This window comes from Scyliorhinus canicula, chromosome 4 (genome assembly GCF_902713615.1).
Source record: "Scyliorhinus canicula chromosome 4, sScyCan1.1, whole genome shotgun sequence".
Lineage (NCBI taxonomy): Eukaryota > Metazoa > Chordata > Chondrichthyes > Carcharhiniformes > Scyliorhinidae > Scyliorhinus > Scyliorhinus canicula.
Window position 1 is genome coordinate 234,389,825 of NC_052149.1, and position 288,358 is coordinate 234,678,182.

Genomic DNA, 288,358 nt, shown 5'->3' on the forward strand with positions numbered 1-288,358 from the left:
TCTGTCCAGGTGATTTATCCACGTTCAGACCTTTCAGTTTACCCAGAACCTTCTCCTTAGTAATGGTGGCTGCACTCACTTCTGCTCCCTGGTTCACTTGGAGCTTTGGTATCCCACTGGTGTCTTCCACCGTGAAGACTGATGAAAATTAACTATGAAGTTTATCTGCCATTTCTTTGTTTCCTATTTTTACTTCTCGAGCCAGCCCATTTTCCAGTGGACCAATGTCTGTTCTTGCTTCTCGCTTACCTTTTATATATTGAAAAAACACTCCCTATCTTCCTTTATATTACTAGCTAGCTTGCAATCATACTTCATCTTCTTCCACCCCCCCCCCCCCCATTGCTTTTTTAGTTGTCCTCTGCTGGATTTTAAAGGCTTCCCAATTCTCTGGCTTCCCACTAATCCTCGCCAATTCGTATGCTTTTTCTATAGCTTCTATGCTGTCCATGACTTCCATCGTCAGCCATGGATGCCTTCTCCTCCCGTTAGCATGTTTCTTCTACCTTTGGATGAATTTCTGTTGTGCCTTCCGAATAAACCCCCAAAACTCCTGCTTCCCTGTTCCTCTGTCATCCCTGCTGGGCTTCTTTTCCAATAAACTCTGGTCAGCTCCTCCCTCATGGCTTTGTAGATACCCTTATGTAATTGTAATACCGTTACATCTGATTGCAGCTTCTCCCTTTCAAACTGCAGGGTAAATTATATCATATTGTTGTCGGTAATCCCTAATGGTTCCTTGACCTTAAGTTCCATGATCATGTCTGCCTCATTACACATCACCAAATCCAGACTTGCCAGGTCCCTTGTAGGCTCTGTCAAAAGCTGTTCCAGGCATTGCACAAATTCCTTTTCTTGGGATCCACTACCAACCTGATTTTCCCAGTCCACCTTCATATTGAAGTCCCCCATCATTTTTGTAATATTGCCTTTTTACATGCCTTCTCTATCTCCTGCTTTATTTTCTGTCCCACATCCTGACTAACGCTAGGGGGGCTGTACATAACACCCATCACGGCATTTTTACCTTTACGTTTGTTCAACTCTACACACAGAGATTCGATGCCTTCTGATCGTATATCACTCCTTGCTACCGATTTAACTTCATTCCTTACGAACAATGCAACCCCGCCTCCTTTGTTCATTTGTCTGTCCTTTCGATAGGACACATATCCTTGGATATCTAGATCCCAGCCCTGATCCCCCAGCAGCCACGCCTCTGGGATGCCTATAACATCGTACCGGCCAATTTCAATGTGCGCAACAAGTTCATTTACCTTCTTCTGTGGACTGCGCGCATTTAGACACAACACGCTCTATCCTGCATTAGAACATAGAACATAGAACAGCACAGCACAGAACAGGCCCTTCGGCCCTCGATGTTGTGCCGAGCAATGATCACCCTACTTAAACCCACGTAACCCGTATACCCGTAACCCAACGATCCCCCCATTAACCTTACACTACGGGTAATTTAGCATGGCCAATCCACCTAACCCGCACATCTTTGGACTGTGGGAGGAAACCGGAGCACCCGGAGGAAACCCACGCACACACGGGGAGGACGTGCAGACTCCACACAGACAGTGACCCAGCCGGGAATCGAACCTGGGACCCTGGAGCTGTGAAGCATTGATGCTAACCACCATGCTACCGTGACAAACAAAAGAACAAAGAACAAAGAAAATTACAGCACAGGAACAGGCCCTTCGGCCCTCCCAGCCTGCACCGATCCAGATCCTTTGTCTAAACCTGTCTCCTATTTTCCAATGTCTACTTCCCTCTGTTCCCGCCCGTTCATATACCTGTCCAGATGCCGCTTAAATGATGCTATCGTGCCCGCCTCTTCCACCTCTGCTGGTCCGCCCGGGCGCTTCTGACCAGAAGCGAGAGCCCATCAGGGCTCGCCTCCAACCTCACGGGGTAAGTGAAAAAGTTGACCACCTTCCTTTTCACACTTGTCACCTTATTTGCTGTGCCTGAGGGTGATGTTGTTCTTTTATTTCGGTTCTCTGTTTCCCCTTCAGTTATTACACCTTCTAAGCTCACATTCTGGTTCCCTGCCTACTAGTTTGAATCCTCCCGAGTCGGACAGCTCCTCAAATTCAAAGTGATTGAGAGAAGACGGGCATCAATACATTTATAGGTATGGAAGCTTCTCCTTCGTCAAAAAATGTCACCGAGTGATAGGTGAAAAATACAGATGATGCTGTCCGGCCAACTGTTGAAACTCTTTGATGTGCAAAGGAACGTAGAACATACAATGCAGAAGGAGGCCATTCGGCCCATCGAGTCTGAACCGATCCAATTAAGCCCTCACTTCCACCCTATCCCCAACCAGTAACACCTGCTAACCTTTTCTTGTCACTAAGGGAAATTTATCATGACCAATATACCTAACCTGCACGTCTTTGGACTTTGGGAGGAAACCGGAGCACCCGGAGGAAACCCAGGCAGACACGGGGAGAACATGCAGACTCTGCACACATAGTGACTCAGGAGGGAATCGAACCTGTGACCCTGGCGCGATGAAGCCACAGTGCTAACCACTGTGCTACCGTGTAGCACAAATGAAATGAATGGAAAGATTCCAGATTGTAATTTAATTGCATTTAAAGGAGTAGTGGTGATCTTTAAAGAGAAATGCCGCTGGGAGGAACTTCAAGCCGGCTTGTGTGTGTTATGGTTGTGCAATAATAATAGGATCCGTCATTGAAGGCCCTCAAATCAGGAGCTGTGCCGCTTTAAGAAAAACTGGTGAAATGAGAGGGAGCGGTTTGCTGTGTCGCTGCGGACCAATGCGGATGAAAATATAAGCAGAGATCTCTTGCTCCTTCTCCGGCACAGAACCAGAACTGGAACAGAAAGACAATCGTTGCCTGCGTTAATTTTGTGGAAAGGTCAATGCGAATTTGCTCGGCATTCTGATAAGAAGGTATTTTGTGGATTATGCGATCGGGAAGTCAGCGTTTGACCAGAATAGACTACCGGTTTATTTCTACGCCTCTCCAAATATAACCAGCAATGGCAGAGCCACGAATAAGAAACGCCTTAAAATTCAGACTCTTTGATATTATTTTCCTTCTTTTTGTATCGGATCTGGTTTTCGGAAAGACTCACTATTCTATTCGCGAAGAAATGGAGTCTGGCGCGTTTGTTGGGAATGTCGCCGAAGATTTGGGATTGAACATTCGGAGGCTGTCAGCTCGAAAATTCCGACTGGTTCCTGCTGATAAAAGACAATGTTTGGAGGTGAATTTAGAAACCGGGATTTTATTTGCTAACGAGAGGATAGATAGGGAACAGCTGTGTGGGCAGATGCCAGCTTGTGTCCTTTCTTTCAAGATTGTCGTGGAAGAACCGTTGGAGATGTACCGCGGTGAAGTGGAGATTATTGATATAAATGATAATTCGCCCAGTTTTCCGGAGAGTGTCATTCTCTTAAAGATGGCCGAATTTCTTGCACCTGGCTCTCGATTTCCGCTAGAGAGCGCTCTCGATCCAGACATGGGGACAAATGCAGTAAGTGTTTACAATATCAGTCCCAATGAGCACTTCGGTCTACAAGTGGAGACTGCAGAAGACGGTGGTAAACTTGTCGAGATGTTACTGGAGACACCGTTGGATCGCGAACTGCAGTCATCCTTTCAGCTGATGCTGACGGCCACTGACGGAGGGAATCCTCCCAGATCTGGGACCGCTCGGATTCTCATCACTGTGCTGGACAGCAATGACAATGCGCCTGCGTTTGATAGCAAGACCTACAGGGGTAGCCTGAGAGAAAACTCACCCAGAGGTACCTTGGTGGTTTCAGTCCATGCCACTGATCGAGACGAAGGTTCGAACGGGGAGGTAACATATTCTTTCGGTAACCGTGTTTCACAGAAAATACAGGAACTGTTTAGTTTGGACCCTCATACAGGAGAGATTCGTGTTCAGGGTATAATTGATTATGAAGAAGGTGACAATTACTCACTTGATGTTCAAGCTGTAGACAATGGTTCACCGGCAATTGCAGGACATTCTAAAGTGTTGATTAATGTAATAGATGTGAATGATAACGCCCCTGTAATATTACTGACGTCCATGGCGAGCATGGTTCCTGAAGATGCTGTTCCCGGTACTGTGACAGCTTTGATTGATGTAATCGATCGAGATTCTGGGAAAAATGGACAGGTGCACTGCGAAATCCCTAAGAGCGTTCCCTTTAAACTTCAATCGTCTTCGAATGGTCATTACAAATTGATAACCAGTGACATGTTGGACCGTGAAACCACCCCTCTGTACAACATAGCTATTTTAGCCAGGGACTCGGGGTCTCCTCCGCTCTCAACAAATAAAACCATTCAGATAACGGTCTCTGATATAAATGATAACGCCCCAAGGTTTGCTCGACCCATGGACACAATGTATTTGATTGAGAACAACGCTCCTGGTGCTTCTATTTTCGCAGTGACTGCTTTCGATCCTGACCAGGGTCAGAATTCCTACGTCTCCTACTCTTTCATAGCCAACCCGATTCAAGATTTTCCATTGTCAAATTTCCTGAATATTAATTCGATGAACGGGACCATTTACGCGCTGCGCTCATTTGACTACGAGCGAGTGAAAAACTTCCAGATTCAAGTCCAAGCCCGAGACGCTGGCGTTCCCCCTCTGAGCAGCAGCGCAACATTGAATGTGATCACCCTGGATCAGAATGACAACGCTCCAGTAATTGTTTCACCTTCAGCACAGAGCGGATCAGCAGGAGTGGAGGTTGTGCCTCAGTCAGCGGGCCAGGGGTACTTGGTCACCAAGTTAATCGCAACTGATGCTGATTCTGGTCAGAACGCACGGCTCCTCTATCAGGTGCTGAAAGCCACTGATCCCAGTTTGTTCGTCGTGGGGCTTAACTCTGGAGAAATCAGAATAGCCAGAGGGATTTTTGAGCAGGATTCTCCCACCCAGAGCCTTGTGATCTTGGTGAAGGATAATGGACAACCGAGTCTCTCCAGCACGGCTACAATACACTTTTCAATCTCGGGCAATGTTACTGAAATATTCTCCGAAAGTAGTAATTTAGTGAGAAATCCTGAATATGTCTCTGATATAAATCTTTATTTAATTGTCATTTTAGGTTCAACCTCCTTTATATTTCTTGTAACCATCATTTTGCTGATTGCCATCAAATGTAAACAGGAAAGACATACTCCTGAAGTCTACAAGTCCCCAAGTTGTTGCTATGGACTGGACGATTCTAACAATGCCGTTAATCCGAGACCCACACTGAAAGAATCTTTAAATTATACTGGGTGTGGAGAGATTGTTCATTTCCCTGAAACGCATCATTATTCAGTTTGTCTGTCTCCCGAATCAGCTAAAAGCGATTTTCTGTTTTTGAAGCCCTACACCCCGCCCATGACTCAGGACCAATGTTAAAATGTAAAGTTCTGACAACATTGAGGCAGGGTGTAATTAATGGCCACCTCTGTTATCTCCGTCGCTGCCGGTTGAATAACTGAAACTATTTCCCTTCGAGGATCTCTATTATAGAATAAAGGATTGTTCTTTTCCTGTTGTAATTCCAAACAGATTGAGAAAAATAAACGTCTCCATGACACTCCAGCGACCATCGTTTAAAACTGGCATATGTTAACTGGGAAGGGAAGCCGGCCGGCGAATTGTTCCACAATCTACACAATTGAGTTTGATGTCAGGTCGACTCCAAAATTGACCTCAGGGAGTTGATACTTGAATGCATTTGGGATAATTTCCCTAAACGGTTTGCAATTTGAAATTCCAGCATAAGCGTTTGGCAGACCCTTATCCCCTTATAACATCGAAAAGTGTGAGCTTTAAAATTTCATAGCTTGTGCGATGGATTCTTATGCTGACTTCCATATTGATGCTCTCCAGAAGTGTTTTTCACACTGACGCGAAAATGGGGTAAAACTACTTCTGAAATATAGCATAGCGGGGTGATAAAATATGACACATTGTCGAACCCTTCAGACCCGAATATGATAACCCCAATAAGAAGTAAGAGTCGAAAAAAGTCTACTTGACGTATATGATTCACACCTTTTCAATCAATACACTAATATTATCTGAAATCATAGGTTCCCGAGAATTACATAATTTATAAAGAATCCTGAACACACATTGCTATCGGCCCAGTAGGTCCATGGGCATTTTGATGGACATTCGGTATCAAACCAAATCAACACTTTTAGGTGCTGCTGGAAAGTAGTTTGGTTTACAAAGAACAAAGTACAGCACAGCACAGGAAAGGGCCATTCGCCCTCCAAGCATGTGACGCTCACGATACCATGCTTGGCCAAAACCCTTGGCACTTCCTCGTACCATATTGCCTGTACCCATCCTATTCATGTATTTGTAGAGATGCCTTTTGCCATAAATGTATCTGCTTCCACAACCACCCCAGGCAGCGCGTTCCAGGCACTCACCATCATTTGGGTAAAAAAACTGCCTCTAAACATTGCGCCACGAACCTTAAACCTATGCCCCCTAGTGACTGACCCCTTGATCCTGGGAAAGAGTGCCTGCCCATCCACTCGGTCCGTGTCCCTCGTAAAAATCTTCTTGACCTCTATCAGGTCGCCCCTCAACTTCCGTCATTCTAATGAAAATATCACGTGCCTATTCAGTTTATCCGCCTCGCTAATACCCTCCAGATCAGGCAACATCATGGGAAACGTCCCTTTCGCCCTCTCCAATGCCTCCACATCCTTTTGGCAGTGTGGCGACCAGAATTGTGAGCAATAGTCTAAGTGCTACCTTATTGAGTTTCTGTACAAATGTAGCACGACTTGGCAGCTTTAATACTCGATGCACCGTCCAATGAAGGCAAGCATTCCTAATGGTTTCTTGACTACCTAGTCCACTTGTTTTTGCCATTTTCTAAGATCTGTGGAACTGCACGCCCTGTTATCTCTGACTTTCTATATTCCTAAGAGTTTTGCAATGTATTGTATATTTCTCCTCCATGTGAGACCTACCAAAATGCATAACATCACATTTGTCCGCATTAAACTCCATTTGTCATTTCTCTCCCCGCTTCTCGAACGTATCTATGTCCTCCTGTATCCTCTGACAATCCTCAACACCATCTGCCACTCCAGTAACCTTGGCGTCACCAGCGAACTTACTAATGAGGCCCGTTATATTTTCCTCCAAATTGTTTATGTATGCTTCAAACAAAAGCGGCCCCAGTACCAATCCCTGTGAAACACCACGAACCACAAACTTCCTTTCAGAAAAACACCCTTCTAATGTTGCCCTGTGCCTTCTGTGACTGAGCAAGTTCTGTATACACCTTGCCGCCTTTTGACTTCACCTTTTGTACCAGTACCCTATGGGACAACGTACCAAAGGCTTTACTGAAGTCCAAATAAACAACGTTCACCATCCTCCACTCATCAATCATTTTTGCCACTCCTCAAAAAACTTGATCAATTAGTGAGGAACGACCTCCCCTTTACGCAACCATGCTATCTTTCGCTGATGAGTCCATTCGTTTCCAAATGGGTAGAAATCCTCTCCCTTAGAATTCTCTCCATTAATTTACATACTACGGACGTGAGTCTCACCAGCCTATAGTTTCCTGGATTATCCCTGCTACCTTTGTAAAACAGCGGTACCTCATTATTTATTCTCCAGTCCTCTGCGATGTCACCTGCAGTCAATGATGATACAAATATGCCAGCCAAGACCCGAGAAACTTCCTCCCTTACTTCCATTAGTACTGTGGGCTAAATAAATTCTGGCCCGGGAGACCTATCTACCTTAATGTATTTTAAAACACCTAATACCTCCTCCTTTTCGATGTCGACATGACCCAGACTATCCACACACCCTACCCACGAATAACCTTCCACAAAGTCCTCTACTTTGATGAACACTGATGCAAAGTACTCATTTAGTACATCGCACAATTTCTCTGGCTGAAAACATGGATTCCACCCCCCCACCCCTCCGCCACTGCCCTTCAGTGATCCAATCCTCTCCCTGGCCGCCCTCTAGCTTTTTACATATGAATTAAATGCTTTTGGAATCACCTTATTCCTACTTGCCACGGACGTTTCATGACCTCTCCGAGCCCTCTTAATTTCCCGCTTGAGCACCTTCCTACTTTCTTTATACTCCTCAAGGGTTTCGGCTGTCCCAACCGTTCTGGACCGCAGAAAAGCCTCCTTTTTCTTTTTGACGAGGTTCATTTTCCAAAGCTCCCTCAACTTCCCATTCTTATCCTCCACTCTTTTAGGAACTTGATTTACAATCAACTGTTGCTTCAAAGATCCCCACATAGGCCATGTTGATTTACCCTTCCAGAGCCGCACCTAATCCAAATTTTTCAAATCCTGTCTAATGTTACAGTAATTTGCCAATCCCCAGTTTAGCATCTTAATCCGAGGGTTACGCTCGTCCCTGTCCAAAAATACCTAAAAACGTGCGGAATTGTAGTCATTACTGGCAAAATGTTCCCCATCCTGAATTCTCAACCCACCGTCCAAGCTCATCCCCCAATACCAGGTCCAGTAGTGTCCCTTCCCGAGTTGGTCTATCTAGATATTGTATCAAGACGCCTCCCTGAATACATCTCACAAACGCTGCCCTATCCAACCCCCCAGCACCAAGTGAGTCCCAGTCAATATAGTGGAAGTTAAAATCCCCGACCACAACAACCCTGTTACTTTTGCACCTATCCAAAATCTCTCTACCTATCTGCTCCTCTATCTGTGGCTGGCGGGTCGCGGGGCCTATAATAAACCCCCAGCATTGTGACTGCCCCCTTCCTGTTCCTGAGCTCTACCCAGATTCCCTCATGTTCAGAACTGACATTAATCTGATGCGAAGTCTGGGTCTGAGGCTGAAAATCAGAAGAGAGAAAGAGACTTACCCCCTCTAAACTCAGTTTTTAAAAAATAATAAAACGCTGAGGTATTTTCGTCAGAACAAAGCTGAAGGTTTGAACTTTTGTTATCTCGCCCGAGATTCGCTGCGTAGTACAATCAATTGGACCAAAACCCCACTAATGGCGTTGACGCAGAATAGCTAAGGCTCAGATTTATGAAAATGTTTTCAATCCACTGGTCAGAACGTACGATTCATAACTTGCAACTTTGCTGTATCAGTACTTGATAGTTCGTTGGACATTCATGTTGCAGAACGTGATGTCTCCCTTTGGGTCGTCAAAAACCGAACATTGTTCGAGGTACAGAACATTTGCTGAATGGTGCTAGATGGGCTGATCACTAGTCTGGTAACATGCAAACTGTGAAATTGATAATTAATTACTGACGCTGACAGCTCACAGTGCATGGCGAAAGGTATAATGAGAGGAAACAACATTTACAAAGGTAGAGGATGATTTTAATCAAACTACCCAAGTAACAGAGAGCGACAGACGTTTGCATCACAGCAAATAGTTTCAAGATCGTGAGCAGAAATGATTTCATCAAGCAACAGTAAGGTGATCGCGACGCCAGGTTGATTTACCCGGAGAGTGAGGGAAGCCTGAATTCCAGTTTCAAGATCCCCTTTTCCAACAATAAATCAATCATACTGCTTTGGGTGAAGTAAGTTGCTTACTCTCGTTAAAATTACTACTTATTTGTTTACATTTCTTTGCCGGTTTAATGTAGGTTAATATATTTATGTTCGCCTTCTGGTTGCGGTGATGCGGAGCTAAGCCGCACGTTCGGTAGCTCCCACTATTTTAGTCTTTTGGGCTATTTTAAGGGCCCTCAGCGGAGCTGGTTGGACTTTTCCCCGTGGAGGAACACATCCACTATGCTTATCTGCTGGTGGATGGACTGGACCAGGAGCGGAGCGGGCAAAAAAATTGGCTTTGGAGCAGAAAAAGGTGCAAGGCAGGAAAAACAAGATGGCGGCGGGCGGGGAACGAGCAGCGTGGCAGCAGTGGGCGCAGGAGCAGCAGGAGCTGCTTCAGCGCTGTTTCAGAGAGCTTAAGGCCGAGATCCTGGAACCGTTTAAGGCCTCGCTGGACAACCTTATAGTGACCCAGGCGGCTCAGGGTGCAGAGATCCGAGAGCTATGGCAAAAGGCCTCGAAGAGCGAGGACGAACTCCTGGGCCTGGCAGTGAAGTTGGAGGCACATGAGGCGCTCCTCAAGAAGTGGTTAGCGAGGATGGAAGAGACGGAGAACCGCTCCCGTTGAAAGAACATGCGGATTCTGGGCCTCCCTGAGACGCTGGAAGGTTCGGATTTGGGGCCCTACTTGACTATGATGCTGAACTCTTTAATGGGTGTGGGGTCGTTCCAGGGACCCTTGGAGCAGGAGGGCGCCCATCGAGTGCTGTTGAGGACAGCCAAGCCGAACGAGCCACCTAGGGCAGTGCAGGTCCGTTTTTACCGCTTCGTCGACCGTGAGTCTGTACTGAGATGGGCGAAGAAGGAAAGGTGCAGCAAGTGGGAAGATGCGGAGATCAGGATCTATCAGGACTGGAGTGCGGAGGTGGCAAAGAGACGGGTTGGTTTTAATCGTACGAAGGCAGTGCTTCACATGAAAGGGGTGAAGTTTGGCCTGTTACACCCAGCACGCCTCTGGGTCACTTACAAAGACCGCCAGCTTTACTTTGATTCTCTGCAGGACGTCTGGGCCTTTGTCCAGGCAGAGAAGCTGGACTCGAACTGAGGACTGGGAGCTGGGGAATGATGTACATAGTGCGGAGGCTTTGTCCTCCTTGGTATCCTTTCGCTTTTATTGGTTGTATTTGATGATGCTTTTTTGCTTTTCTGCTTTTTCGCTTTTTGGGACTATTATTTATTTATTTGGGTGCTTTTTCGTTTTTTCACTGGTGGAGGGCTGGGGAGGGGTCCGCGGTCCCGTTGGGTCATGTGCCTGTCTTTTCCCGCGTGTTGGGTCGGTGGGCAGGGTTTGGGTTGGAAGGGTGGGTTTTCGTCCCGTGCTGGAGGAGCAGTGGGCGGGGCCGGCACTGGGAGGGGAGAGTGGTGGTTGTGTCGAACCGGGGGGGAGTCGTTGGGATGGTGGGAGCAGCCGGGGTCAGCAGGAGTCGGCTGACTTACGGAAGTACAATGGAACGAGTTATGCAGCTTGGGGGGGACCTAGCTTGGGGGGAGGTGGAGGTGCTTGGGGTGGGGAATCGGGGGGGGTACCGAGTTGCTGCAGCAGGGGCCGAAGGGGAACGGCTGTTGATGGGGGAGGTTGGGAGGGGGGTCTTCCACCGTGGGGAACGGGCCTGAGGGGTTCTGCGGGCACATGGTGAGCCGAGGGGGAACTATGGCTGACCGGCACAGATGGAGGGGGAGGAGCCCCCAGATTCGGCTGGTTACATGGAACGTGATGGGGCTGAATGAACCGGTGATGCGGTCCCGGGTCTTGGCGCATCTGAAGGGACTGGGAGCAGACGTGGCTATGCTCCAGGAAACGCACCTTAAGGTGGCTAATCAGGTAAGGCTGAAAAGAGGCTGGGTTGGGCAGGTGTTTAACTCGGGGCTAGATGTGAAGAACCGAGGGGTGGTGATTTTAGTTGGCAAGAGCTTGTCGTTTGTGGCGTCGAGTGTGGTAGCGGAAAGTGAGGTAGATACGTAATGGTGAGTGGTAGGCTTCAAGGGGAGTGGGTGGTTCTGGTTAATGTGTACGCCCCCAACTGGAACAATGCAGGTTTCATGCGGCGAATGTTGAGCCGGATCCCGGGCCTGGAGACGGGGGACTTGATCTTGGGAGGGGATTTTAATACACTGTTGGATCCAGCTCTGGGTCGTTCGAGGTCAAGGACGGGTAAGAGGCTTGCGGCGGCCTCAGTGCTGAGGGGGTTCATGGATCAGATGGGAGGGGTAGAACTTTGGAGGTTTTCGAGGCCGGGAGGTAGGGAGTTTTCCTATTTCTCCCTTTTCCACAAGGCTTATTCCCGGATTCACTTTTTTCTCCTCAGCAGGGTGCTAATCCCGAGAATGATGGGGGCTGATATTCGGCGATAGTTATATCTGACCATGCTCCGCGTTCGGTGGACCTGGAGCTGGGGGAGGGGAAGGACCAGCACCCGCTGTGGAGGTTAGATGTGGGGCTTCTGGAAGAGGAAGGAAGTATGTGGGCGGGTCTGTAGCGGTATAGAGGGGTATTTGGAAACTAATGACAATGGGGAGGTGTGATTAGGGGTGTTCTGGGAAGCGCTAAAGGTGGTGGTTATCTATTCGGGCGCACAGGGTGAGGGCATAGAGGGGGGAGAGGGAGAGGTTGGTGGAAGAAATGTTAAGGGTGGGCAGGAGGTATGTGGATGTCCCGGAAGAGAGGCTGTTGAGGAAGCGTCGCAGTCTCCAAGCGGAGTTCGATATACTGACCACCCGGAAGGCAGAGGCACAATGAAGGAGGGCACAGGGGGCGGTATATGAGTACGGGGAGAAGGCATGTCGGATGCTGGCCCACTAGCTCCTGGAGCGGGAGGCAGCGAGAGAGATAGGGGAGCCACAGATGCAGGAGGGAACCTGGTGCGGAGTGGTAGGGACATTAATGGGGTGGTCAGGTCCTTTTACAAGGGGCTGTACCAGTCGGTACCCCCTAGGGAGGTGCGTGGGATGGACCGCTTTCAGTATAAACTGGAGTTCCCAAGAGTGGAGGATGAGCGAGCGGAGAGTCTGGGGGCCCCAATCGAGTTGGAGGAGCTGATGGAGGCGCTGGGGAGCATGCAGACCGGGAATGCTCCGTGGCCTGATGGGTTCCCGATAGGTTTTATAAGAAGTTCTCAGATCTGTTGGGCCCATTGCTTGTGAGGACACTGAATGAGGCGAGTGTTGGGGGTGGGGGTTGGGTGGGCTTTGTCCCCGACGATGTCTAGAGCACTAATCTCACTGACCCTGAAGAGGGATAAGGATCCCCTCCAATGCGGGTCTTACAGGGGGATTGTGTGGCTGGGGGGAGGAGCACCGATTATCACTGTATGCCGATGATCTACCGTTGTACATTGCCGACCCGGCCTGGGGGGGGGGGGGGGGGGGGGAGGGGGGTGCGATGCCAGAGGTGCTGAAGATACTTGGGGAGTTTGGGGACTTTTCGGGCTATAAGCTCAACGTGCGGAAGAATGAGCTTCTTCTGCTGCACCTGGGGGACCAGGAGAGGGATATAGGAGAGCTCCCATTGAAGAGGGCAGAGATATCGTGGGGTCCAGATAGCTAGGAGGTGGGGGGGCCCTGCTTAGGCTAAACTTTTGGAGGCTGGTGGAACAGATGGAGGAGGAGTTTAGGAGGTGGGACGCGCTGCCACTCTCTTTGGCGAGTAGAGTCCAGTCAGTTAAGATGACGGTGCTCCCGACGTTTTTGTTTCTCTTCCAGTGCCTCCCCATATTCATCCCGAAGGCTTTCTTTAGGAAGGTAAATAGGAGTATTGTGGGGTTCGTCTGGGCGTGGAAGAACCCGAGTGTGAGGAGGGTATTCCTGAAACGAGGCAGGAAGGTAGGCGGGTTGGCGTTGCCTAACTTGTTTGGGTATTACTGGGCTGCAAATGTGGCAATGATTCGTAGGTGGGTGATGGAAGGGGAGGGTGCCACATGGAAGAGGATGGAGGCAGCGTCCTGTGTGGGCATGACCTTGGAGGCATTGGTTCCCACTCCCCCCGGCAAGGTACTCTACGAGTCCAATGGTGGTGGCTTCCGTCATAATTTGGGGACAGTGGAGGCGGCACAGGCGGGAAGTGAAAGCCTCAGCGTGGACCCCGATATGGGGCAATCACCGGTTTGCGCAAGGGAGAATAGATGGTGGGTTTTTGAGTTGGCATAGGGCAGACATCAGGCGGATGGTGGACCTTTGCCTCAATGGGAAGTTTGCGACTTTAGAGGAGTTGGAGGGGAAGTGGGGTCTCCCCCTGAGAACAATTTCAGATTAGGGCATTTGTTAAGCAGCAGGTGGCGGAGTTTCTGCTACTGCCACCTGGGGGGGGGGGTGTGCAGGGTAGGGTGCTCTCGGGTACGTGGGTCGGTGAGGGCAGGATCTCGGCAATTTATCAGGTGATGCAGGAGGAGGAGGAGGCCTCGGTGGAAGAGCTGAAAGCGAAGTGGGAGGAGGAGTTGGGGAGGAGATCGACGAGGGGACATGATTGGACGCCCTGGTGAGGGTGAATTCGTCCTCCTCTTGTGCACGGCTGAGTTTGATTCAGCTGAAGGTGCTGCATAGGGCACACATAACTGGGGCCAGGGTGTGCCGATTCTTTGGGGGAGAGGACAGATGCAGGAGGTGCTCGGGAGGCCTGATGAACCACACCCACATGTTCTGGGTGTGTCTGGCGTTGGAGGGGGTTTTGGAAGTGGGTGGCAGGGACATTGTCCAAGATGGTCGGCTCCAGGGTGGAACCAGGCTGCGGGCTCACAATCTTTGGGGTATCATCGGAGCCGGGAGTGCAGGAATCGAGAGAGGCCGGTATCCTGTCCTTTGCGTCTCTGGTAGCCCGGTGTAAGATTATTATACAGTGGAGGGACGCAAAGCCCCCGAGCCCGGAGGCCTGGATTAACGACATGGCCAGGTTCATCAGGCTGGAGAAGGTCAAGTTTGCCCTGAGTGGGTCGGTACAAGGGTTCTTCCGGCGGTGGCAGCCCTCTCTCGATTTTCTGGTGGAGGGCTAGAGGGTGGTCAACCTCAGCAGCAGCCCGGGGGGCGGGGGGTGGGTAAGGGGGGGTGGGTTAGGGATCTGTTAAGGGGGCTTGTTTTGGCGACTGTTTGTTTGCTACTGTAAGGGAATTTGTACTGGATATTGTATGAGTTAGGTACCAAGTTTAGAATCATAGGTTTCAGTGAAATGATAAAGTAGATTTAGGTGAGTATTGAGATGAGTGTGAACTCAGGATAACTTTGTGTGACCTAATGTAATCAAGTATAGTTAATATGATTAAAGCAGCAGACCCAGAGAAATAGCATTTAAAATACAAACAGTCACTTGGAAGAACAATGAACAGCTCAGGGCTTAACTAAAATGGTTGCCCATAAATAAGGGCTATAAAGGAGTCTGTTTTTGTATACATTCGGCCTTGGTCAGCAAAAACCACGACACAAGCAGGAAAGTTTACAGAGACGAGATAAGGACTGACTTATGGCTACCATGGTTGACGAAGCAGAGAGAGAAACGACCAGTCTTGACTGAGACAGATAGAGGCTCACTATAAACAGTGGTGGCCAAAGTAAGGAAAGCAAGATAAGAGGGCTGTAAATTAAGATAAGAGTTTGAATCATGGAGTTAAAATGTATATAAAAGGCGGTAAGCCCTGAAGCTTCTTTAGATTGCTCCGGACAATCTCAGCTCTGTTTTTCTTATGCTAAGAAAAATAAAGTTCACTGCTTGGAAGATCGCTCCTCAGACTCTCTGTGTTTTAATATTTGAATAGGTACAAACAAATTGTCGTCCTGGGGAACCACGACAAAATTGGCGCTGCGAAGCAGGGTTGGTGAGAGATCGCCCAGAAAAGCATCTGGAAGGAGTGGCGGAGGCGAAGGTCCGACCGGGGCTGGACATCCCAAGCCGGCATTCTGACAGCAAGGTAAGCAGATTTGTACTGCACGTAAATCCTTGTTGTCAGAAAAGGGATCTCGAGGCCCGGCGCACTCAGCTCTTTGCTGGTCTTGAATCTCCCCAACCACAAAGATATCCTGCGTGATTAAAACCAAATTGGGTAAAATAGTTTTGAGAGACTGAAACTGATCTGAAGAGTAGAGTTTTGCATGCAAAGCGCACTGTGAATACTGTATTGTCTGTGAGTGGGTAAAAAGGGAGACGAGAAAAAGGCCGAACGCTAAGGTAATGCAATTAGGTTAAGTCAACCGGTTTGGAGCGGGTTTTTCCAGGATACGACTTGCCCAGAAGAGAGTGAGTGTGGGAAAAATCTGCCAGTCCAAACCTACCCAGGACCTCGGGTAACGGACGTCAGCCGAGAGGGAGAGAGATCAGTGAGAGATCACTCTCTGACCTAATACGGTAGTCAAAAGCATAGGAGGGGAACCTAACCCCGGAGGGGGGGATTAACAGCTAGAATAGAGAAAGTAAAAGACCAATTTGAACAAACTGGTCTGAGACAGTAGCGTGGAGGACAGAAATAAGAAGGAGAGTCGGAACACAGGTAGGGTAATAACTAACAACGTGGAAAGGTCACACTGACAAAACCGCCTAGCGGAAAGAGGGGTATAATCGATTGGGAAGGAAGATTAGTTAGGGGATTAAGACGGGATAATAACAAAAACGGAAGCAACACTGGATTGGGGAGAAATTACACATATAACTAACTTAAAAGAGGTAGAGAACGAGTGGCCGTATGTAAAGTGGGAAAGAATAGCTGATAGGAATTGGATAGACGAAATAAACTTGGAAACTCTAGGGAAATTAATAAAGGAATCTGATCGATATAGGGTTTCTATAGACATAGACAAGCACGTAAAAACCTACTACCCTCTAGCCCGGGAAAGGAAGATAGAGCCGGGACAGGGGACTACGGGGAAGTGGATATCGAGACCCCGGTTAGAATTACAGATATTGTCAAGGGACACCCAAGAGAAAGGTAAACAGGGGACTGAACACGGAAAAACGACACAGCAAGTAATAATCACTGTGACACCTAACTCTGACGGATTAAGTGATAAAAATTGTGACAGTAATCCGAAAAGACAAGTAATGGCACACCAAATTAAAACACCAGTGGAAACATTAGGGGATAAATTCCCAGCCCTCAGGGGAGACATAGAACACGTTTCTAAAAAATGGGCCAAAAGAACAAGTAAAACTAATACACCGTGGCCGGAGGAAGGCACTTGGTGCGTAGAGAGATGTGAGGACCAGAAGGGAATGATAAAGAACTATAAAATAAAAGATAAATCTAAGAAAAGAAAGGAGAAGGGCATGGAGGGAAATATGGATGCAAATGCCAGTGCAACTTCAGGAAAAAGCAAAATTAGAAGATCCAAATGTAGTCCCGCCCCCATACTCAGAGGAACAGGGTTCCACGGGACTATATCCAGTTATATCAGGCACGATGAATTTTGAGGGAGCATTTGACACAAAACCGATGACGATGGAGGATTGGGAACGAAGGGAGCTAGAAAAGAAAAAAGGTGTAGAGGAAGAGACGAGGAAAACAGAAGAGGAGTTGGATGAGTTAAGCCAAAAGAGAAAGCAGTTGCAGGACGAAGTAGATGTAATAGACCTTTTGGAATGGGCAAAAAAGGGAATGGAAAAAGAAAAGGAACGAGAAGAGGAGGGAGAGAATGATAGAAGAAAAGATGAGGGACAAACAAGTCCTGATTCTTGCGAGGGTGAAAGGGAGGCGTCACAGGGAAAAATAGAAGGAAAGAGGGTCAAAGCCAGCAGAAAGGAAAGAGAAAGAAGAAGAAGCATAGAGGAAACATGTGGGAAAAGGCGCAAAGAGGCAGAAAGACGAGAAAAGGGGGATGTATGGACGTGGAAGCACCCAGTAAGAGTCAAGGAAGAGACGGAAGGAGAGACAGGAGAAAGTAGTGACAGCGAAGGGGGACAATCAGTGTTAGGAGAACAAAGAAAATCGACGCGGGTAAGACACCAAACTGTAAAATTTCCAGAGGTGGAAAAAAGAAAGAAAAAGGTGTTCCCGGTGATTCTGAAAGGGGGCAGAGCACAGTATATCCCTTGGTCAGGTCAGGATTTGCCTAATCTAATTAATGAATTACCCAATATTTTGGATGGGGCTGGAAGGTGGATTGGACAGTTGGAAGCAGGAATGGTGGGAAAAAGGATGGCACTGGGTGACATCAAAGCTCTCCTGACAAAAGTGCTAGGAATGGACCAAATGGCAGAAGTAATGAGACGTGCCGGCATCCAGACCGCAGCTCATGACCCAAACGTAGACGGGACACTAATGGACCCGTACCGACAAGACATATGGCAGGCACTAAGGAATATGTACCCCAATCGAATGGATGTAAAAACCCTAAGGGGAGAGCCACTGGGAGAGGAGGAGAATGCAGCTGTGTATGTGGAAAATCAATTAAAAAGGTGGAAAAGGGACACGGAGAGGGACATTCTAACAGACCCGCTGACCAACTCCATGTTCCGGGCTGCAATTCTAGAGGGCCTGCCAGTCTCAGCTAAAACAAAACTGGAGGATGTAGTGGGCTTGGACTCAAAAAGTTACCGGGAGTTTGTGGATTATGTTGCCCATGCAGTAGAAAGACATCGCAAAGATGAAAAGAATGCAGACAAACAGCTGAAGGAGATACAACGTAAACTCCTTCAGGCACAATTGGAGGAGATCAAAAACAAAGATAAGCTAAAGGCAAAAGAAGATCTCACACCCAGAAAAATAGCACCGATGATGGTGGAACAGAAGCCAGGGGAAATACCTGCACTAACAATAGGGGGAAGCGGAGATGGAGGCCAGCCCATCGTAACCTATAACATTTCTGCCTTCCCACTGCCCATAAACCCAGAAGCCCACAGCCTAAATTATCAAAACCAATACGCCCTACAAAATCAGACTGACTGGAATAAAAATGGGAAAAGACAGGGAAGTGGTAGGCCACCCTTTCAGAATCAGAGAGGACAGGGACAGGTTAATTATCAGACTCCGAGACAGGGACCACTGCCTGGCCCTCCAGGTGTGTGCTGGGGGTGCGGGGAGACAGGTCACATAAAAAGGAATTGCCCGCGGAATTCCACCAGACAGGGAGAAAACCAGCAACAGGCAGGCCAACAGCTGATCCAAGGGTCGCCGAACAGCGTCCCGATGTTTCAAGGGCCGGGGAACCATCAGAGTTTCGCATAGTGAGGCCCAGAGAACCCCGAAATGGTAGGACAGTACGTACAAATAACAGAAACCGCAGAGCAGGAACCTATAGTTAATGCTAGAGTAGGCGGGATCGAGGTCCCCATGATGATAGACACCGGTGCCACCTGTACGTGCATACAAACGAAATATGCGGATCACCTACCATTGTCAAACCGGTTTGTAAAAACTGTGGGGTTCTCGGGGAAAATAACACTAGCTCAAATGACGATGCCGGTGCCTATTACCATTGGAAATAAAACTACCCATGTACCTATTTTAGTATATGATAAAACTCCTTTAAATCTATTGGGAAGGGACGCAATCCTAGGTCTGGGACTGAAATTAGAATGTACCGAACAAGGAATTAATTTGATGGGAATGTATTCACTTGAGGTACCAGGAAAGGAAGGGGTTAATGTATATTGGCTGGGAGATATAGAGGAACAAATTAAAAGACAGATCTGGACAGTCTGGGGAAAACTTATAGACACTTGGGTTCCACAAGCCAAGTGGCCGAGAACAGAATTACACAGTACAATGATATTTGATGAAGGACAGGCACCTGAAATACAAGAGAAATGGGAAAAGGAGGCAGGACGAGAACAGGAAATAAAGTCAGGAAGTATTTTAATTGGACTAGAGGGAGTGGCCCTCGCAATCGTTAGGAATGAATGGATTGACAAATGGTTCTCGGTACCTGGGGCGGAGCCACATGTCACATTGAAAGTTAATCCGGGATATAGATCAAAGGACCTAGGACCCATGGTGTTAAGAGCGCAAGACTTAGAATTTGTACAGACAGATAGTGCGGATATTTGGACGTCCAGCGATGGACAAATGACGAAAATAATTTTGGATGTTAGGATGCTTGGGACACCAAAGCAGATAACAATAGGAGTGCGAAGTGAGAAACAGGAGCGGGAATGGAGAGAGAGCTTAGAGCAGGATTTGAATTCCCTCCCACAGGAGTTGTGGTCCAGACAGGACACGGATGTAGGGAGGGTTAAAAACGCTAATCCAGTTGAAGTCAGACTAAAGACAGGGCGCCAGGGGCCCTATAGACCACAATACCCAATCAAGACAGAAGCAATTGAAGGAATTAGAGAAACGATTAAGGGATTGATAGAAGCAGGGGTATTAAAGGAAACCCGGAGTAGGTGTAATACCCCGCTCCTACCAGTAAAGAAGGCGGACGGAGAAAAATGGAGATTGGTGCATGACCTAAGGGCAATTAATGAGGTAGTGGAAGATATGCCCGTAGAAGTTCCAAACCCTTACACCTTGCTGACAAATATACCACCTGAAAGTAGATGGTTTACGGTAATCGACCTATGTTCAGCATTTTTTAGTGTGCCACTAGCTCCAGAAAGTCAGTATCTCTTTGTATTTACGTACGAGGGGAAACAATACACATACAATAGAATGCCCCAAGGATTTAAACATTCCCCACATGTATTCAATCAGGTGTTGAAAGCAGATTTAGAAGGAATACAGTTGGAAGGAACACTGCTACAGTATGTGGATGATTTACTATTATGCACAGAGACACAAGAACAATGCAGGAAGGATAGTTTAAAACTTTTGAAAAGACTAGCAGAGGGGGGTCATAAAGTATCCTGGAAGAAGCTGCAGCTGTGCCAGAGACAGGTAGAATACTTGGGGAGAGAAATATCAGCAGGACAGAAGGGGATAGCTCCACAGCAAATAGAAGCAGTACTGAAAATTCCGAAGCCACAGACGGTGGGACAAATGATGACATTTTTGGGAATGACAGGCTTCAGTTCAGAATGGGTGGAAAACTATGCAGAAAAAACGCAGGCACTACGAAAGATAATGAAGGAAGCAGGGTGTGACGAATTAAAAGCCAAACTAAAATGGGACAAAGATGCGCTAGAAGCATTTGAGAATATAAAGAGTGAAATGGCACAGGCACCAGCATTGGCTTTACCGACCTATGACAAGCCCTTTGATTTATTTGTGAGTAACAGAGAAGCCGGATTTGCTACAGCAGTGTTAACACAGGAAAATTGCAAGGGAAGGCGAAGGCAGGCTGTAGCATATTATAGTACCAAGCTAGATGACGTAGCAATGGGATACCCGCCGTGTTATCAAGGCCTGGCAGCAGCTTGGTGGGCGTACGAAAAGGCAGCTACGGTCACAATGGGATATCCGATAAACTTACATGTATACCATAAAATAGCTGAATTGATTGAAAAAGGGAAGTTTGTTCTGACGCCGGCTAGAATTCATCATTTTCAAATGCTGACCACATTCCCGGACATTACGATAGTAAAGTGCAATAGGGCCAACCCAGCTGACTATATGCCATTGCCACATGAGGGAGAGGAGCATGAGTGTGTGAGAGAGACAAGAGCGTTTATGAAACTGAGGAAAGATCTGAAGGCAGATAGGTTAAACACAGAAGAAAAGAGAACGTTGTATGTTGACGGCTCGTGCCATAGGGATCATAGGGGAAATCATGCTGGCTATGCAGTAGTTGAACAGAAAGGGAAAACATTTGAGGTAGTGGAGGCAAACGAATGTGAGCAGCCATGCTCAGCCCAGTTAGCGGAGCTTGAAGCACTGACAAGAGCATGTGAATTAGCAAACGGGGAAGCAGTGGAAATTTATACTGATTCAGCCTATGCCCACGGGGTTTGTCACCTGTTTGGGGCAATATGGAAGCAAAGGGGATTTATGAAAAGCGGAGGAGGACCAATTCAACACGAAGTTCAAATCAGGGCTTTAATAAGGGCTATGATGGGCCCAAGGGAATTAGCCATAATTAAGTGTCAGGCGCATAAAAAGGGAATAGATAACATCACACAGGGAAATACCAAAGCTGACAAGGCGGCTAAAGAAGCATCAGGGTACATTGAGGCTACGATAGCCCCAGTAGAAATAGCAAGGCCGCACCCAGGGCCAGGTGTGGGGAATATCGAACCTCAAATCACATTAGAAGATGTGGCACAATTACAGGAAGAAGCCCCTGTAGCAGAAAAAACAATGTGGAGAGAGAGAGGAGCATTACAGGGACAACATGACAAAATATGGAGAAATGGGGAAGGGTTGATCATAGCACCCACATCGTTACTAACCGTACTAATTAGTGAAGCACACGGGGTGGATCACTGTGCGAGAGGAGAAGTGGCGAGGAAGATTAAGAAAGAAGGATTCTGGTCACCATACCTGCAGAACTCAATTGACTACATACTGGGTCTGTGTGAGGTGTGTGCTCAGAATAATATCAGGAAGGGCATTACTGCCCCAATAGGGCACATACCCATTCCAGAAGGGCCGTTTAAACATCTATGCATGGACTATGTGGATATGGGAAAGGTGGTAAGAGGAAAAAGATACATGTTAGTGATTATTGATAGATTCAGCAGATGGATAGAAGCAACGCCATCCAAAGATCAAGGATCTGGAACGGTAATTAACTTCCTGTCAAAAGAAATTATCCCAAGATTTGGCATACCCATGCAATTAAGTTCAGACAATGGATCTGCTTTTATAGGGAGGGCACTGAGAGAGACACTCTCAGCACTCCGTATAAAGCAGAGGTTTGGATGTGTGTATCATCCTCAATCCCAAGGAATGGTGGAGAGAGCAAACGGAACCCTCAAGGCGAAAATAAGCAAAATTTGTAGTGAGACAGGAAAAAACTGAATAGATGCTCTGCCATTGGCTTTAATGCAGTACAGGAGTCAGGAAAACAGAATCACACATTTAAGCCCGCATGAGATGATGACAGGAAGAGTAATGCCGGTGCCAAAGATCGGGGGAGCAGGGGGCCCCACATTGGAGTGTTTAGATCAGGATGCAAGAGAGTATGTACGACAATTAACTTTATACATAGAACTATTTTTGAACAGGAAAAGGCCAAGGAGGAGGAGAGCCCTGCCACGGAACACCAGATCACACCGGGAGATCAAGTATACATCAGAAAGTTCCGGAGACGTTGGCATGAACCCAGACGAGAAGGGCCGTTTGAAGTCACCAGAGTATCTCCCACGGCGTTGCAAGTAGAAGGCAGTACACTGTGGTATCACTTGAACCATTGTACCAGAACGGTACCTGGGGTAGGGGAGAGAAGGGAGACTGAAGTTAGAGGTAGGGTGGATAGAAGTAGCAGCGAGGAAGAGATAGCACTACACGAGGATAATCGTGAGGGGGAGAAGCAGAGCCAAAGTACAGCAGAAATAATAAATGATGATGAGAGTGGTTCTGTGCATGAGCTGGCTGATGATACAAATGCCCAGCTTCAGCCTGTTAGTCACGGTGCCGAGGGAGGTGAGGACGGTGAGAGGGCCTCATTCCCCACAGGGGACTTGGAACCTATTTCCCTGGGGGACTTCCTTGACCCGTAACAAGGGAAAGCGGGATGCAGATGATATAGGGGTGCGGAATCAGGAAGGTAGAGTATTAAGACAAACAAGACGTAGGCGATCAGTGAGTACGGATACTATTTGGGAGAAAGCAACAAGGAACAGATGGTGGAAATGGGCTGAGTATACAGGTCAGAAAAACAGTGAGGGGAAAGATTGTGTGGTATGTGCATCAGAGAACCCTTATACCCAAGAAAGGAGGGGTCTGTGTTATGTTTGGAGATCAGTGTTGCACATTTATCCCTAACAACACTGATCCAGAGGGGTCGTTTACACGGGCCATGAATAAGTTGAAGAATCTTAGGGCAGAAGTGAAAGAAAATGCTGGGTTTGGGCATGAAGCCTGGAATTGGTTGGATAGGATGTTCGGAAGATGGGGGGCATGGTTTGCCAAAGCTGGAGCTGTAGCAATCATAATCATAACCGTTCTAGGACTCATATTTTGTTGTTTTCTACCCGCCCTGAGATCCTTCCTTACCAGAGTTGCAACACGGCAGATGATGGTGACAAGCAGCTCACGTTCGCGAGGAAAAACGGAGGAAAGGGAAAACCTTGAGCTGCCTCCGATGAGCGGATTCACCATGACCCTGGTCGAGATGGAAACTCGTCACTCTGTGAAAGGACTATAATAATGGACGATTGCTTTGTACCAACAACAGCACCTGACTGAAATTCGCAAGAGACTTGGAGAACTTAGTCTGTACACAGGAATCAGTCTTTTTTCCTTCCCTTGACAAGGGTGGGAAGGTTTTTGGCTGATGGCTGTTAGGAGCAAGCAATCTGGGGGAGCGACCCGAGAATTCGAATCTGGATAGATGAATTATGATAAAGAAGAATTAGGGGCGTTGTTCCCTGACCAAAGTATTCGGCTCCTCCACATTGCCTGCAAAAAGTGTTTAAAATAAATTGTAAATGGGATCCAGTAAGGGGATTATTTGAGCTTGGTAATTTGTGTGAGGCTAGGGAATAGCCTCAAAGGGGGGACATGTAAGGGAATTTGTACTGGATATTGTATGAGTTAGGTACCAAGTTTAGAATCATAGGTTTCAGTGAAATGATAAAGTAGATTTAGGTGAGTATTGAGATGAGTGTGAACTCAGGATAACTTTGTGTGACCTAATGTAATCAAGTATAGTTAATATGATTAAAGCAGCAGACCCAGAGAAATAGCATTTAAAATACAAACAGTCACTTGGAAGAACAATGAACAGCTCAGGGCTTAACTAAAATGGTTGCCCATAAATAAGGGCTATAAAGGAGTCTGTTTTTGTATACATTCGGCCTTGGTCAGCAAAAACCACGACACAAGCAGGAAAGTTTACAGAGACGAGATAAGGACTGACTTATGGCTACCATGGTTGACGAAGCAGAGAGAGAAACGACCAGTCTTGACTGAGACAGATAGAGGCTCACTATAAACAGTGGTGGCCAAAGTAAGGAAAGCAAGATAAGAGGGCTGTAAATTAAGATAAGAGTTTGAATCATGGAGTTAAAATGTATATAAAAGGCGGTAAGCCCTGAAGCTTCTTTAGATTGCTCCGGACAATCTCAGCTCTGTTTTTCTTATGCTAAGAAAAATAAAGTTCACTGCTTGGAAGATCGCTCCTCAGACTCTCTGTGTTTTAATATTTGAATAGGTACAAACAAATTGTCGTCCTGGGGAACCACGACACTACCTTTTTGGTTCTTGTATTGTTATTAATTTAGTGCTTTGTATTGGGGGGGGGGGGGTGTTTCTTTCTGTTTATTTTTTTTTTACCTTGTTTTAATTTATTGTTGGGAGAAAATTTGTTGTTGGAAAATTTGAATAAAAATTATTTTAAAAATTATATATATTTATTTTCAAAAGTCTGACTCAACAATTTTGCACACGGGAATTGCGTTTCCGTTATCATTTTTGGCATCTCATTCCCGTTATCTTTATGCGCTATTGATAGTGAATGAATCTCATGGGCTGTGCTCAGGCCTAGACATACCCAGAATCTACAAATTATGGTGGGCGGCAATCGTTCCTAAATATGGAACACATTCAGAAGATTCCTCTGATAATCAAATGTAGGGTCCGACCGGCCTAACACAGTTTCATTAACATGATAATCAAAATAACGAGAAGGGAAATGTGATAAATGTGTGCTAATCAATCACACGTTTACCAACATCGAAAATGGATTCTAATCAATAAATTATAAAGTCCGAGCCGACCCCGAGATAGAATGTATTGGTTGGCTAGCTGATCATGTTTATGATTGATTAAGAGAAAAAATCTTTCAAATATTCACTATTCCACATCTGACTTAGAAATCATAGAATCTCTACTGTGCAGAAGGAGGCCATTCGGCCGAACGAAAGTCCACTGAAAGACCACCTGACCTGGGCCCACTCCCCTTTAACTGCAACTATTCTTTGGCCACTTTGGCATGGCCAATCCACATAACCTGCACATCTTTGGACTGTGGGTGGAAACCGGAGCAACTGGAGAAAACCCACGTTGACAGGGGAAGAACGTGCAAACTCCACGGAGACAGTTACCCGAGGCCGGAATTGAACTCGGTTCCCTGGCGCTGTAAGGCACCAGTGCTAACCACTGTGCCATGAAATGGAAACAGAAAATTCTGGACTTGCACAAGCATAGCGATGATTCGTGTATCTTTTTATATTTTTTGGATATCCTTCACAATTGTTTAAATGATTTTATTTTTTCTAGTATTTCAGTTTTCTAATTTCACTCCTGTTTATCATGATAATAACGTTACCTGCAGCTAAAAGGTACACATAGAGTAACCGAAATTTAATGACATGCTTCATATCTTAGTTCATGCCTGTTTGGAAAATCATCAATTCTCTTGGTCAGAAGACACGGTGTTCTAAATAACATTAAAGTACTGCAATCAAAAATAATCAAGGCTAGATTCAAAAGATTGTTCATTTTCTGCATCTGGAAAGGAGATCCTGGCAGCATTTCAAAGCATTTTACGAGTGCAGTCACACAACTCCTCAAAGAATTAAAGTGATTGAGTCAAGACGGGCATCAATACATTTATATGTATGGAGGCTTCTCCTTCGCAAAACAAGGTCGGCTGGTGATAGGTGGAACATACCGATGAGGCTGCCCTGACATTTGATGAAATTGTTTTATGGCAGGTTATATGCAAAGGAAATGGATGGAAAGATTACAGATAATAATTTAATTGCATTTCAAAGGAGTAGTGATGATCATTAAAGATAAATGCTGCTTGGAGGAAATTTATGCCGGTGTAGGCGTATTATGGTTGTACATTATTAATAGGAACGATGATTGGATGCCCTCACGTCAGGAGCTCTGCAGCTTCAAGAAAAAATGGTGAAACGATAGTGGGGGGCGGGGGGGGGGGGGGGGGGACTAGCTATGTCGCTGCGGACCGATGAGAATCTCAAAAACAAGCTGAGATCTATTGCTCCTCCTCCCGCTCAGAACCAGAACAGGAACAGAAAAACAATTGTTGCCTGCATTCATTTTGTGCAAAGGTATTTGTCAATCGCTCGGCATTCTTATATTAAGATATTTTGTGGATAACGCAGACGGGCAGCACTGGATGTTAATAGACTGCTTGTTTATATTTGCGCGTCTCCAAATATAACCGGCAATGGCAGAGACACAGATAGCCAACGCCTTAAAATTCAGTCCATTGAATATTATTTTCCTTCTTCTTTTATCGGATCTGGTTTTCGGAAAAATTCAATATTCTATTGGCGAAGAAATGGAGCCTGGCGCGTTTGTTGTGAATATTGCGGACGATTTGGGATTGAACATTCGGACGCTGCCAGTTCGAAAATTCCGCCTGGTTCCTGCTGATAAATGGCAACGTTTGGAGGTGAATTTAGAAACCGGCATTTCCTTTGTGTTGGAGAGGATAGACAGGGAACAGCTGTGTGGGCAGATGCCAGCTTGTGTTCTTACTTTCGAGATTGTCGTAGAAGAACCTTTGGAGAAGTACCGCGGTGAAGTGGATATTCTTGATATAAATGATAATTCACCCAGTTTCCCGGAGAGTGTCATTCTCTTGCAAATGGCCGAGTTTATTGCACCCGGCACTCGATTTCCGCGAGAGAGTGCTTTCGATCCCGACATGGAGGCAAATGCAGTCAGTGTTCACAATACCAGCCCCAATGAGCACTTTGGTCTAAAAGTGGAGACTGCAGAAGCCGGTACTAAAATTGTCCAGTTGTGATTGGAGAACCCGTTGGATCGCGAACGGCAGTTATCCTTTCAGCTGATGCTGACGGCCACTGACGGGGGGAATCCTCCCAGATCTGGGACCGCTGGGATTCTCATCAATGTGCTGGACAGCAACGACAATGCACCTGCGTTCGATAGCAAGGCCACAAGGTCAGCCTGATAGAAAACTCACCCATAGGTACCTTGGTGGTTTCAGTCCATGCCACTGATGGAACTTATTATTTCAGTAACTGTGTTTCACAGAAAATACATGAACTGTTTAGTTTGGATTCTCGGACAGGAGAGATTCGTGTTCAGGGCATACTTGATTATGAAGAAGATGACAATTATTCACTTGATGCTCAAGCTTTCGACAATGGTTCGCCGGTAATTGGAGGACATTCTAACATACAGATGAAGGTAATTGATGTCAATGATAACGTCGCTGGGATACTACTTGCATCCGTTGCCAGCATGGTCCCTGAAAATGCCATTCCCGGGACTGTTACAGCTCTGATCAATGTAAATGATCGAGATTCTGGAAGAAACAGAGAGGTGCACGGTGAGATCTCTAAGAACGTTCCCTTTAAACTTCAATCGTCTTCGAGTGGACATTAGAAATTGATAACCAGTGACATGTTGGACCGTGAACACGCCCCTCTGTACAAAACAGCTATTTTAGCCGGAGACTCGGGTTCTCTTCCGCTCTCAACGAATAAAACCATTCAAATAGCAATATCTGATATAAACGATAACGCTCCAAGGTTTGCTCGACCCATGCACACGGTGAATGTGATGGAGAACAACGCTCCCGGTGCTTCAATGTTCGCAGTGACTGCTTTCGATCCTGACCAGGGTCAGAATTCCTACGCGACTTACTTTTTCACAGAAAATCTTATTCAAGAGAATAGAGAATAGAGAAATACAGCACAGAGCAGACCCTTCGGCCCACGATGTTGTGCCGAACTTTTGTCCTTGGTTAATCATAGAATTTTGGACACTAAGGGAAATTTATCATGGCCAATCCACCCAACCTGCACACCTTTGGACTGTGGGAGGAAAACGGAGTACCCGGAGGAAACCCACGCACACACGGGGAGGATGTGCAGACTCCACACAGACAGTGATCCAAGTCGAAATCGAACTTGGGACCCTGGAGCTGTGAAGCAATTGTGCTATCCACAATGCTACCGTGCTACCCTTAAGAAGAAATTAATCTACACTCCATTATTCTACTCTAATCCATGTACCTATCCAATAGCTGCTTGAATTTGTCTGACTCAACTACTTCCACAGGCAGTGCATTCCATGCCCCCACTACTCTCTGGGTAAAGAACGTACCTCTGACATCCCCCCTATATCTTCCACCATTTACCTTAAATTTATGTCCCCTTGTAATGGTTTGTTCCACCAGGGGAAAAAGTCTCTGACTGCCGATACTATCTATTCCCCTGATCATCTTATAAACCTCTATCAAGTCGCCCCTCATCCTTCTCCATTCTAATGAGAAAAGGCCTAGCAACCTCAACCTTTCCTCGTAAGACCTACTCTGAATTCCAGGCAACATCCTGGTAAATGTCCTTTGCACCTTTTCCAGAGCTTCCACATCCTTCCTAAAATGAGGTGACCAGTACTGTACACAGTACTCCAGATATGGCTTGACCAAGGTTTTGTACAGCTGCATCATCATCTCACGGCTCTTAAATTCAATCCCTCTGCTAATGAACGCTACCACACCATAGGCCTTCTTCACAGCTCTATCCACTTGAGTGGCACCTTTCAAAGATCTATGAACATAACCCCAAGATCTTTCTGCTCCTCTACATTGCCGAGAACCCTACCATTAACCCTCTATTCCGCATTCATATTTGTCCTTCCAAAATGGACAACCTCACACTTTTCAGAGTTAAACTCCATCTGCCACTTCTGAGCCCAGCTCTGCATCCTATCTATGTCGACAACAGCCCTCCTCACTATCCACAACTACTTCACCAATCTTCGTATCATCTGCAAATTTACTCAGTTACCATTGTCAAATTATCTCAATCTTAATTCGATTATATCTTAATTTATGTGCTGCGCTCTTTTGACTACGAGCAAGTGAAAAACTTCCAGATTCAAGTCCAAGCCCGAGGCGCTGGCGTCCCCCCTCTGAGCAGCAGCGCAACATTGAATGTGATCATCCTGGATCAGAATGACAACGCTCCAGTAATTGTGTCACCTTCAGCACAGAGCGGATCAGCAAGAGCGCAGGATGTGCCTCAGTCAGCTGGTCAAGGGTACTTGGTCACCAAGAAAATCGCAACTGATGCTGATTCTGGTCAGAACGCACGGCTTCTCTATCAGGTGCTGGTTTAGCTCACTGAGCTAAGTCGCTGGCTTTTAAAGCAGGCCAGCAGCACGGTTCAATTTCCGTACCAGCCGCGCCGGAATGTGGCGACTAGGGGCTTTTCACAATAACTTAATTGAAGCCTACTCGTGACAATAAGCGATTTTCATTTTCAGGTGCTGAAAGCCACTGCTCCCAGTTTATTCATCATGGGGATAAACTTTGGAGAAATCAGAACAGCACGAGGAATTTTGGAGCAGGATTCTCCCACCCAGAGCCTTATGATCTTGATGAAGGATAATGGACAGCCGAGTCTCTCCAGCACGGCTACAGTCCACTTTTAAACCTTGGGCAATGTTACTAAAATTTTCTCAGAAAGTAGTAACTTAGTGAGAAATCTTGAATATGTCTCTGATATAAATCTCTATTTAATTGTCATTTTAGGTTCAACCTCCGTTATATTTCTTATGACCATCATTTTGCTGATTGGCATCAAGTGTAAACAGAACAGAAATTATCCTGAAGACTGCAACTCCCGAAGTTGTTGCTATGGGCTGGACGAGTTTAATAATGCCTCTAATCAAAGACGAACACTGAAATAATCTTTGCATTATACTGGGACTGGAGAGATTATTCGCATCCCTGAAACGCATCATTATTCAGTTTGTCTGTCTCCATAATCAGCTGAGAGGGATTTTCTGTTTTTGAAGCCTGACACACCACCCATGGCTCAGGATAAATGTTAAAATGTAAAGTTTTGACAACATTGAGGCAGGGAGAAATTAATGGCCATCTTTGTTAAATCCTCCATGCTTGCTGAATTATTTAAACTCGTTCCCTTCGCGGCTGTCTATTAAGTATGAAAGTATCCTTCTTCTCATGCAACTGCCAGTGCTGTTAATCAAAATATATTCTGTAAAATAAAAAAATGCTTCATGAAACTACAGCGATGAGTGTGAGAGTGGGATCTGTTAACTGGGAAAGGAAGCCGACAGGCGAGTTATTTTGGAGCACGATGCCGCCAAACACACTCTCGTTAGCTTGGTGAAGGTTAGTGGACAACCGAGACCCGCTTGAAAAGCTACATTCACTTTTGAATATTGGGAAATGTTACGTTAAAATGTTTTGATAATAGTAACCTGGTCAGGAATACTAAACATGGTTAATATTTTATTCCATACTTGATTGTTGCTTTGGGTCCAACTTTGTTTGTATTACTTGGAATCATCATTTTCCTGTTTGGCATCAAATGCAAACCGGGTAGCAAGGTAACTGAAGACCACAACTGCGCAATTTGTTGCTGCAAACCGAAAGATACGAATGGTGCCTTTACTAAGAGATTGGTGCCAACATCTTCAAATTACACTGCTCAAACATTCCCCATCCCAGACACATATGGTTATAGAGTCTGTCCGTCACCAGAATCATGCAAGAGTGACTTTTTGTTCCTGAAGCCTTCCAGTCATCCATTTCCACAGGAGCAACGATAATTTCTTTGAAATTGGTGGCAATTGAAAACAGAAAAAAATATCGTTGCACAGGGTTTAAGATGGAATACAGTGCTACGTTTCTGTGTGTCTTAATTGCACAGTATAGTATTTGCCATTCACTATTCCAGCAAAAGTGGTCTGTATAATGCCGCTGGCTAAATCAAACAAAGTATCTGCAAATGTAAAATTGCATTATAAAGAATCTTGGAGAGGCGCGATTAAGGCAAGAACTCATATTACAAGAATCCTCTTAATTTCATTTCACATTACACATATATGTATTGCTTGATTTTTACTGATATACAACTTAACATTGCGTTTAGATTCATGATATTTCGCCAGTGATAGACTGGAGCATGCTTTAATTTTCTTTAATTGTGCCATGTCGTTGTTTTACAGGTTTCCTTTGGCCCTGCAAGATAAAATAACAAGCTGCTTTCAATTTTTCACAACCTTGTAAATAGATTTTTGTGCCAACTCCCACGGCCAAATGATCTTTTTTTCGAGATTGACCTTAACTGTTTCAATAATAGGTAACGGCAAATTTGGAAGAATGTTGCATTTTAATTAGATCATCTGGAAATTAAAACCCAGATTTCTGAAATACGATTCTTGGATAACGAGGTCACCATTATATGGAAATATTCATATCCTAATAGTCAAGAATGATCGCTGTTTTTGACTTGCAAGGCATTTCAGTTTGGAATCCGTGCACTTAATTTACTAACAATTCACTTAACTGAAGTTCACAAACCCCCAAATCTTTACAGTCAGAAATCAAGAAGTTCGCCTGCACTGTGTTGGGCCGCGAAATGCTGACGGCATCACTTTGACTGATTGATGACCAGTTTCAACATTTCAGCTTCAATTACAGTCGAAAGTACTTGCAATAACTTTCTCAGAGCAACAGTTCAGAATAAACTGCACAATTGATTTTATTTTTGACTGCACATTTTAGTTGTACAATATTAAACAGCTGCAAGAACAGTCTAACTTTAAGAATTGCAGATGTAGTTATTAAAGAGGACTGCTTGTGTCGCTGTATACCAATAAGAAACTCAAATGCTGTGTTGGATCTATTGTACCTCCCCCCACCACGGACAGAGATCAGAGTCAGCGAGACGAGCGCTCAGTGCCTGTCTTTCGACTGTGGAGATAGGTTCAGCAGGATAAGGTCGCGACTGTGCATAATTTGCTGCTGACATATCGGTGTACGTAATTTGAGGTAAAGCCAGTACTGCGGTTTAATCCCCGACAGGGCAAACTGGAAAATGTGGCAGTCCAGAACAGTGGCGAATTCACAGAGTAATAATGGTTCCGTATGCAAAACGTTTGTTTTTATTTTTCTGATGTGTACACCAGATCTGATTGCCGGACAGATTCGCTATTCCATTCCTGAGGAATTGGAGAGCGCCTCTTTTATTGGGAATATCGCTCGAGATTTGGGACTGAACGTACAGCAATTGTCATCTCGCAAAATGCGGCTGGCCGCTGATGACGGAAGGCAGTACATGAAGGTTAATTTGGATAATGGGGTTTTATCCATTCGTGAAAGAATCGACAGGGAGCATATCTGTGGCTCAGTCACTCCGTGTATTCTTCCTTTCGAAATAGTAATAGAAAATCCGTTCGAGGTGTATCGCGGCGAAGTGGAAATTCTGGATATAAATGACAATTCCCCCAGTTTCGCGGATAACACAATTTCTATACAAATGGCTGAATCAATAGCTCCAGGCGTGTGTTTCCCACTGGAGCGTGCGCAAGATCCGGACGTTGGAATAAACACAGTCGCAGTTTACACAATCAGTCCCAACGAGCACTTCGGCCTAAAAATGCAAACCACGGAGGATGGTGTTAAAATTGCCGAACTGCTGTTGGAGAAACATCTGGACCGGGAGCAGGGGGCGTCTTATCAGCTGGTGTTGACAGCGAGTGATGGTGGGAGCCCTCACAGATCTGGTACAGTTCAGATTCTCATTAGTGTGCTCGACAGTAACGATAACCCGCCTGTATTCGACCGCGCGCTTTACCGGAGCAGCGTCAGAGAAAACACACCCAGGGGTACCTTGGTGATTAAGGTCAGCGCTAATGATTTGGACGATGGTCCAAATGCTGAGGTAGCATATTCTTTCAGCAAACTTACCTCGCAAAGACTGCGCGAATTATTCAGTGTGGACCCACACACAGGGGAGATTAGAGTTGAAAGAACGCTCGACTTTGAAGAAGCAAACAGTTATTCACTTGATATACAAGCTGTGGACAACGGTTCACCTGCAATTGCGGGATATTCGAAAGTCCTCGTAAAGTTAATTGATGTAAACGATAACGTCCCCGAGATAAAGGTGACATCCGTGTCAAACACGGTTTCCGAGGATGTTCCGCCAGGAACAGTGATATCTTTGATTAATGTGATTGACCGGGATTCTGGTGAAAACGGACAGGTTCACTGTGAAATTACAAAGAATATCCCCTTCAAGCTTCAAACATCTTCCAGTAACCATTATAAATTGATCACCAGCGACTTGCTGAATCGTGAAACCGTCGCAGTGTATAACATACAGATTTTAGCCAGGGACTCAGGGTCTCCTCCACTATCAACAAATAAATCCATCCAGATTTCTGTTTCTGACCTAAATGATAACGCATCCCAATTTACTCAAATGTTGTACACTGTCTATGTGATGGAGAACAATTCGCCTGGTGCATCAGTTTTTGCGGTTACTGCTCTGGATCCAGACAGGGATCAGAATTCCTTTGTTTCCTATGCCATGATGGCGAGCATGATCCAAGATCTGCCTTCCTCTTCTGTCATCAGCGTTAACGCCAATAATGGGGACATTTACGCGCTGCGCTCTTTTGATTACGAGCAACTGAAGAACTTTCAAGTCCAAGTCCAAGCCCGAGACGCTGGCGTTCCCTCTCTGAGCAGCAGCGCAACATTGAATGTGATCATCCTGGATCAGAATGACAACGCTCCGGTAATTGTTTCCCCTTCAGCACAAAGCGGATCAGCAGAGGTGGAGATTGTGCCTCAGACAGCGGACCAGGGGTATTTGGTCACCAAGATAACCGCAACTGATGCTGATTCTGGTCAGAACGCACGGCTCCTCTATCAGGTGCTGAAAGCCACTGATCCCAGTTTGTTCATCGTGGGGGTTACCTCTGGAGAAATAAGAACGGCCAGAGGAATTCTGGAGCAGGATTCTACCGCCCAGAGCCTTGTGATCTTGGTGAAGGATAACGGACAGCCGAGGCTCTCCAGCACGGTTACAATCCACTTTTCAATCTTGGCCAACATTACTGAAAGATTCTCTGAAATGAGCAACTTAGTCAGAAATGCTGAATATGTCACTGATTTAAATTTCTATTGAATCATCGCCTTAGGTTCAACCACCTTAATTTTTCTTGTGACCATAATTTTCCTCATTGGCCTCAAGTGTAAACAGGACAGAAATATTGTCCAAGACTACAACTCCCCATTATGTTGCTGCAGACGGGAGGATTCAAATTTTACGTATGACGAAAGGCCTGGGCAGACAGATCTTTTGAATTATACTGGCGGTGGAGAAATAGTTCCGAACGCTGAATCTTATCATTATACCGTTTGTCTATCTCCGGAATCTTCCAAGACTGATTTTCTGTTCTTGAAGCCGTACATTTCAACACTGCCTGAAGAGCAATGTTAGGTAATGTTACCATTATTGAAACTGCGGCAGAATAAATTACTTCTATTTGTCACATGTAACTGTCTTCTTTCTTGGGAAATTGAATAGGAATACAACGTTTTCTTGCAATGTAACTTTATGAATATCAATAAATAGGGTGTCAAGTAAGTCCATAAAGACTGAACACGTGAACAAGAGAATAAATGATTAATTACACGCTTTGTGTTCAATTATCTTGTTTCCTTTTAAGCATTAGTTTTCTCTTAGCTCATAAATCAGTGCAATTATGAAATGAAATGAAAATTGCTTATTGTCACGAGTAGGCTTCAATGAAGTTACTGTGAAAAGCCCCTAGTCGCCACATTCCGGCGCCTGTCCGGGGAGGCTGGTACGGGAATTATTTGGTTAACATAAGCAGACCCTAACAGACTGAAGCCAGATATTAACATAAACCATTGCATAACATGTTTAATATCAATTTTGCATGAAAACTTCAAGCTTGAGCTTCATCCACATGTTAGGTGTGTGGACATTTGAATAAATTCGGAATATATCGGGGAACAATAGCATCATGACGATGTTGTTGGACCAATGAACAAGGGGTCTGGACTAATGACCCAAATACATGATTTCATATCCCACCTTGGCCGCTGGGTAATTTAAATTTAGTTTTTGAAATTATTGTCGAAACTACTGGATTGTTGTCAAGGTCTCTCTGGTTCAATCATATCTTGTAGGGAAGGAATGCTGTCTGGCCTCCATGCGACTGCAGACCTAAAGGAAAGTTGATACCTTTCAAATTGGAAAACCATTCAGTGGATTCAAAGTGCTTCAGAAAAGGCGAATATATTTGGACAGAGAACCCGAAACTGACGCAGATACTGGACAGGAAAAAGATCCGACCAGCCCAGGTGCCTCTGTCAAGTTACTAACATCTGGGAAATTGCGTCAGAATTGGGAGCAGTCTCATACAGTACGGAAGTAACAACCTGATATTTCTTCCTACTCACAGGATCGCACCATTTATCAATATCAAGACTGCCTCACGGCGCAGGTTCGATCCCTTCTGGGTCACTGTCCGTGTGGAGTTTGCACACTCTTCTTGTGTTTGCGTGGGTTTCGTCCCCACAACACAAAAATGTGCAGAGTAGGTAAATTGGCTATACTAATTACCCCTAAATTGGAAATAATAATTGGGTGCTCTAAATTTAAACAAAATCAGTGTCCTCTCCCAGTATAAGTACAGATCCAGCAGGAGTGGTCTTACAACACGAATCTCAGGTACACTGTTGTCTCCAAACCCGTATTTGCCGTAAATGGCGGCATTGTTGCACTGTGCCATCCTTGAAGATTGACATGCATTCATCTAAGTGTGCAATTAAAATGGAAGAGGCTTCCATAGAGCCTGTTGTTTTGTATGGCACTTCCTCAATTATGATTTGTTTGTTCGTATTTGCAGAGAGTCTTCATCATTGGCTTCAGACTCCACAAGTTTACATTGCATCAATTTCCTCACCTAATGACTCAGTACCTCTCCACGCTGAGCACCACTTGGTAGTCACACTAAGGTTAGCAATGAAACAGAATGTAACTCTGTATGCGGGAACGTCAACATCCTAGTGTTGGACGGTAGCACCATTGCTGACTATGCTGACTGAATTCTGAAGGACATGACCGTCAGAAGGGGCCCCTCTCACGTGGTCAGATATCCACCACGCAGCAAATAATTTATTCATCTTCGTCCAAAATAACCAAAAGTGTGAAAGTCCATATATTCATGGAAATATTGGTAGGAATATTCACAGCACAGCCCATGGGAAACGGGGTCCTATCTTCACACCTCCATCTTGTCAATATCCTGCTAAATCGGATGGATTAAGAACACATTTAAGAGCTCATAATTGGCATCAGCGAAACACTTCGGGCCTCCAGAAGGATCAGAATTGCACTTCACCCCAATAGAACCTTGGGAATATCAAAAGATAAGGTGCCAACTTGGTGAAGCTACAGAGCAGGACTATATGCATATTAAATGGCAAAAGCGGCAGGTTGGAAAGAACGACTAATGATCCCACAGGCAAAGAATCAGATTAGAGCTCTGAAGTGCTGCTACACTCAGTTGCGAAGTGTCGGAGGAAGAGGCTGCATGTAGATCCCTGTCACCAATGATGTCAACACCCAGCATATAGAACATAGAACATAGAACAGTACAGCACAGAACAGGGCCTTCGGCCCTCAATGTTGTGCCGAGCCATGATCACCCTACTCAAACCCACGTATCCACCCTATACCCATAACCCAACACCCCCCCCCCCCCTTAACCTTACTTTTATTAGGACACTACGGGCAATTTAGCAGGCCAATCCACCTAACCCGCACATCTTTGGACTGTGGGAGGAAACCGGAGCACCCAGAGGAAACCCACGCACACAGGGGGAGGACGTGCAGACTCCACACAGACAGTGACCCAGCCGGGAATCGAACCTGGGACCCTGGAGCTGTGAAGCATTTATGCTAACCACCATGCTACCCTGCTGCCCCAAATGAGTGTAGAAGACAAGACTGAAGGATTTACAATCATATTCAGTCAGAACTGCCAATTGAATAACTCTTCTGTGCCTTTACCTAATTGTCCCAACTTCTCAGATCTCAATTTTCAGCCATGTAGGTACCAGCCAGTGAAATAAAACAACATATGAGCTCTCTCGAATCAGCAACGTTTATGGACCACGGAAACAACTTCCATCATACGATCAGAAGTCTCAATATTTACAGCTGATTGCATAATGTTTGTGCAAGATTGGTGACTGTTCAGATGTCCAAGTAGCCTGTTCCATATGAAGCAATACGTGGACAACATTCGAGCATGGGCTGATAACTAGCAAGTAAAATACGCGCCTAATAAGTGTCAGGCAATGGCCATGTCAACAAGGGAGAAACGCCTTATCTTCCCGTGATATTCAGTGGCCTAACCATCGCTAAATCCCCCACCATCAACATTTTTGACCAGAAAATTACCTGTACCAGCCATAGTAAGCTGTGGCTACAATAACAGGTTAGAGGTTTAGAATTCTATGGCGAGGAACTTACTAACGTATTTCCCAAAACCTATCAACCGTCTTTCAACACAAAGCAGATGTGCAGTGGAATCATCCGCTCTTGCCTGCACAACTTTAGCTCCAAAAAATCTCTTGAAACCCCCTTCCTACCAGATCGACAGACATATATACGACACATGAAATGCAGCGATTCAAGGCGGCGGCTCACTTCCAACTTCTCAAGGACAATTAGTGATGGGCAATAAATTCTGGTCTAGACAGCGACGGTTACAGCCCAAAACGACTAAATTATTAGAAGTAAGCAAGTACTGAAGGAGACAAATAGAACATTGGTCCTTGTTGTAAGAGAGGATGGAGTATAAAGCAGGGAAGTCTTGTTACACAGTACAGGACAGTGGTGAGACCATACCTCGAGTAGTGTGCACAAATTTGACTCCATACTTAAGGAGGGATATACCTACATTGAAAACACTTCAGAAAAGTTTCACTCAGCTGAATCCAGTGATAAACGGATTGCCTTGTGAGGGCAGGTTGATCAGATTTGGGTTATATTTATTGAAGTTCAGAGGAATGGGAAATAAATTGATTGAACAATTTAAGGTTATTAGGCGGCTTGGCAGAGTAGATGATCAGAGGATGCTTCCACTCATGGGGAAATCTACAGTTGGGGGACACCTTTCAGAATCTGGGGTCTGCCGCCTAGGATGTAGGGGAGGAGGAATTTCTTCTCTCAGACAGTCGTAAATATTGTTAATTATCTGCACGAGAGAGCAGTGGAGGCTTCACCATTTAGACAGAGTTACACAGATGTTTGATCTGCGAGGGAGTCAAGATTTATGACAGGGAGGCAGGAATGTTGAGTTATTTCCACAATCCGACCAGCAGTGATATTATTGAATTGTAGCGCACAGGAACTAGGGCCTGAATGGCTTCCTCCCGCACCCATTTCTCAACCTCCTATGTTCTTCATTGGGCGTATCCCAGCACACACGACCTCTCCATGAGTCTCCATCGTTAGGCTAGGAAGGAGGATTCTTGCTGATGAATGTACAGATTTTAGTTGAATTTGCTTAACGTCTGTTCATTGGAGTTATCAATTTTTGCTCAATTTCACACAAGATAAACATCAGCAAAAAGACAGCTACACGTGTCAATGTGCAACAGGTACAGCCCAAAACAACAGTTACTACAGCAGAAGGAACAACAAGACTGGATGAATCAGGGAGAAATCCCCCCCCCCCACACCCAAATATGCCTCATGGATAAATGGCCCGCCTGCATCCGAACTCGATACAATTTCACACTATACATCATACCCACAGCTTAGAAACAGAATGACAGAAGAACAAAACAATAGCCTAGAACCCTAGTACTAAGGTGAATTCACAATTAGAAGTCTTAGAACACCAGCTTAAAGTCCAACAGGTTTGTTTCAAACATCAGCTTTCGGAGCACTGTTCCTTCCTTCACCTGAGGAAACAAGGATTCCAACAAACCTGTTGGAATTTAACCTGGTGTTCAAAGACTTCTTACTGTGCTCACCCTAGTCCAACACCGGCATCTCCACATTAAGGGGAGTTCGGCTACTTCTTACAGAGCAATTTGAACTCTTTTGCACATCCAGACCAGAACAGTCAGCCATTCTCAAATTCGGGATGTCAAAAGACAAATTCAATGACCGGACCGGGCATAACCAGACACACATTAACAACACATGGTCTCAGACAGAGAAAGTAAAGAGAGGGCGAGAACAAAAGCTAAGAGGGAAGAATTGACCCCCCCCCCCCCACACACACACACACACACACACAACCCCATTTCCAAGCCCCAGGACAAGGGACAAAATAATCGAACCACCAACACCGTCCCCAATAGGGCAAAAGGCAATCTTAGGGTTAAGACCCAAGAATCAAGAGGAAAATGCCCCGGTCCAAGTTGGAGAGAAGGGAGAAAACCACACAATGATCGGAGGGCCATTAGAGCACCCCCTCCCCAAAACGGCAGGAACCCCCCACTAGCGAGACCATTGAAACAAGGAAAGGATTCGACCACCCAGAAATCAACAGGCCGGCCGGCCGTCCGCCTGAGGAAGCCCTACCCATCTCGGTCGCCAACTGGAGCAGGACCTCATAGTACTATAGAACATAGAACATAGAACAGTACAGCACAGAACAGGCCCTTCAGCCCTCGATGTTGTGCCGAGCAATGATCACCCTACAATGATCAACATACTATATGTTGAATGGCCACCCCCTGGCTTAAAAGAATGTATTAAAGGCCCACCATCGAGTCCCAGGTTCGATTCCGGCCTGGGTCACTGTCTCTGTGAAGTCTGCACATTCTCCTTGTGTCTGCGTGGGTTTCCTCCGAGTGCTCCGGTTTCCTCCCACACGTCCTGAAAGACGTGCTATTAGGTAATTTGGACATTGGATTCTCCCTCTGCGTAACCATACAGGCGCTGAGTTGTGGCGACTGGGGAGTTTCACAGTAGCTTCATTTCAGTGCTAATGGAAGCCTACTTGTGACAATAAAGATTATTATTTGAGCCGCCCGCCGTGCAAATCGAGAATCCTGAGTCACAAACCTAGTTTTTTTCAGCTCCACATGTCGACGAGAACGAACGTCTTTTACTCGACTCAATAAAGCTGAAACACTGATCAACAACTCTTGGCACATTGCACTAAATATGCAGACCTAAAAAGAAACAGAACTATGCGCACATGGCTAAAAGAAAGGATTGAAAGATCACCAGAGCTGAATTACGAAACACCGCTGCTGCCGCACTCACATTACGTCTTATTTTTAAATTTATTCTATCACAGGATGGGATCGTCCCTGGCGAGGCTAGTATGTATTTCCCATCAGTAATTGGTATTGAGAATGTTATAGTGAGCCACCTTCTTGGACTGCTGCAGTCGTGTGCTGCAGGTACACCCAATGTATTGTCTGGAAGGGAATGCAAGGTTTTGAACCAGCAACAATGAAAGAACTGGGTTTCGCCCCCACAACCCAAACGATGTGCAGGGTCGGTGGATTGGCCACGCTAAAATTGGCCCTTAATTGGAAAAAAACATAATTGTGTACTCTAAAAAAAACAAAGAGAGACCGGCAAAAAAAATCCAAGTCAGCATGGTGTATGGCTTGGAGGAAGACATGCAGTTGGGTCATGATCCCATATACCCGCTTTCCTTGTCCTTCGAGGCGGTAGAGGTTAAGGATTTCCAAGGTGCTGTCGAAGGAGTAACTCCTGAAAGAAAAAGTCCATGCTCGCTTGCAACAAGGAATTGAAAGATACATTCATGTGTCGATAATTAGAAAGTAACATTCATACCACACAAGTGTCAGGTAATTGCCATCTCCTAACAAAGAAAGAATCTCACCTCCTCCCCTTGGCTGTCAACGGGATCACCAGTGGTCAATTCCCCAGCATGGACAACCTAGAAATGAACATTGACTGGACAATCTATTGAGTGAATCGCATAAATGCTGAACGTTCAAGAGAAGGTCGGAAGCAAATATCCGCTGGTGAGTTGCTCTCATAGAAATATAGAAATTAGGAGGAGAAGTAGGCATTTGGTTTTTCGAGTCTGCTTTGTCATCCGATATGAAAGATGACTGACTATTCAAATCAGTGACCTGTTTCTGCTTTCCCCCAAATCATTTAATCTCTTTAGACACAAGAGCTATCTCTATCTCCTTCTTGTAAACAGCATAGTAGCATTGGGGTTAGCACAGTTGCTTCACAGCTCCAAGGTCCCAGGTTCGATTCGCGGCTTGGGCCACTGTCTGCGCAGAGTCTGCTTGTTCTCCCCGTGTCTGCTTGGGTTTCCTCCGGGTGCTCCGCTTTCCTCCCACAGTCCATAGATGTGCGGGTTAGGTGGATTGGCCGTGCTAAATTGCCCTTGGTGTCTAAAAAGTTTAAGTGGGGGGTTACTGGGGTACAGTGTTAGGGTATATATGTGGGCGTGAGTGCGGTGCTCTTTGTAAGGGCCGGTGCAGACTCGATGGGCCGAATGGCCTCCTTCAGCACTGTAAATTCTATGAAATTCCTCAACTGCTTTCTGCTCCCTTTATGTGAAGATATTTCACTTCATCTCAGTCCTAAATGGTTTACCTGTATCCTTAGACAGTAACCCTTGGTTCTGGACTCCCCTGCAATCTGGACCATACTCCCTAAATCTACCCTGTAGTCCTTTTAGAAATGTATAGGTGGCTACGCCCCCCACCCAACATCCTCCAAACTCCAGCGAATATAATCCTAATTGGATCAATTTCTCCTCATATGTCGGTCCTGCTATTCCATGGATCAGTCTGTAAACCTTCACTGAACTTCTTCCATCGCAAGAACCTCCTTCCTCAGATATGGAGGCCAGAACTGCGCACAACATTCCAGGTGTGGGCTGATCACGGTGCTGTATAATTTCAACTAGACATCCTGGCTCCTGTCCACTGGAGAGGCCGTGCTGTTGTGGCAGTATCACTGGACTAGCCATTCTGAAACCTAGGGCAAGTTCTGGGGACCCGGGTTGAAATCCTACAATGGATTAGCAGATGGTGAAATTTGAATTCAAATAAAACTCAGAAATTAAATAAAGTCTACTGATGACCATGAAACCAGCTGACAGTCATAGTCTCATTCGGTTCATTAGTGCTGTATAAGTAAGAAAATCTACCATAGGTCTAGCCCAGGGGTGGGCAAACTACGGCCCGCGGGCCGCATGCGGCCCGCCAAAGGTATTTCTGCGGCCCACCAAGTCATTAAAAAAAAAAAAAAAAAAAAATTTTTTTTAAAAAAAATTTTTTTTTTTTTTTTAAATTTTTTTTTAAAGGTTAATGGGTGGGGGGGCTGTTGGGTTACTTACTGGTATAGGGTGGATACGTTGACTTGAGTAGGGTGATCATTGCTTGGCACAACGTCGAGGGCCGAAAGGCCTGTTCTGTGCTGTACTGTTCTATGTTCTATATGAGGCGCCCAGAATCATAACCGGGTGAAGTAATTATTTTACTTAATATACTATGCGGCCCTTTGTGAATTGTGAATTTCTGAATGCGGCCCTTGCACGCAAAAGTTTGCCCACCCCTGGTCTAGCCTGTCTGTAACTCCAGATCCACAACACACAGCAGTGTGGTTCACTCTCAAATGCCCTCTGAAATGGATGGCAGTTAGTAACGGATGATAAATTCTGGTCCAACCAGCAATGCTCACGTCCCATCCCAGAAAATCAATTTTAAATATCTCAAATCACGATGGTCAACATACTTTCTTGAAGCCTACTGCATTTGGATGCTTAATTTCAGTGGCAGGTATACAAATACACTGAGACCTGATTGCACATTCCAATCTCCCAATCTATAGCCGTTGAGATAATATTCTGTCTTCCCGTTTTTGTTTCTCACATTTCTTCACATTATACTGCATCTGCCATGGATTTGTCTACTCACTCAACTTGTCCAAATCACACTGAAGCATCTCTGCGTCCTCCTCATAGCTCACGCTCCCACTCAGCTTTGTGCAATTTGCAAATATGGAGATATTACATTTAGTTCCCTCATCTAAATCATTAATATATATTCTCAATATCTGAGGTACGAGCACTGAGCCATGTGTTACCCCATTGGTCACTGCCTGCCACGTGGAAAGACCATTGCCTTCCTAATGTCTGTTTCCAGTCTGCCAACCAATTTCCTAACCATCTCAATACATTAGCCCCAATCCCTGATGCTTCGGTTTTACTCATCAATCTCTTTTCTGGAACCCTATTGAAAGCCTTCCGAAAGTCCATATAAAGAACATCCACTGGCTACCGTCTTCATCTCTAGTAGTTACAACTTGAAAAATTCCAGTAGATTTGTCAGGCATGATAGCCCATTCGGAAATCCAGGCTGAGTCTGCCCAATCCTGCTGAAGAGCTCTGCTGCTTAGTTTCTTACAATGGACTCTAGCACTGTTGTCATTCCTGACTTCAGGTTGACTGCGTTTAACTCCCAATTTTCTATCTACCTCCCTTTTAAATAGTGACATTACATGAGCAAATCTCCATTCCATATGAACTGTTCAAAAGTCCATAAAGTCTTGGAATGTATCCGCAAATACAACCACTATTTCTTGCATCACTTCATTAAGCACTCTGGGATGTAGATTATCAGGCCGCAGTGTAGGGAAATTGACATTTAATGGAGGTGGTGGAATTGTCACAGGATTTGTAATCTAGAGATCCAGGGTAACACTCTCGGGACCAGGGTTTGAATCCCACAATGCGAGATGATGAAATTTGAATTCAATAAATATAAATATAGTTAAAAGTGTAATGATGCAAATGAAACCATTGTTAATTGTTGTAAACACCCATCCGATTCAATAATGTCCTTTAGGGAAAGAAATTTCCGATCCTTACGTGGTCTGGCCTACACGTGACTCCAGATCTCTAGCAATGTGGTTGACTCTGAAATGACCTAGCAAGCCACTTATTCAAGAAAAATTAGGGAAGGGAAACAAATACTAGCCCAGCCAACGATGCCCACATCCTGTGAATCAACAAAAAAAAATAGTTTTAGTTTAATTTGGACACACTCTAAATATGTTGACCCAATATGGTTTTATGCTGCATTCTCAGACACATGACTTGGTTGTAGCATCAAACTCAAACTGGACAAGGAGCAAGGAATAGATTACCTTAAGGCGATGATGTAAGACGTCAGGGTTGAAAAAACATTCGTATAGAACTATCTAACTCCCTTGCAATCAAAATGACCCACTCTGTTCTCTAAATTCAAGGTCATATTCTGCAATAAAAAACAACTATTTAATTTTTGTGCCTTGTGCATTAAATTAGTGCAGTTGAACTTTCCATGTTTAATGGAAGTCACTTCATTTCACAGTGCAACCATTTTTGATTTTGTGATGAATATACAAATTACTATATTCCATATTTTACATTTGTTGCAGTAATATTATGAAATGACCCTGGTTTAAAATGTATACAGCCAGTATGCCTGCTAAAGCTCTAATCAGAGAGTTGTAAAAAACGATGCCATGATTGATTCCAACCACGTCCGTGCTTACAGATAAAATGCTAATGGAATCGTGGTTTGATTGCTGGAGATTCCCTGAAGTGTAGATACTTTATTAGGGAGTGCTGGGTAGTCCTGGATAACAAAGTAATAGAACCTGTTGGGATACAGATGACGTACTTAATGGAAGGACACAGGTCTGTCTGTAGTTTTACATTTTGTTAAGGGATTTTTAAGTTGAACAGCAGATTTACCGAATGCTGCTCGGTTGATCAGAACTCTACTGGATCTGGTCATGAAAGAAACTCTCTTAAAAAGTCTCGACACAGCTGAGCAAGTAAACCTGATTTCTTAACTCTATTTGTCAATGGCGTTTGAACCGTCTTGGGTTGCTTATTGGTGTTAGTAGCAGGTATAGGTAGTAAGTTTAAGTTTTTCCTTGTGTTTAAGAACTGTTTAACGAATAATTGCAAAACAATTTATTTGTCGTTAATATGGTTAATTCTGTGTTTTACTTAAAGCTTGTTTTAACATAAAAGATACCGATTGGTCAGAGTTATAATTCCTGGTGTGAAGAATCCCTTTCCTACAGTTTTACATCGTAAAAATAATTTTGGGGGTTCTTCTTCAGCACCCGGTCTGATATCCTAACAAAATTTGGGCTCGTTCAGGATAAAATGTATAATTCCTAGTTTGGCTTGGAATCATTGAACTTAAAGACAGCGAGTTTGAGGGCCTGGTGTTTTGTTTCAGGTGCTGATTCTCTTGTCAGTTTAAACAGCGAGTGACAGGTAAAATAGCCCTCACCATGGCTAAGAGTTTCCTCCTTGGTTTAGAAAGAGTGGTTAATACATAGCTTTTGGATTTGGTGGTTAAACTGCAGTTGATATTAACTTAAGGGGTGAAGAACGTGGAGATAATTCAAGCGTAGCTCGGCATTTACATTTGCTAGAGACACAGTCTGAGCTCTTAGAATTAGCTGCAAGTCATTTAAAATGAAATACTTTTAACAATATAAAAAAATTCGACAGTGTGCATTGTAACTAAAAGGAAAAGTTAGAGAGAAGGTGTCAATGGTAGAAGAAAGAGAAAAAAGAGAGAGTGGCAATGGCAGAAGGAAAGAGAGAGAAAGTGGCAATGATGGAATCAGAAGAAAACGAGAGAGAATTTGAAATTTTGAAAATGGACACTGGTGCCAGAGTCTGGGATGTCACTGAACCGATGAAGCAAGAGGATGATAAGGCACAACTCATGGTACATGTTGGTATCAATGACACAGGTAGAAAGAGGAATGAGGTTTTGCATCAAGAATTCAGGCAGCTAAGCAGGAGACGAAAAGAACAGGACCTCTCAGGTGGTAATATCTGAAATACTCCCAGTGTCAGGTGCGCGCATCAACGGGCCTGACCAGCTATTCTCCTGGACCTCCGCGATTCTCCGCCTCCGGTGGGGCCAAATTCCTGATGGCGTAGTTCACTTCTGCTTTTAAATATCGTAAAACCGGCATCCTGGCTGATGAGAAAGAGAGAGGATGTACGGGACGTCAGGCGAGACTGTGGGCTCCCGGGCCGGACATTGGCCACGCTGGGGTTGGAGGCAGTGGGCTTCCAGGACTGCAGGGAGCGGGGTGATGGGGGAATGGGCTGTGTTGCCGGCTTGACCCCCCCCCCCATGGGGCTGAGATGGTGCCCAAGCTCCGACTGTATATTGCCGCAGCCTGGAAGGTTGCCATCTTTCTATGTGCCCCAATACCATCTACCTCAGCAGCCCGTTCCGCAGAGTGACAATGGACGTATTCATGCCACCACCCCGCCACCCCTGCCCCCACACTTCACCCCACCCTCTGTCATACCAGCTCCCGGCCGCCACCTGCTGGCGGGGCATCACATTGCCCACTCAAGGGCAACGCCCACAGCAGCTACTACGGGGGTGCCGGACAGGGGTCATAGAGCCCAATACTGGCATGGGCAGCGCAGGCCAATAACATTCCGGGCAGCAGGGAATGGTGCCAGGGCCTGAAACTCCTATGGTACCAGGCAACAATGGAATCATGGGTGCGGGAATGGGGAGGGAGGGGCCATGTAGAGGCAGAGACTGCAGTGCATATCACGGCCACCACGTAGCCCATTGGGCCCAGGTTGGGCCGGGGGGGCGGGGTACACATAGTGCTAACATTTCGGCCTTTCACCCCCCCCCCACACAAAAGAATATGACCAGCAATGATGGCCTTCCTGTTAGCCACTGCAACCCTGGGCGATGCCCTGCAGCTGCATGTGCTGGAGCTGCTCGAGGAAGAGGAAGCTGCAGCAGCGGAGTGTACAGCAGCGGAGCGTGCAGCAGCGGAAAAAGTGTCAGCCACCCAGGTTGGAGAGGCAACTGCCCAACAGGCCGAGAGGCAGGAGGAGATGAAAATGAAAAAATGAAAATCGCTTATTGTCACGAGTAGGCTTCAATGAAGTTACTGTGAAAAGCCCCTAGTCGCCACATTCCGGCGCCTGTCCGGGGAGGCTGGTACGGGAATCGAACCGTGCTGCTGGCCTGCTTAGTCTGCTTTAAAAGCCAGCGATTTAGCCTTGTGAGCTAAACAAGCCCCTGATGTGCCAGAGAAAACCAGATGTGCAAGAGGGTTCACATGAGGTCCCGTATGTACCGGCAGCGCCTGTCAACTGAGGCCCTGCAAGACCGGGCATGCAGTCGAATACTCCAGCTGAGCAGCCGGACAGTACAGATTATCCGCCACATCATGGCGCACCTGGCACTGCGGCAGAATGAGCGAGGACACCTGCTCCTGATGGCCATGAAGGCGATCATCTCCCTCAACCCCTAAGTCACAAGGTCCTTCCAGGGCGGAGTCGGGACCTGTCCAGCATCTCCCAGATCTCGGTGTACAGGTGCCATCACGGATGCCCTATATGCCCAGTCGGCACAATATATCCACTTCAATGTAGATGAAGCCCACCAGGTTGCCTGGAAGCGGGGTTCGCAGCCATCGCCAACATGCTCTGGGTCCAGAGGGTGATTGATGAGCATGTTGCCCTATGAGCATTGGCAGATGACAGGCTGCTTTACACAAACTGGTAGGGTTCCATCCGGTGAAAGTGCAGTTGATATGTGACCATGAGATGTGCATCATGGACGTCGGCGCCTCATAAACATGCAGTGTGCACAATGCGTTAATGCTGGCAAACTTGGTGATCCCAGAGATGTTTGAGATGCATCCCTGGATTGGAGGATGGCTACTGGAAAACAGGGTTATTCACTGGGGTCGTGACTGATGATGCCTATTCAGAGCCCACAAACCGATGTGGAGACCCACGACAATGACGCCCATGGATCGGCCAGGGCACGATCGAGTGGTGCTTCAGCATCCTGAAGATGTGGTTCAGGTGCCTGGACCGCTCTGGAGGAGCCCTCCAGTATGGCGCTGAGAGGTTCGCTGTATTGCGGTGGCCTGCTGTGCCGTCCACAACATCGTACAGGAGAGAGACGATGTGTTGGAGGAGGAGGATGACGGCCAGAACTCGTCGGATGAGGAGGAAGCGAGGTAAGGCGAGGATGGGCGGGATAGAGGGCCAAGGCAGACACGGGACGCCGCATGACGTGGCGCCACGGCCAATGTGCATGGGACGCTCTGATTGCCTCCAGGTTCACTGGCTGGAGGGGGGGGGGGGGGAGGGCGTGTGTGACTAGCCAGCGGTATCCATTGGGGACGCCCGCGCACCCGAAATTTCGGCCCATTCCCCCCAGGTGCCGCCTTCCTGGCCAGCCCACCACTCACACCTATGCGACAGAGCTCCAAGGCCGGTTGTAATGGCGTGAACAAGCGTGTAATGTGCATAACTATGCACAGATAAGTGCCCCAGTAATGATAACAGAAATTCAAGATTCATTGACAATGGTAATAGTGTCAGACATGCATCCGATTCAGAATGTTAACGCTGAAGTTGGTCTCTTTTTGTGATCATTGACTCTGTGATTCCTATGATCTGCACTTGAACAGATGTACTTCCCAACTGACTGGAAGGATGCAGTTCCCAAAACCACATGCGTCGCCCAGAGCCGAGTTGACAATGGGACAAACTGAAATCAGCTTTGTGACAGTGGGCTAATTGAAAGATGGGGAGATCCCCACAGGCTACACAAGAATTATCTGTGAAATCCTGTATGTGGCATTGCTACAGCACGAGTTACTGTCTGGCGTCCTTGTGGAAATATATTCTTGTCAGCAGACACTTTTGGTTTTGGGTGGGAACTGCAGGCCTGGAAAAAAAAATAGCGCGACGCACTGCTGCAAACTAACACTGTACAGGAGGACTATCTGCAGAAAATGAATTCAAAGATAATTGATTTTTTTCTTTTAAACTCTTGGGTTGCATGTGCAGGTGCGGACTAACCTGCTAATCAGCTGCTGCAGAAACGGGAGTGAATGCTGGCGTCTGTATCGCTGGCGGTGACTATAAGAGTGACTCAGTGAGGCAGAAAGTCCATGGCACAGGCCTTTACCTCAGCCTAATGCGGCCACACAAGGTACTGTAACCAGAAATCGTCCAGGGAGAGAAAGGGAAACAAAGTCAGGCGATCCCCGGGATCATTTTTGCAGACCTTTTGGCGACACATTTCACATCATCCCACGACCCACCCGCGGGCCCCGACCACCACTTTGAAAACACTGACCTAGCCCCGAGATGGGCTCGGCTGTTGCTCGGGTGTCCTATGTGGCGTGGTGCCACCCCATTCTATCTGCTGCCCACAGGATGCAACAGGGACAGGAGGCTGGGAGTCTGGATGTTGCGGTGTTCCGGCACCACACCAGACCACCAGCACAGCCCCCAACTGTGTCTCCTCCCTCGGTCTGACCAGTGGCCCCCACGCTAGTCCTTGGGATGCGGAGGGGGAGGGGTGGAAGTGGATATGGCACCTGAGGCTCCCCCACCACTTGGCTCTGCCAGTTCTGGAGGCCCGCTTTCATTCCGACAATGGTCCAAATGCTTGGTGCCATGGAGCACAGGGAGTGGACCATCTCTGTCTGGGAGTGTGCCACATCACATTGTGACTGTGCCACCACCTTCTGGTTCTGGGACACATTAGACAGTGGCTGCCATCTTTCTGTGGGACTGGGCCACCTCCCTCTATGTCTGCCCCACGTCAGTCAGAACCTGGGCAATTCCCCCGACATTCCCAGCCATCGCCTGCTGTGACTGGGCCATGCTCAGTAGTGATGCTGCAGTGTCCAAGTGGTCCGGCACATGGATGCCTGTGAGCGGGCAGTCCTGTCCTGAGCTTCAGCCAGGGCCTGCACAGAATTCCCCACATCTTGGACATGCTGATCCACAACAAAACCCACGCTCCCAGTGCCTCCACCATGGACGCCACGCTTGCCGTGTTGGCCTGGGTGACATACGTGATTTGCACCATCTGCTGCTGCTGCAGTTGGTTGGATCCTCCACCTGCGTCTGCAGCCATTGTGGCTCACGTAGTCCCTGACTTTGAAACAGCATTTCCAAAATCGATGTGACCGTTCGTTCCAGAAGCCTGAAACCCGCGTGAACAGCAGTTGATGCCTGGTGTCGGCCTGCTCTCAGACCGGCTGCACCTTGGGGTTCTGACCTCCACCTGATGTACCAGAGTGGCGGTGTGATGCAGACCAAAGGGTGTCCCAGGAGCCTCTTCACTAATGCGCCCGACCGAGGCGAGTGCCATTGGGATGGTGGAGGATGCTGGAGACAGCTGTGAAGGGATATCTCTGTCATGCCCGGACACAAGCTCTTGGATTTCCTGGTTCTCGTATCAAGGGCACCCGTCCATTCCAGTGTCGCTGTCGTTGCTCGTGACATGTGGGGGCTCAGGCTGTGGGACTGGCTGGGGAGTGTGGGCACTGGGTGGATCCGCTCCATCTCCAGAAGGTCTTGCAAGATACAAGACAAGGTGCATAATTAGTCTGCGGGCGGGGGGGGGGGGGGTACTGGGCGTGGTCGTCGTGAGGGTGGTATGAGGGTGAGGATTGTGAGGGGTTGAGGGCGGTGTGGGGGTGAGGATCGTGCAGCAATCATTTTGGTGGGTTTGACACGTTGACCATGGGGAACCACAACTAAGCAGGCTTCCATTTCTTCACTCACTGCCGACTTCAATCCCAGCGACCTCCCTTTCCTCTGGGCCGCGGATCACGTCCAGGGCCCTTTGCTCCATCATGGCGAGGGGCCGCATGTCCGGCGGTTCCCCCTCCAGTATTCAGCCCCTCCTGCCAGGGCATGGGCGGCCTTCTCCTGAGGGGGCGGGGCCGAAGCAGACTATGCAAAGTGTTAGACAGTCTGACGCATGCAGCCCAGCGGGTGGGTAGTTAGTGGTTGCTGTAGCAATGGCACCCAGCCATGGCAGCCGGTATGGGTGTTGGCATGTGGTGCAGCCTGTGGGTCTGGCTGCCCTGTTTATTTTGCACCAATCCAAAATCTCTCCACCTATCTGCACCTCTTCTCTCGCTGGTAGTTGCGGGGCCTGTAATGAACCCCCAGCATTGTGATTGCCCCGTTCCAGAGATCTACCCACAATTACTCATTGTTTAGAACTGACATTAACCTGACCCTAAATCGGGGTCGAAGACTGAACCCCATAAACGAAGAAGGGACTTACCCCCTCTAAACGAATGAATGAAAATGCAAATGAAAATCGCTTACTCTCACATGTAGTCTTCAAATGAAGTTACTGTGAAAGCCCCTAGTCGCCACATCCCGGCGCCTGATAGGAGAAGCTGCTACGGGAAACTAAGCTTTAAAAAAGAAGAAAATTCTTGAAGTGTTTATGTCAGCACAAAGCTTAACATTTGAACTTTTGCTGTTTAGCCCGCGATTCACTGAGCAGTAAAATCATGCTAGTGGCGCTGAAGCAGAATAGATAAGTCCCTGAGATTATGAATTTTTTTTCAATACACTGGCCAGACCACACGATTCAGAATTTGCAACTTAGCTGTATTTGTACTTGACAGTTCGTTGGACATTTAGGTGCTAATTAGCTTTGTGGTCATGTTATTCCACTCATGTTACATAACGTGATGTCTCCCATTGAGTCGTCAATAATAGAACATTGTTCAATGGTACAGAACATTTGCTGATTGATGCCAGGTGGCCTGATCCCTAGTCTGGCATTAGGCAAACTGTGAAACTGATAAATAATTAGAAAAGCTGACAGTTGACAGTCCGTCGAGAAAGGTAGAATGAGAGAAAACAACATTTACAAAAGTAGAGGATTATTTTACGCAAACCACCCAAATAACAGAGGGCGACAGACATTTTCACCAGAGTGAATAGTGTCAAGGTTCTGAGCACAAATGATTTAATGAAGTAACAGTATGGTGATCGTGAAGCCGGCTTAATTTACCCGCAGGGTCAGTGAAGCTTGAAATTTCATTGGAATCCCACTTCCAGTTTCAAAGTCCAGTTATCCAATACAAACCGATCCTGCTGTTTTGGAAGAAATAGGTTGCTGACTCTCGGTAAAATTAATTCTTATTAGTTTGCAGTTCTGTGCCGGTTTAATGTAGGTTAGTATTTTTATTATTCAAAATCTAAAACCACAGATTTGGTCGCTGTAATTGCATTTCTGGTATCATTTTTCGTATCTCATTCTCGTTATGTGGTACTTAGTGATAGTGTTAAATTCTCATGGGCTGCGATCGGGCATAAACATATCCAGAATCAACAAATTATGGTCGGCCGCAATAATTCTTAAACACAGAACACATTCAGTACGTTTCTCTGTATCAATCAACTGTAGGATCCGACCCACCCTGTTAACACAATAATCAAAATAACGAGAAGGAAAATGTGGAAAATATGTGCTAATTACACGTTCACCAACGTCGAAAATCATATTTCGCTAAGGACAAAATGCATTCTGATCAATAAATTAGAAAGTGCGAGCCTAACTCCGAGATAGAATGTACTGGTTGCTCAGCTCAGCAGTTTTAGGATTGGTTAAGAAAACATATTTTTCAAATATTCATGATTCCACAACTGACTTGCACAGCATTGGCGATGATTCATGTACCCTTTTATGTATTTTGTGCATCTCCGTCACCATTGATTTCAATTTTATTTTTAAATGTAGTGTTTCAGTTTTCTAATTTCCCCCCTGTTTATAATTCTGATATGGTTGTGGCAGCTGGAAGCTAGCTAGCTAGACAAAGTAACCAACATTGAATGACCAACTTTACGAATCTTGTCGGTAGCTGTTTGGAAAAAAATATGAATTTTATTGGTCAACAGATACTGTTTCCTAACTAAGCTTAAAATGCTGTGCTCAAAAAGAACCAAGGTTAGATTCAAAAGATTGTTCAGTTTCTGCATTCTGAAAGGCGATATTGGCAGCATTTCAAAGTACTTCGTGAAAGCAGTCGAACAACTCCTCAAAGAGTCAAAGAGAATGAGAGAAGAAGGGCATCAATACCTTTATAGGTCTGGAAGAAAACCAAAGAAAAACTGCAGGATAATTTCAGCAGGTCTGGCAGCATCTTTAGGGAGAGAAAAGAGCTAATATTTTAAGGCCAGATGACCCTTTGGCAAAAGGTAAATGTCTGGAAGCTTCTCCTTCGCAAAATAATCTATGATTACCCCTCTCTCCAGTTGCTCCGTCTGGACCTGTAGACTTAATTACCTGCAAAGACTCGCATTCAAAGTATCGTCTTGCATCTTTGACTTTGTCTATATATAAGTTTCTGGAACCTACCTCTTCATTCACCTGAGGAAGGAGCAGTGCTCTGAAAGCCAGTGATTCGAAACAAACCAGTTGGACTTTAACCTGGTGTTGGAGACTTCTTACTGTTCGCAAAACAAGATCGCCTGGTGATAGGTGGAAGATACCGATGATGCTGCCCTGACAACTGCTGAAATTGTTTAATGGCAGATGATATGCAAAGGAAATTAATGGAAATATTCCAGATTATAATTTAATTGCATTTGAATGGAGTACTGATAACCTTTAAAGAGAAAGGCTGCTAGGAGGAAATGTATGCTGGTGTATGCGTATTATGATTGTACACCATTAATAGGATCCGTGATTGGAGACGTTCAAGTCAATAGCTGTGCCGCTTTAAGAAAAACTGGTGTATTGATCGGGAGGGACTAGCTGTGTCGCTACGGACCAATGAAGATCTCAAATGCAAGCAGAGATCTATTGCTCCTCCTCCGGCACAGAACCAGAACAGGAACAGGAAGACAATCGTTGCGTGCGTTCATTTTGTGAAAAGGGCTCTGTCAATTCGCTGGGCATTCTGATATTGAAGTATTTTGTGGATTATGCAGTCGGGCAGCGCTTGACCTTGATAGATTACCGGTTTATTTTTGCACGTCTCCAAATATAACAGGCAATGGCTGACCCGTGGATAACCAACGCCTTAAAATTCAGACTGTTGGCTATTATTTTCCTTCTTCATGTATCAGATCTGGTATTCGGAATAATCCATTATTCTATTCGCGAAGAAATGGAGCGTGGTGCATTTGTTGGGAATGTCGCCGAAGATTTGGGATTGAACATTTGGAGGCTGTCAGCTCGAAAATTCCGACTGGCTACTGCTGATAAAAGGCAATGTTTTGAGGTGAATTTAGAAACCGGCATTTTATTTGCGAATGAGAGGATCGATAGGGAACAGTTGTGTGAGCAGATGCCAGCTTGTGTTATTTCTTTCGAGATTTTCGTGGAAGAGCCTTTGGAGATGTACCGCGGTGAAGTGGAGATTCTTGATATAAATGATAATTCACCCAGTTTCCCGGAGAATGTCATTCTCTTACAAATGGCCGAAAACATGGCGCTAGACTCTCGATTTCCGCTAGAGAGCGCTGTCGACCCAGACGTGGGATCGAATGCAGTCACCGTTTACAATATCAGCCCGAATGAGCACTTCGGTCTAAAGGTGGAGACTGCAGAAGACGGTATTGAAATTGTCGAGTTGTTATTGGTGAAACCGTTAGACCGCGAACGGCAGTCATCCCTTCAGCTGATACTGACGGCCACTGACGGAGGGAGTCCTCCAAGATCTGGGACGGCTCGGATTCTCATCACTGTGCTGGACAGCAACGACAATGCGCCTGCGTTCGATAGTAAGGTCCACAAGGTCAGCCTGAGAGAAAACTCTCCCAGAGGTACCTTGGTGATTTCAGTCCATGCCACTGATCCAGACGAAGGTTCGAACGCGGAGGTAACTTATTCTTTCAGTCACCGTGTTTCACAGAAAATGCAGGAATTGTTTAGTTTCGATCCTCGAACAGGAGAGATTCGTGTTCAGGGTATAATTGATTTTGAAGAAGATGACAATTATTCATTTGATGTTCAGGCTATAGATAATGGTTCACCGGCAATTGCAGGACAGTCTAAAATACTGATTAAAGTAATAGATGTCAACGACAACGCCCCTGAGATATTACTCAAGTCCCTTGCTGGCATGGTCCCTGAAGATGCTGCTCCCGGGACTGTAACAGCTCTTATTAATGTAATTGATCGAGATTCTGGAAGCAACGGAGAGGTGCACTGCGAGATCCCTAAGAACGTTCCCTTTAAACTTGAAACAACTTCGAGTGGCCATTACAAATTGGTGACTGGTGACATGTTGGACCGTGAAACCATCCCTCTGTACAACATAGCTATTTTAGCCAGGGACTCGGGGTCTCCTCCGCTCTCAACAAATAAAACCATTCAGATAACGGTGTCTGATATAAACGATAACGCCCCAAGATTTGCTCGACCCATTGACACTGTGTATATGATGGAGAACAACGCTCCCGGCGCTTCTATTTTCGCAGTGACTGCATTCGATCCTGACCAGGATCAGAATTCCTACGTCACTTACTCTTTCATAGACAACCTTATACAAGATTTTCCATTGTCAAATTACCTCAATCTTAATTCGATGAATGGGACCATTTACGCGCTGCGCTCTTTTGACTACGAGCGAGTGAAAAACTTCCAGATTCAAGTCCAAGCCCGAGACGCAGGCGTTCCCCCTCTGAGCAGCAGCGCAACATTGAATGTGATTATCCTAGATCAAAATGACAACGCTCCAGTAATTGTTTCACCTTCAGCAAAGAGCGGATCAGCAGGAGTGGAGGTTGTGCCTCAGTCAGCGGGCAAGGGGTATTTGGTCACCAAGATAATCGCAACTGATGCTGATTCTGGTCAGAACGCACGGCTCCTCTATCAGGTGCTGGAAGCCACTGATCCCAGTTTGTTCATCGTGGGGCTTAACTCTGGAGAAATCAGAACAGCCCGAGGAATTTTGGAGCAGGATTCTCCCACCCAGAACCTTGTGATCTTGGTGAAGGATAATGGACAGCCGAGTCTCTCCAGCACGGTTACAATCCACCTTTCAATCATGGGCAATGTTACTGAAATTTTCTCCGAAAGTAGTAACTTCGTGACAAATCCTGAATATGTCTCTGATATAAATATTTATCTAATTGTCATTTTAGGTTCAACTTCCTTTATATTTCTTGTAATCATAATTTTCCTGCTTGGGATCAAGTGTAAACAGGATCGACATTCTCCTGAAAACTACAACTCCCCAAGTTGTTGCTATGGACTGAACGATTCCAATAATACCTTTAATCCGGGACAAACATTGAAGGAAACGTTCAATTATACTGGGGCTGGAGAAGTTGTTCGCATCCCTGAAATGCATCATTATTCAGTTTGTCTGTCTCCTGAATCAGCTAAGAGTGATTTTCTGTTTTTGAAGCCCTACCCACCGCCCATTTTGCAGGACCAATGTTAAAATGTAAAGATTTGACAACATGGAGGCAAGGTGAAATTAATGGCCACCTTTGTTAAATCCGTCCCTGCCGGTTGAATTACTGAAACTATTTCCCTTTGAGGATCTGTTATAAGGACCATTCTTGTCATGCAACTGTCAATTGTTGTTCATCCGAAGAAATTGTGAGAAATAAAAGGCTCCATGATACTCTAGCGACGCACGCCTGAAACTGACATGTGGTAACTTGGAAAGGAATCCGGCAGGCGAATTGTTCCACAAGCTACACAATTGAGTTTGATATCAGGCCGGCTCCAAAATCGACCTCAGGGCATTGATATGAATCCATTTGGATGGTTTCCCTTCACGGTTTGCAATTTGAAATACCAGCATAAATGTTTGGAAGGCCATATCCCCTCATAAAATCGAAAAGGGTAATGGGTGAGCTTTATTTTTTATAGCTTGCCCAACGGATTCTTGTGCTGACTTCCACAGAGATGCTCTGCAGAAGTGTCTTTTACAATGACGCGAAAATACGGTAAAAGTACTTCCAAAAGATAGCAGATCAGGGTGATAAACTATTACACATTGTCGGATCCTGCAGACTCCAATATAATAAGCTCAATAAGAAGTGAGAGTTGACAAAAGGTCTATTAGAGGTATATGATTCACCACCATTTCTGTAAGTACGCTGATATTGTCTGAAAGCATAGGTTACACAGAATTACATATTTTACAAAGAATCCTGAACACAAAAGCACTGCTTTCGGCCAAGTAGGTCCACGAGGGTTTTAATGCTCCACATCAGTCTCCTCCCGCCTTTAGTTATCAAACAAATTCAACATTTTTTGAAGTACTGCTCTCAAGTAGTTTGATTACAAAGAACAAATAGCACCACAGCACTTGAACAGGGCATTCAGTCCTCCAAGCCTGTACAGGTCATGATACCACGCTTGACCAAAACCCTCAACGGTTCACGGTGCCGTTTCCCCTCTACCCATCCTATCCATGCATTTGTCGAGATGCCTTCTGAACGCCATTAAGGGATCTGCTTCCACAGCCTCCCCTGGCAGCGAGCTCCAGGCACTCACCACCCGCTGCGAAAAAGCCTGCACCCTGGGAAAGAGAGCCTGACCACCCACTCGATCCATGTCTCGCTTAATCTTGTTGACCTCTATCAGGTCGTCCCTCTACCTCCCTTGTTCTAATGAAAAGAGCACGAGTCCATTCAGATTATCCGCATATCTAACACCGTCCACACCAGACAACATCAAGGTTAACCTCCTATTCACCCTCGCCAAATCCTCCACATCCTTCTGGCAATGTGGCGACCTGAATTGTGTGCAATAGTCCAAGTGCGGCCTTACTGAGATTCGATACAACTGTAGCATGACTTGACAGTTTTTATACTCGATGTCCCGTCCAATGAAGGCAAGCAACCCTAATGCTTTCTTGATTACCTTGTCCACTTGTGTTGCCACTTTCAAAGATCCGTGGACTTGCACGCCCTGATATCTCTGACTTGCTATATTCCTAAGTGTTTTGCCATTTAATGTACATTTGTCCTCCATGTTCGGCCAAAACATTGGTCCTTTAGAGGATGATAAGGGAGATTTGATAATGGGAAATGAGGAAATGGCTGAGGAACTGAACAGGTTTTTTGGGTCGCTCTTCACAGTGGACGACACAAATAACAGGCCAGTGACTGGTGGAAGTGAGGCTATGGCAAGTGAGGACCTAGAGACGATTGTTATCACTAAGGACGTAGTGATGTGCAGGCTAATGGGGCTTAAGACTGACAAGTTTCCCGGCCCTGATGGAATGCATCCCAGTGTACTAAATGAGATGGCTCGGGAAATTGCAAATGTACTCATGATGAACCAAAATTCACTCGACTGCGGGGTGTCCCGGTGGATTGGAAATTAGCAAATGTGACACCACTGTTTAAAAAAGGAGGTAGGCAGAAAGCGGGTAATTATAGGCCAATTTGCTTAACTTCGGTAGTAGGCAAGATGCTCGAATCTACCGTCAAGGAAGAAATAACTACGCATCTCAATGGGAATTTTTCCATTGAACAGATGCAGCATGGGTTCATAAAGGGCAGGTCATGCCTAACTAATTTAGTGGAATTGTTTGAGGACATTACCAGCGCGGTAGACAACGGGGAGCCAGTGGTTGTGGTGTATCTGGATTTCCATAAAGCTTTTGACAAGGTGCCACACAAAAGTTGTAGCGACCTGGGGTGGCCACGTCCCGATTACAAAATGGAGACTTTGCAAAGAATGAAGGGAAAAATGGACAATGATGAGAAAAATCAGGTGCAAGGTTTGTCTGTTGATTGGAGTTGCAGCTCTCAGACAAGACCGATACTGCAAAGCCATTACAATTCTAATGAGCCATTTCCATGGACAAAAGAGTGACATTTAGGTAAACGATACTAAAGCAGACACCCCGGCGCCAGGGGAGACTAGAGCAAAGCAGGCCCACGGTCACCTAGGGCCAGCCCGGCAATCAGGGCAGCCATCCCTTTATTGGAGGAAATTGATACCAATGGTTAGGATACGGTCCAATTAATTGGGACCAAGTTCAAGCACCGCCCAAAAGCACGTGAAGCCCCCTTTGGGTATAAGAAGAAGCCCCCAAGAGAGAATCGTTCTTCTTGGCTTTGGATCTCAGCGATGAGAGGCCTGCATAGCAGAACAATTAAGTCCAAAGTCAATGCATGCTACGAGATAGACGCTCCTATCTACTATTCCGTACCAGCTCGACCCCAGCAGCCTCAGAACCGTACAACGGCAATTGTTCCCCTGACTGAGTGGCTGCCCGAAGCTAAGTATAGGCTTTAGTAGTAGTGATAGTTTAGTTGGTAGAGTTTGTGCATGAGTATAATTGACTGTGTGTGTAAATAAATGAGCATTGATTTCGAACTTACTAACTTGTGTACCGAGTCTTTGATCAGTATTCGGTTCTGAACCTCGGGTGGTATCGAAAGATACCTGGCGACTCTTGAGCAAACGTAATTAGAATTAAGGAAGGCGACCATATTAATTACCATAAACAGAGCTAATTAAAGAGAGATCACAACGAGCAACAGAGGCTGCTGTAAAAGATAAAGATGCATGGCGTTCAGGGTAAGGTAGTAGCATAGATAGAAAATTGGTTCATTCTTAGAAAGGAAAGAGTGGGGATTAATGGCTGTTTTTCTGTTTGGCAATCAGGAGCTAGTGGTGTCCCACAGGGATCAGTGTTGGGCCCATAATTGTTCATACTTTACAGAGATGATTTGGAGTTGGGAACCAAGTGCAATGTGTCCAAGTTTGCAGACGACAAGAAGATGAGTGGGAAAGCAAAAAGTGCAGAGGATGCTGGAAGTCTGCAGATGGATTTGCAGAGTTTAAGTGAATGGGATATGTTCTGGCAGATGGAATACAATGTTGTCAAATGTGAGGTTATCCATTTTGGTAGGAATAACAGCAAAAGGGATTATTATTTAAATGATAAAGTATTTAAAAATCCTGCTGCGGAGAGCGACCTAGGTGTCCCAGTACACGAGTCGCAAAAGTTTTGTTTACAGGTGCAACAGGTGATTAAGAATACGAATGGAATTTGGTCCTTCGTTGGTAGAGCGATTGAATTTAAGACTATGGGGGTTATACTGCAACTGTATAAGGTGTTAGTGAGGCCACACATGGAGTATTGTGTTCACTGTTTGTCTCCTTGCCCGAGAAAGGACGTACTGGCGCTGGAGGGTGCACAGAGGAGATTCAGTCAGTTAATCTCAGTGTTGTGGGCGTTGGATTCCGAGGAGAGTTTGAGTAGTGTGGGGCTGTACTGTTTCAATTTAGAAGGACGCGGGGTGGGGTGGTTGATCTTATAGAAACATATAAATTTATGAATGGAATAGACAGGATAAATGTGCAGAGGTTCTTTCCACTGGCGGGTGAAAGCAGAACTAGGTGGCATAGGCTCAAAAAAGGGGAAGTAAGACCATAAGACCATAAGACATAGGAGCGGAAGTAAGGCCATTCGGCCCATCGAGTCCACTCCACCATTCAATCATGGTTGATTTCAACTCCATTTACCCGCTCTCTCCCCATAGCCCTTAATTCCTTGAGAAATCAGGAATTTATCAATTTCTGTCTTAAAGACACTCAATGTCCCGGCCTCCACCGCCCTCTGTGGCAATGAATTCCACAGACCTACCACTCTCTGGCTGAAGAAATTTCTCCTCATCTCTGTTCTAAAGTGACTCCCTTTTATTCTAAGGCTGTGCCCCCGCGTCCTAATCTCCCCTGCTAATGGAAACAACTTCCCTACGTCCATCCTATCCAAGCCATTCATTATCTTGTAAGTTTCTATTAGATCTCCCCTCAACCTCCTAAACTCCAATGAATACAATCCCACGATCCTCAGACGTTCATCGTATGTTAGGCCTACCATTCCTGGGATCATCCGTGTGAATCTCTGCTGGACCCGCTCCAGTGCCAGTATGTCCTTCCTGAGGTGCGGGGCCCAAAATTGCTCACAGTATTCTAAATGGGGCCTAACTAGTGCTTTATAAAGCCTCAGAAGTACATCCCTGCTTTTATATTCCAAGCCTCTTGAGATAAATGGCAACATTACATTTGCTTTCTTAATTACGGACTCAACCTGCAAGTTTGCCTTTAGAGAATCCTGGACTAGGACTCCCAAGTCCCTTTGCACTTTAGCATTATGAATTTTGTCACCGTTTAGAAAATAGTCCATGCCTCTATTCTTTTTTCCAAAGTGCAAGACCTCGCACTTGCCCACGTTGAATTTCATCAGCCACTTCTTGGACCATTCTCCTAAACTGTCTAAATCTTTCTGCAGCCTCCCCACCTCTTCAATACTACCTGCCCCTCCACCTATCTTTGTATCATCGGCAAACTTGGCCAGAATCCCCAGTCCCGTCATCTAGATCGTTAATAAAGAAAGAGAACAGCTGTGGCCCCAACACTGAACCCTGCGGGACACCACTTGTCTCCGGTTGCCATTCCGAAAAAGAACCTTTTATCCCAACTCTCTGCCTTCTGTCTGACAGCCAATCGTCAATCCATGTTAGTACCTTGCCTCGAATACCATGGGCCCTTATTTTACTCAGCAGTCTCCCGTGAGGCACCTTGTCAAAGGCCTTTTGGAAGTCAAGATAGATAACATCCATTGGCTCTCCTTGGTCTAACCTATTTGTTATCTCTTCAAAGAACTCTAACAGGTTTGTCAGGCACGACCTCCCCTTACTAAATCCATGCTGAGTTGTCCTAATCCGACACTGCACTTCCAAGAATTTAGAAATCTCATCCTTAACGATGGATTCTAGAATTTTGCCAACAACCGAGGTTAGGCTAATTGGCCTATAATTGTCCATCTTTTTTTTGTTCCCTTCTTCAACAGGGGGGTTACAACAGCGATTTTCCAATCCTCTGGGACTTTCCCTGATTCCAGTGAGTTTTGAAAGATCATAACTAACGCCTCCACTATTTCTTCAGCTATCTCCTTTAGAACTCTAGGATGTAGCCCATCTGGGCCCAGAGATTTATCAATTTTCAGACCTTTTAGTTTCTCTAGCACCTTCTCCTTTGTGATGGCAACCGTATTCAACTCTGCCCCCTGACTTTCCTGAATTGTTGGGATATTACTCATGTCTTCTACTGTGAAGACTGACGCAAAGTACTTATTAAGTTCCTCAGCTATTTCCTTGTCTCCCATCACTAGATTACCAGCGTCATTTTGGAGCGGCCCAATGTCTACTTTTGCCTCCCGTTTGTTTTTAATGTATTTAAAGAAACTTTTACTATCATTCCTAATGTTACTGGCTAGCCTACCTTCATATTTGATCCTCTCCTTCCTTATTTCTCTCTTTGTTATCCTCTGTTTTTGTAGCCTTCCCAATCTTCTGACTTCCCACTACTCTTTGCCACATTATAGGCTCTCTCTTTTGCCTTGATGCATTCCCTGACTTCCTTTGTCAGCCATGGCTGCCTAATCCTCCCTCTGATAACCTTTCTTTTATTTGGGATGAACCTCTGCACTGTGTCCTCAATTACTCCCAGAAACTCCTGCCATTGCTGTTCTACTGTCTTTCCCACTAGGCTCTGCTTCCAGTCGATTTTCGTCAGTTCCTCCCTCATGCGCCTGTAATTACCTTTATTTAACTGTAAAACCTTTACATCTGATTCTACCTTCCTTCTTTCAAATTGCAGACTGAATTCTACCATATTATGATCACTGCTTCCTAAGTGTTCACTTACTTTAAGATCTTTTATCAATTCTGGCTCATTACATAACACTAAGTCCAGAATAGCCTGTTCCCTCGTGGGCTCCATCACAAGCTGTTCCAAAAAGCCATCCTGTAAACATTCAATGAATTCCCTTTCTTTGGGTCCACTGGCAACATTATTTACCCAGTCCACCTGCATATTGAAGTCCCCCATGATCATTGTGACCTTGCCTTTCTGACATGCCCTTTCTATTTCGTGGTGCATTTTGTGCCCCTGATCCTGACCACTGTCAGGAGGCCTGTACATAACTCCCATTATGGTTTTTTTGCCTTTGTGGTTCCTCAACTCTACCCACACAGACTCCACATCGTCTGACCCTATGTCGTTTAGTGCTATTGATTTAATTTCATTTCTAATTAACAAGGCAACCCGGCCCCCTCTACCCACCTCTCTGTCTTTTCGATAGGTTGTAAATCCCTGGATGTTTAACTGCCAATCCTGAACCCCCTGCAACCATGTCTCTGTGATGCCTACCACATCACAGATTTAGGACTGCGCTTAGGAGGAACTTCTTCACTCAAAGGGTTGTGAATCTATGTAATTCCCTGCCCAGTGAAGCAGTTGAGGCTAATTCATTAAATGTTTTCAAGATAAAGATAGATATTTATTGAAGATTAAAGGTTTATGGTGTTCAGCGGGAAAGTGTAGCTGAGTCCGCAAAAGATCAGCCATGATCTAATTGAATGGCGGAGCAGGCTCGAAGCGCCAGATGGCCTACTCCTGCTCCTAGTTCTTATGTTCTTATGTACCAAAATGCATAACATCACATTTGTCCGGATTAAAATCCATTTGCCATTTCCCTCCCTGTTTCTCCAACGTATCTATGTCCTGCTATATCCTTTGACAATCCACAACACCATCTGCCAATCTAGCAATCATGGTGTTATCGGCGAATTCACTAATCAGGCCAATTATACTTTCTTCCAAATTGTTCATGCATACTACAATGAACAGAGGCACAGCACCGATCACTGTGGAACACCACTAGTCACAACTTTACAGTCAGAATAACACCCTTCTAATGCAACCCTGTGCCTTCTGAAACGGCACCAGTTCTGTATCCATCTTGCCATCTAACCTCTAATCCCGTGTGACTTCCTCCTTTGTACCTTTCTGCCACGAGGCACGTTATCAAAGGTTTTACTGAAGACGATGTAAACAACGTCCACCATCCTCCCCTCATCAATCATCTTTGTCACCTCCTCAAAATACTCGATTAAGTTAGTCAGGAACGACCTCTCCTTCACAAAACCATACTGTTTGTCGGTGATGAGTCCATTCGTTTCCAAACGCTGTCCCTGTGAATGCGCTACATTAATTTAGGTAGTACCGACCTGAGGCGCCCCGCCTATAGTTTCCTGGATTATTCCTGCAACCTTTCATAAACAGTGGCACCGCATTAGCTATTCTCCAGTCCTCTGCAATTTATCATGCAGCCAATAATGATACAAAGATGTCAGTCAAGGACCCAGCGATATCCACCCTTGCTTCCTTCAGTATTCTGGGGTAAATCCCATCTGGCCCGGGAGACCTATCTATCTTAATCTATTTTAAAACACCGAATACGTCCTCTTTTGTGATGTCAACATGACCCAGACTATCCACACACCATACCCAAATATCAGCTTCCACGAAGTACTTTCCTTTGGTGAACATTAATGCAAAGTACACATTTACTACCTCGCCGATTTCTTCTGGCTCAATACATAGATCCCCCCCCCCCCCCCCCCACTGGCCTTAAGTGGTTCAATCCTTTTCTGGCCACACTTTTGCGTTTTACATATGAATAAAACTCTTTTGGAATCACCTTAATCGATCTTGCCATGGACGTTTCATGACTCTGAGCCCTCCTAATTTTCTGCTCAAGTACCTTCCCACTTTCTTTGTACTCCTTAAGGATTTTGACTGTCCCAACTATTCTAGACCGTACAATAGTCCCCTTTTTCTTTTTGATGCGGTTCATTATCCACGGCTCCCTAAACTTCTCATTCGTATCCTTTGTTCTCTCAGGAACGTGATTTCCAAACAACTGCTGCTTGAAAGACTCCCACCTGGCCGATGTTGATTTACCCTCTTGCAGCAGCACCCAGTACAAATTCTTCAATTCCTGTCTAATGTTATCGTAATTTGCCTTTTCCTAGTTTTGCATCTGATCCCGAGAGTTACCCTCATTCCTCTACAAAAGTACCCTAAAACTTACGGATTGTGGTCACTACTCCCAAAATGTTCCCCTACTGAAACGACAACCATCCGTCCAAGCTCATTCCCCAACACCAGGTCCAGTAGTGTCCCTTCTCGAGTTGGTCGATCTACATATTGCATCAAGAAGCCTTCCAGAATACACCTTACAAACTCTGCCTCATCCGAGCGCCCAGCACCAAGTGAATCCCAGTCAATACAGCGGACGTTAAAGTCCCCTCCCACAACAACCATGTTATTTTTGCACATCTTCAAAATCTTTCTTCCTATCTGCTCCTCTATCTCTCGCTGGCAGTTCCAGGGCCTCTGATAAACCCCCAACATTGTGACTGACACCGTCCTGTTCGTAAACTGTACCCAGGTTGCCTTATTGTCCAGAACTGACGTTAATCTGATCTTAAATCTGGGTCTAAAACTGAACGCCAGAAAAGAGAAAAGACATACCCCCACTAAACTAAGTTTTAAAAAATTAACAAAACGCTGCGGTATTTTCGTCAGAAGAAAGCTGAAGGTTTTAAATTTGCTGTGTAGCCTCTGATTCGCTGCATTGTAAAATCAATTGGCCTAAAATCACGCTAATGGCGCTGAAGCAGAATAGCTAAGGCTCTGAGATTATGAAAATGTTTACAATACACTGTCAGAAAGCACGATTCATAACTTGCAATTTAGCTGTATTTTACTTGATGGTTCGCTGAGCATTCAGCTGATTAGTTCCTTTGTGGTCATGTTATCTTATTCGTGTTGCACAACGTTATGTCTCCCTTTGAGTCGTCAATAATAGAACATTGCTCGAGTGTACAAAACATTTGATGATTGCTGCTAGAAGTGTTGATCCCTAGTCTGGCAATGTGAAAACTGTGAAACTGATAATTACTGAAGCTGACAGTTCACATTGCATGGAGAAAGGTACAATGAGGGAAAACAACATTTACAAACGTAGAGGATGATTTTACTCAAACCACCCAAGTACAGAGGGCGACAGAGATTTGCATCATAGTGAATAGGTTCAGGACTCTGAGCAGAAATGATTTCATCAAGTAACAATTTGGTGATCGTGACGCCAGGTTAATTTACAGCAGTGTGAGTGAAGCTTGAAATTTCATTGGCAATCCAACTTCCAGTTTCAAGGTCCAGTTAACCAACAATAAACCGATCCTGCTTTTCTGGATGGAATAAGTTGTTGACTCTCCTTCAAATTATTTTTTTGTTAGTTTACATTTCAGTGCCGGTTTAATATGGGTTAATATTGTCTTTTCAAATATCTAATCCAACAATTTTGGACGCTGGAATTGCATTTCCGTTATCATTCCTGGTATTTCATTCTCGTTATGCCTACGCGCGTTTCCCTCTACTTAATGATAGTGTATGATTCTCGTGGCTGTGATTGGGCATAAACATATCCAGAATCAACAAAATATGATCGCCTACAATAGTTCCTAAATACTGAACACGATCAGAAAATTCCTCTGTAAAAATTAACTGTCGGCTCCGACCAGCCGAGAACGATTTGATTAACATGATAGTCAAAATAATGTCAAGTGTAATGTGGCAAACATCTGCCAATCACACGTTCACCAACATCGAAAATCATATTTCACGAAGAACAAACAGCATTCTGATCAATAAATTAGGAAGTCCGAGCTAAACTCCGAGGTAGAATGTAATGGTTTCTTAACTCAGTATTTTTAGGATTGATCAAGAAGACATATTTTTCAAATATTCATGCTTGCACAACTGACTTGCACAGGCATAGTGATGATTCAATGCTCTTTTATATAAATTTTTGCAGATGCATCGCCATTTATTTTAATGGTTTAATTTTTTTCTTGTATTTCAGTTTTCTAATTTCTCCCCTGTTTATATTTCCACTAAGGTTGCTGCAGCTAGAAGCTAGCTAGCTAGTCAGATAAACCGAATTGGAATGACATACTTCACGTATGTTGCCTATGCCTCTTTGGTAAAAGATGAATTTAATTCGACAGAAGATACTGTTTCCGAACTAACATTAAAATGCTGTGATGGCTTGAATGCAAAGATTACAGATTATCATTTAATTGCATTGAAGGAGAAAGGCTGCTGGGAGGAAATTTATGCCGGCGTGTTCGTATTACGGTTGTGCACTCTTAATAGGATCCGTGATCGAAGGCCCTCACATCACGAGCAGTGCCGCTTTAAGAAAAAACTGGTGTAGTGGTGGGCAGGGATTCATTGTGTCGCTGCGGCCCAATGAGGATCTCAAATGCAAGCAGAGATCTATTGCTCCTCCTCCGGCACAGAACCAGAACAGAAAGACAATCGTTGCCTGCGTTCATTTTGTGCAAAGGCCTCTGCCAATTCGCTAGGCATTCTCATATTGAGGTATTTTGTGGATTATGCCATCGGGCAGCGCTTGACCTCTGTAGACTGCCGATTTATTTTTGCACGTCTCCAAATATAACAGGCAATGGCAGAGGCACTGATAACCAACGCATTAAACTTCCGATCATTGCACGTTATTTTCCTTCTTCTTGTATCGGATCTGGTTTTCGGAAATATCCACTATTTTATTCGCGAAGAATTAGAGTCGGGTGCATTTATTGGGAATGTCGCCGAAGATTTGGGATTGAACATTCGGAGGCTGTCAGCTCGAAAATTCCGACTGATTGCTGCTGACGAAATGCAATGTTTGGAGGTGAATTTAGATACCGGCATTATATTTGCGAACGAAAGGATAGATAGGGAACGGCTGTGCGGGCAGATGCCAGCTTGTGTTATTTCTTTCGAAATTTTCGTGGAAGACCCGTTGGAGATGTACCGCGGTGAAGTGGAGATTCTTGATATAAATGATAATTCACCCAGTTTCCCGGAGAATGTCATTCTCTTACAAATGGCCGAAAACATGGCGCTAGACTCTCGATTTCCGCTAGAGAGCGCTGTCGACCCAGACGTGGGATCGAATGCAGTCACCGTTTACAATATCAGCCCCAACAAGCACTTCGGTCTAAAAGTGGATACTGCAGAAGACGGTACTAAAATTGTCGAGCTGTTATTGGAGAAACCGTTAGACCGCGAACGGCAGTCATCCTTTCAGCTGATGCTGACGGCCACTGACGGAGGGAATCCTTCCAGATCTGGGACCGCTCGGATTCTCATCACTGTGCTGGACAGCAACGATAATGCTCCTGCGTTCGAAAGTAAGGCCTACAAGGTCAGCCTGGTAGAAAACTCACCCAGAGGTACCTTGGTAATTTCAGTCCATGCCACTGATCCAGACGAAGGTTCGAACGGTCAGGTAACTTATTATTTCAGCAACCGTGTTTCACAGAAAATGCAGGAACTGTTTATTTTGGATCCACGAACAGGTGAGATTCGTGTTCAGGACATAATAGATTTTGAAGATGGTGATAATTATTCACTTGATATTCAGGCTGCAGATAATGGTTCACCGGCAATTGCAGGACATTCCAAAATACTGATTAAGGTGATCGATGTCAATGACAACGCCCCTGAGATATTACTCAAGTCCATTGCTAGCATGGTCCCTGAAGATGCTGCTGCCGGGACTGTAACAGCTCTGATTAATGTAATTGATCGAGATTCTGGAAGAAACGGACAGGTGCACTGCGACATCCCTAAGAACGTCCCCTTTAAACTTCAGACATCTTCGAGTGGTCATTACAAATTGATAACCAGTGCCATGTTGGACCGTGAAACCACCCCTCTGCACAACATAGTTATTATAGCCAGGGACTCAGGGTCTCCTCCGCTCTCAACAAATAAAACCATTCAAATATCGGTGTCTGATATAAACGATAACGCCCCAAGGTTTGCTCGAACCATGGACACTGTGTATGTGATGGAGAACAACGCTCCCGGTGCTTCTATTTTCGCAGTTACTGCTTTCGATCCTGACCAGGGTCAGAATTCCAACGTCTCTTACGCTTTCACAGATAACCTTATTCAAGATTTACCATTGTCGACTTATCTCAATTTAAATTCGATGAGCGGGACATTTTACGCGCTGCGCACCTTTGACTACGAGCGAGAGAAAAACTTCCAGATTCAAGTCCAAGCCCGCGACGCTGGCATTCCCCCTCTGAGCAGCAGTGCAACATTGAATGTGATCATCCTGGATCAGAATGACAACGCTCCGGTAATTGTTTCACCTTCAGCACAGAGCGGATCAGCAGGAGTGGAGATTGTGCCTCTGTCAGCGGGCCAGGGGTACTTGGTCACCAAGATAATCGCAACTGATGCTGATTCTGGGCAGAACGCACGGCTCCTCTTTCAGGTGCTGAAAGCCACTGATCCCAATCTGTTCATCGTGGGGCTTAACTCTGGAGAAATCAGAACAGCCCGAGGAATTTTAGAGCAGGATTCTCCCACTCAGAGTCTTGTGATCTTGGTGAAGGATAATGGAGAGCCGAGTCTCTCCACCACGGCTACTATCCACTTTTCAATCTCGGGCAATGTTACTGAAATGTTCTCCGAAAGTAGTAACTTAGTGACAAATCCTGAATATGTCTCTGATACAAATCTTTATTTAATTGTCATTTTAGGTTCAACTTCCTTCATATTTCTTGTAACCATAATTTTTCTGATTGGCATCAAGTGTAAACAGGACAGAAATTCTCCTCAAGACTACAACTCCCGTAGTCGTTGCTATGGACTGGACAATTCTAATACTGCCTTTAACCTGAGACCTACACTGAAAGAATCTTTAAATGATACTAGGGCTGGAGAAATTATTCGAATCCCGGACCCGCATCATTATTCAGTTTGTCTGTCTCCCGAATCAGTTAAGAGCGATTTTCTGTTTTTGAAGGCTTACACACCGCCCATGAATCAGAACCTTTGTTAAATTCTAAAGAATTGACAACATTAAAGCAGGGTGAAATTAACGGCCTTCTCATCTCTGCCGCTTGAATTATTTAAACTCCTTCCCGTCCTGGTTCTCTTTACAGAATTAAAGGATGGTTCTTGTCATGCAGCTGACAGTGCTGTTAATCAAAAGATATTGTGTAAAATAAAAAGGCTCCATGAAACTACAGCGATGAGTGTGAAAGTTGCATCTGTTAACTGGGAAGGAAAGTCGACAGGCGAGTGATTGTGTAGCACGATACCACCAAACACACTCTCGTGATCTTGCTGAAGGTCAATGGACAGCCATGATTCTCTTGCACAGTTACATTCACTTTTCAATGTTGGGAAATGTTATTTAAAAATGGTTTGATAATAATAACCTGGGCAGGAATAATAAACATGGTTTATATGTCATTCCATATTTGATTGTTGCTTTGGTATCAACATTGGTTGTATTTTTTGGAATCATCATTTTCGTGTTTTGGCATCAAATTCAAACAGGGAAGCAAGGTTGCTGAAGACTCCAACTCCACAATATATTGCTGCAAACCAGAAGGTATGAATGGTGCCTTTACTCTGAGATTGGTGCCAACATCTTCAAATTACTCTGCTCAAACATTCCCCATCCCATATATGGTTATATAGTCTGTCCCCAGAATCATGCAAGAGTGACTTTTTGCTGTACAAGAAGTACAATGACTTTCTCAGAGCAAGCTGTACAGAACTCTGGTGCGGCCGCATTTGGAGTATTGCGTGCAGTTCTGGTCGCCGCATTATAGGAAGGATGTGGAAGCATTGGAAAGGATGCAGAGAAGATTTACCAGGATGTTGCCTAGTATGGAGGGACGATAGTATGAGGAAAGGCTGAGGGACTTGAGGCTGTTTTCGTTAGAGAGAAGAAGGTTAAGAGGTGACTTAATTGAGGCATACAAGATGATCAGAGGATTAGATAGGGTGGACAGTGAGAGCGTTTTTCCTCGGATGGTGATGTCCAGCACGAGGGGACATAGCTTTAAATTGAGGGGAGATAGATATAGAACAGATGTCAGAGGTAGGTTCTTTACACAGAGAGTAGTAAGGGCGTGGAATTCCCTGCCTGCAACAGTAGTGGACTCGCCAACATTAAGGGCATTTAAATGGTAATTGGATAAACATATGGATGATAAGGGAATAGTGTAGGTGGGATTGACAGGTCGGCGCAACATCGAGGGCCGAAGGGCCTGTACTGCGCTGTAATGTTCTATGTTCTATGTTGTTCCAGAAGCATTTCAATCCTCCCTTGCCTCAGGACCAAGGCTAATTTATTTGAAATTGGTGGCATTGGAGAACAAACGTTATGTACCGTAATATAGGGTTTAGGATGGAATACAGTGTTACGTTACTGTGTGTATTAATTGCACAGTATAGTATTTGCCATTTACTATTCCAGCAAATGAGGGCTGCACAATCAAATGTAACGTTGCATTGTAAAGGATCTTGGGGAGGACCCATTACGACATGAATTCGTATTCCAAGATCCTGTTTCACTTTATTTCACATTACAAGTTTACATTACTTCATTTTTGCAGATATAACTTAACATTGCTTTTATATCCCTGATATTTAGCCAGTGATAGACTGGAGCAGGCTTTAATTTTCTTTCATCGGATTATATCGTTGTTTTATAGATTCCGTTTGTCTCTGCAAGACAAACTAACAAAAGCTTTGAACGTTTCACAACCTTGTTAATAGTTTTTTGTGCCGACCCCCACTGCCAATTTGTCTTTTCTTAGATTGATCTTAATCTCAATAATTAGTAACATCAAATTTGGAAAAATGTTGCATTTTAATGAGATGATCTGTAAATTGAAATCCACATTTCTGAACATGATTCTTGGATAACGAGGTCACCATTATATGGAAACATTCATATCCTAATAGTCAAGAAAGATCCTTGTTTTTGACTTGAGAGGCTTGTGATTTTGGAATATGTGCACTTTATTTGCTAACAATTCACTTAACTGAAGTTCACAAACTCCAAAATCTTTACAGCCAGAAGTCAAGAAGTTCGCCTGCACTATGTGTTGGGCCGCCGACATGCTGACTGCATCACATTGATGTTAAACTGATTATGAGTTTCAAAGTTCAGCTTAAAGTACACTCAAACCAGCTTGCAATTACTTTCTCAGAGCAAGCTGAACAGTTGATGTTATTATTGACTACACTTTGTGGTTGTACAATATTAAACAGCTGCACGAACAGTCTAGCTTTCAGAGTTGATGGTGTAGTTATTGAAGAGGACTGCTTGTGTCGTTGTGTACCAATAAGAAACTCAAATGCTGTGTTGGATCTATTGTCACTCCCCCCACCACGGACAGATATCAGAATCAATGAGACGAGCGATCAGTGCCTGTCTTCAGACTGTGGAGAGAAGTTCAGTAGAATAAAGTTTCGACTTTGCAAATTCGACTTTTGACATATTGGTGGACGTATTTTGTGGTAAGCCGCTTCTGCAGTTTAATCCCAGACAGGCCTGGTTTTGGAAAATGAGTCCTTCCAGAAGAGTGGCGAATTCACAGAGTAATAACGCTTCCTTGTGCAAAACGTTTATTTTTATTTTTTGTGGTGTATGCCAGATCTGATTTCCGGACAGATTCGCTTTACTCAGAGAGTAGTAAGGGCGTGGAATGCCCTGCCTGCAACAGTAGTGGACTCGCCAACATTAAGGGCATTTAAATGGTCATTGGATAAACATATGGATGATAAGGGAATAGTGTCGATGGGCTTCTATTCCATTCCAATCCCAATTCCATTCCTGAGGAATTGGGCCTGGACTCTTTTATTGGGCACATTGATCGAGATTGTGGACTGAACGTACAATTGTCAGCTCGCAAATTGCGGCTGGCAGCTGATGACGGAAGGCAGTACATGAAGGTTAATTTGGATAATGGGGTTGTATCCATTCGTTAAAGAATCGACAGGGCGCATATCTGTGGATCAGTCACTCCGTGCATTCTTCCTTTCGAAATAGTGATAGAAAATCCATTCGAGGTGTATCGCGGTGAAGTGGAAATCCTGGATATAAATGACAATTCCCCCAGTTTCGCGGATAACGCCATTTTTATACAAATGGCTGAATCAATTGCTCCAGGCGTGTGGTTCCCGCTGGAGAGTGCGCACTATCCGGACTTTGGAATAAACACAGTTGCAGTTTACACAATCAGTCCCAACGAGCACTTTGGCCTAAAAATGCAAACGACGGAGGATGGTGTTGAAATTTCCGAACTGCTGTTGGTAAAACCTCTGGACCGCGAGCAGCAGGCGTCCCATCAGCTGCTGTTGACAGCGAGTGATGGTGGGAGCCCTCACAGGTCCATAGAATTTACAGTGCAGAAGGAGGCCATTCGGCCCATTGAGTCTGCACCGGCTCCTGGAATGAGCACCCTACCCAAGGTTAACACCTCCATCCTATCCCCATAACCCAGTAACCCCACCCAACACAAAGGGCAATTTTGGACACGAAGGGCAATTTATCATGTCCAATCCACCTAACTTGCACATCTTTGGACTGTGGGAGGAAACCGGAGCACCCGGAGGAAACCCACGCACACACGGGGAGGATGTGCAGGCTCCGCACAGACAGTGACCCAAGCCGGAATCGAACCTGGGACCGTGGCGCTGTGAAGCGATTGTGCTATCCACAATTCTACCGTACAGTTCAGATTCTCATTAGTGTGCTGGACAGTAACGATAACCCGCCTGTGTTCGCCCGTGCGCTTTACCGGATCAGCGTCAGAGAAAACACACCCAGGGGTAGCTTCGTGATCGAGATCAGCGCTAATGATTTAGACGATAGTCCAAATACTGAGCTAACATATTCTTTCACCAAACGTGCCTCGCAAAGACTGCGCGAATTATTCAGAGTGGACGCACACACGGGGAGACTCGAGTTGAATGAACGCTCGATTTTGAAGAAACAAACAGTTATTCACTTGATATACAAGCTGTGGACAATGTTTCCCCTGCAATTGCGGGATATTCGAAAGTCCTCATCATGTTTATTGATGTAAACACCAAAGCACCCGAGATAAAGGTGACATCCATGTCAAGCACGGTTTCCGAGGATGCTCCGCCAGGGACTGTGATATCTTTAATTAATGTGATTGACCAGTATTCTGGTGAAAACGGACAGGTTCACTGTGAAATTACAAATAAAATTCATTTCAAGCTTCAAACACCTTCCAGTAACCATTATAAATTAATCACCGGCGACTTGCTGGATCGTGAAACCGTCTGAAGTACAACATACATATTTTCGCCAGGAACTCAGGGTCTCCTCCACTATCAACAAATACAACCATCCAGATTGCGATTTCTGACCAAAATGATAGCGTACTCCGATTTACTCAAATGTTGTACACTGTCTATGTGATGGAGAACAATTCGCCTGGTGCTTCAGTTTTGGCGGCTACTGCTCTGGATCCAGACAGGAATCAGAATTCATTTGTTTCCTATGCCATGATGGCGAGCATGACCCAAGATCTGCCTTCCTCTTCTGTCATCAGCTTTAACGCCAATAATAGGGGCATTTACGCGCCGCGCTCTTTTTACTACAGGCAGCTGCGTCCCCCCTCTGAGGAGCAGCGCAACATTGAATGTGATCACCCTGGATCAGAATGACAACGCTCCAGTAATTGCTTCACCTTCATCACAGAACGGATCAGCAGAGGTGGAGATTGTGCCTCAGTCAGCGGGCCAGGGGTATTTGGTCAGCAACATAACCGCGACTGATGCTGATTTTGGTCAAAACGCACATCTCTCCATCAGGTACGAGACGGCGCTTATCCCAATTTCTTCATCGTGGCCAATATTACTGAAAGATTCTCTGAAATTAGCAACTTAGTCAGAAATGCAGAAAATGTGACTGATTTAAATTTCTATTTAATTATCGCCTTAGGTTCAAACACCTTAATTTTTCTTGTGAGCATAATTTTCCTGCTTGGCCTCAAGCGTAAACAGGACAGAAATATTGGCGATGACAGCAACTCCCCATTATGGTGCTGAAGACGGGAGTATTCAAAGTTTACGTGTGATGAAGGACCTGGGCAGACATATCTTTTGAATTTTACTGGCGCTTGAGAAATAGTTCCCAACGCTGAACCTGAACATGATTCTATTTGTTTATCTCCGTCATCTTCCAAGACTAATTTTCTGTTCTTGAAGCCATACATTTCGTAATTGCCTCAAAAGCAATGTTAGGTAATGTTATTATTATTGTAACAGAGGCAGAATAAATTAGTTCTATATGTCACATGTAGTTGTCTTCTTCCTTGGGAAATTGAATAGGAATGCAATGTTTTATTACAATGCAACCTAATGAATATCGATAAATCCGGAGTCAAGGACGTCCACAAAACTGAACAGCTGAACAAGAGAATAAATGAATAATGAAACGCGTTGTGTTCAATTGTCCTTTTTCCTTAAAAGCATTAGTTGCCTCTTAGGTCATAACTCAGTGCAGTTGTTTAAAATGCTCTTTGGTTAACATAGGCAGGCCCTCAGAGATTGATGCAAGATACTAAGAGAAATCTTTGCATAATATGTTTAATGTTAATTTTGCATGAAAACGTCAAGCTTGATCTTTATCCACGTGTTAGGTACGTGGACATTTGAATAAGTATTCGGAATAGATATGGGAACAGTCGCATCATGATGATGTTATTGGACCAGTGATCCAGGGGCCTGGAGTAATGACCCAAACACATGAGTTCATATCCCACCTTACCCGCTGGGTTATTCAAATTTAGTTAATGTAATTAATGTGGAAACTACCAGATTGTTGTAAAGATTTCTCTGGTTCACTCATACCTTGTAGGGAAGGAATGCTGTCTGGCCTCCATGTGACCCCAGACCTAAAGAAATGTTGATTCCTTTCATATTGGCTAACCATTCAGTTGATTCAAATTGCTTTAGAAAGGTTGAATATATTTGGAATAGAAACCAAAAGCTGACTCAGGTACTGGACAGGAAAAAGATACAACCAACTCAGGTGCCTCTGTCAAGTTACTAATATCTGGTAAAATGCGTCATAATTGGGAGCAGTCTCATACAATACGCAAATAACAACCTGATATATCTTCCTAATCAAAGGAATCACACCTTTCATCAATGTCAAGGCTTCGCAATCACTATCCCTGGATGTGTCCATTCCCACTATAAGTACAGACCCACCACTACTGTTACAATACGAAGCCCTGGTACAATGTTGTCTCTAACCCTTATTTGCTGTACGTGGTGGCATTGTTGCACTGTGCCATCCAATGAGTATTGAAATGCAGTGATCTCAGTGTGGAATTAAAATGGAAGGTAGCTTCTATATGGCCTATTTGTTCCCTGTGGTACTTCCTCAATTAAGATTTGTTTGTTCGCATTTATAGAGTCTTCATCATTGGCTTCAGACTCCGTAAGTTTTCATTGTATCAATTCCTCAGCTGATGACTCAGTACCTCTCCATGCTGAGCACCACTCGGAAGTCACATTAAGGTTAGCAAGGGCACAGAATGTAACTCTGAGTGGGGGAACTTCAACATCCTCGTGTTGGACGGTAGTACCATTGCTGACGTTGCTGACTGCATTCTGAAGGACATGGCCGTCAGACGTGACCCCTCGTAAGTGGTGAGAGAGCCAAAACGCAGGAAATACTTTACTCATCTTCTTCCTGAATAACCACCAGTGTGAAGGTCCATATATTCACGACAATATTGGTAGGAATGTTCGCAGAACGCCCTGTGGAAACACGGTCCCATCTTCACACTGCAAACATCCTCCATCATGTCATGTGGTACCAATATCCTGCTAAATCTGATGGATTAAGAACAAATTTAAATGCTGATAATGGGAATCAATGAAACACTTCGGGCCTCCAGAAGGAGCAGAATTGTACTTCACCCCGATGTATAACCTCATGGCCCAACATATCCCTGACACCACATTACAATAAAGGCAGGGGCAATACTGGTTCAATGAGGCATGCCAGGTAGAAACGTGGGCATATTAAAAGATAAGGTGCCAACTTGGTGAAGCTACAGAGCAAGACTATATATATACGAAATGGCAGAAATGGCATGCTGTATAGAATGACAAATTATCCCACAAGCAATAAATCAGATTAGAGCATTGCAGTCCTGCTACATTCAGTCGCAAAGGGTCGGAGGACGAAGTTGCATGTGCATTCCCATCATCGATGATGGTGACACCCAGCATATGCGTGCAAAAGACAAGACTGAAGGATTCACAATCGTATTCTGTCAGAGCTTTCAATGGGATAATTCTACTGGGCCTTTACCTAAGTGCCCCACCTTCACAGATCTCAGTCTTCAGTCATATAGGTATCAGCCAGTGAAGTAAAACAATGTATGTGCGCTCTCGATACAGCAACATTTGAGGGGCCCGGAAATATCTTCCATCATACGATCAGGAGTCTAAATATTAACAGATGATTTCATGACGATTGTGCAAGATTGGTGACTGTTCGGATGTTCAAGTAGCCTGTTTGCATATGAAGCAGAACGTGGACAACATTCGGGCGTGGGCTGATAAGTGGCAAGTCAACTATACGCCTAACAAGTGTCACGGTCATGGCATGCTATGGCCATGCCAACAAGAGTGAATCCAGTCAACTCCCCGTGACATTCCCTTGACAATGTTATCATCGCTAAATCACCCACCAGCAACATTCTGGGGCTTACCATTGTTATGGGCCAGAGTTTAACGAACCCCAAAGTGTATCATGGAGTTCACCTGACCCACAACTTTTAATAGATTGTGGTATGAGGAGCACACGACTCACTCTACAGGTGTGGTATAGCAGAATAGGAAACGTATGTCTTAAAACAAAACAATGTTTATTCTATGAACTCAAGTTAACCTTTTTAAAACATACAGTGAACATCTTAGCAATCATCAATTCAAATACAACCCCCAAAGAATATGACACTAAGTAATCCTTAATAACGTCCCAAACAACATCCAGAAGTCAAAAGAAACGCCTTTTAGTAGAAGCACATTAGGTTTACATTCACTACTGAGAACAATTTTGAATTCATCAAATGATCAAGAGATAGTCTTTTCATGGCAGAAGCATCAACAGTACACCTGCTCTGTCTAGCTTCAGCTCCAACACTGAAAACGAAACTAAAACACACCCTGCAGCAAACAGCCTAAAAATAAAGTTAAAAGCGTACAGACAGCCCAGCTCCACCCACTCTCTGGTATCACTGCAGTAGTAAACACCAATTTCTTAAAGGTACTCTCACTACAGATATTTATATACACACCCATTTATAAACACCCATTTCTTAAAGATACTCTCACATGACACCATTGACCAGAAAATGAGCTGTTTCTGCCATAATAATGCTGTGGCTACAGAACAGGTTAGAGATTGGGAATTCAATGACAAGTAACTCAGTAACCTCTTTCCCAAAACCTGCCGACCGTCTACAAACACAAGGCAGATGTGCCAAGGGATCATCTCCTCTTGTCTGGATGACTGCAACTCCAAGAAATCTCTTCAAGTTCCGTTCCTATCAGCACTACAGATATATATATACAACACACGAATTGCAGTAATTCAAGGTGACGCATGCATTTGCATTGAAAACACTTCAGAGAAGTTCCACTTAACTGAATCCTGGGATAGACGCGTTGCCTTGTGATGGAAGGTTGGTCAGGTTGGGATTATATTCACTGCAGTTCAGAGGAAAGATAAATTAACTTATTAAAGCACATAAGGAGGCTTGGCAGGGTAGATGATGAGAGGATGCTTCCACTCATGGGGAAATCTAGAGTTGGGGTCACCTTTCAGAATCTGGTGTAGCCCATCTAAGATGTAGCGGAGCAGGAATTTCCTATTTCAGACGGTTGTAAATATTGTTAATTATCTGCACAAGGGGTAAGTACGCTGGCACAGTGGGTAGCACTGCTCCCTCACGGCACCGTGGTCCAAGGTTTGATCGCGGTTGTGGGTAAATGTCCGGATGGAGTTTTCGCATTCTCCCCATGTTTGCGTGGGTTTCGCCCTGCAACCCAAAGATATAAGTGACTTGCACCTTGTAAACGTGGAACGGCTTCGGAGAGGCTGGAGAATAATCTCTCATCGCAGAATTCCCAGAATCAAAAGGCACAGTATGTATGCCTTTGGTGCATTCACTGACCTCGTCTTTGGTGACTCCCAGGCCCGTTGATAGTAGGGGAGTGAGCGAAGATAATGTGATTAAACGCAATACATAGATTGTGATGTTCTGTGACTTGCACTTGTACGGTGTGAGTATGTCACTTGCCACTTTTGAGGCCAAAGTTGAATATTGACTGTCTGTTGCTGCATGTGCACATGAACAGTATCAGCATCTGAGGAGCTATGAATGGATATGAGGACTGCACAATGATCAGCGAGCATCCCAACTTTTGATGTTATGATGTAGAGAGGACTATTGATGAAGAGGTTGAACACGGTTGGACCTAGGGCAGTGCATCGAAGAACATCTGCAACCACACCCTGGGCTGTGAGAAACTGCCCTCTGCAGCCACAAGCTTCCTTCTTTGTGCGAGATCTGGTTCCAACAAGTGGAGCTTTTGCTAGGGTTGCAAATGACTTCAATTTTACTTTATGTTACATTCGGTCACGTGTTTCCTTTCACCAAGGGGCAAATGCACTTACCTATGCAATTTGAGTCTTGTTCATTGTTGGACGAAGGAGCTCAAGGTCTCGAAATCCAAACCCACCATGCATGAGCAGGTCATTGCTGAGAAAATGCTGCTTGATAGCCGTGTCCATGACACCTTCAATTACTTATCTGATTTTTCAGAGATTATTGGCGGTACGATAACGGGGCAGATTGGAATTGTTTCGCATATTGTGCACGTGACAGACCTGGAGATTATTCTGTCTTTTAGGGTTTCTGCCAATATTTTACTTTGGCATTACAGCTAGCCTGTCGCTGGGCCCCGAATTGTTGCTCCATCCGTTGTGCGAAGATATTGTTTGATATCACGTGGATTGAATAAAAGTGCTGAAGATTGTTGGCTGGAAAGGAGAGATCCTCAGGTGCAGGTCCAGATAGGTGATATATCCGCCACTTCTGCTGAAGATGGTTGCAAAAGCCTTTTATTTTGTACTTCCGAGATCGTTGTGAATGGGAATGACCATCAGGCTGACTATTACTGCTCCCCGTTTAACTACGAGCTACCGTTCACATCTGGATTTCGCAGGCGTGATTGCATGATTGTTCACCTCTGTCTAAACTCTGTTGCTTCTGCTGTCCGCTATGCATGCAATCGTTTCCAATAACTTCATCTCATTAACAGATACATTTGCTACTCTTCTACACTCCTTTGGCCCTGCTCAGTACCTGGCAACTGTCAAGATTAAGGAAGGGGAGCAATTTCGAAAATGTGTTAAGGGAAGCTTCCTTGTTCAGTATGTTAACTGTTTGAATGGGAAAATAGGCATTGCTTGATAGGGTTTGGGGAAATTAGGTGGACTAGATGCCCAACTGTTTGTTGTTAAACCTGAGCTAGTGTTACTATTGTACAGGTGAGACTCCAGAGTGGAGCCTGGCTTCATAGATCTTAACATGTGCCACGACGAAAGCAAAAAAGTGTATGTGCGATGCAGGTCGTGTGAAATCAAGGCTATGATAATGAATGAGTTATTCGTATAGCTGTTTGCTGAGGTGCGAAAGCTGACAAACTATCTGTACAAACAAAGATAGAAGCAATGGGTAGAATTAAGAATTAAAGAGAAGAGATATTGGAACAACTGGCTATCTTAGGATAGATAGGCCATCTTGTCCATCCACGAGCACCCTAGGTTGGTGGAGGAAATGGAGATGAGATAACGGAGGGGTTTGAAGTAAAATTTCAATCTTCCCGAGATACGAGGGAGGTGTGGAGGATTAGTGAGGTAAAAATGTAGAAATTAGTCTCAAAAGGGGTGGAAAGAAATTCCCAACACTATGCCAGTTACGTTAAAGCCAGCAGTGGGAATGGTTTTAGAAACAAGTATCAGGGAATAATTCAACGTGCATTTGGAGAGACTTCAGCTAATTAAGAATAGGCTGCTCCATTTTGTAAAATACGGATTATAGGACTTGTAGCCCTGCTCCTCGCGACATGCAATGGCTCAGATCGTGAAATACCGTATACAATTTTAAACGTTGCCGATGTTCCAGCCTGCAGCATTGGCAAAGCATAAGGATGGTAGGCAACTTGACATGGACAGGCGAGCAGAATAGGCTAGCAGATGGCAATTAAAGTTTTATATGGGAAGTGCGAGATGATGCATTTTGACAGGAGTGACAGTAAGAGTAAACCTAAACCTAATGGCACTGCTCCAAAGTGTGTGCGGGGATAGTGGGCCCTCGGAGTGCATGTGCATCATTTTTTCTGCAGGTCGCAGAGCAATTGGAGAGAGAGGTTTGCAAACTACGTGGTATCGTAAACGCCCTAAATAGAGGTATTGTGTAACAAACAGGGGAAACATGCTGAACCTTTATAAAGCTTTGCTTGGTGCCCACATTGGCACACATTTTGATTATCACTTTTTAGTCTTATATATGGTCTGGAATCAATTTTGCAGAATATTTCCGGGGCGAGGGATTTCAGTTGCAGGGATAAGTTGGAAGAGTTGCACCCCCCCCCCCCCCCACGGAGTAAAGTAGAGTGAGGGAAGGCCTGCGGGAAGTGTGGAATATGATGGTAGGATTGGTTAAGAAAGACAAGGATCAACTGTTCAGATCAGCTGATAATACAAGGGCTACAGGCACAGAATTTGGGCAAGGGATACGCGGGGATCTGAAGAAGTTATTTTTACGCAGCGAGCGGCAATGGCCTGGAATTCATTGCCCACAAGTTTCGTGGAGGAAGAAACGATCAATAATTTGAATAAGGACATTGGATGCGCACGCCAAGGAAATAAACTTACACTGTTTCAGGGATTGAGCGGGTGATGGGACTGACTGGACTCGGTGGGCCGAAGGCCGAAAAATCTCCTCCTATACCACAAATGACTGTGACTCCGCTGAATGCTACTAAGTAATTGTACCGTTTGGTATTTTGCATATTTTATATGTTTTTTAATTAAGTAAATTGCAAAGTCAAATGCGCATTTATGAAGATTCATATTTTCACTAATGGTTATTCCACATTCAGTTTGTCACTCGAGTCTTCTCAGCTCATCGGTAGAGCATTGCCAGAATTACGAGCAGGACATTGTAAAATTGTTTTGGTTGCATCTACAGATTTGGGACAGGCAAGTTTCTAGTTTGGCATTTTGCCGTATAATGATGCGTTTCGACCCTGAAACACCCGCCAAAGCAGCCGCCCGACGAATTGGCAGCCCAGTGAATTTATGAAGCAGTGCTTAACTGAAGACAAGTGTTACAAGCGGCAAATTTACTTCTGTTTCTGCCAGCAGTGTAATTATTCATCTTTTATATGATGTTTCCAAATTGCGTCAGGCAAGCCAGGATGTACTGACAATAATTACACAAGAAAATCCATGTGGTATGTGCATCGGTGCTGACCAGAATAAAAAATATTGAACATCAGTTTTCGCTCGCTTAAAATGTTAGCGGTGCTTTTAGGCGACATACATATCTGAAGATTTTAGTTGCATAAGTCTTATTGTCGTGGCTTGCTGTATCCGAAATAATATTGCTTGCGACAGACAATCTTTAAGAAAGCTTTGGTGCAATTATTGGGCGAGTCTCTTTGTGTCGCTGTCTACCAATTAGGAGCTGCAACTTCGCAGGGGATCCACCCCCTCCCCCATCAGGGAAGCGCAGACCAGAAGCAGAGAGAGACAGAGATGCTGTGTGTCTGCTATGCCCTGCGGCCATGTTGAGTAATAAGAGTCAGGTTTAATATTTTAATTTCTCATTTTAATATCGGTTTACAATTTCCATGTGACATAGACATTCAGTTTATGCAAAAGATTGGCAGAGATTTGGATGTTTTTACAACAAAATCAAGCCCAGAACAATGGCGAATTCATTCAGCGGCGGAACGCCTTTTATTTTCCTGCTTTGTGTGTTGGACCTGGTCTCGGGGCACATCCGCTACTCGATTCCCGAGGAACTGGAGCATGGGGCCTTTGTTGGGAATATCGCCGATGATTTAAAACTGCAGATATGGGAATTATCATCCCGCAACATTCGGCTGCTCTCCGATATCAGAGAGCAATATATTGAGGTAAATCTGGAAAATGGAATTTTGTTTCTAAATGATAGAATCGACAGAGAGGATATATGTCGACAAAGCTCGACCTGTTCCCTTTCTCTTGAAATAGCGCTAGACAATCCTATGGAAATGCATCGCGTTGCGGTGGAAATACGAGATATAAATGATAACTCACCTAGTTTTGAAAAGGAGGAATTTTCATTGGAGATCAGTGAATTAATTGCAACTGGGACGCGCTTTCCTGTCGAGAGCGCGCATGATCCGGACACGGGCACAAATACAATCGACACCTACCAGATAAGTCCAAACGAACACTTCGGCCTCAGAGTGCAAACCAGAAGCGATGGGAGTAAAAGTGCGGAGTTGATATTAGAGAAGCCCTTGGACCGGGAACAACAGTCCCGTTATCAACTTGTACTAACGGCCATGGATGGCGGGATTCCTCACAGATCTGGCACAGCTCTGATTGTTATTATTGTGCTGGACAGCAATGATAATCGACCGCTATTCCATCATGAAATATACCGGACGAGTTTGGCAGAAAACGTGGCTTTGGGCACATTTGTGTTAAAAATCAACGCTACTGATTTAGATGAGGGTACCAACGCTGAGCTTTCATACTCTTTCACCAGAAACGTTCCCCGAAGGATTCGTGAAATCTTCAAATTGGATCCCCTAACGGGAGCGATTGTTGTTCAAGGAGCATTGGATTTCGAAGAGTCAAGTGCATTTGAATTGGATGTACAAGCAGTGGATAACGCTCCGCCCGGTGGGGTAGGACACGCCAAAGTTATGATCGAACTAATTGATGTGAATGATAACGCACCGAAGATTGAAGTGACGTCAGTGTCCAATGCAATCGCCGAAGATGCCCAGCCTGGAACTGGTATTGCTGTAATTAAGGTGACAGATCTAGATTCAGAAGAAAATGGCCAAATATATTGTCAGGTTCCTGTGAGTATTCCATTTAGACTTCAAAAGTCTTTGAGAAACACCTTTGAGTTGGTTACACGTGACATTCTCGATCGTGAAACAACCCCACAGTACAATATCTCTATTTCAGCATGGGACGGAGGATCGCCTCCTCTGTCAACACGTAAAATCATTATGGTATCTGTTTCTGATATAAATGACAACGCACCGATTTTCACACAATCATTATATAACGTGTACCTGATGGAGAACAACACACCTGGTGCTTCCATATTTGCCGTTACAGCTTTGGATTCTGATATGGACCAGAATGGTGAGGTAGCATATTCTATTTTGGAGAATAGGCTACAGCAGGGCCCTGCGTACATCACAATTAATTCCAAAAATGGCCATATTTATTCGCTTCGCTCCTTTGACTATGAACTACTTAAGCACTTCCAGATCAAAGTTCAAGCTCATGATGCTGGATCTCATCCACTGAGTAGCACTTCCACCGTGAATGTCATTATCCTGGATCAAAATGACAATGCCCCGGTTATTGTTTCACCTGTAGTATGGAACAGTTCAGCATCAGTGGATATTATGCCGCAGTCAGTTTATGCAGGACAGCTGGTTACCAAGATAATCGCTACTGATGCCGATTCTGGACAAAATGCACGGCTTTCATACCAATTGCTGGAGGCCAATGATCCCAGTCTGTTTACTGTGGGTCTTCTCTCTGGAGAAATCAGAGCAACTCGATCTTGTGGAGACAAAGATATCACCACAGGAAGACTGATCCTCTTGGTAAAGGATAATGGGCAGCCGAGTCTCTCCACTACGGCTACAATCTCATTTACAATCTTTTCCAATGTTACAGAGAAATCTTCTGAACGAACCTACGAAAGCAAACATTCGGCTTATTTTTCGGAGTTAAATCGCCATTTAATAATCATCTTAGGATCGACTTCGTTTTTGTTTCTTATCATCATCATTTTTCTGATCACCCTGAAGTTTAAGCAAGAAAGCAACATTGTTGAAGCTACAGTGTGTTGTTATAGCCGGAGGAATTCTACTCACTCCGTTAACACGAGACCTGCAGGAAATGAGTCTTTAAGTTATACTGGACCTGGTCAGGCCGATGGATTTGGTTATACTGTGTGTTTATCTCCAGAATCATCCAAGAGTGATTTTCTATTTTTAAAACCCTGTCATCCAACTTTGCCTTTCACGGAAGTGAATATCCGCAACACCAGCGTGATGACTTAATTTAGACAAGAACCGTTATGCTGACAGGTAATTCACTTTGATGAAGAGTTAGTTTTAGTGTTCGACCACAAAGTATTTTGTATATCTGATTAATTCCCCGGGCATTATAGGAGAAACTGCATACTGCTGATCCTATCTTCACATGTGTCCACTGTGCGAAATAATTAGCGACTATTTGACAGCCATGAGCAGTGCACACGATAGTAAGGTTAGCATGAAACCAAGGGTTTCACTTGATTCAATGTATCTTTACATAAAGAATATATTAATCTGTCTCTCTGTGATCCCTTTCTCCCCTGCTTCGTTTGTGTCTTTCCGCATGTACAATGCATTGAGTAGTAAGAGACAGCATCATTCCGGAGCTTGGGCTTGCAAAGTTGAATGCAACCTTGAAAGCGTTCTCTTCGAAGCCACGCTGAATTCAAATATTCGCCTTTCACATTACGTGTAGTGAAATTGTTCAATTAAAGCACGTTTTTAAATATTGAATGTCTCCCTCATATAATATGCACCAATTCTTTTTTTTTTTATAAATGTTTTTTTATTGAGTTTTCATATTTTATATATGAAAAATTACAAGTTATTAGAGAGAGAGAAAAAAAAAGGAAAAAAAGGAAAACACAAAAATTTAACATGAATATTTACAGGTAAGCATCTTCATAACAATAATTGTGGCCGCCCCCTTTTGCCAGCATACATATTTTACATTCCCCAATATGGCCGAGGCACATGTTTATAGGCATTTATTTATAGTTTAGTTTTGGGCCTTGGCTTGCCATCAAACCCCCATACCGAGCCCGTATCCCCCCCCCCCCTCCCCCCCGGCTACCTTCCCCCGATTCCCGTCCATTTTCCCCTGGTTCTTGGCCACCCGACTATTCTTCCTCATGTACGTTGGCCACAAACAGGTCCCGGAACAGTTGCATGAATGGCTCCCACGTTCTGTGGAAGCCGTCGTCCGACCCACGGATGGCGAATTTGATTTTCTCCATTTGGAGAGATTCCGAGAGGTCGGACAGCCAGTCTGCAGCTCTGGGTGGTGCTGCTGACCGCCAGCCAAACAGGATTCTACGGCGGGCAATCAGGGAGGCAAAGGCAAGGGCGTCCGCCCTCCTCCCCAGGAATAGATCTGGCTGGTCTGAAACCCCGAAGACCGCCACTATCGGGCATGGCTCCACCCTCACCCCCACCACTTTGGACATAGCCTCGAAGAAGGCTGTCCAGTACTCCACAAGTCTGGGGCAAGACCAGAACATGTGGGCGTGGTTGGCCGGGCCTCTCTGGCACCGCTCACATTTGTCCTCCACCTCCGGGAAGATCCTACTCATACGGTTTCTCGTTAAGTGGGCTCTATGTACCACTTTTAGTTGCGTCAGGCTGAGCCTTGCGCACGTGGAGGTGGAGTTGACCCTATGCAGTGCTTCGCTCCAGAGTCCCCACCCTATCTCCATCCCCAGGTCGTCCTCCCATTTCCTTCTTGTTGCGTCCAGTACGGTGTCGTCCCTATCTACCAGTCGGTCATACATGTCACTACAGTTCCCTTTCTCTGGGATACTTGCGTCCAGTAGGTCTTCCAATAGTGTCTGTTGTGGCGGTTGTGGGTACGTCCTTGTCTCCTTTCGTAGGAAGTTTTTGAGCTGCAGGTACCGTAGCTCGTTCCCCCCAGCTAGCTGAAATTTCTCTGTCAGTTCGTCCAGTGTTGCGATCCTGTCGTCCGTGTATAGGTCCCTGACTGTCAGTGTCCCCCCGTCCTGCCTCCACCTTTTGAAGGTGGCGTCGGTCAGTGCTGGATTGAACCTATGGTTGTTGCAGATGGGAGCCTTGTCCGACATTTTGTACAGGCCAAATTGCTGCCGCAGTTGGTTCCAGGATTGGAGGGTGGCTGTCACCACTAGGCTGGTGGAGTGTTTTTTGGGTGGGGATGGGAGTGCTGCCGTGGCGAGGGCCCAGAGGGAGGTTCCCATGCAGGAGGCCTCCTCCGCACGCATCCACTCGGCTTCTGGCTCCTGGATCCATCCCCTTACTCGCTCGGCTGTTGCCGCCCAGTGGTAGAATTGTAGATTCGGGAGGGCTAGCCCCCCCTGGATTTTGTTTTTTGTATGACGTTCTTTGGGATCCTAGCATTTTTACCCCCCCCATACGAACGCCATGATATGTTTGTCCAGCGCTTTGAAAAAGGCCTTGGGGATGTAGATCGGAATGGATCTAAACAGGAAATGGAACCTGGGCAGTACGTTCATTTTGATCGTCTGGACTCTCCCCGCGAGGGAGAGCGGGAGTGTGTTCCATCTTTGCAGGTCCTTTTTAACTTCCTCCGTCAGGCTGGTGAGGTTCCATTTGTGGATCCCTTTCCAGTCATGGGCTATTTGGATCCCCAGGTAGCGGAATTTATTTCGGGCTTGTTTGAACGGCAGCCCCTTTAGTGCTGCCCCCCCTCCTTGCGGGTGTACTGGGAAGATCTCACTTTTGCTCATGTTGAGTTTGTAGCCCGAGAAGGCTCCAAACTCTTTCAGGAGCGCTATGATTCCGCCCATGCTGCTTTGTGGGTCCGAGATATAGAGGAGCAGATCATCCGCATAGAGTGAGACTCTGTGCTCTCTACCTCCCCTTCGGATCCCCCTCCAATTTTTTGCTGCCCTGAGCGCGATTGCTAGCGGTTCGATTGCTAGTGCGAACAGCAGCGGGGACAGTGGGCATCCTTGTCTGGTGCCCCTGTGCAGCTGGAAGTATTGGGAGTTGGTATTGTTGGTCCGTACACTCGCCATGGGAGCGTTGTATAGGAGCTTTACCCAAGCGGTGAACCCTGTTCCAAGCCCGAACCGCTCCAGTACCTCTATGAGGTATTTCCATTCGACTCTGTCGAAGGCCTTTTCTGCGTCCAGGGAGACGATCACCTCTTGTGTTCTCTCCCCGGAGGGGGTCATTATCACGTTCAGCAGGCGCCTGATGTTCGCGGTAAGCTGTCTACCTTTGACGAAGCCCGTCTGGTCCTCTGTGACCACCTCAGGTGCACAGTCTTCTAGCCTTTTGGCTAGGATTTTGGCCAGTATTTTGGCGTCTGCGTTCAGCAGAGATATGGGTCTGTATGACCCACATTCCGTTGGGTCTTTGTCTTTCTTAGGTATCAGCGAGATTGAGGCCTGTACTAACGTGGGTGGCAGTGTGCCCCTAGCTAGCGAGTCTGTGAACATCTCCCGCAGGTGCGGGGCCAGCGCTGGCGCGAATTTTTTGTAGAAGTCCGCCGGGATGTGCACCAATTCGATCGATTTTGCCTGAATCATATAATTTCTTTCATTGGCTTCTAATGTCTTTGATTTGCTGGGATGAACTAATCTATTTCATTATAATAGGATACCGGGACTCGCAACGCGATCAGGATCAATGCCCACTACTCTATAGACCGTGCCATGACTGATATGTCACCGATTCTCCCTGCAGTTTTATTAGAGGACACGAACTGTGGGTGTGCAATGCGCCACAATATTCTTACACACAGGAAAGAAAGTCAAACTCTTTGCCATGCAAACTGTATATTGGAGAGTTATCCACCTCTTGAAGTTTACATACCAAAACTTTGATCACCAAAGGAGCAGTAAACATCCCAGAATCAATTTTCTTCAAATCGAATTTGGTCAATTAAAATATCTAACCCCATGTTTACTTCCATATGGTATAACCAACCAGTATTTTTATAAAAGAGGGAATTTTCTGATTCCTCTTTGACTGTGGATCTAGTGAAGCACTCTTTTGTGCACCATTTAAATTATGCTGTTGCTGATGGCCCACCGCACCTCATAGATGCCCAGTCTTGAGTTGCCAGATCTGTTCGGAATCTGTCCCATTTAGCACGATGATAGTGCCACACACCACAAAGGAATTATCCGAATGTGAAAAGCGGACTTTGTTTCCACAAGGACTATATGGTGGTCACTCGTACCGATACTGTCATGGATAAATGCATCTTTGGCACATCGGTTGGTGGGGGTGAGGTCTCGTATGTTTTTCCCCTCTTGTTGACTCCTTCACTAGCTCTCGCAGGCCCAGTCTAGCAGTTATATCCTTTACAACTTGGTCAGCTCAATAGGTATAATAATAATATTTATTAGTGTCACAAGTAGGCTTAAGTAACACTGCAATGAAGTAACTGTGAAAGTCCGCTAGTCGCCACATTCCGGCGCGTGTTCAGATACACTGAATTCAGAATGTCCAATTCAGCAAACATGCGCGTCTTTCGGTACTGGTGGGAGGAAACCGCAGCACCCAGAGGAGAATGTGCAGACTCTGCACAGACAGTGACCGAAGTCCGGCATCGAACCAGGTTCCCTGGTGCTGTGAAGCAACTGTGCTCACCACTGTGCTACCATGCCGCCCAGGTGCTATGGAACCACACTTAGTGATAAATATTGAACTCCTCCACCCAGAGTGTATTCTGTGCCTTGGCCACCCTCCAAGAGGTTTTCGATATTAAGGAGTACTGATTCATCAACTGAGAGTGGATGGTAGGTTGTATTCAGCAAGAGGCTTCCTTGCCCATACTTGACATGAATCATGAGACTTCATGGGGTCCAGAGTCTCACACCCCTGACTGTATACCACTGTGCCACCACCTCTGCTGGGTCTGTCCTGCTGGTGACACAGCACATGCCAATGGATGGTGAGAATGGTGTCTGGGATGTAATATGTAAGGAATGTTTTAGTGAGTATGACTATGTCAGGCTGTTGTTTAACTCGTCTGTTGGCCAGTTCTCCCAATTTTCGCCCAACCCTCAGATGTTAGTGAGGAAGACTTTGCAGGGTCGACTGGGCTGGGTTTGCCATTGGCGTTTCCGGTGCGGAGGTCAATGCCCGGGGCTCCGTCCTGTTTCTTTCTTTTTCGACAGACAGGACAAACCCAGCAGTGATAGCGGCACCGTGGTATACAGTCGTAGTTTAGATACAACTGAGTGACTTGCTTTGCTATTTCAGAGGGCATTTAAGAGTCAAGCACATTGTTGTGGATCTGGAGTCACGTGTTGGCTAGACCAGATGCGGATGACAGATTTCCTTCCCTAAAGGACATTAGTAACTTTTGTTTCTGAACACATTGTGTTCTTTCTGGAGCCATCCAACTATCTACCCCTGCCCTTTGCCGGCTCCCTCTTCCAGAACTACACGTCGTCGACTATGAATACGAGGGACTTCATCGATTAGCATGAAAAAGATCCATAACTAAGGTTAACGAATCTCAATAACCTCGAGTCACAATGAGGCGTCCATTACGTCTATACTATGTGAATGTTGACCCAACACCCAAGTTTTAGATGAGCAGCAGTTAATTTCCATTACAAATTGAGAAGAGAGACTTATCGTTTTCAGCTTCCATCGTAAGTGATCCATCCTTGAATTCATCTCAGCCATTGTCTCAATCGGAACAGGAGGGTTTTCAATGATTTGACTGAGCGTTTCATACCCAATCATTTATCCTTGCAGTCCCAAATGCTTACACATCCATGCGTTCCTATTCCAGCCCATTTGCCGGTGAAGCAATTCTGATCAGAACGGGCAGCACGGTAGCATTGTGGTTAGCACAATTGCTTCACAGCTGCAGGGTCCCAGGTTCGATTCCCGGCTTGGGTCACTGTCTGTGCGGAGTGTTCACATTCCCCCCGTGTGTTCGTGGGTTTCCTCCGGGTGCACCGGTTTCCTCCCACCGTCCAAAGATGTGCAGGTTAGGTGGATTGGCCATGCTAAAATTTCCCGTAGTGTCCAAAATTGCGCTTAGTGTTGGGTGGCGTTACTGGGTTATGGGGATAGCGTGGAGTTGTGGACCTTGGGTAGAGTGCTCTTTCCAAGAGCCGGTGCAGACTCGATGGGCTGAATAGCCTCCTTCTGCACTGTGAATTCTATGATGCCTTCATCAATTCCAGACTCTGCCAGTTCAAAGTTCGTCTGATCGGCCTTCTGACCTGTCCTCCAAATTGCGCAAATTTCAGCTAATGAGAAACGCTGCTGCCATCTTCTATCGCACACCAAGTATACCCCATCATCGGTCTTATTCTCGGGAGTGTATTGACGTTCCGCCCCTAACGCTGCAATTTTTAAATTGTGATATACAACTTGAATGGAAAGTGGCTGTGTTCGCTGGATCTTGACTTTGTGTGCAGACATAGACAGACATAGAATTTACAGTGCAGAAGGAGTCCATTCGGCACATCGAGTCTGCACGGAACTTTGGAAAGAGCACCTCAAATCTCCACCCTACCTGATAACCCAGGAACCCCACCTAACATTTTTTGGACGCTAAGGGCAATTTAACGTGGCCAATTCACCTAACCCGCACATATTTGGACTCTGGGAGGAAACCGAAGCACCCGGAGGAAACCCACGCAAATACGGGGAGAACGTGCAGACTCCTCACCGACAGTTACCCAAACCGAGACTCGAACCTGGGACCCCAGAGCTGTGGAGCAACTGTGCTAACCACTGTGTAAGTGCCGAACGACGGGGAGCGGGTCGGTAACACATTTTCTATTAACCCCTTTTCTGTTTTTAATTAAGATCAAGCAGTTATGTACACGAATGTAAAACAGTCTGCCGATTTGTTAACACCTGTCTCACACTATCTTTCAACGACAACGTTTACGTTCACGACTTTATTTCGACAATGATTACCCTTGAAAATTCTGTTCCGTTCTGTTAATCCCATTAAATTCTACCGTTAATGGAAGTTTATATTACATACCGAAACTCACTAAAATGTGTCAGAGCCCTGTTGGACTTGCATCCACAGTTTTTATCCGGCTTTGCCAGCCGTTGGTCTCAATGGCGGACACCTCTCTAACAGTTGGAGAGCCGGCCTTAAATTGCAAAATTCGAGTACACCAACATCGTACAGTTATATTGAAGATGATAATTACGTCCGTCCTAATGTTGATCTGAAACAAAAGACAAATGCAACCTCATTTCATTTTCCAGTTCTTTTCCAATTTCAATTTCCCACCTCCTACCCCTGGCGTTGTAAATCAGGACACTTCGAATGCATATTGAAGTGCGTTGCAAATGCGACGCGACCATCAACCCCTGTATCTTTGAATTATTTTACAGGTGTTTTTGTGGGCATTTTAAGTTGCGCACTCCGAAATATTTCTGTTTTTCATGTTGTAAACGACGCCGGAGCACTCCAGCTTTAAGAGCAGCTGCTGCAATTATTGGTTGCGGCTCTTCGTGTCGCTGTCTACCAATAAGCAACTGAGACGCTAACAGGGATCTCCCCCCTCCGCCTCCTGGAAACACAGAAAAGAAGCGAAGAGACAGACGGTGCCTGCGTTTATGGTGTGCGGCCATGTTCAGCAAAGCAGCTCAGTCCGAGACATTGCATTTCCAGATTCCATAATTGTACATAGATATATACTTGAGCGATTGGATCATTATCAGCGGTCAGTTAATCTTTTTGACTAGAAAATGTTTTGAAATTTGAACACGCAATCCAGCCCGGCATAATGGTGAATGCAGCGATGAGCGGGGCGTATCTTCTCTTGCTGCTTTGTGTGTTGGACCCGGTGTCGGGACAAATTCACTATTCAATACCTGAGGAATTGGAACATGGGGAATTTGTCGGGAATATCGCTGAGGATTTAGCATTAAACGTTTGGGAATTATCAGCTCGCAAATTTCGGCTGGTCTCCGATGAACCAATGCGATACATGGAGGTAAATCTGGAAAATGGGAAATTGTTTGTTCGTGATAGAATCGATCGGGAACAGTTGTGCAAGCAAAGCTCGACTTGTTCACTTAATTTGCAAATAGCGCTCGATAATCCGGCGGAAATACACCCCATTGCAGTGGAGATACTAGATGTTAACGACAATTCACCCAGATTCCCAAAGAGTGAATTTAACCTGCGGATTAATGAAATAATTGCGCCAGGAGCGCGCTTCCCCCTCGAGAGCGCGCACGATCCGGACGTGGGCACAAACACAGTCAGCAATTACTACGTCAGTCCAAATGATCACTTCGGTCTCAAATTGCAAAAAAGAAGTGACGGGAGTAACAGTGCTCAGTTGTTATTGACAAAATATTTGGACCGCGAGAAACAGGCAACATTTCAGTTGGTACTGACCGCAGTTGATGGCGGTTTTCCTCCGAGATCTGGTACAACTCGGATTCGGATCACTGTAGTGGACGTCAATGATAACGCGCCTGTATTTGATCAGGAAATGTACCGGGCGAGTGTAGACGAAAACGTTGCCAGCGGTACCTTGGTAACAAAAATTAATGCGGTTGATTCAGACGAAGGTACGAATGCTGAGCTGACATATTATTTTACAAGCCACGTTTCCCAAAAGTTGCGCGAATTGTTTACACTAGACCCGGCAACTGGAGAGATCAGAGTTCAAGGTTTACTGGATTTTGAGGAATCAAGCGTTTATGAACTTGACGTACAAGCAGTGGACAATGGGTCGGCCGGAATGGTAGGACATGCTAAAGTTGTAGTCGGACTAATCGACACGAATGATAACGCTCCCGACATTGACGTGACCTTGGTGTCCAGCGCTGTGAGGGAAGATGCTCCTCCGGGGACTGTGATAGCTATTGTCAGTGTAACAGATTTAGATTCTGGCCAATATGGAGAGGTTCAGTGTCAGGTTCCACCGCAGCTTCCTTTCAACCTTCAAAAATCTTCGAGGGACAACTACAAACTCGTTACCACAGCCATGCTGAATCGCGAAATCTTCCCGATGTACAACATTTCCATTTCTGCCTGGGACGGAGGGATTCCCCGTCTTTCAGCAAACAAAGCTGTCTTAGTTTCAGTAACTGATGTAAACGACAACACCCCAAGGTTTACACAATCTTCCAAAGATGTATATCTGATGGAGAATAACACTCCCGGTGCTTCTATCTTTGCTGTTACTGCTGTGGACCCTGATATAGATTCCAATGGGGAGTTATCATATTCTGTTTCATCCAATCCGTTACAAAACATGTCTGCATCTGCTTATGTCAGCATTAACCCAAAAAATGGTGACGTTTACGCACTGCGTTCCTTTGACTATGAGCAACTGAAACATTTTCAGATCAATGTCCATGCTCAGGATAACGGATCTCCCCCACTGAGCAGCACGGCCTTGGTGAATGTTATTATCTTGGATCAAAATGACAATGCTCCTGTCATTGTCACGCCATTGACCTGGAACAATTCAGCAACTGTGGGGATTCCGCCCCAAACAGTACATCCAGGTTACGTCGTCACGAAGGTAATAGCGACGGATGCGGATTCTGGTCAGAATGCACGACTTTCATATCATCTGTTGGAGGCGACAGATCCGGGCCTGTTTTCTGTGGATCTTCACTCTGGTGAAATTAGAGCAACTCGCAATTTGAGAGATCAAGACCTCACCACAGAGAGAATCGTCCTCTGCGTCAAGGACAATGGTCAACCAGCTCTCTCCAGTACGATCGCAATTTTCTTTTCAATCATGTCTAATGTTACTAAAAAATCTTCGGAGCTAAATCACAAACCAAGACCTTTGGAATATTTTTCGGATATCAATCGTTATTTAATCATCATATTGGGATTAACATCCTTCTTGTTTCTTGTAATCATCATTTTTCTGGTTGTCCTAAAATGTAAACAAGACAGAAACGTTGCGGGAGACAGTTGTTTTACAGATTGCTGTTACTGCCGGAGCAATTCAGACAATAGCTACATTCGGAGACCAGCAGTAATCGACCAATTAAATTACAGTGGGCCAAGTCAGGCTGAAAAATACCATTATGCCGTCTGTTTATCTCCAGAATCATCCAAAAGTGATTTTCTGTTTCTGAAGCCTTGTCATCCTACCCTTCCTTTCACGGACCCGGTCATCCCACACTCAATCGCATAAGCATAATTTTAGATCAGTTTCACTGCTGAAAATGGTGTATGTAATTGAAGAACGATAACGCACAGATGCAAGCCCTTCGTTGCTGTATCAGCCCTTTGAATAGTGTAGTCTCCAATCCAGAACTTTCTGGGTAACCCCACAACGTCAAGTACATGTCCAATTGCATTCGAATTTTCCCATGGAATCTTGAATTCTTTCAAGATCCAGCAATCCAGATTTTACCAAATTCCTTTTTGAAGGCATTTTTCTTTTAATTTCCTTTCCAGTTCTTTTGTCAATTATTTGAAATCTGTTACGTCCAGTTACCAGGAGTTACCAGAAGAAGCCGTTTCTCCACATCGACCACCTCCACCCGCCCCCTAATTTTGATTTAAAAAATATTTAGAGTACCCAATTATTTTTTTCCAATTTAGCGTGGCCAATCCACCTAACCTGCACATCTTTGGGTTGTGGGTAGATATGGGGAGAACGCGCAACTCCACACGGACAGTGACCCTGGGCTGGGATTCGAACCCAGATCCTCAGCGCCGCAGCCCAAGTGCTATCTACTGCGCCGCATGTCGGTCTTAATTTTGAACTATTATGTGCGATCTTGCTTTCTCGAAGGGGGATAAATTCAAATTTTCCATTGTCTCCACACAATTGAAGCCCTACATTTCGGGTCTAATTCGGGCAAATCATCACAGCACCCTGTTCACATTTTAAACATCCATTCCAAAGTATTGTGCTCACAATTTTACTGGATACTTCAGCTGAAAGGTAACTGTTCATGGGGTAAATTTACCTATGCCTGCATTTTTCTGTATTTTATTCATTAATCCAACTACCCCACTATCTTCAAGGATTCGTGAAAATGCACACTGATTTAGTTTTTTCGTGCAGCACCTGAAATAGCACAGCTTCTGTTATTTGGTGTTTCATACTGTTTCCCATCGTATGTCTTTTCGCATTTAATTTTTTTTTTAAGAGTACCCAATTCATTTTTTCCAATTAAGGGGAAATTTAGCGTGGCCAATCTACCTAGCCTGCACATCTTTGGGTTGTGGGGGCGAAACCCACGCAAACACGGGGAGAATGTGCAAACTCCAAACTGACAGTGACCCAGGGCCGGGATCGAACCTGGGACCTCCGCGCTGTGAGGCTGCAGGGCTAACCCACTGCACCACCGTTTTTGGCTTTTAATCATATTTAATAAGATTCATCATGTGTTGCCGATGTCACTAGTCCATCTGTGTTCTCCTGAAATATTTTAATTGCCTCCACAATATTTATGACGCAGTCATCTTTTTGTTTACAATATTGGATATTGTAAGCTTTATAGGCACACAGGAACGCTCACAACTTTTGATAATTTTTTAGATGAACACTTGAAATGCCTCTGCAGACGGGGATACGGACCAAGAGCTGGAAAATGGGACTCAAAGCGTTAGGTACTGATTGCCCGTGGACGCGATGGGTTAAAGGTCCTCTTTCTGTTCTGTAATATTTAATGACTCTGTGCTATAAGAAATAGGAACATGATTAGGCCACAGGAGTCTGCTCCTCAGTTTAATTTGATTATGACTGGTCTACTTGAAAGCGATTTCCCCGCACTATTACCATATCCATTGATGCATTTACTATATTTCAATCTCTAGATTTCAGTCCTGAACATATTTAAGGACTGAGCGCCAAAAATCTACTGGGGCGGGGACTTCGAACATTTACCTCCCAATGAGGGAAGAAATTCCTCTTCATCTGTTGGCCTAACTGCCCTACCTCTTACTCTGAAACTGCGGCTTCTGGTTCGAGATTCCCCCAGCCAGTGGAAATATTAATATTGTCGAGGCCCGGAAGAATTGTGCATGTTTCAGAGCGATCGCCTCTTATTCTTCCAAACTCGAGAGAACCTTTCTTCATCGGAGCACCCCGCTATCCCCGGAATCAACATGGTGAACTTTCTTTGCACTCCCTCTGTTGCAAATATATCCATCGTAAGGGAAGTAGGCCCAAATTATGCACAATACACTAGCGGCAGCCACAGCACAGCTGTCTACAATTACACCTTTGTTCCTGTTCCATGGTCCCGGTTGTTAATATGTAACAATATAAACCATGGTTCTAATATCAATGGTGGCGGTGAGAGGGGAGGGGGATACTAATTGCATGGCTAACACCTGTCAAAGAAAAATAATGATGACACACACGTTCCACCTTCCGCAGTGTCGCTTTTAGGCGGTACCCCTATGATGCGTTGGAAATCCAGAGTAACTATTTAGCATCGAGACTCGGCATCTTACGGGACACCCCTCACAAACACAATGTCTCAGTGGACATATCACACACCCGCACAGCCGATCCGACCCTGTACATTGGCCCAAATCAAATCCCAGCCCGAAATCCCTCAACCCACTCCCCGCTCACGCCTGAACTCCACTCTCCATAGCCGAGCCACACCCCCTCCCCCCGTTTCACCCGACCAGACCTGTCTCCCCCCACCCCCTCACCAACCCGATCCGACACCCCTTCTAGGTACAACCTGGACCGACCTCCCCCTTCCTGGTTTTACCCCAGCCGCACTGAGCCCTCTTCCAAACTGACCTCTCCTTCCGGAGTAAACCTCTTACCAGACTTTACTCCCTTCCTCAATTTCTCCCTCCCACATTTGAGCCCACTGCCTCTCGGACTGATCCCCCTTCCCTCCGTCCTTCTCTCTCTCTCCTCCTTTCCGGACTCAACCCTCACATCCCCGACTGAGCCCCATCCCGGACTCCTCCCAACCCTGGACTGTGCCTCTCTCAAACTGTGCCTCTTCCGGACTGCCCTCCTCCCCAATCAACGGGTACCACCACAACCGTGTCGGCCACCCCCTCCCCCCCCAAAAAAAACCAATCGTGTCCGAAAACCGTCCCCCAATCCACAACTTCCGGTTGACCCTGACGCCTCCGAACTACTGGGTCCGGGACCGACCGCACCACTGGTTCCATTTTCGATTCCTCCACCCCCACCCCCCCCCCCCACCCCCCGAACCACGGGACACGACTCAAAGCCGAACCCCCCACTCAGTATTCCCTATACTTATTGGCTTCCTATAAATTGTCCGTTTAAACCTTCTCTCCTCTGCAGCTCCCACCGTAAAACTGGGGAGTAAATAATCTCTCTGCGCTTCAGTTACTTCGAAGATGTTGCCGGAAGTGCGCTTCCCTGCTTCTGTCTTGCGCAACCTGATTGGGAGAGGTTGGGCGAGACAGCCGCTTCGGAATCCCACCGTGGGTAAGAGATTGGCGAGAGTGGGAATCTACCGGAGATTGTCATTGGGGAAGGTAAGGGCCAAACGTTTCGTTCAGGGTTACGCTTTTCCTCATCTCTTTTAGTAAATTATTTACGCAAACTTCCATCGATCTGCCATGTTCCGAATAAATCTCTTGTAATAGAATCATAGAATTTACAGTTCAGAAGCAGGCCATTCAGCCCATTGAATCTGGACCGGCCCGTGGAAATAACACCCCACTTAAGCCCACATCCATAACCCAGTAACCCCACCGAAACCTTTTGGGCACCAAGGGCAATTTAGCATAGCCAATCTACCTAACATGCGCATCTTTGGACTGTGGGAGGAAACCGGAGCACCCGGAGGAAACCCACATAGACTCGCGGAGAATGAGCATACTCTCCACAGACAGGGACCCAAGCCCTGGATCGAACCTGGGACCCTAGATCTGTGAAGCAACTGTGTTAACCACTGTGATACAGTGCTGCTGTTGTGCGGTAACTTATCAAATATCATTTTAATGCGTAAATATATATATCTGCTACAGTAGTTTCATCAACCTTCTTTCGTTACTTCATCAAATAACTCAAACAGTTTATTGGGGGCATTTGCCTTTAACACATCGATGCGTGCAGTCTTTCATTAATTTGTGCTTCTCCAAGTGCAATTATTATTGCCCTTGAAAATGGTCGGTACTGTTTTCCCAAAGCATGCGGCAGATTGGTTCTCCTGTAATTGCCAGATTCACCCACCCTCTTCCTTTTGAACACAGGTGTAATACATGGAATCCATGAATGTACTCAGACCTCTCACATATCTAAGACGTCGATCTACCTGTTAATCGATTAATGTTAACGTTTGTTCATGTTATTGGATTCTCGTTCTGGCAATTGAAGGCCGGATGGGCCGTATTGTTTACTGCTGTACCTGTGAACTCAGATGCCAATAATGATATACTTTTTTTGTGGCAGCGCTTCTGAGTATATACAATAGTAGCATAAGAATGAAAGCTTGCTTTTATTTGCTTCATCTATTTCGTTTGAAGAACTACATATCAATAAATTCCTGTCATTTCTCCGCTGATGTGATGGTGTTTTTACGCATACATATATAAATTTAATTAACATTATAAGGCGTCTGAAGCGCACTGATTTGCCACTGCAAAAGTGAACTCTGATAAAACTGTCGCCTTCATTTCAGATCCCACGCGGAATTAGGAAATTATTTAAACAGTGCATGCAGTGAGAACATAGACACTTTTTAGTTAATACCTGTATCTGAAAAGGTTGCAGGTTTCCAAAACAAATAATGACAGTTATAAGGAGTATACTGCACATAATTTTGCTTTAAATGTGCCCCAAATATAAATATTTGTCTTGTGATAGTATTCTCAGAGCGAAAACTGTCACATGTTCCTGCTATTATTTACCAGTGAAAGCAGTAGAGACGGGTTTGCTACAAACTGCTCAAATGTGTTTAATTTTGTGAACACGTGAATAAATTCACAAAAGGTGCAAACATTCGAATTATACGAGTGAAGCTTTGAAGCTGGCAGGTCAATTATCTTTGAATAACCCAGTTAAAGATTTTAGTCGAAGGACAGTCTAAAGTCCTAGTGTTGCAAACGAGGTTGTTTGCATGCAATGTCTCTCTGGGTGCTGAATTTGGAATGTGACACCTCAGAATGTTTAGTGTCACCAATTTCTGAGGATGCACCAATACCACTCAATGCTGTTTATTGATGGAATATCCTCATGATTTTATCAAAATATTTTCCAATTTATAGATTGGATACTAAAAATGGCAGAAGATATGCGAGTGTCAGCGAGAAATGGACACAGAACGATATGTGCAGGAGACTACCATTAACTTCAAAAACAGACTCACAAATTGTTATAGGTTAATTAATTCCCCACCCAGGCCGGTTTTGACATTTAACTGCCGGGAGGTACTCAGAATGGCTGTGACGCTGCCATGATGCACGTCCTCACTCCGCACTGCCGGATACTCTGACTGTCCCTGACGGCGTTGTGAGCCGGCCAGATGCAGGGAATTGATGCTTAATAATTGATTTTAGTTTAGTTTGCACACAGTCGAATTATGTCAACCCAATATATTTCTTTTACTGAAATCTGGGACACAATAGAACATACAGTGCAGAAGGAGGCCATTCGGCCCATCGAGTCTGCACCGACCCACGTAAGCCCTCACTTCCACCCTATCGCCGCAACCCAATAACCCCAGCCAACCTTTTAAGTCACTAAGGGCAATTTATCATGGCCAATCCACCTAACCTGCATGCCTTTGGACTGTGGGAGGAAACTGGAGCACCCGGAGGAAACCTACGCAGACACGGGGAGAACGTGCAGACTCCGCACAGACAGTGACCCAGCGGGGGAATCGACCCTGGGACCCTGGTGCTGTGAAGCCACAGTACTATCCACTTGTGCTACCATGCTGCCCTAATCAAATTACTTGGTATGACGTAATACTCAAACTTGTCAAGCGATGAAGAAGGTATTGTCTTGCTGCATTGATGTAAGACATAAAGGTTGAACAATTATTAGTTCAGAACTATCTAACCCCCTTACATTGTGACAAAAGATCTCCGTGCATAATATTAATAATCTCTTTATTGTCACAAGTAGGCTTACATTAACACTGCAATTAAGTTACCATGAAAAGCCCCTGGTCGCCACATTCCGGCGCCTGATCGGGTACACGGAAGGAAAATTCAGAATTCTCAGCTGGTACGGGAATAACCCGCGCTGCTGGCCTTGTTCTGCATCACAAACCAGCTGTCTCGCCCACTGAGATAAACCAGCCCCTTATCTGGCAGGCTCATAGTGCAATCGGGAAGGGGATGTCCAACGGTTGCAGGATCATTGTGAACATGATGAAAACTTATGTTCAAATAATAACTATTACTTACACAGGCGCTGTTGCTGCGTCTGCGATTCCCGTTGGCCTCCCATGCCCGCAGTAACATGTTCACTCTTGTGCTCCTTTTGGGATCCGGTACCTGCGGGACTGGGCGAGAGGTAGTGCGGCCAAACGTAGAGAGAGTGCACGCTGTGTAAACAGAACAGACGCAGCTCACTGCTTGTTGGACCCCTAATCTGAGATTATTCCTCTTTCACATTTGTTTCTGATAGGCCTGCTGCTCACCACACCAGCTCAAACAACCGCTTGGCATAGTCATGCCCGCGAAATCATATGTGACAGTCCGTATTCCCGACACCACCATCCCCACGCCTAGGTATGCATTGTACGACCGGCAGGACAGTCCTGCCAGAGGGCTGTTGCAGTAGTAAACATTCAAGAAGGTGTTACGCTCGGAGGCCTCAACTTTGTCTCCCGACCTCATGAAATCTCATGGCATGAAGACAAACTTGCGTAAGGAAAGGTCTTGTTGAGTAAAACCTATTGCCCTCGCCAACAACCCCCCCCCCCCCCGAAAAAGAAAAAACCTCAGTTGATGAAGTAGTGCTCCTTTATATTGAACACCAATTGGAAGAAGCACTGGAGGCAGCAAGAGAATGGAATGTACTCTCTGTGGCAGTCTTCAATGTCTATCACCAAAACTGTTTCAGTACCAACACCACTGGCCGAGGTGGTCGAGTCATAAAGGGCATAGCTGTTGGATTGTGTCTACGGCAGGTAGTGAGGTAAACATCAAGATAAACAACCTACTTGATCCCGTTAACAGATATCATATGTGACAGACAGTGTTCCCGACACCACCATCTCCATGCCTAGGTATGCATTGTCCCACCGGCAGGACAGTTCCGTTCTCTCCATTCCCCCCGTGTGCACGTGGGCTTCCTCCGGGTGCTCCGGTTTCCTCCCACAGTCCAAAGGTGTGCAGGTTAGGTGGATTGGCCATGCTAAATTGTCCTTAGTGTCCAGAATTGGCCTCAGCGTTGGGTGGGGTTACTGGGTTATGGGGATAGGGTGGAGGTGTGGACTTTGGGTAGGGTGCTCTTTCCTCGAGCCGGTGCAGACTCGATGGGCCGAATGGCCTCCTTCTGCACTATAAATTCTATGATCTGCCGCAGATGCATCTGTCCATGACATTATTGGTATCATAATTGGTGGTGGTACTGAAACAGTTTTCATGATGGACATTGAAGACTGCACAGTGAGTGCATTCCATTCCCTTGCTGCCTCCAGTGCTTCTTCCAATTGGTGTTCAATATACACCATAGAGTCGTTGTGGGAACGAAGTTCCATTTTCACATTGAGGATCACCTCAATTGTATTGAGTATCAGTATCATCATGGTCAATTAGATACATTTCTATCAGATCGAGGAACCCAAAATTGGATACGTATGATGCACTGTGGGCCATTATCAGCAGCAGGATTGTATTGAACCACAAATTGTAACTTCATAGTCTATCATATCTGCCATTGTTCCATTACCAATAAAACGGAGAAAATGAACTTTGATGAAGAATGTAGGAGGAGATGCCAGCTGCAGCAGCAGCCATACTTAAACTGAAGTGTCAACAAGGCGAATGTACAACATAGGATTAATTGAATGGAAACAGCGGAAGCATCCTGTGATAGACAGAGCAAAGCAATTCCTAAATTAGTGGAACAGATGGAAACACCGAGGTCCTGCCATAGCCCGTCGTAAATGCTGGTGTCTTAGCAATAACAACTAAGAGGAGGAAGAGGGTCCATAAATATCCCCATCCTCAATGTGAGAAAGCCCAGCACATCAGCGCAAAACACACGGTTGAAACATTTGCAAGCATCTGCAGTCAAAAGTGAATAACTCAAATCGACGTCCTCCTCATGTCCCCAGTATCACAGATCCCAACATTCAACCAATTTATTTCACTTAAAGTAACATGAAGAAATGTCTGAAGGCTATTGGGCCTTGAAAAATATCCAGCAAAAGTACTAAAGATTTTTGTACCCCATAACTAGTCACGTTCTGAGCTAAGCTATTCTAGAACGACTGCAGCACTGATATTTACACAGAAATGTGGAAAATCGCCCAGGTGTGTCCTCTTCATAAACTGTAGGAAATATCAAACCCAGACAATTACCACCCCACATATCTACCCTCGATCATCAGTAGTTTGCTGGAAGCAGTCATCGACATTGCCATCAACTGGCACTTACTCAGATACAACCTGCGAACTGATGCTCAGTTTGGGTTCTGACAGGGCAATTACGCTCCTGACCACATTACAGCTTTAGTCCAAACAGGGGCCAAAGATCTGAAATCAAGTTGTGAGGTGAACGTTAATGCCTTCAACCGAATGTGGCATCAATGAGCCGGAGTGTGAGAATGCATCTTAATTTGAAGAAAAAAAATACATGCAACATTGTGCAATGTCGTGAAGAAGGGTGTGTGTGTGTGTGATTAAGCTGAGAATAATAGTAGTGTCCTTTTGACTGGACGAGTTGACAGTATGGGAACAAAGGTGCCAGATACAAGCTTTTTAATGAGACTTTCCTAGTCAAGTGGGTTATCATGAAAAGAAATCGAGATTTAGAATTGTTAAGTAGAAGACAGCTAAAGATCTGTTGTTTTCAGCTTTAAATTACAATAGGAACTAAAAGGCTTTTACAGATTGAAAATAATTCATAAATGAACAAAGGAAATTTGTTAATTTTAATTTGACTCAAAGGTGGAGGTGATAGGAAAGCATGTTTTTTTAAAAACATCTTGGAGAAGTCACGTTCCACGAAATGCTGAGGGCAGTAGAGTCTCAGATGAAAGGCAAAATGGATATTTAAGGAGAAGTGTTGAGAGTTGAGTTGTTGGGCTGTGTGAGGCATACCTGCCAGAAACAGTTTTGAGCTGGGAGAAGTTGCAATTTGAATCAACCTTCCAGTTAAGCCAGAAAACATTTTCGGCTGAGAGAAGCACTATTGTTCTGAATTCTTGGATTTCCAGAGTAGAGTTCAAGCCAGTTTGAGGGATCATGGGCGAAAATCTCCGCGGACCGACGTGACGCCCATTTCCGGCGGGAAAAAGCGGTGTGCATGACTCCGGCGTCTGGGCCTTCTTTTAAGCTGGCAATCTCCGTTCCCGGAAGGGCCAGCAGCGGACTGACGCGATAGGTGTCAGTTTCTCCAGCTGCGGAAGTGGCGAGTCCCGGCGTTTGTATGGTGGGGAGAGAGAGAGAACCAGTGGGGTGGGGGGGAGAAGAGCGACCCGGCATGGGGGGGGGGGGGAGGAGAGAGACAGACCGGCATTTTTTGGGGGGGGAGGAGGAGAGAGACAGACCCGGCATTTGGGGGGGGGGGAGGAGGAGAGAGACAGACCCGGCATTTGGGGGGGGGGGGGGGGAGGAGAGAGACATACCCGGCATTTGGGGGGGGAGGAGGAGAGAGACAGACCCTGCATTTGGGGGGGGAGGAGAGAGACAGACCCGGCATTTGGGGGGGGGGAGGAGGAGAGAGACAGACCCGGCATTTGGGGGGGGGGAGGAGAGAGACAGACCCGGCATTTTGAGGGGGGGGAGGAGGAGAGAGACAGACCCGGCGTTTGGGAGGGGAGGGGAGAGACATACCCGGCATTTGGGGGGGGGAGGAGGAGAGAGACAGACCCGGCATTTGGGGGGGGGGGAGGAGGCGAGAGACAGACCCGGCATTTGGGGGGGAGGAGAGAGACATACCCGGCATTTGGGGGGGGAGGAGAGAGACAGACCCGGCATTTGGGGGGGGGGAGGAGAGAGACAGACCAGGCATTTGGGGGGGGGTTGCGGCATGGGGGTGGGGGGGTTGCGGCATGGGGGGGGCGGTTGCGGCATGGGGGGGGTTGGGGGCAGCGGCGTGCAGAGAGGGGGGGCGACGGATGCCCGGGGCCAACGCACCATCGCCCCCCCCTCTGTACGCCGCTACCCCCTACCCCAACCACCCCCCCTCACCACCCCTACCTCCCTCCAACGCCCCTACCCCCTCCCCACCACCCCTACCCCCCCTCCAACGCCGCCCCCCTACCCCCCTCCAACGCCGCAACCCCCCCTCTCAACGCCGGGTACCCCCCTCAACGCCGGTACCCACACCACGTCCCCCTCCATCTGAAGGCCGGTACCCACACCCCCACTCCCTCTGAAGGCCGGTACCCACACCCCCCCTCCTTCCTCCTCCCACCTTCCTTCCTCCTCCCCCCCTTCCTTCCTCATTAGTGGGGGGGGGGGTGTGGCGTTAGTGGGGGTGTGGGGGTGCGGCTTTGGAGGGGGGTAGGGGTGGTGAAGGGGGGGTTGGGGTAGGGGCAGCGGCGTGCAGAGAGGGGGAGGCGACGGATGCCGGGGGCCAACGCACCATCGCCCCCCCTCTGCACGCTGCTGCCCCTACCGCAACCCCCTCCCCTCACCACCCCTACCCCTTCACCACCCCCCCCACTAACGCCGCACCCCCCCACTAACGCCCCACCCCCCCCACTAACGCCGCACCCCCCACTAACGCCGCACCCCCCCCCAACGGAGGAAGGAAGGGGGGGAGGAGGAAGGAGGGGGGGAGGAGGAAGGAAGGGGGGAGGAGGAGAGAGGGGGGGTGTGGGTACCGGCATTGAGGGGGGGACCCGGCGATGAGGGGGGGTTGCGGCATTGAGGGTGGGGGGTTGCGGCGTTGCGAGAGATGGGGGGGCGGCGTTGGAGGGGGGTCGGGGTGGTGGGGAGGGGGGGTAGGGGTGGTGGGGAGGGGGGTAGGGGTGGTGGGGAGGGGGGTGGGGGTGGTGGGGAAGGGGGTAGGGGTGGTGGGGAGGGGGGTAGGGGTGTTGGAGGGAGGTAGGTGTGGTGAGGGGGCTGGTTGGGTAGGGGGCAGCGGCGTACAGAGGGTGGGGGCGACGGTGCATTGGCCCGGGCATCCGTCGCCCCCACTCTCTGCACGCCGCTGCCCCAAACCAGCCCCCGATGCCGCAACCCACCCACCCCCCCGGTGCCGCACCCCCCCCTGATGCCGCAAACCCCCCCCCCCACCGATGCCGCAACCCCCCCCCCGATGTCGCAACCCACCCCCCCCCGGTGGGCAACGGTGCGTTGGCCCCGGGCACCCGTCGCCCCCCCCTCGCTGCACGCCGCTGCCCCAAAACACCCCCCCTGATGCCGCAACCCCCCCCGATGCCGCAACCCACCCACCCCCCAGTGCCGCAACCACCCCCCCCCCATGCCGCAACCCACCCCCCCCCCCATGCCGGAACCCACCCCCCCCGACACTGAACGGCGTCAACCATCATCAATGGTTGACGACGTTTTAAAGCAACTGTGATTTTCGCCGACGTGACCCGTGGCCACGTCGGCGGGACATCGGCCCGTCCGGGCCGGAGATTTGTGGACACTAAAAAAAAAATGAAATCCCGCCGGCGCCAGCTGTTTTCAGAGGCTGCCGGCGGGATTTACACAACGCCGGTTTTTGGCCGGTCAGAGATTTAAAAACCCTGTGGGAGCGGGAATAACGCCGCTGCCGGCCGATTCTCCGACCCTGCGTGGGGTCGGAGAATCCTTGTGTCATACCTTATTACACCGATCGAAGCTTTTAATTGGTGTCACATCACTGGACTTTTTATATCAAAGCATCTCTAAAGGAGTGTTAGCTGGATGCTGCTTAATTGTGGGCCGACAAAGTAGTGAGTATGTTTGGGGAATGTTTTGCCAAACCAATTCTAACAGCGCAATGATTACCTTGTATGCTTAAGGTTTATTTTCTTCTTGTTAATAAACCGTTTACTTTTAATTTTCAAATCCAAAAGTACAACTGGATTTTGTGCTGCTAAGATTAATGTGTTTTTAAAATCTCGTCTCCAGAATACAGAAAATAAGATTATGACCCATTGAGGCAAGTTTCTCTCTGGAATTTGTCTTACCAAGCAATTAAAATATGTTGTGCTCATCACACTAACAAAAGTGAAGTAAATCTGAATTTGGGGAAATGTCTTCCCTGGTCGGAGTTTTACCTCGCGCCAAGAAGGTAGGTTGCGGTTGTTGGGTGTCAATCTTCTTGCCCGAGGATATCACTTCAGGATTTCTTCACAGTAGTGTCCAAGACTAAACATTTTTAGCTGCTTTATCAATGATATTCCATCTATCATAAGAACAGAAGTGGAGATATTAACTCATGTTATACAATGTTTTACACCAACTAAAAAAACAAAAAGGAGCAATCACATTACTGGAACTAAGAGAAATAGAAGAGCAGATATGTAGGCAAATTTGAAAGAGCTGTAAAATTAATAGTTTCGTGGCAGTGGGGGATTTCAACTCCCAAATATTAACGGGGTTAGCCAGTTTGAAATGTTTAGAGGGAGCAGGTTAAATCCTGGACTTACTTTTCGAGAACGAAGCTGGGTAAGTGGTTGAAGAATCAGTGGGGGAGCATTTTGCAGAGAGTGATCATAACTCCGTTAGGTTCAAGATTGTAATGGAAAAGGACGAGGATGGGCCTGAGAACAAATTTCTAAGCTGGGGCAAGGCCGGTTTCCATGAGATCAGACATGCTTTGGCCAGAGTGTACTGGAAGCTGACACTAGTAGGTCAATCTGTGACAGAACAGTGGACACATTCATGAAAAAAACAGGCTCCGCACAAGGCCAACATGGTCCAATCAAGAAAACGGGTGGGACCAGAAATTCACTGAACCCTGGATTCGAGGTATATAGAGCAATGGATAAAAAGAAAAAAGATGCCTGATAATTATAATAATAATCGCTTATTGTCACAAGTAGGCTTCAATGAAGTTACTGTGAAAAGCCACTAGCAGGCGCCTCTTCGGGGAGGCTGGTATGAGAATCCTTGCTGCTGGCATTGTTCTGCATTACAAGCCAGCTGTTTAGCCCACTGTGCTAATCCAGCCCCTAATGGCAGATATGGAGGGGTCAAAGCAGCAGCAGTGCGAGAGGAGTACAGAGGGAACTTAAAAAGGAAATTAGGAGAGCAAAAAAAGGAAATGAAAGGATACTGGCAGGTAAAATAAAGGAAAAGCCAAAGTTGTTTTACAAGGACAGGAAGGGTAAAAGGATAATTAGGGAAAGGGTAGGGCTCATTAAGAACCACAGTGGTCATTTGTGTGTTTAGATGGAGGATATAGGTAGCTTTCTAAATTAATACATTGTGTCAGCGTTTACTGTGTGAGGGACAGTGGGTACATTAATTAGAAAGAAGGACTGTAATAAAATTAAATAAATTCACATCGACAGAGAGGAGGTTCACAGTGGTCTTGCAAGCTTAAAAGTAGACAAATCTCTAGGGTCAAATGCCATTTATCACAGGCAGTTGAGTGAGACAAGAGATGTAATAGCAGAGGCACTGGTAATAATTTTCTTTTTTTTTTAAGTAATTTTTATTATTTTCAACAAGTTTTAACCAACAAATACAGAAGTAAAAATAAAAATAAAAATAACAGTGCCCCCCTCCCCCCTCCACCCCCTAATACAGAAACAATAAATTAACAAAAATAATTAACATGAGAACAAATACACATACCCAATAAAGGAAAAAACATGTACCTGCATGTATCTGAAGGTTTTCCCTGGGGGAAGGCCTAACCTTCCCTCCAACTCCTCTAGGGCCGCAAACTTCCCATCAGGAAAAAGGTCCCCCATCCGCCTGATACCTGTCCTGTGCCAGCTCAGAAACCCTCCACCCATTCTCCCTGGTACAAACTGGTGGTTCCTCCATATCGGGGACCAGACTGAAGCCTGAACCTCCCCCAGATACCGCCTCCACTGCCCCCAAATTTTGAGGGTAGCCGCCACCACCGGACTCGGAGTATATTTTGTTGGGGGGAGCAGCAACGGCGCCGTCACCAGCGCCTCCAGGCTCGTGCCCACACAGGACGCCGCCTCCAGCCTCTTCCATGCCGCCCTCTCCCCCTCCATCACCCACCTACGTATCATCACCACATTGGCGGCCCAGTTGCACCCACATAGGTTGGGAAACGCCAACCCCCCCACATCTCTTTCCCGCTCCAGGAACACCCTCCTCACCCTCGGGGTCTTCTGCGCCCAAACAAAACCCAAAATACTCGTATTGACCCGCCTGAAGAAAGCCTTAGGAATCATGATAGGGAGGCACTGGAAGAGGAACAAAAACCTCGGGAGTACCGTCATTTTGAAAGACTGGACCCTGCCCGCTATGGAGAGTGGCAACACATCCCACCTACTAAACTCCTCCTCCATCTGCTCCACCAGCTTCGTAAAGTTGAGCCTGTGTAGGGCCCCCAGCTCCTGCTACCTGGACACCAGCTACCTAAAACTTCTCTCCGCCCTTTTCAGTGGGAGCTCCCCAAACCCTCTCTCCTGGTCCACCGGATGTACCACGAACAGCTCACTCTTCCCCATGTTGAGCTTGTACCCGCAGAAGTCCCCGAACTCCCCACGAATTCTCATCACCTCCGGCATCCCCCCCACCGGGTCTGCCACGTACAACAGTAGGTCATCCGCATATAATGACAGCCGATGCTCCTCCCTCCCCCCTCACTATCCCCCTCCAGTTCCTCGACTCCCTCAGCGCCATTGTCAGGTGTTCGATCGCCAGCTCAAACAACAGGGGAGACGGGGGCACCCCTGCTCCGTTCCCCGGTACAGTCGAAAACTCTCCGACCTTCTCCCATTCGTAGCCACACACGCCACAGGGGCTTCATACAGCAGCCTCACCCACCTAAAAAATCTCTCTCCAAACCCAAACCTTTTCAACACCTCCCAAACGTATTCCCACTCCACCCTATCAAAGGCCTTCTCCGCATCCATCGCCGCCACTATCTCTGCCTCCCCTTCCACTGCCGGCATCATTATGACATTCAGAAGCCTCCGTGCATTAACATTCAACTGCCTGCCCTTCCCAAAACCCGTTTGATCCTCGTGTATGACCTGTGGCACGACGTCCTCCACCCTCCTGGCCAATAACTTTGCTAGCAGTTTCGCATCCACATTCAGGAGCAAAATTGGTCTATATGATCTGCACTGAAAGGGATCCTTATCCCGCTTCAGGATTAGTTAAATCAGCGCCTTAGACATCGTCAGGGGCAAAGCCCCCGCACTCCCTTGCCTCATTAAAGGTCCTAACCAGCAGCGGGCTCTGCAGGTCTGAAAACTTCTTATAGAATTCAACCGGGAACCCATCGGGCCCCAGTGCCTTCCCTGTCTGCATGCTCCCCATCGCGTTATCCAGCTCCTCCAGTCCAACTGGTGCCCCCTACCCCCTCCCCCCACCTGCTCCTCCCCCACTCTCGGAAACCTTAGCTTGCCCAGAAAGCGATACATCCCTCCCTCCTCCACTGGGGGCACTGACCGGTATAGATCCATATAAAAGTCCTAAAAACCCCGTTGATACTCCTCGCGCTTCGTACCAGACTCCCTCCTCCACCCCTAACCCCCCATCTCCCTCGCTGCCTCCCGCTTCCGGAGCTGGTGCACCAGAATCCGACTCGCCTTTTCCCCATACTCGTATACCGCCCCCTGCGCCCTCCTCCACTGTGCCTCTGCCTTTCTGGTGGTCAATAGATCGACCTCCGCTTGGAGGCTGCATCACTTCCTCAACAGCCCTACCTCCGGGACCTCCGTGTACCTCATGTCTACCCTCACCATCTCTTCCACCAGCCTCTCCCTCTCTCCCCCTCTGCCTATGCGCCCTGATGGAGATAAGCTCCCCCTAACCACCACCATCAGCACCTCCCAGACCACCCCCACCTGCGCCTCCCCATTATCATTAATATCTATGTACCCCTCTATACATCTCTCGACCCGCCCGCCTGCCTCCTCATCCACCAGCAACCCCACCTCTAACCACCACATCGGACGTCGGTTCCTCCCCTCCTCCATCACAAGGTCTACCCAATGCAGAGCGTGGTCTCAAATGGCTATCGCCAAGTATTCTGCACCTTCCACCCTCGGAATCAACGCCCTGCTCAAAACAAAAAAGTCAATCCGGGAGTAAGCCTTGTGGACATGGGAGAAGAACAAGAATTCCCTAACCCCCGGCCTCATAAATCTCCAAGCATCCACCCCTCCCATCTGGTCCATGAATCCCCTCAGCACTTTGGCCGCCGCCGGCCTCCTACCCATCCTGGACCTAGAGCGGTTGAATGCTGGGTACAGCACTGTGTTAAAATCCCCTCCCATTATTAAGCCCCCTGTCTTAAGGTCAGGAATCCGGCCCAACATACACCGCATGCAGCGTGCATCATCCCAGTTCGGGGCCTACACATTGACCAGCACCACTCGCTCCTCCTGGAGCTTACAGCTTACCATCACATGTCTGCCACCACTATCTGCCACCACACTCGACGCCACAAACGACACACTCTTCCCAACCAAAATCGCCACCCCCCGATTCTTCGCATTTAAACCTGAATGGAACACTTGCCCAACCCACCCCTTTCTCAACCTTACCTGATCCACCATCCTAAGGTGCGCCTCCTGGAGCATGGCCACATCCACACTCAGCCCCTTCAGATGCGCAAACACCCGGGGCCGTTTGACCGGTCATTCAGTCCGCTTACATTCCAGGTGACCAACCGAATTGGGGGGCTGTTCACCGCCCCCCTCCCCCTGCCGATCAGCCATAGCTCTTCCTAGACCAGCCACATGCCCGCGTCCCCCGCACGGCCCGGTCCCCACAGTGGCAACTCCTCATCCCACCCCCTCCTAAAAGCCTCATTTCCCCTTTGGCCTTTCCAGTAGCAACCCGGTACCCACCCCCCCCACACTCCCACTCCTCCCCCCCTAGCTAGGTCCCCCCCTAGCTGCGTTGCTCCCCCCCCATTGTACTCCCGTAAGTCAGCTGACCCCGGCCAGTCCCGCCACCCCAACGATCCCACCCCCTCTGTTTAACACTGCTCCTCCCCTCCCTGCCCACCAACAGGTTCCCTCCCGTCCTGGCCCCAGCACGGGAAATAACTCGTGCTTCCAACTTTAGCCTCGCCCCTCCACCCATAGCACGGGAAAAAGCCCGCACCACCCGCTACACCGGCCCCGCCCCCTCTGGCGCAGCTCACTTTCCAGGCCAAGACTCCCCAGCTCCGACCCAGGCCGCCCTACCCTCCACCGAGGCCCCGTCCATCTTCACCGACCTTCAAAACCTCCCATCCAAACACCCCCCTCCCCCAGCCCGTCCGATGGGCCTACAAAACATCCCACAAACTCCCTAAGAAACAAAGGACCAAGGAAAGAAAAACCCAAAACACTATACAACAATCCCCGGCCAACCCCCAACCCTCAGTCTTATTCCAGCTTTTCGGCCTGAACAAAGGCCCAGGCCTCCTCCAGGGAGTCAAAGTAATTATGACGTTCTTTATCAGTGACCCAAAGGTGCGCCGGCTGTAACGTGCCAAACTTCACCCCTCTCCTCTGCTGCACTGTTTTCGTCCGGTTATAACCAGCCCTTTTACTCGCCACCTCCATGCTCCAGTCCTGGTAGATACGGACCTCTGCATTCTCCCACCTTCTGCTCCGCTTCTTCTTGGCCCACCTGAGCACGCATTCTCGATCTGTGAACCGGTGAAACCGCACTAGCACCGCCCATGGCAGCTCGCTGGTTTTGGGCTTCCTCACCAGCACCCGATGGGCCACTTCCAGCTCCAAGTGCCCTTGGAAGGACCCCACTCCCATCAGCGAGTTCAGCATGGTGACCACATAGGCCCCCTGGTCCAATCCCTCCAGGCCCTCCGGGAGGCCCAGGATCCGCAGGTTCTTCCGCCACGAGCGGTTCTCCATTTCCTCGAGCCTCGCCTGCCATTTCTTGTGGAGTGCCTTGTGCACCTCCACCTTCACCGCCAGGCCTAGTATCGCATTCTCATTCTTCGACAGGAATTCCCAAACCTACGATCTCTGCCACCTGGAAGGACAACACCATAACCTGCACGTTTCCCTCCAAGCCAGAAGCCATTCTTAATTGGATCAGTTACCCTTCATTGTCTCTGTCTCAAAGTCCTGGAACTGTCGCCCGAGCAGCAAAGTTATGTCGTCACAGAACATGGAAAACAGTGATCCAGGAAGATCGCTCACCATCATCTTCGCAACCATCAGTAGAGAGGAATAAGTGCTGGCCTCGCCAGAAACACATATATCCCGTGAAAGAATAATTTAAAACTTTAAATATGTGATGCTGAGCTTCGTTATCACAGTATTACTGTTCTTGGGGTACTGTTAGATTGGATGCTCTTGATTTTGACTCAGTAAAGCTGAAAGAATGGCTGTTATAGTTAAAGGTCAGGATGGCGAGTGACTGGGAGGGGCACTTGTTGTTCGCAGTGTTCCCATATGCCAATTTCCCATCTTCGATGTGGAAGGATTTGTGGATTTTCCCAGATTGGTGTGTTGCTGCATTACATTTTTAGATGCTAAACATTACAGTCACCGTACGCCACTGGTGGGGTGTAAATCTTTAAGGCGATGGGGAGGGTCCAAATCAAGCGGGTTGCTTTGTGCTGGAGAGTGTCAAGCAGCATAAATGCTGTCGAAGCTTCAATCATGAGGTGAAGTATCGAGTATCCCAACACACTTCTTACTCTGTCTTACCAATGAAGGAAAGTCTTTAGGGAGCCGGGACAGATGGCCCAAAGTGCAAAGTTCCTGGTTTCTGACCTGCTGTTGCGCCGACCGTATATACGTGACTGATCCAGTTACTACCAATGTTGATCCCTCAGGATGTATATGATGTGGGATTTAGTGTTTTTAATGTCGTTAAATTTGAAGCTGATGTGGGTCAGTTCTCTCTTTTCATAGAAATATCGCCTGACAATTTTGGAAGGCATATTACCTTGCATTGATGAACCCAAGCGAAAATACTCCCAGGTTTACGACTGAGAACGTCTGCATTACCTTAAGATTCGTAAACTAAACTGAACACTTTGCATTTATCAGCGAATATTCTCACATGTTATTATGATGCTGAGCGAATGGCATTGATGAAGTCGAAAGAACAAAGAAGGGAACAGCACAGGAGTAGGCCCTTCTGCTCTCCAAGCCTGCACCGAACATGGTCCGCATCTAATCTAAAACCTTCTAGATTTCTGGCGTCCGGATCCTTCTATGCCCATCCTATTCATGTATTTTCCAAGACAACCTTAACTGTCACTATCGTACCTGCTTCCACCACTCCACCCGCAGCGAGTTCCAGGCACCCACTACCCGCTCTTTAAAAAAACTGCCTCGCATGTCTGCTCTAAAATTTACCTCTCGCACAAGCATTTGGAGGCGATTGGGCCTGCAACTCTGGCTGAAGGGATTCGTTCCACGTTGTTCGGAAGTTGAAGTGATTGGTCTCCTGCAATAAACGCTATTCCATTGAGTGGGGTATGACCCGATCTCTAGTAAAACTTTACCCTTGCTTGATTTTAATTTCACACTGACTGTATCCTCAATTACTCACAGTCATTTTTTTAAAAAACGTTGTAATATTTGGGTTTTTCCTTTTGTACACAACAAGAATAAAAATAAACAAATCTGTACTAACCAATTGCAATGTACAAAAGCCCCACATTAGAGTTTACACTTATTGCCCTGTATACCAAGGTACAGTGACAAATATTGTTCTGTGTACAGTCCAGGCAGATCATTCCATATTTGAAAAGATACATAGGATATACGATAAATATACAATGCAAATAATTAGACATATACATTGGGTAAAGCATACAGAGTGCAGTTCTGCTCAGTAGAGAAGATGCGTGGAAAGTTCAGTTCAGTCTATAAGAGCGTCACTCAGGAGTTTGGTAACAGTGGCGAAAGTGCAGGTATTGAATCTGTTAGTGCGTGTTCTCAGACTTTTCTATCTCCTGCCCTCCGCAAAAGGTTAGAAGGGAGAATAACGTGGTTGGGAGGGTCTTTGATTGTGGTGTCCGCTTTCCTAAGTCAGTGGGAGATGTAAACAGAGTCAATGGATGAGAGGCAGATTCGCGTGATAGATTGGGTTGTGTTCACCACTCTGTTATTTCTTATGGTCTTCAGCCGAACCGTTACCATACGGATGCTTTCTATGGAGAATCTGTAAAAGATGGTAAGAACCAATGTGAACATGCCAAATTTCCTTTCTTTATCCATACTTCGGATTCTGGCAGAGCCAGAATTTGTTGCCCACGCCGAAATGCCCTTGAACTGAGTGCCTCCCTCGTCAATTTCAGTGGGGGGGGGGGGGGGGGGGGGGGGGGGGAGGCATTTAAGAGTTAACTGTGTTGCTGTGTGTGAGTGGCGTCACGTGCACGCCAGACCGGGTATGGGCGGCATATTTCATTCATTGAATAACATTACTGAGTAAGGTGGGCCTTTAAAGACAATCAACAACGATTTCATGGTCGTCATTAGACTTCTCATTCCAGATTTTTATTGAGTTCAAAGTGCACCATCTGCCGTGGTAGGATTCGAACCTGAGACTCCAAAGCATTACCATGTGTTTCTAGTGCACTACTCCTGTGACAACACCATTACACTACCGTCTCCTGAGGAAGTATAGCCACTGTTCTGCTTTGTTAGTTGTAACATCGACGTGGGTGGACCCGAACTAATTTTTGGTGATGTGCACACTTGGAATTTGAAGCTGTCAACCATCTCCAACTTAGCACCGTTGATGAAGGCAGGGGTGTGTATAATACTTCCCTTCCTGAATTCATTGACCATCTCCTTAGTTTTACTCATATTGAGGGAGACATTGTTGTCGTTACACCACGCCACCAGGTTAACTATCTCCCCCTGTACTCTGACTCATCTTTGAGAACCGACTCACTATGGTCGTGTCGTCAGCAAACTTGTAGATGGAGTTGGAGCTAAATTTTGCCACACAGTTCTGTGTGTATAGGAGTACAGCAGGCGGTCAGGTACACAGCCTTGCGGGGCACTGGTATTGAAGAATATCGTGGGGGAGGTGCTGTTCTTAATCCTTGCTGATTGAGATCTATGGGTCAGGAGGTCGAGGATGCCTTTGCAGAGGGAGGAGTCAAGATTTATTCTTTGGAGATTTGATATGATAGTGGCTGGGATTATCGTGTTGAAGGCAGAGCTGTAGTCAATGAATAGGAGTCTGATGAAGGAGTACTTGTTGTCGAGATGCTCCAGCGGTGAGTGAGGGCCCAGGGAGTTGGCGTCTGTTGTTGACCGGTTGCGGGGGTATGTGAATTGCAGTGGATGGAGGGATTCTGGGAGTATGGAGCTGCTGTGTCCCATGACCTTCCACCTGAAGTGATGGGCAAGCTAATGGGGCTAAAGGTAGAAAAGTCTCCTGGCCCTGATGGAATGCATCCCAGAGTGCTAAAAGAGATGGCTAGGGAAATTGCAGATGCACTAGTGATGATTTACCGAAATTCACTAGACTCTGCGGTGGTCCCGGTGGATTGGAAATTAGCAAACGTGACACCACTGTTTAAAAAAGGAGGTAGGCAGAAAGCAGGAAATTATAGGCCAGTGAGCTTAACTTCGGTAGTAGGGAAGATGCTGGAATCTATCATCAAGGAAGAAATAGCGAGGCATCTGGTTAGAAATTGTCCCATTGGGCAGACACAGCATGGGTCCATAAAGGGCAGGTCATGCCTAACTAATTTAGTGGAATTTTTTGAGGACATTACCAGTGCAGTAGATAACGGGGAGCTGATGGCTGTGGTATATCTGGATTTCCAGAAAGCCTTTGACAAGGTGCCACACAAAAGGTTGCTGCATAAGATAAAGATGCATGGTATTAAGGGTAAAGTAGTAGCATGGATAGAGGATTGGTTAATTAATAGAAAGCAAAGAGTGGGGATTAATGGGTGTTTCTCTGGTTGGCAATCAGTAGCTAGTGGTGTCCCTCAGGGATCCGTGTTGGGCCCACAATTGTTCACAATTTACATAGATGATTTGGAATTGGGGACCAAGGGCAATGTGTCCAAGTTTGCAGATGACACTAAGATGAGTGGTAAAGCGAAAAGTGCAGAGGATACTGGAAGTCTGCAGAGGGATTTGGATAGGTTAAGTGAATGGGCTCGGGTCTGGCAGATGGAATACAATGTTGACAAATGTGAGGTTATCCATTTTGGTAGGAATAACAGCAAACGGGATTGTTATTTAAACGATAAAATGTTAAAGCATGCCGCTTTGCAGAGATACTTGGGTGTGCTAGTGCATAAGTCACAGAAGGTTGGTTTACAGGTGCAACAGGTGATTACGAAGGCAAATGGAATTTTGTCCTTCATTGGTAGAGGGATGGAGTTTAAGACTAGGGAGGTTATGTTGCAATTGTATAAGGTGTTAGTGAGGCCACACCTGGAGTATTGTGTTCAGTTTTGGTCTCCTTACTTGAGAAAGGACGTACTGGCACTTGCGGGTGTGCAGAGGAGATTCACTAGGTTAATCCCAGAGCTGAAGGGGTTGGATTATGAGGAGAGGTTGAGTAGACTGGGACTGTACTCGTTGGAATTTAGAAGGATGAGGGGGGATCTTATAGAAACATTTAAAATTATGAAGGGAATAGATAGGATAGATGTGGGCAGGTTGTTTTCACTGGCGGGTGAAAGCAGAACTAGGGGACATAGCCTCAAAATAAGGGGAAGTAGATTTAGGACTGAGTTTAGGAGGAACTTCTTCACCCAAAGGGTTGTGAATCTATGGAATTCCTTGCCCAGTGAAGCAGTTGAGGCTCCTTCATTACATGTTTTTAAGGTAAAGATAGATAGTTTTTTGAAGAATAAAGGGATTAAGGGTTATGGTGTTCGGGCCGGAAAGTGGAGCTGAGTCCACAAAAGATCAGCCATGATCTCATTGAATGGCGGAGCAGGCTCGAGGGGAAAGATACCCTACTCCTGCTCCTAGTTCTTATGTTCTTATGTTCTTATGATGATGGATGTCAAGACCACTGGACGGTGGTAACTGAAGCACATTGCGTGGTTCTTCTTTGGCACCGGTTTGGGCAGCATTGTAGGACTGTGTTTAGCACTGTTGCTCCACAGCGCCAGGCACCAAGTTCGACTCCTGGATTGGGTAACTGTGCGAAGTCTGCACATTCTCCCCATGTCTCCGTGAGTTTCCTCCGGGTGCTCTGGTTTCCTCCCACAATTCCTGAAAGACGTGATTGTGAGATCAATTCGACATTCTGAATTCTCCCTCAGTGTACCCGAACAGGCACCGCAGTTTGCAGATCAGGAATTTTCACAGTAACTTAATTTGCAGTATTAATGTATGCATACTAGCAACACTATGAAAGATTATTCTTATTATGATTATGATGGTCGACTACACGGTCGCTTCACAATTCGAGGGTCTCAGGTTCTATTCCTGGAATGGGACAGTGTCTGTACGGAGTCTGCACGTTCTCCCTGTGTCTGCGTGGATTTCCACCAGATGGTCCGGTATCCTCCCACAAGGCCCGAAACACGTGCTGTTACAAAGAACAAAGAACAGCACAGCACGGGAATAGGACATTGGTTCCTCCAAGCCCGTACCGACCACGGTGCCCGTCAAAACTAAAATCTCGACACTTCTTGGGTCCGTATCCCTCTATTCCCATCCTATTCATGTTCTTATCAAGATGACCCTTAAATGTCACTATCTTCCCTGCTTCAACCACCTCCTCTGGCAGCGAGTTCCAGGCACCCACTACCCTCTGTGTAAAAAACTTGCCTCGTACATCTCCTCTAAACCTTGCCCCTCGTACGTTAAACCTATGCTCACTAGTAATTGACCCCTTTACCCTGGGGATAAACCTCTGCCTATCCACTCTGTCTGTGCCCTTCATAAGTTTGTAGACCTCTATCAGTTCGCCCCTCAACCTCTGTCGTTCTAGTGAGAACAAACCGAGTTTATTCAACCGCTCCTCATAGCTAATGCCCTCCATACCAGGCAACATCCTGGTAAATCGTTTCTGCACCCTCTCTAAAGCCTTCACATCCTTCTGGTAGTGTGGCGACCAGAATTGAACACTATACTCCAAGTGTGGCCTAACTATGGTTCTACACAGCTGCAGCATGACTTGCCAATTCTTATAATCAATGCCCCGGCCAATGAAGGCAAGCATGCCGTATGCCTTCTTTACTACCTTCTCCACCTGTGCTGCCCTCTTCAGTGACCTGTAGACCTGTACACCTAGATCTCTCTGACTTTCAATACTCCTGAGGGTTCAACGATTCACTGTATATTCCCTACCTGCATTAGACCTTCCAAAATGAATTACGTCACATTTGTCCGGATTAAACTCCATCTGATATCTCTCCGCATAAGTCTCCAAACGATTTAAATCCTGCTGTATCCTCTGACAGTCCTCATCGCTATCCACAATTCCATCAACCATTGTGTCGTCTGCAAACATGCTAATCAGACCAGTTACATTTTCCACCAAATCATTTATATATACTACGAACAGAAAAGTCCCCAGCACTGATCGATACGGAACACCACTAGTCACAGCCCTCCAAATAGAAAGGCACCCTTCCATTGCTGCTCTCTGCCTTCTATGACCTAGCCAGTTTTGTATCCGCCTTGCCAGCTCACCCCTGATCCCGTGTGACTTCACCTTTTGTATCAGTCTACCATGAGGTACCTTGTCAAAGGCCTTACTGAAGTCCATACAGTCAACATCCACTGCCCTACCTGCATCAATCATCTTTGTGACCTCTTCGAAAAACTCTATCAAGTTAGTGAGATACGACCTCCCCGTCACAAAACCATGCTGCCTCTCACTAATACGTCCATTTGCTTCCAAATGGGAATAGATCCTGTCTCGAAGAATTCTCTCCAGTAATTTCCCTACCGCTGACGTGAGACTCACCGGCCTGTAGTTCCCTGGATTAACTTTGCGACCCTTGTTAAACAAAGGAACAACATTGACTATTCTCCAGTCCTCCGGGACATCACCTAAAGACAGTGAGGATCCAAAGATTTCCGTCAAGGCCTCAGCAATTTCCTCTCTAGCCTCCTTAGGGGCTGGTTTAGCTCACAGGGCTAATCGCTGGCATTTAAAGCAGACCAAGCAGGCCAGCAGCACTGTTGATTCCCGTACCAGCCTCCCCGGACAGGCGTCGGAATGTGGCGACTAGGGGTTTTTCACAGTAACTTCATTGAAGCCTACTCGTGACAATAAGCGATTTTCATTTTTTAAAATTTTCATTTTTTCATTATTTATTCTGGGGTAGATCCCATCCGGCCCTGGGGACTTATCTGGATTAATTGATTTTAAGACGCCCAACACCTAGTCTTTTCGGATCTCAATGTGACCCAGACTATCCACACACCCTTCTCCAGACTCAACATCCATCAATTCCTTCTCTTTGGTGAATTCTGATGCAAAGTATTCATTTATTACCTCGCCCATTTCCTCTGGCTCCACATATCAATTCCTTTGCCTATCCATCAGTGGGCCAAACCTTTCCCTGGCTACCCTCTTGCTTTTTATGTACGTGTAAAAAGCCTTGGGATTTTCCTTAACCTTATTTGACAATGACTTTTCGTGATCTCTTCTAGCTTTCTTGACTCCTTGCTTAAGTTCCTTCCTACTTTCCTTATATTCCACAAAGGCTTCGTCTGTTCCCAGCACTCTGGTCCTGACAAATGGACGGGCATTTTTCTTTTTGACGAGGCCTACAATATCTCTCGTTATCCAAGGTTCCCGAAATTTGCTGTATTTATACTTTTTCCGAGCAGGAACATGCTAGTGCTGAATTCGTTTCAACTGACATTTGAAAACCTCCCACATGTCAGATGTTGATTTACCCTCAAACATCTTCCCCCAATCTAGGTTCTTCAGTTCCTGCCTAATAATGTTATAAATAGCCTCCCCCCAATTTAGCACATTCACCCTCGGACCACTCTTATCCTTCCAGCAGCACTTTAAAACTTACTGAATTGTGGTCACTGTTCCCGAAATGCTCCCCTACTGAAACTTCTACCACCTAGCCGGGCTCATTCCCCAATACCAGATCCAGTACAGCCCCTTCCCTTGTTGGACTGTCTACATATTGTTTTAAGAAGCCCTCCTGGATGCTCGTTACAAACACTGCCCCGTCCAGGCCTTTAGTTCTAAGTCAGTCCCAGTCAATATTGGGGAAGTTGAAGTCACCCATCACAATAACCCTGTTATTTTTACTTGTTTCCAAAATCTGTCTACCTATGTGCTCCTCTATCTCCCACTGGCTGTTGGGAGGCCTGTAGTAAACCCCCAACATTATGACCGCATTCTTCTTATTCCTGATCTCTACCCATATAGCCTCGCTGCCGTCTGAGGTGACCTCCCGTAGTACAGCTGTGATATTCCCTCTAACCAGTAGCGCAACTCCGCCACACCTTTTGCACCCCCCTCCATCCCGCCTGAAGCATCTAAATCCTGGAACGTTTAGCTGCAAATCCTGTCCTTCCCTCAACCAGGTCTCTGTAATGGCAACAACATCATAGTTCCAAGTACTAATTCAAGCTCGATGTTCATGTGCGTTACCTGTTATATTTCTTGCATTAGCACATATGCACTTCAGGCCACCAGACCCGCTGTTTTCAGCAACATCTCCCTGTCTTCTCGTCCTCAGAGCCATGCTGGCCGTATTTGCTAGTTCTCTCTCAATGCATTTACCTTCTGACCTATTGCTCAGGTACCCAGCCCCCTGCCATACTAGTTTAAACCCTCCCGTGTGACAAGAGCAAACTTCGCAGCCAGGTTATTTATGTCTTTCCGGTTTAGATGCAAACCGTCCTCCTTATACAGGTCACACCTGCCCCAGAAGGGCTCCCAGTGGTCCAGATAACGGAAATCCTCCCTCCTACACCAGCTGTTTAGCCACGTGTTTAGCTGCTCTAGCTTCCTATTTCGATCATCACTGGCACGTGGCACAGGGAGTAATCCCGAGATTACAACCCTAGAGGTCCTGACTGTTAACTTTCTGCCTAGCTCCCCTGAACTCCTGCTGCAGGACCTCATGCCCCTTCCTGCCTATGTCGTACCACTATGTACAACGACCTCTGCCTGTTTGCCCTCGCCCTTCAGGATGCCCGCTACCGTTCGGAAACATCCTGGACCCTGGCACCAGGGAGGCAGCATACCATCCTGGAGTATCTTTCACGTCCACAGAAGCGCCTATCTGTGCCCCTGACTATAGAGTCCCCTATGACTTTTTCTCTTCTGCACTTTGACCCTCCCTGCTGAACATCAGAACTAGTCGTGTTACCACTGCTCTGGCTGCTGCTGTTTTCCCCTGACAGGCTACCCCCCCCCCCCCGACAGTATCAAAAGCGGTGTACCTGTTCGAGAGGGGGCCAACCACAGGGGATTCTTGCACTGACTGCCTGCCCTTTCTGGTCGCACCCATTTCTCTTCCTGCACCTTTGGTGTGACCACATTTATATAACTGTTATCTATGACGCTTTCCGCCACCTGCATGCTCCTAAGTGCATCCAGCTGCTGCTCCAACCGAACCATGTGGTCTTTGAGGAGCTCTAGTTGGGTGCACTTTCTGCAGAAGAAGCCATCCGGGACGCTGGAACCCTCCCGGACCTGCCACATCTTATAGTCAGAGCACTGTACCCCTCTTATGGACATTGCGTCAATTAATTAATAAATTAAATTAATTTGTTTTTGAAGTTACTGTTAACTATATGTTTTCTACCATTAGATTTCTATTATAAATGTGAAACCTAAATACAGTACTCTCCAATCTCTAGCTTAGATAGCCTTCTAAATTATAATTATGTAATTAAGCATTTATGCTTAATTATTTTAACAATGCTTAATTTTTTAATTTAGTGTAGATTCCCAACCAACCAACCAGGTCACAGCTTTGCTGTGATGCCACTTCAGATTCCCCCCTCCCCCCGACACAATTTTAAAAAGTAATAAAAATAAAAATGAATAAAAATGGATAAAAATCGCTTACTTCCCCAGGTTCTCAGGCGCTCTCTGGTTCTCTCCCTGCAGATTAAAAGTTACTGGCCAGAAGAAAGAGAGAGAACAAAGCAGTAGGGAAAAAGCACCTTCTCCCACTCTGCACCGAATTACCTCATTGCACCGAATTACCAAGTTCCAAATTCCCACTCTGGATGTGTATCACTCCGGCTGTGTCTCCTTCGCTTGCACAAAGCTTACCGAGTGCGTTTTTTGAATGTCTTTTATATGGACCTCAGCTAACCAGGGTGACTCACACTACTTAAGCTTCAAAGAGAAGAATACAATGTGCACCTTTGTGCCACTAAACAGGCCTCAGGTGAATGACAGATAACTGCCTCTCGCAATTAGGTTGGGGGCAGCTTCAGCCAATCAGACACTAAGCTACACACTGCACTTTTAACTGAAAACAGCAGAATTAGGCTCACCACTTACCTTTCCTGATTACCTCACTGCACCAAATTACCAAGTTCCAAATTCCCATTCTGGATGTATCTCACTCCGGCTGTGTCTCCTTCACTTGCACAAAGCTTACTGAGTGCGCTTTCTGTCTGTCTTTTGTACAGACCTCAGCTAACCAGGCCTAACTGACACTACTTAAGCTTCAAAGAGAAGAATACAATGTGCACCTTTGTGCCACTAAACAGGCCTTAGGTGACTGACTGATAACTGCCACTCAGCAATTAGGGTGGGGGCAGCTTCAGCCAATCAGACACGAAGCTACACACTGCACTTTTAACTGGAAAACAGCAGAAGTAGACTTACCACTTACCTTTCCTGGTTACCTCACTGCACCAAATTACCAAGTTCCAAATTCCCACTCTGGATGTATCGCACTCCGGCTGTGTCTCCTTCACTTGCACAAAGCTTACTGAGTGCACTTTCTGTCTGTCTTTTATACAGACCTCAGCTAACCAGGGTGACTCACACTACTTAAGCTTCAAACGTTAGGTGAATTGGACATTCTGAATTCTCCATCTGTATACCCGAACAGGCGCCGGAGTGTGGCGAATAGGAGATTTTCACAATACATTCATTGCAATGTTAATGTAAGCCTACATATGACAATAATAAAAAGATTATTATTCTTGAAGCAAGTGTGAACCTCAGAATGGAGTAGGGAGAGGTTGAACATGTCCACGAACAATCCCACCAGTTGGTCCTTTAAGGATCTGAGTGCACAACCAGGGTGTCAGTCAGGGCCCATTGCTTTCCGCTGGTTTCCTTAGCCTCTGCAACCCGACTCCCCTTTCTCCCCCAACACCCTCCTTTGTATTTTCTGGCTAGTTTTCTTTATCTGTTTTTCATTATCATTCACAGTAGGCCGTATAGCGATACATATATGAATTACAGCAAGATACGTTGTACCTAATCGGCTTCCTGTATTTACAAACTTTTGGTCTGAGGATGGTCAGCATATGTGCCTCCCGAGACTCTTCCCCCTCACCTCCACCTCCCTCTCCCTTTTCGTTGATGTTTGTGTCCCTCTGTGGGTCCCCCCCAGTTTCCTCTATTGGCTACAAACAGGTCCTGGAACAAGGTGGTGAATGATTCACACTTCTGGGGATGCCCTCTTCCGACCGCCGGAGAAATGCTGACATGCCAGCCAGCCAGTACTGAGGAGCCAAGACGGTGCTGCTGATCGTCAGCCAAGCAGGATAATTCTGCGTGCGAATAGCGAGGCAAAAGGCTGGAGCGTCGTCCCACTCCCCATGAATACTTCTTGCTGATATGATACCCCGAATACTGACACATTTTGGCAAGGCACCACTCTCACCCCCAGAACATAGGACATTGTCTCAAAGAAGGCTCTCCAGAATCCGACATGTCTGAGACAAGCCCAGGACATGTGGGTGTGGTTGGCCGGGGCACCCGGGCACCGTTCACATTTATCTGCTCTTTTGGGTTATTGCTGGTTGTGCTCTGTGTACCACTTTCAGCTGCATTCGGCTTAGCCTTGCACATGTAGAGGTGGAGTTGACCCTGTTTAGTGTTTCGCTCCAGAGTCTCCACCCTTTTACAATCCCTAGTTCTTCCTCGAATTTTTCTCTTGCCTCGTCCAGTGGGAAGCGTGCTTTTCCCAACCATCACCCATACAAGTCCCGCTGCCGCACCCACGGTACGTTTCCCACTTCCAACAGATCTTTTAATCGTAATTGTACTAATGCCCGTGGGTTTGTCTTTGTTTCCCTACGGAGGACGTCTGTGCCTTGCATGTGTCATAAGTCGTTCCCCTTGGTCAGTTGGAGACGCTCTGTCAGTTCTTCTAGCGTTCTCAGTCTGTTATCTGTGCTGAAGTCACCAGCTGTCAGTGTCCAGCTCCCCATCACGTTTCCACCTTTTGAAGTTGACTTCCATTTTGACTGGTGCGAACCATGACTGTTTGCAATTGGTGCCGTGGTGGACATTTCGGTCAACCCAAAAGTGTTGCCCTAGTTCGTTCCACAACAGGAGCGTGGTACTACCACTGGGCTTGAGGAGTTTGGGCCAGTGCGGATGGGAGAGCTGCTGTTGGCCGGCGGGATGGCTGTGTAAAGAACTCTCCTCCATTTTCATCCATTCCGCTTTTGGATCCTTGACCCATCCCCCTCACTCTTTCAGCTGTGGCTGCCTAGCGGCAATATTGTAGGTTTGGGAGGGCGAGATCCCCATGCTTCCCGTTCCTTTCAAATCATATTTCGGGATCCTTGGATTCTCCGCCCCCCCCCCCCCCCCCCACCGCCCCACCACACACACAAACGGCATCATCGTTTTTCCTGCTGTGATAAGGAAGGCCTGAGGATGCAGATCTCTATTTTGTTTATTGTCACATGTACCCAGGTACCGTGAAAAATATTTTTCTGCGAGGAGCTCAACAGGTCAACAGATCTGGCTCACTATGGTCGTATCATCAGCAAACCTGTAGATGGATATGGAACCACACTTTGCCATGCAGTCATGTGCGTACAGGAGTATAGTAGTGGGCTATGTACGCAGCCTTGTGGGGCCCCGGTATTGAGGATTATTGTGGAATAGGTGTTGATTTTTCATCCTGATTGTGGTCTGTGGGTCAGAAAACCGAGGGTCCAGTTGCAGACTGAGGAGCCAAGTCCTAGGTTTTTGAGCTTTGATATGAGCTTGGTTGGTATTATGGTGTTGAAGGCTGAGCTGTAGTCAATAAAAAGGAGTCTAATGTAGGAGTCCTTGTTGTTGAAATTCTCTAGGGATGGAGGGTAGGGCCTGGGAGATGGCGTCTGCTGTGGACCAGTTGGGGGGGGGGGGGGGGTGTATGCTAATTGCAGTGGATCAAGGCGTTCTGGAAGTATGGAGGTGATGCTCTTCATGATCAGATCAGTATGAATCGAAACAGGAAGAGCAAGGTGGGCACTAAGTTGATCAAAAGACAGATCAATAGTAGGAAGGCAGAGCAGGTGTCCCCTCCGGTCACATCCCTGCAAAACAGGTATACCGTTTTGGATACTTTTGAGGGAGTTGACTTACCAGGGGAAGGCAGCAGCAGCCAGCTTCATGGCAACGTGGCTGGCTTTGCTGCGCAGGAGGGCAGAGAGACGCATGGCAGGGCTATAGGTATAGGGTACTCAATCTTAAGGGGAATTGACAGTCACTTCTGCAGTCACAATCGAGACGCCATGATGGTATGTTGCCTCCCTGCTGCAAGGGTCAAGGAAGTCTCGGAGTGGCTGCAGGACATCTCTGGGGGGGGGGGGGGGAGGTTGAACAGTCAGCTGTCGTTGTGCACATAGCAGCAACGGTACAGCTAAAAAAAACGGGATGAGGTCCTCACAAGCTGAAATCAGGGAGATAGGAGTTAAAAGAAAACGGAGGACCACAAAGGTAGGAATCTCAGGATTGCTTCCAGTGCCACGGGCTAGTCAGATTAGGAATAGGATGAATGCGTGGCTCGAGACATGGTGCGAGACGGAGTGATTCAAATTCCTGGGGCATTGGAACGGGTTCTGGGGGAGGTGGGAAAAGTACAAACCGGACGGTCGGCACCTGGGCAGGGCTGGAACCGATGTCCTAGCCGGGGGGGGGGGGGGGTGCTGCTGTGTTTGCTAGAGCTGTTGGGGAGGGTTTAAACTAACGTGGCAGGGGGATGGGAACCGATGCAGGAAGTCGGAGAGAAGTAATACGGCGCCAGAAACAACCAGCAGTAAGGAGGAAAGTGTAAGGCAGAAAAGCCACAGTCAAAAATCAAAACGAGCCATAGTACAGGGTACAGTGACTGAGGAGAGTCTGAAAAGGGAGCTGGTCAATGCAGGATTGAGGGTGTTGTACCTTAAAGCTTTCATGTATACGGAACAAGTTCAATGAGCTTGTTGCGCGCATCGAAAGTGCCTGGTGCGATGTTGTGGGCATCACAGAGACGTGGCTGCAACGGGATCAGGGCTGGAATCGAAATATCCAAGGAGATATGTCCGATAGGCAGGATAGACAAATGGTCAAAGGGGTCGGGGTTGCATTGTTATTAAGGAATTAAGTTAAATCGATAGCAATGAACGATATAGGATTCAGAAGGCGTAGAAGTTCTGTGGGTAGAGTTGAGGAATCACAAAGTTAAAAAGGCCTTGATGGGAGTATGTACAGGCCACCAAGCAGTAGTCAGGATGTGGGACAGAAAATAAATCAGGAGATAGGAAAGGTATGTAAAAAAGGCAATATAAGAGTAATCATGGGGGACTTCAATATCCAGGTGGACTCGGAAAATCAGGTTGGTAGTGGATCACAAGAAAAGGAATTCGTGGAATGTCAAAGAAATTTGTTTTGGAGCAGCTTTATGTAGAGCCTACTGGGGAACAGGCAATTTTGGACTTGGTGATGTGTAATCATAGAATCATAGAATTTACAGTGCAGAAGGAGGCCATTCAGCCCATCGAGTCTGCACCGGCTCTTGGAAAGAGCACCCTACCCAAGGTCAACAACTCCACCCTATCCCCATAGCCCAGTAACCCCACCCTATCCCCATAACCCAGTAACCCCACCCAACACTAAGGGCAATTTTGGACACTAAGGGCAATTTATCATGGCCAATCTTTGGACTGTGGGAGGAAACCGGAGCACCCGGAGGAAACCCATGCACACACGGGGAGGATGTGCAGACTCCGCAGAGACAGTGACCCAAGCCGGAATCGAACCTGGGACCCTGGAGCTGTGAAGCGATTGTGCTATCCACAATGCTACCGTGAGGCAGATATGATTAGGGAACTTAAGGTGAAGGAACTCTGAGGGAGCAGTAACCAGAATATGATAGAATTTACCCTGCAGTTTGAGAGGGAGAAGCTGCAATCAGATGCAACGGTATTACAATTAAATAAGGGTAACTACAAATACATGAGGGAGGAGCAGGCCAGAGTTGATTGTAAATGGAGCCTAGCAAGGAAGACGCTGGAACAACAATCGCAGGGCTTTTTGGGGGTTATTAGGGAGGCACAACCGAAATTCATCCCAAGGAGGAGGAAACATGCTTTGGGGAGGACAAGGCATCAGTGGCTGACGAGGGATGTCAAGGACAGCATAGAAGCTAAAGAAAAGGGAAACAAAGTGGCGAGGACTAGTGGGAAGCTCGAGGGTTGGCAAGTCTTTAAAAGCGAGCAGCGGACAACTAAAAAAGCAATGGGGAGGGGGGGGGGGGGGGGAGAAGATGAAATATGAGTGCAAGCTAGCTAGTAATACAAAGGAAGATAGGAAAATATTTTTTTCAACATATAAAAGGTAAATGAGAGGCAAAAATAGATATTGTACCACTGGAAAATGCGGCTGGAGAAGTAATAATAGGAAACAAAGAAACAACAGAATAAGTGAATTTTTACTTTGCATCAGTCGTCACGGTGGAAGACACAAGTGGCATGCCAAAAATCCAATAGAACCAGGGGGCAGAGGTGAGTGCAGTGACCATTACTAAGGAGAATGTTCTGGGGAAACTGAAAGGTCTGAAGATGGATTAGTCACCTGGACCGGATGGACTACAGACCAGGATCCAAAAAGGGATAGCTGAGGAAAGTGTGGAGGCATTGGTGATGATCTTTCAGGAATCACGGGAGGCATGAAGGGTCCCAGAGGACTGGAAAGTGGCTAATATAACACCACTTTTCAAGAAGGGAGGGAGGCAGAAGATGGGAAATTTTAGGCCGGTTAGCCTGACTTCGGTCATTGGTAAGATTTTATGTTCGGTTATTAAAGATGAGATCACAAAGTACTTGTAAGTCTATGGTAAAATAGGACTTAGTCAGCACGGCTTTGTCAAAGGGAGATCGTGTCTGACAAATATGTTAGAGTTATTTGAGGTGGCAACATAGAAGTTAGACAAAGGAGAGCGAGTGGACGTGATTTCTTTAGATTTCCAGAAGGCCTTTAACAATGTGCCGCATAGGAGAATGTTAAATAAGTTAAAAGCCCATGGTGTTAAGGGTAAGATCCTGCCATGGATAGAGGATTGTCTGACTGGTAGAAGGCAGAGAGTGGGGATAAAGGAGTCTTTTTCAGGATGGCAGCCAGTGACTAGTGGTGTGCCTCAGGGGCCTGTGCTGGGACCATAACGTTTCACAATATAGATAAATGATCTGGAAGAAGGAACTGAAGGCACTGTTGCTAAGTTTGCTGACAACACAAAGATCTGCAGGGGGACAGGTAGTATTGAGGAAGCAAGAAGGCAGCAGAAGTATTTGGACATGCTCAGAGAGTGGGCAATGAGGTAGCAAATGAAATACAATGTGGAAACGTGTGCAGTTATGCACTTTAGAAGGAAGAATTTAGACATAGACTATTTTCTAAATGGGGAAATGCTTAGGAAATCAGGAGCACACAGGGACTTGGTAATCCGTGTTCTCTGTTTTCTTCAGGTTAATGTGCAGGTTCAGTCGGCAGTTAAGAAGGCAAATGCAATGAGAGCACTCATGTCAGAAGGCTAGAATACAAGACCAGAGATGTAATTTTGAAGGTGTATAAGGCTCTGGTCAGACCCCATTTGGAGTATTGCGAGCAGTCTTGGGCCCCGTATCTAAGGAAGGATGTGCTGGCCTTGGAAAGGGTCCAGAGGATGTTCACGAGTATGATCCCTGGAATTAAGAACTTGTCCTCTGAGGAACGGTTGAGGACTCTGGGTCTGTATTCGCTGGAGTTTAGAAACATGAGGGGTGATCTTATTGAAACGTACAGGATACTGCGAGGCGTGGATAGAGTGGCCGTGGAGCGGATGTTTCCACTTGTCGGATAAACTAGAACCAGTGGACACCATCTAGAGCTAAAGGGACTATCCTTTAAAACTGAGATGAGGAGGAATTTATTCAGCCAGAGAGTGGTGAATCTGTGCAACTCTTTACCGCATACGGCTGTGGAGGCCAAGTAACTGACTGTCTTTAAGACAGAGATAGATAGGTTGTTGATTAATAAAGGGGTCAGGGGTTATAGGGAGCAGGCAGGAGAATGGGGATGAGAAAATATCTGCCCTGGTTGAATGGCGGAGCAGGCTAGATGGACCGAGTGGCCGAATTCTGCTCCTATGTCTTATGACCTTATGGTTTTATGGTGTAGATTGGCTGCACCCTTTCCGCCAGGAAGAATGAGAAGGTGTTGCTGCTCTGCAAGTTCTTTTTTATTTCCTCTACTAGACTTTTGCTCAGGCTGACTTTGCAGCCCGTGAAGGCTTCAGATAATTTCGTGAGAGACTGATCCCTTCCTTGCTGCTTTTGGGGTCTACAATGCAGAGGATAATAAAGTGTGAGACCCTGTCGTCTCTGTCACCCCTTCGGATCCCCTTCAGGTTTATCGCCACCCTGAGTCCGATCACACGTGACTCAATTGCATGGGCGAATAGCAGCGGAGACAGCGGGCATCCCTGTCTTGTACCTGCGTGCAGCTGGAAAGTATTTAGAGTTGGTGGTGTTGGTCTGCACGCTCGCCATGGAAAGGCTGGACAGAACTTTTACCCATATTTTCAAGGCTGCTCTAAGCCCACATTGCTCCAGGATCTCAAAGAGATACTTCAATTTGACTCTGTTAAAGGTCTTTTCTGCGTCCAAGGACATGATCACCTCAGGTGTTCCCTCCCTGGGTGGGGTCATTATCACCATTGGCAGGTGTCTGATACTCGATGTCAGCTGCCTACCGTTAACAAAGCTGGTCTTTTGCCAGCACCTCTGGTATGCAGTTCGCCAGTCGCCCGGCTAAAATTATAGCCAGTATTTTGCGTCTACATTGAGCAGCGGGATGGGTCTGTAAGACCCGAATCCTGTCGGGTCTTTGTCTTTCTTGGGTATCAGCGAGATTGAGGCTTGTACTAGTGAGGGCAGCAGGCGCCCCTTTCTAGTGAGTCTATGAATCTCTCCCGCAGGTGCAGGGCAGTGCTGTCCCAATTTTTTGGGTGAAGTCTGGCGAGAATCCATTTGGTACTGGCGCCTACCCCACCTGCATGGTGTTGATGCTCTCCATGGCTTCAACCAGTTCGAGTGCTGCTTCCAGCCCCCGTTTCCTATCTTCCCGCAGGACTGGCATATTCAATCCATCGGGGAACTGTTTCATCCTCAAGTTCCCCTGGGTGCTGGTTCAGAGATGTACAGTCCGTGGTATGAGGCTCAAATGCATCTTTGACCTTTTCTGGCTCGACTACAAGTTAGCGTTTGTCGTCCCCAATCTGAGCTATTCTCCTCGTGGCTGCTTGCTCTCTCACCGAGTGAGTAAACAGGCAGCTGGCTTTGACTCCATATTAGTAGAAGATCCCCCGTGTCTGGTGGAGTTGGTGCACTTCTTTTCTCGTGAAGAACAAGCCAAAGCCGGTTTATAGCGCTTTCCTCTCCGACGGAAGCTCTCCAGTCGGGGCCGTGGAGGACAGTCGGTATGTCTCCAGTACAGAGTCGACTTGCCGTTTCCTATTCACCTCCTCGTCTCTTTCTCTACGTACTTCACAGGCAATCATCTCATCCTTGATCACAGCCTTCAGCGCCTCTCAGAATTTGGAGGGTGAGACCCCCCCCCCTCCCATTCTGGTTATTGGCAATATACCTGTCTATGGCCTGTGATAATTTCTTACAGAAAGGCTGATCGGAAAGGAAAGCTGTGTTCAAAATCCATGGGGGGCACTGGGGAAATCCCGTTTCCAACCTTACATTCATGTATAGTGGAACATGATCGGAGATCACTTTTACAAAGTATTCCGCTCTTACTTATCCCAAGAAGCACATATTCCCCAATGCAAATAAGTCAATGCGTGTATATGTCTTATGTACATGGGAGCAGAAGGAGAACTCCGTCTCCCCTAGGTGTGTGAACCTCCATGAGTCCACTGCCCCCATCTGCTCCATTAATGTGCTGAGTTCTGACTCTAGGTTGGACGCCTTCCGTGGTTTGGGGTTCAACTTGTCGGTGCCTGGGTCCTGTGCACGATTGAACTCCACTTCTATGGTAAGTCGGTGCGTGTCTATGTCGGGAATGTCCGCCCTGGCATTTTTAATAAATCTATGTTGTCCCAGTTGGGTGCAGGCACGTTAAACAGTACCACGCCTGCCATTTCCAGGACACCCGCTGACCATAATATACCGTCCCACTGGGTCCGTAACTGTCCTCTTCACTGTAAACTCCGCCCTCTTACTGAGCAGTAATGCTACAACCCTAACTCTTGTCTCATTGCACGAATCGTACTTCTGTCCCACCTAGCTCTTTCTTGTCTGCTGTTGGTCCTTCTCCTGAGGCGTGTCTCTTGGAGGAAGACTATGTTTGTTTTCATACTCCAGGTAGGTGAAGACTCCTGATCTTTTAACTGGGCTTTTAAGATCCCAGACGTTCAAAGTGACCATTCTGATGGGGGGTTGACCAACCTCGCCTTTGGGATCAACCATACTTACGTGGAGGATGCGCTGCTAGAGTCCGGGGTTTCTGTTTGTTAGGGGCCCACCCAAAATTGTCACAGTCATGGTAATCAGCATGATGCCGTGCCCCTGCGCTCCATGGTTTCTCTTTTTCCAGGGGCCACCAAACATTGCCGCCAACTATGTTAACTCCATGTGGATCAGCCCATGCACTCCAGTTTCCCTTCGTTTGGGGACACTCGAAAGTGGCTTGTTGCGACGCTATCTTGTTTCCTATTGCCATGTGTGGCCTATTGTGGCCAGCCTAGAACTCTCCTGTCCCGTCTATTTGTTCCTCCTATGGTTCTGCCCCTTCCCCCGTTGTCCCCTCCCCTCTTAACAGTGTCTCCTCCCTCCTTCTACCCCTCTGCTTCTCCTCCTCGTGTGATATGTATCCCCTTGTTGCCAGGTACTCGCCCCCCCCCCAAGTTGCGCTGCGCCCCCCTCCCCCCTCCGATACCTCCTGACGGTAACTTTCCCTCTAGTGTGCTGGCCTCCCTCCCGGGCTCGGTGTGAGCCTTTCCTCCCCTGGCTGCAATTTTTCCCTTTTTACTCTTCCTCATTCTCCCTTCACACAGCGCCCCATTGCCCTCACCCTCTCTTTTCTATGCCTTGGCTTTCCGTTTCAGAATGAGGTGGTACAGTCCCACAAACATTGCCACTCAGTCTCTCAGTCGCTCAGTCTTTCAGGTGACAGCGTCACCAGTGTTTCTACTATTGCTTTCCCAGCCCATTATTTTGGACGAATGCATCAGCTTTTGCAGGGGCCGTAATCTGGTCTCTTTCCTCTGGCTGTTTACCCATAGCTGGCTTGGTGGAGCATCGCAAACTGTACCCCAATTCTGAACACCTTCTCCTTCGTTCTGTTGACCTAGGCCCAGTGTTTGGCCAGGCAGCCCGAATGTCCTGATATATTCATAACCAGTATCCGTCTCAGTTGCAGGTTCTCGTCTGCGTGGCCCATGTCAGGATTCACTCATTCTCTTGTACCAGTTCATTTCATTATTATTGCGTCTGCTGTTCCCCGGCCCTGGATTCCGGCCGGAGTGACCTGTGTAACTTCCCTATCTCTGGCGGCCTTTCCTACCTGGTTTCCTGCCATCAGGATCGGTAGTTCGTGGGATTTTTGCCTTTGGTTCCCTCCAGCAGTTCCACTATTTTGAGTTTCTGTCGCCGCGAGCGGTTCTCTTGGTCCTCCATCTTCCACTTAACGTCCCCTTGCGTCAGAACCCTCCTTGCTATTTCTGTCTCCAGGGCGGCATTCCGGTCGCTCTGGTCAATGGAGGCCTTTTATAGCTCCATGATCGTGCTCCCCTGGGCATCTAGTCGCCCCTCTGCTTTGTCGAGGGCCACCTGCACGGCAGCCAGTGCTTCCGTGACCGCCAGTTTGAACACTTATGGATTACAAGCCATCTGTCCTCCTTGAGCTCCATTAACCCTCCGATCAGGATGTTCATCCAGTCACAGTCTGAAGAGGGTGGATTCCTTGCACGGCTGGTTGATCTGTCTCCATCAGGTGCTGGCTGGGTTTCCTCGACTCGTGAGTCCACCGGTTCACTCGCCGGTGTTTCCAGGCTCCTGTTGCCTCTCGTTTCCTTGCGACCTCTGGTGCAGCTGTTGTTTGGCATGTTAGCAAATATCTGATATCTTCACTAGTAGTTTGAAGAGCGTGATGAGTGGAGGTTGTTTTCCTCGGTTCCGGAGTGCTAATTCTGATACAATTTCCTAAATTTGATTACCAAGGAGGGGAGCCATTTTCCGTGCGTCCGCTCAGCTCATCCCTGTCACAGGAAGTCCACTCATAGTCATTTTTATTATTTGGTGTGAGACGCAGGTGTCGTTGGCAGGGCGGACATTCAGATTGCCTATCCCTCATTGACCTTGAGAAAGTGGTCGTAAGAAAACATCTTGCAATTCACAGTCCATGTGGTGCAGGTACACCTGCAGTGTTGCAAGACGGTGGAGGTGGGTCGCGTGGTGGGGGTGTTCCAGGTCCTTGATCTATATTGAAGAAAAGGCGATATAGTTCCAAGTCACGCTGGTGTGTAGTTTGGAAGGGAACGTTCAGGTGGTCCTGTTCGCATGAATCTGATGCCCTTGTTCTTCTAGGTGCTGGAGGGCACGGATTTGGAAGGCGCCTGCAAAGGATGTTTTTATGATTTTCTGCAGCCGATCATCTCGAAACCACTGCCATTGGGCTTCAGTGGTGGAGGGAGAGGCTGTTGAAGGTATTGATGGTGTTCCAATCAATCGGGCTGCTTTGCCATGGGTGGTGTCGAGCTTCTCGTACGATTGAGCTGCACTCATCCAGGCAACTGAAGAGCATTACATTACACTCCGGACTTGTGGTCTGTGTATGCTTGGCACGCATGGACTGCTTAATATCTGCGGAGTCAGGAATGGCTGTGAATATTGTGAAATCATCAGCGAACGCCTCCACAGCCGGCATTATGTTTGAGCGAATGTCACTGATGAAGCAGCTGAAGATTCTTGGCCCCGAACAGCACCGTCAGGAGCTCATGAAGGGATATTCTTGGACTCAGATAATTGATCTCCAATAATACCAAATATCAGCCTTTGTTCTGGGTATGACTCCTGCCAGTGGAAACTTTTCCTCCTGATTCGCATTCACTCTAGCTTTTCAAGGGCTTCTTGATGCCACAATTCGTCAAAAGCAGACTTGATGTCAAGACAGTCATTGTTACCTCACGCCACCTGTACGATCTTTTGTTTATATTTGGACTAAGGCTGCAATGACGTCCGAATCTGAATGGTTCTGGTGGAACCCAATCTGTGCGTCTGCAATCAGTTTGTTTTTGAGCAGGTAGCACTTTACAGCACTGTCTTCGAAACCTGCCCTCACTGTGCTGATGATCGACTGTAGACTGATGAGGCTTAATTGATCAGGCTGGATTTGTCCAGATTATTGTGGCCTGGTGCTGCTCCTGGCATGATGTCCTGTGCTCTTCATTGAACTAGGGTTGGCCACCGTTTCGCTGGTAATGGTTATTTACCAAACAAAAAGTTGACAGTTTCTGTTTGCATCCAGTTCTTCTGCTCTGATGGCCCACCTCGTCTCTTGAATGTCCAGTTTCGAGTTGCCAGATATGATCAAAATCTATCCCACTTTAAACGGTGGTATTGCCAGAGATCTCAATAGAGGTATCATTGATGTGCAAATGGGACCGTCTCCACAAAAACTGCGTGGTAATCACAGATTTCCTTTCGCTGACAGATGCACTGCTGCTGTAAATTGGAAGTAAGAGGTCAAGTAAGACCTTTCCCTCTTTTTGGAAGGTAGCTAATATCACCAACTATTTCAGAAATGAGGGAGAGAGAAAACAGAGAACTACAGCCCAATTAGCCTTCCATCAGTCAGAGGAAAATCCAAGACTCTATTACAAACGATGGGATAAATGGATTCTTGGATAATCATGATCTGATTGGACCTAGACGGAATGGGACCATATTTGACGAGATTGTTGGTTTTTTTTATATGTTACGAACAGAATTGATGAAAGAATTTCGATGGAAGAGGTATATTCGGATTTTGAGAAATCTTTTGATAAAGTTCCCCGCAGGAAGCTGATTAGTAAACTAAAAGCACATAGGATTGCAGACAATGATTGAGGATAAGGAGTAAACCTTTGAGGAACGAGGTCAGGAGAGATTTGTTTTACCCATGGAGTGGTGAATCTTTGGTATTCGCTACCATTGGTAGCAGATGAGGCCAAAACGTTGTGCAATTTAATGAAAAAATTAGATATCGGACTGATATTGGGGCTGATTGGATCAAGGGATGTGGCGGTGGGGGGTAGCTGGATCATGGTATTGAACTTGATGACCAGCCATGATCATAATGGATAACGGAGCAGGCTCGAAGGACCAAGTGGCCTGCTTCTGCTTCTATTTTCTGTGTCTCTATGTTAATGTACTGACGTGGAATAAAGATTGGCTTGCAGGCAAAAACAAAGAGTGGTAATAAATGGGTCATTCTCGCATTGGCAGGCTGTGGATTGTGTAGCACTGCAAAGGTCAATACTTGGGACATAGCTGTTCACTACATATATCAACACTTTGGCTGTGGGGAACATTTACAAATTTGTGGATGATACAAAACTATGTGGGAACGTATGTTGTGAGGGAGATGTAAAACAGCTACAGAAGGATTTGTGTAGACATGCCAGATGGACATAATGTGCATTGCTGGCTAGGCTAATATTTACTGTCCATCGTTAATCATATTGAGAAGGTAGCGGTGAGCTCTGTTCTTGAACAGATGCAGTCCGTGTGGTGGAGGTACATCTACAGTATTGTTGGGGAGGAAATTCCTGGATTTTACCCAAGTGACAGTGAAGGAGGGGTGATATATTTCCAAGTCGGAATAGTGAGTCGCTTGGAGGGGAACGTTCATGCAGAGGTGTCCCCAGGTGTCTGCGACTCTTATCATTCTGAATGGAATGGACCTGTATTGGAAGGATCTGCCTAAGAAGCCTTGCTGAGTTACTCCCGTGCATCTTGTGGATGGTGCTCACTGCTTCCACTGTCTGTCGGTGGTGGGGGGGGGGGGGGGGGGGGGGGGGGGGGGGGGAGGGGGGGAGCGAATGTTTGCTTAAGGGATGTCAATCAAGTGGGCTAATTTGTCCTGATGGTGTCAAATTTCGTGAGTATTGTTGGAGCTGCACTTATCTAGGCAATTGGAGAGTATTGGATTACAACCCCGACTGGTGCCTTGTAGATGTTAACAGGCTTTGAGGAATCAAGAGTGAGTTACTCGCCAGAGGATTCCTGGCCTCTGGTTTGCTCTTGTAGCCAAGTATTTATAAATCAAGTAAATGGTAAACTACAGAATGATGATCGTGGGGATTCGTTGGCGGTAACGACATTGAATGCTGAGGGGCTATGGTTTGATTCTCTCTTGTTGGAAATGTCCATTGCTTGACACTTGTGTGGCAAAATTCTTGCTTGATACTTGTCAGTCCGAGCTTTTTGATGTGGATTGCTTAAATATTTGATTAAGATACGGACGAGTGCCTAGAGCATCACAACATGTAACCTCTACGGCTTTGTCATGCTTTAAGTTTAATGTTGTGAGATTCGAAAATTAATTTTCAATTCTGGTTCCAACACCGGGTCAAAATTACAATCAGGAGGTTGTTTTCGATTACATCATCCACGTCAGCAATGGTCATCATTTATTTCATGCCAATGCTGTTAACTTTCAATATCTTTTCGAAATGTTGCACATTAGTCATTCAAAAGGCGTTTCATAGTGTACGATGATAAATAATTACTCTCGTGTTTACTCCAAAATAATTACTCTCGTGTTTAATTATAATTATGCATCAGTGTTAACGAATTTCTAGAGATTTTTGAGGACGATAGTTATCACTTCGCATTTTTCTCTCATCGAAAATAAAATGCTCAGCACCAGCATTTTCTGTCACGCTGCAAATTATGTTATCAATCATTAGTGTCCATGTCATCTTATCCAAGTCGGTACATGATAAGCCTTTCATATCGTAAACTATGAAACGCCTTTTGAATGACTAATGTGCAACATTTCGAAAAGATATTAAAAGTTTTTTTTAAAAAATATTTTTATTCTCCTGCTTTTTCACAATTGTTCTCCCGAATTTACACCTAACCACAATCAATAACCAACAACAAATATCTCAAACCCCATAACAGTAACATAGATCCCATCCACCCACCATGCCCAGACATCAGCCCGCATTTTAACATAAACAAATAATAAAGAAAAAAGAAGGAATCAGGGATTGCCCATAGCCATCTTCAACATACACAGCCTCCCTCCCCCCGCAACACCCCCCCCCCCCTCCCCACGCTCCACCCCAAATAATGTTCGATGTTATCCAGTTCTTGAAAGTGCATAATAACTGGTGCCCATGACTTGTAGAACCCCTCCGAGCTTCCCCTCAGTTCGAACTTAACCTTCTCAAGTATCAAGTATTCCAACAGGTGCCCACGCCACACCAGGGCACATGGTGGAGAGGCCGCTCTCCATCCCAGCAGGATCCGCCTTTGGGCGATCAACGAGGCGAAGGCTATGATATCTGCCTCCGCACCCGTTTCTAACCCTGGCTCATCCGACACCCCAAATATGGCCTCCCGGGGACCCGGGTCCAGCTTCACATGCACCACCTTGAAAATTACCCTAAACACCTCCTTCCAGTACTCCACAAGCTTTGGACAGGACAAAAACATATGAACGTGATTAGCCCCCCCCCCCCCCGCAACGTTCACACACATCTTCTACCCCTGCAAAGAATCGGCTCATCCTTGCCCTCGTGAGGTGTGCCCTGTACAACACCTTCAGCTGTATCAGCCCCAACCTCGCACACGAGGTAGACGCATTCACTCTCCGGAGCACCTCACACCAGACCCCCCCCCCTCTATAACCTCTCCCAATTCTTCCTCCCACTTCGCTTTGTTCCCCTCCAGTGGTGCCTTATCCTTTTCCAACATAGCTCCGAATACCGCTGACACTGTCCCCTTCTCCAGTCCACTTGCCGCCAGCACTTCCTCCAACAACGTGGAGGCTGGTTCCTCCGGGAAGCTCTGTATCTCCTTCCTGGCAAAGTCCCGAACCTGCATATACCTAAACACTTCTCCCTGCTCCAGCCCATACTTCCAGCTCCCTCAATCCTGCAAATCGACCCCTAGAAAACAAATCTTTTAGAATCTTAATGCCCTTCTCTTCCCATTTCTGAAAGCTTCTGTCCCACCTCCCTGGCTCAAAACTGTGGTTCTCCCGGATCGGCATTTCTCTCGGCCCTGCCCCCAAGCTGAAGTGTTGGCGAAACTGCCTCCAGATTTTCAATGAAGCTATTACTACCGGAATCCCTGAGTATTTCCCCAGAGCTATCGGGCGCAGGGCCGTTGCTAGTGCCTTCAGCCCCGAGCCCCTGCACGAACTCTCCTCCATTGTGACCCACTGGGAATCAACCCCTCTGACCCAGCTACGCACCTTCTCCGCACATTCGCCTCCTAGTAGTAGTACATCAGGATCGGGGGACCCAAATCCCCTGCCTGCCTTCCCCTCTGTAGCAGCACCTTCTTCACTCTGGCCACCTTCCACCCCCATATAAACGACGCAATCCTCCCCTCAATCTCCCTGAAAAAAGACTTTGGCAGGAAAATCGGTAGGCATTGAAAAATAATCAGAAATAGCTGCAACATATGCATTTTAACCACCTGCACCCGACCCGCCAGCGACAGAGGGAGATAATCGCACCTCGCCAGGTCGGCTTTCACACTTCCCACCAAACTAGTGATGTTGTATCTGCCTACCCCACTCCCGGGCAACCTGCACCCCCAAATACATAAAGTTAATCCCTGCCCTACGGAATGGCAGCCCCACCATCCCTGCCCCCATGCCCGGTTGAGACACCACAAAATATTCACTCTTGCCCAAGTTCAGCTTGTACCCAGAGAAGGACCCAAATACCTGCAGCAACTTCAATATTCCTCCTATCGACACACTCGGCTCCGACACATACAGCAGCAAGTCGTCAGCATACAAGGACACCCTATGCTCTATCCCGCCCTCACTATTCCTTTCCATGCTCCCGAACTTCTTAATGTGATGGCCAATGGCTCAATTGCATGCGCAAGCAGCAGGGGGGAACAGGACATCCCTGCCTCGTCCCACGGTGGAGAGAAAAGTATCTCAAACTGTTATTGTTTGTGCGGACACTTGCCTTCGGCTCCTTATATAATAACTTTACCCAGTTCACAAATCTTGGTCGAATCCCAAACCGTTCCAGCACTGCCATCAGGGAGCCCCATTCCACCCGATCAAACGATTTCTCGGAGTCCAGTGCCACCACCACTTCTGTTTCCTTCCCTTCCGCCGGTGCCGTAACGACGTTCAAGACCCTCCTAATATTCGAAAACAGCTGACTCCCTTTCACGAACCCTGTCTGCTCCTCCCCTATCATCTTTGGGAGGCACCCCTCCTGCCTACCCTCCAGTACCTTTGCAAATACCTTTGCGTCCACATTAAGAAGTGAAATGGGCCTATACGACCCACACTCCGTCGAATCCTTATCCTTTTTAAGCAACAGTGAAATCGATGCCTGCCCCAAGGTTTGCGGCAGCACTCCCTTCCCTATTGCCTCTTCAAACATGCCTACCATAAGGGGTGCCAACTTATCCTTAAATTTTTAGAATATTCCACCAGAAACCCATCCAGCCCTGCCACCTTCCCCTACTGCATCCTCCCAATCACGTCTTTTATCTCCTGCTCCATTATTGCTCCTTCTAATGTAGCCTTGTCTCCCTCGCCTAGCCTCGGGTACTCAAACCCATCTAGAAATTCCAGCATCTCACGGTCTCCCCCAGGTTGCTCTGAACTGTACAATCTCGTAGCATTCCTCAAAAGCCCTGTTAATCAGCTCCGGAGCGACCACCAACTTCCTGGCCCTATCCCTTACATGAAGAATTTCCCTTGCTGCTGCCTCACTCCGGAGCTGACCTGACCTGCCCCGCCTTGTCTCCAGGTTCATAAACTGCACCCCTTTGCTCACCTCAGTTGGCGCACCGCCTTCCTGTGGGATAGTCGGTCGAAGCTCGCCTGTAGTTCCTTCCTCTTTCCCAGCATCGCTGGGTCCCCATCCTCCGCATAACTCCTATCTGCCTCCAACATCTCATCTATTAGCCTGTGCCACTCCAACCTCTCCTCTTTGTCCACCCTGTCCTTAAGCGAAATTACCTCACCCTTCACTACTGCCTTTAGAGCCTCCCAGACGACTGCCATTGACACCTCACCCGTACAGTTGAATCTTATATATTCCTTAATTACGTTTTCAATTTTTTCACAGAATACCTGGTTCCCCAAAAGCCCAACATCCAGTTTCCACTCCGGCCTCTGCACTACCCCCTTCTCCAGCACCATATCCACCCAATGTGGTGCGTGATCTGACACAGCAATTGCAGAGTATTCCGACCCCTTGACTCCAGCAACAAAGCCATTCCCACCACAAAAAAGTCAATCCGCGAATATACCCTATGGACTGCTGAGAAAAACGAGTCCTCCCGTTTCCCTGGGTGCAGGAACCTCGGAGGGTCCACCCCTCCCATTTCCACCATTAGCCCAGCCTTTGCCCCCTCCCCCCCGATGGGACCAGCGAGCGCGGCTGTGATCTGTCCAACCTTGGCTCCTGCACCAGGTTCCAGTCCCCCCCCCCCCCCCACAATCAGCTCGTGTGTGTCCAAGTCAGGAATGGCTCCAAACACCTTCCTCGAAAATCCCGCATCGTCCCAGTTGGGACCTTATACACCTACCAGCGCCACGAATCTCCCGTCCAGCGCCCCGGCCACAATCACATATCTACCCCCCTGATCTGCCACTACCTTCTACATCTGAAAGCGTACCCTTTGGCTGACCAACACAGCTACTCCTCGAGCCCTTCCATCAAATCCAGAGAGAAAACTTGGCTAAACTAACCCTTTTTAAGTCTCACCTGGCCCTTCACCCTCAAGTGAGTCTCCTGCACCATTGCCACATCGGTTTTCAGACTTTTAAGACGCGCAAGCATCCTTGAGCTCTTGACCGGACCTCCTAGCGCTCTCATGTTCCACGTAACTATCCTTACTGGGGTTCTATCACCCCCCCCACCTTTCTTATCCACCATCAACATACCGCCAGGCCCTGCCCTATAAGCCTGACCCGCCCCTGTCCATTGTTAACATCGAACCCCTTCCCCCCCTCCCGAGACCCCCCCCCCCACCTTTCCCCCAGAAACAACATCCCCGAGCATCGAACCCTTCCCCCCCCTCTCGTTCACCTCGTAGGCCCATTGACGCCTGCTATCCAGGCTCCAATGTCCGCAGCCCTCCTCTCCTCTCACCTCCGTTCCCTAGCTGACTGACTTTAGCTAGCTTGTGCAGGTGGCTCCCCCCCACTCCGCCAAGACATATCATCACCTTCCACCCAGTCCCAGAGAAAAAAAAAAGAAACCCAACAATCCAACCCATACAATTCACTAACATAACATTTAACCGTCGCAACACAGAGCACCCATCAACTCACCATTAACTTAAACTCTATAACAATACAAAGAGAAGTAGGTTACAATATAAATCCATAAAAAGAAAGTTATAAAATTTATTCATTTACCGGCTGTTCAAACACAGACCACAGTCTTTCTTTCAGCTCCACGCTTCATGTCTGCCCCAAGCCTTCTGCCATCAAGAACGCCTCAGCCGCATCCGCTGTCTCAAAATAAAAGTCTTTGCCTTTAAATGTTACCCGCAACCTCGCTGGGTACACCATACCAAACCGTACCTCCTTCTTGTACAATGTCACCTTCACTCTCCCAATCGCCGCTTGTCTTTTTGCCAACTCCACCGTCAAGTCCTGGTAGATCCTAACCGTAGTACCATCCCATAGCACAGTTTAACACCTTCTCCTTTATGTAAAACTTATGGAAGCAGATAATTACTGCCCTTGGCGGCTCGTTCACTTTGGGCTTCGGCCTTAATGACCGATGGGCTCAGTCAAGCTCGTACTCGGAGGGGCTCTCACCCTCCCCCATCAGCTCCGCCATCTTCTCAGTGAAGTATTGTGTTGGCCTTGGGCCCTCTTTCCTTTCGGGCAAGCCCACAATTCTCAAATTATGACGCCTTGAGTGTTTTTCCAAGTCTTCCAGCTTTGCTCTGAGACCTCTATTAATCTCCACAGCCCTCCGCAACTCACCTCCCATTGTGGTGACCTGGCTGCTGTGTCATGACATGGCTTCCTCCACTTCTTTCATCTTCTCGCCCGGGCCTCTCACCTCGGCCAATGACTTTGCCACCACCACCTTCAATGGGGCAATTATCGGGGCGATTGCCTCCTCCACCAGTAACTTCAATGCGCCGCTTTCTCTTTTTTCCAGGCATCCATGTGCCTCGCAAAGTGTTTTTACAGCTCCACCGCCATCACCTCGGTCATCTTCTCCACCGTAAATACTGCGGCCCTGCTTCACAGTTCGGCTTCCGCCATGCTATCACCATTTCTATTTGTCTTCTCCTTCAGTGGCGACCCCGCGTTTCCTCCTTTCTTCGACACTGCTTTTTGCATCCTTTAGCAGCTTATTGTTTTTCACTTTCTTTCTCTTCTCCTCTCTCTCCCTCCACCATTCTGTCCTTCATCAATCTGTATTATTCTTTTTTTTTAAGACAAAGTGGAGGAAAACAAACACTTCAGCAAACTTCTTGGTTTGCACTGGAGTGCTGAACTTGGTGCATTTGAGTGCTACAGTGAGAGTTTGGTGACTGAGGGAGTATAAGGATTCATTTTTATCTAAAGTCTAGTATTTATTTTATTTAGTTAATTAACTTAAAAGTTGCTGTTTGGTTTAGAAGAAGGTGAATTGTGAATCAGCCTTAAACAATGTTCTACTTGTAGGTACTTGAAGCTGGAGCTTGTTAATGAGTTAATTGGATTAGCCAGTTTTCAGAGGCTAGATTCACAGTATAAAAAGGATCCAGCTACAGTGCAGACTTTGTTTGCACTGGAGTGCTGAACTTGGTGCATTTGAGTGGTACAGTAAGAGTTTGGTGACTGAGCGAGTTAAGTGAGGAGGGAGCAAGGTGCTCCTTTCATTTCATTTCGGCAAAGAGCGAGAAGGGAGCCAGGAGTTTACAGAGTGCAGCTGACTGGAAGCAGAGTCGGAGGGCGGAGGTCAAGTTGGTCTACAGGGCAGCTATATTCTGTAAAGTAAGAGGGGATGGAGGCTAGGGCAGTTGCATGCTCCTCCTGTAGGATGTGGGTGGTGAGGGATACCACCGGTGTCCCCACTGTCTATACCTGCGGGAAGTGCTCCTACCTCCAGCTCCTCAGAGACCGAGTTAGGGAACTGGAGCTGGAGCTGGAGCTGGATGAACTTCGGATCATCCGGGAGGCAGAGGGGCTTATCGAGAAGAGTTAGAGGGAGGTAGCCACACCCAAGATACTGGACAAGAGTAGCTGGGTTACAGTCAGGGGAGAGAAAACTAACAGGCAGGCAGTGCAGGGATCCCTCGTGGCCGTTCCTCTTCAAAACAAGTATACCATATTGGATGCTGTTGGGGAGGATGACCTAACGGGGGAAGGCCCTAGCGGCCAGGTCTCTTGCACTGAGTCTGGCTCTGGGGGTCAGAAGGGAAGGGGGAGAATAGAAAATCAATATTGATAGGAGACTCAATGGTTAGGGGAATAGAGAGGAGATTCTGTGGTCGCGCGCAAGATTCCCGAAAGGTATGTTACCTCCTGGGTGCCAGGGCCAGGGATGTCTCAGATCGTGTCTTCAGGATCATGAAGTGGGAGGGTGAGCAGCCGGAAGACGTGGTGCACATTGGTATCAACGACGTAGGTAGGAAAAGGGGTGTGGAGGTAATAAACAAGTTTCGGGAGTTAGTCTGGAAGTTCAATGCCAGGACAGACAGAGTTGTCATCTCCAGTTTGTTGCCGGTGCCACGTGATAGCGAGGCTAGGAATAGGGAGAGAGTGAAGTTGAACACGTGGCTGCAGGAATGCTGTAGGAGGGAGGGCTTCAGGTATTTGGATAATTGGAGCGCATTCTGGTGAAGGTGGGACCTGTACAAGCAGGACAGGTTGCATCTGAACCAGAGGGGCACCAATATCCTGGGAGGGAGGATTTCTAGTAGTCTTCGGGAGTGTTTAAACAAATTTGACAGGGGAATGGGAACCGGATTTGTAGTCCAGCAACTAAGGAAGCCGATATTCAGGACGCCAAAGCGTGTAGTGACGCAGTGGGGAATGTAACACTGACAAACTAGAGTACTTGCAGGCAAGGAGATGGGTTGAAGTGTGTATACTTCAACGCAAGAAGCATCAGGAATAAGGTGGGTGAACTTAAGGCATGGATCGGTACTTGGGACTATGATGTGGTGGCCATCACAGAAACCTGGATAGAAGAGGGCCAGAAATGGTTGTTGGAGGTCCCGGGTTATAGATGTATCAACAAGAATAGGGAGGATGGTAAAATAGGGGGGGGGGGTGTCATTGTTAATTAAAGATAGTACAACAGCTGCAGAAAGGCAGTTCGAGGAGGATTTGCCTATTGAGGTAGTATGGGTTGAAGTCAGAAATAGAAAAGGAGCAGTCACCTTGTTGGGAGTTATCTATAGGCCCCCCAAAAGCAGCAGACATGTGGAGGAACAGATTGGGATACTGATTTTGGAAAGGTGCAGAAGTCACAGGGTAGCAGTCATGGGTGACTTCAACTTCCCAAATATTAAGTGGAAACTCTTTAGATCAAATAGTTTGGATGGGGTGGTGTTTGTGCAGTGTGTCCAGGAAGCTTTTCCAACACAGTGTGCAGATTGTCCTACCAGAGGGAAGGCCATATTGGATTTGGTACTTGGTAATGAACCAGGGCAAGTGATAGAATTGTTAGTGGGGGAGCATTTTGGAGGTAGTGACCACACGTCTGTGACTTTCACTTTAGTAATGGAGAGGGATAGGTGTGTGCAACAGGGAAAGGTTTACAAATGGGGGAAGGGTAAATACAATGCTGTCAGACAAGAATTGAAGTGCAGATGTTGGGAACATAGGCTGTCAGGGAAGGACACAAGTGAAATGTGTAACTTGTTCAAGGAACAGGAACTGCGTGTCTTTGACGTGTATGTCTCTGTCAGGCAGGGAAGAATGGTCAAGTGAGGCAACCGTGGTTGACAAGAGAGGTTGAATGTCTTGTTAAGAGGAAGAAGGAGACTTATGTAAGGCTGAGGAAACAAGGTTCAGACAGGGTGCTGGAGGGATACAAGATAGCCAGGAGGAACTGAAGAAATGGATTAGGAGAGCTAAGAGAGGGCATGAAAAATCTTTGGCGGGTAGGAAAAAGGAAAACCCCGAGGCCTTTTACACATATGTAAGAAATATGAGAATGAATAGGGCGTATGTGGGTCCGATCAAGGACAGTAGTGGGAGATTGTATATTGAGTCTAAAGAAATAGGAGAGGTCTTGAACGAATACTTTTCTTCAGTATTTACAAATGAGAGGGGCCATATTGCTGGAGAGGACAGTGTGAAACAGACTGGTAAGCTCGATGAAATGCTTCTTAGGAACGAATATGTGTTGGGCGTTTTGACAAACTTGAGGATAGACAATTCTCCCGTGCCTGACGGGATAAAGCCAAGGATTCTACGGGAAGGAAGAAATGAAATTGCAGAGCCATTGGCAATTATCTTTTCGTCTTCACTGTCAACAGGGGTGGTACCAGGGGATTGGAGAGTAGCGGATGTTGTGCACCTGTTCAGAAAATGGAATAGGGATAACCCTGGGAATTACAGGCCAGTTAGTCTTACTTCGGTAGGAGGCAAAGTAATGGAAAGGGTACTGAGGGATAGCATTTCTGAGCATCTGGAAAGAGACTGCTTGATTAGGGATAATCAGCACGGATTTGTGCGCGGTAGGTCTTGCCTTACAAGTCTTATTGACTTCTTTGAGGAGGTGACCAAGCATGTGGATGAAGGTAAAGCAGTGGTGTAGTGAACATGGCTTTTAGTAAGGCATTTGATAGGGTTCCCCATGGTAGGTTCCCCAGTGGCGTACCGCAGGGATCAGTTCTGGGTCCTCTGCTGTTTGTAATTTTTATTAATGACTTGGATGAGGGAGTTGAAGGGTGGGTCAGTAAATTTGCAGATATTACGAAGATTGGTGGCGTTGTGGATAGTGAGGAGGGCTGTTGTCGGCTGCAAAGAGACATGGATAGGATGCAGAGCTGAGCTGAGAAGTGGCAGATGGAGTTTAACCCTGACTAGTGTGAGGTTGTCCATTTTGGAAGGAGAAATATGAATGCGGAATACAGGGTTAACGATAGGGTTCTTGACAATGTAGAGGGGCAGAGAGACCTTGGGGTCTATGTTCATAGATCATTGAAAGTTGCTACTCAAGTGGATAGAGCTGTGAAGAAGGCTTGTGGTGTTCTAGCGTTCATTAGCAGAGGGTTTGAATTTAAGAGCCGTGAGGTGATGATGCAGCTTTACAAAACCTTGGTAAGGCCACATTTGGAGTACTGTGTGCAGTTCTAGTCACCTCATTTTAGGAAGGATGTGGAAGCTTTGTAAAAGGTGCAAAGGATATTACCAGGATGTTGCGTGGAATGTAGAGTAGGTCTTACGAAGAAAGGTTGAGGGTGCTAGGCATTTTCTCATTAGAACAGAGAAGGATGAGGGGCGACTTGATAGAGGTTTATAAGATGATCAGGGGAATAGATAGAGTAGACAGTCAGAGACTTATTCCCCGGGTGGAACAAACCATTACAAGGTGACATAAATTTAAGTTAAATGGTGGAAGATAGAGGGGAGATGTCAGATGTCGGTTCTTTACCCAGAGAGTAGTGGGGGCATGGAATGCACTGCCTGTGGAAGTATTTGTGTTGGAAACGTTAGGGACCTTCAAGTGGCTATTGGATAGGTACATGGATTATGGTAGAATAATGGAGTGTAGATTAATTTGTTCTTCAGGGCAGCACGGTAGCATTGTGGATAGCACAATTGCTTCACAGCTCCAGGGTCCCAGGTTCGATTTCGGCTTGGGTCACTGTCTGTATGGAGTCTTCACATCCTCCCCGTGTGTGCGTGGGTTTCCTCCGGGTGCTCCGGTTTCCTCTCACAGTCCAAAGATGTGCAGGTTGGGTGGATTGGCCATGATAAATTGCCCTTAGTGTCCAAAATGCTATGATCTATGATTAACCTAGGACAAAAGGTCGGCACAACATCGTGGGCCGAAGGACCTGTTCTGTGCTGTATTTCTCGATGTTCTCTGTTCTTTAAATTTATTTAAATCTTCCAGCTCACTTCCTTTCTCCTCTGTACTCATCCAGAACTCCCCTGGGACCAGGTTCCAGCCTTCTCTCTTCCTCTTCGGTGGGAGCCATCCGTTGTGGGACACCGCACTTACACGGTGTCCTGGAATAAGGCCTGCCTTCTCGGCCTCCTGTTAGCTTCGCCCCCGCTGCTCTGGCCCCGACGCCACGCTGGGAGCAGGACCTCAGGCTCCGCCGCTCCAACACCCGGGCGGAGTTCTTCACCGGTTTTTAAACTGCTCGCGACGGCCCCAAAGGCCGACGGTAGTCGGGGGGTGCGTCGAAACTGGGGGATTTCCCCGAAATCGCCGCGACTCGCGGCCACCGGCGGGAGCACTTCCCGCTGCGGCCGCCCTGCGAGCCCACGCCACCGGAACAAAAGTTATTGAAAGTTAACAGCATTGGCATGAAATAAATGACGATCATTGCTGAGGTGGGTGATGTAATCGAAAACAACCTCCCGAATGTAATTGCACAGGCAGCATTTTACGGCAACTGTGGAAAACATATCCAATACCTTTTATGTATGTGTGTCAGAGTATTTTGATTGTGCACTCGTAAATATTGCTTACCACGTTACAAATCATTGCGAAGCAAGCCAGCTTTAATAACACTTACTGCAGTTATTGGTTGAGACTCTTCGTGTCGCTGTTGGCCAATGAGAAGCTGAGGTGCTGCGAGAGATCGACCCACCTCCTTCGCCGAGAAATCATAGCTGAGAACGAAGAGACAGACGGTGTCTGTTTTTCTGCTGTGCGGCCATATTCCGGAAAACTGCGCCCATTCAGTCTCTACAATTTACGGTTCAACTTCAGTCTTTTGAAATATATCCATGCAATCGTGGCACAAAGGGTAATTATTCTGATCATTTTACGCTATTTCGACATTTTGAAATAAATTCTCGACTAGAAAAATGGGGAATATAGCGACGATCGGGGCATCTTATTGTTTCCTGCATATTGTCTGTCAACTCGTTTCGGGACAAATTCGCTACGCAATTCCCGAGGAGCTGGAACACGGGGCTTTTGTTGGAAATATCGCTGAGGATTTAAGAATAAATATGAGGGAATTATCGGCTCGCAAGTTTCGTCTGGTGTCAGATGACGTAAAGCAATATATGGAGGTAAATTTGGAAAACGGGAATTTATTTATTAATGAAAGAATCGACAGAGAGCAGCTTTGCAGACAAAGCTCTATCTGTTCCCTTCATTTTCAAATCGCGCTCAATGACCCCATCGAACTGCATCGTGTCGCAGTGGAGATACTGGACGTAAATGATAATTCGCCCAGATTTGAGAAGGATGAATTCTCGTTGTACATCAGTGAACTAATAGCACCTGGGGCTCGGTTCGCCCTCGAGAGCGCGCACGATCCGGATATGGGCACAAACAGAATCGACATTTACCAGATTAGTCCAAACGAGCACTTCGGTATTAAAATGCAGTCAATGAGAGATGGGAGTAAAAGTGCCGAGCTGGTATTAGAGAAGCCGTTAGACCGTGAGCAACAGTCGACATTTCAACTTGTACTCTCGGCCATTGACGGCGGGATTCCTCCGACGTCTGGTACGGTGCGGATTTTTATTACCGTAGTGGACGGGAATGATAACGCGCCCATATTCGATCGAGAAATTTACAAGGCCCAAGTAGTAGAAAATGTCGCGAAAGACACATTAGTCATAAAAGTTAACGCTGCAGATTTAGACGAAGGCTCGAACGCTGACCTGACATACTCTTTCACTAATCACGTTTCTAAAATAAATCGTGAGTTGTTCACATTGGACCCGCAAACTGGAGAAATCAGAGTTCAAGGAAAAGTGGATTTTGAAGAATCACGTGTTTGCGACCTTTATGTCCAGGCTGTGGATAATGCTCCGCCCGGATTGTCGGGGCGTTGCAAAGTTGTAGTTGATATAATTGACATTAATGATAATGCCCCTGAGTTAGTCGTGACTTTGGTGAGCAGTAATGTGCGGGAAGATGTTCCTCCGGGGACTGTGATAGCGTTGATGAGCGTAACGGACCTAGATTCCGGTGAATATGGCGAGGTTCGGTGTCAGGTCCCGGGAAATATTCCGTTTAAGCTGGAAAACCCTTTAAGAAACAATTATAAATTGATTACAAGTGATTTTCTCGATCGTGAAACGACCTCGCTCTACAACATCTCAATGTCCGCCTGGGATGGAGGTTCTCCGCCTCTTTCAACAAGTAAGACCATTTTAGTTTCGGTAACTGATATAAATGACAATGCACCACAGTTTACGCAATCTTCATACAACGTGTACCTGATGGAGAACAACACTCCAGGTGCTTCTATATTTACGGTTACCGCTTTGGATGTTGATTTGGATCGGGATGGACAGGTCTCGTATTCCATTCTGGAGAATCCGTTCCAAGAATTCGCAACGTCAGTTTACGTCACGATTAACTCCAGAAATGGAAACATCTACCCGCTGCGTTCCTTTGATTATGAGAAACTGAAAGCTTTTCAGTTTCAAGTTCAAGCCCAGGATGCCGGATCTCCCTCATTAAGCAGCACGGCCAATGTCAGGGTCATTCTTCTGGACCAAAATGATAATGCTCCTGTTATTGTTTCCCCTTTAACTTGGAACAATTCAGCCACAGTGGAGATTGTGTCTGAGTCAGTGTATCCAGGTTACTTTTTCACGAAGGTAATCGCGACTGATGCCGATTCCGGTCAGAATGCACGGCTTTCCTATCAACTTCTGGGGGCCTTTGAACCCAGTCCTTTTACTGTGGGCCTTCGTTCTGGAGTAATCAGAGCAACGCGGCGTCTACTGGACGAAGACATAATAGTAGAAAGATTGGTCATCTGTGTGAAGGACAGTGGGCAGCCGAGCCTCTCCAGTACCGCCACAATCTTCTTTTCAATTTTGTTCAATGTTACCGAAAACTCTTTGGAAATAAGTGATCAACCAAGACAGCTTGGATATTTTTCGCATATTAATCGTTACCTGATTATCATTTTAGGTTCAACGTCCTTTCTGTTTTTTTTAACCATCATTTTTCTCGTCGTCCTGAAGTTTAAGCAAGGTAGAAATTTTGCTGAAAAGCGCGACTCGCCAATTTGTTGCTGCAAAGGTGGAAATTCGAATGATGCCTCTAATCCGAGACCTGCAGCAGCATTTAATTATACCGGGCCTGGTCAGCCTGAGGGTTATCGTTATACAGTGTGTTTATCACCAGAATCATCGAAAAGTGATTTTTTGTTTCTAAAGCCCTGTAATGCGACGCTGCCTTTCAATGACCTGGGTAACCGTGACACATGGCAATAAAATAATTCAGAAACAATTGCCATGCTGGGAATATCTGTTAGTTTACTTTGCCAAAGGACTGCCATAATGCGATGAGGGAGTGGGTGAAATATTTGGATCACACCACAAACTGTGAGCAGTAGCACTGGCAGGCTAAATTGCTTCACTTGTCCAGATGACCTTTTTGTTTGTAGTGTTGAATGAACACTCTGCTTTTAGTTCGCAATCTATTAAAGTCAGCATAAATTCTGATAATAATTTGTTTCAATTCTGATAAGGTGAAATACCTGTTATTGTGTTCCCCTGTCACTTTTCCTCTGCTGATGAGGCGATGTTGCATCTACATGGAACTGATTTGTATCCGGTGTACAATTTCAGCACCGGAGTGAACTCGCCCAGTAACATTTTACGGAGCTGTGACATATTTCAGATGGCAGGTTGTTTTAGAATTATCGATTGTAGCAATGCACACATTGAGAACGCTGCCTGTTTTTGAACAATAATACAATAATTTGTATATGTTTCAAAAGCATATCATTCATCCATTAAATTGAATATTGTAATGAAACAATATGTCTCTGCTCTGTTCCAAATTTTATATAAAGCATTGATTTGTTCGTCGAATAATCCCTGTACTTCATATTCAGTCAGTTACCCGAGGGGATCAAATTAGACTGCAAATTATTATTTTTCGAATATGCATCCAGCTCCCACATGAAAGTTCTTCTTAAAAATCAGAGGGAATAGATATATAGAATCATAGAATCCCTAGAGCCCATCAGGTCTTCACGACCCTTTGAAAAACAGCCTACCTAGGCCCACTCACCCACCCTATCCCCGTAAACCTACGGAATCTACATATCTTTGGACATTAGCGAGCAACGTATCATGGCCAATTGACCAAGGCCAAGTGAATTAATCTCCTCATCTTTGGACTTGGAGGAAACCGAAGCACCCGGAGGAAACCGAAGACGACACGGGGAGAAATTGCAAACTCGACATAGACAGCCGCACAAGGCCAGAATCGCACCCGGTCCCTGGCGCTCTGAGGGAGCAATGCTAGCCACTGTGCCACCCTCCCTCTGCCAGTTTGCCAATAGTTTGAAATTCGCCTCCCCTCGTTGCTTTGCAGTGGAAACATGTTCTCATGATTTTTACTCTCAAAGATCTTCAGAATTCTGAACAAATCTATTAATTCTCCCCTGACCCTTTCTGCTCTCAGCACATAATGCAACATTTTCTAATTCCTCCCCACATAACTAAATGTATTTGTCTTTGTTACGATTCTCGCAAATATGATCTAGTCTGTAAGCAAAGGGGCAGCACGGTAGCATGGTGGTTAGCATAAATGCTTCACAGCTCCAGGGTCCCAGGTTCGGTTCCCGGCTGGGTCACTGTCTGTGCGGAGTCTGCACGTCCTCCCCGTGTGTGCGTGGGTTTCCCCCGGGTGCTCCGGTTTCCTCCCACAGTCCAAAGCTGTGCGGGTTAGGTGGATTGGCCATGGTAAATTGCCCGTAGTGTCCTAAAAAGCAAGGTTAAGGGGGGGGGGGGGGTTGTTGGGTTACGGGTATTGGGTGGATACGTGGGTTTGAGTAGGGTGATCATTGCTCGGCACAACATCGAGGGCTGCAGGGCCTGTTCTGTGCTGTACTGTTCTATGTTCAAAGCACGGACAACGCTCTTAAAATGTGATGTTGACTCTTGGTCACTACTCCATGTGACACGTAATCGAGATATCTATCTTGAATTTTTACATTATGCATACCACGATTCACAATAGTAAGAGATAAGAATTAACGTGCTAAATAATATATTATGACTCATTAGAAAGTTCCTGAATAATTGCTGTTTTGTAAAATCAATCCCGCAAATAACAGTAAACATTCCAGAATCCAATTGTATAGTTGAAGTTTGACTTTTAATGGTTAATGTAATTAAGGGGCAGCAAAAATATCGTGTACATCTCACGAAAACATCAATTGGTGCACCACTCCATGGAGATACCCTTTTAATTTACATAACAATACATTCCATTTGTGGCACCAGTCATAACTCTTAATTGTTTGAGTCACTTTTATCAACTTTCTACTCGCTCCAGATGCCGAACGACCACCATCTCTCTATTATCATATTCATTGCGGCTTTCCACCCTTGATTACATTCATACCACTCAAAAATCCAGACATCTGCATATCTGGCTAATTTCTCTATTGGAGCAGAGCTACTCTTTCTTAACCGCTGTTACCTACCATTTTCCAATACTGCTCTTGACCAACAAGTTGCTTCTTCCTGCCATCATCCAGAGAGTTGAGGTCAGCTTACGCCTTTCATGCTGTTGAAAACTATATCTTCCTCTCCATCCCCACTGTCGAACACTCCACTAACTATGTGTTTCAATATTTCCTGATGTACATTTAGTTTGGAATGAACTGCAATTGACTCCAGTTAAATAATGAAAAGAGCCATAGACCCGGAAAAAGCTCTTCGTCTTTGCAATTTACCCCATCTTCCTCCGTGACCACTCTTTCAGGCTGGACGAAACCTTTTCCACTCAGCAGCCAATTCTACTCTGAATTGAACATCGAATGTTCTCCGCATTTGAACGTTTGGTTACTGCCTGCATAACGTCATCCACCAGTATCTGTACCTCAGTGCATATGTTGCGAGAACTGTCGTCCTTTTTTTTTTTAACCTCTGAACACAACTGTCATCTGAGAGTACCTTGAAGAAATGGGTGTTAAAGAAATGTACCTTCAAGAAATGGGTGTTTATCAGTGATGTCAGAGTATGGGTGGACCTGGGCTGTCTGTCAGGTTTATGCTTTCGTTTCAGGTTGTTTGCTGGAGGTTGTGTTTTAGTTTCGTTTTCAGTGTTGGACATGGAACCAGAAAAAGCAGGTGTACTGTTGATCTCTCTGCCATGAAAAGACAATCTCTTGATGATTAGGTGAATTCTGAATTATAAATGTTTTCAGTGGTAACTTTAACCTGATGTTAAAGCACCTTTAATATGAAAGAGATAGAGAGAGAAAAGAAAGAGAGAGAGCGGAAAAAAGAAGAGAAAGTGAAATACAGATTAGGGAAAAATATAAAGAGAGAGAGTTTGAACTTCAGAATATGGCCATGAAACATGACAGTCAGTGAAAATTGGCAGGCATAAAGGGAAATGCACAGTTGGGTGATAGTGATGAGGATAGTGAGAAAGAGCATCATGGTCGAAGGCTTGGTGGGGAGCTATGTAAATATGTCCACGCATTGCCAAGGTTTGATGAGAAGGAGATAGAAGCCTTCTTCATTTCATTTGAGAAGTAGCTCAACAAATGAATTAGCCACAGGAAATGTGGGTATTATTGATTCAAACAAAGCTCGTAGGTAGGGCGTGAAGTGTTTCCATCACTGTCAGATGAGGTATCTGGGTTGTATGAGGAGGTGAAAAAATCCATCTTAGGTGCATATGAGCTAGTGCCTGAAGCCTACAAACAATTAGAAATTAGAAATTGACGGACAGAAATTGGTCATACATACATGGAGTTTGAAAGGATCAAACAGAGTAATTTTGATAGGTGGATAAGGTCTTTGAAAATAGACAAAACGTATGAAGCTCTCAGAGAAATTATATTTTTGGAGGAGTTTAAAAATTCAATTCCTGATGTAGTCAGAACGCATGTGGAAGAACAGAGGGTTAAAACTGCAAGATTAGCAGCAGTAATGGCAGATGATTATGAATTAGATCATAAATTCAAGCTTGGTTTCCGACATCAGTTTCAGCCTCTGAGGGATAGAAATCGGGGAGAAGAGAAATACTCAAGTGGTAAAGGTGATCTGATGGGTGATAATAAGGACAACGTACCCCAGATTAAAAAAGAAATCCAGGAGGGTGGAAAAGAAATGAAAAGTTTGAAATGTTTTCACTGTAATAAACTAGGCATGTAAAGTCACAGTGTTGGTGGTTTAAGGTAAACACTGGGAAGGCTGACGTGGGAAAACAGGATAAGACAGCAAGATTTGTTAAAGTGGTAAAGGAAAGCACAAGTGAAGCGAAGGAGGGGAAACGATTCCACAGCCTGATCAAGAGGTGATTGACAAGAAGGTGACAGATCTCTTTAAATAATTTACTTGTGTGGGTTAAGTATACTCATGTGTATCAGGATGAGCAGGTATAGAAGTCACAATTTTAAGAGATACGGTGGCTAGTCAATCTTTAATGGTAAGAGATGAGTAATTATGTAGTATGGGAAGAATATTGCCAGAAAAGTTGGTAATATGTGGAATTCAGGCTGAGATGAGTAGTGTTCCATTACATAAGGTAAGGTTGGAAAGTCCAGTGAGGAGTGGTGAAGTTGATGTAGGAGTAATAGAGACGCTATCTTGCCCAGGAATGCAGTTTATCTTGTGTAATGATACAGCTGGATCGCAGGTGAGAGTGATGCTTACTGTGGTTGATAAGCCAATGGAAAATCAGGCAACTGAAGCGTTGAAGGACGAATATCCTGGGATTTTTCTGGAATGTGTAGTAACAAGGTCGCAAAGTCACAGGTTAAGACAAGAGGAGAAATCAAATAGTGAAGATAAAGTTGAAGTGCAATTATCAGAAAAGATTTTTGATCAGATGGTTGAAAAAGAACAAGAACAGTTGGAGGATGAGGTGGATATTTTTGGATCAGGAAAATTGGCGGAGTTACAACGAAAACATGTAGAAATAAACCGGATGTATCAGGAAGCATTAGCAGAAGAGGAATCTGCGTGGATACCAGACTGTTCTTACCGCAAAAAGTGATTTTCTGATGAGCAAATTGAGACCATTACATACGCAGGCGGATGAAAAGTGGGCAGTAATTCATCAACTAGTATTGCCGCAATGATATAGAAAGGAGGTGTTGCGTTTGCACATGAGGTACCAGTGGGAGGTCATTTGGGAATATGGAAAACTCAAGCTAAAATTCCCCCAAAAATTTATTATCATGGACTACATAAAGGTGCCGTTAAATGTTGTCAATCGTGTCACACATGTCAAGTGATAGGGAAACCTCAAGCAGTGATAAAACCAGCATCAGTAATACCCATTCTAGCATTTGAGGAACCTTATACAAGGAATCTAATTGATTGCATAGGACCGCTTCGAAAACAAAAAGTGGGAATCAATATCTTTTGACTATAATGGATATGTCTACTAGGTTTCCAGAGGCCATTCCAGTACGCAATGTTACAGCTAAACTAATTGTGGAGGAGTTACTTAAATTCTTTACGAGATATGGACTACCCACAGAAATACAATCGGATCAAGGATCAAATTTTACCTCAAGAGTTTTCAAAGAAGTTATGGATAGCTTAATAATAAAACAATTTAAATGAACTGCGTACAATCCAGCATCGTAGGGAGCGTTAGAAAGGTGGCATGAGACATTAAATACAATGTCGAGGACTTATTTTCACGATTATCCAGAGGATTGGGATAAAGGAATTCCATTCGTACTGTTTGCAATTAGGGATGCACATAATGAGTCAACCAAATTTAGTCCTTTTCAACTAATTTTTGGTCATCAAGTAAGAGAACCACTTAAATTGATTAAGGAAAAATTGGTGAGCGAGAAATCGGAAATTACATTATTGGATAACGTGTCAAATTTTAGGGAACGATTAAATAGAGCAGGTGAATTGGCGAGACAACATTTAAAAGTTGCACAAAATGTGATGAAACAGGTAGCGAACAAGAAGTCGAAAGTTCGTAGTTTTGCCAGTGGAGATAAAGTATTAGTATTGTTACCAGTGGTAGGGGAACCTTTAAAAACTAGGTTTTGTGGAACTTATCAGATTGAAAGGAAATTCAGTGAGGTGAATTATGTGGTAAAAACACCAGATAGAAGGAAGACTCACCGAGTGTGTCATGTGAATATGCTGAAGAGGTACTTTGAAAGGGAAGGAGAGAAAAAGGAGGCAGTTTTAATGATTCTAACTCAAAGTGACAACCAAATCCAGATGACTGTGAATTTGACATACCTCAAATTAAATCGAAAAACGAGGTTGTTCTTAAAAATTGTGTAAATTGTTGAGTTACCTTCAAGAGGAAATACGAACTGACCTGAAAGAATTACTGAAAGCACATGGGCATATTTGTGGAGATAAATTGGGAAGTACTAAAATACATGATGTAGATGCGGGGAATGCTGTTCCAGTCAAACAACATCCATACAGACTTAAACTTAACCCTTTAAAGTTGGCACAGGTTAAAAAACGATATTAGAGTATGCTTAAAAATGGCACAATGGAAGTGAGCTGCAGCCAATGCATCACTCATAGTGATGGTACCTAAACCAGACGGTACCCAACGGTTGTGTGTGGACTATAATGCAGTTACGAGAATGGACTCTTATCCTATCCAACGTTTGGAAGATTGCATTGAGAAAGTGGGACAATCAGTTTTTGTTTACAAACTGGATTTACTTAAAGGTTACTGGTTACCTTGATCCGAAAGGGCGAAGGGGATTTCAGCTTTTGTGACTACAGATGGTATATACCAATTCAAAGTTATGCCATTTGGCTTGGAAATCGCCCCTCCCATATTTCAACGGTTAACTAAAACAGTTGTTTCAGGATTACCCATTTGTGCGGTATACATCGACGATCTGGTAATTTTCAGCCAGACATGGAAAGAAAATTTAAAACATCTGCTGGAGTTGTACGATCGAATTCAGGAGGCGGGTTTGGTGATAAACCTAGCTAAAACTGAATTTGGAAAAGCTCAAGTCACTTTCCTTCTCCATACAATCGGACAGGGTCGAATTCTCACACGGGATGTGAAACCAAAAGTTATTGAGGAGCTTTCAATACCCTCAAGACAAGGGAAATAATGTGATTTATTGGCAAGAGTGGATTTGATCGAACATTTGTGCAAATATTTTGTAGCGTGATTGCTCCACTGACGGACTTGCTGAAGAAAGGTCGAAAATTTCAGTGGACAGTGGAGTTTCAACATGCATTTGACTACATGAAAGCTGTGATAACCAATGCTCCTGTGTTGGAGATTTACAAGGGATTCTGTTATCTGATTGAACTAAAACATCTGACTTTAACGAGAAATGCCAAGGCATAGAGCAATAGATGGATCGTGCAGAGACTTCCTTGTTCAAAGAGACTGTCAATCCAGAAGGATTCCAGTTGGAGGGAGAAGAAATAAAATGGACTATATTATTGTACCTGTTTGCGTGTGTTGTTTGTTTAAAAAAAAAGTATATTTACGGTGTGTATTTCTTAAAGGATAGTGAAAAGGTGAAAAATAGAACCATCTTGAAGTTGATGGGTTTTTTTTCTTGTGCGGGGAGCTGTCATGTGAGAGCACCTTTATGGAATGGGTGTTTAAGAAATGTACCTTTAAGAAATGGGTGTGTATCAGTGATGTCAGAATATGGGTGGCGCTGGGCTGTCTGTCAGCTTTTTACATTCGTTTCAGGCTGTTATCTGCTCGGTGTGTTTTAGTTTCGTTTTCAGTGTTGGAGCTGGTGCCAAACAAAGTAGGTGTACTGTTGATCTCTCTGCCATGAAAAGACTATCTCTTGATAATTTGTTAAAATCAGAATTATGAGTCTTTTTAGCAGTGACTTTAACCTGACATGCTTCTGTTAAAAGTTATGCTTTTTGTAAGTCTTCTGGATGTTAAAATTACAGCGTAAGCATTACTTAGTGTTGTACTCTTTGGGGGTTGTTTTTGAATAAATGGTTGCTAAGATGTTCACTGTATGTTTTAAAAAGGTTAACATGAGTTCCTAGAACAAACATTGTTTTGCTTTAAAAAATACTTTTCCATTTCTGCTGCACCACCACTGTCATGTGTGCCGTGTGCTCCCCATACCACAATCTATTCAACGTTGTGGGTCAAGTGAACTCTATGATACACTTCCCGGTTCACTAAACCCTGGCCCATAACACAACTCGTTCAATGCAATCTTTTTTTAGAAAATATTTTATTGAGGCATTTATAATTTTAACATTTTAACACGATAAGCAACAGAGCAGTCCAACACACGCAGGAACTCCACTGCAACATACCCAACTCCACCCCGCCCCTAGCTATCCATATATTAGATTCCCTGCTCTTATTCTTCACTTCCATGCTTCCCCCCCCCCCCCCATTCACCCCCCTCCCTCCTTTTGATGGCCAGCTTTCCTGAAAGAAATCGATGAACGGCTGCCACCGCCGAGCGAACCCTGTAATGAACCCCTGAAAGCTAACTTAATATTCTCTAGCCGAAGTAACCCTGCCATGTCACTGACCCACACCCCGACATTGGAGGCTCCGAGTCCCTTCATGCAAGCAAAGTACTTCTCCGGGCCACCATGGAGGCAAAGGCCAAAATATCGACCTCCCCTCCTCGCTGGACTCCCGGATCTTCCGGCGCTCCAAATACTACCACCTCTGGATTCGGAGTTACCCTCACTTCCACGACCTCTGACATGACGTCTGAGAATCCCTGCAAAAATCCTCTCAGCTTCGCACACGCCCAAAACATCTGTATATGTTCCGCCGGACTTCCTCAGCACTGCCCTCATCTTTCCTCCTCCTCCTCAAAAGACCTACTCATCCGGGCCACAGCCATACGACCCCTGTGGACTACCTTGAACTGGACCATGCTCAGGCTGGCACACGACGAGGATGCATTGACTCTCTTCAGGGCCTTCTCCCATGGACCGACATCCAACTGCCCTCCGCACTCTTCCTCCCACTACCTCATCACCCTCCCAATTAGGACCCCTTCCCACTCCATCATTTCCTGATATATTTCCGAGAGCCATCCCTTCCCAACCCCCGTTTTAGACATGAACTTTCCCTGTAGTCCCCTTAGAAGCAAGCGAGGGAAGCTTGGAACTTGCATCCAGACAAAATACCGTTCCTACAGGCACTGGAATTCATTCTCACCCGGTAACTCAAAGTCCTCCTCTAGCTCTTTTAGGCTCGGCAAACCCTCCTGAATGAAGAGATCCCCAAAAACCTCAATCCCTGCCCGCTGCCACGTCCTAAAGCCCCCATCCAGCCCCCCGGAGCAAACCTGTGATTATTACAGATCGGTGACCAAAACGACGCCCCCTCCAGTCTCATGTGTTGCCTCAATTGCCCCGACACTCTCAGGGATGCCGCTACCACTGGACTTGTGGAGTAATAAGCCGGCGAGAATAGTACAGATGCCATTAACAGAGCCTTCAGATTCGTTAATATGCCGCCTCCACTCGATCCCACACTGACCCCTCCCCGCTACCCATTTCCTAATGATCGAAATATTAGCCGCCCAGTAAGAGTTAATAAAGTTCGCAAGTGCCAAGCCCCGCTTAAGAAGGACCATCGTCACTCTCGGGGCATTGCCGGCCCATATAAAACCCGAAATCGCCGTATTCATCTTCCTACAAAATGCCTTTGGGATGCAGATTGGGAGACACTGAAACACAAACAGTAATCTCGGGAGGACAGTCATCTTTACCGTCTGTACCCTCCCTGCCACTGACAGCAGGAGCTCATACCACCGATGGAAGTCCCCTTTCATTTGCTCAATCACCCTGCCTACATTTAGTTTATGCAGCTGACTCCAGTCCTTGCCACCTGAATCCGAATGTGCCTAAAACTCCTTCCCACCACTTTGAACGGAATCTCCTCCAGTCTTCTCTCCTGCTCCCATGCCTGGATCGCAAGAATCTTACTCTTTCCCATATTCAGTTTGTAACCTAACAACCAGCCAAATTGATCCAGTATTCCCATAATTGCTGTGATTTCCCCCCCCCCCCCAAACGGGTCTGTTATATAAAGGAGTAAATCATCCGCGTAGAGTGAGAGCTATGTTCCACCCCCTCTCACTATGCCCCGACAAATGTCCGATGCCCTCAGCACCATTGCGAAATGCTCTATGGCCAGGGCAAACTGTAGTGGTGAGTGTGGCATCACTGCCTTGTCCCATGCACAGACTAAAATACTCTGATCGAACCAGGATGCACCTTACATTCGCAACAGGTGGTTGATATAGCAAATGGTACCAATCTATAAATTTTTGCCCGAACCCAAACCTTCCCAAGACGTCCAGTAGGTACTTCCACTCCATCCGATCAAAGGCCTTTTCTGCACCCATGGCCACCACCAGCTCGACCTCGCGCCCCTCTGCAGGCATCATTATTACATTTAGGAGCCGCCTATTGTTGGAAGCAAGGTGCCATCCCTTCTCGAATCCCGCCTGGTACACCCTATTACCCCAGGAACACAATCCTCGATGCGCATGGCCAAGATCTTTGCCAGAACTTTTGCATTCGCATACAAGAGGGAGATTGGCCTATACGCCCGACAACTCTCCAGAACCTAATCCCACTTGAAAATAAGGGACATCGATGCCTGTAATTACATTGGGGGAAGCAGTCCCATCTCCTTGGACTCAATAAAAGCCTTCACCAGGAGCAGCCCCAGCAGACCGGAAAACATTTTATAAATCTCAACAATGTAACCGTCAGGCCCCGGTGCCTTACCCGATAGCATTACCCGCAAATCCGTCTATAACCTCCCCCAGCACAATTAGGGCTCCAAAACCCTCCACCAACCCATCAGCTATCCTTGTAAACTGCAACAGCCCCAGCCCCCACCCCGCAGAAATGGCTTCATAGCATCCACCCGGCTGGGCATTCCAATTTATTCAATACACTGTAAAATTTCCGAAACATCATTCACCCGTGACGGATCCAAAACTACCTTCACCCCTGTATGTCTTACTTTCCCAATCTCTTTCGCCGCCTCCTGTTTCCTCAGCTGATGCTCCAGCATCCTGCTGGATTTCCCCCCATATACATAGACCCTCCGAAGTCCTCCATCCACGTCACCTATTGATAGGAGCCCAAGTTCCATCTGCAGGCTCTGACGTTCCTTCAGTCACCCGTCATCAGGAGACTCCACATACCTCCTGTTCACCTGTAGAATTTCGCCTACCAGCATGTCTAAGTCCACCCGCTCAGCCTTCTCCTTATGTGCCCGAATTGAGATAAGTTCCCCAGTAATAACCGCCTTCAGGGCCTCCCACACCATGCCAGCCAGCCGAATCTTTACCTGTGTCATTGATCTTTATACATCCCGGGATGGCCTCCCTCACACACTGGCACACCTCCTCCGCTAACAACCCCGCATCTAAACTCCACTGCGGCTGCTGGGCCTTTCCTTTGATAACTTGCAGGTCTACTCAGTGTGGGACGTGGTTTGGCACCAGACTTGCTGAATATTCAGCATCTACCACCTCAGCCAGCAGCGCTTCGTCCAACACAAAGAAGTCTATCCGGGAATATATCATATGCATGGGAGGAGAATGAGATCTCCTTACTTCTTGGCCTCCCAAATCTCCAGGGATCAGCGACTCCCCTCCCCCATGTGTTCCATGAACCCCCGCAGCTCCTTTGCCATAACTTCCCAGTCCTGGTAATAAATCAAGCCTTGGATCCAGATCCGTGTTGAAATCCTCCCCCCCCCCCCCCCCCCACCCCAATAATCAATCGATCTGAGTGCAAGTCCTGAATCTTCCCAAGCACCCGTCAAAGAAATTCAACGTCATCCCAGTTTGGGCATGTATATTTATCAATACCATGGTCGTTCCCTCCAATTTCCCAAGAGCCATTATATATCTACCCACCCCCCCCCCGGTACGTCTCTATATTCCCCACCTCGAATGCCACCCGCTTATGTACCAGGATTGCGACCCCATCATTTTAAATTCTAATCCCGAATGGAATACCTGCCCAACCTGTCCTTCCCTTAACCTAAACAGCCAAGTCCGCCTTCAGTTGCCTCAAGTGAGCGGACAAATGGGCCCGTTCGACTGACCCATTCAGTCCCCGAACGCTCCACGTGACCAGCCTAGTCGGGAGGCACCTCGCCCCCTCCCCTGTCGATCAACCAAAACCTCTCTTACACCAATCTTCGGCCCAAGTCGCGCACCGCCCCAGTCCCGCCCTCGGGAAACTACCATCATCAACTCACCTCCTCTTCCATTTTGAATGTCCCCTCCCGTCAGTTGTCCACTCCCTTTCCCATCTGACCCCCAACTCCCTCTCCCCCTCTCATCCCCTCCTCCCACACATCGGTCTTCAGCTCATCCCTCACTTTGCTTCCATGAACTCGTCCGCCCAGCTAGCCTGGCAGCCTCTGCCCATGGCACCTAGCATCTTAACCACCCCTCCTCCCCCCAACACACACTGGTTCACCTCGCCTGCCGCTCTTAGTACAAACATTCGAAACAATCGAAACAAAGCCAAGAAGTAAAAACAAACAAACAATCCCGCCTAAGGTCCAAACCCAAAGACCACCCCTCCTCCCTTAACAAAAACTATATATCATCCTAAACCAAACAGAACACAAAAAATATAAAGAAACATGCAAAACCCCGAAATGCATCCGAATAACGAAAACCCAAAGTATTTGGAGAACATAGTTCAGATCTCCTCAGTCAAAGTTCAAGATCCTCCTCCTTCTCCTCCTCCTTCTCCTTTATAAAGTCCTCTGCCTCCTCCGTCAAACCAAAGTACAACTCCCGGGCCCCATAGGTCACCCATAGGCAAGCCGGGCACAGTAGAACAGACTTTATGCTATTCTTGTCGAGGGCCAACTTAACCTTATTAAAGATCGCCCTCCCCTTCGCAAGCTCTACTCCCAGGTCCTGGTACACCTGGATCCCGAAATCTTCTGAAGTGCATTGCCTCGTCTGCCTGGCCCACCTCATAAGGAGGTACAGAAGATGCAGAAGTCTCAGAACACGCACGAAGAGAAACAAAAGCTGCTTCTTCCCTGCTGTTACCAGACTCTTAAACGACCCTCTTATGGACTGATATCATTAACACTACACCCCTGTTATATTGTAGACCTTGTGTTGCCATATTATGTATTTTCTTTTATTTCCTTTTCTATTCATGTACTTAATGTTCTATTGAACTGCTTGCAGAAAACTGCTTTTCATTGTACCTCGGTACACGTGACAAGAAACAAATCCAACCCAATAATACGTCTCTTTTCCAGGAACCAATGTAATCGTACCACCATCGTCCTCGGTCGGTCACCCCCTTGGTGCTCGGGCCGGTGCACCTGCAACGGTCAATCAAACACACCTTCTCCAAGCAGCTTCCCCAACATCTTCCCCACATACGCACCGAAATCCGATCCTTCAATTTCCTCCGGCAGACCCACGATCAGAAGGCTCTGCCTCCAAGAACGATTTTCCAGGTCCTCCACTTTCTCCAGCATCTCTCCTGCTGGTCACGCAGCATCCCAATCTCTGCTGCCATCGAGGTGGACTGTTCCTCCGTCTGCTCCTGCAACCTCTAGATCATGTGTCCATGGACTACCAATCTCATCTCTACGCAGTCAACCACCGCCTTGTCCACTGCCCGGGCCAGGTATTCTGCACTCTCCTTCCACTGTTGGGTAAACTTCTCATTTATGAAGCTCACCACCTGGTCCATCGACCACTGAGTTGACGGGGTCCGACACTGTTCATCCACCATCTCGACGCGCATTGTTCGCTTCTCACTCAGCACCACCGCCTGGTTCATTCTTTTCTGATTACCTCTGGACCGCAGCTCCAAAAACTGGGGGTCAATTTCTTCTGTTCCTACTTCTGCACCTTTCCGCTGCAACATTTCTGCAACAAATCGGCGTAATGGTCATAAAAAGACCACCATGTGCTGTCAAATGTGCGACCTCTGACTCCATGGTCGCCACCTGTTCAATGCGATCTTGACAAGAATTTCTTCGTCCATGATCTCTGGATTTGAAAATTGCACATCACTCCACGTTTTAAAAAGGCTGGAAGGGATAAACCTGTGAATTACAGACCAGTTAACATAACGACTGTGGTGGGAAAATTGCTGGAACGTATTGTCAGGGATAGGGTAACTCAACACCTCGAAATATTTCGGTCGATCAGAGAGAACCAGCATAGATTCCTGAAGGGAAGGTCATGCCTGACGAAAGTTATGGAATTTTCTGAGGAGGTGATTAAGGTAGTGAACAGGGGAATGCCTATGGATATCACTGATATGGACTTCCAGAAGTTATTTGATAAAACCCACACACTGTTAACTAAGGTAGAAGCCCACGGAGTTGAGGGGAAATTATTGACCTGACTAGGAAACTGGTTGAGTGGCAGGCGACAGACCGTGGAGTTAATGGTCATTACTTAAATTGGCTGGGTAGTGTAACACAGGAATATGAGTTGGGGCCTCAAATGTTCACAGTATTTATTAATGACTTGGAAGATGGCATAGAAAGCCATATTCCAAATTTGCGGATGATACAAAATTATCAGGCATTCTGGGAAGCCCACATGATAGCACAAAACTGCAAGGAGATATTGACGGACTAGGTCAATGGGCAAAATTGTGGCAGATGGAACCTAATGGGTTATCAATTTTGGCTCAAAAATGTTTAGAGCAGAAGACTTTCTGAATGGAAAGAGGTTAAATGCAGTGGATGTTTAAAGAGGCTTGGAGGTTCAGTTGCATTAGTCTTAAAAATTCCAAGAACATGTGCAGAACATAATCAAAACGGCCAATGGAATGCTAGGCTTTATATCTAGAGGATTGAACTATAAAGACACAAGGGTTATGCTGCAGCTGTGCAAAACCCTGATTCGATCCCACTTGAAGTACGGTGAGCAGGTCTCCACACCACACCTTACGAAAGATATTTTGGCATTCGAGGGAGTGCAACGTAGGTTTACCGAACGTATACCTGCATGGCAGGGTTGGCGTCACGAGGAAATATTTCTCAAATTAGACATGTTTTTGCTAGAATTTAACGTGTGATCTGATCGAAGTATTCGAGATATTAACAGAAAAAGACTGGGTAGATAAAGATAAACCATTTCCATTGGTTGGAGATTTTATGACTCTGCAGCATACGGTTAGGGCGAGATCAATCAGGGGAGATGGCAGGAAGAACTTTTTCACTGAAAAGTTGGTAGACATTGGGAATTCACTCCCATAAACAGCAGTTGAAACGAGATCAGTTGTTAATTTTATCTCAGAGATAGATACATTATTGATAAGCAAAAGTATTAAGGGATATGGGCCAAAGGCAGATGCGTGGAGTTAGGTCGCAGATCAGCCGTGATCTCATTGAATGGCAGGACAGGCTCCAGGGGCTCAATGGCCTACTCTTAGTCCTATGTTCCTATCTCTGTTCAATGAGTACTTTAGAGCTCAAATCCTGTGAATATATTTTAGGGACCATCGATTTCTGGTCCCAAACATCCCAAAATTAAAGTTGTCAATATTATGTCAAAATGGAGCAGTTGTTGCCTTATTTCCTATTACTGCATCCTGCTGCACCTCGACAACTTGCAACGGGGAGTCCTCATGTCTTTCTTGCAGTCACCTGCAGAGGAGGTTTTAACAGGATGTTGCATGGTCTGGAGGGTGATAAGTATGCGGAGAGACAGAATAGACTGGGACTATTTTCATTAGAACGACGGACGTTGAGGCATAACCTGATTGATGTCTGCAAGATTTTGAGGGGAACGGAGAGAGTGGATGGGTAGGAACTATTTCCCAGGGTGGAAGAGTCAGTCAACAGGGGATATAGGTTTAATGTCGATGGGGCAATGTTTAGAGGAGATGTGCGAGGCAGATGGTGGTGATTTCGTGCAATGTATTGCCAGGAGAGGTTGTGGAAGCGGATACATTAACGGCTTCCAAAAGGCATCTCGACAAGTACATGGATCGGCTGGGTATAGAGGGATACGGCAGTAGGAAGTGAGGGTTTTGGCCAAGGGTGGTATCTTGACTGATGAAAGCTTGGAGGGCCAAAGTTCCTGCTCCTGTGCTGTATTGTTCTTTGTTCATTGTTCATATCTGTGATAGCTCTCAACCCGAAGCATTGGCTACCACGCCTTCCGCTACCTACGTTGAATATGATAAAATTCCTTCCCTGGACAGCTTCACCTCTTCTCTTGTAATTGGCGTTCAAATCCAACTTCTTGAGAAAGCCTTTGATCAAGCATTGCAGCACCACCTTCTTTGAACCAGACCATTTTTCCTGATTATGCGTTGTTTTATACGTGTTTTTCTGGCCTGTCATATTCGTCAAAAACGTTCACGAATATAAATAATACCACATCCATCTTTAATTTTCAACCTTTATCCCCATAATTCCGTGTCACGATAAATCGAATTAGATCATGCCTACATTTTCTTGCTCTTGGATATTATACAGTTTCCCTTTCACATTCCATGGACTGTTGAATAATACAAAAGGATTTTCAGATATTTGCCGGATTGCATCTATGTCAGACACACGGGCTATTTCGGCACTTTTGCATTTAACAAAAGTACTTCATCCCTGGTGCCTTTATGTGAAATCAGTTCTGCACGCACTCCAAACCATGCACAACATTCCTGAAATGTGAAATCAAGTATCGGTTACAATGCTCCAGATGCGTTGCAATCGAAATATCTATCTTGAATTGCTAAACATTGCATACTGCGTTGAAATGTAGTAGCTATAAAACCACACAATTCATGAAAGTTGACCTCTTCTGTTACCCAAGCTCTTGTCTGATGGGAATTCAAGTAGTCGAACACGGGAATTATGACTTTAACGTCTGAGGCTCCAGATGTAATGGGATTCCATCAGTTATCAACAGCTTTTTCTCCATTACATCTGGGCTTGCAGATCATCTGGACTGTAGCTGGGAGAGGTGAGTTGGGGAGGACGTTCAGGGCGGGGTACTTAACAGGATAGAAGCTGCGAGGACGGGGGGGGGGATGAATTGAAGGCTCCAACAGTTCCATCAAGGCCATAATTTATAAAAGCAGAGATGAAATCATATAAACATTCAAGTTCGCCGTTTTCCATGCTCAGGGCTGTTTTCCTTCAGGTGTCATTCAAGTTGCTGACAGCAAACAATGTAAGGACATATCGAAATGCAATGCAGAACTCCAGAACAACTCAATGTGATAAAATCATTTTATTACCGATGGTAATTTTGTTACAATCTATCAATACGTTAAGTTTGTAAAACTCTTTCGTTTCCTGCTCTGATCTGTGGTAAACGGGTAAACACTTTAGCAGAAACCCACACCGATACAATTTAATTGCAGAACGTTGTTACCTTTACCTGAAAGCATATTTGCAAAATCACTTCAAACACTTTCACAGAGAAGGTTACCATTGACAATGAGCAAATTGGATAAGAGAACATTTCAGTTATAGTGTTGCAATCAAGGCAAGCGGTTTTCAGAGGAAATATGGAGAAATAGTTTCATCCGACAGGAGTTTCGCCGACAAAACTTGCAGAATTAATGTAATCTGCTTTGGCTCTGCAGTGTGGCCATATGGTGAACAATCAGTGGCGACCGTTGATGATATGAACGATGAAATTCACAACAATGCCTTGACCATCAGCTGCATAGACTGCCCTTAGAATGAAACATCTTTTACGCGATTTTCGGGATTTTTAAATTCGATATCCGCAAATATAACGGTCGGTACATTCTAAATGATTTCGAAACAGTCTCCTTTAAGAAGATTTGCTGCAGTTATTGGTTGCAACTATCCCTGTCACTGCAAATCAACAAAAAGCCAAGGGGGCTGGGGACAATAAGTTTGCGGATGACACAAAGACTGGCCGGGTGGTTAACAGTGAGGTTGAGTGTCTTGGGTTACAGAAAGTTGCAGACGGGATAATCAAATTGGCAGATACGTGGTAGATGGAATTTAACCCTGAAAAGTGTGTGGTGATACTCATTAGAAGGAGTATTTTGCCACGAAATAGTCAATCAACGGCATTGCACCAGGAAGTTCAGAGCAACAAAGGGATCTTGGCTTGTGTGTCCATAGATATCTGAAGGCGGAAGGCCAAGTAAATAGGGTAGTGAACTTGGCATATGGATATTTGCCTTCAGCAATCGAGGCACAGATTAGAAGCAGGATGTCATGTAGTATTTGCATAGAATGTTGCCGAGGCCACAGCTGGAGTACTGTGCGCATTTCTGGTTACCACATTATAGGAAGTTTGTAATTGAAATGGAAGGGATTCAGAGGAGAAGCACCATCATGTTGCCTAGGATGGAACATTTAAGTTATGAAGAGAAGTTGAATTGGGTTGGGTTGTTTACGTTGGACAGAGATGACTGAGAGAGGACCTGATGAAGTTTTTCAAAATTATGAGGGGCTTGGGTGGGATGGATAGGGAGCAGCTGCCCCCCTTAGGTGAAGGGTAAGCCACGAGGGACACAAGTTGATGGTGAAGGGCATGAGGTTCAGGGGGATGTGAATAAAAACGTTTTTTCCCAGATTGTGTGGAATGCACTGCCTGTGGGGGGGGGGGGGGGGGGAGTAGAGGCAGGTTGCCTCACATCCTTTAGAAAGTATCCGGATGTGCAGTTGGCACGACATAACATTCAAGGCCATGGTCCAAGTGCTGGGAAATGAGATTAGGTAGGATTGTGAGGTGTTTTTCACGTGTTAGTGCAGGCCCGATGGGCCAAAGCACTCCGTGATTCAGTGAGATCGACCCCTACCCCACCTGGGAATTATAGAACAGTTTTGAAGAGAAGAAGACACCTATCTGTATTTGTGCGGCCATATTCAGAAAAGCTGCCGAAGATGGGTATTTGCAGCATGGTAGCATTGTGGATAGCACAATCGCTTCACAGCTCCAGGGTCCCAGGCTCGATTCCGGCTTGGGTCACTGTCTGTGCAGAGTCTGTACATCCTCGCTGTGTGTGCGTGGGTTTCCTCCGGTTGCTCCTGTTTCCTCCCACAGTCCAAACATGTGCAAGTTAGGTGGATTGGCCATGATAAATTGCCCTTAGCGTCCAAAATTGCCCCTAGTGTTGGTGGGGTTACTGGGTTATGGGGATAGGGTGGAGGTGTTAACCTTGGGTAGGGTGCTCTTTCCAGGAGACGGTGCAGACTTGATGGGCTGAATGCCCTCCGTCTGCACTGTAAATTCTAAATGTCTGTTTCTAAATATTTTACAAGAAATTCCGAGCCAGATTGCCGGACAGCTTCGCTACACAACTGCGGAGGAGCTGGAACATAGGTCCTTTGTTAATAATGTAGCTGAGGCTTTAGAACTAAACGTTCGAAAATGATTGCCACAGAAGTTTCGGCAAATGGGAGATTAATCTGGAAAATGGGAATTGATTTGTGAATGAGAGAATTGATAGAGAAGTGCTTTTCAGACAAAATATTACCTGTTCCCTTTATTTTCATATAGTGCTCAATTTCGTATGGAAATGCATGGCACCGCAGTGAAAATTATAATGAAAAATGACAATTCACCCAGCTTGGAGAGGAGGAAATTTTCCTTCCGGATAAGCGAGCTGCTTGTACCAGCAGTGTAATTTCTGACGGAACTTCGCGTGATCTGAATGTGGGTGCAACACAATGCCCAATCAGATCAGTTCAGCTGAGCGTTTCGGTATTAATGTGCAGTCAAAAAGGTGAGGCAGTATAAGTTCCCAACGATTATTAGAAAGCCGACTGACGTTAACAACAGTCAACCATTCATCTTGTTTTGACCACTATTGACGGTGGGGTTCCCCAAGGACCTGTCACTGCTCAGGGTATAATTTCTGTCGTGGGGGAATGATAACGCCCTGAATTCAAAATAAGCTCTACAACGTAATTCTAGCACAAAATGTCACTCCAGACACCTCGGTGAAGAAAAGACCGCTATCGATTTGGACAAAGGCTCCGATGCAGACTTAACATTGTTTTTCACCAATTACATTTCACAAAGAAGTCGTGACTTGTTCAAAATGAATCCCAAAACTGGAGTGTTCAAAGAGCACATGTCCAATCCTTATGAAGTTGTTGCCCATGCTGTGGACAATTTGCCTGAACATTGAAACCTTATCGGCAGAGTAAATGGTCTGAATGATCATGCACCAGAGATAGCGGCAACGTCAGTAACTGGCATGGTCCCCTGAAATGCGCAGCTTGGAATTGTGACTGCTGCAATCAGCCTAACAGATTCAGATACGGAGAGTGATGAGGATGCTCAGCGTCACGTTCTTGAAGGTGTTCCATTCAAACTTCAAAACTTTTCGAGGAATATTAATAAATTGCTTCACAATGAAATTTTGGATCGTGAAAGAACCACAGACGCCCTCCCGCTATTCCCCCCCCCCCCCCGCCCCCACGGCCGCCCCACGACACGAATCGCTGCTCGCCGTTTTTTCACCGCGAGCAGCGATTCACCCTGGCCGATGGGCCGATTTCCAAGACCTTTACGGCCGTTTGTACGAACTAAAAACACACCTGTTCTCACCGTTCGTAAAAACGGCCGTAAAGTGCCGTTCTGGGGAACCATGGCACCGATTGGCACGGCCGCCCCGATGGATCCATCCGCGGGGCTTCTGAGGGGCATAACGGCCCGCGCATGCGCGGGTTTCACGCATATGCGCGATGACGTCATCCGCGCATGCACGGGTTGGAGTCGTCCAATCCGCGCATGCGCGGCTGACGACATGATACGCATCAGCCGTCGCTAACTTTGGCACGCGGGCTTAGCGAAATTCGTTAAGCCCGCGATGCCGGAGTTCACGGCCGTGTGATGCTAGCCCTGACCGGGGAGCAGAATCGGGTCCCTTGCAGGGACTCGGAGGCTGCCGTGAAACACGGCCGTTTTCGTGGCAGCCTTCACGACCCGCCGCCTTTGGGTTGAATCGCGCCCGATGTCCATTTTGGTCCAGAAAAGCGCATCGCCGCCTTTGTCATCACGTAAAAGCATCTCGGTTTCTGGGCGGGATTCTCCGTCGACTGACGCTGAAATCATGGCGGCGGCCGATTTGAGGCCAAATAGCAATTCTCCGACGCCTCCACAGGCGTGTCACTCCGTTTGCATATGATTAACAGGCCTGACCTGCGGGTCCTTCGCGAATCTCCGCCACCGTTGGCCCGAATTCACAACGGCGAGGTGTATTTGTTCTTTTACAAATCGTGAAACCGGCGTTGTGGCTGACGATAGAGAGGAGGTAGGACAAGGAGACAAGCGACCGTGGGCTAGCTAAGGGGGTGGGGGTGGTGGCTGGGTGACGGGAGAATGGGCCATGTGGCTGGAATGAAACCCGCCCCTGTGGGATTGGGGTGGTGTCTGGGCATGGACCACCATTATGGCAGACTGCAAGACAGCCATCATGCAGCACACTCCACTGAACACTCACCTTCTCCACTGGTTATACAGAATGCCGCCGGCCAAATGGGTGCCCCCACCCCTCTGCCCACCAGCTGCCATACACCCCACCACCAAACCGGCCGCCACCTGCCAACAGGGCATCAGGCGGCCCACCCAGGGCAACGCCCACCGCAACCCCTCTGGTTAAACAGACGGGGGCAATGGAGCGTGTCACTGGCAAGGGCTGCACCAGCCAATGGTACCCCTGGAAGCATGGACAGATGCCACAGCCAGAGACCCCATGGTGCCAGGCACCGACGAGGCTAGGGGTGTGGTGATGCGGGTAACATGCGGGGACAGAGCCCGCAGTGCAAATCGGGGTCACCATGTAGCCCACAACATTTTCCCATTCAGCCCCGCACCGTTTCTCTGGCCAGCCCAGAAAAGCCTACACCTCACACCCATCTGACAGAGCACCGAGACAGGCTTTAACAGTGTTAACTGGTATTTAATGTGAAAACATATATTTAGATACATGCAGGCAATGTGTGCAAAGGGCAGGGACGTAATTAACGTGAGCTTATGACCCACACATGCTGGGAATTCGCATTTCATGGGAAATAATTGCATTTCCCAATTCCCATCACGAATGGGGTTCAGCAGGTTTCCCACACCCTTTCACTCAACTGTGTCTACTTCACTGGTGTCTAATTTTCTGGTCTTAGGGTTCCTACTGCCACATATACATGGATCCCCAGATGGTACAGTTGGAGTGGAGGCGGCCTGCTGTGACTCGTGTCCTGCGGTGTGCATCTCCATTGGCGTCTGTCATCTGGGGCGACTGGGCCTGGATGGGGTCGACCTCTGGTCGAGTGTCCCAGGTGGCGTGGTGCCGCTGCTTAAAGCCCGCTGCTCACCAGATGCAGCAGGTACAGGAGGGGAGGAGACCGAAGTACTGCGTTGTTCTGGCACCTCCCGTGTGGGTGTCATGTGCGTACTCCACGAGATGCCCGTGCGAGAATAGGTATCCCTTGAGGCTCCCCCGACACCTGGTACTGCCAGTCCCGGAGGACCGCACTGGTCTCGACCAGGGTCTGCATACCCGTGGACAAGGAGCACAGGGAGTGGACCAGAGCCGGCTGAAACATCACCTATTGATTGTGCCACCACCTTCTGGGTCTGTGTCACATCAGCCAATGACTGTGCCCTGTCCCTCTGGGGATGGGCCACCTCCTTCTGTGTCTGCGTAACACCACAGAGCATCTGCGCAATGCCGCCAATGTTCTCAGCCATGGCCCGCTGTGACTGGGGCATGCTCAGAAGCACCATTGTAAATTCCAGGTGGTTCTGGCACATAGCAGCCTGTGAGACAACAACATTCACCTGTGCCTTGGCCAGCGCCTGCACAGAACGCCGCAAGCGGTGGACATGCTTATCCAATGCCAACACCGTCAACGCCAGTGCCTCCACCATGGGTGCCACACATGCGATGTTGGCCTGGTGGCACCAATGGTTGGCACCTTCTCCTGCTCCTGCACGCATTGGACTCCTCCCACTGCACGTTCAGACACTGTTTGATCGCCGACAACCCATCATGTAGACCGTGGCTCTGTGACTGCATCTCCATGATCGATGGGACCGTCCGTTCCAGAAGCCCGAAATCCATCTAGACGTCCTCCAGTTCCTGAGGCGGCCTGCCCTTCAACCGTCCGCCCCTTCGGGTGTTCCAACATCGACATTATGTACCAGATCAGCTGTGTGATGCACACCAGATAGTGCCTTAAGAGACGCTTCACTTAACGTCTAACCGAGGTGAGTGTCTCTGGTGTGGTGGAGGATGTTGGAGACAGCTGTGATGTGAAATCACTGTCTTCCTTTGACTGGAGCTCTGGGTTGTTTTGGGTCTTGTCGAGGGTTGCTGTCCATTCTGTTCTCCTCATCACTGATCGATACACGGCATGGAAGGTGGGGGAGACAAAGCTTTGTCTCTGACACTGACTGAGGGATGGAGGACACCAGCGGGACCCACCACATCACCACCAGCTCCTGTAAGACACAAGGCAAGACATATGATTAGACCATGGGCCGTGGGGCGAATGGAGGTGGTGGGATGAAGGAGAGGGTGAGGACGAGGGTGGAGTGAGGGCTTTGGTGTTATCAGTGTGATTTTTGAATTTCATTTCTCCACTGCTGTGGTGGCGCTTTATTGCATGTAGATTAAACTAATTGGTATCACAAGACATAATTTCCGCCTGATTGTAAACGAGACGTTTCGTAGAAAACATTTTTCTTTAAAAGGTAGAGTGGAATTAATGCTCTGGTTTTATCAGTGCACACAGAAGGAATTTTGGCACTTAACAAAAAATAATTCCCTTGGAAAATGATCATATTTTCCAAAAGTTCATGATGTTTCTAATATGTTAAGTGGGTGAAAAAAGAACGTTCTCAGCTTTGCTCCAGAATTGACACCAGATGCTTGATTTGTTGCATATGTATTTAGTTATTTGATGTTATATTCTGTACCGGAAGTGCTCATGTGTTTTTTATTTCTGATGGTGCTGCTGAACTCGTATTACATAAAGGAAAGAGTAACAGGTTTCCCCCGATAGTCGGTAGTGCATGGTTGCTACAATTTCATAGTGAGAAAAATAGCATCACGCTTCTGACAAAGTGCTCAGGCTATTGTCTAAATGGTTTTCGATCTGCTATATCCCGACCCACCCCCCAGGTTTTCTGCATAAGTGAAATGTTCTTTTTTAATATTGGATTTCAATCACAGTAGCTAAGAATAGACTTTGTTAGTTCACCATGGGCAAAGTTAACTATAGACGTTCCCCAATGTTATCCAATGAGGTAATTAATCTGTTTCAGTGACAAAATTAGTGCTGCGCCATGGGTGGCATCTGTGAACAGGTCAATCAACTAAAGACTTGTCAATCAATCAAATAGAAATGTCCCCACTGAGACACATAGATGACAAACGAGGAATTAAAACACTGTATACATTACATCCAAACATTATAAATGGAGCAAGAAGAAGGTAGGGAATTTGCCCCTTGTGGGCTGTGTGAAGTGGCGACTGCCACATGCATCTGGGGCAAACAAATATTTAGGACATGTCACCGGCTGCAAACGCTTGAACTCTGGATTCCGAAACTGGAGCGGCGGCTTCAGAAACTGTGGTGCATCCGTTGGGCAGATAACTATGCGAATAAGACAATTAGGGATGTGGCCACACCTCAACCAAAGACCATCAGACATAGGAACAGAATCAGGCCATTCGGTCCATCGAGTTTGGTCGGGCATTTAATCATGGCTGATATGTTTCTCAGCCCCACCCATTCTCCTCCCTTCTTCCCTTAACCACGGCACGGTAGCATAGTGTTAGCACAGTTGTTTCAGAACTCTAGTGTCCCAGCTCTACTCCAGCTTGGGTCACTGTCTGTGCGGAGTTTGCACTTTCACCCCATGTCTTCGCGGGTTTCTTCTGCGTGCTCCGGTTTCCTCCCACAGTCCAAAGATGTGCAGGTTAGGTGGATGGGCCATCCTAAATTGCCCTTATTGTCCAAACTTTTTAAGTGGGGTTTACGGGGATAGGGTAGAGACTGGGCGTGAGAGGGTGTTCTTTGTACGGGCCAGTGCAAACTCGATGGGCCCAATGGCCTCCGTGTGCGCTATAAATTCTAAGCCCTGATGCACTTCCTAATCAAGACATATCAATAGTTAAAGACACTGTGTGATGTGCCCTCCACAGCCTTCAGTGGCACTGATTCCCACAGATTCACCACCCTCTGGCTGAAGAAATTGCTCCTCATCTCAGTTTTAAACGATTGTCCCTTCAGACTGAGGCTGTGGTCGCGGTTTTTCCTACTTGTGGAAACATCCTCTCCACGTCCACTCTATCCAGGCCTGTCAGTATCCTGTAAGGTTCAATAAGATCCACCTTCATCCTTCTGAACTCCAACGAGTACAAACCGAGAGACCTTAACCGCTCCACATATGACAACCTCTTCTTTCCATGGATCATTCTTGTTTACCGTCTCTGGACCCTTTGCAAGGCCCGAACATCCATCCTTAGATACGGAGCTGCTCACAATACTCCAAATGGGGTCCGACCAGAGCCTTATACAGCATGAGAAATACATTGTTACTCTTGTATTCGAGCCCTCTTGGCATGAATGCTGACATTGCATTTGCCTTGCTAACTGCTAATTGAACCTGCACGTTAACCTTGAGAGAATTTTGAACTAGGCTCCCAATTCTCGTTGTACTTCTGATTTCCTAAGCCTTCTCCCATCCAGGAAATAGTCTATGCCTCAACGTTTCCTATCAAATTGCCTAACCTCACACTTTTCCACATTGTATTCCTTCTGCCACCTCTTTGCTCACTCTCCTAGCCTATCGAAGTCCTTCCATATAGCTCTGTTTCCGCAATACACCCTATCCCTCTCCATATATTTGCATCATCTGCAAACGTAGCAACAGTGCCCTTAATTGCTTCTTCCAGATCGTTAATGGATATTTTGAAAAGTTGTGGTGGGAACACCGACCTCTGACGCAGCTGCCATCCTCTAAAATACCAATGTATCCCCACGCTCTGCCTTCTGCCAGAGCGCCAATTCTCTATCCATGCCAGTATTTAACCCTTAGCACCACGGTTGCTTAACTTATTTTACAGCCTCTTATACTGCACCTTGTCAAAGACCTTCTGGAAATATAATTAATGATGTGCACTGGTTATCCTTTGTCTAACTTGGGTGTTACATCGTCAAAGAATTCTAACAGATTTGCCAAACATGCAGTTCCCTTGACTAAGCCATACTGACGCGGTCCTATTTTTATCATGCACTTCCAGGTACTCTGCAATCTCATCTTTAATAATGGACTCTAAAATCTTGCCAATCACTGATGTCACGCTAAACGGCCAATAATTGCATATATTCTGCCTCCCTCTCTTCTTATACGGCAGTGTTACATTAGCCATTTTCCAGTCCTTGGGACCCTCCCTACCTCCAGTGATTCCTGAAAGATTACCACCAATGTCTCCACAATCTCATCAACTATCACCATTAGAACTCTGGGGTGTATTCTATCCGGTCCAGGTGATTCATCTACCTTCAGAAATTTCAGTTTCCCCAGAACCTTCTCCTTAGTGTTGGCCACGACACTCACATCTGCCCCCTGATTCTGGAATCCCATGTGTCTTCCACCATGAAGGCCGATGCAAAGTAAGTAGCATGCAAGCAGAGAGGGAGATGGCGAGGTAGACTAAAAAATCAAATTGGGTAGTACACCATTCCCCTGTGACAATCCCGTTTGCTCAGTGATTTTCCATTTTGGATCCTGTTGTGGACGATCCGGGTGGAGGATTGGGAGGGGATTATGGGGAGGTGAACCATCATATGCGTGGTCCTCAGTGGTACCAATGACATCGATAGGATGAGGGGAGTTTCTGAGAGAAGAGTTTAGGGAGATAGAGAATAAATTAGTGAGAAGAAAATCAAAACCAGTAACCTGAAGATTGTGCCCCATACTAGGGAGCAAAGGAATAGGAAGTTTAAATGGCTGAAGATGCAGCTGAATAATTGGTGTTTGAGGGAGGGCATCAAATCTCTGAGGCATTTGTTCTGTTTCTAGGGCACTGTGAGACTTATAATAGATGGCCTTGTTGCACCTTATCAGGACCATGACTACAATCCTGCCAGGGATGTTTGCTATGCTATTTGTGGAGGGTTCAGAGTGGATTAGCAGGGGAATTGGAATCTGAGAGGGGGTGAGATTGGAGAAAAAGAAAAATAGGAACGTGAAATAGAAATGTAGCAGGCGAATGTAGAAGACAGACGAAACAAAGGCAACTTCAAATAGAGTCATAGAGGTTTACAGCATGGAAACAGGCTCTTCGCCCCAACACTTCCATGCAGCCCAGTTTCAATCTCTGAGTTAGTCCCAACTGTCCGCATTTGGCCCATATCCCTCGATACCCATCTTACCCATATAACTGTCCAAATGCTTTTCAAAATACAAACTGTAGCCACGTCTACTACTGCCTCTGGCAGCTCGTTCCAACACTCCCCGCCCTCTCTGTGAACAAAATTGCCCCTCTGGACACTTTTGTATCTCTCCCCTCTCAACTTAAACCTACGCCCTCTAATTTTAGACTCACTGACCTTTGGGAAAAGATGTTGACTATCTACCTTATCTATACTGCTAATTGTTTTATAGACCTCTATAAGTTCACCTCTAAGCCTCCCACGCTCCAGGGGGGAAAGGCCCTCCCTGTTCAGTCTCTCCTTATGGCTCAGATTATCAAGTCGAGGTAGCATCATAGTAAATCTTTTCTGCACTGTTTCTAGTTTAATAATATCCTTCCTCTCATAGAGTGACGAGAACTGTTAACAGTATGACAAGTGTGGCCTTACTAATGCCTGGTACAACATCAACAAGACGTCCGAAATCCTGTATGCAATGTTCTGACCAATGAAAACAAGCATGCCGAATGCCTTCTTCCCCACCCTGTCCACCTGTTATTCCATTTAGACGGAGCTGTGAATCTGTACTCCTCTATCACTTTGTTCTATAACTTTCCCCAACACCCTTTCATTAACTGAGTCGGTCCTGCCCCGATTAGATCTGCCAAAATGGATCATCTCACATTTATAGAATCATAGAATTTGCAAACTCCAGCCGGACGGTAACCCGGGGCCTGGATCGCACCCAGGCACTCGGCACTGTGAGGCAGCATTACTAACTACTGCGTCACTGTGCCGTTTGATTAGAATGCGGAATAAGATTAAAAGGACAAAGTTAAGGGCACTCCACTTGAATTCACGCAGTATTTGCAACAAAGCTTGACCGCGTGAACAAAAGGTAAATGGACCTGACATAATTGCCTTTACAGGAACGTAGTTCCAGGAAGACTAGGACTGCTAAAGTAATATTCAGGGTTATTGATTATTTGGAATGATCGGTGGATGAAGAAATGGAAGTGGAGTGGCTCTCTTAATAAGGAATTACATCAGTGCATTAGTTATGGGGAGTCGTAGATCAACGGATCCAGATGTAGAGTCAGTTTAGGTGGAGCAGCGTACAACAAACATTGTTGGAATTTGTTTACAGACTATCAAACTGTAGAGCTAATGTTTGGAAAAGTGAAAATGAGATCTGCACATAACATGGCTAATACAGAAATAATTGGCGACTTCAATTTATAGAAGGAATGGGTCAGCCTAATTCGCACTTATGCTATTGTGGATGACTTCCTGGTTTGGATGCAAGATGTGTTTCTGGAGCCGTACGTTTACGAATCAACCAAGGATCGGGCTATTGTATATATGTATCATTGAAAGAAAAGGAGATAATTGTCTTGCTGTAAAGCAACCATGGGGAAACACTGAACGCAGTATGACAGAGGTTAACATTAAGTTTGATAGTTACGTATTAATTCTGAAACTTGCGTCCGATATCTGAAACACAAATAGGAAGATATGAGGGGAATGTTGGCTCAGGTGGATTTGGTAAATAAATGAAAAGTTTTGTTGTTAAACAGTTGATGACTAGTATTTTAAAACGTATTGCAGGATCTTCAATTGGTATACATTCCTCTCAGACACAAAGACCTAACAGAGATTCCTATGAACCATGGTTGACAAAAAAATAAAAATTGTATGAGAGCAATGGAAGTCGTTTATAAAATTGCTAGTAAGAGTGCTAAGCCCGATGACAGAGCAATTTATAATCCAACAAATGATGATTAGGAAACTGCTGAAGAAAGGGAAAATTAAAAAAAATGAAAATAAACTAGCACGTTTCTGAAATACTGACTGTAAACGCTTTTTTCCATTTGGAAAAACGAACGGATTCGCAATGACATCTGTGGTTCCACTGCAAGCGGAGAGAGGAAATCATGGTGATTTTTAAAAAATAATTTGAGGGATGTCGGCGTCGCTGGTTGGGCCAGCATTTATTGCCCAGCCCTAAGAATTTGGCGAGTTGCATTCTTGAACCACAGCAGCTTCTAAGATGTCGGTACATGCACAGTGCTGTTAGGAAGGCAGTTCCAGGATTTTGACCCAGCGACACTGAATGGGCGGCGATATGATTCGAAATTGGGTGGTGAGTCACTGGGAGGGGATCCTTTAGTTTGTGGGGTTGCGAGCCATCTGCTGCTCTTCCCTTTCCAGATGGTAGCGGTCTTGGGTTTGGAACGTGCTGCAGAAGGAACCTTGTTGGACTCCTGCAGTGCATCTTGTAGAGAGTACATGGCTGCCATTGTTCGTTATTTGTGCAGGGATTGAATGTTCGTGAAAGGGGTAGCAGTCAAGCAGGCTTGGTATTGAGTTTCCTGAGTGATGTTGGAGTTGCACTCATAGAATCATAGAAAAATACAGTGAAGAAAAAGCTACTTGGTCAATCGAGTATGCATCGCCGCATGAAAGGCGTCTGTTCTGCCAATCCTAATCCCATTTTCCATCACATGGCCCGTAGCCTCGAATGTTAGGATGTGCCAAGTGCTCATCCAGTTCCATTTTAAGGGATGTGAGGCAACCGGCATCATTCACCCTCGCAGGCAGTGCATTCTCGACCGTCACCACGCTCTGGGTAAAAAATGTTTTTCTTCAAATCCCTCCTAATGCACCCAGCCATCAGGTGGAGCTTGTGATCCCTCGTAACAGACCCTTCAACTGAGGGGAACATCTGTTCTCTATCCACCCTGTCCACGTCCCACATAATCTTGTACATCACGATTAGGTCGCGCCTCAGTCTGCTCTGCTCCAGCGAAACAAACCTAAAACCTCTCTTGAGAACTAAAATGTCCCATCCCAGGCAACATCATGCTGAAACATCTCTCCATCCGCTCCAGTTCAATCACATCCTTCTTCTAATGTAGCCACCAGAACTGTACGCAGTACCCCATCTGTGGCCTCACCAATTTTCTACATAACTCCAAGATGTATTCCGTGCTTTTATAATCTGTGCCACGATTTATGAAGGCAAGTATTCCATATGACTTTTCCACCACCAAATTAACCAGCGCTTCTGCATTCAGGATTCACTCACAAACACGCCAATGTCTCTTTGTTCCAAAGGACTTCTCAGTGTGGTGCTATTTATGAATATTTCTTTGTCAAATTGCTCCTTCCAAATACCTCACACTTTTTCAGAACTAAATGCCGTCTCCCACTTTTCTGTCCATTTGACCATTCCGTCTATATATTTCTGTAACCCAAGTCTATCAGCCTATTTGTTAACCATCTGGCTTTTCTTTGTGTCATCCGCAAACTTACTGATCCCAACCCCGCACATAGTCATCTAAGTCATTTAAATAATTGACAAATATTAGGGACCCAGCATAGATCCCTGTGTTACGCCACTGGACAGTGGCTTCCAGTCATTAAAGTATGTCATCAACCTCCTTTTCCGACTGCTCTGCTATCTTTGAATCCACTGTATCAAGTCCCCTGTATTCCATGTGCATTTGCCTTCTTCGTCAGACTTCCACGTGGGACCTTGTCAAATGCTTTGCTGAAATCCATGTAAACTGAATCAATTGCACTACCCTCATCTACACACTTAGTCAAGTGCTGAAAAAAATAATCAAATTTGTTAGCCATGACCTCCCTCTGGTAAAGCCATGCTGGCTGCTCATGATCAAACCTTGCCTCAGCAAGTGGAGATAGAATCCCTCCTTCACAATTGTCTCCATTAGTTTCACCATCACTGACGTGAGACTCATTGTCCTGTAGTTTCCTGGCGTATCCCTCCAGGTAAGTGGAGAGTATTCCATTATACTCCTGACGTGTGCCTTGTAGATGGTAGATGGACTTTCGGGATTCAGGAGATGAGTTACTCGCGTAGGAGGCATAGACTTTGACCTGTACTGGTAGACGCAGTATTAATATGGCTCGTCCAATTTAGTTTCTTTACAATGGTAACCCATAGGATGTTGACTGTGGGGTTTTCAGCGACTACATGTCAAGGAGCGATTGTTAGATCGTCTCTTGTAGGAGATGGCCATTGCTTGGCATTTGTGTGGCGTACATATAACTTGCTACATGTCACCCCCAAGTCTAGATATAGTCAGGTATTGTTGCATTTGGACATGTACTACTTATTTACCTGAGAAGTAATGATTGGTGCTGAACATCGTGCCATCATCTGCGAACATCGCGACTTCTGACCTTATGATGGAAGGGACGTCATTGATGAGGATTGATGAAGCAGCTGACTACATTTGGACCTGGGACACTACTCTCAGGAACTCCTGCAGTGATATCCAGGAGCTGAGATGATTGACCACTAACCACTACTTTGTGCCACTTTGTGCCGGGCATGACTTGAACCAGCAGAGAGTTTTCCTCCTGATTTCCATTGACTCCAGTTTAGCTAGGGTTCCTTTATGCCATGCTCGGTCAAATGCTGCCTCGATGCCAATGCAGGCACTCTCAGCTCACCTCTGGAATTCAGCACTTTTGTCCATGTTTGAACCAAGGATGTAATTAAGTCAGGAGCTGAGAGTAGACTGAAAAGGCGGTATTTGGCTGGATTGGATTTGCTCAAGAGTGAAATGGCAGAAAAACTAAGCAAATTACTTTTCTTTGTCTTCACAGAGAAAGGGGCAAAGGATCTGCAAGGATTATTAGGGAAACAGGCGATTAATGAAAATTAGGGATTGAAATAAATTAGCATTAATAGAATGGTAATACTCGAAATCTTAATTGGATTAAATGTTGATCAATCTATTTGACCAGGTGAGCTCTGTCCCAGACTGTTGGAGCACTTGGCCAGAGGGATATCGGATGCCTGAATGGTAATATATCTAAATTCTACGGATTCTAAATAAGTCCCCGCAGACTAGAAAGTTGCCAATGTAATCCGTCTTAAAGAAGAGAGGTAGAGAGTAAAATGTGAACTTCATAATTCTTCGTTTGATGTCTTTGGGAGGGGAAGTATTAGAATCACTTTGAAAAAGGAATGTAAAGTTGCTATAGTCACAGATCACCACAGACTGCTTTGCCCTTTCAGGGAGAGAGCGAACTAGGGTTGATTTAACCTGAAGATCACGATACCTCAGGTGAGGGGCAAGGTTGAAAAGGTAGGGGTTTCATGACTAGCCTCTGCCGGTACAGGAATTGAACCCACGCTGCTGGCCTTGCTCTGCATCACGAACCATCTGTCCAGCCAATTGTGCGAAACCGGCCCCAGTTGTTATAAAAAATATGATTACTGGACAAACCATGTCACTATTGAGTAAACACGGATTTATGGAACAGAAATCGTTTTTCATAAACCTGTTGGCGTCTTTTGAGGATGTTACTTGTAGTAATGATAACGTAGATATATTGTTGATATATTGTTTTTGGGACTTAAGAAGCATTTGATAACAGTCCCACACAGGAACGTAATGAATATATTTGGAATATATGAGATTGGGGGTAATTGACAAGTCTGGATTGCGAATCCGTTACTGAAAAGAAAACTGAGAGTAAGAATAATCGTATTATTCTCAGGACGGCAGGCTGCCAATACTCGAATCATAGATGTTCATAATGTTTTGGCTGTGGGGACGAAATGTCGTATTTACAAATTTGCTGATGATAGTAGGTTAGGTGAGAAGATAAGTTATGAGATGGATGCGAGGATGCTTCAAGAGTGTTTTACAGGTTCAGTGAATGGGCAACAGCGTGGCAGATGCAACATATGTATGATGATATCCACATTGGTATGAAAACTAAAAGGTCGAGTTTTTCTTAAATGGTGACAGGTTGGGAATCGTTGATGACCCAACCGAATTAGGTGTTCTTGTTCACGAGTCACTAAAATTTAACATACAGTTTGCGCAAGCAATTAGGAAGGTAACTCGTATGGTGTTATTCTTCACAAGGCGATTTGAGGACAGGAGTAAAGATGTCTTGATGGAATTGCGTGGAGTTTAAGCGGGATTGCATCTGTAGTATTGTGTACGGTTTGCTCTCCATACCTGAGGAAGTGCGTACTTGCCAGAGAGCGAGTGCAATGGGAAGTAAACAGACTCATACCTGGAATGGTCAGATTGTTTTATGTGAGCTTGAGGAAACTGGACTTGTGTTCTCTGGCGTTTAGTAGAGTGAAAGGTGATGTCATTGAAACTTACGGAATCCTTACAGGGTGTGATACGGTAGATGTGAATGGGATGCTTCCCTTTCAACTTTTGTTCTATAAATTTAGCGTACCACTTCTTTTTCAAAATAAGGGGCAATTTATCGTGGCCAATTCACCTACCCTGCACATCATTGGTTGTGGGTCTGAAACCCACGCAGGCAGGTGGAGAATATGCAAACTCCACTTCGGCAGTGACCCGGGACCGGGTCAAACCCTGATCCTCACCGCCCGATCACAAAGCCCTCTGATGCTTCCCTTTCATGCTTGTGCCCAGAAGAATGGGAAGCATCCCATTCACATCTACCGTATCACGCCCTGTAAGGATTCTGTAAGTTTCAATTACATCACATTTCACTCTACTAAACGCCAGAGAACACAGGCCCAGTTCCCTTATTTCAGAATAAGGGAAAAACATTTTAAACTGAGTTGAGGAGAAATTCCTGCAGTCAGAACATGGAGAATCTTTGGAATCATCCATCTCTGAGAGGCGTGGAAGCTCAATCGTCAAGAGAAAAATCGATTTGTTTCGGTACTAATTGTAGTACGGGATCTGGGCAGAGTCGAAAAACTGGCATAACAAGCATAATCTAATTGAAAGGCGGAGCTGATTACGTGTTCCGAAAGCCCAACCCTTCTTCCTCTGCACTAATAAAAGAGACAAAGAGAAATTGTGATTTTCTTTTAACCCTGCGACTTTTATTTAATTCTGAGGTAATATGACTCTGCACTTGTACAGATATTGATCACATGGTCAGAGGTGATTAGAACGCAATCACCTTACAATACACAATTGAGAACGCAAACTTGCTTAAATGCACCAGTCCTACATTTTCAGTCATACCAAGTGCAAGACAAAGCAAAGGTACACTCATTAACACCCGTAATTTCAGGACTGAGCGTATCAGTGACATCTGCAACAGTGAACCCTGTGGAGGAGTAGGGTGTCTCTGACAGCAACCTCTGTATTTTTGCGTTTAAACGTAGGCTAGTTACAATCAGGAACAATGGCATTTATAGGGGCAGAAATAAATGGCTGACAAACTAAATATCTACGTTGGTCCTGTCTTCACAAAGGAGGATACAAAAACGTACCAGAAGAGTTGGGGAACACAGGGTTTATTAAGAGAGAGTAACTGAAGGAAATCAGTATTAGTAGGGAAATGGTGTTGAGGAAATTGATGAGTTGGAAGGCGGATAAAACCTCGGGGTCTGATACTATACATTCAATTGGATTTAAGGAAGCAAGCATGGGAATAATGAATGCATTGATGGTCACCTTCCAAGATTCTTTCGACTATCGAACAGTGCCCACATATTAGAGTATGGCTAATATAACCCCATAACATACTAAAGAGATGGAGAGAAAACAGGGAATTGTAAACCAGTGAGCCTGACGTCGGTAGTGGGCGAAATGCTGGAGTACACTGTAAAAGCTTTGATAGCTGAGTACTTGGAAAACCTTGGCAGAAGTGGACAGATTCAGTATGGATTTAAGAAAGGAAATTAAGCGTGACAAATATACTGGAATTCTTCGAGGATGAAACTCGTCGGGTTTATCAGTGGATTTGGTTTATGTGGACTTGCAGAAAGCGATCTACAAGGTCCAACGTAAGAAATTAGCATGTCAAATTAAAGTGCATGGCATTGGGGGTAATTTGTTGACACGGATAGTAGTTGCTTCCAGGTAAAAAACAAATAATATAAATCGAAGGGTTTTTTTCAGGTGGCAGCCGGAAACTAGTGGGGTTCTGCAGAAATCAGTGCTTGGATCCAACTCTGGATAATGCATGTTGATAATTTAGATGAGGGAACTAAATACTATATCTCCAAAACTGTTAATGAAACAAAACTGGGTGGGTGAACTGTGAGGACGATACAGAGATGCTTCCGTGTGATTTGGACAAGTTGAATGAATGGGCAAATGAATGCCAGATGCAGTACAAACTGGATAAATGCGAGGTTACCCCCTTTGCTAGCAAAAACAACCAGACAAATAATAATCTGAATGGCTAGAGATTGATGTGTAGATGCCGTTGTTGGATTGGTGTGGGAACAGTAAGAAGTCTAAAAGTCCAACAGGTTTGCTTCGAATCACTAGCTTTCGAAGCGCAGCTCCTTCATCAGGTGAGTCCGAAAGCAAGTGATTGAAAGCAAACCTGTTGGACTTTAACCTGGTGCTATATGATTTATTACTGCGGCTTTAGATTGGTAGAGGGAAATGTGCAACAAGACCTAGTTGCTCTTGTTCATCAGTCGCTGAAAGTTAGCATGCATGTACAACAGGCATTAAAGAACACAAAAGTTATGTAGGTTTCATAACGGACAGATTCGAGTGCAAGAGAAAAAATGCCCTGCTGCGGTTACATTGGGCAGTTTTGATATCCTTATCTGGGGACGGCTGTTGTACCGTGGAGGGAATTCAGCAACGGTTTGCCAGACTAATTTGTGATTGAGTCGGTTAGAATTATAAGCGCTGGAGTTTAAAAGAATGAGTAAAAGAATGTTTTACTCACACAAACGTCAAAAATGTTAACAAGACTAGACAAGGTACATTCAGGAAGGATGTTCCCGATGGCAAGTGTATAAGGGGTGCACCATTTTGGACTGAGCTGTGGAGACATTTCGTCACCAACAGTATGGCGAGTCTGTGGAATTCTCTACAGCAGCAACATTTAAGGTCAAATCAATGCATGTTTTCAAGAAGGAGTTAGATGTAGCTCTTGGGGCTAAAGGGTTCAAAGTATATCGGGGAAAGTCGTAAGTAGTTACTAAATTGGATGATCAGCCATGATCATATTGATTGATGGGGGAGGGGGGGTTAGGACAGAATCATCGCCACCCTGTTCAAGAATGTAGACACAGTGGATTGTGGGACTGGCAGAGGAATACCTCTCCTCTTCATCGCTTGCAAGATCAGTGCCTGAATCTTCACTAGACATCGTCTTCTAGTCTCTGAAGAAATACTTCCAGAAAGCCAATTTTGTTTTATTAATTCATGGGACATGTGCCTTGCTGATTAGGCCAGCATTTATTGCCCGTCCCTACTTACCGTTCAGGAGGTGGTAGTGAGCTGCTTTCTTGAATTGCTGCAGTTATTCGGTTGTAGGTACACCAACTGTCCTGTTAGGAGGGAATTCCAGGGTTTTTTTCCAAGCGACAGCGAAGGAACGGTGATATACTTTTAACACAGGGTGGTTAGTGACTTGGAGGGAAACCTCCAGGTGATGGGCTTCCCAGGCATCTGATGCTCTTGTGTGGCTTTATACCAAACCATGGAACAGTGTACATAATTTGCACGGCTCAGCAACATCAAGAGAAATTCCAGGAGCACCATCAACCACGCTACATTGCCTTTACAGATCTGACCAAGGCTTTTGACTCATTAAATCGGGAAGTGCGATGGAAGACTGGAATTCTGGCTGTCCAGAGATATTCATCCAAAATCTCTGACTCGGCGCAGCACGGTGTTCCAGTTTACAATTGCGTCCCTCCTAACCGAGGTAATAAATAAGTTACACAAGTGGTCAACATTTACATTGATTTTATCAAGCATCTACGGAGAACAATGCAAAAACATAATAAATGAGATAAGTTAATGAAAAGAGAAAACACATGCAATAAACTGATGAGGTAAAACAAAAATGCGATAGCAAAAAGCAGGTGGTCTATTTACATTGCATTGACTGGCCTTATTACCAATGAAGACCGATGGCTCAATTTTCTGTGCCTTTTTTGCACCTCAACGCTTCTTGGGTCTCCGTACAATTTAGATTTTGTCCGGGACTTCCGTGTGCAGGCATCTGCGCCCCTGGGTTCGTAAGGCACAGTTCCCCTTCTCCCACCTGTGGTGTGGCTGTTCAATCCTCGCACCCCCCCCCCCGGCCCTCTTGACACTCCCTTCCCTTTCTCCGGTTGTTCCTCCCTTCCCTCCGCCCTCGAAATTCTTCCTCTCTTGCTCCCCCTCCGCCCTAGTTGCTGGACATGATCAGGTCTTCGAAGAGGCTGGTGAATTGCCTCCATGTATGGCGGAATCCATCATCTGATCTCCTCATTGCAAATTTTATTTTTCTACCTTTAGGACATCCACTAGGTCAGAAAGTCAGTCTTGGGATCTGAGTAGTGCTGCCGACCTACATCCGAGCAGAAGTCTCCGCCCGTCAATCAAGGAGGCGAAGGCCCCTTTGCTACTCTTCTGCTCATTGCATCTGCTATAGATACATTGGAAGGATTGTCAGGTTGATATTCCAGTTTCACTGTATTTTAAACGCATGTTCCTTGGATATCAAGACTTGAAGTGAGACTAAAACCCAGAGCTTCAGTCTCAGTGGTAGTTTGAAACCCATTGAGCCACAAGACCTTTTGATGGATTTTAAGTTGCACACTCATAAATGTTAAAACATTTGGAATAGTCTAGCTTTAAGAACAGTTGCTGCAGTTATTGGTTGAGTCTCGCCGTGTCGCTGTCTACCAATAAGGAACTGAGTGACTGCCAGTGATCTACCCGCCTCCTGCGCAAGCGAAGCAACAGAAGAGAAGAGACAGACGGTGACTGCGTTTTCGTTGGACGGCCATGCTCAGGGAAGCTGCCCACACCGGTTCTTTTCATTCCACAGTTCCACGTTAACACTTAGAAATATATTCGCTCAGTTTATGCGGCAGAAGAGAAACATTAAAATAAACAATCGGCCGATGTTTTGAGATTTTACGGCAAATTGCAGTCGCAGCAATGGCGAATGTACTCAGGAGCGGGGCGTTGTTTATTTTACTGCTTTGTGTTTACCTGGTTTCCGGACAAATTCGCTATTCGATTCCCGAGGAACTGGAGCAAGGGACCTTTGTGGGGAATGTCGCTGAGGATTTAGCGCTCAAAGTCTGGGAATTACCGACTCGCAAATTTCGGCTGATCTCTGATGACAGGAAACAATTCATGCAGGTTAATCAAAAAAATGGGATTTTATTTGTTAATGAAAAAATCGACCGTGAGCTGATCTGTAGACAAAGAGCTCCGTGTTCCCTTTCTTTTCAAGTAGCTCTCGATAATCCTCTGGAGCTGCATCATGTCACAGTGGAAATACTGGATGTAAATGACAATTCACCTAGTTTTTCGAAGGACGAATTCTCTCTGCAGATCAGTGAGCTAACCGCTCCAGGGGCGCGTTTCCCCGTCGAGAGTGCGCACGATCCAGATGTGGGTTCAAACACAATCAGCATTTATCAAATCAGCCCTAACGAGCATTTCGGCATTAAAGTGCAGACAACAACAGATGGCAGTAGAACTGCTGAGCTGTTATTAGAGAAGTCCTTGGATCGTGAACAACAGTCCACCTTTCATATTGTACTGACCGCCATTGACGGAGGTGTTCCTCACAGATCTGGCACAACACAGATTCAGGTTATCGTAGTGGACGGCAATGATAACGCACCAGTGTTCGATCAGGAACTCTATCGGGCAACAATACCAGAAAACGCCCCTATAGGTACCTTAGTAACCAAAATCAATGCTGTTGATGTAGATCAAGGCGTGAATGCTGAGTTGACCTATTCTTTCACAAGCCACGTGTCCGACAAAATGGGCGGGCTATTCAAATTGGACCCATTAACTGGAGAGATCATAATTCGGGCTGTACTGGACTTTGAGGAATCAGGTGTTTATGAACTTGGTGTGCGAGCCGTGGGCAACGCCCCACCTATAATGACCGGACATGCCAAGGTTTTGGTCAATCTAATTGATGTAAATGATAATGTCCCTCAGATAGAGGTGAGATCATTGTCCAGCAGCGTCCCTGAAGATGCTGCACCAGGCTCGGTAATTGCTGCAATCAGTGTCACAGATTTAGATTCTGCAGCAAATGGTCAGGTCAAGTGCGAAGTGTCCGGAGATGTTCCATTTAAACTTCAAAGGATTTTGGAAAATAACTATAAATTGGTAACGCGAGGCCCTCTGGATCGCGAAACGGCCCCACTCTATAACATTTCTATTTCAGCCTGTGATGGAGGTGCCCCCGCTCTTCATACGAGCAAAATTATTATAATTTCCGTTGCAGATATCAATGACAACGCACCTCGCTTTACAGAATCCTCATATAACGTGTATCTGATGGAAAACAATACTCCTGGAGGATCTATATTTATTGTTACCGCTTTGGATTCAGATTTGGATCAGAATGGGGAAATCATCTATTCAATTTTGGAGAATGAGATTGACGAGGGTCCGACGTCAGCCTACGTCACAATTAACTCGAAAAATGGGAATCTTTACGCCATTCGTTCCTTTAACTATGAAAAACTGAAGTATTTCCATGTCAAAGTTCAAGCTCAGGATGTTGGATCTCCCCCGCTAAGCAGCACCGCCATCGTGAATGTTATTATCTTGGACCAAAATGACAATGCTCCGGTTATCGTTTCACCTTTAACATTGAACAGTTCAGCAACAGTCGAGATTATGCCTCAGTCAGTGTATCCAGGTTACTTGATCACCAAGGTAATTGCGACTGATGCCGATTCCGGACAGAACGCACGGCTTTCCTACCAACTGTTGGGGGCTACTGATCGCAGTCTGTTCACAGTGGGGCCTTTGACTGGGGAAGTAAGAGCAACTGGACAATTTAGGCAGGAAGACATCATTGCGGAACGATTAATCCTCAGCGTGAAGGACAACGGTCAGCCAAGCCTCTCCACTACAGTCACGATCTCATTTTCAATCGTCCCCAATATTACTGTAACATTTTCTGAACGAGGTAACGCCCCGAACCAGTCCGAACATTTCTCCGATTTAAATCGTTACTTGATTATCATTTTTGGGTCCACTTCATTTTTGTTTCTTGTCACCATAATTTTTCTGATCGTCTTCAAGTTTACACAAAGTAGAAACATTGCAGAAAATTACACATCTGCAGCTTGTTCTTACAGGCGGAGCAATTCAAAACCCGCTTTTAATCAGACACCTGCACCAAAGCAACCTTTAAATTACAGCGTTCCTGCTCAAACTGAAGGTTTTGGTTATACTGTCTGTTTGTCGCCAGAGTCATCGAAAAGTGATTTTCTGTTCCTGAAACCCTGTCATCCGACTTTGCCATTCAGCGAAGTGAATGTCCGGGATACCAAAGCGATGCATTAATTTAGAATCAACTTTGATGAAGGCAGGTAATTCATTTTAATCAACAGTTACAGGTGTTCAGTTAACAGATACGTGTTTGTATTTTTGACTAGGTTCTTCCACTGGCAGCAGAAGGCGCGATAGGCTACTTTATTACTGCTGTTCCTGTGTTGGTTTAATGCCTGGCACTGATTATCTGTAAATATGCTACCTTTCTGAGAACCCCAAGAGACACACATTGTATTAACCTCAGCATGAAATCAGTTCTCTCCCCATTGATCTGCTGGTGTTTTTTTCACATGCATATAAAACTGAATATTATCACAAGACATGATTGTTTCCATTGACATAAGTGTCCAACACTGGAGGGCACCAATTTAAAGCGATTGGCTGATGAACCAGAGGAGACTTGAGAAAAAAAATCAATTTTACGCAATCGGCAGTCGTGATCTGGAATGCACAATCTCATCATCCTTGTCTGAAAGGAAGGGAGCATGCCAGATGATCTGGGAGAGAGCTTGTGGCCATCTTCAAGAATTGAGACAGTTCCGACTGCGGGTCATACAGAGGGATTTCCGTACTCTCCGCCACGGGAAGGGTCATACTCTTCAACAGCATCCTCCCACTTTCTGAAGAGCTCCTTCGTGAGGACTTAACTCTGTCAACGATGAGTGACTGTGGAGCATCCTCCTCAAATTTGGCTTCCCGCAGAAATTCGTCACCATTCTCCACCTGCTCCACGACGATCCTCACCAACGGAACCTCCACAGATCCAATACTTGTGCAAACCGTGGACAAACAGGGCCGCATGATGGCACCTACGCTCTTCTCTATCTTATTTGCCAGTCACCCTGAAACTCCCCAATGGAGCGACCTCGACATATTGGACAAGAGGGAAACTACTCAACCTATGACGCCTCCAGGTCAGAAACAAGACCACTCAACTTCGGCAATTGAGCTGCAGTAGGAAAAAAACGCGTGTGAGTGGACACATTTAGAGGTCAAGCTGCAAACTATCGTTGTTGCATTCACCGAGGCATTTGAGAGGGTGTGCCTCAGACTAAACATCTCGAAAGCAAAGGTTCTCTCCTAGCCTGCTCTTGTCACACAAAACTTCGCCCAAACATCAAGATCCAAGGTGAATGCCTAGATAATGCGGATCATTTCCATAACTTGGGAACCTCCTCACAGCGTGAGCAGACATTGGCGATGAAATCCAACATCGATTCTAATGCACCAGTGCAGTCTTCGGAAGCCTGAGGAACAGAGTATTTGAAGTCAATGATCTCACACCCAGCACCAAGCTGATGGCCTACAGAGCAACCGTGGTCCGCATGCTCCTGTATGCATCAGAAACATGGGCAATGTATAGCAGAAACCTCAAATCCTTGGAAAGATGTCACCAATGCTGCCTCTGCAAAATCCTGCAAATTCACTGGCAGGAAAGGCATACCATCGTGTGCGTCCTCCCCCAGGCCAATATCCCCAGTATTGAGGCCTATCGGTCAAGCTCAATCAGCTGCGGTCAGATTGCTCGCATAGCCGACACAAGACTCCCAAAATACGTGCTCCACTCCTAGCTCTGCAACTGCAAGCAATCATTAGGAGGGCAGAGGAAATGCGACAAGGACATTCTGAAAGCCTAAGGTGCCAGTCACCTGGAACGTCGTAGGGTGGGGTTCGCTGACAAACCTGTGGCAGAGTCTGCGCGTCCAGGATCATACTTTTTAGCCAGCTCAGAACCCACCTCCCCGACGTGGATGCAAGTCGTTCTCGACGCTGAGGGACTGCCCAAGACTAAGGTGAGTATAGTGCATGCTACGTAAATCTCTGCTTTTCAAGTTGTCTTGGGTACTTAACCGTAGAGAAAGAATTGAAGGGCTACGGGAAAAAGACATGGAGTTATGGAACGAGCTGACTTACACTTGCAAGAGGCGGCATGGATACGATGCGTCGAATGACCTTCCACTTTGCTGGAATCATTCTTTGATTTTACAGTTCCGAAACTTCCGGCCCAGAGTAATTTGATCTAATACTGTAGACGTGTGTATTACACGCCAATGTGCATACCTTTTGGATTTAACCTTGCGTGTACTGACAGTCCTAGCGTTTTTAAGTAAACATTGGTCTGAAAACAATATTCCATAATATCCAAAATAATATGTCGTAATTGAATCGAATGCGTGGAAGTCAGATTTCCTACTGTCTTTGGACAATTAACTGAGCTGTTGGTGAAGCGACCTATTTGAAATGTATTTAGGTACTCATGAATTACAATCACCACATTAAATAGATTGATCGCTCGTACTATGTAGGTCACGTCGTGATCGACATTCTCAATAATCGCTTCCTGCCACAGCTTCTAACATGCATGCGCACATCTGCTTTAGCATGAGTATACATGGTATTGTGATTGCGCACACGAGCCACGGGGCTCTAATACTTAATTCAAAAAGCTTTTAAGCCTTTTTTGTGTGACACTTTGCTCCCCAGTAACTAATATTTCGAATGTTGAAAGTGAGGAATTAAACAAAACAAATAAAATGTAAATAATGTACAGCTGACAATAAGATTAAGGTCGTCAAAAATAATTGTCTATTCGTGACCTAATTCAAGTTTAATCTTGAAGCCCACGCGTGGGTCTTGGAATTCTGCAGATCACAGGACCGAGATGACATGAATTTAGATTGTCCTGTCTTTGCACGTTCAATGATTCATTTTTGATGGGTATCTAACTACATATAATAAATATGTCTGAAATTCCTACATTTTCCACACTTCCCCCTCAGAATGTACCAGCAACGTGAAAAGGTGTCTAAATTTTCCAAAGCCTTTCAACTCTGAACATTACCTATTACTAAACACGACCACTACTTTACAAGTTACACTTCATATTATGTTGAAACATGAATATAGTTCATTTCAGTCCTTCTTTTGCACCTTCTCCGCCGTCTCACATTTCAAAGTCATGATAAACCATCTGCAATCAAGTTTTATTTTCCTGCTACATATATTGTTTTGAAGTTAACTGGTTGTAGCAATGAAATCCACTTGAAGAGTCTTATATTTCGATCCTTAAACTTCTCCAAATATTTTAATTAATTATGGCCTGTATATTTAATTAAATGAATTATTAGCAGCATAAATGTCAAAATGTTGCAATGCCAACACCAACTCAATATCTCCTTCTCGATCTTGAATATTTATTTTGATGACTATTTAGTTTCCATTAAAAATAACCAAATGCTTTTCTATTCTTTTGTCGTCTTCCTTGAAAAGCACAGCACCAACACCCACATCATTGGCATCAATTTCCACCATCAATCGCTTCGCATAATTGGATGTCACCATGACTGGTGCGGTGGTTAGCACAGATTTCAGATTGTTAAACACCTCCTGACATTCTGTCGACTGCCATTTCATGTGTTCTTCAGGTGTTCAGTCAGTGGAGCAAGCACACTGCAAGCATCTGGCACGAATTTCCGGTTGAAACCACTCATGCCCAGAAATCTCAGAACTTCTCTCTTCGTGGATGGTATTGGAAACTCTCCAATTGCTTTCGTTTTCACTTTCCATTGGGCAATCTGACCATCTCCAAATATATGGCCGAAGATTGTGACTTCAGTTTTCAGAACTTCCCTTTTAACCAAGCTTATCATCAATCCAGCCACCTGTAGTCAACAGAATGATCCATTTAAATGTTCCAAATGCTCCTTCCACATTTGACTGAACACCACAAAATCGTCAATAGACACTGCACATTTATTGTGTCCTGAAATGACCTTGTTGGTTAATCTTTGGAATATTGCCGACATAGTCTGAATTCTAAACGGCATAAATTTAAACTGATGAACATCATTTGGCATCATTAAAGTTGACATTTCCTTCGTCCTGTCTGATAAGGGTACTTGCCAGTTTCCAATAGTCGAGTTTGGGGATACAATCCGCTTGTTCCATCTTTTCACACAGTCTTTGAAAGGTGGAATATGATACGAATCTGACTTTGTTACATTTTTTATAGTCCACACACATTTGCTCTGCTTCATTTACATAAGAACATAAGAACTAGGAGCAGGAGTAGGCCATCTGGCCTCTCGAGCCTGCTCCCCCATTCAAGGAGACCATGGCTGATCTTTTGTGGACTCAGCTCCACTTTCCAGCCCGAACAACATAACCCTTAATCCCTTTATTCTTCAAAAAACAATCTATCTTTATCTTAAACACATTTAATGAAGGAGCCTCAGCTGCTTCACTGGGCAAGGAATTACATAGATTCACAACCCTTTGGGTAACAAGTTCCCCCTAAACCCATTCCTAAATCGACTTCCCCTTATTTTGAGGCTATGCCCCCTAGTTCTGCTTTCACCAGCCAGTGGAAACAACGTGCCCGCATCTATCCTATCTATTCCGTTCATAGTTTTATATGTTTCTGTAAGATCCCCCCCTCATCCTTCTAAATTCCAACGAGTACAGTCCCTGTCTACTCAACCTCTCCTCGTAATCCAACCCCTTCAGCTCTGGGATTAACCTAGTGAATCTCCTCTGTACACCCTCCAGCGCCAGTACGTCCTTTCTCAGGTAAGGAGACAAAAACTGAACACAATAATCCAGATGTGGCCTCAATAACACCTTATACAATTGCAGCATAACCTCCCTAGTCTTAAACTCCGTCCCTCTGTCAATGACGAACAAAATACCATTTGCCTACTTAATCACCTGTTGCACCTGCAAACCACATTTTTGCGACTCATGCATGTTTTAATATTTTATCATTTAAATAATAATTCCTTTTGCTGTTATTCCTACGAAAATGGACAACCTCACATTTATCAACATTGTATTCCATCTGTTAGGCCCTAGCCCAAATCCCTCTGCAGACATTCGGTATCATCTGCACTTTTTGCTTTACTACTCATCTTAGTGTCGTCTGCAAACTTGGACTCATTGCCCTTGGTCCCGAACTCCAAATCATCTATGTAAATTGTGAACATTGTGGGCCAAACACTGACCCCTGAGGGACACCACTAGCTACTGATTGTCAACCAGAGCAACACCCATTAATCCCCACTCTTCGCTTTCTATTAATTAACCAATCCTCTATCCATGCTACTACTTTACCCTCAATGCCATGCATCTTTATCTTATGCAGCATCCATTTGGTTTGATACAATCAGAACAGGTGAGCTTGAATTGCTGCAGCTCACTTCAATGATATCATTTTAAGCATACTTTCTAACTCGTTTTGTACTTGTGCGAATTTCCGTGGATTGCACCTGTATGGATGTTTCTTATTGGGTTAGCACTTCCTACATCTACATCCTGTTTAATGAATTTGTACCTCTAACTTTGCTCCGACACGTTTCTGCATGTGACTGTAATAGCTGTTTCAGGTCATTTTGCTTTTCCTCTGGAAGGTAACTCAGTAATTTATCCTAATTTCTTATCACTTCCTCATTGGCCAATCTAATTTGAGGAATGTAGGACTCCTCCACAGCTCTCTTAGCTGGAATAATTCGTAACAGAATGGCCTCCGGAAATCTATTAGACACAACCATTATGATCAACAAATACGGTTTCCACTTTTTGATTTAGGCAGAGGTTCCACTCCATCAAGTGGGACACTGCTAAAATGTTCCTCAAATGCTGGAATGGGTATTGGATGGATGGATTTGTTTATTATCACGTATACCGAGGTACAGTGAAAAGTTTTTTTTTCTGCGAGCAGCTCAAACAGATCATTAAGTACATTTAAAGAAAATAAAATTAAATCAAAACACATTAAAATACATAAATACATTTTAATAATTAAGGATACTGGCTTGATTACAGCTTGACGTTTTCCTTAGACTTGACATTTGTGACACGCACGACAAAATTGAATATAGCCTTGTTGGTCAGGGAAATAAAAATGTTTTTGTATTTTGGCTTGAGTTTATCTTCCTCTCAAATGACCCCACTTGAACCTTATGTGTTACTCACAAAACCTCGTTCATTGTTATAACCCACTATTAATACTATTTAATGAACCTTTGCCCAGTGCTCATCTGCCTGAATATGCAAAGGTACCAATTTTCTCATTAATGCATTATTTCTATCCTGACAACACTCCGGTATACAGTCCGATCTATTTCTCTATATGCTTTCGGAATCAACTGCTTTATTCCTTAATCGGTCTGCTTCCACAAAACTTGCTGAACTAAAGATATCCGCTTCATCTACTAGCTGCTCTTGTTATTTATCAGCTCAGCTCCTCAACCATTTCTTCTGATAAGTGAACCTCAGCTTTCCTATCCTCTTCCTGTCTCAACCTGTGGCTTTGTGATCTTGCCGCCACATAATCAGGACACACCACATGATAAGCTTCTTGAAACAGCTCCCATATTTGGCTTTCCACCAGCTTTTCAATCACAGTACACACCCCTCCCACTTGTGATCCAGCTACGTTATTCCCCAAGATAAATCGTACCATTGAAAAAGCTGTCACTATTACTCCGACCACAACTTGATCACTTTTCACCAGACTCGCTAACCGTCCATTACATCGTGGCACACTACTTATTTCACCAGTAATTCCACATATTAGCACCTTTTCTGGCAATACTCTGCCCGTCCTACGTATTTCTTTATCTCACACCATTGAGGATTGACTTACTCCTGGATCCCTTACAATCTCAATCTGCTTCCTTACTCCACGTTGTACATATGAATAAACCTTAAGTTCAACCATAAACCAAAAATAAAAAACGTGGCACTTGCTTATCCACGAATCTCAGAACAGTCTTTAGACTCATTTGCACCTCTTCTGCTGAAACAACGATTGGCTTCCACGTTGCCAAACCCATGGGCTTATCGTGTTTTTCGGATCGGTCTTCACAGTACTTCTCTTAAGAGAACAACAATGCGACTCGATGTGTCCAACTGTATTTCAGTTAAAAAATATAAGTTTATTTTCTCTCTTCCACTATTACTGGTTCCATTTTAACCTGAAGCAAACTCTGCAGAAGAACTCTTTTGTCCTGCCCCATGTGGATTCCTAATTTCCCCCATTTTCTATCATTTACAGTTTGAAATTGTTTTCGAAAACAGTACCTTGATTTATGAACCTTTTTCAAAAAATGTTTTAATTGAACACTTTTGAATATATAAACACAAATATACAAATAGATACACAGCTCCCACCAACCCCGCCCCCCCCCTCCCTGAAATCCCACCTGTCCGATCATTTGATAATGACCGGTTCCTTGAACTGCATGACAAATGGCTGCCATCCTGTGCAAAACCGCCCAATCGAACCTCAAACATTGACTTTATTTTCTCAAGTTACCAAAACCCCATGAGATCCACCAGCCACATCGAGCAACCTAGTGGAGAAGCTGATCTCCACTCCAGCAGAACCAGCCTGTTAGCAATCAGCGAGGCGATTGCTAAGATATTTGCCGCCGCACCCGTCAGCAGCTCTGACAGTTCCGACATCCTGAAAATTGCTTCTCGTGGATTAGGCTCCAATTCCCTTTGTAATTTCGCAAACATGGCACTGAAGAAGGAACCCCAAAAGTTCGCTAGCTTAGGACACGCCCAGAACACATGTATATGATTCGCTGCGCCCCTCCCACACGACTCACACCTATCATCTACCCCCCTCAAACATCCATCTCATCCGAGGCAGCACGGTGGCGCAGTGGCCGCCACACGGCACCGGGGACCCGAGACCATGCTCGCTCCGGGTCATTCTCCACGTAAAGTTTGAACATTCTCCCCGTGTCTGCGTGGGTCTTATACCCGCAACTCAAAGGTGTGCAGGATAGGTGGATAGGCCATGCTAAATTGCCCCTTAATTGGAATGATAAAAAAAACACTTGACCCCTCGTAGCCCTTGTGAAATGTGCCCGTGCCTTGCACACGACAAGCTGTCATTCACCCTCCGCAGAGCATCACCATCAACTCCCTCCTCCACTTCCCCCCATAGTTCTTTCTCACACTTGGCCTACATCGCTTTCAGCATCACCGTGCCCTCCGCCAGAACCATTCAATAAATTCGGGAAGTGCTCCCCTCTTCCGTCCCCACCAATGACAGCATCATATCCTTTTTTCGAAATTCAATTTCCACCCGGAGAAAGCCCCAAACCGAGTGAACAGTCCCATTATTTACCCCCAACGTGGGAACCGGGTCTGAAATGTACAACGAATGTACGATGTTCGTGGGCAGCACGGTAGCACAGTGGTTAGAACAGTTGCTTCATAGGGCCAGGGTTCCAGCTTCGATTCCTGGCTTGGGTCACCATCTATGCAGAGTCTGCACATTCTCCCTGGATCTGCGTGGGGTTCCTCCGGGTGCTCCAGTTTCCTCCCATAGTCGGAAGACGTGCAGGTGGATTGGCCATGATCAATTGCCCTTGGTGTCCAAAAATGTTAGTTGGGGTTACGGGGTAGGGTGCAGGCATGGGCTTAAGAAGAGTGCTCTTTCCAAGGGCCAGTGCAGACTCGATGGGTAGAAAGGCCCCCTTCTGCACTGTAAATTCTATGATCTCTATGAGCAAAACATGATCAGCATAACGCGACCCCCAATGCCTACCCCCCTCCCTCTCATTAGCCACCTTCCACTTATCCAAACTCATTCCCCAAAACGAATAAGGGCACTTTTCCCTCGTTCCCCAATACAATCGAAATTAATCCGAGCTAACATTATTCATCCGGACAGTGGCCCTTGGTTCCTTGTTCCTTTGATCCATGACACAAACTTAAGCCCTGTGCCGACCCGCTCAGACACCGCAAACAAGTCCCCTCACTGTACCCTTTCAAAAGCCTTCTCAGTATCAGCTCTTGTTCCCCACCCTACCCCCATGGAGTAGTCCGGGGGGCACTGGGCACCCCGATGAGGAGGAGATGATGGGCCCCATGCCTCTGACTCCAGCAGGGGATATGTCGGAACACAGTATCACCTCGGACACCCACGTCCTGTCCCTGGTGCATCTGGTGGGCACCGGGCAGAACAGAGCAGCAACGTGCCACCTGGCACACCCCGGCAGCAGCCGGGCCCATCCAGGCCCGGTCATCCCAGCAGACGCCAGTCAAAGGGAAACATGTCGCAGGGTGTGAATCACTTCAGACCACCTCTAATCATGATGTACCATCTGGTGATCCACCTAGGTATAGGGTTATGGCCCGTAATACCAGTAAAGTAGGCATCAGTTGAGGTGGCACAGGTGCACGGCACAGTTTAGTGATAGGGACGAGGGCACCATTAAAAGCCTGTGCACAATGTTACAACTTGCCTCGGTGATTTGTCAGCAGGGTGTGTGAGGTAGGCTGGTCTCGATGGGCCGCAGAGGGGGTGCGGGCAGCATGGGTGGCGCAGAATGGGGGTCATTGGGAGTGGCTTAGTTCAGCCAGCGCTTACCACTCTTCTGTTGTCCCCATTCCTCTGCCCCCTTCCATCACACCCCCCCATCCCACCGGCGCCACCACAGGAATTTGATGGGATTGTTTGATGAAATGTCCAGCTCGCATGCCGGGTTCACATAGGTGGATGGGGGGAAGCGCTACTCTGGGCAGTAATCAGACGTTGGCAAATGATGCAGGGCACCAGGGCTTATGACAGAGTGGATTCTCACTGCCCTCCATCCCATGGACAATACCAGCTGTTACTGCCAACCGAGGGCCCACACCCCATAGTGCGGCATATATGTATTATGGAGAGCATTGCAGGTGGGGCGGTATTCAGCTGGGGGTGGGGTGGTGGTGTTGTGGGGTTGGAATGCACTACCAGGCCCCTCCCACCCACAGTCGGTGAACCTGGAGGAGATCAGAGCATTCCTGCACGTTGGCCCGGCGCATACATTGTGCAGTCTCCCTTTCCAGCCCAGTCCCCATGTCCTGCCAACCTACACCCTGCCTGCATTGTTCTCGTCAGAAATGGAATGCCATTGATCCTCCTCCTCCATCACGTCTCTCATCTGCTGTGCAATGTTGCAGAGGATGCAGTAGATCCTCCCCCTTCCTCCCCCTCTAGCGCCATACTGGAGGGCCCATCCAGAGCAGTCTAGGCAGCTGAACCACATGTCCAGGATACTGAAACGTCGCTCGATCACGTTCCTGATCGCCGCATGAGCTTCTCTATAGCAGCTCTGTGCCCCACACTATGGCTTCCACACAGGCGGCAGCAGCCACGACTGCAGTGGTAACCCCCGATGCCCCTGAACCAATGCCCCCAGCCGGGCTGTGCCTCGAAGAGGCCGGACATCATCGAATGTGCCAGGAAGAAGGCACTGTGCACACTGCCCGGGTATCAGGCACAATTATGCATGATGTGCCGCTGATGATCACCCACCAGCTGCATGTTCATCGAGTGGAACCCTTTTCTGATTGTGTAGAGTGGCCTGTCATTTTCAGGTGCTGGTAGGGCGCCAAGCATCCCTTTGGTTAGCCATTGGGTCCGGGGCATCTTGGCTGTGTCGGTGAACCCCCTGCCAGGCATCCTGCTTGACTCAGTGCACATTTAAATAGATAAATTGTGCAGAATGTGGATATAGGGTCTGCATGACAGCGTGTTTGCACCCGTGCACCGCGCTCTGTGAGATCCAGGACAGGTCCTCACTCAATGCCAGGAAGGACCCCGTTGCATGAATGTTCAGGGTGACCATCACCTTGATGGCCATTGGGAGCGGCTGACCTCCACCATTGCCCCGCGGTGCCAGGTGCACCATGATCTGGCACATATGTCATGCTGTCCCCCTGCTCAGTTAGAGTCTTCAATGGCACGTCGGCTCTGACAAGTGCTCGACTGACAGACGCTGCCCGTACACACGAGGCCTCATGTGGTGTCTCCTTTGCGGCCTTTCCTCCTATCTTTCTATTTCCACCTCCAACTTCCTCTTATCTATTTCCTTTTGAAAAACCACTCTCTCTATTTTCTCCTGCCGTAGCCACTCTCTCCTTTCCTTGCATTTTCCCCCTATGTTTCGAATGGTTTCATTTGTAATTGAACTCTATCTAATTCTAAAGACTAAGGCTACGTGTCCACCAAATTTAAATGTTGATCTAAAAGCAAATTACATGCTGGAATCTGAAATGTAAAGAGAAAATACTGGGCGACCTCAGCTGGTCTGACAGGCTCTGTGGAGCGAGAAATGAGCTAATGTTTCGAGACTGGATGACTCTTTGTTAACAGGTCATATTGACTCGAAACGTCAGCTCCATTCTGCACAGATGGTACCAGATCTGCTGAGGTTGCCCAGTATGTTCTGTAAATGTTAAACCATTGCTTGTATTATCTACATCTTCCTCACCCCTGGAGGAACGTTTTCCATGGCCTGAGTATTGAGCCAGCCTTAACGTGGGGTCCCTCCCTCATTGTTAGGCCTTAGCTTAACAAACAGAGCAGGCACACAACAACCTTGGATAAGACGGCTTTTATTATCCCAAGCTTGGTTTTGTGTCCGCGAGAGATGGACCTGGATAATACCAAGATCGATCTGCTGAACACTGATATAAACACATCAATTATACGATTTCTAAAAATCAATAGCCCACCCCAGTTGGATTCGATCGAATCACTGAAGCTGTCATGTCCAAACTATCCAATAAAATTGTGACGAACCCATGATTTAACCTCATCCTGTCACGTGTTATTTACCAAGATTCTGTGTCGATTTTAAGTTGTTTTTCCCATCCTAATATCACCGTCAGGTCCTGTCCACCATTTGTCCAGCAAAGGACAGGGTGTCAGAACTGGCTTCCTCTTTTCTTCATGGATTGTTTCAGAGGATATTGGGGGCCACTGATTCAACTTGATTATTCAGTCCACTTTGTAATCTGCTGACCACATATCTCGTATGTCACAAAAACATGGGCAAATTAATGAGCTTAAATCCTATCATGCATTGTGGCCACAGTTTGTAGCCAGAGTTTACATGATTATCACTGCTATGTCCCAAAATACAGGTGCAATGGTTAATAATGATTACTAGCTATACTTTCTATAATTAATCTCAATCTTAACAAACAAACTTATGTAGAACTACTCTGGCGGCATCCCAGCTACTCGGTTTTAAGAGGTCTCATCGCTGGAAACCCCCTACAAGCCCGTCAGGTAAAGACAACTGCAGCTTGACCGCAAAACCCAAACCTTTGGTTTTGCCAGACCTTTTCCATATCCAGGAAGTCATTTGCAACTGAAAGTCATTTCTCGAGTCACTCACCATTTAAACGTCAATACCTGAAGGTCAGCAGCAGTTCCACACAAACACATTGTCTTTAAATTCAACAATCTCAATTCAAACACAGAATTATAATTTTAAATACTGGTGAAGAGACCCCAAATTTATTGCAATCCCGGGTGAGCCCCCAATTGTTTTGCAATTCCAGACAGATCCCAACTTTCATGATGCTTTAATTGCAGCCCTGTATTCAAACTTCCTGCTGCCTTTCAATGCAGGATCTTGCTAAAAATGATTGCAGCACGGGCGGCACGTGGCACAGTGGTTAGCCCGGCTGCCTAAGACGCTGAAACCCGGGTTCGAATCCTGGCCCTGCGTCACTGTCCGTGTGGAGCTTGCACATTCTCCCCGTGTCTGCTTGGGTTTCACCCCCACAACCTAAAGATGTGCAGACAAGGTGGATTGGCTACGCAAAATTGCCCCTTAATTGGAAAAATGATAATTGGGTACTCTAAATTTATTTTTAAAAACATGTTTGCAGCAGTCACATCCTAACCCAGACATTTAACCTGCTCCGGTGCTGAGGACCTGGGTTCAATCCCAGCCCAGGGTCCCTGTGTCTGTGGAGTGTCGACATTCTCCCCGTGTCTGCGTGCATCTCATCCCCATAGCTCAAAGATATGCAGGTTAGGTGGATTGGCCACACTAAATTGTCTCTTAATTTGAAAGAAAATATGGGTACTCTAAACAATGATAATTTGGTGTACTAGTTCGATTGGTGACATTTTATGACGGGGAAGAGAGAAAGACAGGGAGCTACGGATACTGACGCCTGTTCAGGAATCAATCTCAACACATGAAATCTAATACGTATTATGATTTTTAAGAACATTATATCAAGAGATGTTGGGTGTGAAATGTTCACGAACTCAATGCATGCTTTGCCACTTCCCTCTGTTATTAGGGAGAAAAACCAGCAAACTACCAATGTCACATAGTTCTCTGTTTAAGGAGTTTAAGGAATCGAATTTGGGAAGAGGAGCTAACTCAAATAGTAGTGAGAAGGCAAGTGAGAAAAGTAGTAAGATGGGGTAATGATAAACAGGTGTCAACAGGAAACGATAGAAAGTATAGCTCTGCGATTATGTCAACAGATAAGTCTAGAGGTTATAAAAATAATAAAATGATAAAACAAAATACTCTGTATCTTAATTCACCTAGCATCCACACAAACAAGAGATTAACTGATAGTGGAAATAGAAACGAATAAATACTATATGAGAGCCATTACAGAGGCATAGCTACAGGTTGACATAGATTTAGACTTGCATATTGAATAGCAGATGACATATAGCATTGGAAGGTAGGGAAAGGTGGCATGGTGATTCTATCAATTAATGCTGCTATCAGCACAATAGAAACAAATGTCCTAAATTTAGGTGAACAAAATATCGAAGCAGTTTAGTTTGATATTAGGAATCATAAAGGTAAGTCACTTGTGGGAGTGGGGCACATGGCCCGATAGTAACCACATGTCAGGGTGCAATATAATGGAATAAATAGTGAGAGACTGTCAGAATCGTAATCGTGGTGGACTTGAATCTACATATAGAGTAAAAAAGAAACAGATGGCCAAAGGAAGCACAGATGAGGAGAACATAGAATTAGCTCAGGATAGATCCTTGGATCTGCATATTCTGCATTGAACCAACGAGCAGGCTATACTAGCCTTGGTAATGTACAAAGAGATACAGTCGATGAATGGCCTTGTAATTGATAGCACCACGATATAGTAGCCATCATGATCTTATTGAATTTTAAAATTCAGGTTCAGGGAGAGGTATTCAGGTATGTCCAAGACAAGTACTTTAAACATAAATGTGGGCAATTATGAGGGAATGAAAACAGATAGTTAAATTAACCTTGCAAATGAGGTGAAGCGATAGGTCAATCGTGATGCAGTGGCAAACTCTGAACGATGTATTGTAAAATACATGGAATGCACACATTCCGAAGAGAAAGCAAAAAATCCAAGAAGAGGACCGTGCCCAAAACTAGCGTATTTTGGAAAATTTGAAATAAGGCATCAACTATATCAACCGCTGCTTCTTATTACTGGTTAACCAAATATGTTAAATACAGCATCAAACTTAAAGGACAAAAAAAAAATTGTGCAATGTTAGTGGCAGGTGAGAGATTGCGCAGAATATCAAAAACAGCACATAATGACGAACAGATTAACAAGTATAATTGCAATTAATGGGCTAGCATTGGCGCCACATGGAACGCAATCGATTCCAACAAGAAAGTGTGCCAGATTCGCTGGGCCCGGGATTGGCAGTCAGGTGGCTGTCAGGCTGCAGCCGCATATACACAATGCACTCCCCCACACACCATCCCAGTCAACAAGATGGCAGAAAGGCACCCAACTGCGAGGTTCTCTTAAACACAAGTAGGCTAGAGACTCTGCTAGACGCCATGGGAAAGAGGTGATCGACCCTTTACCCCGGGGTGGGAAGGAGGATGCAAGCCACCGCCATTTATTGGGCCAGGACGCAAGTGGCAGAAGTGGACATGTGCCACATCATTCAGACCAGCCAGCATGCCGGAAAAAATAACTGAACATCCTCAGGGCGGCCAGGGTGAGTAGGTAGCACTGTGCCCCTGGCACCACGCCCGTCCCACACGCCGGTAATCCTACTCCCCCCCCCCCCGCCTTGAGGGCAGCAGAACCCCCACCCTGCACCACTTGCCGGCACCCATACCGGCCGGGATGGGCGGGCGCCCTGGCCACTGAAGCCAGAAGGTACCCAACACCTGCGTTGCATGCATCAAACTCTCTAATTACCTGCGTTTTCTCAGTTCCTCCCCCCCCCCCCCCAAGCTCATGAACGTCGGGAGCGGGAGAAGACTTGAGGTGGACTGCCGGACCTGCGGCCCCTCACCGCAGCACCAGCGAGGACACAGGGCATGGTTAGCCGCCCGAACAAAAAGCAGTCGCCCGGGGGGAAGACAACATGTGGGCAGGAAGTGAGAGCCTGCTGAGTTGGGGTTCCCTAAAGTACGTGTATCACCTGCCCACTACCGCTCCGACACGACCCTCAGACCCAGCCCAACACAAAAATCACCCCCACATCCACACCAACCACAAACTACAAACGCATTCCTGCTCAACCATCACCACCCTCCCCAACGCCCCCCCCCCCCCCCGCCCCACCAGCCTCACTCCGTAACCCGGCCCGTGATGCAATCATCTGCCAGGTCTTGTGTCTTGAATGAGCTGCTGGTGATGGAGCAGGCCGCTTTCCTATCCCCAGCACCTGACCCCAGACAGATCTAGAATCCCAGCTGCTGAGCTGCGATGAGGACGAAACTGACACAGACGGAGGCCTTTGACCTGCTTTCCGGGGCATTCCGGAACTCAAGACTGGGGAAGACACTGACTTCCCATCATTGCTGTCTCCAACAACCTCCACCATATTAGAGACATCCAATTTGGTTGGGCACCTGAGTGAATAGGTTGCTGGGCCATTATCTGATGTGCACCACACACATCGTCTGGTACAGCAGGTGGAGGTAGGAACTCCCGAGGGGACGAACGCTCGGATAGCTGACGTCTGGACAGGTCCATTCTAGAATGGACGGTTCCATAAATTGTGGAGATGCAGTCGCAGAGCCAGAGACTGCATGAGGTGCTGTTGGCGAGACTCCAGCACCTTCAGGGGCAGTTGGAGGAGTCCAATCATGTGCAGAAGCAGGCCAATGTGCCAGCCATGCAGGCAACCTGACCAACACCACACACATCCATAGCGGACACCTTGGGGGCGAAGTTTTCAGCCATGGAAGGACGTGTTTTATGCCTAGGGTGGTACGGTAGCACAGTGGTTAGCACTGTTGCTTCACTGCACCAGGGTCCCAGTTCGATTCCCGGCTTGAGTTACTGTCTGTCTCTATACGTTCTCCCAATGTCTGCGCTGGTTTGCTGTGGGTGCTCCAGTTTTGTCCCACAAAGCCAGAATGGCCTTCCATTTCAGCGGAATGTACATTCTGAATTCTCCCTCTGTGTATTCGAACAGGTGCTAGAGCGTGGCGACTGGGGGATTTTCACAGTAACTTAATTGCAGGGTTAATGTAAGCCTGCATGTGAAAATAATACATATTACTGTTATTTTGCGGTGGAAATGGCGAAGGACAGGGCTGTGCTATAACAGGCCAGGCCCCCTGACATGGCGGAAGAACACCTGAACGTGGCCCAGTCAGAGCAGACTATGGTTCAGAACATTGGCGGAATCGCCCAGTTGCTGGTTGCGTGGCACAGATATAGATGAAGGTGGTCCACTCCACCTGGGACACAAGAGCAGCAGCTGGGCCCATGTAGGCCCGGTTGCCCTATAAGACGACCTCCAAAGTGGACCCGGGTCACAGGGAGAGAATCACAGTGGGCTGCCTCCACTCCTGATATGCCATCTGGGGATCCACCGAAGGTGTAGCGTTAGGGGCTGTAAGGCCAGAAAAGTAGACACCAATTACGTTGGCAAGGGTGCAGGACACAATTCAGTGATACAGGCTAGGGCACAAACCTGTATATATGTTTTCACATTAAACATCTGTGCACAATGCTGCAAACTGCCTCGGTGCTCTGTCGGAAAGGTGTGAGGGGCGGGCTGCTCTGCAGAGAGGTCGCAGGTCGAGGAGGGAACATGCAGACATTGAAGGCGGGCTTGCCCAGGGTACACGGTGCAGCCACAGCTTACCGCTCTGGTATCCCCCGCCCCCCCCCCCCCACATTACCCTCCTCCATCACACCAGGGGATCAATGGGACCGTGTGATGCTCGCATGCAGGGATCACCCAGGAGGCCATTGGGAGCTGCTAACCTGGACAGGAGTCAGAAATTATCAAATGATGCGGAGCTCTAGAGCTCATTGCTGGGCTGGTTGTCATTATCCTCCATGCCTTGTACCATACCTGCTGCTGCTGTCAATCATCAGGCTGCACCCCGTAGTGCAGCAGGCATGTATCATCGGGGTTGCACGTGGTGGGTGGCGGGGTTGCTGTGTGGGGGTAGATGCATTGTCTGTGCCACTGTCCATTCCTGCTCCACTACTCGGTAAACTCGGAGGTGATCAAAGCATCCTGCACACGTTGGACTTCAGCATACATACTATGCGGCCTCCTGTGCCTCTCCAGGCACCATGCTCTGTCCATCCTGGCTCTCCCCCTCATCTACATCGTCGGTGAAGGACTGACGTTCATACTCCTCCTCCAGCATGTTGCCTGTCTGCTGCGCGATATTGTGCAGGACACAACAGGCGACAGCGCTCTGGGCGGCCCTCCCTGTCCTATACTGGAGGATCTTGGACAAGTATTTTTCTTCAGTATTTACAAACGAGAAGGGCCATATTGTTGGAGAGGACAGTGTGAAACAGACTGATAAGCTCGAGGAGATACTTGTCAGGAAGGAAGATGTTTTGCGCGTTTTGAAAAACTTGAGGATAGACAAGTCCCCCGGGCCTGACGGGATATATCCAAGGATTCTATGAGAAGCAAGAAATGAAATTTCAGAGCCGTTGGCAATCGCCTTTCCGTCCTCGCTGTTAACAGGGGTGGTACGAGAGGATTGGAGAGTGGCGAATGTCATGCCCCTGTTTAAAAAAGGGAATAGGGATAACCCTGCGAATTACAGGCCAGTTAGTCTTACTTCGGTGGTAGGCAAAGTAATGGAAAGGGTACTGAGGGATAGGAATTCTGAGCATCTGGAAAGACACTGCTTCATTAGGGATAGTCAGAACGGATTTGTGAGGGGTAGGTCTTGCCTTTCAAGACTTATTGACTTCTTTGAGGAGGTGACCAAGCATGTGGATGAAGGTAAAGCAGTGGATGTAGTGTACATGGATTTTAGTAAGGCATTTGATAAGGTTCCCCATTGTAGGCTTGTGCAGAAAGTAAGGAGACATTGGATAGTGGGAAATTTGGCCAGTTGGATAACAAACTGGCTAACCGATAGAAGATAGAGAGTGGTGGTGGATGGCAAATATTCAGCCTGGAGCCCAGTTATCAGTGGCATACCGCAGGGATCAGTTCTGGGTCCTCTGCTGTTTGTGATTTTCATTAACGACTTGCATAAGGGAGTTGAAGGGTGGGTCAGTAAATTTGCAGATGATACGAAGATTGGTGGAGTTGTGGATAGTGAGGAGGGCTGTTGTCGGCTTCAAAGGGACATAGATAGGATGCAGAGCTGGGCTGAGAAGTGGCAGATGGAGTTTAACCCTGGCAAGTGTGAGGTTGTCCATTTTGGAAGGACAAATATGAATGCGGAATACAGGGTTAACGGTAGGGTTCTTGGCAATGTGGAGGAGCAGAGAGATCTTGGGGTCTATGTTCATAGATCTTTGAAAGTTGCCACTCAAGTGGATAGAGCTGTGAAGAAGGCCTATGGTGTGCTAGCGTTCATTAGCAGAGGGATTGAATTTAAGAGCAGTGAGGTGATGATGCAGCTGTACAAAACCATGGTCAGGACACATTTGGAGTACTGTCTGCAGTTCTGGTCGCCTCAGTTTAGGAATGATGTGGAAGCTTTGGAAAAGGTGCAAAGGAGATTTACCAGGATGTTGCCTGGAATGGAGAGTAGGTCATACGACGAAAGGTTGAGGGTGCTAGGCCTTTTCTCATTAGAACGGAGAAGGATGAGGGGCGACTTGATAGAGGTTTATAAGATGATCAGGGGAATAGATAGAGTAGACAGTCAGAGACTGTTTCCCCGGGTGGAACACACCATTACAAGGGGACATAAATTTAAGATAAATGGTGGAAGATATAGAGGGGATGTCAGAGGTAGGTTCTTTACCCAGAGAGTAGTGGGGGCATGGAATGCACTGCCTGTGGAAGTAGTTGAGTCGGAAACGTTAGGGGCCTTCAAGCGGCTATTGGATAGGTACATGGATTAGGTAGAATAATGGAGTGTAGATTAACTTCTTCTTCAGGGCAGCACGGTAGCATTGTGGATAGCACAATTGCTTCACAGCTCCAGGATCCCAAGTTCTATTTCGACTTGGGTCACTGTCTGTGTGGAGTCTGCACATGATCCCCGTGTGTGCGTGGGTTCCCTCCGGGTACTCCGGTTTCCTCCCACAGTCCAAAGATGTGCAGGTTGGGTGGAGTGGCCATGAAAAATTGCCCTTAGAGTCCAAAATTCTATGATTAACGTAGGACAAAAGTTCGGCACAACATCGTGGGCCGATGGGCCTGTTCTGTGCTGTATTTCTCTATCTATCCCTGAAGAGCACTCTAGGCACCTGGGCAACATCTTCAGGATGCTAAATCATTGTTCACTCATGTCACTGATTGCAGTATTGGCATTGCTATAGCGGATCAGCCCATCAGGCTGTTGCCTCTGGATTGTTGGCATCTTCCACAACCGCAGCGGATAAGCCCTGTCGCACAGGAGCCAACCCCTAGCCGTAGGGATGTGCCTCAACGAGACCAGAAACCACTGAGTGTCCCAGGATGATGATGTTGTGCAGACTTAACGGTTGCCGGATGCTGATGTGAATGATGTGCAGCTGGTGGTCACACAACATTTGGATGTTTTTCGACTGGAACCCCTTTCAGTTTGTGAAGATCGGCCTATCATCTGTAGGTGCTCGTAGGGTGACAAGTATCCCTTCAGTCACCCACTGGACATGGGGCATCTCGGCCCGGCCTTCTTGATGGGCTCGGTCCACATTGAAGTGACTGTATTGTGTATTCTGCTAACTGGGTACATAGGGCTTCTATGATGGCACGGATGCACCTGTGTACCGAGCTCTGTGAGATTCCAGATATGTCCCCCAAAAAAGTATTTTTGCTTTTGAACCAGTTATGTGAATTGAGCTATTGAGTATAACTATTGGAAACTGTAATAATAACCAACATTTTACTCTCAGATTATATACTGAAAATTAAAACCATTCAAATATGTTAATTCCTTAAATATAATCGCCAAATGTACCCCGTCTTCCAGTGAGCAAATGCAATCAGACTTTTCAAGACTTTGCCTTGATTGTTCACCCACGTGAAGATCAATGGCCACCAACAAATTGCGTTAATAACGAACAAGTGATATTTAGCAGCAATAAACTAGATGTTACAGGTCAGTCTGTCATGATCACAGTAAGGATTTGCGTCATCGACAGATTTTGAAAAAGTGAAAAATGTTATTGTGAGGGACTTGAGTCTTTTTGCTGCTACATAATGTTATGCCGATTTAAAAAAAGAAGATTACAAAATGTTTGTGTTTTGAAGGGAATTTAAATTCCGCAAATCGTATCCTTCCGTTTCCTTATATTGCAAATAATCACAAGACTTTCTCGCTTTAAGTAAAGTTGACGCAGTTATTGGTTGAGTTTGTTCGTGTCGTTGTCCACCAATAAGAAACGGATACGCTGCTAGGGATCTACCTCGCTCCCTGAACAGGGAAACAGAACAGAAACGAAGAGACGGACGGTGTCTGCGTTTATGCTGTGCGGCCATGATCAGCAAAGCTCTTCAGGTCTAGTTTTTACAATTCTCCGTTTCATATTCCTATTTGGATTTTTTCCCCAAATATTATTGTCGTGGACGTGTAAAAGGCAAGTTAGCTCAATCGATTGGACGATTTATTGCAATTTTGCAGTCCGCCCGAGAACAATGGCGAAACTGAGCAGCGGGGTATCGTTTGTGTTCCTACTTTTTCTGTCGGATCTGATTTCGGGACAAATTCTCTACTCGATTCCCGAGGAACTGGAGCACGGGGCCTTTGCTGGGAACATCGCTGAGGATTTGAGATTAAATATTTTGGAATTATTAGCTCGTAAATTTCGCCTGGTCCACGAAGAAAGGAAACAATACATGGAGGTAAATCTGGAAAATTGTGTTTTATTTGTTCATGAACGGATCGCCAGGGAACACATTTCTAGACAAAGCTCGACCTGTTCCCTTTCTTTGCAATTTCTACTCGACAATACACCCCGCTACCGTGGACATAATAGATGTAAATGATAATTCACCCAGGTTTCGGAATAGCGAATTCCTTCTGCAGATCAGTGAGTCAATTTCGGCAGGTGCGCGATTCCCTGCCGAGAGCTCGCACGACCCGGACATCGGCAGAAATGCAATCAGCACTTACCAGATCAGTCAAAATGAACATTTTGACGTCAGAATTCAGACAATGAATGATGGGAGCAAAATTGCCGAGCTGTTGTTAGAGAAAGCCTTGGACCGTGAACAAGAGTCAAAATTTCATCTTGTACTAACCGCTTTTGACGGCGGCGTACCCACGAGATCTGGCACAATTCGGATTTCGATCAATGTAGTTGACGTCAATGATAACGCGCCGGTATTTGATCAGGAAATTATACAAATCTAGTGTTGCAGAAAACTCTCCCAAAGGGATGCTGGTGGTGAAAGTCCACGCTGCTGATATAGATGAAGCTGACCTATTGATTCACCAGCCATGTTTCTCAGAGTAATCGCGAATTGTTCAACTTAGACCAGGAAACTGGAGCAATTGCAATTCACGGTGTATTAGATTTTGAAGAAGCACGTATTTATGAACTTGATGCAGAAGCTCTGGACAACGCAGCATCTGGCATGGCTGGACATGCAAAAGTTATGGTTGGACTGATAGACACGAATATTAATGTCCCCGAACTGGACGTGACGTTGGTGTCCAACCCGGTGCAGGACGATGCTCCGCCGGGGACTGTGCTAGCTTTAATCACTGTTATGGATGCCGATTCTGGCGAATACGGGAACATACAATGTCACATTCCAGGGAAGTTTCCGTTCAAACTTCAAAAAGCCTTGAGAAACAGCTACAAGATGATTACCAACGATATTTTGAACCGGGAAACGGCCCCGATATACAACATTTCTATTTCATCCTGGGACCAACAAAATCATTTTAGTTTCCGTTTCAGATATAAATGACAACGCGCAGAAGTTCACGTAATCCTCATATAACATATATTTAATGGGGAACAACACATCAGGCGCTTCTATATTTGCTGTTACCGCCTTGGATCCAGATTTAGACCAGAATGGTGATGTTAATTATTCAATCCTGGAGACTCAGAATGAAGACGGATGTGGGTCAGCTTACGTTTCGATCAATTCCAAACATGGGGGCATTTACGCCCTGCGCTCCTTTAACTATAAACAATTGAAACACTTCCAGATCAAAGTTCAAGCCCAGGATTTTGGATCTCCCCCACTGAGCAGCACTGCCATTGTCAATGTTATTATACTGGATCAAAATGACAATGCACCTGCTACTGTTTCACATTTGACCTGGAACAGTTCAGCATCAGTGGACATTGCACCACAATCAGTATACCCAGGATACTTGGTGACAAAGGTAATCGCGACTGATGCAGATTCCGGTCAGAACTCACGGCTTTCCTCTGGGGCTTCTCTCTGGGGAAATCAGAGCAACACAATTTTTAAGGGAGGAGGATATCAGCACAACAAAATTGGTCGTCGTTGTCAAGGATAATGGTCAACCAAGCCTCTCCACTACGGTTACGGTATCATTATCCATTTTGTCTAATGTAACAGAAAATTCGTCTGAACGAACTGAAGATCCTGGAGCATCGACGTATTTTTATCACCTTAATCGTTATCTGATCGTCATATTGGGATCAACATCCTTATTGTTTCTTGTCACCATAATTTTCCTGGTCATGCTGAAGTTTAATCAAGAGGGAAATGTTGATGAAGACCACTGTTGTTACACAAGTCGGAATTCGAACCACGCCTTTAATTGGAGGTCTGCACCAAACGAATCATTTCATAATGCCGAGCCTGTTCAGGTTGAAGGTTATCGATATACAGTGTGTTTGTCACCAGAATCATCGAAAAGTGATTTTCTGTTTCTAAAGCCATGTAATTCTACCTTGCCATTCAATGACTTGAGTGTACGGGACACCAACGCAGGAAAATAAGTTGGAAGCAATTTCCATGCTGGGAATAGAAAATAATTCATTTTGCTGAAAAGCTGTCTACTATTCTTTGCAATCGTGAGTAATATTTCTTTGGTATACAGCTAGATCCTCAAGATTGGTAATTTAAGACCAAAGTAGTCAAATTCCTTCTGTTTGTATGTTCTTACCTTTCAATGATGCTAAATATATATCTGCCTATTTACAAATAGCCCTGAGCAATTCCTACTTAATTAATGTTAGATTTAAATCTGATTAATAACTGTTCCGTTTTTTAAAAAATTGTTAAAGTACATATCAATATGGTCTCTGATATTCCAAACCCACTGCCCTGCTAATGTTGCAGCGCATGTATATGTTCAGGTGGTAAATGTGACAAGAATAATTTCAGGGCGACTGTCACCCTTTCCATAACTAAAATGATTTTTTCCTGGTATCAGGCTGATTTGCATTTGTTGTTATCATTGTACGCACCGGAATATTCACTAATTTTAAGTAAACGTGTCCTCCTGTAAAAGTTACATATTTGTCCCAAGAAAATAATACAATAATTAAACAGAGTACGTCAATGATGAAGACTTTCTGAGCTTTGTGCCAGCTTTTATATAAAAGCAATGGCTTCTTACGGAAGTAATCTAGTTTCATGTTAAGTTGGTTAAATAATATGCCAGTGCAATCCTTTACTAGTCATGTAACAAATAAATTTCCTGTTGAACGTAACTATTGTAATTTGTTCCATCGTCCTTTCAGGTAATGCATCCCATATTATAATACCTGCAAAAACAATTCTCATCAACTTTCTTCTTGATTATTTGTTAATTATTTGGATATGATCTCTTTATCTGGAAACAGATATTTTTTCTTATTATCTTTGCCAAAACCAAACATAATTGTGCATACTTACCTCAAATCCATACGTAACCTTTGCCACTCTAAGGAAGTCATTCCGAGACTTCCACTCCCTGCACGTAATTGACGTCTCTCATTCCTGCTACTATTCAAGGAAATATCTTTTCAATAGTGTAACCTTGTGGACATTAATACTGAACTGTTTTTCTCTGAGTTGGATAGAGTACTAGTCATAACACATCTGACCTGATGGAACCCCGGGACCCGAACTGATCGTGTACATGCCCGCTCGACGATCCTGAAATCGCAACCAAAGCCCTGGACCCCTCCAGATGCAACCACTTACCTTCCACAAGGTCAGACTTCTCTCACCGGATCCAAAGACCACCCAGAAGCAACCGCCAACATAGAAAACGAGTGAACTGAGCCGATCTGCAGGTGAGACAAAAACCACTGAGGTTTCAATTCTGGTCTCTACAGCAAAAACCCAGGAAACGGCCAAGCGATCGAAAACATGCTGAAGGAGCTTAACACTAGATTTATCTCTCAAAGGGAAGTCATATGTGCTCTTTTGTACAGCGACATGGCTCACTCTGCATCACAGGACTGTGCCATCCAACCTGAGGGCTTCACGATTCACCATAGAGACCACAGGCATCCTCGGACAAGGCGAAGGGTGAAGGAGTATGCCTCCTCATCAATTCCTCCTGGTGCTCAGACATGGTGAACCTGGATAACAACTGCTCCCCGGACCTGGAATACCTGACTTTGAATACCCATCCTACCTTCCGTGGGAGTTCAGTTCTGACATCCTCACAGCCGTTTTTATTCCACCCCAGGTAGAAGTGAAGAAGGCGCTTGATGAATTGTACACCGCTATAAACGACTTGGAAATGGAATACCCAGAAGCCCTGTTCACCATGGCCGGAGATTTTAACCAGGCCAACCACAGGAGTGTCCTGCCAATATTACACCAACACATTTAACCCCCAGGTACCCTAACATCCTTGACCACTGCTGCAAACCATCAAAGACGCTACCGCTCCATTCCCCGACCACATTTCTGAAAATTGGACCGCAGGACGGTGCTCCTTCTCCCGGCATACAAGATGAATTGTAAGCGGGAGGATCGGTTTCAGAAGGTTGTGTAATGCTGCTCCGAGGCAATTGAAGAGCTCCTACACGACTTTCTCGAGTCAGTGTACTGATTCTTATTCAAGTACACAGCCGCCAACCTACACGAGTATACCACCACCATCACAGACCTCATCAGCAAATGTGTAGGAGATTGCATTCGAAAGAAGGTAGTGCGTACATTCCCCAACTGAAAACCATGGTTTAACTGGGACATTTACTCCTTACGGAAGTCTATGTCTGAGGTATTCAAGACGGGTGACCCAGACCTACACAAGAAATCTAGGTCCGACCTCTGCAAAGCCATTAGAGACGCCAATAGAAAATAGCAGACTAAGCTAGAGTCCCAGATTAATGACACAAGCTCTCTTAGCAAGTCTTAAACAATACAAGGGGCTGCAAAACAAAGCCGAGTAGAACCTCTGTCAACTGAGCACATATCCCCGATTAAGTCACTGCATTCTATGCTCATTTTGGATAGGAAGGCAACAACCGATGCCACCGGCCCTATAGCTTCAGACACACGGATAGCTCATGTCACAATCTCAGAAGTAAGGCCGGCATTCTCAAAAGTGAAACCACAGAACGTTGACACTCCTGATGGGGTCACTTGTCATGCACTCAGATCCTGCATGGACCAACTTCCAGATGCCTTTGCGGTCATCTTTATCCTCTCCCTACTCTGCTCCGAGTTTCCCATCTGCTTCAAGAACACCACTATAATTCCAGTGCGAAAGACGAACAAGACATCATGACTTAATGACTACCGACCAGTTCCCCTGACGTCTATCATTATGAAGTGCTGCAAGAGGTTAGGCATGAGACACATCAACTCCAACCTTCCAGATAGGCTTGATCCAATGCAATTCGACAACCGGTCTGCAGCAGATGCTATCTCTCTGGCCCTACACTCATATGTGGAGCATCTCGACAACAAGGGAACCTGCGTCAGACTCCTGTTCATTGATTACAGCTCCGACTTCAACACCATTATGCTAACCAAGCTCAGATCCAAACTCTGAAAACTAGGACTCGACTCCTCCCTCTGCAACTGGATTCTCTACTTCCTGAACCACAGCCCACATTCTTTAAGGATAAGCAACGACACCTCCTCCACTATGGTCCTCAATACCAGGGCCCTACACAGCTGCATACATGGCATCGTACTATACTCCCTATATACACATGACTGCGTGGCGAAATCCAGCTCCAATTCCATCTACAAATTTAGAGATTACTCGACCACAGTGGGCCAGATCTGAAACAACTACCAGTCAGCATACAGGAGGGATACAGAGGAACTGGTGGCATGGCGCAATGGCAACTCTTTCTCCCTCCATATGAGCGAAAAAGGAGCTGATAATAAACTTCAGGAAGCGAAATGTCGTCCAGGTCCCTGTTTGTATCAATGGTGCAGAGGTGCAGATGGTGGACAGCTTCAATTTCTAGGTGAAACATGATCAACAATGTGTCCTTGTCCACCCACGTCAATGCTACGACCAATAAACCACAGCAGCGCCTATATCTCCTCAGGAAATTAAGGAAATTCGGCATGTCCACAGGACTCTTACCGATTTCTATAGATGTATCATATAAAGCATCCTATCTGGCTCCATCGCAGCTTGGTATGGAACTTCTTGGCCCAAGACTGTAACAAACTACAGAAAGTCGTGAACACAGCCCAGTCTATCACGGAACACAGCCTCTCATCCATTGACTCTGTCTACACACATCCCGCTGCCTTGGGAAAGCAGTCAGCAAAATAAAAGACCTCTCGCCCGGGCTATTCTCCCTTCTGAAACCTTTCATCGGGCAGGAGATACAAAAGTTTGATAACACACACCAATAGATTCAAAAACTGGGTCTTCCCCGCTGTTACCAGGTTCCTGAATGACCCTCTTAGGATCTGAAGTGATCCTATGGACAGAACTGATCTTTCTACGCACCTTCTATACTATTCTAGCACTATATACCCTATAATCCACCCGCTGCCTATGCTTATGTAGTTTCATTGTGCATTCTCATGTATTTATCGTATGTTCTATGTTTATATGCATGGAATGATCTGCGTGATCTGTACGGAGAACAATAATTTTCACTGTGCCTTGGTACACGTGACAATAGATCTAAATTTAAAGTGTAAAGTGTACTGCGCCTATCTATGCGCCATATTACAGTCATTTATTCGCTTTACAAAGGAAGGAATCAAAAACTACACTTACAGCAAACATTGACTCAATTTACGCTCCCCTAAATGGTTTAATTTTACTTCAAAATGACCTGAGTTCTATACTTTACTCCCCCAAACAATAAGCATTCCAGAAAATATTTCAAAAGATGAAACGTGACGTATTTATGCAACATAAATCAGTAACACTGATGTTATTGCCTACATGACAGAAACACACCAATTGGCGAGCAATACCACTGAAATGCAATTGCAAGACACATCGATGTCACACATTCCATTGCGGGCACAATGTCCCGGCTTTAACTGTTTGAAATGAAATGAAATGAAAATCGCTTATTGTCACGAGTAGGCTTCAATGAAGTTACTGTGAAAAGCCCCTAGTCGCCACATTCCGGCGCCTGTCCGGGGAGGCTGGTACGGGAATCGAACCGTGCTGCTGGCCTGCTTGGTCTGCTTTAAAAGCCAGCGATTTAGCCTTGCGAGCTAAACCAGCCCCTGTTTGAAGATCTCTGTCAACAAGAGACCCACCAGCCAACTAAAACAATCCAAACCAATGAAACAAATTATATCCTTTGTGACCGCGACCTTGGTACACTGTCCCTTCAAGACCACCATGATCTACTTGACACCTTTGACAAAAGGAACATATGGTGCTCCTCCAACATTTCCCCTCTGTTTCCTCTTTAGCGTGACTTGCTTCATTTGGTCCTACACTCAGAGCGCATGATATCTCAATCACCAGGAAGCGTTCGTCACTTTTTTGTCCCAAACAAAACGTTTGCCCTTCCTTCATTTTTCTTCTTATTCTGCATGCTGCTACTTGGTGACATCAATCACAGACTTCGGGCCAGGTTCGACAATGTTTGCAGTTTTCAACCAGATCGTCCCTTCTGTCATGCACGCTCAGCAATGCACTGTCGTTCTCTAGCTGCACACCTTGTCGGATATTCTGTTTTGCGCGACCTAAAATGTCCTTCCGTTGATCAGTAAAAAACCCACTTAACAAAACTCTACAGCATTGCAAAAGATTCCTTGCTTGGTAAGGCTCTGAACAGCAGAAAATTGCGTACCCATTCGCATCCGAACTGAGCTGGCCATCACGACCATTGCTTTTAACAACCTCCCGAACTTCATACAGCATTGCCCATATCGCCTTCTTTGTTCTACTGAACTCTTCTTTATCCATGTTTTTTTTTAAAATTAGGTCTCAATTCAAGTATTCCAATACTCTTCCTAAGGACTTGCTTGTTCTATGTTCTTTAAATTTCAGTTAGTTCAATATTTCTAACACATATTGTATACCAATTCCAGATCACCCATCAAGCCATAGAAACATAGGAAGGTTACAGCACGGAAGGAGACCATTCGGCCCATCTTGCCCATGCCAGCCCGAGGACACCAGGTGGACTTTCTATTCCCACATTCCAACACCCGTTCCATTGCCATGTAGCTTATGGCAGTTAAGGTGCAGATCCAGGTACTTTTCAAAATGGTTTAAGGTTTCTGCGACTACCACCAACTCGGGTAGCGAATTCCACACTCCCACTATCCTCAGCGTAAAAATGTTTTTCCTATTGTCCCCTCTACAATTTATGCCACTTATCTTGAGTCTACATGCCCTGATTCTAGACTTCTCCACCAAGGGAAACAATTTTATCCTGTCGACCCTATCTCTCCCCCTCATAATTGTGTACATCTCATTACGTCATCCCTCAGCCTTCTTTCATCCAAGGAAAATAACCCCAACGTTTCCAATCTATCCTCGTAGCTACACTTCTCTAGCCCTGGCAACGTTTTTGTAAATCGCCTATGCATTCTGTCCAGAGCAATAACGTTCTTCCTGTAATGTGGCTACCAGAATAGCACACAATATCCCAGTCGTGGCCTTACCAGTGTTTTATACAATTATACCATTATATTCTACATTTATAATCTATACCTCTGCCAGTGAAGGAGAACATTCCATATGCTTTTTTAAGAACCTTGTCTATCTGAACTGCTGCCTTTACCTGTACGCCAAGATCCCTCCCTTCATCTACCCGTCGTAGTATATTCTCATTTATTGTGTACTCCCTACAACTGTTTGGCCTCCCTAAATGCATGACCTCACACTTTTCTGACAGTTTCATCTCCCACTCCACTAATCCTTCTATATCGTTTTGAAGATCATTGCTATCCTGTACACAGTCCACCACTCGGCCAATCTTCGTGTCGTCTCCAAATTTCCCAATAACGCTCCCAACATTTACATCCAAATCATTAATATATAATACAAATAGTAAGGGTCGCAACACCGAGACCGGAGGAACACCACTTGAAACAACTTTCCAATTGCAAGGGTAGTCGTCGACCATTATCCTTTGTTTGCTGTTTGTAAGCCAACTTTTTACCAGTTTGCAAAATTGTGCTGTATCCCATAGGGTTTCACTTTCATTACCAATCCGCCGTGTTTGTCTTTGTCAAACGCCTTGCTAAGGTCCATGAGCACCACATCTGCTGCACTATCTTAATCAACCCTTGTTGCCACTTCCTCAAAGAATTCGATCAATTTGCAGATGCTGTGATAATACAAGACGTGAGAGAGTATAACCATCTGGAAAGACTGAACTGGCTGGAAATATTTTATTTAGAAAGAGAAGACTGAGTGGTGAATTTGCACGTGTAAGTGCTTGCTAAGTTGAGGTAAAGAAGATGTTTCAGTTTTGGAGCAAAAACAGAATAATGGACCACAAATATAATAGTAACTAATAAATCCAGTATGCAATTCAAATGAAAATTATGGGGGGGGGGGGGGGGGGGGTAGGGTGTGTGTGTCAAACGCGGAACTTTCAGGTACAGGAGAACCTGAGATCAATAATATGGACGGATTTAAGATGACCCAAGATAGACACATGAGGCAGGAACGAACGTAAATATTTGTTAATACGTTTAGATGAAGAGGAGTTGGGAGGAAGCTCATGAGAAGTATACATGCAGACATGGTCCTGTTCAGTTGAATAGCCTGACTCAGTTCGATAAATATGACCAAGCATCAAGTAGTGCTCAGATTAGATATGGTGGGGTCCGATGTAAACATGTACTTTAGTTCGACAATGAACGAAATGAACAAGCAATTCCGAAATATATAATTCTGAAATTATTTAAGCATGCAGAACATAAAAACAACGTTGACTTTATTTTGAACATACTTTCAATATTGAAGAAAATTGTACCCGAATGCTGCCAACGTGGTAGCATGAAGATGGAAATTACCACATTATCAAACAGTTGTATCCTCTGGAAATGAAGATATTTCTGATTGTTCAAAACAAATTCTGGTATTTGTACTGGAATATCAACTTAACTGATCGCTTCCAATCAAACTAACATACAAAGGCATGCTTTATATTGGGCTAAGTGGAGCATGCGGCTGGAACTGGCATCTCACTTGTCTGGAAAACTATGCTGCATTTAGTATAGATGTATCCTTAAAGTCGTGTGATACGTAAAAGTTATTTTTCAGTAATTCTTATTGTGTCCTCTTTACGCAGTATATTCATTGGCAAAGGAAATATGAATCAAAAGGGTATCATGCTAACAACGTAAGATTTCTACGTTGGGTTATATATTGTTTGATGGGCACCATTTCACAAGCGTGGTGGCAAGAAGGCAGGTCATCATTTGGTATCGCGGTGAAAGCAGTGAACACATTGCGTCATACAGAAACAGTATCCAAAAAACTTAAAATCGGCTTCAAGTATTCTTTGGCATTTTTACACTGAAGTGTTTATTTTTATACCCAAGCGCTAACAAGTGCTACGGATTTCATCAGGTGAAATGCATGTCAAGAAAATCAAGAATACGCTTAATATTTATGCAACGCTCAAGACATCTTGACACCCTTTTAAACTGATGAAGGACGTTTAAAGTTCAGCCGCCGTTTTAAAATAAGAAATCTACCAATAACTAAACGTGTGCGTGCGGTGGGGGGCGGGTTGCTGGAAATGTGACGATTAAACGTTGGCGACAATTGGTGGCAAATTTACCAAAAGCCTTTGGATTCCGATATATATCATATAAAAAGAGGCTGAAAATTAAAACGCGATGTCTATGGGTGCTTGTCTGCATATTTTTAATTGTGCACCCGTAAATATGAAGTGAAGCAACATAGAAATTGTTGTACAGTTGTTGCAGTTACTGGTTGGAACTCTCCGGGTCTCTGTCCAACAATAAGAAGCCGAGAATCTGCGAGAAATGGACCACCTCCTCTGTCAGTTGAACGGAATCGCAGAGACAGTCAGTGTCCACCTTTATTATGTGCGGCCATGATTAGAAAAGCTCCTCAGATTGCGTTTTACATTCGTCTATTCGACAGTAGTAGAAGGATATCTATCTGTCGTGGCAAGTCAATGCAATGCTGGGTCAGATATTTCAATAATTTGGAACACAATCAGAACAATGGCGAATGGACTGATGAGCCGGACGTCCTTCATTTTCCTCCTATCTGTGTTCTACCTGGTTTCGAAACAGCTTTGCTACTCGATTCCTGCGGAACTCCAACATAGCCTTGGTTGGAAATATGGCTGAAGATATACAAATAAAGGCTTGAGAATTACCGCCTCGCAAATTTCAGTTGATTTCAGACGACGCAAAACAAATCGGCTGGATTCTCCATCGGTCCATGCAGCGAAGCGTGAATGGGCGGAGAATCAAGCCTTAACCCGAAATCGAGATCGGCGCCGGGCGCTCAGCACTCAGCGCTCAGTCAAATGCCATGCTTCAGCCCCTGGGATCGGCCTGGAACCGCTGTACTGATGCCCATGCAGCGAACAGGTGCGTCGAACGGTGGATCAGCGTCCTGAAGATGCGCTTCAGTTGTGTGGGTTGCTCTGGTGGGACCCTTCAGTCCAGCGCCTCCACAGCAATCCAGGCACCTGAAGCGCATCAACAGATCACCAATGCACCATTCGATGACACAGTGTTGGCCTGGGTGGCATGCATTGTCGGAACCAACTCCTGCTCCTACGGGCAGTTGGTCATCTCCAAACACACCTGCAGGCACTCAAGTATCGCATACATCCCCACAGATAGTCCCCAGCTATGCATCAGCATGTCCAGCATTGATGGGACTGCCCTTTCCAGAAGCGCAAAATCCATTTGGCCGGAAGCTAGTCCCTGGGATCAGTCCGCCCTCCGATAATCTGTCACCTCGGGAGTTCCTGCCTCCATCAGATGGAGCACTGAGTGTGTTTGTGGCGCTGCACATGATGTCCCAAGAGCCTCTTCACTTACGTGCCCAATCGAGGTGAGCGAATCTGGGATGTTGGAGGGTGTAGGTGACAGCAGCGATGAGAGGTCCGTGTAATCCTTTTCTGTTCCAGGGATGTGTAGGTTAGGTGGGGTTATGGGGATAGGGTGGGGGATGGGCCCTGCATTTTCAGAGGTATGTTGGAGGCTCGATGGTACGAATGACCTCGTTCTGCACTTCAGAGATTCTGTGACATCTTCGATTGGGGAATGTTACTTGACGGTGGATATGCAACGGCAAACATTCAAAACGCAGATTGGTGAACTGCAACAATCGTTCTTCCCTGTCTGACACAAAAATACAACCGGAATAGTGGCCAAACCATCGTTTACAACGAAAATTAGAAATAAGATTAGATCCAAGGAAGTGGCAGACTTATTGGCCAGAAAAAAATGCTGAGCTGAGGGTCGGGAGGAGTTTAGAATTCAGCAAATGTGGACAAAGTGATTGAACAAGAAGCGGGCAGCTTATAGGGTACAAAAAACTGGCTCTCTGAGCTTCAAAAAGAATCTTCCGAAGAAGCAATTCATCAAGACAAATGTAGGCCCCTTACAGTCATCAAGAGGGTAATTTGAAATGGGAACAAAGAAATAGCCGACCAACTAAATACATACTTTGATTCAGTGTTCACAAAGCAGGACACAAATAACAGACCAGAAATTATGGGGAGTGGAGGGGGGGGGGGGGGGGCACAGAGTCTAGTGACAGGGAGGAACGGAAGGAAATCAGTTTTAGTCGGGAAATTGTGTTTGGAAAATTAATGGGATTGAAGGCCGATGAAATCCCCGGGTCCGATATTTTATATCCCAGACTACTAAAAGAAGTGATCCGAGATATAATCGATGCATTGGTGGTCATCTTCCAAGATGCTTCGAGATCAGATGAAGCAATGTCTTGCTGCAGTTATGCAGCGCCTTGCTGAGACATCACCTGAATACCGTGCGCAATGTGGGTCTCCTTATCTGTGAAAGAATGTAATTGCTGCACAAAGAGTGAAGTGATTTTTTTTCCAGACTGCTCCGTGGGATGGCAGGACTGATGAATGAGGAGAAATTTAGATGGTTAGATTATATTCGCTGGATTTTAGAAGAATGAGGGGGTTCTCATAGAAACCTGTAAAATCCAGAAAAACACTAGATCGGGCAGTAACCCATGTCCCACACACCCGTTATCCTACGTCCCCTAACCCAGAGGGCAGCAGAACACCCACCCTGCACCACATGCTGTCACCCATAACGGCCGCTATGGCCAGCTGTGCTGGACACTGGCCACCAACTGCCCACCCCCTGGGCTGCATGCTTTGGAATGCCTAACACTGATGTTTTCTGTTTGCATCCCCCAGCCACAGCCCCCCCCCCCCACCCCGCTCTCCAGGCGAAGGCCACCCAAAACCACCGGGAGTGGGGGATTACTAGATGGGGACCATCGTACTTGCCGCCCCTCACCGTGGCAGAGCAGAGGGTGCTGGATGTGGTCGGTGGCCAAAAGGCAGTGTAGGTCACCGGGTGGAGTTCAGCCACTAACGATGATGTCAGACCCTGCTGAGTTGCAGTTGCATGTGTGTCAATGCCCCCTAACACCATCCCCCACCACCCTCAGCCCCCCCACCACACACACTCCCGTACCACCCTCACCCACACACAGCCCTCTCCATAACCTCCCCCTCCCCCACCACCATCGTCAGTCAGGCCAACACTGCACGTGTTACGTCCGAGATGGAGGCACTGGGGGAGATGGAGCTTGCTGTGGATCATCATGTCCAATGCCCAGGAATTCCAGCTGACAGGCAAACATGTGCCAGAGCCACCTGAAAATCGTAGCGGCGCTTCTGAGCAAGCCAAGTTACAGAAGGCCATGTGAGCGTCAGCGGCATTACCCGTCTGGTGTCCAACGTGGTACAGACACAGAGGGAGGTGGCCCCATCGCAGAGGGAGATGATGCAGTCATTGGCTGATGTGATACAGACCCAGAAGGTGGTGGTACAGTCAATGGGTGATGTGGCACCGTGCCAGACGAAGATGGTCTACGTCCTGTGTTCGGTGGCCGCCAACATGCAGACCCCAGACTTGGCGTCCAGGTGTGGCAGAGCCAGGTGTCGGGGAGCCTTAGTGGATCGCTCCACTCGCACTCCCGTCCCATGGAGTAGCCGAACGGAGCAAAAGGTGATGGGGCACGTGCCAGTTACACCTGCAGGGGACTTGCCCAACACGACAGCACCTCGGAACCCCCCCCCCCCCCCCCCCCCCCCCCCCGCCTCCAGTCCCTGGTGCAGCTGGTCGGCGGCTGACAGAACATGACGGCAGCACGCCCCCTTCAACGGCTAAACAATAGCCTGGCCATTCCAGGCCCGAGCGCCCCAGGTGATGGCCGGAAATGGGGACACAGGTCGCAGGGCGGCAATCACAGTAGGATGCTTTCACTCCTGCTGCACCGTCTGAGGATCCACCAAGACATAGCAGTAAGACCCGTAAAACCAGAAAGTTAGACACGAGTTAAGTTGGCACAGGTGCAGGGGACTGTTAGTTACAGGAGCCATGGCACAAATCTATATATATGCTGTCACATTACACACCTGTTCACAATGTGACAACCTGCCCCGGTACTCTGTCAGAATGGTGATGGGTGCTGGTCTGGGCTGGCCAGAGAGGGGGTGGAAATGGGCAGATCCTGTGGGTGGCCAGGACAGGTCTCCACTTGGCGCCTGGAAGGACGCCATCACGTAAAACGTCAGGGCGACTGTCACCATGATGGCCACCGGGAGAATATGTACTCCCCCATACCCCCACTGCGCCCAGTGTTCCGTGATCTGGTTGTTATGTCACACTGTCTCTTGCTGAGCGAGGATCTTCAATGGCATTCCTGGTTCAGCAGGTGCTCGAATCATAGGCGCTTCTAGTACACCCGGGGCCTCATGAGGCACTTCCTTGGCAGCTCCTCCTCCTCGACCAGTTGGGCAGTTGGCACTCCATTCTGGGCGGCTGCCATATGTTCCTCTGCAGCATGCTCTGCTGCTGGACGCTCCACTGCTGCATGGTCGCTGCTGCACGCTCCAAAGCTGCACGTGCCGCTGCTGAAGCCTTCTCCTCCACGCACAGTGCAGAGCTCATACTATTCCTGGCCATCCCCAGGGTTGTGGTGACTCGCAGGAGGGTCACCAGTGCTGGTTAAATTACAATATCCATTGTTTTCAGTGGGTGAAAGTCCAACATGTAATCATGGTGCTACCCCTGTGCCCAACCAGGTCCACCAGGCTACATGGTGCAACAATATTGCACTGTGGGCTCCACACCCATATGTCACGCCCCCACCCATCTAACCTTGTTCCCAACCTGCATTGTGAGGTCTCTGGCCCTGCGCCCATCCCTGCTGCCAGGGGCATCGTCGGCTGTCGCTGCGCTTGTCAGGGGCATGTTCTACAGCCCCCAACCGGGGCCACAGTGTGCGTTGCCCTGATTAGGCAGTCTGAAGCTCCCAGGCGGGTGGCCACCAAGTTGGATGCGGGTATAGTGGAAGGTGACATGCGGGGATGGGGACTCCCATATGGTAGGTGTCACTCTGCAGAACCAGATAGCCATGGTGTATGGCCAGTGAGCGGCACAGCAAGATGGCTGCCTTGCAGGCTGTGACAATGGTATCGTAGTGGCCAGCATTGTGGCTTCACAGCACGGTAGCATAATGGTTAGCACTGTGGCTTCACAGCTCCAGGGTCCCTTCTTCGATGCCCCGCTGGGTCACTGTCTGTGCGGAGTCTGCACGCTCTCCCTGTGTGTGTGTATTTCCTCTGGCTGCTCCGCTTTCCTCCCACAGTCCAAAGACAAGCATGTCAGGTGGATTTGCCATGCTAAATTGCCTGTAAAGTCTAAAAAGGTTAGTAGGGGTTATTGGGTTGGGGGGATAGGGTGAACGTGAGGGCTTAAGTGGGTTGGTGTAGACTCGACCGGCCCAATGACCTCCTTCTGGACTATATGTTCTATGTTAATGGCGGTCCATGCCTGGGTACTGGCCCAGTCCCATGGAGGATCAACACAACCACTTGGCGCATTCGCCCATCACCCGCCTCCCCGGACCTGGCCCAGCTCTCGCCAACCCAGCAAGCTCGGCCAGTTTTCGGCTCTGCTGCTCAAAGTTGTGCCTCTATGTGTCCTACCTCCTCTATCTCCCTCATCAACGGCGATACCTGTTTCAGGATTTTTCTAGAGCACAGGTGAACTGTGCCGTCAGTAACTTGTCACATTGGACGCAGAGAATCACAGCGGACCCAGAGAATATTGCGTTTCAGACTGCAATGACACCGCTATCAAAGGGGATGGAGAATTGCGATTTGGCGGCAAACGGGCGCCAGCCACGATATTGATGTTGGTACCGCCTCTCCGCCGACTCTCCGCCCAATCGCATTTCACAATTTTGGCATCGGCCAATGGCGAATACCACCCCACTTCTTTCTGTGAAACTGCCGAATCTACCATGCTGCGGTCGTATTGTACATACAGGCTTTTATATTTCCTCTGTTCTCGTCTAATTATTTTTTACTTTTCCATTTACCTGTAATGCCTGAACCGCAATTTTTCACTGCCACTCAATATTATCCTGCTTTTTTAAAATTTACAAACCATTGCGTATTCTGCCTGTTTCACCCGGGACCCCCGTCAGTTATTATTTCAAAATACTTCTGAATGACCATAGGATCCGTGTTCAAGCCTGGTTCGGGCTGAGCCCTAATCAGCTGTGTGCTTTATTCCTTTTGCAGCCCTTGTGCGGCTACCCCGAGAAATTATATATTTCCTCCCACACCACTCATTCAGCCAATTGTTCACCTTCTTAATCTGGCTTGTACAAGACAAATATACCAATGAAGACATCATAACTTTTGAAGTTTTTTTCTTTAAGTTAGTTCCCAGTTCCAAGCAGGATATCTTTCCTTCCACTCCATGTAATTTTGGTCAGCAAATGGATATATAATTTTGGTCAGAATATGGATCACAGCGATTGGATCTTTCTTAGTAGAGCATAAAAACATCAGGTGTAGGGCATAAAATAGGCATTTGGCTGCTCGCCAGTCAATACGATTATGGTTGTTCCAATAACTCCATTTTCCTATGTTCATCTCCCACATCCAATAACCTTCGACCCGCTTGGCGAGAAAAAAAGCTGTCAATATCAGCCTTGTATCTTTTCAACATTGCAGTCCTCACTGCTCCCTCGGGTACAGCACTTCAATACTTAACGACCCTCCGAGAGATAAAATATCTCCTCATCCTGGTCTTATATGAGAGGCCACTTTAAAAAAAATTCCGCCCCTTAGTTCTAGATTTCCCCACAGGGGAATGTCCTCTCAGCATCCCTGTCGTTCCTCTCAGATCTTGCATATTTCAATAAGATCACTATTTATTCTTCTGAAATCTTATGGCTAGAGGCCGAGCCAAACTAAGATTTCCTCATGGAAACAACCTCTTCATCCGAGGTATAATGCTGTTAGGTGAGCTGAATATTCAGAATTCTCCCTATGTGTACCTGAACAGGCGCCGGAATGTGATGACAAATTAAGTGCAGTGCTAATGTAAGCCAATCGTGACAATAAAGATTATTATTATTGTAAATCAACCTACTGTATCTCCTCTGAACATCCTCCAATGCAATTATTTCTCTCCCTAAATAAGGAGAGAATGTTATTCTCGCTTGAGGTGATCTGCCTATTTATAACAAGACTTGCCTACTCTTCTTCTCCACCCTTCTTGCAATAAGTAGCATCATTCAATTTGCCTTTCTAATTCCTTGCAGTACCTGCACACTAACAGTTTCAAATTCATGTATCAGACAATTCTGTACCACAGCATTCTGCAGTCAATAGCCAATTAAACAATATTCTAGTTTTCTATTCTTCCAAACACCAAGGGTCACAAAACATTTTCTCACACAATGCAAATGCTGCCAATATATTGTCTGCTTACTTCCCCTGAAATATTCTTCCATCACATTTCAGCTGATGTGCACTCTGGGACCATATAAGAACAGACCATGTAGGGAGTCTCGATTCTGCATTCCTTGTTTATTAATTCCCATCATAAGAAAAAAAGCAGATCTTAACTCACCTCCTCCTACTTCTCTTTGGCCGCCTTTGCCAAGGCTGGTTTAGAACAGGGCTAAATCGCTGACTTTAAAAGCAGACCCTAGGCAGGCCAGCAGCACTGTTCAATTCCCGCACCAGCCTCCCCGAACAGGCGCCGGAATGTGGCGACGAGGGGCTTTTCACAGTAACTTCATTTGAAGCCAACTTGTGACAATAAGCGATTTTGATTTCAACATGCCACCCCACTGCAAATTTTAACTGAAGTGCTGTATCCAGAAATATATATAAAACAAGTTCAGGCCTAACCACTGTTTGCTGAAGATTTAGCATAAATTGTTTTTTATACACCCTTTCCCTATTAATACAACCAATGATCCTTATGGATATCTTTCTCAACTGGTCGTTCCATCTTCAATGACCTGTGCACACCCATTCTCAGGCCTCTCAGTTCCTGCAGTTTCTTTAAAATAACACCAGGTTAAAGTCCAACACGTTTGTTTCAAATGCTTTCGGAGCACTGCTCCTTCCTCGGGTTAATGAAGAGGTAGGTTCCAGAAACATATACATCGACAAAGTCAAAAATTCAAGACTATACTTTGAATGCAACGATGTCTCTGGAACTGTAAAGTCCAATTACCTGCAAATTCTCGCATTCAAGGTATCGTCTTGCACCTTTGACTTTGTCTATATATATACGTTTCTGGAACCTACCTGTTCATTTGCCTGGGGAAGGAGCAGTGCTCCGATAGCTAGTAATTTGAAACAAACCTGTTGGACTTTAACCTGGTGTTGTAAGACTTCGAACTGTGCTCACCGCAGTCTTCATCATCTTTAAAATAAGTTCGATGGGTATATATTCTTACATTTAACATTACTAGAAACACATATTTCTTCGCAGTTCTCTGCGTTGAATGTTATCTGTGATATGCCTGACCTTTACCTAATCTATGTTCTCCTGAAGTCTGTTAGTAAGATCCTCATTGTTTGCTAAATGTACACGTTTCTTGTCATCTCTAAACTTTGGAAATATGCCTTCTGTACCCAAGACTATACTATTAACATATATCAACGGTGCAATGGTCCTCATGCCGAACTTTGGAAAATGAGGCTATATATTTTCCCTCGATCTTGAAAGACAACCATTCCGTACCACTCTTTGTGTTCAGGAGCTTTGCCAATTTAGTATTTCCGAAACCACAGCTCTGTTAATCCGACCGTCTCTTGTACGTCTCTTGCATTCTACTTTACCAAATGCCTTTTGAACTAAAAATATTTGTCAGACTAACTGAATCAATTCTCACCATTGCTTCATCAAAGCGTATAATCCAGTTCGTCAAACATGATTTGTCCTTAATAGTAAGCTGAATTTCATTAATTATCCCGGAATATTCCAAATGACAATGAGTGGTGTAAAATCAATACGGGCTTGTCAGTATGGCTAAGGACGCAGGAAGGAATAATAATGATACAAATAAAATCGCCGAATCAGAGCATTTCACAGCACATAAGGAAGCCATTCGGCAAATCGCGTCTGCACCGACTCATCAAAGACCTCCGATGCTAGTCCCATTCCCCAGCCCTATCTCTGTAGTCCTCTAAATTCATCACATTCAACGATATATCCAGCTCTCTTTTGGAACTTCCTACGAAGTCTGCATCCACCACTGTCCCAGGCAGCGCATTCCGAATCCCAACAACTCTCTGACCAAAAAGGTTTCTTCTCATCTCACCCCGAGCTCTCTTGCTGATCATCTTGTAATTGTGCCACCCCCCACTTGTCACCGACTTACCACTGAGTGGAAACAGAATATCCTTCTTTAACGCGCCAAAATTGTTCATAACTTTGAACACCTCAATAAGGTCACCTCTTAATCTCATTTACTCTTCTAATCTTTCCTTGTATCTGAAATTCCTCATTCATGGTATCATTCTAATAATCTCCTCTGCACTCTCTTTAGGGCTTTAACATCAATCCTTAAATACTTATTTTGACAAAATCGTGGCTGTTCACATGTTCAGAAGGAACTTACTACTTAATGGATTTTGTTAACCTCATGGATATATTCGTCTGTAATTTATTTTCATAATATTTCTTTCGTATTGTGGTCTTTAGCTTTCTCTGTATCTTCTGTGTCCAAAGGTATTGTCTGTTGTACCCTGGGCCTTACATTTGTTAGAAACCTTTTTTGCTGCTTAAATTTAGTCTTGATGTCTTACTCGTCCAGGCAGCTCCACTAATGGAGGCTTTTTCTTCACCTCTCGCAGCAACCTTTGTACGTCCGGTGCCACAGTGGCAAGCACTGCTGCCTCCCAGCGCCAGGGACCCTGATTCAATTCCGACCTTGAGTTTCTGTGTGGCGTTTTCAGATTCTCCTGGTTTCTGCCTAGGGCTCCTACACGTGCTCCAGTTTTATCCGAAAGATCCAAAGATATGTAGATTAGGTGGATTGGCAATGCTCAATTGTCCCTTAGTGGCCAAAGATGTGTAGGTTAAGGGGTACTCGGATTGGGCGCTGGAGTCGGCTTGGATGGAGTGTTCATCCAGAGGTTCGGTGCAGACTCGATGGGACGAATTGCCCCCTTCTGCTACACGGCAGGGAGTCTATGATTCTAGCCAAAACGATTCCTCCAATTTTAGAGTTATCGTTTTTCTGACAAATGTTTGCTATTTTTCACTCACTGAATATGATAATTCTCTCGTTAAGCATTATGCGCTTACTATTTCTTGCCCGTTTTCAAATCTATTCTTCGAAACACGTGAAGTCAGTGTAATCTAGAAGGGCAAAGACAGTAAACTCAAGTGAGCATCATCACCTGAAAGTTTCCATCCAAGCCCCACACCATACAGGCTTTAAATTATATCGTCTGCCACACGATGTTCCATGGGCCCAAATCCTGCAACTCTCTTCCAAACATTCTTACAGTGTCTCGACACGACATACATGGCTGCAGTTACAAAATACAACTCACCACTACTGAATTTAGCGATGGGAAATAGACGCTGGGTTGCCAGCGAGACCCAGATCCAAAGAACTAATAAATCAAAAGCAGAAGTACGGTTTAAAAATCTCAACTCCGGTGTCCGGGAGATGTGTGATCTTGCCAGATCTTCAAATACCAAACTAAAACTGCAGACAAAAGCTGCGTTCCCAGCTAATAGTATGCCAGAACAAAACATACCTGCCACAGGACTTAATGAAGGATTCCAACAACATGTAGTTGCAGCAATGTGATCAAACTACTCAACAACTGGTAGGACAAAACTATCCAACGCAATGTGCTGGCAGGAAGGCAAAGCCGAACTAACCTAATACCGTTGCTTGTAAACGCACTATTTAGTTGGATGAATCATCTGAGCCACCCTTCCCGACTTTGGAGTTCTGTAACTTGTGATATTCACATTGAACCCATAATATTAACCATGATAGCCTGAAAAACTTGGAAACGCGGGCTGATGTCATATTATTTAGCATTATAAAGCATTATTTATGCAGCACGGTAGCATGGTGGTTAGCATAAATGCTTCACAGCTCCAGGGTCCCAGGTTCCGTTCCCAGCTGGGTAACTGTGTGCGGAATCTACACGTCCTCCCCGTGTGTGTGTGGGTTTCCTCCGGGTGCTCCGGTTTCCTCCCACAGTCCAAAGATGTGCGGGTTAGGTGGATTGGCCATGCTAAATTGCCCGTAGTGTCCTAAAAAGTAAGGTTAAAGAGGGGGTTGTTGGGTTACGGGTATAGGGTGGATACGTGGGTTTGAGTAGGGTGATCATTGCTCGGCACAACATCGAGGGCCGAAGGGCCTGTTCTGTACTGTACTGTTCTGTGTTCTATTATTTAATTCATTGCAGCTCAAAACGTTTACGTATTGTTAAAGTATACACTTTAATGAGATAACAATTGATTAACAACTTTTATTCAGCAACAGCATTTGACATTTGACTTTCAACAACTCTTATTCCGGCTTGGAAGGTCTATTAATTTTTTTTAGTGCAACGGTTTCAAAAGAAAACTCCGATTGAAAATATAAAACCGTCCTGAAATATAAATGTGGGAAAGTGCACATCATCCTTGTTGAGAAAAATGGGTTCGGTGGAATAGTATAGTCGGGAGAAGTTCTTATTGACATTGGGTTTGTGCAAAGTATTAAGTAAGAAACAACACCGATCACCAAGCTAGATGAATAAGCTCTGAACCGCGAGAATCTGAAATCGATTGGAGACATCAGTAAAACGCACATTACAGTTTGCGTCATACAGTTATACAGTCGGCGATGATTGGTACCCACATGCATTTACCAGTAATGCAGCTGTTGATCCGCATAACTATCCTGATATCCATGCAAAATTAGCTTTACAATACCTTTTAAGTAATTATTATTCGTCACAAATACTGGACAAGACATTGCAACAACAACAAAAAAAATCACACCAGTGCTGTGTTCATAATGTGTTGTTAATAAATAGTGCAATGTTTGCTTATGGCCCAGTTAGCTGGACGGCTGTTTCGTGATCCAGAGCAATGTCAGCAGAACAGATCCAATCCTCGTACCGGCTGAGGTTATTCGTGAAGGTTCCGGCTTCTCAACCTGTCCATCGCCTGAGGTGCGCTGACTCTCAGTTTAACTCGCTACCAGCCAGCTCCCCCCGCCTCGCCAACTCCGGGCTTCACAGGGTAAAACAGCCAATGGTTATCTAGCGCCGTCCGGACTTACTTGCTGCTTGTTGTAGATGATGATTCATCAAATGAACATAGTCTGTACATGTTTCAAATGCCTCATTATCACTATGGCATAATTCTGTTCTTACCCATAATAGTTTCAGCCCAAATCCGACGAATCACAATCGTCGAAGTGCTCGTTCCAACACCACGTTGGTAGTTGCAGATGTATGACCATGCTTCGATGTTCAAATTTTGCGGGTTGCGAAACTGGTCAAGGTTACTAACCCACTTCGACAAATTCTATTGATGTTGGAACCTCTTACATTTATAAATATTGTTCCTGAATCCAACATATTATATTTCATAGTTTTTTAATAAAAATATTGGAACCTCTTTTGTATCAGAGAGAGGAGGCAGGGTAGGAAGGACATTTAACGAGAAACACAGAAAATGCTGAAAATGTTCAGCATCTGTGGAAGCAGAATTGTAGTGAATGGTCGAGGCCCATGCCCTTTCATTTTAAAGGACTAGCCTCATATTTAAGCTTTAACAAAGCGACACGTTGAAACGTAAGTAACCAAATATACCCAAAGCACCAGTTTGAGAGGTAGATTATTATGTCCTTTTTAACGCTGTGGAATTAAAGAACATGGAAGTGGAGATATATTCCGGCCCAATTCCAATGGACATTTATAAAGAGTACAAACTATCCAAGACGAATCACTAAAGGAAACCAATTTCGAAAGTTACTTCAGGAAATAGACATGCAATTGTCTCAATGAAGGTCGAGCAGTCCGTCAAAGGCACAAAGGTCCCAACAAGGTGTTAGCTTTTTCGTGAATTAAAAACTTATTGAATTAACTTGAAAATAGACTGAAAATGTTACACATTTGCAATGGTCGCTCGGAATGTAAAAACAGGTTGCGCAAAAAATTATTATCATGCAATAAAAATATAGAAATGCGTGCATCGGACATAAATCTATATAATCTAAAAGCTGCGTGAGAAATGCAGCATAAACAAAAATGATCCTCTCAGATCACTAAAGAAGTTGCTTTCCCTTTTACAATCTAATTCATTGATGAGAAAGCTAATCTAATTTATTCATATCTTATTCAGAGCGGCGTAACATGAAGCTTGGGAATTAATCATTGACGACTGTTAACATCACAGATGTACGTAAGCAACTGGAGTATTTTGTTTATGCTTCTCAACTCGCTGTAACATGTATATCGTTTCTTAATAACCTAATAATGTAATGACGCTTGTCTGAATATTTTAATTGCACACTTTTAAATATAAACACTTTCGAAGCAGTGTAGCTTTAACAACAGATGTTGCAGTTATTGGTTGGAACACTTTGTGTCGCTGTCTACCAATAAGGAGCTGAAATCCTTCTCGAGATCTACCCCGCCTCGCAGAGATTCACTGAGCAGATTGGAAGGGTGAGACTCAGACTGTTCCTGCGTTTATGTTGAGCGGACGTGTTCACAAAATAAGACTCAGAATGTAATTTGCTTCTCCATTGAGCAACACCATTCAGATGAAAGGTCGGCGTTTCCTTTTTGGTGACAGTGGTTACTATTAGTGTACAGAAATTTCACCTAGAACAATGGCGAATATGCTGAGCAGCCGGGCGTCTTTCATTTTCCTGCTCTGTATATCGGGCCTGATTTCAGGACAAATTCGCTACTCGATTCCCGAGGAGCTGGAGTACGGGGCCTTTGTTGGGAACATCGCTGAGGATTTGAGACGAAACGCTGGAGAATTATCGGGCCGCAATGTTCGGCTGGTCTCCGACAAGAGGAGGCAATACATTGAGGTAAATCTGGAAAATGGGATGTTATTTATTAATGAAAGGATCGACAGAGAACAGCTTTGTGGACAAAGCCCTAGCTGTTCACTTTCGTTTCAAATAATGCTGGAAAATCCTTCGGAAATGCGTCGCCTTGCAGTTGAAATACTGGATATAAATGATAATGCGCCTAGTTTTTCAAAGGACGAATATTCTTTCCGGATTATTGAGGTAATTGCGCCAGGGACGCGTTTGCCTCTCGAGAGCGCGCACGATCCGGACATCGGCACAAATGCAATCAGCACTTACCACATCAGCCCAAACGAACACTTCGGCCTCAGAGTTCAGACAAGAAACGATGGAACTAAAAGTGCGGAACTGCTCTTGGAGAAACCCTTGGACCGTGAAAAGCAGTCAACACTTTTTCTTGTGCTGACCGCTACTGACGGCGGTGTTCCCCATAGATCTGCAACTACTCGGATTGTTGTTAACATTCGGGATGCGAATGACAACGCACCAGTATTTGATCATGAAACATACACGACCAGTGTTCTAGAAAACACCCCTAAAGGAACGTTAGTGATAAAACTCAATGCATTTGATTTGGATGAAGGTACAAACGCTGAACTAACATATTCTTTCAACAGCCATGTTTCGCAAAAGGCTCGTGAATTGTTCATAGTGGACTCGATAACTGGCGAGATAAGAGTTGAAGGAGTATTAGATTTTGAAGAATCATATATGTATGAACTTGATGTAGAAGCTGTGGATAAAGGTCATTATCCAATGGCAGGGCATGCCAAAGTTATGGTCGGACTGATTGATGTGAATGACAACGCCCCTAGGATCGAAGTGACGTCGATATACAGTACAGTACCGGAAGATGCGCAGCCGGGGACTGTGATAGCCACAATCAGTGTGACGGATGCAGACTCTGCTGAAAATGGGCAGGTTAAATGTGACGTTCCCGTGGATATACCGTTTAAGTTTGAGCCCTCATTCAACAATAACTATAAATTAGTTACAAGTGGTAATTTGGATCGGGAAGTGAGCCCGCTCTACAATATATCAATAAGGGCCCGGGACAAAGGATCTCCGCATCTTGAAACAAGAAAAAATATAATGGTGACAGTCTCTGATGTAAATGACAATTCTCCAATGTTTACACAATCCTCCTATAACGTGTTTGTGACGGAAAACAATTGGCCCGGTGCCTCTATTTTTACAGTTACCGCTTCAGATCCAGATCTGGATCAGAATGGAGATGTTTCCTATCTTATGTTGGAAAACAATACAAAATATGCATCTGCATCTCCTTATGTTATGATTAACTCGAAGAGTGGGGACATCAATACACTGCTTTCATTTGATTATGAACTGCTGAAATGTTTCAAGATTATCGTTCAAGCTCAAGACGCCGGATCTCCCTCCTTGAGCAGCACTGCCATTGTGAATGTTATTATCTTGGATCAAAACGACAATGCTCCAATAATTGTTTCACCTTTAGCTTGGAACAGTTCCTTAGCTGTGGAGATTCTGCGTCAATCCATAATCCCAGGCTATATGATCACTAAGGTAATCGCAACAGATGTGGATTCTGGACAGAATATGCGGCTTTCCTTCCAAATTCTAGAGGCCACTGATCCCAGTCTCTTCAGTCTGGGTCGACTCTCTGGAGAAATCAGAGCAGCGAGACGTTTCAGGGATCATGACTCCACCATACATCGAGTGATAATCCAGGTGAAGGACAATGGGCAGCCCAGTCTCACCAGCGCAGCTACTATCTTCGTTTCAATCTTACAGAATGTTACTGAAAATGTCTCGGTGCGGAGTCACCAGCCCAGAAGTCCTGAACAATTGTCTGAGCTGAATGCTTATTTAATCATCATGTTTGGCTCAACGTCCTTCATATTTCTTGTAATAATCATTTTCCTGGTGGTCCTGAAGTGCAAGCAGAACAGTAATGCAAATTATTACTCGTCCACAAGTTGTTGTTGCTGCATGCGGAGGAATTCGAATGAGGTCTTTAACCGCAGAGCTGTCCCCAAAGAAATTCCTCATTATTCTGGCCGCCAGACGCTTCCCATTTCTGACACACATCAGTACACGATCTGTTTAGCTCCAGAATCAGCCAAAAGTGATTTCCTGTTCCTAAAACCTTGCGAAGCAACTTTACCTATGAATGATTTGAATGTCCGTGGTGGCAGCGTGCGAAAATTATAGTCTGGGGATAACTGATAGCAAATTATTGTTGTGGAATTTGAACTCTTGCGCAGTAAAGTGCAGATTTCTTTCAGCACATGAACATTTCCCGAGATATGTGTACATTGTAACCTTAAAGTTTGCGTGATACATGCTAGTATCTCGAATGCCTTCAGTTTAGCATATGGTGTTAATGTTCACATAAATATCTGGAGAGGTACAAGCTCGTAAATATTGGGAAATAACATTTCCCTCACTACCTACAAATATAGTTGATAATTTTTCTAGCACCTTCTGGTCAAAACCTATATTAACATGCTTGCTTTTAGATTCTAATTTGTGAAGCAGTTTGCTGTTTTCACAAATTATAAAGTGCTTAAGGTTGTCATATTGATTCGTAGATCACTTACCTTGTTTTTGTCTGGAAGAAACTGAAGAGAAATGTTCAAGAAATGAAACATCATTTTTTTCGTTTTGCTTCGGAAAGTATTAGGCCTTGATCGGCTTGTCAAGATTGTGCTTAAAAAAGTAAGCACAACGTACATTATCTGAGCAGGTGAGGTTGCAAAATCAGCGAACTTTCTAAGAAAAATCTGAAATGAGCTGATGCCTCTTCGAAACTTCATGGGAGCATAAATGTATTTCTGGAGGCATTGAACGAAACGTTTGTAAACATATTCCAATGACACATCGCCTTTCGATGTCATTTATCCGAACTCGACAACAATGGAAATGTTTCTCCCCAGGACTTAGCTGATCATGTACATAAATGTAAGAAAAATCTTGGGGGTGTGCGATAAATTCTAATTTCTGTGCGAAAGGTTGATTTATTAAACTACTTTGCAGTTAGTAAACTTAACCATGCAATGTATTTAGCCACCATCTCCAACAAAGCACAACACCGTTCGCCTCCAATCTACCCGGAACCCTGACAACCAAACTACCAAACCGAGAGCTACTCAGTCTTGTTTGTGGTTATTCCTATTATTAATTGGCTCGTTTAGTTTCAAACTTTTGGATCTAGAGTTTTTTTTAAAGGAATGTTTTGGGATCGTGTTTCATTTATGGATAGATCTGACTCATAAAATTACTTGCGTTGATTAGAGCAACTTGAAGGTAAGCCAAGCAATGGAGACATGGAAATGAATCTTCATTTGTGATGTTCAAAGTTTTGTATCGAGCAATCACCGTTACTTAAGAAAGTGGGCGTCAGATGGACCAGCATAATTCTCGCATCCTCACCCTTCTTGGAAGTGTTTGATAGCAAGGAGGAATATCAACTGATAACCTTTGGACAATAGAAGCAGACACAACAGAAACCAGATAATTACGATGTTTTGAACCTATAACTAAAAATTATGTCCATCACACGTTTGCCACTTATCCTTGCTTGAATGTTATTTAAGGTGTTATTTGAATTAAAATGGTGTGGAACATTCCAAGTACGGTTTCTCTCAAATAAAAATTCCGTTGCCACACAATCTATCACGAACTGGTTAGGTCCGTGTAGGGTGAATTGATCTATTTAGAATTCAAAATGATTTTATGCTATGTGTTATCTACTTATATGACTTGGTTGCAAGTAGGAACATCTAAAAGTATGGGCAGTAAAAGACTGTCTCCTCTATTGAACATCTACTGTACAGTCATAACCTTATTTGCATAATGAGAATTGCTGTGTCCTCAGACCGTCGACCATGTAATCTCGTGGGAGATGAGAATCATTAGGTACCAAATACCGAGGTCATTCTATTTCGAAAAAAACCCATATCTGTTCTTGAGAACACAGTAAGTAGGGGGCACGTTTGCATTCGTCCTGTTCTAGATTTTAATGTGCTGGAAAGACTTGCCCGATTCTTGTTGCATTGGCGATTCTTCAATATGAAGACTTCATATTGAACAGCTGGATCCAGTGGGTGAATCTGATCTTACCATGAGTTATTTGCTGTGATTTAGTAAGACTGAATGGCGTGATGAGCACGTCATTATCTGCATTTATAATCTTTATTATTGTCACAAGAAGGCTTAAATTAACACTGCAATAAAGTTACCGTGAAAATCTCCTAGTCACCACATTCCGGAGCCTGTTTGGGTAGACTGAGGAAGAATTCAAAAGTCCAAATTACCAAACAAGCTCGCGTTTCAGGGAATGTGGGAAGCAACAGGAGCACCCAGAGGAAACCCACGAAGATGTGGGGTGAACGTGCAGATTCCGTACAGACAGAGAGGCAAGCCGGGAATCAAACCCAGGTTCCTGCCACTGTGAAACAACAGTATTAACCATTGTGTTATCACAAAGGTATTAAACGGAGAATAAGTACGGTCAAAGGGTAACGGAACTACCAAAAGCAGAAAGACCAAGAAAAAGAGAAATAAAAATGGAGAGATAGGAAGAAACGGAGAGATTGAGCAAAAGTTTCATATCACCATGTGCATATTGGGTACCCCAAGATAGCTCTGTTAGCGGGGAGAGGATCTCAAATAAATCACTCAACTGCCAGCACTCCTATTCCTTGCATCAAACGGTTTAATTCACCGGCGGGGAGATGGCGTCCCTCCACCGCACAAAGGAAAACATCCATTCTTATACATTTTTCAAAACAGCTACACAGCCCATTTCAGCTGGACCTTGTCCAATAATATTGGTTATACATTACATTAATAAGTTATATATCCAATTAATTTTGACATTACGCAAAGTGGGTTGGTATCTTACCAGCCCCCAACTTCCTGAATAAGTCACTCATACTAACAGTTGAAATTATCTTTCCTGCCTGCACCTGGAGACGTTGGGCTGACAAGGATACATAATGCTCTTTGTCCTGTCACTCGCTGGTGAAGTACTCCCATGTCTCCCATGTCTGTTTCAATCATTCTTATCCCCCTGACTAACTCTGCTGTCTGGAATTAAATGATGTTATTTATACTAGTTTGCAACTTAACCCAGCCAGTGGTTGCTCAGGCATCTCGGTAGTTCAGCTAAGAGTCATTTGGTGTCTTCAGTATTGCTGGGTCAGCTAACAGACATTTTGTGTAACTTATTTTAATTGTATGTCTGTCCTTTCCGATATTAGTAATTTTTAGGTTATAAAATCACAAGCATTGTTCATACACTATCTATTCCTCCAAGTTCCCTCTTATACAGGGATCTAAGCCAGAGTACCTTTATCTAAAATCTTCTTTCTAAATCTGACTTGAACAGACAACATGGGCCAGTGTTAGAGATGTCTCGCTGACCCCCAAAACCCTGCAATCCCGAAAATACAAATTCTGGATCCAGCAAACGTGGAAGCAGTCAGGCCCAAAGACTATCCACAAATATTTTCAATGCCTGTCTAAATAAATAAATAAAACATTTAATAGAAACTCTAAGATCTTAATGAGTAACAAAGCACTTCCATCAGTTCAATGCAAATAGGGATATCTTAGGGAAAGCCATGTTCGACAATCTCAAGTATCTGTGGACAACCAATAAGCAATTAACAGAAGAGTTTTTCTTCCCCTGGCTTGCGCAGTTTTCTTCAGTAGCATATCTGCTTACTTTAAGCTTTGGAAAGTTGGACATTTGTGTAATTGTACTGTTCGGTTTAGAGCTCATTAATGTTTTTGGTCTTGCACATTTACTGCAATTACAGACCATATTTTTTTTATTTAAAATTTCAGTCACTAACAATGAACTAATATTATGAGCGATAATGAACAATTAGCACGTGAATAATGTTATATTTGTATATTTAGCTAGATTTACATAAGACGTAATACATTAAATAAGTAATAATTTACACATTCAATACACACCTTAAATGTAGAAGGCAAATGGAATTTTGTCCTTCATTGCTGGAGGGATGGAGTTTAAGACTAGGGAGGTTATGTTGCAATTGTATAAGGTGTTAGTGCGGCCACACCTGGAGTATTGTGTTCAGTTTTGGTCTCCTTACTTGAGAAAGGACGTACTGGCGCTGGAGGGTGTGCAGAGGAGATTCACTAGGTTAATCCCAGAGCTGAAGGGGTTGGATTATGAGGAGAGGTTGAGTAGACTGGGACTGTACTCGTTGGAATTTAGAAGGATGAGGGGGGATCTTATAGAAACATTTAAAATTATGAAGGGAATAGATAGGATAGATGCGGGCAGGTTGTTTCCACTGGCGGGTGACAGCAGAACTAGGGGGCATAGCCTCAAAATAAGGGGAAGTAGATTTAGGACTGAGTTTAGGAGGAACCTCTTCACCCAAAGGGTTGTGAATCTATGGAATTCCTTGCCCAGTGAAGCAGTTGAGGCCCCTTCATTACATGTTTTTAAGGTAAAGATAGATAGTTTTTTGAAGAATAAAGGGATTAAGGGTTATGGCGTTCGGGCCGGAAAGTGGAGCTGAGTCCACAAAAGATCAGCCATGATCTAATTGAATGGCGGAGCAGGCTCGAGGGGCCAGATGGCCTACTCCTGCTCCTAGTTCTTATGTTCTTATGTAGGAATGATTCTATTGCATTTCCTTAGATTTTTACGGGCCTTTATGTAACATTGGAAGTGTGAGAAACTTGGGCATACAACGACATCCACATGAGGCCAAACTAGGTCGGCAGCAAGACCACTATTTGTCATTCTGTTTTGTGATCGTTCATCCTTGACCTACACGGTCCCTTATTTTTCTCTCAGCAACAGCGCTGCAAAACTAAAATTTCACTTGGCATAATGTAACACCAAACAGGCTTCGCATTCACCCTGCCCAATTGTAATACACCACAGTTTATTTTTTTTAAATAATTTTATTGGAATTTTTTGAAAAATATATATCAATAGAACAATAATAACAATAATAAACACCACCCCGGCACCCGTAACAATGCATATAACAAACCCCCCCCCCCCCCCACCCCCCCCCCCCCCAACCCAATAAACAACAAAATAAATTAACAATAAGCAAATTAACTTAAACACTATCCCCCAAAGACCACCCCCCTTTCCCCCCTCCCCCCCCCCCGGGTTGCAGCTGCTGATGACCTAATTCCTTATCGTTGAGCCAGAAAGTCGAGGAAAGGCTGCCACCTCCTAAAGAACCCTTGTACCGACCCTTTCAGGGCGAATTTGACCCTCTCCAGCTTAATGAATCCCGCCATGTCATTGATCCAGGTCTCCACGCTCGGAGGTCTCGCAACTTTCCACTGCAGCAAGATCCTCCGCCAGGCTACTAGGGACGCAAAGGCCAAAACATCGGCCTCTTTCGCCTCCTGCACTCCTGGCTCCACCCCAACCCCAAAAATCGCGAGTCCCCAGCCTGGCTTGACCCTGGATCCTACCACCCTCGACACCGTCCTTGCCACCCCCTTCCAGAACTCCTCCAGTGCCGCACATGCCCAGAACATATGGGCATGGTTCGCAGGACTCCCCGAACACCTGACACACCTGTCTTCGCCCCCAAAGAAGCTACTCATCCTAGACTCGGACATGTGGGCCCGGTGCAGCACCTTGAACTGGATGAGGCTAAGCCTCGCACATGATGAGGAGGAGTTCACCTTCTCCAGGGCGCCCGCCCATGTCCCCTCCTCAATCTGCTCCCACAGCGCCACCTCCCACTTAGCCTTCAGCTCCTCTACCGATGCCTCCTCCACCTCCTGCATCACCTGGTAGATGTCAGACACCTTCCCATCCCCGACCCACACCCCCGAAAGCACCCTATCCCTTACCCCCCCGCGGGGTCAGCGAAGGGAACCCCTCCACCTGCCGCCTAGCAAACGCCTTGACCTGAAGGTACCTGAACATATTCCCCAGGGCGAGCTCAAACTTCTCCTCCAGTTCACCCAGGCTCGCAAACCTCCCGTCAATGAACAGGTCTCCCAACTTCGTAATTCCCGCCCTGTGCCACCCCAGGAACCCGCCATCCATTTTCCCTGGGACAAACCGTTGGTTCCCCCGCAGCGGGGCCTCCACTGAGCCCCCCCAATTCCCCTCTGTGTCGCTTCCACTGCCCCCAAATTTTGAGGGTAGCCGCCACCACCGGCCTAGTAGTGTACCTCGTGGGAGGGAGCGGCAACGGCGTCTTTACCAGTGCCTTCAGGCTCGTGCCTCCACAGGACGCCATCTCCATTCATTTCCATGCTGTCCCCTCCCCATCCATTACCCACTTACGTACCATCGAGACGTTGGCCACCCAATAGTAGCCAGAGAGGTTGGGCAGCGCCAGCCCGCCTCTATCCCTGCCCCGCTCCAAAAAGACTCTCCTCACCCTCGGAGTCCCGTGCGCCCAAACAAATCCCAGAATGCTGCTGTTCACCCTCCTAAAAAAGGCCCTCGGAATGAAAATGGGGAGGCACTGAAACAAAAACAAAAACCTCGGGTGCACCGTCATTTTAACGGACTGTACTCTACCCGCCAACGACAATGGCAGCATGTCCCACCTTTTAAATTCCTCCTCCATCTGCTCCACCAACCTAGTAAAATTAAGCTTGTGCAGTGTCCCCCAGCCCCTAGCCACCTGAACCCCTAGGTACCTAAAACTCCTCACTGCCCTCTTTAGCGGGAGCCTACCAATCCCCTCCTCCTGATCTCCCGGGTGTACAACAAACAGCTCACTCTTGCCCAGGTTCAATTTATAGCCCGAGAACCTCCCAAACTCAGCAAGAATCTCCATCACCTCCGGCATTCCCACCACCGGGTCTGCTACATACAGCAGCATCCCGTCTGCATACAGCGACACTCGGTGCTCCTACCCACCTTGCACCAAACCCCTCCAACTCCCCGACTCCCTGAGAGCCATGGCAAGAGGATCAATTGCCAACGCAAAAAGCAAGTGGGACAGGGGACACCCCTGCCTCAACCCACGGTGGAGCCTGAAGTACTCGGACCTCCTCCCATTTGTTGCTACACTCGCCATTGGGGCCTCGTACAGCAACCTCACCCCATTTAATAAACCCCACCCCAAACCCGAACCTCCCCAACACCTCCCACAAGTACCCCCACTCACTCAACCCTGTCAAAGGCCTTCTCCGCATCCAATGCCACCACAATCTCTGCCTCTCCTTCTGATGCCGGCATCATTATCATATTTAGCAGCATTCGCACATTAGTGTTTAGCTGTCTCCCCTTCACAAAACCCGTCTGATCTTCATGTACCACCCCGGCACCCAGTCCTCTATTCTAGTGGCCAAGATCTTCGCCAGCAACTTGGCGTCCATATTCAGCAGTGAAATTGGCCTGTGTAATCCGCACTGCAAGGGGTTCTTATCATGCTTCAGGATCAGGGAAATCAGCGCCAGAGACATCGCCGGGGGCAAAACACCCCCCTCGTTGAAGGTCCTAACCAACAGGGAGCCCAAAAGGTCCGTGTATTTCTTATAAAAATCAACCGGGAAACCATCCGGTCCCGGTGCCTTCTCTGACTGAATGTGGCCAATCCCTCTGACCAGCTTTTCCAACTCGATCAGCACCCCCAGTCCCTCCACCTGCTCCTCCTGCACCCTTGGAAATCGCAGCCTGTCCAAAAAGCTCTCCATTCCCCCTCCCACCACCCGCAGCTCTGACCGGTACAGTTCCCTGTAGAAGTCCCTATAGACCTCATTGACCTCTGCCCCCTGCCGCACCACATTCTCACCCCTATCCTTCACTCCACCAATCTCCCTAGCCGCATCCCGCTTACGAAGCTGATGTGCCAACATTCTGCTCGCCTTCTCTCCATACTCATAGACCGCTCCCTGAGCATTCCTCCACTGTGTCTCCACCTTTCTGGTGGTCAATAAATCAAACTTTGCCTGTAGGCTATGACGCTCCCCCAGCAATCCCTCCTCCGGGGCCTCTGCGTACCTCCTATCTACACTCAACAGCTCCCCCACCAGTCTCTCCCTCTCCCTCCTCTCCCCCTCTCCCTATGGGCTCGGATGGTGATCAGCTCCCCCCTAATCACTTCCTTCAGAGCCTCCCACACCATCCCCACCTGGACCTCCCCGTTATCATTGACCTCGAGGTACCTCTCGATATATCCCCGGACCCTCCTACACACCTCCTCATCAGCCAACAACCCCACGTCCAGACGCCTCCTCATCAGCCAACAACCCCACTTCCAGACGCCAAAGCGGGCGCTGTTCACGCACCTCCCCCATCTCCAGAACCACCCAATCCGGAGCATGGTTCGAAATCGCAATAGCCGAATACTCGGTCTCCTCCACCCTCGGGACCAGTCCCCTACTCAGAACAAAGAAATCAATGCGGGAATAAACCCTGTGCACATGGGAGATAAAAGAGTACTCCCGAGCCCACGGCCTCCCAAACCTCCAGGTATTCACTCCTCCCATCTGGTCTATAAAACCCCTCAACACCTTGGCCGCCGCCGGCCTCCTGCCTGTCCTTGAACTAGAACGATCCAGTGGGGGATCCAGCACCGTATTGAAGTCCCCCCCCCCCCCACGATCAAGCCCCCCCCCTCCAGGCCAGGAATGCAGCCCAACATAGGGGGATTGTGGGGGGGGGGGGGGCGGGGCGGCGGCGTCTCATATAAACCTATAAAGTTCGAACAGGACTAGACAGGTTAGATGCAAGACGGATGTTTCCGGTCAGGCAGCATCGTCCAAATAACGGAAGTGATAACAGCAGCAGACGTAGGCCTGGTCCAGGATGTCTCTCATGGCCAATCCCTAGATTCTATGATACACGCCAGAAATTAAAAGATGAATTAAAAGGAGACGTCCCTCTCTTGGAGCCTGACCAAAAAACTAAGCAGCGCATCAACAACCTCGAATACATGAAAGCAGATTGTTTTTAAAAGTGAGCACTCTAATCTATGAGTTTTGGTTGCATGATGTTAAATAGAATGGTTTCGCGGATAACCAATTGTTTTGAAATAAGTCAGCTTGGTGTAGTTGTCGGCTCTTTGCATCGCTTACCTCCAATTTTGCGCAAATAAGTGCTGCTAAAATTCGACCCAATTAGGAACTTAGACACTGCAAAGCTTTCAGCAATTCCCATCTCGTATAATATCATAGAATCATCGAATATATACAGTGCAGAAGGAGGCCTTTCGGTCTATCGACCCTTTGAACGACCACGCTACATCGACCCAATCCCCCGTCCTTTTCCTGCAGCCCCACTCTAATGGGAAATTTTCATAGCCAATCCACCTTTCCTGCACATCTTCGGATTGTGGGAGGAAACCGGAGCACCCGGAGGAAATCGACGCAGGCACGGGAAGAATGTGCAAACTCCACACAGACAGTCATCCCAGGTCGGCATCGAATTCGAGTTCCTGGCGCTGCGAGGCAGCAGTGCTCACCTTGTATTTCTCTATTCATTATCAGCGACAGAAGTATTTGTCGCAAAGTATCCAACTTTATATGAACGATTGGCAGTTCCTTCGTTATTTTATGAACAATATCCAGCCGAGAACAATGTCTTTTTCATGTTCCTGCTTTGTGTATTGGAAGTGGTCTCGGGATAAGTGTATACTCCATTCCAGATTAACTGGAACATGGAGCCTTTGTTGGGACTATCTCCTAGAATTTTAAACTGCTGGTTTCCACGAGAGGAAGCAATATCTTAACGTAAATTTGGAATATAGGATTTTATTTTTAAATGACACAGTCGACAGGGAACAGATTTGAGGACAAAGCTCTACCTATCCCCATTCTTTGGGAATGGCTCCCCTCAAAACAATTGGAAATACATCGAGTTGCAGTGGAAATATTAGATGTAAATGATAGATATATAGATAGAGAAATACAGCACAGAACAGGCCCTTCGGCCCACGATATTGTGCCAAACTTTTGTCCTAGGTTAATCATAGAATTTTGGACACTAAGGGCAATTTTTCATGGCCAATCCACCCAAACTGCACATCCTTGGACTGTGGGAGGTAACCGGAGTACCCGGAGGAAACCCATGAACACACGGGGAGGATGTGCAGACTCCACACAGACAGTGACCCAAGTCGAAATCGAACTTGGGACCCTGGAGCTGTGAAGCAATTGTGCTATCCACTATTCTACCGTGCTGCCCTTAAGAAGAATTTAATCTACACTCCATTATTCTACCCTAATCCATGTACCTATCCTATAGCCGCTTGTAGGTCCCTAACGTTTCCGACTCAACTACTTCCACAGGCAGTGCATTCCATGCCCCCACGACTCTCTGGGTAAAGAACCTACCTCTGACATCCCCTCTATATCTTCCACCATTTATCTTAAATTTATGTCCCTTTGTAATTGTGTGTTCCACCCGATGAAAAAGTCTCTGACTGTCTACTCTATCTATTCCCCTGATCATCTTATAAACCTCGCTCAGATCGCCCCTCATCCTTCTCCGTTCTAATGAGAAAAGGCCTAGCACCCTCAACCTTTCCTCGTATGACCTACTCTCCATTCCAGGCAACATCCTTGTAAATCTCCTTTGCACCTTTTCCAAAGCTTCCACATCCTCCCTAAAATGAGGCGACCAGAACTGCACACAGTACTCCAAATGTGGCCTGACCAAGGTTTTGTACAGCTGCATCATCACCTCACGGCTCTTAAAATCAATCACTCTGCTAATGAACGCTATCACACCATAGGCCTTCTTCACAGCTCTATCCACTTGAGTGGCAACTTTCAAAGATCTATGAACATAGAACCCAAGATCTCTCTGCTCCTCCACATTGCCAAGAACCCTACCGTTAACCCTGTACTCTGCATTCATATTTCTCCTTCCAAAATGGACAACCTCACACTTGTCAGGGTTAATCTCCATCTGCCACTTCTCAACCCAGCTCTGCATCCTACCTATGTCTGTTTGAAGCCGTCAACAGCCATCTTCACTATCCACAACTCCACCAATCTTCGTATCATCTGCAAATTTACTGACCCACCCTTCAACTCCCTCATCCAAGTTGTTAATGAAAATCACAAACAGCAGAGGACCCAGAACTGATCCCTGCGGTACGCCACTGATAACTGGGCTCCAGGCTGAATATTTGCCATCCACCACCACTTTCTGTCTACTATATGTGTAAAAGGCCTTGGGGTTTTCCTTGATCCTACTTGCCAAAGATTTTTCATACCCTCTCTTTGCTCTCCTAATCCCTTTCTTCAGTTCCCTCCTGGCTATCTTGTATCCCTCCAGCTCCCTGTCTGAACCTTGTTTCTTCAGCCTTACATAAGTCTCCTTTTTCCTCTTAACAAGACATTCAACCTCACTTGTCAACCATGGTTCCCTCACTCGACCATCTCTTCCCTGCCTGACAGGGACATACATATCAAAGACACGCAGTACCTGTTCCTTGAACAAGTTCCACATTTCACTTGTGTCCTTCCCTGACAGCCTAAAATTCATGTCATTTACCGAAAGACCAATATTCTTTCCAAATCAGTGAGTTAATTGTGCTTGGGGCGCGCTTCCTACCGGGATGCCACACGGCCCGGACATCGGCTAAAACACGATCAGCGCTTATCAGATCAGTCCGGACGAATATGTCGGCGTTAAAGTGCAACCCAGAAACATTGGGAGTTAAAAGTACCGATTTGCTATTGTACAACTATTTGGACCGTGAGCGACTGTCTACTTTTCATCAGTTATTGACATCTACAGAAGGTGGAATTTCGCACAGATTTGGCAAGACTGTGATTTTCATAAATGCAGTAGACGTCAATGACTATGCCTCTTTATTCGAACATGAAATATACAGGGCGACTATCGCAGAAAACGCTGCTAAGGGTTCTTAAATTGCAAAAAAACAACGCTGTTCATTTGGATGAAGGCATGAACTCTGAATTCACATATTCTTTCATCCAGCACGTTTACGAAAGGATCAGAATTGTTCAAATTGGAGATCAGAGTTCATGGACTACTGGATCTTGAACAATCATTTATTTATTAACTTGATGTACATGCTGTGGATAACGTTATGCCTGGATTCGTAGGACATGCCAAAGTTAAGGTTGGTTTAATTGTCGTTAATGAGAATTGTAGTGTGATCGAGATAACGTCTGCACCCAGCTCGATATCTGAAGGTGCTGCAACAGGGAAGGTAACAGCTGTAATCAGCGTTTAAGATTTAGATTCGGGGTAAATGGGGAAGTACAAATTCTGGTTCAGTAGAATGTTCCATTTAAACTGCAAAAGTATGTACGGAGTAACTTTGAATCTGTAACACGTGATGTTCTGGATCGCAAAACAGCTCTATTCTACAACATCTTTATTTCAGATTAGGGCGGACGCTCTCCCATACTTTCAACGCGGTGAAACCTTCAGTTTCCGATATCAGTGACAATGCACCAACATTCTGTTTATATTCGGCACTTGATGGAGAAAAACACTTCCGTGTTGATATATTTGTTCTGACCAAATCAGATCTTGCGCTGGATCAAAATGTGGAAGTCATATACTCTATTCTGGACAATCAGATACAAGGGGATGAAAGCAAATTACTGCAGTTGCCAGAACCTGAATGAAAATCAAAAAAATATTGGACAATCTGAGCAGATCTGACAGCAACAGTGGAGAGAGGACGGAACTAACGTTTCGAGTCTGGATGACACTTTGTCAAAGATAGAAGGGGACCTAGGTCTACTCCTGTCAGGATTCAGTCAAACGATGGGAACATTTACGTGTTACGTTCAATTGACAATAAACAATCCCAGGTCAAAGTTCACGCCAAGTATAGAGGTTCTCCTTTAATGCGCAGCACTGCTGTCGTGAACGTTTTTTTCTTGGACCAAAATGACAAACCGCCTGTTGTTGTTTCAGCTCCAACATGGACGCATTCCGCATCAGTGGAGATTGCGCCCTAGTCAGTGTATCCAGCTTACCTGCTCAGCAAAGTAAGGGAAGAACGGTAGCACAGTGGTTAGCCGTGTTGCTTTGGAGCTCCAGGGTCCCAGGCTCCATTCCCGGCTTGAGTCACTGTCTGTGTGGAGTCTGCACGTTTTCTCCGTGTCTGCGTGGATTTCCTCCGGGTGCTCCGGTTTCCTCCCATGAGTCCCGAAAGACGCGCTTTTTGGTGAATTGGACATTTTGAATTCTCCCTTTGTGTACCCGAACAGGCGCGAGAATGTAGCGACTCGGGCTTTTCACAGTAACTTCATTGCAGTGTTAATGTAAGCCTACTTGAGGGCAGCATGGTGCTGCAGTGGTTAGCACTGGGACTATGGCGCTGAGGACAAGGGTTCGAATCCTGGCCCAGGGTCACTGTCGGTGTGGAGTTTGCACATTTCCTGGGTTTCACATCCACAACCCAAAATATGGTCAGTGTAGGTGGATTGGCCACACTAAAGTGCCTCCTAATTGTAAAAAAAATAATAAATGGGTACTCTAAATTTAATTTTAAAATGTTAGCCTACTGGTGATAATAATAAAGATTATTATAATCGCGAGACTGATGCTGATTCTGATCAGGTTTCACTGCTTTCAACCAATTTCCAGAGGCCACGGATCCCATTTTGTTTATTTACAAGGGGCTTGTCTTTTGCGAAATCTGAAAAACGTGACATCGTTGAAAGCAAAATATCGTTCCAGGAAGACATATGCATACTGGACTACCCAGTCTCTCCACTATCGCCATGATCTCCATTACCTTGGGAGCCAATGCGGTTTCTGGAACGAATTGACTGACTGAGGTAATCGGAGTACTTTTCGAAACATATTTGTAATTTTAGCATCGTTCTGGAATCAATGTTGTTCTTCTTTTCCTGGCACCATCGTTTTTGTGGTCGCCCTGAAGTTTAAACAGGACAGAAAGTTTACTGAATACTTTAGTACCACAGCTTATTGTCATAGACCGATCATTTTAAACATTAATGTATGTGTGCTGGTTAGGCCAGCATTTATTGCCCATCCCTAATTGCCTTCACAGTGTTGTGGTGAGTTGTTTTCTTGAATTGTTGCAGTCCTGAGGTGTAGGTACAATAACTGTGCTGTTAGGGAGCGAGTTCCATGATTTTGACCCAGTGAAGGGTCGGAATGACTCGGAGGGGGACCTCCAGGTGGTGGGGTTCCCGTAACTGCTGTACTTGCCCTTCTAGATGGCAGTCGTCGTAAGTTTGGAAGGTGGTGTCTAAGGTTGGTGGTTACTGCAGTGCATCTTATAGATGCTACAGGGGACTGCCACGGTTCATCAGTGGTGGAGGGTTTGAATGTTTGTGGAAGGGGGAGCAATTAAGCGGGCTGCTCTGTCCTGGATGTTGTCGAGCTTCTTGAATGTTGGAGCTGCATCCAGGCAAGTGGAGAATATTCAATTACACTCCTGACTTGTGCTTGGAGACGGAGGACAGGCTGTGGGGGTCAGGAGGTGAGTTAATCGCCGTAGGACTCGAAGCCTTTTACCTGCACTGGTAGCCAATACATTAATATGTCTCGTCAAATTCAGTTTCTGATCAATTGTAACACCTAGGATATTACTTGTGATGGATTCAGCGATGGTAATACCATTCAATGTCAACTGGTGATGGTTAGATCCCCTCTTGCAGGAGATGGTCACTACCTGGCACTTGTGTGGCACGAATGTAACTTGCAACTTGTCAACCCAAGCCTGCATATTGTCCAGCTCTTGTTGCATTTGGATATGGGTTGTTTCATTATCATTATATGTGGATGGCGAATGGTGCTGAACATTGTGCTTTTACCTGAGAACATCCACACTTCCGACCTGATGATGGGAGGGAAGTCATTGATGAAACAGCTGAAGGTGGTTGAGCCTAGGGCACTACCTGAGAACCCCCTGCAGTGATTCCGTGGAGCTGAGATGACTTACCTCCAACCACCACAACCATATTTCTTTGTGCCAGGCATGGGTATAACCAACAGAGAGTCCCCCACCCTCGAATCCCAGTGACTCCAGGTTAGCTAGAGCTCCTTGATGTTGTACTCTGTCAAATGCTGCTGTGATTTTAAGAGCAGTCACTCACACCGCACCCCTGGCATTCAGCTCTTCTTTCCAAATTTAAACCTATGTAATGGGCTCAGGCGCGGACGGGCCCTGGTGGACCCAAACTGAGTATTCATGAGCAAATTATACCTGCTGTTTGATAGCATTGCTCATGAACCCTTCCATCTGTTTGCAGACTATGGACAGTAGACTGCTTGGGTGGTGATTGGCTGGGTTTGACTTGTACTGTTTCCTGTGTACATGACACACTTGGACAAATTTGCACATTGTGGGTAGATATCAGTGTTGGATTGCAATTCTCATTGTAGTCCTGCCCGAAACGAACATTTCAATTATATCGGACCTGGTGAGATGAAGATTTCTTTATTCCAGTTTTTGATCTCCTCTATCATCCAATAGTTATCTTTTGTTTCGAATGCCCTGTCATCCCGCCCTACGTTACAGTGAAGCTAATGTCCGGCACATCAACGTGATTAATTAATTTGATCAGTCACTTTTCATAAATAGTCTGATTAGGAATCAGCACATCATTTTGGTTGATGAGGTTATTTTCTTAGTCTAGAAGGCTAAATTGTTCAGTTTACTTTGTTCTTGAAATGTTTTTATATTTTAATCATGTTGAATATAACCTCCGCTGTCTTTTTTAAATACATATTTTCATTGAAGTTTACATTTTTACACTGTACAGGAGATGATTGAAACGGCCAGAATTTCTAACTTACATGCTGCTCCTTTTTAGCACCCCTCGCTACCACCCCCCCCCCCCCCCCCCCCCATTTGTCCCTCCCACTCAGCTCACCCCTCCCCTGCTCCGCCCTCCGCTTTCCAACCTTTTTCGATCCCTGTCTTCGGCCCTCTTCTCCACGCTAATGGATTATCGTTGCTCATTTTGCTCTTATAGCTTTGTGGACCACCCCCCCCCCCAACAGCGGTCTCTCCCTGGGTCCCCTCTGGCGTTTCCTTGGGTCTCACATGCTCCGCATTGCTCCAGTCTGCGGATGTTGCCCTTGTGATTTCTATAATTCCCTCTGCCCCCTCCCTTTCTATCCACTATTGGCTTCAAACAGGTCTTCGAACAGGCTGATCAATTACTCCCACGCTTTGTGGAGCCGTCATTCGACCCTCGGATGGTGTATTTGATCTTCTCCAGATGGAGAAATTCTGACATGTCAGCCAGCCAATCTGCAGCTGTGGGTGATGCTGTTGTTCTCCACCCGAGCAGGATTCTGCAGCGAGCAATTAGGGAAGCAAATACAAGCGCGCCAGCTCTCTTCCCCATATGACGCTTAGTCAAATGCCCCGAAGACTGCCAAATTTTAAACCCACAACCTTGCACATTGCCCTGAAGAAGGTTCTCCAAAACCGAAAAAGAGTGAGGCATGCCCAGAACATGCGGGTATGATTGGCAGGGTCTCCCTGGCACCGTTCATATTTGTTCTCCATCTCCGGGAAGAACCTATTCATGCGGGTTCCAGATAGGTGCACTCCTGTACCACTTTAAACAGCATGAAGCTCAGCTTTGCGCAGGAGCAGATGGAGTTGGCAGTACTGAGTTCTTCGTTCTAGAGTTCCCACCCTACTTCCTACTATAGTTCCTCCTCCCACTTCTGTCCTGCTCCGTCAAGTGGAGCTTTCGCCTTTTCTCAAAGTCGTCCTTTTATGTTCCCACAATTCCCTTTTCCATACTGTCCGCATCCAGTAGCTCCTCCAACATTGTGTCTCTCGGGGCTCCTTGGTACCTCGACGTCGCCGTGCCGAGACTGATTTTGACTTTTACATGTCGCGATTCCTGACCAGCAGTTCTAGTCTGTCTGTGAACTCTTTGCAGGTCGCACGTCTGTTCCCCATGTAAATGTCACTGATTGGTAGTGTTTCCCCGTCCTATCTCCATCTTTTATTGGTGGCGTCTAGCATGGCTCGTGAGAACGTGTGTTTGCTGCAGATAGGGACCATGGTGCACACCTTGGTGAAACCAAATGCTTTCTCGTCTGGTTCCAGCTTCTTAGCGTTGCTACAATCACTGGGCTGTATCTGTGTTTTGCCAACGGGGATAGGACTGCTGTCGTGGCAAGAGCCCGGAGGGTCATTCCCGTGAAAAAGGAGTTATCCAACCTCACCCATTCCATGTTTAGTTTCCTTACCCATCTCCTCAATCTCTTGGCTGCGGTTGTACGTTCGGGAGGTCCAGGCCGCCCATTCATCTTCTCCTCTACAGTGTTACCTCAGGGATTATTGGATTATTCCCCCCCTGCCATCCCATGCAAACCCACGCTAATTTTATCTATTAATTGGAAAAATGCCTTGGGGATGAAAACCGGAACGGATATAAACAGGAATAGGAACCTTGGCAGTACCTTCATCTTGGCTGGCTTCACCCTCCTCGCCATCTCTGCAGGTCCTTTTTAACTTCTTTGTCAGTCTGGTCAGATTACACTTGTGGATCTATGTCCAGTCGTGGGCTATCTGGAACCGCTGGTAGCGGAATTTGTTTCAAACAGTTTTACATGGGAGACTTTACAGCTCTGTCCAGCGCCTGATCTGATTCACTGGGAAAAACTTCGCTTTTTCCCAGCTTGAGATTGCATCCCAAGAAGGTCCTGAACAATTCTAGGAGCTTGATGCTTTCCTGCCGCTTCTCAAGCGGCATTCAAAAAGCGGATTTTCAAGCCGCTCTGCGGGTCGGAGATGTAAAGGAGCAGATCATCCACATAGAGTGAGATTCCCTGCTCTCTAACTCCTCTGTGGATATCTTGCAGTGTGCAGTCTTGCATCTTGCAGTGTGATCGCCATGGGTTCAGTTGTGAGGGTGATTAGGACCGGGGACAACAAGCATCCCTTGCCAGGTGCCTATGTGCAACTGGAAGTGTTCACATCTAGTGGTGTTAGTCCAAATGCTCGACTTGAAGGCGTCATACAGGAGTTTCACCCACGAGGTGTACCCCGCCCCTGGCCCAAACCGCACGAGTACCTTGATACGGTATTTCCATTCGACTCAATTGAAAGCCTTTTATGCGTCAAGGGAGAGAATCAGCTCTGGTAGCCACCTGCTGCACCCCCCCCCTCGCCCCGCTCACCCACGATGGGGTCTGCATTACTTTCAGTGGTCGTCTGATGTTCGCAGTTATCTGTCTACCCTTGACAAAGTCCGTCTGATCCTCTGCGACCACCTCTGGTACACAGTTCTCCAGTCTCTTGGCCAGGACTTTCACTAGTATTTTCACATCAACTTTAAGCAGCGAAATGAGCCTATATGATCTGCATTCCGTCGAGTCTTTGTCTTTCTTGGGTATCAGCGATATGGTGGCTTCAGGGTGCCCCACACGAGTGAGTCTGCAAACATCTCCCGGAGGTGAACTGCAAGATGCAGTGTTAATCCTTTGCAGAAATCCGCCGGAAACCCGTCATGGCTGCCACATTTCCCTCCTCCATGGAGTTGATACTGTCCATGACTTCACCCGGTTCTACTGGTGCTTATTGCTCCCTCCTTATATCGTACCCACGACTGGCATGTCCAGTCCATCGAGGAACCATTTCATGCCCGAGTTTCCGTTGGGGAACTTGGAGGTGCCGAGTCTCCGGTAGAAGTCCTCAAATGCATTATTGAACTTTTTTGATGAACCTACCATTTACTAGATTTTTTTGTTTATTGCAACTCCATGGACAGCAAACTTGTCGATGGAGTAAGAGCGAAATGTTTCCATACAGTCGGGCGTGTTTTGGGCGCATAGTAGGGGCTAAATACGCAGCTTTGCGGGGCCCCGGTATTGAAGAATACCATGGAGGAGGTGTTGTTATTTCTCCATACTGATTGTGGTCTATGGGTCAGAATGTCAAGGACCCAGTTGCAGAGTGTGGAGCCAAGTTCTAGGTTTTGGAGCTTTCATATGAAATTGGCTGGGATAATGGCCGAACTGATGTCAATGACAAGAGTCTGATGTACGTGTCCATGCAGCCAAGATGCTTTAGGACCGCACGGTAGCATAGTGGTTAGCACAATTGCTTCACAGCTCTAGGGTCCCAAGTTCGATTCCCGGCTTGGGTCACTGTCTGTGCGGAGTCTGCACATTCTGCCTGTGTGTGCGTGGGTTTCCTCCGGGTGCTCCGGTTTCCTCACACAGTCCAAAGATGTGCAGGTTAGGTGGATTGACCCAGCTAAATTGCCCTTAGTTTCCAAAATTGCCGTTTGTGTTGGGTGGGGTTACTGGGTTATGGGGATATGGTGGAGATGTGGGCTTGGATAGGGTGCTCTTTCCAAGAGCCGGAGCAGACTTGATGGGCCGAATGGCCTCGTTCGGCACTGTAAATTCGATGAGATGTGTGTAGGGGCAGGGAGATGCTATCTGCTGTGGACTGGTTGTGGTGATATGTGAATTGCAGTGGATCTAGACATTTTTAGGGGCTGGTTTAGCACACTGGGATAAATCGCTGCCTTTGAAAGCAGACCAAGGCAGGGCAGCAGCACGGTTCAATTCCCGTACAAGCTTCCCCGAACAGGCGCCAGAATGTGGCGACTAGGGGCTTTGCACAGTAACTTCATTGAAGCCTACTCGTGACAATAAGCGATTTTCATTTTCATTTTCATTTCATTTCATTCTGGGAATATGGAGTCAACGTGCCTCATGGCCAATCTCTTTAAGCTCTTCATAGTGATCCATGTCAAGGCCACCGGATGATAGCCATTGAGGCACGTTGCCTGATATTTCTTTGGCAGCGGTAGGATAGTGGTTTCTTGAGGCAAGTGGGTACCTCGGAATGGAATAGGGAGAGGTTGAAGATATCGGCAAACACACCTACCAGCTGATCCACACAGGAGCTGAGTGCATGACCAGGGACCCTGTCAGGACCCGTCGCTTTCTGAGGGATCAATTTCATGAAGGCCGATTTGACTTCGGAAGCTGTGACGGTGGGCATACTTGTGTCTTAGGGTGCTGGGGCAGTTGGCAGTGGTTTGTCGGGTTCCTGCTGGAATCGTGAATAGACTACATTGAGTTCATACAGGATGTTGCCTGTACTGGAGGATATGTCTTATGATTAAAGGCTGGACCGAAGAAGCAAGAGAGGTGAGTTGATGGACGTGTACAAGGTGATGAGAGGCATGGATAGAGTTGATAGCCAGAGACTTTTCCCCAAGGCGGAAATGGCTATTACGAGAGGACACAATTTATGGTGATTGGAGGAATGTATATGGGAGATGTTAGAGGTAGGTTATTTAAACAGAGAGTAATGGAATGCACTGCCAGCAGAGGTGGTGGAGTCAGAGTCATTGGGGACGTTTAAGTGACTCTTGGACACGCACATGAACAGCAGTAAATTGAAGGGGCGTAGGTTAGGTTGATTTTGGATGAGGGTAACTGGTAGGTTAATTGGCTGGAAGGGTGGCAGTTTACAGTCAGGTACACTCATTGAATGTCAGTATGGCATGGATTGGAATTACCTCATGGTAACACAGGCTGAGTTACATGTCAGTGTTGTCAAATAGCAGTAGACCACTATGTTAGACTTCCAATATAAATTATACAGCGAAAGTGATCGGAAACTAAACGTATTTGTTATAATACTGGCATTGGAACGTTGCATAATGTTTACTGGACCGCTGAATCCTAAGATGTTCTGGGTTCCATAAGGGTGCACTCCTGCTGGAGATTCTAGTTGGCTTTGCTTTGTAGCCCGTTACATTGCTTAAGTCTTGGCACAACTGACGAGAGTTCCTGACGTTAGTCTGTGACTCTAGCTTGGTTTGATATTGTTTCTTGGCATCCCTGATGACTTTGCCGAGGTGGAAACTGGATTTCCTGGATAGATCAGGATCGCCTGTCTTTACTGCCTCAGACCTGGCCTTCAGGATGCAGCCAATCTCCCGATTAAGCCATGGTTTCTGTTTGTGGAATGTATATACTACCTTCTTTGGTACGCAGGCTTCTACACATTTTCTGATAAAGTATGTGACAGTGATGGCATACTCGTTTAGATTGGTCGCTGAGTTCTTAAATATACACCACTCCACTGACTCCAACCAACCACGTTGGAGCCCTTCTGTTGCCTCGGGCGAGCACTGCACCAAATTCTGAAACGAATTCTTGCTTTTAAGTTTCTGCTTGTTTGTGGGGAGAAGGATGGTCCGATATTCCGAAGTGCGTTCAAGGGATGGATCGAAAGGAGCCCTTGATTTTTGTGCAGCAGTGATCGAGAGTTCTGGCGCCCCTGATGGGACAGGAAATGTGTTGGTGGAATTTTGGCAGAACACACGTGAGGTTGTACTGGTTGGAGTACCCAGCCACGATGAGCAAAGCCTCCAGGTGTCCTATTTCATTGTTTTATGTACAGTAAGGAGTCTTACAACACCAGGTTAAAGTCCAACAGGTTTGTTTCAAATCACTAGCTTTCGGAGCACTGCCCCTTCCTCAGGCGAACGAAGAGGTAGGTTCCAGAAACATCTATACAGACAAAGTCAAAGATGGAACACGGTTCTTTGAATGCGAGCATTTGCAGGTTATTCAGTCTTTACAGATCCAGAGAGAGGGGTAATCCCAAATTAAAGAGGTGTGAATTGTCTCAAGCCAGGACAGTTGGTAGGATTTCGCATGCCAAGGCCAGATGGAAGGGGGCGAACGTAATGCGACATGAATCCAGTTGAGGCCGTACTCATGTGAGTGGAAATTGGCTAAAATTTTCTGCTTGGCGATTCTACGTTGTCGCGCGTCCTGAAGACTGCCTTGGAGAATGCTGACCCGAAGATCAGAGGCTGAATGCCCTTGAGTGCTGAAGTGTTCCCCGGCTGGAAGGGAACATTCCTGCCTGGCGTTTGTCGTGCAATGTCCGTTTGTCCATTGTCACAGCGTCTGCATGGCCTCGCCAATGTACCACACTTCGGGACATCCTTTCCTGCAGCGTATGAGGTAGACAACGGTGGCCGATTCACATGAGTGTGTACCGCATACCTGGAGGGTAGTGTTCTCACCTGTAATGGTGGTGAGGAAGTGAGCAAACGATAGCAAACGAAGAGGATGGACAGTAGGACCCTGAGGGTAATGTGTTCACAGACAGAACAAAGGAGAGAGCAGAGCAAAGCATGGCTCGGGGGATGGGAGCCTCGTAGTGAGCATGCTGAAAAGGATGCTGGGCACAATGCAAAGTGACCAATTAGGATATAGGGCCAGGTCAGGAGGTATATAGAATGACCAATGGGAAGCTTATATGTGAATCTTACTGTGATTTTGAATATATCTGTAGAAAGCTTTTGTCTCGCTCCCTCTTACTCCTGGATGTTGCAGAAGACAGTATGTGTGTCATGTAGCTCTATGGATTGATGCAGCCTTGCAAGTTAGTTATTATTAAATGATATGATACCTGCAAATCCATCTCAGATTTTATTGAATCTCGACTGACAGCAAATTAATCAGGAATTAACATTTGGTTCCGAAATCCGGGTTTCTCGAGAATCTTGCCTTTCATCTGCCAAATCAGAATTGGAATGCCCTCGGAAGGGGAGGGAGGAAAATGGGCCCACGATATGGCTGAAAAACTTGCAATATCGATTTTCTTCTGTCTCGTATTCTGCTAACAGTCTAATCACTCGCATTTGATCAGGTGAGATTGACTCGAAGATATCAAAGGTCAGTCTGATGGATTCAAAGATTTTATTTCAGGCATTGCAGGTACGCTAAGTTTTGGAATGAGGCAAACAGTTTAGTTGGAGTCTGATGGGATGTTGCCTGGTTACTCAGTTGCCTGTGAGTAGCAAATTAAAAATTGGTTCTATTAAATTATACTTTAATTCGGTTAAGGTCTTTAACGGATTGATGTGATGTTGTGAAATAGTTCAGTGAGAGACCGCTGATGGAATGTTTGCGGAAAATTCAATTCCGTTCAATTCAAATTTGGTTAAAAATGGTTAAAGTCTGTACCGGGTTGATGTGATGTCGCAAAACAGTTCAGTGAAGGACCGCTGATGGAATGTTTGCGGACAGTTCAATTCCGTTCAAATATAGGTTCGGGAAGATATGGGTTGTTTGAATGAAACAGAATTGGGTTATAAATGACTTGTGTGCTGATGAATGAACGTATAAGGATTTGAATTCCTTTTGTCTGAATGGAGATCTCCAATGAATGAATGAGTCTGGTTAATAAGAATGTGATATCCTCTGTTCCTAGTTTTGTGAAATGTTGTGTTTTAGGATGTATTAAAGTGAGATTTTAAACGGGGTAAGTATTTGAAAGTTCTTCAGTAACTTAGTAATAATGCTTAGCATTGTGGGACTTAATTAGCACATAATTCTCAGGAAGAAAACAAAAAGTGAACTCAAAATGTATAAATTGGGATTTGTAAATGATTAGTTGCAACTGGGCATAGTCTTGGCGGGAAACAAAAAAAACAACAAATAATAAAATAGTTTCACATAAATTTGAAGTTATAAATGGCAGGTAGAAATGTAATCAGTATTATAGGGTAGTAAATCGGTATGTTCAGAACTAAATTGGTATCAGAATAAACAGATACATAAGTTTTTACTCGGCAGCAGTCAGCTGCTTGCAGACTTTGAAACTGCTGCGCTGAAATTGACACTGAATAGCTCCGCAGGGTCCTAGTGCCCGACGATCATAGGGTCCCTTGCAGAAATAATGATGTTCAGAATGTTATATACATTGAAGAAGGAGCTTTGGAGAATAGAGATACTGGACCAGAAGTTAGATTAAGAGAATTAATTGCAGTATCAGGAAATGAGAATCTGATTGCAGGAAAAGATTTAATAAAACATTGATGCAGAAAAATTAAGATATTAAAACCAATTGATAATACAGAGGAAGTTTGGGTGAAGCTACCAACTAAGACTGCAGGGAACATCATCCGTGAAGCTGTAAAATGTAAAGACAAGATTGTACAGATTCTGGGTACACATACAGTTGAATTAGAGAAGCATGGTGTCTGGAGCAAAATAAATTGTATCACAATTAAAACACATGATCCAATTGGGGGGAAGACAGTGAATTAATACTTGTTAGCAGCATTGATTGGACAGATGATAAAGTTCAAATGTCAGGTTTGGATCTTACTTTCATAAAAATCCGGTCGTAATCAAAATAAAGTAATTAAAGTAAATGCAGTAGCAATATCAGGAATGTATCAGGGGAAGGTTTTGACCAGATTGGATCACTGGGTGAGCAAAAGAGGAGGAGTTTGAGATTCTTCCATCTCACTCAGGGGTGCAATGACAGAAGGAGGGGGCTTAACAGGCCTTCATTGTATGATGTACATCAATGATAAGGAAAATAAAAACGTTCAAAAAGAAATTATGTCAGAATTTAAAAATCTGGTCACATTGAACAAATACAGAGGAATTATGATACTCCATCGGCGGCCTACGGGCAATGAGCGTAGGAATGTAATCAGTAAAGATTTATCTCTCATAACTTGGGCATGGGGTTTTACCTGATGCCTGGATTGATAATACTTGTTATTATAATTGTTTACTGCACAATCATTGGATGCCTTAATATGTGTTGTACGCTGGCTAGGGCTCGGATGCTGCCCATCATTATTCACCAAAGATGACATCTCGTTACTGGTGACCATCACACCAGACGGAAGAGGACGGAGAGCCAAAGGCTGTAAAAATGTGATGAGGTGTTTATGTACGGAATAACGGCTCAGTTAAGTTTTGATAACGGGCCTCATTTTATTGGACAGATTAACAAGGAGTTCTGCTCCCAGTTAGGCATACGCCAGCAGTTAGACTGTGCGGACAGACCGCAGGCGGCCAGGTTGGTTGAGAGACACAATCAGATCCTCAAAACTAAATTGGCTAAATTAAGAACAGACACGGGACCGACATGGCTTAAGTTGCTCCCTGTTGCCCTCATTCAGCTATGGGTCACACCTGCAGGATCGGCCTGGCTCTCTTGTGCCGAGTCTTTAATGGCAGGCCCATTAGAACACCCTGGAACCTGCCTGTTCCCAGATTGGTCCAGTTTCACCATCTGACTAAAGAAAGGACTAACTATGTTCTAGCCCTCACTAACGCCCTCAAGGAGCTCCATGGTCAGGTCCGTGCAGCTCACTCGTCACCATCCCTATCACATAGCTTGCTCTCAGTGCAGCCTGGTAGTTATGTCATGGTCAAAAAAATTGGACTTGGAAAGGGTCAGAGCCATGATGGGAGGGGCCTTTCCAAGTTCTGCTTACCACCCCCACTGCAATTAAAGTGGAGGGGCGGAGTGTTTGGGTGCACCTCCTCCACTGTAAAAGGTCGGTCATTAACCTACCTCCCTTCCCCAGCGCTAATTTACAGATGTGAAGCATGATGGGGTGGCTACACACCACCTGTGTGATAGAATAGAATAGAACAGTACAGCACAGAACAGACCATTCGGCCCTCGATGTTGTGCCGAGCAATGATCACCCCACTCAAACCCACGTATCCACCCTATACCCGTAACCCAACAATCCCCCCTTAACCTTACTTTTTCGGACACTACGGGCAATTTAGCATGGCCAATCAACCTAACCTTCAGCATTGCCTCGCGTGGAGTGACATCAGCGGCGGAAGTGGAACAGGGTAATATCATCTACATCTGTAACCCCAACCGAAGTACCCAGACATTTCACCTCTGCAAAGGTGACGTTCTTCGCTGCCCCCATATACGAGGACGTGCTATCGACTCATGGAAGGTCATCCGGTTAACGGACCATGCAGGACATATGACGCAATTGCACCGGTCTTAAAGATGGGAAGGGAAGACTGCATGGACATTGCCTTGTTTTTGGAGTATATGTAAATTTGATTTTGGATGTGTTAACCTTGGTGCCTTACAGGTAAAATTAGACTGTGAGGAGTGGGTAGGAAGATGTTGTGAGAGAGAGAGAGGGACTAGACAGAGGAAGGGCTGTGTAAGGAGGGAGGTACAAATAGACGTAGGTTATCAGGAGATGTACATACTTTATTTATGACCCGCAATGAGCGAAACCTAGACGGTATGAATCTCTTCTACTAGATATACCACCGCTTGTATGGCCTGGGGCGGGTTGTCTGCTACCCAAACCCCACATCGGTGTCTAGGTTATTTTCTGTTTCACTGCTTTGGGGCACTCCCCAAACTGTGGTTCATTGTCAGAGTTCCGAGCCACCGCCCAAGCAAGTTACTCTTCCTTACGATCTGGGTTCGGCCCCACCAGCTATTTGCCTTCCCCTTCCTCGGGATAATTCCCACTCTCAGTCGGGTAACCTTCGACGGTGGAGGGCGTATATACCTAGCCCCTTCACTCCCAATAGAGACTCCCGGTCGTACAAGAATTGTTTCAGCAGTAAGGGGTACGGCTGTTTGCTGGTAGAGATGAAAATGAATATAACATGTCTGTTCTCCACTTGTACTGATCCAAAGTGTTGCATAACCCTGACATCAGGTCAATGCGCCTGTTACAATGCCACTTGTGTCCCGCTGACACTAGGCATCCAGCTCCTTTGTGGCTGGGCGAATGTTTCTCATATCACTGTTGGGTCCAGGGCGTTCCGCATTGCTATGAGGCACGAATGGGCGTTCCTAAGCTGGATGAAATGGGTTACTGGGGGTTCCCTGCTCAATCAATATACTGATTGTGATGCTAGCCTGTACACGGAGCAAGGATACTACTTTTTCTTTAATGGTACAGCGACAAATGTTTTGTCACCCCCATTTCCCCGCCAAATTGCTATCGGGACTCTAGTCCCCACCACAGTCCCCTGCCCCACTGAGTGGATACTGCACTATAAATTGGGGCGCCGCTCAGTCTCAGCCGAATTCTGCAATGGCTGGAAGAAACCTCGAGTAGCGGCCGATGAGATGCTGCAATAGGATTTAGAAATGCAGCAACGAGTTTTCTTAGTTGAGGGGCCATAACTACAGCTAGGAATGATGGGTTATCATGAAATGATAAAAGGAGGGAAGGAGGAAGTGAGCAAACGATAGCAAACGAAGAGGATGGACAGTAGGGCCCTGAGGGTAATGTGTTCACAGACAGAACAAAGGAGAGAGCAGAGCAAAGCATGGCTCGGGGGATGGGAGCCTCGTAGTGAGTATGCTGAAAAGGATGCTGGGCACAATGCAAAGTGACCAATTAGGATATAGGGCCAGGTCAGGAGGTATATAGAATGACCAATGGGAAGCTTATATGTGAATATTACTGTGATTTTGAATATATCTGTAGAAAGCTTTTGTCTTGCTCTCTCTTACTCCTGGATGTTGCAGAAGACAGTATGTGTGTCCTGTAGCTCTATGGATTGATGCAGCCTTGAATGTTAGTTATTATTAAATGATATGATACCTGCAAATCCATCTCAGATTTTATTGAATCTCGACTGACAGCAAATTAATCAGGAATTACCAGTGGTACCCATGTCGGTGATCTGGCACGTCTTGCAGAGATTGCCATGGCAGGGTTGTGTGGTGTCATGGTTGCTCTTCTGAAGGCTGGGTAGTTTGCTGCAAACAATGGTTTATTTGAGGTTGCACGATTGTTTGAAGGCCAGTACTGGGGGTGTGGGGATGACCTTGGCAAGATGTTCTTCTTCCACAATGACGTGTTGAAGGCTGCGAAGAAGATGTCATAGTTTCTCCACCCCGGGGAATTACTGGATGACGAATGGTACTCTGTCATTTGTGTCCCATGTTTGTCTCCTGAGGAGGTCTGTGCAGTTCTTTGCTGTGGCACGTTGGAACTGGCGATTGATGAGTCAAGCGCCATATCCTGTTCATATGACGACCGGTTTATTGGACCGCTGAATCCCAAGAATGGTCTCTGAGTTGTCCATCAAATTATACGCCTAAATCCCAGGTAGATCAGAGAATGGTCTTTGTTTCAGTGCTAAATGTTGCATAATTGTGAATGTGAGTTTACGAAAAAAATGCGTTCGCCACAGGGCTGGAATATCTTTCAATTTGTTAATGAGTTCACGAAAAATGCTACAGTAGTACTTATAAAGCACACCTTGATATTTTAAAAATTGATTTAACAACAGATAGAGATTAATTTGACGATTGCCAAAGGAAATCAACTCCAGGGCAATTTCAATCTGGGAAAGGAAACGTTATTAAACCGTTACATTTTTCCTTGTCCGTTTCAATTTACGTTCTCTTGAAAACGAAAAATGGGCATGCAATATTCGCCAAAAACTGAACTATTAAAATGAAACCGTATAGACACATTAACTATAATATAAGAACATAAGAAAGAGGAAAATACATTTTAGCTCCTCGAGCACACCCCGCCATTCGATACGATCAGGGCTGATCTCCTCTCGACCTCAACTCCAATTTCCTGCCCGTTCTCCATAACTCTTTACCCCTTTCTGATTAAAAATCGGTCTATATCCTCTTTAAATGCATTCCAAGTCCCGGCGTCCACTGTAGTCTGGGTTATTGAATTTCACAGATTGACGCCCGTTGAGAGAAGAAATTTCACCTCATCTGTTTTTTAAATTTGAAATCCCCCATCCAAAAACTATGACTCTCGTTCCAGAATGCACCACAAGAGGAAGCATCGTCTCCAGGTGTACTTTATCGATATCTTTTATCATACTATATACCTCAGATAGATTTCCTCCTATTATTTAAACTCCAGAGTGTCGGCCTAAATTGCTCAATCTCTCTTCAGAAGACAAACTTCTCATCTCTGGAAGCAATCTGATGAACTTCCTTTTGACGACCTCGAATGCAACTGCATCCTTTCTCAAATATGGAGACCAGAACCGTACTCCAGTTGCGGTCTCACCAATGGCTTCTACAGTTTCAGGAGCACTTTCCTCCTGTTATGCTCCATCCCATTAGCTATAAAGGAGACATACAAGCTGGATGTGTGCCACTCCAAAATTTCCGGCCCAATATTTGTTCATAGAATCCCTATAGTGTGGGGAACAAAGAACAAAGAACAAATAAAGGTACAGCACAGGAACAGACACTTTGGCCCTACAAGCCCGTGCCGATAATGTTTCTCGACTAAACTAAAATCTCCTACACCTCCTGGGTCCGTATCCCTCTATTCCCATCCTATTCATGTATTTGTCAAGATGTCCCTTAAATGTCACGACCATCCCTGCTTCCACCACCTCCTCCGGTAGCGAGTTCCAGACACTCACTACCCCCTGTGTAAAATACTTGCCACGTACATCTGCTCTAAACCTTGACCCACGCACTTTAAATCTATGCCCACGAGTAATTAACCCCTCTACCCTGGGGAAAGCCTCTGACTATCCTCTCTGTTTATGCCCCTCCAAATTTTGTAGACCACTATCAGGTCGCCACTCAACCTCCGTCGTTCCAGTGAGAACAAACCAAGTTTATTCAACCGCTCCTCATAGCTAATGCCCTCCATACCAGGCAACATCCAGGTACATCTCTACTGCACCCTATCAAAAGCCTCCACATCATTCTGGCAGTGTGCCGACCAGAATTGAACACCATACTCCAAGTGTGGCTGAACTAAGGTACTATACAGCTGCGGCATGACTTGCAAATTCTTATACTCAATGAAGGCAAGCATGCCGTATGCCTTCTTGACTAACTTCTCCACCTGTGTTGCCCCTTTCAGTGACCTGTGGACCTGTACACCTTGATCTCTTTGACTGTCAATACTCTTGAGGGTTCTACCATTCACTGTATATTCTCGACCTGCATTAGACATTCCAAAATGCATTACCTCACATTTGTCCGGATTAAACTCCATCTGCATCTCTCTGGCAACGTCTCCATAAGAACATAAGAACATAAGAACTAGGAGCAGGAGTAGGCCATCTGGCCCCTCGAGCCTGCTCCGCCATTCAATGAGATCATGGCTGATCTTTTGTGAACTCAGCTCCACTTTCCGGCCCGAACACCATAACCCTTAATCCCTTTATTCTTCAAAAAACTATCTAGCTTTACCTTAAAAACATGTAATGAAGGAGCCTCAACCGCTTCACTGGTCAAGGAATTCCATAGATTCACAACCCTTTGGGTGAAGAAGTTCCTCCTCAACTCAGTTCTAAATCTACTTCCCCTTATTTTGAGGCTATGTCCCCTAGTTCTGCTTTCACCCTCCAGTGGAAACAACCTGCCCGCATCTATCATATCTATTCCCTTCATAATTTTAAATGTTTCTATTAGATCCCCCTCATCCTTCAAAATTCCAATGAGTACAGTCCCAGTCTACTCAACCTCTCCTCATAATCCAACCCCTTCAGCTCTGGGATTAACCTAATGAATCTCATCGGCACACCCTCCAGTGCCAGTACGTCCTTTCTCAAGTATGGAGCCCAAAACTGAACACAATACTCCAGGTGTGGCCTCACTAACACCTTATACAATTGCAACATAACCTCCCTCGCCTTAAACTCCATCCCTCTAGCAATGAAGGACAAAATTCCATTCACCTTCTTAATCACCTGTTGCACCTGAATGAAATGAAATGAAAATCGCTTATTGTCACGAGTAGGCTTCGATGAAGTTACTGTGAAAAGCCCCTTGTCACCACATTCCGGCGCCTGTCCGGGGAGGCTGGTACAGGAATCGAACCGTGCTGCTGGCCTGCTTGGTCTGCTTTATAAGCCAGCGATTTAGCCTTGTGAGCTAAACCAGCCCCTAATGTGAGCCTCCTAATGTTTGCCACCTGCAAACCAACCTTCTGTAACTCATGCACTAGCACACCCAAGTCTCTCTGCACAGCGGCATGCTTTAATATTTTATCGTTTAAATAATAATCCCGTTTGCTGTTATTCCTACCAAAATGGATAACCTCACATTTGTCAACATTGTATTCCATCTGCCAGACCCTAGCCCATTCACTTAACCTTTCCAAATCCCTCTGCAGACTTCCAGTATCCTCTGCGTTTTTCGCTTTATCACTCATCTTAGTGTCATCTGCAAACTTGGATTCATTGCCCTTGGTCCCCAACTCCAAATCATCTATGTAAATTGTGTACAATTGTGGGCCCAACACGGATCCCTGAGGGACACCACTAGCTACTGATTGCCAACCAGAGACACACCCATTATTCCAAATGATCTAACTCCTGTTGTCTCCTCTGACAGTCCTAATCGCTATCCGCAATTCCACCAACCTTTGTGTCGTCTGCAAACTTACTAATCAGACCAGTTACATTTTCCTGCAAATCATTTATATATACTACGAACAACAAGGGTCCCAGCACAGATCCCTGCGGAACACCACTAGTCACAGCCCTCCAATTAGAAAAGCACACTTCCATTGCTACGCTCAGCCTTCTATGACCTAGCCAGTTCTGTTTCCACCTTGCAGGCTCACAGATGATCCCGTGTGACTTCACTTTTTGTACCAGTCTACCATGAGGGACTTTGTCGAAGGCATTACTGAAGTTCATATAGACAACATCCACTGCCCTACCTGCATCAATCATCTTTGTGACCTCTTCGACAAACTCTATCAAGTTAGTGAGACACGACCTCCCTGATGTGTCGGGTAAGCTGGGTCTGCGAGGACTGCATTTACTGCAGTGGTGAGAGAGTCAGGCTTCCAACACTTGAAGAAATGCAACTCGATTTTATTGAACACTTAACTATAATACATGCTTTAACTGTGGGTTAACTGTATGCTGACTTGACTGGAGAATTTATGCTTACCTGACCAGACTATCTTCCTACCACATGGTGTTTGTTCTAGTTGCTGCTCAGGAGCTCTGACTGTCTCAGAGACAGGATCCTGAGAGAACGGGAAAACTAGTGCCCTCTGGCTTTGTAGTGGTTGTGTCCTGTCTGGTGATTGGCTGCTGTGTTCTGTGTGTTCACTGGTCATCCTGTGTGTCAATCACTGCCTGTCTGCACACTAAATGCAAGATGGCTCTGGAGCGAGACGACTCGCTGCAAGCTGTCCCCAACAGATCCACTTTCAACTTAACTTATACTCGTTCTAACCTTTTATAAATTAATTCTAAAGCTAACATTATTACTAACCTCTCTCTTTTATCTTCTCTTGCAAGCTTGAAGATCTTCCGAGGCCCGTGGAGACATTTTGACCCGACCCGACCCGACCTGACCTCCGTGACCTGGAGGAAGATCGGGCCCAAACCGGAAGTGAAGCCCTGACCTCGATTTGGAGCCGACCCGGGCCTCGGAGCTCCAAACCCGGCCTAACTATCGACGCCAGCCCCTGGATCGCCAGGCCTCGTCCCCGGAGCTCCCGACGGCAAGCCCCGGCCCAACGCGACCCCGAGAGACCCGCCCAGTGACCTGACCCTGAGAGGCCCGCCCAGCAACCCGACCTACCTGGTGATGGAAGAAAGAATAATCCACATGGAGGCCCCACCATGCTGACTTCAAGATCCGACTCCTGGAGCGCCCAGGGAGGGAACAGACCATGGGACCTAGACCAACCTGCCTCAGGAAGCCGCTGCCCACGACCCCAGAAACAACGGAGACCGCGCACGAGGACCCGAACACGCTGCAAGGTATTCCCGCGCCCGCAGAATGCCGGGACCGATCCGGATCGCAAACGCGCCTCCCAGCAACCCCTCTGCCTCAACCAGCACCCGGGACCCTGCCAGGCCTGACCCCGGAAACGTAAACAGCGCCCTGGACCTCGCTAACGCTCTGGACCCAGCCAGACGCAACCACCAACCTTACACAAGGGCTGACATCTCCCATCGGATCCCAGGATCATCAAGCAGCAGCCGCCGACCGAGGTAGCGAGGGAGACTCAGTGGTCTGCAGATTACACTGAAGCAACGTGTTTTCAAGATCCCTCTCCCCAGCATACTCCTGGTAAACGTCCAAGCGATTGAAAACAAGCTGGATGAACTTAACGCCAGACTTACCTCTCAGAGGGAAGTAAGAGACTGCTGTGTGTTCTGTTTCACAGAGACATGGCTCACCCCCACCTCACCGGACTGTGCCATACAACCTGAAGGCTTCTCTATTCACCGGGCGGACCGCACGGCATCTTCAGGCAAAGCGAAGGGTGGAGGGGTTTGCCTCCTCATCAACTCCTCCTGGTGTTTGGATGTGGTGACCCTGGCGACCTACTGCTCCCCAGTCCTGGAATACTTGACCGTTAAATGTCGGCCATACTATCTTCCACGTGAGTTCACTTCAGCCATTATCACAGCGGTCTACATCCCTCCCCTGGCAGAAGTGAGGAAGGCGCTGGATGAACTGTACACAGTCATAAACAACTATGAAACAGAACACCTGGAGGCCTTGTTCATTGTGGCCGGAGACTTCAACAAAGCCAACCTCAAGAGTGTACTGCCAAAATTCCACCAGCACATCACCTGTCCCACCAGGGGCGACAACACTCTTGACCACTGCTACTCAAAAATCAAGTGTGCCTACCGTTCCATCCCCCGACCGCACTTTGGGAAATCAGGCCATAAGACTGTGCTCCTTCTCCCGGCTTACAAGCGGAAACTCAAGCGGGAGAATCCAGCTAAGAAAGTTGTGCAGTGCTGGTCCGAGGAGACAGAAGAGCTCTTACGTGACTGCTTTGAGACAGAGGATTGGCCAGATTTAAGAACTCAGAGACTAACTTAAATGAGTATGCCACCACCGTCACAGAATTCATCAGAAAAAGTGTCGATTACTGCGTGCCAAAGAGAGCAGTACGTACGTTCCCCAACCGGAAACAATGGCTCAACCGAAGATTGACTCCCTACTGAAGGACAGAACTGAGGCGTTTAAGGGAGACAACCCTGTCCTATACAAGAAATCCAGGTTCGACCTCCACAAAGCCATCCGAGATGCCAAGAGAGAATATCAAACTAAGCTAAAGTCACAGACAGACTCTCGGCGGTTGTGGCAAGGACTAAACAACATAACGGGCTACAAAGAGAAGCCGAGCAGTATCTCTGGCAGTAGCGCACCCCTCCCCAATGAACTTAATGCATTCTATGCTCTGTTTAAGCAGGTAACCAACAATCCGCTGTCGAGTGCCCCAGCAACCCATAATTCACCCATACCCACCATCACAGTTTCCGAAGTCAGAGCGGCCTTCCTGAAAATGAACCCACGGAAGGCGATGGGCCTGCACATACCAGCTGGCAGAGGTATTCACAGACATCTTTAACCTATCCCTACTCCACTCCGAGGTCCCCACCTGCTTCAAGAAGACCACCATCATACCGGTACCAAAGAAGAACCAGGCACATGCCGCAATGACTACCACCCGTGGCCCTGACGTCAGTTGTAATGAAGTGCTTCGAGAGGCTGATCATGAAGTGCGTCACCTCCATACTTCCGGAACGCCTTGACCCACTTCAATTCGCATACCGTCGCAACCGATCCACATCAGAAGCCATTTCCCTGGCCCTACACTCATCCCGAGAGCATCTCGAAAACAAGGACTCCTACATCAGACTCCTATTTATTGACTACAGCTCCGCCTTCAACACCATAATCCCAGCCAAGCTCATATCAAAGCTCCAAAACCTAGGACTTGGCTCTCCACTCTGCAACTGGTTCCTTGACTTTCTGACCAACAGACCACAATCAGTGAGAATGAACACCAACACCTCCTCCACAATAGTCCTCAATATCGGTGCCCCACCAGGCTGCGTACTTTGCCCCCTACTCTACTCCCTGTACACACACGACTGCGTGGCAAAACTTGGTTCCAACTCCATCTATAATTAGCTCATGATACGACCATAGTGGGCCGGATCTCGAATAACGACGAGTCTGAATACAGGAGGGAGATAGAGAACCTAGTGGAGTGGTGTAACGACAACAATGTCTCCCTCAATGCCAACAAAACTAAAGAGCTGGTCATCGACTTCAGGAAGCAAAGTACTGTACACACCCCTGTCAGCATCAACGGGGCCGAGGTGGAGATGGTTAGCAGTTTCAAATTCCTTGGGGTGCACATCACAAAAAATATGTCCTGGTCCACCCACGTTGGCGCTATCACCAAGAAAGCACAACAGCGCCTATACTTCCTCAGGAAACTGAGGAAATTCGGCATGTCCACATTAACCCTTACCAACTTTTACAGATGCACTCTAGAAAGCATCCTATCGGGCTGCATCACAGCCTGATATGGCAACTGCTCGGCCCAGGACCGCAGGGAACTTCAGAGAGTCATGAATACCGCCCAGTCCATCACACGAACCTGCCTCCCATCCATGGACTCCATCTACACCTCCCGCTGCCGGGGGAAAGTGGACAGCATAATTAAGGATCCCTCCCACCCGGCTTACTCAGTTTTCCAACTTCTTCCATCGGGCAGGAGATTCAGAAGTCTGAGAACACGCACGAACAGACTCAAAAACAGCTTCTTCCCCACTGTCACCAGACTCCTAAATGACCCTCTTATTGACTGACCTCATTAACACTGTAACACTGTATGCTTCAACCGATGCCAATGCTTATGTAGTTACATTGTATATCTTGTGTTGCCCTATTATGTATTCTCATGTATTTTCTTGTATTTTCTTGAATTTTGTTTAATTCCCTTTTCTTCCATGTACTGAATGATCTGTTGAGCTGCTTGCAGAAAAATACTTTTCACTGTACCTCGGTACACGTGACAATAAACAAATCCAATCCAATCCAATCCAACCATCATATAGCTGGATGTATATTATGACATCTCCCCCTTTTAAAAAAAATGTGCTCTGGTCAATAAATAGTGAGTGTGTGTGTATAGGAGCCTGACAATATACAAAATATGCTAACGTATTTACAGGGGAAGGTGTCTAGTGCAGATAGAGGGCAGATAACACATTAGAAAAAAACCCAATATGTACAGATGTGTAAACGATGAGATAACAAAGTAATGCAACATTCAGTCTATGAATTCAGTCTCTGTGGCAAGCGACGATTTCTGGTTGACCACCTCAAGGATAGATCGGGGGCCGCCTGCACTTGAACGGGCGGAACTGCCTCCAATGTAGAGGTTGGTAGAATAACTGGAAGAACGGTGGCCTCGTGGAAGGGCACGTCCTGAGAGACCAGATAGCGAGGCAGGACATCACGGTTAGGTGGCGGGCGCGAAAGTCGCCGCAATGACTGCCCATAATTCCAAAGAAAGGAGCCATCAGGCATGCGAACGAGGAATGATCTCGGTGCCACTTGCTTAAACACCACAGCTGTGGCAGACCAGCCACCGTCAGATAGCTGAAGATGAACCCTGTCAGCAGGGACCAGATCAGGGAGATCTGTGGCGTGGGCGTTGTACGCCGACTTGCATTGGGCTCGAGACTGTTGCATCCTCTGTAGGAACGGGAGTTGTCCAGGTCCGGATTGTGGATAGCCGGCACCATCGTTCACTGTGTGCAGTTCATTAGGAGCTGCGCTGGGGACAGGCCAGTGGACGAAGGAGTCTCCCTGTAGGCTAACAGGGCCAGGTTGAAATCCGCACCCGACTCAGCAGCTTTGCACAAGTCTTTTAAAGATGTGGATCCCTTTTTCAGGCTTCCCATTCGACTGGGGGTAGTGGTGGCTTGATGAGACGTGCCGAAAATTCTACAGCTGGGCAAAATCTGTTCACTCCTGGCTGAGGTGAGGTCAGTCAGTTTGACCACCTCGGTGTAGTTGGAAAAGTAGTCCACTAGGAGGATATAGTCTCGGCCCTTGTCATGGAAGAGGTCAACACCAACTTTGGACCATCGGGTGGTCACCATTTCATGCGGCTGTAGTGTCTCTTTACGCTGAGCTGACTGGAACCTTCGACATGTTGCGCAATTGAGGGCCCTGTTGGCGATACCTTGGCTGATGCCTAGCCAATATACTGCCTTTCGGGCTCGACAGCGACACTTTTCGACCACCAGGTGACGCTCATGGATTTGGCTGAGGAGCAACTCTTGCATGCTCTGTGGGATCACAATTCTGTCCCGCTTCATTAGTGTGCCGTCCACCACCGGTAGATCGACCTTTACATTATAAAACTGGGGGCACTGCCCCTTTTGCCAACCATCCGTGATATGTCGCATGACCCGCTGGAGTAGAGGATCCCTGGCCATCTCCTGACGAATTTACACGGCCCTTTCATCAGTTGCCGGAAAGTTGGAGGCACAGAATTTCACCTGCGCGTCCATTTGACAGCCAAAGTCAGTCTGCTCACACGGTGTTGTGATAAATCTAGAGAGTGCATCGGCCACAATGAGCTCTTTTCCCGGGGTGTACACCAGGTGAAAATCGTAGCGGCGGAGTTTGAGCAGGGTACGTTGTAGTCATGGCATCATGTCATTGAAGTCTTTTTCGATGCTGTGAACCAATGGCCTGTGGTCCGTCTCGACCGTGAATTTGGGGAGGCCATACATATAATCATGGAATTTGTCGATCCCTGTGAGGAGTCCCAGGCATTCTTTTTCAATCTGAGCGTATTGTTGCTGAGTGGGTGTCATGGCTTTAGAGGCATATGCTACTGGGCCCAGGAGGAGGAGTCCTCCCGCTGGAGGAGCACTGCACCAATGCCAGCCTGGCTCGCATCGGTGGACATTTTGCAACACCTTGGCAGGGTCGAAAAACACCAGCACCAGTGAGTTTTTCCCTGAGCTCACGCCACTCTTGCTCATGAGCGGGTAGCCACTGGAAGTCCATAATTTTTTTAACGCAATGGTGGAGAGCTGTGGTGTGTGATGCAAGGTTGGGGATAAACTTCCCAAGGAAGTTGACCATCCCTAGGAAGCGGAGGACCGCCTTCTTGTCCTCCAGGGTCTTCATGGCGTTGATCGCCGACACCTTGTCTGCATCTGGCTGCACTCCGAACTGCGAAATGTGGTCACCGAGGAACTTGATTTCTGATTGACCGAACGAGCATTTGGCTCTGTTGAGTCGGAGGTCATGCTGGTGGATCCTGTGGAACACCAGCTTGAGGCGATTGATGTGCTCCTGAGAAGTTGCAGACCACATAATGATATCATCGACGTATACATGCACCCCCTCGATGCCCGCCATCATTTGTTCCATTATGCGGTGGAACACCTCTGAGGCGGAGATGATGCCAAAGGGCATCGGTTGTCACAATAGCGACTGAACAGGGTGTTAAATGTGCACAGCTTTCGACTGGATGCGTCCAGCTGCATTTGCCAAAACCCCTTGAAGGCATCCAGCTTCCTGAAGCCATCTCGCTGGTTAGCTCTTCTCGTTTAGGTATTGGGTAGTGTTCCCTCATGATGTTATGGTTCAAATATTTGGGGTCGATCCAGATTCGAAGTTCCCCTGACGGCTTTTGGATACAATTCATGGAGTTGATCCAGTCCGTGGGTTCCGGGACTTTAGAAATGATGCACTGGTCCTGAATGTCTTGCAGCTTCTGCTTGAGGTGGTCCTTAAGGGGTGCCGGCACCCGACGCGGTGCGTGGACTTCAGGGGTGGAATTTGACTTCAACAGGATTTTGATTCGGTAAGGGAGTGTGCCCATACCTTCGAACACGCTATGGTAATGTGCTATGATGTAATCGAGTTTGGCTTGGAAGTTAACAACTGGCGAGGCCATTGCCTCTGCGGACAGCACGATGTGAACCCGCTGCACAAGGTTCAGGGGTTTGCAGGCCCGGGCAACAAGCAGGGAAGCTCTCTTGGTTCCTACAATTTCAAACGCAGCATTGCTTTTGAAGAATGATGGGACACCGCAAGCTGGCATGAGCCACTGGCAGCAATGGCATTGATATTGTAATCAAGGAGCTGGCAGGCCCGTGGAAGAATGCTTGGCTTGACGCAGATGGTGTCAAGGTCAGACTTTGAAATGAGGTTTGATGAAGTGCCAGTGCGCAGCTTGAAGCATATGCGAGCCTTGTTAACCATAAGGGTGGCACACCACAAGTCGTCCGGATCAATGCTCATTTTTGGAAGTTTGACCATGGTTGAGAAGGCAGCGTATGCTTGGTGATGATGCCCACCCCGAATGGGGATGTGAGGCCCTCGGTGTCGGGATCTGGAAGAATATCGGGGTTGGAGTTGCTGTAGTGACCGGACGCTCCTGCTCTGTGGCTGGGACCGCTGTGTGTTGGGCAGTTGAGCAGATCTGCAAAGGGCCGTGTAGTGGCAAGCTTGCTAGACTGGAGATAGCATCGAGATTTCGTGGGACATTGCCGCATTAAATGGCAGAGCCACAGTTGGAGCACATCATGGCGCTGCCGTCAGGTCATTCTGTGGGCCACCACGCATGCGCAGTGAGGTCGAATGATGTGCGCACTTGCATGGTTCGGTCATCGGCCTCACCATCCCCTTGGACATGGCACGCATGCGCAGGAACCTGGGAAAAGCACGCAAAATTGGCGCCCTCATCCAGACTCATGCCCTGCTTTATTTGATGGCCTGCACACGTTCCGCATCGTGGTGGTATTGCCGTGCTGTTTCTTCCGCCGTGATATGGGAGTACCGGTTGCTAGCGTGCTCGTCGAGGACGCAGGCCTCGATGGCGATGGTAAGGGTGAGCTACCTAGCTTTTAGGAGCTGCTGGCAAAGGGCACCGGAGTGGACCCCGAAAACGATCTGATCCCGAATCATGGAATCAGAAGTGGAGCCATAGTTGCAGGACTGTGCGAGGATGCGGAGATGGGTTAAAAAGGACTGAAAAGGTTCATCCTTACCCTGAAGCCTCTGATGGAACACATAGCGTTCAAAGCTGTCATTGACTTCGATGTCACGGTGGATGTCGAACTTCAGCTGGACTGTTTTAAAGTTCATCTTGTCCTCTCCTTCAACAAAAGTGAGGGAGTTGAAGATGTGGATAGCGTGGTTCCAGGCTGTAGAAAGGAAGAGAGCGATGTTCCTGGCATCCGATGCGGCTTCGAGGTCGGTGGCTTCAAGATACAGCTGGAACTTGTGCTTGAAAATCTTCCAGTTAGCATCGAGGTTGCCAGCGATGCGGAACTGTGGGGGAGGGCGGACGCTGTCCATGTTACCGGATGGCTGATCGCTGGTCAAAGGCAGAGTATCTTAAGGTAAGTCAAACTCGAGCATAACTCACTGGCACCATGATGTGTTGGGTAAGCTGGGTCTGCAAGGACTGCGTTTAATGCAGTGGTGAGAGAAACAGGCTTCCAACACTTGAAGAAATGCAACTCGATTTTATTGAATACTTAACGATAATACATGCTTTAACTGTGGGTTGACACTATGCTGACTTGACTGAAGATCTGAGGCTAACCTGACCAGACTATCGTACTACCACATGGCGTTTGTTCTAGTTGCTGCTCACGAGCTCTGACTGTCTCAGAGGCTGGATCCCGAGAGAGCGCTAAAACTAGTGCACTCTGGCTTTACAGTGGTCATGTCCTGTCTGGTGATTGGCCGCTGTGTTCTGTATGTTCACTGGTCATCCTGTGTGTCAATCACTGCCTGTCTGCATACCATCATATACCTGGATGTATATTATGATGCATCCCTTCACAAAACCATGCTGCCTCTCACTAATACGTCCATTTGCTTCCAAATGGGAGTAGATCCTGTCTCGAAGAATTCCCTCTAGTAATTTACCTACCACTGATGTAAGGCTCACCGGCCTGTAGTTCCCTGGATAATCCTTGCTACCCTTCTTAAACAAAGGAACAACATTGGCTATTCTACAGTCCTCCGGGATATCACCTGAAGACAGTGAGGATACAAAGAGTTTTGTCAAGTGTCAATGGAGGAGGACATTGGGCCCATGGGGTCTGCACCAACCCTTTGAAAGAGCACCCTACCTAGGCCCAACTTGCTGACCTATCCCCATAACCCCACTGAAACCCTTGGACACTTAGGGGCAATTTATCATGGCCAATCCATTTAACCTGCACATCTTCGAACTGAGAGAAGAAACTGGAGCACCCAGAGGAAACCCACACAAAACTGGGAGAATGTACAAACTCCACACAGTCATGCGAGGTCGGAATTGAACCCGTGTGAATGGTGCTGTGAGGCAGCAGTGCTGACATCTGTGCCACCGGTTTAATGCTGATCGCAGAGTGCTGCACTAAACCTATGGACGAATATGCATGACGCATCGCTGACTTGGTCCAATGTTCATTGTGATTTTGTCGTTTTTTCTTTGCGCTCTTTTCTCTTTGTCCAGAATTATCGACCACAGACAGGAGACATCGAGAGCCATTGTTTGGTGGGCTATTGTGTTATATTATTCGTGTTAGTCGTTTATAAATAAATATGTCTAAAATGCAAATTGTGTGAAAGCAAGTTATATATATATTTTGTTAATTTTGGTTCGTAATGAGGCTATCAATTCAATTAAAAAGGCGTTTTACTGTATAAAGGCAGTTGGGAGTCGCAGAAAGTGAGATAAAGAATTTTAATAAACTTTAGTTTCCCAAGAGGATGTTAATTCCATGAAAGGAACTATAATGGATAGAATGGGATTGAAATGTATGTAATCTTCAGCAATCACCAGCTGAGGGGTATGATTGTCAATCTAAGATACTCCATGTTACTCGTTCTGTGGGACCTTGCATGGTCGATGAGCCAAATCCTAAAATCACATTTTCAATCACTCTCTTGGCAAGAGTTTGCAAATTGTCGGATTTGTCCTTGTACTCTACGTCACGGGTATTCCTTTCTAAGGCTCATTTTCCATGCCTCCTCCTATCGCCACGTGGTCTTGAAGAATTATGTCCCTTAAATCAGGAGGTTCCTCCAAGGCTCGCTCTTCGGAGGAAGGGCCTCCCAGGCATTGATGACCATGTTACGTTTCATGTGGGAAGACTTCAAGTGTCGCTGAAATGTTTCCTTTGTCCTGCGTTCGTTTGGGATCATTTCATCAGCTGGGTGAAGAAGATTTGCTTTGGCAGCCGGTACTCTGACATCCTATACATATAGACAGGCCACCGGAGGTCATCGTTGCTTTTGGATGATCATGGCCTCGAGACTCGTGTTATGCAAGCTTATCCTTCCAGATAATTCAGAGCTAAAGTACATTTGGATTTCTGAATTTATTTTATGCTGTATTGTTTTAAAGTCTCCCTGATGTATTGTAGCATGGTAGCACAGGTGGATAGCACGGTGGCTTCACAGCGCCAGGGTCCAAAGATCGATTCCCTGCTGGGTCATTGTCTGTGCGGAATCTGCACGTTCTCACCATGTCTACGTGGGTTTCTTCCGTGTGCTCCGGTTCCCTCCCACTGTCCAAAGACGTGCAGGTTAGGTGGATTGGCATTGATAAATTGCCCTGAGTGACCAAAATGGTTAGGACGGGTTAATAGGTTACGGGGATAGGGTGGAAATGAGGGCTTAAGTGGGTAGGTGCAAACTCGATGGGTCTCATGGCCCCCTTCTGCACTGTATGTTCTATGTTCTAATGTTCATCCTTACAAGTCTCACTGATTACTTGAAATGCATGAACAAAGTTTGATGACTTAGGTGCCGCATGCACGACGCCTGTAAGCTGATGTGAATGTTTGATTGAACAGGTGCTGCAAACTCCTGTGCAGATTCAAAATATGTAGTCATCCTTCGGCTGTGCAGGGGCTTCTTTGAATCCATGAAACTCATTTGAGTCTTCGAAGTAGGCACAGGTATTGTGGGAGGGGATCCACCTATAAGGATGTGAATCAATTATACACCCCCGAGAGTGCACAGGCAAAGAACATCATAAGAAATGATGTCAGAGGAGATGTGTGCCAGGAGTCTGCGCTTTCGCAGCTGCTGCCTCCTGACCTTGAACTTTGAAAATTAACAACTGATATGAGAAAACACTCTCTCTCCCACCTTACATAGATGATTTGGAGTTGGGGACCAAGGGCAATGTGTCCAAGTTTGCAGATGACACTAAGATGAGTGGTAAAGCGAAAAGTGCAGAGGATATTGGAAGTCTGCAGAGGGATTTGGATAGGTAAAGTGAATGGGCTAGAGTCTGGCAGATGGAATACAATGTTGACAAATGTGAGGTTATCCATTTTGGTAGGATTAACAGCAAACGGGATTATTATTTAAATGATAAAATATTAAAGCATGCCGCTGTGCAGAGAGACATGGGTGTGCTAATGCATGAGTCACAGAAGGTTGGTTTACAGGTGCAACAGGAGATTAAGAAGGCAAATGGAATTCTGTCCTTCATTGCTAGAGGGATGGAGTTTAAGACTAGGGAGGTTATGTTTCAATTGTATAAGATGTTAGTGAGGCCACACCTGGAGTATTGTGTTCAGTTTTGGTCTCCTTACTTGAGAAAGGACGTACTGGCACTGGAGGGTGTGCAGAGGAGATTCACTAGGTTAATCCCAGAGTTGAAGGGATTGGATTCTGAGGAGAGGTTGAGTAGACTGGGACTGTACTCGTTAGAATTTAGATGGATGAGTGGGGATCTTATAGAAACATTTAAAATTATGAAGGGAATAGATAGGATAGATGTGGGTAGGTTGTTTCCACTGGTGGGTGAAAGCAGAACTAGGGGACATAGCCTCAAAATAAGGGGAAGTAGATTTAGACTGAGTTTAGGAGGAACTTCTTCACCCAAAGGGTTGTGAATCTATGGAATTACTTGCCCAGTGAAGCATTTGAGGCTCCTTCATTACATGTTTTTAAGGTAAAGATAGATAGTTTTTTGAAGAATAAAGGGATTAACGGTTATGGTGTTCAGGCCGGAAAGTGGAGCTGAGTCCACAAAAGATCAGCAATGACCTCATTGAATGGCGGAGCAGGCTCGAGGGGTCAGCTGGCCTACTCCTGCTCCTGGTTCTTATGTTCTTATGTTCTCACTGCCCCTTTTCTCCCCTTCCCCAATTCCCTCTCTCCCGTCCTCTTTTTCAAACAGATAGAAATCCCGTTGTGCTTATGTGGAAAAATAATTTTTATTAACCATTGTGTTGAAGCGAGAAATTATATTTTATTGGAAGAAATTTGTGAACGTTGAGGTTGTTATTACACAAAATGTCATGGTTTGTCTAATACAGGTAAACATTAGATAAACGTTAACTGGGTTCATAGTTTCGTATTTCTGAAATTATTTTTTGTAAACAAATGTTTTGCATTAAACTTTATAAACTTCTGCAAATGTTTGAATTAAACATCAAAGCACAGCATTTTCATATCAGATATGTAAACTTAATAACGTAATTGAGGTAGACAAGGCAGAAAAACAATAATGATAAACACACATAAAATAAATAGTTGTCACATGGTCAGTGACAGTTAAGAACGAAAAGCCCAGAGGGTCACTTATTTAATCTTATGACCAAGTCAGAACCATCTTGAAACAACATTTTATATCACCTTCTGCAGGTCAGTAAGCAGACTGGCATTATTGACGTGTCGTCCTGCTTCACGAATCTTCATTGTTTGCGGTCCGAGAAGTTCTGACTTCTCTTCTTCCCCACTAAATTTTCAGTTCTCAAATTTTAAGTTAAAACATATGAAAGTTTTTAAGCATGCCACACGTAAAGTTATATCATAATATAAGGCAGAGTTAAATAGTTTAACATATCAAAAAGCAATAAAAAAAACCTACGTTCACTTATATATAAATAATAATTGCCTTTAGTCATAAAAATAAAATTTAAAATTACTTCACAGGAACCAATAACAAGAACAATGCTTACATAAAATAAGATTTTAAGCAACTCTTTGAAAACTTCAAAATGCCTTTCAAACACTTGTATAACTTGTTGCGTGCTGTCTTGAAAATAAATCTGCAATTTGAATGCCTGCCCTTCTGGATGTTTGGATAGTATTTGCATCACAAGGGGGCGTAGCTGTATCAAAACTTGCACCGTGTGGAGCCTGTGCAGACTGTCGTGTTGGAGGCCCGAGACAGCCGCTGGAGCCAGCACGTTCGTTGCACTCTTCCAGTATCTGCGGCCCATGGGTTTCTGTTCATACTCTGAAGTTCCAGGCTAATAAATTACCTCTAATCTCATATGGTTTTACCTTGTGTTTTTACCTTTTGTGTGCCACCTTATCAAATGGGCAGCATGGTAGCACAAGTGGATAGCACTGTGGCTTCAGGGAATTTTGTGGCACTGGGTCACTGTCTGTGCAGAGTCTGCACGTTCTCCCTGTGTCTGCGTGGGTTTGCTCCCGGTGCTCCATTTTCCTCCCGCAGTCCAAAGACGTGCAGGTTAGGTGGATTAGCCATGGTAAATTGCCCTTAGTGACCAAAAAAGGTTAGGAGGGGTTTATTGGGTTACGGGGATAGGGTGGAAATGAGGGCTTAAGTGGGTCGGTGCAGACTCGATGGGCTGAACGGCCTCCTTCTGCATTGTATGTTCTATGTTCAAATGCATTCTGGTGTAGATGTAGTACATCGACAGGTTGCCCATTATGCACTTCACTTTTTACATCTTCGAAGTGCTCTAGCAAATTCTGATAAATGTTAACTGGGTTCAATGTTTGGGTTCACAATGACATGTTAAACTAACTGGTCTATAATCTCGTACATTCTGCCCCCTCATATTTTGAATTAGCGTTTTTCCAATTCCATGGAACATTGCCCGCATCCAGGGAATGTTGAATTATTATAACCAATTGATCCACTATCTCCGCTGCCAATTCCTTTAAGACATTATGATGTTGGCAATCAGGCACTAGGACTTGTCTGCCTTGAATCCCAATAGTTAATTTAGTACCTTTACCCTACTGAAGGGTAGTGCAGGTCCACAGATCTTTAAAAGTGGCAGAACAGGTGGAAACGGTGGTAAATAAAGCATATGGCATGCTTGCCTACATCGGATGGGGCATCGGGTATAAAGGTTCGCAAATTACGGTACAGAAAGTTGGTTAGGCCACGATTGGAATACTGTGTCCAATTCTGGTCACCACACTACTAGAAGGACGTAGAGGCTTTGGAGAGAGTGCAGAAAAGGTTTAGCAGGATGTTGCATGGGATGGAGTATATTTGCTATGAGGCGAGGCTGAATAAACTGGAATTATTCTCCCAAGGAATACGGAGGCAGAGGGGCGAACTGATAGACGTTGATAAAATAATGAGGGGATAGATAGGGTGAACAGTTGGAGGCTGTTTCCCAGGGCGCAAATGACAAATGTTTGAATGTCCGCTCTGACTCTGGCTTAGCACTCTTTGAATCTCGACTCTGACTCTCGGCTCCTGTTTTTTTTTTTAAATCACTGCGCTCACTCTCCCCTCCAGCTCTTCTGAATTCTCCTCTTTGACTCTGAGCTCCCCCTCTTCTGGAATCCAGCGGACTAATGCCATTATTGTATTGGACATTCATTTATTTATTTTAGCGCATCCTCAGAGGACGCGCCTATTAATGAAGTGCACAGTGGAGACGTCTGGCTTAATCGTTTCATATAAAATAATATTTCCCCAACAGCACACATAAATCGTTTTAGCATATTCAGCAATAAAATCATATTATTATGTCAAAGGTAGAAAAGATATAGCATATCACAGCGACGATTACTTTGAGATGGGTTGAATGTGGCAAAGCAATCAACATTTTTACCGAACCGATGGTAATTCGTCACTGTTCTTGGCGTTGTGAACATGATGAAGATGAATAGAACCGAATGAATGTAGATTTTAGGTTCAGTCTCTCTTCAAGGATGCTATGAAATTCGCAGCTACTAATTTCATTTTGTAAAAACAGAAGGACTTTTAATAATAATAATCTTTATTGTCACAAGTAGGCTTACATTAACACTGCAATTAAGGTTCTCTGTCAAGCCCCTAATCGCCACATTCTGGCGCCTGTTCGGGTACAGAGTGAAAATTCAAAATGTCCAATTGACCTAACAGCACGTCTTTCAGAACTTGTGGGAGGAAACCGTAACACGCTGAGGAAACCCACGCAGACACGGGGAGAACGTACAAACTCTGCACAGACATTGACCCAATCCGGGAATCGAACCTGGGGCCCTGGCGCTGTGAAGCATCAATGCTAGCCACTGTACTACCGTGCGTTATTTGACGTTTATCGAGAATAAGATGTTCACCTGCGTGGAAACACGCCAATCTAGCAGTCGAACACAGTATTACCTAGCTTCCTGACGTTATAATCTACTAATTTATTTCACATTTTCATTTGCTGCATTTGTTCAACTTGTACAATAAAATTCAATGTTTTTGATCGCAATTTCCTGCAACATAGTTGTCCGTAAAGTCTACACATCAATCACCATTTTGGGCGGCACGGTGGCTCAGTAGCAGTTAGCACTGCTGCTTCACTGCGCCGAGTATCCGGGTTTGAGGCCGTGTGTAGTTTGCATTCTCCCCGTATCTGCGTGGGTCTTACCCCCACAATCCAAAGATCTGCAGCATAGGTGGATTGGCCACGATTAATTGCTCCTTAATTGGGGAAAATAATAATTGCATACACGTTAATCATCAGCTTAAATGAAATTCAAAAATACTCGTCGAAAACTATATGCACTGGATTTGTTGCCGGGTTTGTTTTGAAGAGTTTTTCATTGAAACGCACAGATTCCATTAAATCTGGCCAATTTTTTCCGACCTGACACTGACGTTGCACAATGGTGGTGAATTTGCTCACCACTGACAGCTTACTTCTGCGGACTAAATAGTGGTTTCTCCAGGATGGTTGTAGGGGCATTGATGTCGGAGGTTACACATACGTCGACCTTTGCGGCAACAGCACGGCGAGGCATCCCTGACAAATGCTGCTATGTAAGACGGCGCCAGTAATCCCATCATTATAAAACATGAGACTGAAATTAAATTTATATGTTAAAAATTGTTTATGCGGAGCTCGCTTTAGACTTCCCTCGTCGAGCAATACATGCATGCAGTGTCTGTTTCTGTGGCTTGGTATTCCTGAAGCCAGATCTCTGCCGGCCTGCAATAAGCGCAGGAGGCCAGGAGATTCTCCCACTCATAATACCTGCTATAAATCTGTTGGAATTATTTTCACGTTGATGATCCTGTTTAGTTGCGTTACACACGCGTGTTCCCTGCATATCAAGATTCGGTTGGGACTCAAAACGTTGTGTTTCAGACTCAGTGGTGGGGACGGTATCCATTGCGCCACAATACTTCCGAATACAATTTAAGTTGCACACTCAGAAATATAAAAACTTTCGGAACAGTCTAGCTTTAAGAACAGTTGCTGCAGTTATTGGTTGAGTCTCGCCGTGTCGCTGTCTACCAATAAGGAACTGAGTGACGGCCAGTGATCTACCCACCTCCTGCTTCAGAGAAACAGCAGAAGAGAAGAGACAGAAGGTGCCTGCCGTTTTGTTGGACGGCCATGTTTAGAGAAGCTGCCCACACCGGATCTTTTCATTATCCCGTTCCATGTCCGCATTTAGAAATATCTTCGCTCAATTTATGTAGTGATAGAGAAAAAAATATATAAACGATCCGCCGATGTTCTGAGATTTTACGGCAAATTGCAGTCGCAGCAATGGCGAATATACTCAGGAGCGCGCCGTTGTTTATTTTACTGCTTTGTGTGGTAGACCTGGTTTCCGGACAAATTCACTACTCGATTCCCGAGGAACTGGAACGTGGGGCCTTTGTAGGGAATATCGCTGAGGATTTAGCGCTCAAAATCTGGGAATTGCCGGCTCGGAAATTTCGGTTGGCATCTGATGACAGGCAACAATACATAGAGGTACATCAAGAAAATGGGATTTTATTTGTTAATGAAAGAATCGACCGTGAGCTGATCTGTCGACAAAGCGCTCCGTGTTCCCTTTCGTTTCAAGTGGCACTCGATAATCCTCTGGAAATCCATCATGTCACAGTGGAAATAATTGATGTAAATGACAATTCACCTAGTTTTTCGAAGGACGTATTCTCTCTGCAGATCGGTGAGTTAACTGCGCCAGGGGCGCGCTTCCCTGTCGAGCGCGCGC

At 46.1% G+C, this 288,358-nt stretch overlaps 7 protein-coding genes and 2 pseudogenes across 9 annotated transcripts in view; all 9 read left to right on the forward strand.

The window, feature by feature from the left end:
- The first annotated feature begins 2,746 nt into the window (after positions 1-2,746).
- Positions 2,747-70,379, forward strand: LOC119964285. Its single transcript, XM_038793561.1, is given in 10 exon segments — positions 2,747-5,416; positions 16,975-17,268; positions 26,879-27,328; positions 27,640-27,900; positions 30,112-30,229; positions 32,389-34,838; positions 39,001-39,045; positions 54,243-56,642; positions 58,302-58,489; positions 67,562-70,379. Coding segments are annotated over 10 exon segments (10,998 nt in total). The 5' UTR covers positions 2,747-3,024; the 3' UTR covers positions 69,962-70,379.
- Positions 16,801-18,406, forward strand: LOC119965480 (vicilin-like seed storage protein At2g18540). Its single transcript, XM_038796298.1, has 2 exons — positions 16,801-17,399; positions 18,346-18,406. The coding sequence occupies exons 1-2, from the start codon at positions 16,872-16,874 to the stop codon at positions 18,376-18,378; spliced, it is 561 nt and encodes a 186-aa protein (XP_038652226.1). The 5' UTR covers positions 16,801-16,871; the 3' UTR covers positions 18,379-18,406.
- LOC119965479 lies at positions 26,767-30,528 on the forward strand (annotated as a pseudogene).
- LOC119964286 lies at positions 70,154-80,459 on the forward strand (annotated as a pseudogene).
- A 2,444-nt stretch (positions 80,460-82,903) lies between these two features.
- Positions 82,904-217,499, forward strand: LOC119964287. Its single transcript, XM_038793563.1, is given in 18 exon segments — positions 82,904-85,350; positions 89,392-89,446; positions 92,800-95,066; positions 101,634-101,737; positions 149,830-152,192; positions 190,142-192,599; positions 194,418-194,571; positions 195,987-196,087; positions 199,873-200,066; positions 205,672-205,776; positions 212,709-212,837; positions 213,360-213,687; positions 213,689-214,076; positions 214,078-214,154; positions 214,156-214,614; positions 214,616-215,125; positions 215,127-215,667; positions 217,353-217,499. Coding segments are annotated over 18 exon segments (12,747 nt in total). The 5' UTR covers positions 82,904-82,983.
- LOC119965485 (protocadherin-10-like) lies at positions 92,667-98,051 on the forward strand. Of its 2 annotated transcripts, XM_038796305.1 has the most exons (2): positions 92,667-94,794; positions 96,866-98,051. In XM_038796305.1, the coding sequence occupies exons 1-2, from the start codon at positions 92,841-92,843 to the stop codon at positions 96,886-96,888; spliced, it is 1,977 nt and encodes a 658-aa protein (XP_038652233.1). In that variant the 5' UTR covers positions 92,667-92,840; the 3' UTR covers positions 96,889-98,051. The 2 variants fall into 2 exon arrangements, with proteins under 2 accessions (XP_038652233.1, XP_038652232.1); XM_038796304.1 differs by lacking the exon at positions 96,866-98,051 and having other exon boundaries at positions 92,667-95,681.
- LOC119965487 (protocadherin-10-like) lies at positions 149,623-152,762 on the forward strand. The gene has a single exon (XM_038796307.1). The coding sequence runs from the start codon at positions 149,834-149,836 to the stop codon at positions 152,213-152,215; it is 2,382 nt and encodes a 793-aa protein (XP_038652235.1). The 5' UTR covers positions 149,623-149,833; the 3' UTR covers positions 152,216-152,762.
- On the forward strand, positions 192,574-240,695 carry LOC119965483 (protocadherin-10-like). 2 transcript variants are annotated; one of them, XM_038796301.1, is made up of 2 exons: positions 192,574-194,354; positions 235,681-240,695. In XM_038796301.1, the coding sequence occupies exon 2, from the start codon at positions 237,462-237,464 to the stop codon at positions 239,865-239,867; it is 2,406 nt and encodes an 801-aa protein (XP_038652229.1). In that variant the 5' UTR covers positions 192,574-194,354; positions 235,681-237,461; the 3' UTR covers positions 239,868-240,695. The 2 variants fall into 2 exon arrangements, with proteins under 2 accessions (XP_038652229.1, XP_038652228.1); XM_038796300.1 differs by having other exon boundaries at positions 236,969-240,695.
- Positions 240,696-287,689: 46,994 nt separating this feature from the next.
- Positions 287,690-288,358, forward strand: part of LOC119965484 (protocadherin-10-like) — a 4,121-nt gene continuing 3,452 nt past the window's right edge. Inside the window, exon 1 of the mRNA XM_038796302.1 lies at positions 287,690-288,358. This exon is cut by the window's right edge and continues 3,452 nt beyond it. Coding sequence (XP_038652230.1) covers positions 287,905-288,358 — 454 coding nt within the window. The 5' untranslated portion in view covers positions 287,690-287,904.

What these genes read in the sequence shown, in the direction of transcription:
- LOC119965480 (XM_038796298.1), top strand. Translation starts at nt 16,872, where the DNA reads ATGCAAATGCCAGTGCAACTTCAGGAAAAAGCAAAATTAGAAGATCCA. An exon ending in AGGCAGAAAGACGAGAAAAG is followed by an intron (nt 17,400 to 18,345) that starts GGGGATGTATGG and finishes CACTAACAATAG; the next exon opens with GGGGAAGCGGAGATGGAGGC.
- LOC119965485 (XM_038796304.1), top strand. Translation starts at nt 92,841, where the DNA reads ATGGTGAATGCAGCGATGAGCGGGGCGTATCTTCTCTTGCTGCTTTGT.
- LOC119965483 (XM_038796301.1), top strand. Translation starts at nt 237,462, where the DNA reads ATGGCGAATATGCTGAGCAGCCGGGCGTCTTTCATTTTCCTGCTCTGT.
- LOC119965487 (XM_038796307.1), top strand. Translation starts at nt 149,834, where the DNA reads ATGGGGAATATAGCGACGATCGGGGCATCTTATTGTTTCCTGCATATT.